The 230,000-nt window shown below is 44.4% G+C and overlaps 28 protein-coding genes and 1 long non-coding RNA gene across 30 annotated transcripts; 17 read left to right on the top strand and 12 right to left on the bottom strand.

Moving 5' to 3' along the window:
- The first annotated feature begins 16,468 nt into the window (after positions 1-16,468).
- spsb1 (splA/ryanodine receptor domain and SOCS box containing 1) lies at positions 16,469-20,066 on the top strand. The gene is made up of 2 exons (XM_080015012.1): positions 16,469-17,210; positions 18,488-20,066. The coding sequence occupies exons 1-2, from the start codon at positions 16,517-16,519 to the stop codon at positions 18,613-18,615; spliced, it is 822 nt and encodes a 273-aa protein (XP_079871138.1). The 5' UTR covers positions 16,469-16,516; the 3' UTR covers positions 18,616-20,066.
- A 3,941-nt stretch (positions 20,067-24,007) lies between these two features.
- On the top strand, positions 24,008-33,959 carry slc25a33 (solute carrier family 25 member 33). Its single transcript, XM_080014806.1, has 7 exons — positions 24,008-24,153; positions 26,503-26,676; positions 28,137-28,214; positions 31,322-31,422; positions 31,600-31,666; positions 32,381-32,661; positions 32,784-33,959. Exons 1-7 carry the CDS (start codon positions 24,113-24,115, stop codon positions 32,981-32,983), a joined length of 942 nt encoding a protein of 313 aa, XP_079870932.1. The 5' UTR covers positions 24,008-24,112; the 3' UTR covers positions 32,984-33,959.
- Positions 33,960-39,650: 5,691 nt separating this feature from the next.
- LOC307241731 (uncharacterized protein) lies at positions 39,651-58,276 on the top strand. The gene is made up of 8 exons (XM_080015945.1): positions 39,651-39,882; positions 41,024-41,062; positions 42,440-42,754; positions 50,460-50,768; positions 51,502-51,816; positions 55,086-55,235; positions 55,325-55,403; positions 57,827-58,276. Exons 1-7 carry the CDS (start codon positions 39,849-39,851, stop codon positions 55,366-55,368), a joined length of 1,206 nt encoding a protein of 401 aa, XP_079872071.1. The 5' UTR covers positions 39,651-39,848; the 3' UTR covers positions 55,369-55,403; positions 57,827-58,276.
- A 246-nt stretch (positions 58,277-58,522) lies between these two features.
- LOC307240872 (uncharacterized protein) lies at positions 58,523-61,322 on the bottom strand. 2 transcript variants are annotated; one of them, XM_080014765.1, is made up of 7 exons: positions 61,179-61,322; positions 60,472-60,573; positions 60,341-60,375; positions 60,217-60,248; positions 60,052-60,105; positions 59,880-59,933; positions 58,523-59,153 (listed from the first exon to the last, which is right to left on the bottom strand). In XM_080014765.1, exons 1-7 carry the CDS (start codon positions 61,258-61,260, stop codon positions 58,937-58,939), a joined length of 576 nt encoding a protein of 191 aa, XP_079870891.1. In that variant the 5' UTR covers positions 61,261-61,322; the 3' UTR covers positions 58,523-58,936. The 2 variants fall into 2 exon arrangements, with proteins under 2 accessions (XP_079870891.1, XP_079870892.1); XM_080014766.1 differs by lacking the exon at positions 59,880-59,933.
- Positions 61,323-68,234: 6,912 nt separating this feature from the next.
- Positions 68,235-69,240, bottom strand: LOC307241036. The gene is made up of 4 exons (XR_013844541.1): positions 69,118-69,240; positions 68,947-69,013; positions 68,432-68,480; positions 68,235-68,339 (listed from the first exon to the last, which is right to left on the bottom strand). It is a non-coding gene; the product is annotated as an uncharacterized lncRNA (long non-coding RNA).
- A 3,318-nt stretch (positions 69,241-72,558) lies between these two features.
- Positions 72,559-74,202, bottom strand: dnase1l1l (deoxyribonuclease I-like 1-like; the record flags this gene model as incomplete). Its single annotated transcript, XM_080014974.1, has 8 exons — positions 72,559-72,639; positions 72,729-72,825; positions 72,975-73,132; positions 73,245-73,357; positions 73,430-73,551; positions 73,659-73,745; positions 73,870-73,958; positions 74,059-74,202. 8 exons carry the CDS (start codon positions 74,200-74,202, stop codon positions 72,559-72,561), a joined length of 891 nt encoding a protein of 296 aa, XP_079871100.1.
- Positions 74,203-75,207: 1,005 nt separating this feature from the next.
- Positions 75,208-91,063, bottom strand: traf3ip3 (TRAF3 interacting protein 3; the record flags this gene model as incomplete). The annotated part of the gene is made up of 13 exons (XM_080014564.1): positions 75,208-75,549; positions 75,852-75,974; positions 76,456-76,595; positions 77,645-77,780; positions 80,848-80,985; positions 82,118-82,258; positions 82,357-82,428; positions 83,830-83,925; positions 84,826-84,855; positions 85,059-85,086; positions 85,988-86,111; positions 86,657-86,768; positions 90,722-91,063. The coding sequence occupies 13 exons, from the start codon at positions 91,061-91,063 to the stop codon at positions 75,361-75,363; spliced, it is 1,671 nt and encodes a 556-aa protein (XP_079870690.1). The 3' UTR covers positions 75,208-75,360.
- A 6,284-nt stretch (positions 91,064-97,347) lies between these two features.
- LOC307240716 (PR domain zinc finger protein 2-like) lies at positions 97,348-103,442 on the top strand (the record flags this gene model as incomplete). Its single annotated transcript, XM_080014563.1, has 3 exons — positions 97,348-97,426; positions 97,904-101,712; positions 101,938-103,442. 3 exons carry the CDS (start codon positions 97,348-97,350, stop codon positions 101,950-101,952), a joined length of 3,903 nt encoding a protein of 1,300 aa, XP_079870689.1. The 3' UTR covers positions 101,953-103,442.
- A 3,333-nt stretch (positions 103,443-106,775) lies between these two features.
- On the top strand, positions 106,776-107,153 carry LOC307240715 (histone H2B 1/2-like; the record flags this gene model as incomplete). Its single annotated transcript, XM_080014562.1, has 1 exon — positions 106,776-107,153. One exon carries the CDS (start codon positions 106,776-106,778, stop codon positions 107,151-107,153), a length of 378 nt encoding a protein of 125 aa, XP_079870688.1.
- Positions 107,154-111,287: 4,134 nt separating this feature from the next.
- On the top strand, positions 111,288-112,013 carry LOC307241019 (histone H3.2; the record flags this gene model as incomplete). The annotated part of the gene is made up of 1 exon (XM_080014976.1): positions 111,288-112,013. The coding sequence occupies one exon, from the start codon at positions 111,288-111,290 to the stop codon at positions 111,696-111,698; it is 411 nt and encodes a 136-aa protein (XP_079871102.1). The 3' UTR covers positions 111,699-112,013.
- Positions 112,014-113,454: 1,441 nt separating this feature from the next.
- LOC307241028 (histone H2B 1/2-like) lies at positions 113,455-114,372 on the top strand (the record flags this gene model as incomplete). Its single annotated transcript, XM_080014986.1, has 1 exon — positions 113,455-114,372. One exon carries the CDS (start codon positions 113,455-113,457, stop codon positions 113,830-113,832), a length of 378 nt encoding a protein of 125 aa, XP_079871112.1. The 3' UTR covers positions 113,833-114,372.
- A 35-nt stretch (positions 114,373-114,407) lies between these two features.
- Positions 114,408-115,296, top strand: LOC307241021 (histone H2A-like). Its single transcript, XM_080014978.1, has one exon. It carries the CDS (start codon positions 114,455-114,457, stop codon positions 114,839-114,841), a length of 387 nt encoding a protein of 128 aa, XP_079871104.1. The 5' UTR covers positions 114,408-114,454; the 3' UTR covers positions 114,842-115,296.
- A 533-nt stretch (positions 115,297-115,829) lies between these two features.
- On the top strand, positions 115,830-116,207 carry LOC307241030 (histone H2B 1/2-like; the record flags this gene model as incomplete). The annotated part of the gene is made up of 1 exon (XM_080014988.1): positions 115,830-116,207. The coding sequence occupies one exon, from the start codon at positions 115,830-115,832 to the stop codon at positions 116,205-116,207; it is 378 nt and encodes a 125-aa protein (XP_079871114.1).
- Positions 116,208-118,336: 2,129 nt separating this feature from the next.
- On the top strand, positions 118,337-118,648 carry LOC307241033 (histone H4; the record flags this gene model as incomplete). Its single annotated transcript, XM_080014991.1, has 1 exon — positions 118,337-118,648. The coding sequence occupies one exon, from the start codon at positions 118,337-118,339 to the stop codon at positions 118,646-118,648; it is 312 nt and encodes a 103-aa protein (XP_079871117.1).
- Positions 118,649-119,462: 814 nt separating this feature from the next.
- Positions 119,463-121,187, top strand: LOC307241026 (histone H2B 1/2-like). Its single transcript, XM_080014984.1, has one exon. It carries the CDS (start codon positions 119,465-119,467, stop codon positions 119,840-119,842), a length of 378 nt encoding a protein of 125 aa, XP_079871110.1. The 5' UTR covers positions 119,463-119,464; the 3' UTR covers positions 119,843-121,187.
- A 1,702-nt stretch (positions 121,188-122,889) lies between these two features.
- Positions 122,890-123,724, top strand: LOC307241022 (histone H2A-like; the record flags this gene model as incomplete). The annotated part of the gene is made up of 1 exon (XM_080014979.1): positions 122,890-123,724. One exon carries the CDS (start codon positions 122,890-122,892, stop codon positions 123,274-123,276), a length of 387 nt encoding a protein of 128 aa, XP_079871105.1. The 3' UTR covers positions 123,277-123,724.
- A 538-nt stretch (positions 123,725-124,262) lies between these two features.
- LOC307241032 (histone H2B 1/2-like) lies at positions 124,263-124,768 on the top strand (the record flags this gene model as incomplete). Its single annotated transcript, XM_080014990.1, has 1 exon — positions 124,263-124,768. One exon carries the CDS (start codon positions 124,263-124,265, stop codon positions 124,632-124,634), a length of 372 nt encoding a protein of 123 aa, XP_079871116.1. The 3' UTR covers positions 124,635-124,768.
- A 1,482-nt stretch (positions 124,769-126,250) lies between these two features.
- Positions 126,251-126,562, top strand: LOC307241035 (histone H4; the record flags this gene model as incomplete). Its single annotated transcript, XM_080014993.1, has 1 exon — positions 126,251-126,562. The coding sequence occupies one exon, from the start codon at positions 126,251-126,253 to the stop codon at positions 126,560-126,562; it is 312 nt and encodes a 103-aa protein (XP_079871119.1).
- An 859-nt stretch (positions 126,563-127,421) lies between these two features.
- LOC307241031 (histone H2B 1/2-like) lies at positions 127,422-127,896 on the top strand (the record flags this gene model as incomplete). The annotated part of the gene is made up of 1 exon (XM_080014989.1): positions 127,422-127,896. One exon carries the CDS (start codon positions 127,422-127,424, stop codon positions 127,797-127,799), a length of 378 nt encoding a protein of 125 aa, XP_079871115.1. The 3' UTR covers positions 127,800-127,896.
- Positions 127,897-132,897: 5,001 nt separating this feature from the next.
- LOC307240711 (uncharacterized protein) lies at positions 132,898-140,253 on the top strand (the record flags this gene model as incomplete). The annotated part of the gene is made up of 4 exons (XM_080014558.1): positions 132,898-133,177; positions 134,002-134,151; positions 140,094-140,150; positions 140,201-140,253. The coding sequence occupies 4 exons, from the start codon at positions 132,898-132,900 to the stop codon at positions 140,251-140,253; spliced, it is 540 nt and encodes a 179-aa protein (XP_079870684.1).
- Positions 140,254-141,621: 1,368 nt separating this feature from the next.
- Positions 141,622-141,999, bottom strand: LOC307241025 (histone H2B 1/2-like; the record flags this gene model as incomplete). The annotated part of the gene is made up of 1 exon (XM_080014983.1): positions 141,622-141,999. The coding sequence occupies one exon, from the start codon at positions 141,997-141,999 to the stop codon at positions 141,622-141,624; it is 378 nt and encodes a 125-aa protein (XP_079871109.1).
- A 990-nt stretch (positions 142,000-142,989) lies between these two features.
- LOC307241024 (histone H2A-like) lies at positions 142,990-143,376 on the bottom strand (the record flags this gene model as incomplete). Its single annotated transcript, XM_080014982.1, has 1 exon — positions 142,990-143,376. The coding sequence occupies one exon, from the start codon at positions 143,374-143,376 to the stop codon at positions 142,990-142,992; it is 387 nt and encodes a 128-aa protein (XP_079871108.1).
- Positions 143,377-145,666: 2,290 nt separating this feature from the next.
- On the bottom strand, positions 145,667-146,860 carry LOC307241027 (histone H2B 1/2-like; the record flags this gene model as incomplete). Its single annotated transcript, XM_080014985.1, has 1 exon — positions 145,667-146,860. One exon carries the CDS (start codon positions 146,858-146,860, stop codon positions 146,483-146,485), a length of 378 nt encoding a protein of 125 aa, XP_079871111.1. The 3' UTR covers positions 145,667-146,482.
- Positions 146,861-147,674: 814 nt separating this feature from the next.
- Positions 147,675-147,986, bottom strand: LOC307241034 (histone H4; the record flags this gene model as incomplete). Its single annotated transcript, XM_080014992.1, has 1 exon — positions 147,675-147,986. One exon carries the CDS (start codon positions 147,984-147,986, stop codon positions 147,675-147,677), a length of 312 nt encoding a protein of 103 aa, XP_079871118.1.
- Positions 147,987-149,446: 1,460 nt separating this feature from the next.
- LOC307241029 (histone H2B 1/2-like) lies at positions 149,447-149,917 on the bottom strand (the record flags this gene model as incomplete). Its single annotated transcript, XM_080014987.1, has 1 exon — positions 149,447-149,917. The coding sequence occupies one exon, from the start codon at positions 149,915-149,917 to the stop codon at positions 149,540-149,542; it is 378 nt and encodes a 125-aa protein (XP_079871113.1). The 3' UTR covers positions 149,447-149,539.
- A 263-nt stretch (positions 149,918-150,180) lies between these two features.
- LOC307240710 (histone H4-like) lies at positions 150,181-150,492 on the bottom strand (the record flags this gene model as incomplete). Its single annotated transcript, XM_080014557.1, has 1 exon — positions 150,181-150,492. The coding sequence occupies one exon, from the start codon at positions 150,490-150,492 to the stop codon at positions 150,181-150,183; it is 312 nt and encodes a 103-aa protein (XP_079870683.1).
- Positions 150,493-151,178: 686 nt separating this feature from the next.
- Positions 151,179-151,589, bottom strand: LOC307241020 (histone H3.2; the record flags this gene model as incomplete). The annotated part of the gene is made up of 1 exon (XM_080014977.1): positions 151,179-151,589. The coding sequence occupies one exon, from the start codon at positions 151,587-151,589 to the stop codon at positions 151,179-151,181; it is 411 nt and encodes a 136-aa protein (XP_079871103.1).
- Positions 151,590-177,160: 25,571 nt separating this feature from the next.
- krt18a.1 (keratin 18a, tandem duplicate 1) lies at positions 177,161-187,364 on the bottom strand (the record flags this gene model as incomplete). Its single annotated transcript, XM_080014556.1, has 15 exons — positions 186,805-187,364; positions 184,946-185,028; positions 184,544-184,700; positions 183,651-183,815; positions 183,430-183,555; positions 182,955-183,175; positions 182,661-182,774; positions 181,234-181,256; positions 180,605-181,035; positions 179,796-179,878; positions 179,433-179,589; positions 178,926-179,090; positions 178,657-178,782; positions 177,718-177,941; positions 177,161-177,293 (listed from the first exon to the last, which is right to left on the bottom strand). Exons 1-15 carry the CDS (start codon positions 187,267-187,269, stop codon positions 177,161-177,163), a joined length of 2,673 nt encoding a protein of 890 aa, XP_079870682.1. The 5' UTR covers positions 187,270-187,364.
- Positions 187,365-220,610: 33,246 nt separating this feature from the next.
- On the top strand, positions 220,611-227,273 carry krt8 (keratin 8). The gene is made up of 8 exons (XM_080014961.1): positions 220,611-221,167; positions 223,148-223,356; positions 224,505-224,565; positions 224,677-224,772; positions 225,287-225,451; positions 225,565-225,690; positions 225,803-226,067; positions 226,219-227,273. Exons 1-8 carry the CDS (start codon positions 220,727-220,729, stop codon positions 226,542-226,544), a joined length of 1,689 nt encoding a protein of 562 aa, XP_079871087.1. The 5' UTR covers positions 220,611-220,726; the 3' UTR covers positions 226,545-227,273.
- The last annotated feature ends 2,727 nt before the right edge of the window (positions 227,274-230,000 follow it).

Here is a 230,000-nt window from a genome sequence, read left to right as displayed (position 1 = left end):
CCCCCCAAAATCCCATCAGTGCAAAGGACTCCTCAGGACCCCACTGTCTCCATCCCCTCCTCTTTTCTTTCTTTCTTTCTTTTTTTTTTTTTGCTATTCATTTGCACAGAGCGGCCCTGGGATGTGACAATGTGCTGATCTCAGTGGGGACGTGTTTTCTCTTCGCAGTGATGCCATCTCTGCCCCGTCTCGCTCTCACACACACACACACACACACACACACGCATAGAGATCATGTCACAATATCTCCGAAATCCAAATTCCCCCTTTATCTAAAATCTCCCTGGGCAGCGTGTTACAGCTACAGATCCAGGTATTATATCCACAGGAGAACTCGGGCCGAGAACTAGAGTAAGAGATTCCATGCAAGATTCATATTAAGTGTGTCTTTTGAAGCTAAGGAGCAGCCCGGGGTCCCACCATTTCAAGATAAAAAAAACAAAAACCTGAGAACGTCATCATTAATTAAATAGCCAGTTGCAAAATTATTTTGCCATCACACACTTGAAGGGGGTACTTTACTCAACGCTCCACTATGAACGTCCTTGCTAATAAAGTCTTCCCGCCACTATTCTAGGTGTAAACACAGAAATTGATCTTAATCTGCAATGCACGCCACCTACCCCTCATTACCCACGATGCACCACTCCGCTCCTCTGGTGCTATTCTGCAGTGCGCTAAAGTATAGAAATAATTTGACCCGCCGCATTTATTTTTTTTGAACATTACACGACTCTGTGAGGGAGACCATCCATCATTTAGTCAGTCAATACGCTAATACGCTTCTTCCTGCAATGTCTTTGCTTGGCCGTACACGCTCCCATGTACACGCGCTTTCATGTGAGAATTCGTTAGAGCCCTCGAATAAGTGCACTCAGGTACCGGTGGCTCAATATCTGTATATTTGAGCCAACAGTGTCTTGGCGGTGTTTGGGGCAGTGCAGCGCTCCCTGCTCTCCCCTGCTGCAGAACCAGGGCTTTTCGGCTCTTTGGGGTTTTTATTTGTTTTTTGTCTTTTTTTAGATTCACGACTTTGCTCTCCCCGGTCCCGCCGCTAAACCCCGTGAACCTGAACCACGAGGGGTTCTAGCTTCTCGCGTAGCCTGCGTCCGCTAGGCCAAGGTGTACCCTTTACCCATGGGAAGAGCGCATTAGAGCTCCAGCATGTCACGCGGAGGCTCCGCCGCTGCTGCATCGTTGCCGCTGCTGCGTCGCTGCCGCTGCTGCGTCGCCGCTGCTGCGTCGCTGCTGCTGCTGCGTCGCTGCTGCTGCTGCGTCGCTGCCGCTGCTGCGTCGCTGCTGCTGCTGCGTCGTGCATTCTGGAGTCCAGCCTGCGTTGGATCATTTCGCCGAATCAGCAAAAAAAAAAAAACAACCTGTAATGGTTCTGTGTCTGTTAGAGTCGATGACCGCTCAAGGTCGACAAACAATATCAATTGTGTGTCGAGGAGCGTCAGCCATGTTTGGGATATTTACAGTATTTGACACATAGGGTTTTAGGAGAAAACTAACCACACACACACACACACACACGCGCTCTCTCTCTCTCTCTCTCTCTCTCTCTCTCTCTCTCTCTGTGGCTCTCTTTCTCGCTCATTGTGGCTCTGAATGCAGTAAGACCTTTGTATTAGTCCCAACAGCTTGACAGCCTCGGTCCTGGTATCCAGTACTCGGTGACACCGGGGGGGTGGAAAGATCCCTCCCTCACATGCCGCCTGATATTCTCAGTAATGGCATCCCTGGTTGATGAATAAGCCATGAATGGTGGCCCTTTACATGTCCTGTTAAATTACATCCCTATGCTTTACCTGAGCACGGTTACCGCATCGGCTCATCTCATCTCGTCTCATACGCTCCCTGGTTGGACCGGCCAAGGGCACGGTGCGGAAAAGGCTCATATAAACAAAATTAAATTGTGTACAAATACTTCGATGTCAATAATTTGACAATGTTTTGTGGAGGAGTATTAGTGCTTTCATAAGATATTTGCACAAAAGAAATATGTGAGAAACAGTCATTAGTAATAATGACCATTGATTAGGATCGTGAACAGCCTATGAAGTGTGCAAGTAAATAGAGCCTTAAAGAGCCTTAAACATTTAACTGTATCACGATAACCAAAATGCCAGACGATATCTCGTCCCATATCACAATATCGATACTAAAGCGATAAAAACGATGCACATACCGTATTACTGGAATTTGTGAAGTTGATGAATTTTTCAATTGCAATAATATAACCTTATGCAAACATCAATATAGAGATAGAGAAGAATATATTCTTATTTAAGACTGCAATTTAACAATTGTTTTTTGTTCTGCCTTTTCTTTTACAAACCCCAATAGTCATACTGAACGAATGCAGTGACAAAATGGGAACTAGTGCCGCTCTCCAGGAAATGGGAATTCTTCGGTGTGTGGACCCATTTCTGACGCATCCAGAGAATGAAGCCGATTCAGCGTGGTTATTTTAGCTCCATCGCTCCGGCTCCATTGATCCCATTGATCCAGAAAACCATGATAGACACATGGTTCCGGTTTGATTTACACATCTATCCCAGCACCTCCTCATTCAGGGATGATCGTGCAGAAAAAAAACAAAAAACAGAAATCTTAAGTGCCAGTTTAGAATCGACAAAAAGTTTTAGGTGTCGAAGAGAGGAAGATTTTTGGAGGATTTTAGACATTGGGAAAATCCTCGTGTTTCACATACGTACGTACTAATGATACTGTATGTACTCAGCAGCGGAAAAACAAAACTTCCCCGCGGCTTCTCTCTCCCTCTCTTTTTCTCTTCTTGCACGGAAACGGACGGAGTGACGAGACCAGCGATTAGCGAGGAAAGGTACGAGCGCTTTCTCACTGCACCACCTCTCCTTTGCTGACCTCATTTAGTGGAGCTGAGCAGATCTCTCCCAAGGCCAAACAGCGTGGAAACGAGAGAGGGAGAGAGGGGGGGAGAGAGAGGGACACGTCAAAGACAAAGGAGGTCAAAACAGCTTTTACAGCAGAAGAATTTATTTTAAAAAAAACCTGCTATAATCACATGACAGTGGTAAAAAAAAATTTAAAAAAAGACCAAAACACCCTGAACTTGAAACTTAAAAAAAAAAAGAATCAAAATACTTTTATTTGTATTTATAGCCTCCGGGACTGAGAAACACATACTGGTCCGCTAAAATGATAAGTCAAGCGTGAAATAAATATTAAACATCCAATGCTTTCGTTTTTGTGCTCAGTATTATCCAATCTAACTAATAAAGGAGGGAACCTCTGTATGTATGTACAGTATGTGTGTGTTTCCTTCGATTATCTCGACAACCGTGCATCTGATCTGCTTCTCACTTGGCGGGCGTATTGCTGGGGAGCCAAGGCCGTGCAGTGTCCATTTTGGTACAATTTGGACAGGCAACACGTTTAATCTTAATAAACTTTGAATAAACAAGCGGACAGCGAGCCGCTCAGCTCTGTGCAGCAGCGGTTGCGGGGCTTCGGGGCTTCGGGGCTTCGGGGCTTCGGGGCTTCGGGGCTCTGCGACTGTATCCATGCAGTGCAGCCACCGTGAGGGACTGGGGTGTGTTCCCGGGTTGTGGTTTTGGGGAGCGGTTGGAGTAACACTTTCAAATATTCGGCTTTGTGAACATGTGACGAAATCCAAGCAGTTCGCTGTTCACGCCGTATTGTGTGGACTAGCTTTTCCTGCAGTGTCTCTAGTTTGGACGCAATTTGGACGTTCTTAATCTTCATGTGGACATGCAGACGGCGGTTTTATGCAGATCTCCTTCTCCTCCTCCGTCCCCTCCCACTCCTCCTTCGTCTGCATTGTGCATTGCATTGTGTGTTGGGACTGCTGCAGATCCTCCACAACAAACCGTGCCTGTCGGGAGATCTGCGACGACTCCTGGCCTACATTCAGCACCATCATTTGTTAGCGTCAGCAGGGTAAGGCATGAACTCAGGGGGATTAGAGGTAGACTCCCGCTCCAAACCTTCTCCGGGAGAGCATCTCTTCATGCATCTATGCTTGTTTGTTTCAGCGGCGCTTTCCTAAGCGTTCCCCGACATAGGCGCCACCCTCACCAGAAACGCAGAAACTCTGCCGATGCCTCGCGCTCGATGAGGGAGTGGTGACCCGGAGGAAGGGCATGACGTTCAGAGGTCAAATTAAATGTCTGTGGAGCGGTCTTGCCGACGCAGATTAGTTCTAATCTTAAACTTAATCACAGTTTTAATCTGGACTGACTGAAATGGCCTTTCTCAGTCATGGTTTGAAATAGTCTCAGACTTGTCCTAGTCTTGTTTTTAAAAAAAAAATCTGATTCCCAGAAGGAAAATTAGACCTAATCTAGGCCTAAGTGAAGCTCAAATTCAATCTTTGGATTAGTTGACCTTGACAACCGAGGAACTGGATGATCTGGACTAAGACCAGCACCAAGACCAGACAGAAGGAGCCGACTAGTCCTTCATCACCTTAGTCGAGGACTTCCTAGTCTACAACTAATTAATCTTAAATTAAGCAACATCTCAGAAAGGCGTTTTTAAGATCTAGATTAATTTAATTACGATTATCTTAGTCCTGATTTAGATTAAACGCTGTCTGTGAAACTGCCCTTATATTACATACAGTACAAGCCCTATCACTCTGTGATGGGTCAGACTAATTTATTAAAATAATTTAAATAACTCTGTTTCTTTCTTTTTTTCCTCTTCTAAAAGGGTAATCCAAACTCATATTTTGGTCTAATTAAAGATATTCCTTCAGGCGAAGGATTGGATGTCACAGAATGTACAAATCATTATACATCCACCACAACCCATAGAGAGTTCTCCGGGAGTGAGTCACCACGATTTATTCGAGACCTTAATTTGGGGGCAACTCAATAAATTCCAGCGCAGTCAGATGAGAAGATATGCTGCATGTGTGAAGCGCTGGGCAAGGCATTTTTTTTTTTTTATAGTTTACACAAATCATTTACATTCACATTCAAATCTCCCCTCTTTCGTCTCCACCGACAAGGAGGCCATTTCTCGCTGCAGATGTCTTTGCTGCGGCACTTGGGGTACGGTGGAACCCGGGAGATCCTGGACCACGTTCGGGGCCTGCGCCTGCCTCCTGCTCGACCGCTTCGTGATGGACCGCCAGGGACAGCCCGTGTCCCGGATGCTGTCGCTGGAGCGGTGCCAGCTGAGGGTGGCCTACGCCTTGCCGCCACACAGGCAGGGCACAGGTAGGCCCACCGCGCCCAGGTGCCGATCCACGGGAAGGGCTCCGCGGGCCCGCCGGTCTACTGCCACGTTCACCAGGAATTCCATGGCCGCCCTGGGCTTCTCCCAGTGTCCAACCGGGGAGCAGGTCTCCGTGCTGCTCATGTGCGGAGACGCAGCCTGAGTGGAGACGAGGAATAAAGAATGTGAAGATGTTTGACTCTGCCTCCTTGCTGTATCGTTCATTTTACTCAATCGTGATCAGGGGATTCATTGAGAGCTTTTTTTTTTTTTGTTAAATATACTTTATTAACTCCTCTGTGGGAAATGAATTGTCTGCATTTGACCCATCCTAGTATCGGACATATCTATGAGCAGTGGGCTGCCATGTGGCGCCGCCGGGAGACCAACTCAAGATCTTAACCGATGCCTTGCTCAGGGGCATCGGCAGGAGTGTCTTCTGTGCCGGGGGAAACCGGAGAAAACCCACGTGAACATGCGGGGAAGATGTAGACCCTCTTGCTGTGATTTCAACAGAGCTGAGCCACTCTGCCGCATCCAACCGCTGTGATGGTGGAACGCCAACGCAGTAAAATTCAAAATAGCACCTTCTGTGTCTAAAAGCTGTGTGTGATATGTTTCTTTGTCAGCAAAACACCATCTTAAATTCAGGCTAATCGAGCAAAGGTTTTTTATGGGACTGCATGAAAGTCTTTTGAATGAGGAAATCCTTCGGAGATGCTACCTACCAGCCACTGTACACGCTCACCCTCTCATATACGTCCTGTCATTGGCCAAAAGAAATATCCACTGATACGCAGTTAACTCAAGTAGACTGGACCCCCGCCCGTCCCCGTCCCTGTCCCCGTCCCCGTCCCCGTCCTGTCCCCGTCCCCTCCCCATCCTATCCCCACCTGGAACCCTCCCTGGAGTTGTGCTGCTCCAGAGCTGATTGCCTCTCCATGTTTTAGCAGCAATGCACCATTCAACTCTGCAGGCAACTTGACAAATGAGCAGCGGTCTGTGAGGTGGGGGGTGTAGGGGGATGGGTGTGTATGTGTGTGTGTGGGGGGCGCGGGGGCGCGGGGGGGGGATGCTGGTACTGCACCACCCGTTCCATCCCATCCCATCCCCATCCTCCCCCCTCTGTCCCGCAGTGGTGCACTTCCCTTAAATGACACTTCCCCCTCCTCACTTTTACCATCTTTTGTACAAGGATAAGACCAGGCACACACACACACACACACACACACACACACACAAACACGCACACGCACACAAACACAGACACACACACACACACACACACACACACACACACGCAGCAGCACACATGTCAGCAGCTGTAGGTTACAGCAGCAGTGGTGCTGGAAACCTCTGCACCTCTGTGAAGAGTTGAGTTAGTGCACTAGAGAGAAAATTGAGTTGAACATTGAGTGCACCAAATTTGTGCATTCAATGTTCAATTTGATTTTAATAGACATTTAATGTCTATTACTGTGAAAAAAAACCAAGACATCTATATGCATCATAGCCTACTGAGAGTCAATCAAAAACAGGTTTTGAAGTTGTTTCTGGTACAGTGCCTTGAGAGCAGATGACAGCTCCACAATTAGTTAACAATAGACAGACAGACAGACAGACGGACAGACAGATGGACAGATACTTTATTCATCCCTGGAGGGAAATTGCATTGTCTCAACAGCTCAAATCAAAACATTAGAAAAATACTGTGATATTAAAGCAATACAATAAAAATATGAAAAATAAAATGGCAATTTATGGCAAATATATATAAAAATAAACCAAACAGTTAAGCGTACACAATAGAAATATGGCAATACACACGAAACATTCATGATAAAAAACAAATATAAACTGAGAATAACAGTAAAAAAAAAAGAAATATAAGGTTCTACACAATAACTTGTAATGAAATAAAGAGTGAAGCAGATGAACTTAAGATAGAAATAGTGACAATGAACCCCAACATTAGATATAATACGCCTGAAACAGTGAACAAAATGATGGCAATAAGCCTATAAACCAAACAAAGTGCCACTAAATATACACTTCTGTATTAACAAATTCACTTTTTTTTTCCGCCTTATTGAAGGGACCAGAGCTTTGGGTGGGCTGAGGTGGGTGGGGGTCTGACGCAGCACGCCATCATTCACCTTGACTGCGAGCTGTGTTCACTAGTCTGACTGCTCCGGTCCAGTCAGTCCACACACACACGCGGCTGCTGCTGCTTCATCCGCTGGAGCACTCTGGCAGCGGTGGGACGTGGAGTGGGACGTACTATCGATCCTGCTGAAATGATGGTTCTCTAAAAGGCAGGCAGTAAGCATGTCTGTACCTTCCCCCCCTCGCCCCCACCTCCATCCACCCCCCACCCCGCCCCTCCACAGCAGCAGAGAGGCCCACAGATATCACCAGGCTCAGCACATTGTACCATCCCTGCAAGGAGGCAGAATGGGATTTTTCGGTGAGACAAGCTGAGGGGAAGGTAATTCAAGCCGAGCTGTGCATTGCATCCCGCCCTCCGGGGGGGGGGGTGTAAGCTGAACCGTGTTACCTTCACCTGACGCCCGAGTAGAAGTGACAAATAAGGTCATTTGAAAATGTCCTGTTGCCAAAGAGGAAATGACAGGAGTGGAAAAATTAAGTGTTTGTATGACTAGTTTGAGAGAGAGCGGATCACTCTGAAGCAGTAGCAGAACTCATCAACTGGGTGTTTTAGACTGAGATGAGATGAGATGAGATGAGATGAGGCAATGTGAGATGCGATGAGATGAGTTGAGATGAAATGAGATAAGATGAGATGCAATGAGATTAGATGAGATGAGATGAGATTAGGTAAATTGAGATGAGGTGAGATGAAGTAAAATTACATGAGGTCCGATCAGATCATATCATATCCAATCCGATGAGATCAGATCATGTGATGTGAGATAAGATAGGATGAGATGAGAAGAGATGAGGTAATATGAGATGAGATGAGATGAGATGAGATGAGAGAAGGGGGGATGAGTTGAGATCAGATCAGATGAGATGAATTTAGATTTGTTTAGATGAGATCAGATCAGATCAGATCAGATCAGATCAGATCAGATCAGATCAGATGCGATCCGATTAGATCATGTGAGATCGGGTAAGATGAGATGAGATGAGATGAGATGGGATGGGATGGGGATGAGATCAGATCCGATCAGATCATGTGAGGTGAAATGAGATGAGATGAGATGAGATGAGATGGGATGGGATGGGATGACATGAGATGAGATGAGATGAGATGAGGTGAGATGAGATGAGGAAACATACGGTTAGTTAAGATAAGATGTAAAAACGTAAGATAACATTTTATTCATCCTTGGGAGGAAATAAGGTGTCAAAAAGGAGACAAAAATATAAAAAAAATATAAATAGAGCACTTGCACAGCTGGTGAGTTGCGTGTACATAAAATACCTAAAGTAAAGTAAAAGTGTGTTCGGTTACATGGTCAATAGTAGCAGTGCTTAGCAAAAATATGCAATGACAGTACTAAGATATGCATATGGTATAGTAAATATATGTTTATTGTAAATCATATATATCTATAATAAGGTGAGAGTCCTTTATTTATGTTTAAAGCCCAAAAGACTGGCCAATAAAACTTGACTGCATGTATGTTATGTTAAAGGTCTTGTTTTGTATATTTTTTGTATGTATTTTTAAATAAATGTGATATATACATATGTATATATATTTTTTTCTAATCGGGATTAGAATAACCTGATTCTCTGACTCAATGAGAAGTCGATCTACCTGCAGGACATGTTCGTCGGCTACATTAGGAGCGATAGAAGTGTAATGCCAAAAAATCAACGCTAGGTGGAGACGGTGAGCTATGATTCTCTTCGAAGAGCTTCAGTTCAGAGGTTTCATCCAAAAAAAGAACACCGCCGACATGGATCATCTCCGGGCATCCTTCTGAAGTCTCCAGTGTGCACAGGGAAAATAAAACATGTGGGCTTGTTATTATCCATTGACACCATTTCCATTCACACTTACAGCATCTCATTAGGTGAACTGTGTTGCAGCACACGGTTTCCAGGAGGCGGCATTATAGTTGTATTCCCCTCATTTTACATGTCCTGGGAATATGACCTTATGACCTCTCCAGCATCAACCTTCCGTGGTTTTATTGTTTAACGCGTCTAGGCGCCGCAGTAAGAGATGTCAACTTAGCACCACAGCACCGGTAATTTGAATTTACAGGTCACATGTTCTTGTGTTAGGTCGCAGGTACTTGCTGCTCAAACATCTATTGCACGGGCACATAGTACAGATATGCACGATGGTGTGTCATGCGTCAATGCGTCCTGTTTAGCGGTACGTTTTGGTTTACACTGCGAGCGCCGAGTCCCCTGCCCCCTGCAGGCCCTGTCCTGCCCCCCTCTGCCCCTAGTGTCCAGTCTACTGGAGGCCCTGCGCGAGCTGGCCCCCTCTGCCCCTAGTGTCCAGTCTACTGGAGGCCCTGCCCGAGCTGACCTCCTCTGCCCTTTTCACCAGAGACATCAACGACAAATAAAAAAAAATATCAAAAAAATCACCTCACTCATGGCTTGGATTTTAAGTTTAAGCTGCCATTTGGCTCAGTTATTGTATATAGATTTTTTTAGGGATTGGTAAATAGACCTTCACGAATATGAGATAATTTATTGACTGGTATCACTCTCGGGTCAAGGGTCAATCCGCATATCGACTTTTGATACGAGCCCTGCCCCGGCAAAAGACAAGTGTCATAATCCATACTGAATGTGACAGATTTACGCTTTTGCATTCCAACACAATTAATCGTTTTGACATCAAAGTAAATCAAGATTCCAAAAAACGTTGAATCGTTGCGCCGAAATCAATCATTTTTGACACAATTAAATGGTGAGAATTCCGTGTCCGTCAACCGACTCTCGTTCCAACTGAATCGGTGAATCAAGGGTGAGAAAAAAAAAAAATGAACGAATCATTTTTTTCCGATTCTCCAAAAAAAAAGAGCTGAACCCTCCACGGCGATGGTCTGATCAGTGGCGTATTATTATTGTTATTATAAATAATAACAATAATAATAATAATAATAGTAATAATAATAATAATAATAATAATAATAATAATAATAATGTATTATTATTATTATTATTAGTTATTGTATATATTGTATATATTATTATTATTATTATTATTATTATTACTTTTATTATTATTATTATAAATAATAATAATAATAATAATAATAATAGTAATAATAATAATAATAATAATAACAATAATAATAATAATAATAATACATTATTATTATAATTGTTATTGTTGTTATTATTATTATCATTAATAATAATTAATAATAAAAGTAATAATAATAATAATAATAACAATAATAATAATAATAATAATAATAATAATAAATTATTATTATTTTTATTCTTCTTATTATTATCATTAATAATAATTAATAATAAAAGTAATAATAATAATAATAATAATAATAATAATAAATTATTATTATTATTATTATTATTATTATTATTATTATTATTATCATCATTAATAATAATAATCAATAATAATTTAAAAAATACTACTACTACTACTACTACTACTACTACTAATAATAATAATAACAATAATAATAATAAGAATAATAATAATATTTTTAACAGCAATGTTTACATTCATCCATTTTTATTCTAGGTTATTCCCTCATATCTACCCCCATAATAATGAAATACATGACCTGACATCAAGTTATCAACTCCATCATCTACACGGACCCGCTCTCGGTTGAGGTCATCTACACCCATCTGTAACGTTTTTTCCAACTTCAACCTCACGTTTACATTGTTCTGTTTCGGTCGTTTTATTGTTGTTGTTTGGTTGTTTTTTTTGACTCCTCGTTGTTGTCTTTTTTAGGGGGGGGGGGGGGCGGGGGTTGTGTCAATAAAGCTTTTTGAATTGAATGGATCCGAACGGGGGGGGGGGCTTTTAATCTCGCGCAGCAGCTGGGCGCCATTCGACCACGTGACGCGGGAGACGTCGGAACGGGCTTCGTCACTTCGTCCGGATCCATGTCCGACCTGGCGACACCATCAAGTCAGCGCTGGGTGGAGGAGTCTGAAGCGTCACCACGTCCGACCACCACCACCACCACCACCACCAGCAGCAGCAGCAGCAGCAGGAGCGGCACCACCACCACCACCAGCACCGGGCTTCAATTGTTCGTTAACAAGGTGAGTCCGCCATGTCTGCCTTCACCTTCTCCCCGCGAACCGCGTCTCTTACTCCCGGTTCGCAATGTTCGCCTCGCCCTCCGTTTGGAAAACAAACAGACAAACAGACAAACAAACAGACAAACAGACAAACAGACAAACAGACAAACAAACAGACAAACAGTCGACGAACGGGGGCCTCGTCAGCGGCGCCGTCTCGCTCCGCCGCCGCCGCCGCCGCCGCCGCCGGCTCTCCCCCACCCCCCGACGCCGGCGTGCGCGTCACGGACTCGGGACCGTTCTCGTCGCTGCGTTGGCTGCTCGGCGGAGGCCATCACGCTGCGAGCTCCGTCCGCCTCCCGTGCAGCGGACGAGCGGCCTCGCTGACGCGCCGCGCCGGCGCCGGATCCCCGCGTTCGTGTCGGTGCGTGGGTCGTCAAGCGGAGCGCGGCGCCGTTGGCTCTGAAAGGCGTTGAGTTAGCGCGACGAGCTAGGTGGGTTCAGTGCGAGGGAGGCCTTGTGTTGAAGTTGTGTGGTTTGTTGTTTTGTTTTCCTTCTGCACGTGTATCATTAATTCACAAGTAATGGGGATAAATAACTGTGGTTATACAAGTGGCCGCAGCTTGTGTAATGTAAGTCAATGTAAATTAAAAGCTTTAGTTGTTGTTATTATTATTATTATTATTATTATTATTATTATTATTATTATTATCGGCATCTGTTTATTTGGCCGTGTCCCCTTTGGATTTGACTTGGTATTGTTTGGTGCTTGTACAGTCAGACAGACGGGTGAACAACATTCAATTATCTTGACAAGCAAAATATATAGATGATCAATGCACAAGATGAGGCGGGGACTAAGTGGTAGATTGCTTGTGGCTCTGTTTTTGATTATATTGGATATTCTTACATATTGGGTTTGTAGTCGAGATTTATGAACTCCTCGAAGTCACAAAAACCCCGCTGCAGGTTGATTTCGGGTGGGGCCCCAGTTTAAATTGGTCTTTTAAAAGCATGGAGAGAAGTGCAACCTTGGATCAGCAGATCTAAGCAGAGCCCCTGCCTGCATTTCAATGAGGTTCACACACACAGAACCCCAAATATTCCTTGCTGGGGACCCAGCCTTATCACATCTTTACAAGCGCCACTCGCCAACTTTTACACTATTCATCACATTATGTTTTGTCACCCATGGTCAATGGGATAGACCCTTAATTGTTATGTTAATTATGATTTACTGTGTGTGTGTGTGGTGGACCTCTGCCACACTGGGAAGGGTAATGGTACCCGCTTGGCACCGGCCGTGTGCAAATGAACATGTTGCACTCTCCTCTGATGGCTGGACAGGCATTGAAAAGGAGATTGTTTACATTCAGATTCTGGCCTCCCGCTCCTTTGCTTTTTCTTCCCTCCTGTTTTGCTATCACTGAAGAGACATGACCCATTTAAATGGTTGTTTAATTGCATTAGAAAAAGAGCCAAAATACTTCTCAATAAACTCTTGTCTACAATTCAATTAGAGCTAGTCCACCTAGCAGCCTAGATTTCTGTGCAACACAATAGCTTATGTCCTCGCTGTAAGGACGGGCACCTGCACTGAGGATTTGCCAAAATCCAAATCTATGTGGAATTTATGTAGGTCAGGCATCAGTTAGAACGACCCTTTCTTATAATTTATTAGTTAAATCCCTGACCGTATAAATGATGGATACTTAAATTCATCCCCGGGGGGAAATTGCATTGTCTCAACAGCTCACATCAAAACAGAAGGAATAAGTACAATAAAGCAATACGACGAAATATATTAAGAAAAACAAAAAGTCGATGTATGGAAAAATGGGAAAATTAACAGTTGGCTGTACACAATAAAATACTGCAATATACACTAATATGAACAACAAATCGAAAAACATAAAAATAAAACAAGAGATAAAAATGCAGAGGCCTAAAAATGTCATGTCCAAAAATAAAATATACACTTCTACACAACAACTTATGAAATAAACACTGAACCAGAAAGATGACGACGTTAAGGAAGAAATGGTGATGTACAATACACCTGACATTAAATATAATAAGCCTTAAATAGTAAACACAACTTCTGGTGGTTGTCCAAATGTTTTTGTCTTGTTTTTTTTCCCCTCTTCATGAGAAGTGGAGCAGACAGACGGTAACTCGGCTAATGGGGTTCACATTGACGTATTGCGCTGTTGCCTAACACACAATGTATGTGTGTCCCTGGATCTAGGCTACACCGTAATGCAACTGACGTGTCCGGTGACGGTACCGTTCTTTCATATGGAACGCAACAGCCGTCCAGTTTTCTGGCGCTGGGGACTTTCTACATCGTCAACTTTTCCCGCAGCCCTTTGGTTTCTGTTCTGAAAGTAAAACAAAACGAAGCTGAGGTCCTGCGCCGCCTCCCCAAACAAGACAACGGCAAGTTTATGTCCAGAAGCCAGACATTTTATTGCTGCTTTTCCTCTTGCCCTCTGACCAGACCATATAATAGGAAATGGCAGAGTTTTTTTCCCCCTCTTATTTCCTATTTATGGAAGTTGTGGGCTTTCTTTTCTCTTATTTATTTAAATTTTTGACTTATTTTTTCAGGGACTAGCTGCATAAAGATGTTGAAACGAATGCTTGGGGATCTGCTTCTGTGTTCTGCTCCCATGACTCTGGATTTCCAATTTGCTTGCTTTATGTGATGCCCCGGTTATTAGCAGAATTAGCATGCGGAGGTGTGTTCATTTGGGATGTAGATGAATTTCGTAGCCATGTTCATCACCCCGGGTCCTGCCTGTTCACAAACGATGAATTTGGCATCCGAAGATATTCAATTGGTGTGTTGCGTGTCTCAAATTGGTCAAATCGAGTTGCATCTCTTTGCGCTCAAATAGCGATTTGCTGGTAATATTATTTAAGTTTGGGAATTTTCTGCCTCGTCTCTGATAAACCGGTCTCAACTGCAATGTTATGCAATCGGTGATCCTCAGAAGACCTCGTTTAATACAGGAGTATCTGGGACAAAATAAATAAACTCAGAACAAGCTGGCTTGAGGCTTCCCTTTTAATAAAAACAATGGAATTCCTGGACTGATGCAGTGGGACAGTTTCACAAAACGAACTGTAAATATTGTAGAGAAGTATTCCATGCGATATATGGTGTTTCTAATCCTGACATGTCTTGGGATGTAAATATTTTAGCTGTAACACATCCTAGCTTTTAGTGATTTCATGGTTTGTGCTTCTTCAATTCATGCGTTTGCATCCAGTTTTTAAATGTGGCCTTGTGTGTTTATGGGAAGGCAAGTTAAAAATAACCGATTTATCTGGTTGGGGACGCCCTGATACCTTTCACTTAAAATGCCTTCTGCTAATAAGTACAAATCTTAAACTTTATCTGTTGGCACCATCTGATGTCGACATGTTTTATATGGCTCTAGGTTGAAGGTTGTGGAGCTATGCTATTAATCATGGTGTAATTCACCCTTACTGCATGGGAAGAAAAATAAAAGGCAGGGACAGAATGATACTGTAGAAAGCTGTGGTTGCCTAGCTAAATGCCTCCAATTTCAATAAGAGTTTAGTGGGTTATGGGTCGGATTTTTTTTCCACAAAACTGTATCTAAAGTTCTATATTCAATGCGCATAGGTCAATAAAGGCAATTTGTGCCGCGATGAGATAGTACTTTAGTGTTAAGAAGGTACTTTACTGTATTTAACAGGTACAATCATTCATGCAATGTTTTAAGGTCCGTTAGTGGTTCATGCCATGTGTAATGTTTCCACATTTCTATTGAAAATCGTTACTGTAAATTATTTTACTGAAATCCCAAAAAGCACTCATCGGTTTTATGGCCAGCAATTGCATGAATGTTCATCCACTACATTTTTGTTCGAGGGATACACTTTCTTGAGAGGAATTTTGCTTTATGACTTTGTTGCCCGGATTCAGACGAGAAGGTCAATACCATTTTCATCAGTGTCCAGAACAGAGATGGTGACGGAATGCATGCTAATTGTTAGCTCAATGCATGGCTGTGGAGGGCATCGACTGGCCTAGCTCCTGTGAATGCTGGGAAATCCACCTCTTACATCTTTATGACAAGTAAAATTGAAAAGAGAAATGTGCATTCCGTTTTTGAAGCATATCTATTGATTAGCCGTGAAGTGTCACTTCAGCTAAGTTGGGGGTTGCCAGGGATGAACTGCAACGCGGCTCTCCAAAACATTAACATCCACATAACTCGGTTGACTAAACACATTGGTGCTGTCGTTTTACCAGTTGAGTTTCGGAGATGGTGCATAGCTGCCTGTGAGGCCATTTTCATGGAAAGTAAATACTGAGTTTGAAACAGTTTGTTTAAGCCAGCGTTTTATAAGCAGTCATCAGTGGACAAAATGGTAAATTACCGGAGTTACATTTTTTTTTCTCCCGCGCTATATTAAAAAGGAACTTTTTGGTGCACATTCACATTAATTTTCATGTTTTATTGTTCGCTGAGCTGGGAGTAAGAGGGCCGGGCAGCCACTGAACCCAAGCCGGGAAAACATGTTTTCCAATTATTGTGACTGACAATTTGTTTGCTTCATCAACCTTTTAATTAACCAAGTGAAGTCCATTTGAGATTAACGTAGAGAGTTTCATATTTGTCACATACATACGGTCATCCATATATTCAGTGAGATGTCCCGTCACCCGGTGATAACGCACAGTAAGCTCTAAAAATACAAAAATGTGAGTAACCGATGCGCTCGCGCAGGCAGCTGCAGGGCATGTTAACCCTAACGTTAAAAAAAAGAGAAAAGCTTAATTTCCCAGTTCGACCAAAAAGCTTGTTAATGTGACGAGATGTCGTGATTAACCCGTTATTCTCCTGTCTGTCTTTTCCTGTCTGTGCAGGCGATCTGACTGGACGCCCGACAGACGGCACCTTTCCTGGCACAGTGGAGGAGGAGGAGGAGGGGGAGCGGAGGCTGACTTGCTCTCCCCCTTTTTTCTTTGGCTCGTGGAGGAGGAAGGGGGGGGGAGGCGGAGGTGGAGGTCATCACCGCTCGGAGCATGGGTCAGAAAGTCCCCGGTGGCATAAAAACCATTGACATGCGGGACCCGGCGTTCAGTCCCCTGAAGCTGGAGCTGCAGGCCCTCAACCACACCAAGCCGTCGCGGCTGGACTTGCTGCTGGACATGCCGCCGGCCGGCCTGGACGTCCAGGTGCAGCACTCGTGGAACAATGACGACCGCTCCCTCAACATCTTCGTCAAGGACGACAACAAGCTGGTGTTCCACCGCCACCCGGTGGCCCAGAGCACGGACGCCATCCGAGGCCGCGTGGGCTACACCCGGGGACTGCACGTGTGGGAGATCAGCTGGGCCATGCGCCAAAGGGGCACACACGCCGTGGTCGGGGTGGCCACGGGCGACGCCCCGCTACACTCGGTGGGCTACACGGCCCTGGTGGGAAACAACACGGAGTCCTGGGGCTGGGACCTGTGCAGGAGTAAACTCTACCACGACGAGAAGAACCATCCTGGGAAAGCCTACCCGGCCTTCTTGGAGCCCGATGACACCTTCATCATACCCGACTCCTTCCTGGTGGTGTTGGACATGGACGAAGGGACGCTGGGTTATGTGGTGGATGGACAGTATTTGGGCGTGGCCTTCAGGGGACTTAAGGGCCGGAAGGTGTACCCGGTGGTGAGCGCCGTGTGGGGACACTGTGAAATACGAATCCGGTACATCAATGGACTTGATCGTAAGTATTTATTTTAGAGCAAAGGTTGAACGTAACTACAGTTCACTCTGGCAGGGAGTTTAATACACCAGCTCATTAGGGATGCAGACATATAAACAAGACTCATTAAAGACAAATGGACCCAGTGACGGCATTTATTGGTGCAGTTGTCTGAAGAGACTGGTCAAGGGTTGGTGTTGTTCGGAGAGAGGCAAACGGGGTTACCTCAGAGCAGCAGCACTGTGGCCTTAGGACTGGAACCCAGTATGGCAGGCACGGGGCCAACTGTTATGTAAACCAGTTTGACACATCGGATACTGGTCATGGCATCACTTGACTCTTTGCCCGCTGGACCTGGCACTTAAATATCGAAAGGCTTCTCTTCGTCACAAAATTGTCATTGTGCGACGTTATTTACTGATGAAGAGGAGTTATCTTATTACTTAGTCCTGCATGTGACGTTAAGGCCTCTGGGCGCACAGTGTAGATGCAGGATTTACTGCTGGAAGCCCGGTCATGAGCAAAAAAGGAGAAATTCCTTGTGACTTCCCAGACAAGTGCAAAATGACGCAGTTTGGACTTTTCCCTGTGACTCCTTGGCTGAACGGTCATGTGCTTATTTTTTTTATTTTTTTTTAACAGAGATCTAAGTGTTTAATTGATCCTGTTGTGCTGAAACGTGTCTCCTTTTTTGTGTTTTATAGATGTCTCATTTAGATTTAGATCTCGATTAAAGTAGCCCGAGAGCTTTGGGATTAAGCATGGAAACTATTCCAATGTGACTCTCCCCCTCACTTTCGAGATACACATACTAAATAAAATGTCTGATTGAATCAAATGTCTGAGTGGGAGTTATCTGATAGGAATGCAATTATAACAAAGATGGAAGGATAGATACTTTATTCATCCCCCGGGGACGAATTGCATTTTGTCAGCAGCTGACATGAAAGCAGTAGCAAAATAATAGAAATTAATCAAAACTTATGAAAAAGAAAATGGCAATATATGGAAAAATTGGAAAATTTAATATAGAATAAATGTAACCTTTAATATTCACTCCATGATACGCAACAATTTTAACCTAGAAATAACAGAAAAGCAATAACAAATGGAAGACTATACAATTACTTATGAAATAAACAGTTTCATCAGAATAGGCTGGATAGAAATGGTGATGTACAATAAACCTGACATTAAATCTTGCCTTAAATGGTCAACATGCTATTGGCACTGGGCCCATAAACCAAAGATGTGACTACAAATGAAGCCCTAATAGAGTTTCTCTCCTGTCTTTCCAGCTGAGCCGCTGCCTCTGATGGACCTGTGCCGCTGCTCCGTCCGGGTGGCGCTGGGAAGGGAGCGTCTCAGTGAAATCCAAGGCTTACCGCTTCCGGCCTCACTCAAAAACTATCTGCTCTACCAATGAGCACCGGCTGACTGGATAATCACGCCGCGGGAGAGCGAGCGCACGCACGCACGCACACACGCACGCACGCACACTCTCGCTCCTTACTCTGGCATTGCTGTAGAATCCTACTTTGGGTTAAAGCTGTCCGACAACATTACTACGGCGACTGGACTCTGCCGTTTCAAGCTCAAACCTCAGTCAACGGCACTGCTCTTTCCCGTGCGACAAGGGCTCAGATGACAGGGGGGGGGGGGGGGCTGGATCGCTGTGGGGTTTTGGTTTCCCGCCCCTGTTTTTTTAATGATAACGCGGGTGTGTGATGTTTTGAGTTCCGGACTCACTGAATACTATGCAGACGCCCGAGCCACTTGGCTTCTACTGTAGTTGTGCGCCTACTCCAGTTGGCATGGTGATGTGGGATATGTTGATGGTACCTCTACTGTGACCTCCAGACCTCTGAATAATGATGATAATAATTAATTCCTACGCTAGGTTTTAAATTGATACTGCACAAAGTCAGCTGACATTAAATGGAGAAATGGAGCTATATCAAGAGTAAATGAGCTGCAATGCGCTTTGCGTGTCTGACCGCAGGGTGGCAGCATTCAGCATACCGGCCTCTTGCGTACATTTATTCTGAATCGACTTTATAAGATTTAATTCTAGTTGCTTTTAAAAATTCTGGGGTTTTAAAAAAACAAACAAACAAACGGGGGAAAAAAAAAAGCAAATGCTCTCAAAACACAGATGTTGACCACTTCACTGTGACTCTACAATACAGTGTGTTTGAGACCAAGGCTCTGATGTTGCAGATTTGGTGGAACCTCAGGCTCACCAGTGGTGCCCCCCCCCCTTCCCCATCTCTCTCGCTCTCTCTCTCGCTCTCTCTCTCTCCTCTTTGCACTCTCTTTATCAGGTTTCTCTGCAATATGGAAGTGCCTGTTTGTTTACCAATGGCGCATCAAATTGGAGCAACATGACCAGAGATTTTTATGTCGGGATGACGTCACTGTGATCTGTAGCATGCATCTGAGAAATGTACAATCACAACCTCCTCTGTGGATCTGTCTCTTGTATTTTGCCCTTCATTTTCTTGTCTTTGTTTTTTTTTTCCTTTTTTTTTTGTTTTGTTTTTTAAGTGGAAGGAAGGGCTTGGCGGCCCTAATCCATAGTGGATCAGCATGTTAGATGTAAAGCATTATACTGGGTCAGGAGAAGACAATCCATAACGTGCTGCACATGCAGACAGGGTCCCATCGCCAACATATTTTTGCACGCCATATCATAGACATGTTGAGTCTAGTGCTTTTTAAGATGTTGTCCTTTTAGTACTGTGCTGGATATGGACTGCCTCACTTTTTTTTTTTTTTTTTGTTTTGTTTTTTCCCCTTCTGGCTTAAATGCTCCATTTATTTGTATTTCTCGATTTAGATTTGTTTCAAGATACTAGTAAAGTTTATTTCAAATTAGCATTGTGTCCTGTGCAGTTTGTGTAAACTATTGTAAATCATGTATTTATTTATCTATGACTGTAGTACATTTACCAAAAAACCAAACAGTGAGTAGGGGGGGGGGGTTAAAATTTAATTTGAAAACTAAAGATGTTAATCTCCTATGATAGAAGTTGAATGCAATGCATGGAAGGCGAATTAAAACCCAAATTCAAAGGTTGAACTTGGGTGCAGCTTCAGTGGTTGTCATGATTAATGCACAAACGGTTTACAGTAACTCTACTGAGCCGCCAGAGGATGCTGTTCTCTTCAAGTAGAATGTTCACCCCGGTCTGGATTATGGCAATAAAATATCCAAATCAAACCAATGATTTCATAAACCAATGCATTCACGGGGAACATTGCAACCAACAACTCGTTTGATTTAAAAACCAAGATATGGATACAAAGATATTCCTAAACGATTATTTTGTAGAAGTTGGTTTGAGAGTAAATCGGAATATATTATTACTACCAGCCTTTGGGATTAAAATTCATGAGCTTTCCTGGGCGTGCGGTCACTTTATTTGACAGTCCCTTTTGCAAATAGGGCCTGATGTGATCAAGAACCAATAAATGACGACAGCTTAACTTAATTTACAAGGTACACAGGAAAGCCACCAGTGATTTAAATCTACATTGAGTGTAATTGAGTGCCAATGTAATGGGGAAACTTGTATCTATTGTAAACATTAACGTACAGTGGTCATACACACTTATGTATAGAATAGGGGATGGTAGCTCAGGCGGTAGAGCTGGTGGTCTAGTCATCTAAAGGTTGCTGGTTGGATCCCAGGCTCCTCCTGCTAGCATGCTGTAGTGTCCTTGAGCAAGACACTTAACCCCTAATTGCTCCTGATGGCTGCGTCCGTCGGTCTTTGAACAATTGTAAGTCGCTTTGGATAAAAGCGTCTGCTAAATGACTAAATGTAATAGCGTTATGTTGTATAGTATATGTGAAGCGGGGAAAAAACAAAATATGCCATGTCTTTTGAGTGAGCTGTTTTAGTTGAGACTGAAAGGACACTTGTTATTGTATCAATGTTGTGACAAGCAGGTAATGAAGGCGTTTGAATGCATGGGTTATCTGCAGGGCGGAATCCACGGATCTGATTGGCGGCCACCCGCCACACCTCCAGCTCCCATTGGCCGCAGCGGGATCTTTAGATCGCCTTTAGATCACCTTTAGATCGCCCTTGGATCACCTTTAGATCACCTTTAGATCGCCTTTAGATCGCCTTCCACGTAAAACGGTCCCGGTGTCGCGTTGACCCCGTCACCAGGGACCGTGTTGTTTTGTTACCCCCTGCTGCGGCGAGAGGACGTTGTTTACTGACCCCTTCATCACGTCCTGGTCGGGAAAGAGCTGCAGCTCAATTACAAACACCAATCCATGGACAAAACAAGAGGAAAAAATGATATTAATTCACGATGTTACAGTATATAACAGTGAACAATATTTGTCATTTAAATGATGTAATTATTGTTGAATTAAATTGTTTTGATTGTCCAGTCACACGCACATCCAAATTCAATAGAAATATTTACTGACCTCAAAATGAAAAAGAAGATAAAATAAATATATTAGAAACAATTACTGTGGTCACGGCAAAAAAATCTATACAAACATTTTCTCCAAATATTGCACATTACAGCTTAAAACCAAAACTAAGGTTTTAAGGTAAAGATTTAAAAAAGAGAAAAAAATGAGGAGCGGTACAGTGGCAGCAGGGTGACACTTGGTTTGTGGGGTAATGTCGTCCATATTAATATATTAAATGTTATATTACATTTATAAATAAATATAAAAAGCACAGTGTCACTTCAAAATAAATATATTTGCAAACATCTAACTAAATTGCAGGAAAAGGGAGGTCTCTTGACTGGAAATGTTAGAATTTCTGAATGTGGGCATTTTACTTAAAAATAAAAAAAGATTAGATGAATGAAATGAAACGTCCTTTCAACTTCTTGACTGTAATCGAAGAGCTCGTTGTCATAAAGTCACAGAAGTGTGACTTCAGGTGGATCTTCAGTCGCTTTTCTTTGCCGAGCTGGGCCTGAGCACTCCGCTGGACTTCCTCACAGCCCGGCCCCAGGTGGTTAGGGTGGTTAGGGTGGGCAGGCACACGTCCAGCTCCCTCAACCTGAACACAGGATCCCCCCCCAGGGCTGCGTCCTCAGCCCCCTACTGTACTCCCTGTACACACATGATTGCGTGGCCAGGTCCAGCTCCAACACCATCATCAAGTTTGCTGACGACACCGTCGCCGTGGGCCTGATCACCGACGACGATGAGAAGGCCTACCGCGAGGAGGTGGCTGACCTGTCACCCTGGTGCCAGGACAACAGCCTCCTCCCCAACGTCAGCAGAACTAAGGAGCTGATTGTGGACTTTGGGAGGGGATTACAACCCAGGACACACAGCGTGTTGGTGATTAATGGGGATTCTGTCAATGGGGAGAGAAGCTTCAAGTACCCGGGAGTCCACATCACAGAGGATTTAACATGGACTTTACAAACAGACACTCTGGTGAGAAAGGCGAGGCAGCGTCTTTACCACCTCAGGCGGGTCTCGGTGAGAACCCTCAAGTCCTTCTACTGTGGAGCGGGTGGAGAGCGTCCTGACAGGCAACACCACTGCCTGGTTTGAGAACTGTCCTGCTCAGGACTGACGGGGCCTGCAGAGGGTGGTGCGTTCAGCTGAAGGTACCACTGGAACTACCCTCCCCTCCCTGCAGGACTTATACACCAGGAGGTGTAGCAGCAGAGCCTGCAGGATCATGAAGGATCCTCACCACCCCAACAACGGACTGTTCCAGCTGCTGCGGTCGGGCAAACGCCTCCGCAGTCACACAGCAACACAGAGAGACTGAGACGGAGTTTCTTCCCTCAAGCCATAAGGACAGTCAATGCTGAACTCACCAGGGGTCCAAACAAAAAGCACTGAGTCACTCACACAGGCCCCACTGCCTTGCTGTACTGTATGTACCATACTGTACTGCATACTGTATCACCGTCTGGGCTCCTGCATACTGCGCTGTATGGATGTTCTTTGCTCTTGTAAGAGCACACGTTACCCCCCGGATGCTGCGCTCTTTATTATGAGCGTCGCCTGGCTCTGCCGGCTGCACAAGCACGGCAATCCAGCCTATTCTCATTTGTAGTTCCACGTTGGTGGAAGGAGCTGCCAAAAACCACCAGAGCAGGGGCCTCCCTATCTGTCTTTAAGAAGCACTTGAAGACCCAGCTCTTCAGAGAGCGCCTCCTCTCCTAACTTACAATTACTTAGCACTGCTTAGCAGTATTTATTGTCACACTAATGTTTCTGTTGCTATGTAGCTTGAATGTTATTCTCCCTTGTAAGTCGCTTTGGATAAAAGTGTCTGATAAATGACTAAATGTAAATGTAATGTAAATGTTGTGTTTGGTGTTACTGTATTGCTGTGTGGTACTGTTGTTTACTGTACTGCATATCTCCATACTCACTTTATTCACATGCACTTTACTGCACATATCTGTATATACAAATAGCCGATCCCATATACATAACTCTACGCCTTTCACTTTTATTCTGTATTACCTTTTTGAGTCTTGGTTTTTTATTTTATTTTATTCTTTTCACCAACTGTATCACATTTTAGGAATCAGTTAGTTTCAGTTCGTTGCTCGGTATGAATTAGGTGTTCGGTTTAGTAAGTATTGCGCACAATCTCCGGGCGCGTTGCACAGACATTTCACTGCGTATATGTACGAACGTATGTTCAAGTATGCGACGAGCAAACCCTCTCGACTCCTGTACAATCTGTTGCTGCGATCATGCGACGTGACGTCAGAGGCACGTCACGGACAACACCCCCGCTACGCTAGGTCCCGCCCCCCGCCTCCAGCGCAACCCGCCCCCTTGCCGTTCTCAGAAAGCCGGTGGAGGCGACCCGAACCGCGGCTCCGCTTCCCCCCCAAAATATACCGGTTACACGCGTTAAACAAAGGAGCCGCGGGAGGAGTATGGTGGCAGTTTGAACATGGCGCAGAAAGACACGCTGTTACATCTCTTCGCCGGGGGGTAAGTCGTGTGAATACCGCTATTCGTTGAAGCGGACGGACGGTCGGTCGGCCAGCGCTGTGTTCTGTTCCTCTGGGAGCTTGGGCACCGCGAACATCGAGTCCCTCCATTGTGATGCACCCAGTGACCTTGTGTATATTGTCGGGAATCCGCGCTGTAACCCGCAACTCGGTAGGGTCGAGGAAGTCGCTCGCCTATCAGCTAGCTATGCTACACTGCGAGCTAGCGCGACGTTTAGCAGCCGGCGCCGTCTACTTCCTGGCGCCGGTGCGTGACTCGTACCCGCACACAAAGACCACTTCTGTAATAACGAGGCGAATTCCACGTCATACGTGCCGCCGATTGTTACTGAAACAAAACGCGGGACCGAATCCCACGACTCGCGTCGCGTCGCTTTCTCAAGCGAACGGTGTCGATCGTGACATGTACGTCAAACACGTTGAACGCCGCCCGGTAGCTCGTCCTCTCCCGGTGGAAACCCACGCGACGTGAAGCGTGACCCCAGCGTCACACGCCGAGCGCCGTGCGAGCGGCCGGGAAACGGGAAACGGTCACCGGGGACAACCACCTTCCGCCGGGGTGACGAAATGTTGCTATAATCGCGCGTTTCTCGTGGGGATTTCATTGGCAATTCAAACAAAAGTGAACCCTCTCCCCCCGCCTCGTTCCCCGCCGACGCTCCCGACCGGAACAAACCGAAACAAGAGCCTGGGAGGTGGAAACCGTCCTTCTCCGCCGAGCGACTCGCCCGGTGGAGGGGGGAGGTGGAAAAAAAAAAAAAATGAAAAGACACGAAACTTTCGTCACTTCGCAGATGATCGGTTCGTACCGCGCGGCTGCGGCTCACGTTGCTTGCCCCCTCCTCCCTCGCCGGGTCATGCGTGTCAGTGATATTTGAACCGTACGCGCGGCGCCCCGTGGAAGCGACGCGCCGATGGGACCGACCTTAGAACCGCGTCCTTTGCTGTTACATCACCTTGTGCCGATGGGGGCCTGTCTGTGTTACCCCCTCTCCGAGCGGACGACGGTTGACTGGGTTTGGTTGTACCTGGTTATACTGAGAAGTTTGGGGAATCCAGTATCGTGAATACGTGGAGAGGGGGGGGGGGGCAACTTGGGGATCGTTTAGTTTTTTTTTTACTGTAATACTTTTGTTGTTATAGATTATACGTACTATTTTAAAGGTTAATATCATTCGTGTTTATTATGATTACATTTATATTCTGATATGCTATTATATACACGCACGCATTACATAGAATTTCACACGGGGAATGGTTGAGAGGTCAATAACCTTGACTAGTTTACACTTCACAAAAATGGTGGCATATGAGGTGCGGTCTGTGCCACAGGCAACCACTCTGTTTTCGGCTGAAGCTATAATAACATGAATATAATATGTTATCTATTATGCGGTCACCTGAGGTTTATTTATTATTATTTTTTTTTTGTGTGTGTGCACATTCGCAGGATTCTGAAGGTGGGTCTTGTCTTTCCCCAGGGGCGTCCCATCCTCACTTGTTCCCATAGCTTTCTCGGTTTTGGGATTTGGTGGGATTTATGGCCACAGCTGTTCTTGTGTTCCACATCAGTTCAGGAGCTGCCCATTTGATCACTCTCCAAACTGGGTTATACAATACACAAGTTCTCATCAAAAGTTTCCAACTAGGAAAACACAGATATCGTTCTTAGTACCTGCCGAAAAGCTCTTTGTTGGGGGGAAACTCTGCTTTGCATTAAGTTAGCCTATCTGGTACCGGTATTGGTTTCAGTCCATCCCTAGTTTCAACGACCGGAAGAGGTGGGTGTTGTGTTTTGTATAGCGCTTGGTACAGGTGAACCTAGGGCAATAGTTGTTTCTCCATCAGGTGTTTGACTCTGTCTCCCTAGACATGGGACAATGGAACGGCTTAACTTAAACTGGCTCTCACTTCTAAGTTTGTGAGTTATAAGATTGGTGACAACTCATTTAGGCTCTGCCATGAAGACAAGGGATCATAGAGCCAGTGGAAGTTCCAGAATGTGCCTAGCAATGACATTGCACTCTACCATCCTATAAAGGTTCGGTTTAGTGTGCAAGAGCTTAAAAGCCTTTTATGGACAACAACTATGCACTTGGGTTTGATGGAAAAAGGATTAACCCCTCATAATGTAGTGTAAGCAAGCATCCACATGCAAGGATCAAATTGGTCTTGGCAAGTTAGCCATTATTCAAACACTGGCCACCACATGTGGTTTTTGATTGTGTTAGGGTTAGGCTACTGATGTGTCAAAACCACATGGGAGTCCTTTTTTCCCCCTCCTCCAACCCACTGGGCCTAATTGTCTTCCTCTTCTTTGTCTTTTCAGATGTAGCGGTACCGTGGGAGCCATCGTGACCTGTCCCCTGGAGGTTTTGAAGACACGGTTGCAGTCCTCGGACCTCACAATTCGGCCCGTCTTCCAGGTTCAGCTGGGCACATTGAGCGGCACCGGGGTCATCCGGCCGGGCACAGTCACTCCGGGCCTGCTGCAGGTCCTACGGTAAGACCGCTGCTCTCATTGGTGTTGTTGTTTTTTTACTGTGAGTAGTTCCTAGTACCTGTCCTCTGAGGTGCTGACTATCAAATGTACTCCGAGGTCCCAGTACCCGCCCTCCGTTTTCCACTAGTAAACAAAGGAACCAAGTGTTCCATTTTCTCAGCTGGTGTACTATAATACTATCTGTCAGAACTGTTGTGTTGGGATCCTTCTAATCACTGGCTGCTGACTTGAGGTTTTATGGCAGGCGTGCTAATAAGCGCGTTGCTGTGCAAATGCAGTTGTGTTTGTGCATGCCAGATACGAAGAGAGAACTAACTAACTTATAAAAATGCCATGTTCCCGGGCAGTTGCCTAAACTCAAATGCGGTTATGTGATATATCCAGGGGTTTCTCTCAAGGGTGTCTCTTCTGTGGTCTGTCCTAGTAATGATTTCACAGGAATTAATCCTGTCTTACATAAAGTCAGGAGATTAAGTGTATCCCACTCTGAACTAGCACCCTGAGTCGGGATGTGTTACGTGTCTCACTACCAGGCCTCAAGAAGGAAATGTGAGTGGCTTGTGGCGCCAGTTGAATTGTCTTGTGTGTGTGTGTGAGACCGTTTAGGGGTAGAAAGGTCTTGGGACGTGGCCATGTCCCTGGGGGACCCGGGGAGGGTGCAGAGGTTTTAATGCCACAACGTCCTCCTGCTCAGTGTTGTGTTACTTCATTACTATCGGGAAACCAAGCCAGCACCTTTTGGCTATTTGGATTTTGATATTACTTTTGAATGTGCCAAAAAAAAAAGGCATGCCACTTATTTTAGATATAGAAAGAAGCAGTTCAACATGGTTGGTCCCATAAAGTCTGGACTTGTGATCTATGACCTTCCCGAATAAGGGTTTCCGTATTACTGTGGCCTTGAATTGGAAAGGGACTTTTACAGTGTCCCACCCATCATTCAAAAACAGTAAGATGTTTCGGCTCCAAAGTGGATCTGAGGGCATGGGTTTGCGATTCACTTACGGATTGAAAAGATGTGCAAAGTATCACCGATAGGGACAGATCCAAGGTGTGAGCAGAGTTGCGACAGCTGTTCACAAGAAGTCCCACAAATGTTGGGTTCCGACCCTTGTTGTTTGCCTGGAGAGTGAAGGGCAGTCAGGTTGTGACTCCAAACACAACGTGCTGATGTCACCAGTGTGTTGTGTGTTTGCCCAGAGGAGACGTTGTTCATAATGATGCAACCCCCGAGCAGAAGAGTGGCCTGGCTTGAAGCATGGAAACAGGAGACCTGTCGTGGCATTTCTTTTGTTTTATTTCTTTTAAATCCTTATTGTACTTCAACTTGAAGAAGATAAGATAACACTTTATTACCCCCCGGAGGGATTGAAGCATTGTGTAATCAATGTAAATACACGTTTCTTCGCCAGAAGTAGTTTTGTGTGTCAAACTGATCCCTTTTTATTTCCTAATTTCAGGTCAATTCTAGAAAAAGAGGGTCCACGATCGCTTTTCCGGGGCCTGGGGCCAAACCTTGTCGGCGTTGCTCCTTCAAGGTACAGTGACGGCACATTTAAAAGGGGAAATTTGCATGAAATAAAGTGTGTATTGTCTTTGTTTGTACACTCCTCACTCTATTTGTGGGACCTTGTGTTTTTGTTGCAGCTTTAGTACCAACACTATAAAATGCTTGAAATAAAAGTCAGCATTAATTCAGAAAAGCTGACAACACAGCATGTTGTTTTAAACACAGCTTGTAGATTTTCACGTATATTCACCTTTGGTTCTATTCCATGTAAAGTATTAACAAGCAGTCAATTTTTGGCAAAATGCCAACAGTGAGGGAGCAACACTGATGATCCCAAATCCACTCAGCACACATTTCAGTTTGAATTTAAATATTCTACAACGGTAATTGTAACACATTACACTGACACAGAGTCTGTTTGTGTTGTCCCTTCTGTTGTTGTGAACGCACACGGTGCTCTCATTCGCTACCTTCCACGGGCAAACTTGGTCGGGCATGCCCAAATTCCAAACACCTCCAGGGCCATCTCTGGTGCCCAGTGCTTATTCAGCCTATTCTGGCTGCGCAGCGGGCTTTTCCAGAAGCGAGGTGGGAGAGAGAGCAAGTGCTGGGTGACTGACTGCTCTGGACACTCTGACAACGCTCACATCAGCCCACATGTGATTCATTACATAAACACAATGCCGTTATTAAACCAGACTGCCTTCTTATTATACTTCTAACTTCCACGGCACTCTTTTGGCAATAAAATAATCACTACGAATAGTCCTCACTTTCTTGTTCTGCTGGAGCTGGTTTTCAGTCTGGAACTGGCGAATTAGTACAGCCTCCTAATTTTGACCTTGCTAATTTCCACTCTGCTATTACTTTTGAGTGTAATTTGAGGAAAAATAAACTCAGTGCGCACCGGCCGGGTGAGCTTTCACGGGACGCGAGTGCAGTGGTTCTTAAGCTTTTTCATCTCGGCACCAAAAGAGAGATTTAGTGTCTCCGGGGGCACAAACCTCATGGACGCAAAATTAGTTGCCATAATATCTAGATGAGGCTACGACCAACAAAGGCAAAACAGACTCGTACAAATAACTACATTTATTGAATGTCAAATGTCACAAAACTTTTAACCACACACACATTTAGGCACGCTCACAGACCAACTACAGGAGAAACAAACTAGCGTACATTAAAATATCTCTGGGTAATATCTGCTCTCCCCTGGGGAAAAACTCCCCGTCTTCCCTCGTGCTGTGGGTGTTTTGTGTGCAGCTGCCGTACTCATTTGTAAAGTTTAAAACTCATTGCTCAACACTTCTCCACACAAAACACACTGCAGGTGTGCCTCATTACCTCATACGGCTCTGTCAAAGCTGTCAAACATGTTGAATGGAGTCTTTGCCACCGGTGACCGTGGTGGTGGAAATGATGGCGCGCTATGCAGTGTGTCGCGAGGGGGAGGGTAAAGAAGAACAGCTGCACGTTTCCTTGGTTTCTCTGCATTCGGCAAACGTTCCGACTCCCCGGCAAATACATTTTGACAGAATTCAGAGACTGCGCCACGTCATAAAAAGAAAACCACAACTCTTTCTTTAAGGGACAAGGCACGGTTTTCTAACAACTGGGTGCATTTTGACCATTGCAGACCTGCCAACCTGTATGCGTTTTGTGTACCAAATATCAATCAATACAAAACAATACTGTACATTTATAGGGTATTTAAACTAATCCCTCGGATTGGACCAGATGCTACGACCTGGTTCTGTTACCCCTCCCTCTCCCCTCACTCAACATCCACTGAGCAGCACTGAGTGGTACTTGATTATCCACCGGGGTGTAACGCTGCGCTGCTGAGGTGAACTGGGAAGTGGGAGAGTTATAATAAAGCACAAAATGTGTGACCGTCATGTTAACATATAAAACATGAGCTGCGGTCGGTGACCGGAATCGGTCAGTTTTCACCGATCGATCAGTGTCAGATATATTTTCACATTCTTTGCCGATCAGATTTACACGGCTGTGCTGTTCTCATGTACTCGTAAAAATGTTCCGATACTCCAACCCGATACAGCGTAATGTAACGTCGTTGTGTAGTTGACGCTCAAAAAAGAGAGCGAAAGAAAGAAAATCAGTCGGCTGTTTGGAGGTACTTCAAGGTAAAAACAAAGAAGATTAGATATTTTTTTTTAATCTTTGGCCTGACAAGAAGAAGAAGAATATTTAATTGACAACATTCCATTTTTGTAATGATTGCAATTTATTTGCAAAGTACTCTGTGAATATAATATGAATGTATATTTGCACTTAAAGTAAAAGACTTTCATTTGAAGTTGAAACTGGACATTTCCATGTTAGTTATGTTGTGTCCCACTGACACTTGGTGACCGTCCCATCTTCTATTTTATTGGAACTCAGTGACACTTTCATGTTCTATGATTGTTCCATAATGAATAATAATAAACACACGGTGTCAAAATCAGTATACCCGCTATTGTGGTAAGTGCAAATTGCAGCGTGAGTCCGTATGTGCAGCTGTCCTGTCACGTGAGCGTGATCAGATCACGTGATGTTTGTCATCGTCATACAGCAGATCAGAAATTGGAATCTGCAAGTCAGACTTAAAAAACAAATGGCAAAAAAAAACAAAAAACAGAAATAGGAATTGGCCAAGAAAATTTCAGTCGGCGCTTCTCTAGTTGGTAAACATGTTCGGTAACTTTATGAGATGATGCATTTCAAGGGGTATAAGACATGCTAATTCATCCCAATGAGATGAATTAGTATACTGTATGTCGTTAGTGGTAGTATCTTGCATACGATGTGATGCCTCGTGACCAGACGCTACGTGTGAATAACTGATGGAGTCATTCAGCTGCAGTAACTCAAACACCACCGACACTCCCTGTTACACATTTGTGGTACTCAAAATATTTTCCCAAGTTTGGCAGGTCTGCCATTGTCATGAAGTAGTTAGTTATAGGTTTCACTATGCCATGTTACGACCCAGCCACCAACCCAGCTATTTGTTGAACAAACCCCTCACTTGTGTGTTGCGGTTTAAAACCCACTGTTCTAGGTCCTATGTTTATGTTGGCATCTTATTTTGGATTAAAATGCTAATTGTTTTTAATCTTTTAATTTCAGAGCTATTTACTTTGCTGCCTACAAAAAGTCCAAGGAGGCGTTCAACAGCGTGTTTGTACCCAACAGTGGCGCGGTGCACATGAGCTCGGCAGGTTTTGCAGGTAGGAAGTATGAAAACAAGCCCTTTGCAGACGCACGTCTCATGTTTCCTCGTTGTTGATTGTCAGTTAAATAACTCAAAGCTGGAAGTACTTTGACTCTGGGGCCGGGGTGCCGAAAGAAGCGGCGTCGTGAGCCTGTGGGACTGACTCTCCCGCTCTCCTCTCCCGTGTCCACAGCCTTTGTCACCAACTCCCTGATGAATCCCATCTGGATGGTCAAAACCAGGATGCAGCTGGAGAGAAAGTGAGCATTTGCCTAATTTCATTTGTTCTATCGAAATGTTGCCGCCGAGACAGACTCCAGTGTTGTGTTTGATGTCCGGGCAGAACCACTCAGTTATGTTCGGGGGGGGGGGGCTTGTAATATATCCTCTAACAGAGACACTGTCCTCATGACTCTGTCCTTGGGTTATGCAGCACGCAAGACTGAGCATGTGACCCGTGTCCATAAATACTCGCGCTGACGCACTGCGTGTGTTCCAGAGAGGAGCCTATATTTGCAATGCTCAGTACAGGGTAGTAAAATCGTGCGAGGTCACAGGAACCAGAACCAGCCTTATTGCAACACCGACAAAATGGCTCTTCTAATGAAAAGCATTTACAAGTCTTTGGCTAATCAAATTTTTAATATAATTGTCATACACAATGTTGTATTTGCCTCCGAGCCGTCTGTCTCTATTTGGCTGAAAGGTCGGCATAGTAGGCTACGCAATTGCTGCTTCTGTGTATGTGCTGCTTTCATTTTATTTTCCTATTTTGACGTGCGGCTTTCCATCCGCTGTAACACCTGAATTTTCCCCCCCAGGGATTAACAAAGTGTCATCTTATCGTAAAACCAGGAAAGCCAGTTACTGAATGAACAAAAACAAAAAAAAAAAACACAAAACACATCTCTGGTGCCTCCATTCTTCTGTGTCGCCTCACGCCTGGCGCGTAACGACCCGTCTGCACCTTCCAGGGCGCGGGGGGAGAAGAAGATGAACGCGCTGCAGTGCGCCCGCCACGTGTACGGGACGGAGGGGATCCGGGGCTTCTACCGCGGCCTCACGGCGTCCTATGCCGGCATCTCGGAGACCGTGATCTGCTTCCTGATCTACGAGACGCTGAAGAAGCGCCTCGCCGAGAACCGCTTCTCCTCCCCCAGCGGCGGCGCGGAGAAGGGAGCGCTGGACTTCCTGGGCCTGATGCTGGCGGCGGCTTTTTCGAAGGGCTGCGCGTCCTGCATAGCCTACCCGCACGGTACGCCGCGCCGCCCCCACCCGCACCGTGAAGATGTTTGGCACGTGGCAAAGTACAGCGTGCAGCATTTTGAGAAAACAGACCTCTAACATGTTTGCCGTTTTTGTCCCCCTCCCCCACAGAGGTCATCCGGACGAGGCTGCGAGAGGAAGGCAGCAAGTACAAGTATTTCTTCCAGACCGGGAGGTTGATAGCCGTGGAGGAAGGCTACACAGCTTTTTATAGAGGACTCATTCCACAGCTAATTAAGCAAATCCCCAACACTGCCATTGTGCTCTCCACCTACGAACTCATAGTCCACCTGCTGGGAGAGTCTAAGTGAGCTGGGCTGAGGAATCCAAAGCTGGAGCTCCTGCTGCAGGTTTGGAAAGAGACATTTTGGGAAAAAGAGCAGCACATTAACATTTTTATTTTACACGCTGCAATAAAGACTCGTTTATTATTATATTATTATTATTATTGTTATAAGAAGCTTATTATTATTATTATTATTATTTTTTATTATTATTATTTTTTTTTTTGACATTTGAAGCAGCTTGTGTTGCTATCCAAAGATGGGAAATATATTTTTATTTTATCGAAAGCATGTCGTTAGAAGTTTATCAATTGCGCTACCCATGAATACACGATACCCGAGAACCCTATCCTGCTATTCATGGAAAAGGTAATCAGCCTAAGAGAAGTGTTGTTAAGTTAACTAAATTATTTTGTGTATTTTTATTGTTACTATTGTCTTTGTTCTCTTATGCTTATCAATGGTGAATGTCAAAAGTTTTGGTCTGAATCGTGAGGGGAAGAGAACAGAGAGGTGTAGCACAGCTTCTTGGAAGCCAGCAGCCACAGAGACCGTTAGATTACATTTTTTTTTTTTCCCTTTTCAATAATTTCACGAACACAGGTTATGTGTTGATTTTGAAGTTTGAATTATATCAGAGTAATATATCATTTTCATTGAGCTATACAGGTGGATCTGTATATTTTGTTTGTTCAAAAAAATAAATCTCCTTTTAACAAAACAGTACAAACAAAAACAACTTGAATGTGTATTTGACCGGTGGTTCAATAAACTACGTCAAGAAATCACACAGTTGAAGTAAAAACTCGCACCCGCCTTATTGAGCAAGACAAACATTGACAAAGTGCAGATGGCTCAATACCTGGAACGGCGGATTATTCGTTAAAGGGAAATTAAACATTAGCTTTGTGGATGGACCAGTGGATCCATGATTTGAGAAGGAAATGGTCTTTGATGAATGTGTTTTCCTCTATTTTTAAATACAATATTTGAATATTTTCAATGTGTCTTCACCGTATTTATTTTCTCCCTCAATGATTTGCAACACTTGATCGAGACAATCAATCTGTGAGTTCAAAGGTCATGGCGTTAATATTACTCAAAACGGTTCACCGCTGAGGGCCAGGGAAATTTGAATAGAATTTCATATTAACAGAGAATAAATGACACTAAGTAAAAAGAAAATGTATTTCAATGTGAAAATGTCATGTACACCGGAGGTTAAGATGTTGGAGGGTTTTTGTTTTTTTTAAACAGCGTTCTACGATCAAATTAATCAGACTTTTTTTTTTTTTTTAATTATTATTTTGGTCCCAGTCACATCTGCAGAAAGACAAGTACTCCATTTGACCCTAATGACCTTATCACACGTGGGGGCGGGTGGTCTCATGTTTTGCTAAATCGGGACCTGAATGCGTGCTCCACATCAGGGTTTCCAACCTCTTCGTGGTGCGGCACACTTTTTACAATTATGTAATCCCACAGCACTAATCCACTGTCCTGCTAACCGCTGAACATGTCAAATATGTATAACTGATTATTATGGCCTACTAATAGTGATGCATGACTCAAATGATTTTCTCGTTTCTTGTTAAACCACCTGACTCTAATGAGCAGTCGCCAAATCGAACAACTCTTTCTACTGAGTGGCTCGCAAAGAACCGGATCTCGCCCGCAGACCCGTTCCGGCGAACGCAGGGCTGCTGATCTTGCGACACAAGCGCATATCCATTATTGTGGAATGCTCAAGGCGCGCCTCGTCGGAGCCCCGAAATGAGCAGTTTGTGCTGGAAATGGTGTCACCGGGTTGAGTCGGCTCTGCGCGGAGTCGTGGGTCAGAATCCCCTGGCGTCACTGTTGGAGACTGATCGATAGCTGTAGGTGGTGTCTACGTAGTTCTTTCACCTCAAGGTCGCACAAGGGGAGTTGGCCGGGGGGGGGGGCATATCATCAACTTAACTAACTTTCCAGCTTGACAGCTCCAGTACAACCAGTCTTTAAAATGTCCTTTTTGTGTAAAGACGCCCAGCGGCCCCTCAGCGTGGCATTGTTTTAATCTTTTGTGTTACCTCTCGCCTGCCTAGGCTGGGCCAGTTCACAAACGCGTATTAGTTTGGAATCTCTCGCTACATTTTGAATACTGGGGGGGGCGGACATATTCTGCAAAGAAAAGGAAACGCAGGCTCGCAGATGGGTCCGGTTGCCAGGGTCGGTGTTTTCATGAAAAAAACGAACAAACAAAAAAAAAATCCCCTCCAAATCTTCCCTTCCTGCAAGCTGACTAACAGCCTGTTTACAAGAGCAGGATTATCCCCCAAAAAAACAACAAACACCGTAGTATTGACACATCGGGAGCGCGTCTCTAGAGCGAAGACACTGACACCGATGTGTGAATGTGAGTGAGATCGAAGGAAACATCTAAATATCCGCCCATATCAAGGTAACTGGGTAAAATACGACAGAATAAAGTACTCATTTGAGGCAGCACAGATTTTCAACAGAGCATTTCAGCAGTGTGTGGTGTTGATTCAACACTCTTTGCTTTTTGCAACTCATAAAAATCCACCCGTCTTGTTTGCTTCTGCCATTGGCCACTCTTTAAAGGGCCTGACCCGTCAATCATTAACCACAAGGAAATATAAACTGCTGTGGCTCTTCATTGATCAGCTGACTGGAGCTGGATGATGCGAACCAAAAGGGTTAAAAGTATTTTTGTTTGGTTTCGTTGTCTTATGTGGCGTGAAAAAGAAAGGTCCTCCATTTGCAACAGGTAAAAAAAAAAGACAATATCCCTTCAATCGAAATCCAAACATCTGAATTAAGGTCTTTTAGTACAGACGACAAACTAAATCAGTGAACGCTGCACATGAATAAATAATAAATATTATACTTGTACAGCAATAATAATAATTGTTTTTATATGTAATATTTTTATCACAATCATAATAATAATCTTAATAATAAATAAAGCAGGCAGGCAGCAATACACAGTATTACAGAAATGCCTGTTAACAGAGTCAATGTTGTTGTAATAAGCTACAAAGCTGCTGTGAGTCCAAATCCAACTGTGCTGCGTGCGCGTGGATCTACAGCCGCACAACATGATCCCTGCTTAATAACTGCACGCGAATTCCCAGTAATTGTTAATACCCGTGCGTCATTATTTACCAGTGATCTGTGAATGGTTTTACCAATTGGCATGGCTCTATCAACAGGTATACGTATTTAAAGAAACTTTATCTGTATTAAATGTTGTCAAGAGATTTTACAGCCACTTCTGTCCGCGTTTTACCAGTTGTTCTTTCTGAATGTTTTGCAGTCCTTACCTTTTTTTTGTCCAGAGTTTTCAGATTTTTGTTCAGAGGGTTTTATTTTTTATTTTTTAAGGGAGTGACTGACCGCTAAAGCAACATGTTGTGCCCATCGTTTCTTTGCTGCCTTGGAATTGGAGCTCCTTTGAGGTATCTGGAAGGGAACCCAAAAAACACAAAAAGGATGAAAGTATTTCAAAACACATACACAATACCATAATTAATCATAATACCATGATTGATATTTCTGGAATGCCTATAAATTCTGACAGTGATGTTACCGGATTTTTATTCAGGAGAACTTACTCTGGTGCGTGTCAGTTGTCCTCAGAAGCGTCCGTATTTATTACGCTGCACTTTGTTTAATCCAATTGCCTCCTGGTAAAATAATCGGACCATGACGGTATATTGGTAAGGTTTGGGTTACTGACTCACGTGATCTGTGTACTACGTCAACTTGGGCATGCACGCAACGATTTCTTCGTCTTGGTGTACGTCTATGGGTGGCGCCATCTTGGTGGGGTAGTCAGTGTTGATCACAAACTCCATCCACAATACCGAACAGCCAATCTGGATGAAACTCAAACAATGCGATGTTGGAACTGCACCGAATACAAATTGTATTCAGGTTCTCTGTGGGTTCGTCGGATCCATGACATCCCATGAAATTCTGACGTCAGTCACGTCTGCACGTGCCGCCATCTTGGTGAGGACCAGGTTATTGACCCCTAGACCACTTGATCACTAGACTGCAATGCTGTCATGTGACCTGTGCAAGCCATCATTTGTGCATGCACGTGCGTTGTGGTGATGATAAAGAACACATATTTACAAAATTGTTCCACAATAATGGACCGATTTGGATCAAACTTCGACGACGGCATGTCGGAGCTGCCCCGAATACACATTTTATTCATCATGTCTGTGAGTGCGGCGGATCCATAAGATCCATAGACTACTGACGTCAGTTTTTCATCAACAATAGCAATAGCAATAGATAATAAATTATTAGGTTAATTAATTATTATGATTAATCAATTATTATTACCCCATATAATAATAATAATAAATATAGCTGCAGGCAGCAATACACAGGATCCAGTTAAGTCGTGTAAGGTATGTATTACAGTTTTCTGAGTTTCCGTGATGCCGGGATCAGACTACACAAATTCAGCCGGCATTTTGTCGTGAAAGACAAAATATTGTGTAGTCTGATCCCAGCATAAAACACACCATCATTTCGTATTGATAATTTTCAGGGTTCTATGGGGTTCTGTGCAACACAGCACGAGTCACAATTTTCCGAGTTTACTTGGACGCGGCATCGGCTCCTCCAGTCTGTCGTCGCGAACAAGCGTAAAGACAACACGAAGCAACCAGGTCGACGCAACGCACCTCTCCCAATGTGAAAGAGCACCCAGAGAACCAGACTTATAGAACGTGGGATGATGATGTCACAAAGCACCCCGCCCTCAAATTAATCCAGGTGTTAACAATAACAATAATAATAATAATAATCATCATTATTAGTATAAATAATAATTATAATAATAACTTTATATATTATGGGTTCTTTATCACAAACAATCCAAAAATAGTGCTGTTCTTGTACACATAATTACAGACACACAGGGTGAATCCCTTTATACATACACACACGCCGATCAGCCACAACATTAAAACCACCACTAATAACCACTAATACTGTGTAACTCCCCTTGTGGCTCCGAAACAGTTCTGACCCGTGGAGGCATGGACTCCACAAGACCTCTGAAGGTGTCCTGTGGTATCTGGCACCAAGACGTCAGCAGCAGATCCTTTAAGTCCTGTAAGTCGTGAGGTGTGGCCCCCATGGTTCAAGCTTGTTGTTGCAGCACATCCCACGGATGCTCCATCGGATCCGACCCTAACCCTGACATCCACATGATGTAGAAGGAAACGTGATTCATCAGACCAGGCCACCCTCTTCCATTGCTCCATGGTCCAGTTCTGACGCTCACGTGTCCGTTGTAGCTGCTTACAGTGGTGGTCAGGGATCAGCATGGACACTCTGACTGGTCTCCGGCCCCATACGCAGCAAGCTGTGATGCACTGTGTGTTCTGACACCTTTCTATCATAGCAGCATTAACTTTTTCAGCAATTAGTGCTACAGTAGCTCTTCTGTGGGATCGGACCAGACGGGCTGGACTTCACTCCCCACGTGCATCAATGAGCCTTGGGCGCCCATGACCCTGTCGCCGGTTCACCGGTTGTCCTTCCTTGGAGCACTTTTGGTACTAACCACTGCACACCGGGTACACCTCACAAGCCCTGCGGTTTTGGAGATGCTCTGACCCGGTCGTCCAGCCATCACAATTTGGTCCTGGTCAAAGTGGCTCAGATCCTTACGCTTGACCATTTCTCCTGCTACCAACACATCAACTTCAAGCACTGACTTGTTCACTTGCTGCCTCATATATCCCATCCCTTGACAGGTGCCTTGGAAACGAGGTGAGCAATGTTACTCACTTCACCTGTCAGTGGTGTTAATGTTGTGGCTGATCAAATTATCTCTAATAGACTTGCAGACTGGGGCTGGGGACAATATTCCTGATGGACGGTTCGTCGTAAAGAGGTAACTGGAGCAATAAGCCGTCGCAGCTTATGAGTGACCTCTGTCTGCCGCAAGGGGAACAGTCACACGCCACGCACAAACGTCACGACCGCGATGACGTCAACGCGGCAGCACCGACTGCACGTAATGCTGCATTCAAGTCGCGAGGGAATTACGGCCAGAGTAGAACTCGATTGGGCGCAACAACTTGGGGAGTTGTCACGCGTTTAACCTCGACCACCGATACGAACCCGAGATGGAGGTTTCTCAGAATGTTTTGTTTACGCTGTCAACTATTCACAGATTGGTGTCTGCCACAACTTTTCAACATTCTGCCAACATTTCAGCAAAGAACGGCAGTCGTGTGCGATGTACATTATCTTTAAATTAAATCAATAACTATTCAATTATGATGTAATATTAAATGGATAAACGTACCACCTGTAAACAGGTTTAAATGTATTTCGTATACATGAGTTTCCCTTGATTTTCAGTATATTATAGCCTACGATTACATGCTCTGCGATCCAAATCGAAGTCATTTTTTTTGTAACCTTGACGCTGTTTACACGTTTTAATGTATTTAGGGTGTTTTAAGTGATTTTTTCCCCCCGAGTTCACAAGTAGTATTTGAAATTGAAGCCAAGCCTGAGGGGGGAGGGCAGTAGCTCGTAATTCCCACCGCCCCCGTGGTGCCTGAACGCTGCAGGACAACGCTCAACTCAGTCGTCAGTTTACGCTTCCTCCAAACAGCACAACACGTGTGACGTGAACGACCCCCGATGAATCCCCGGCGACATGTCGGACTTGGCCCTTCGTCAATGGCGGCCGCCGCCAGCCGCTCGGGGGTAACGCGGCAGCGCTAGCGGGTCGGCACGGCCAACTGGATCCGGGAGAGCGGCGCGTTGATCGGCTCCGGGCGTCCCGGTCGATATCTGGATCCCCGCCCCCCCCCCCACCGCGCAGCTCTTGGCGGATGGACGAACCATGCCGAGGGTCCTCTGCGTGGCGGCTCTTCTCGGTAACGCTGGGAGCCCCGGTTCGCGCTCCGCCGGTCGGACGCACGTTGTGGTTCCCTCGGCGGCGGCGCCGCCACCACCACCGCCACGCGTGTTGTTGTCCTGCTGCTGTTGTCTGTTTTTGTTCCTCTCTAAGTTGTCGTCAGTGGGTTGTTACCGTCCGCAGTTCTGACGTGCGCCCCCGGGATGAATGAAGCGCCTGTCTGAAATGTATGCGACTCCAAAACAAACTAAATAAGCCGCTGAGAGGCGACGATAAGGGGCCTATTGTCCGACGCGCTTCTAAACAAACAAATGTTGATGCGCTGAATCCAACGAATGCGTTTAAGGGTGTTTATTAAATCAACGTAAGGAAACTTAAATAAACGGTGCCTTTTAACTCATAATACAGCGATCAAAACAAATAAACGAAATCAAACTAAAGCGGTCAACGAAAGTGTGGGTTCCCCAAACACCCCCTCTCACTCTGGTTATCAGCAGGAGATCAGTGGTTGCCTTTTAAAGTGATATGCCTGTCAATCATTCATCCCCCACCCGTGATAGTAAATTCATTCATTGACCAAATATAACCCAAAACATAATCATAATTCATAATAAATTCATATACAATAAACCTGATAATAATAAATCAATTAATAGCAAACCAATTCATGGCTCCAACACTAATTTAGACGAAATAACTGCATTTAGGATTTACAGTGTTCATTTAGAAGTTAATGCTCTGTGTGCTTTTGGGAAAAAAAAAAAAAAAAAAAAAAGATTCAATTCGTGTATGTCTGTCGGTCGTTCTGTCTGTTTGCGTGGTAGTTTAACTCAGAATAAAGTGTGTAATTATTCACGGTATCGTCATCAAACCTTTGTTTCCGGTAGAAACACGTTTTACTATTAGTTTGAGATGTCAGAAGCTCGTTGGCCAGACAGTGGTTCAGGGGTTCCAAAACCCTGGTCTGCGACCCTGCACTGGTCCGCACAACATTTGCGATCCATCTATTTCGTAATATATTTAATAACATACAATCAGCTCATATATATATATATATATATATATGTGTGTGTGTGTGTGTGTGTGTGTGTGTGTGTGTGTGTGTGTATGAGAAGAATTAGTTTGAACTATAATGTGTTTCCTTGTGTATCTCCCGACAGGAAGTCTTCTCGTTCTGCACGATGGAGTTGCAGCTTTTGGTAAGAAGGAGTCTCATGAACCGCCTTGAATAACGTTATGTTTACTTTTCTTTAAAAACAAAACAAAACCCTCAAACTCCGCTAGTGCTACTCGTTCCAAGTGCAGCTCCACATACAGTAGCTAAGTTCACATACAGTAGGTAAGATACAGCATACAACATCACATACAGTAGGCTCCGGCGGGTTATCTCCCAAATAGGAGCCTTTCTGTGTGGAGTTTGCATGTTCTCCCTGTGCTCACATGGGGTTTCCTCCACCTCACGTCAGTAAGGACCCCCACCAAAAACATGCACCCATCATCACTGACCAGCGATGGACACTTATCACCTGGTCCCCGGGCGCATCTACGTATGCTGCCCACTGCTCCTGGCTGTGCCCCCGGAGGAAGGACAAGCCAGGATGGGTCAAATGCAATCCATTTCACCGGCCACCATCAAAAAGCAAGTGCGTGTGTGTGTGTGCAAGCATGTGTTGTAGTGTGGTGTGTTGCGTGACGAATAAAGACTGTTTCTTCTTTTCTTAAATCTACTTAAGAGTAAGTCTCTCTTTGTCGTCCTCATGAAGCCACGCTAAAATGTCCCGGATACCCATATTCATAGAGAATGTGAAATAATTCAATATTCAATAAATTCGATAAGTATACAACTTCTGCTATACGGTCCACTTGGTTGTGTTTAACTATTATATTGTTTTAGTGGGTTTTTTTGTGTGATTTTCTTCTCAAAAAAATCCATTACCGTAAAATACATTGTTACGGTAATGTACTCCTACAAAACCATAAGAAAGTAGTGTCTCACATTTTTTAAAGAAATATTGATTTTAAACACCACTATAGAACGAGTAGTGAGGGAACGTAGCGATCGAGTTTCCATGTTTGCATGTCTGTTTTCCGCCATTTTAAGCTAAACTAAGCTGCATTCATTTTCTGATCAGTCATCTTTAATTGTCCGGACGAGTTATGGTAATTACTTTTTTGATAGGAAAAGCGCAGAAAAAAACCCGCTAAAATAATATGAAAGTTAAAAACAACCAAGTGGGCCATATAGCAGCCATTGTGTACTTTCTTATTTTAATGAATTACATCGCATTCTCTGTGAATATGTGTGTGGTGTGGGGATGGTGTGGTTTAAGCAGCCACACCTGTCTTGGGTCTAGACAATTGGGCCCAGGATCAGGGTGGCTGCACGCCTGTTGGGCGTTAGCGTAATCAATGAGCAAAACCCGCACACAGACAGACAGACAGACAGACAGGAGAGGAGCCCTTGTCATTGTTCCACCGAGCCCACTCGCTACAATAAAACTGGTTTGTTGTCGTCTGAACATTAACATGATATAATGTAATGTTAGCTTACCGGCTACTCCTGCCTCTGCCCTCAGACCGCCGTCACATCAGGCTGGTGGACGGGGACGGCGAGTGCTCCGGCAGAGTGGAGGTCCTGCGCCACAACCAGTGGGGAACAGTGTGTGACCACGGCTGGGACCTGCGGGAGGCCCAAGTGGTGTGCCTGGAGCTGGGCTGCGGCCTGGCAGAGTCCGCTCTCCGCGGGGCGGCGTTCGGCCCAGGCCGCGGGGAGATCTGGCCGTACCACGTCCAGTGCACGGGCCACGAGGCTGGCCTGATGCGCTGTGCCGCCCTCCTCCACAGTGACCCACCCTGCTCCCACCGCAACGACGCCGGGGTCAAGTGCTCGGGTGAGAAGGAGATGGAGCGGAGAGAGAGATGACGGCGGTGCGCCGCTGGGGTTTGAGCATGTGATTTGAGGCGCTAAGATGGACTGATTATGCTCCGGTCCTGATGTGGGGAACCGTTGTCTTAACATACCGTCAGTGAATATAGAATCAGTAAGCTCGAACTTTATGAATCCCCAGAGGAAAATTCAGGCTTTACAGCAGCAAACAACAGTGCCGATAAATACATCTTAAAAAGATAAGAAATAACAGATATGTACACATCTATCTACACAAAGTTAACATGAAGTAGCACTATACTAACAAGTAGCACTCTACTAACTAGTAGCATTATGCTAACTAGGAGCACGTCAAGAACTACTCGCACTAAGATAACAAGTAGCCTTATGCTAACTAGTAGCACTACACAAACTAGTAGCGTTACACTAGAGATTCAAGAGGTTTATTCGTCACATACATAAACATACTTTCATACATATATGCAGTGAAATGGCTTTGCAACACACCTAGAGATTATGCACTAGTTATTAAACCGAACATAATAGCTAACCTAATTCCTACCTAGCTGCCTAACTGATTCCTAAAACTTAATGCAGTTAGTGAATAGAATAATATAAATAAAATAATACTCAAAGATAATACAAAGTGGGGGTACAAAATAGAAGGGAATAGAACTATGTATATGGGATAGGCCATTTATATATACAGATATGTGCAGTAAAGTGCATGTGAATAAAGTGAGTATGGAGATATACAGTATACAACAGTACGACACAGCAATACAGTTACACCGAACAGAACATTAATACAGCGCAGTATGAAGTAACCCAGAACAGTGATGAAGTAACTTGCAGTACAGTATGCTACATACAGTACAGCAAGGCAGTGGGGCCTGTGTAAGTGACTCAGTGCTTTTTGTTTGGACCCCTGGTGAGTTCAACATTGACAGTCCTTATGGCTTGAGGGAAGAAACTGTCAGTCTTGCTGTTCCTCGCTGTGTGACTGTGGAGGCGTTTGCCCGACCGCAGCAGCTGGAACAGTCTGTTGTTGGGGTGGTGAGGATCCTTTTATGATCCTGCGGGGTCTGCTGCTACACCTCCTGGTGTATACGTCCTGCAGGGAGGGAGGGTAGTTCCAGTGGTACGTGGGACTGAACGCACCACCCTCTGCAGGGCCCGCCTGTCCTGAGCAGTACAGTTCCCAAACAAGGCAGTGGTGTTGCCTGTCAGGATGCTTTCCAGGGAGGCATTGAATATCCTAGTGAACACCGAGCCTAGCTGGTTAGCACAGGTCTTCAGTACTCGCCCAGATATGCCATCTGGGCCCGCAGCTTTCCTGGTGTTCACCCACATCAGAGCCCTGCTGACGTCATGCTCAGACACTGAGAGTGCGCGCTCATCCCCAGAGGTGTAACTCCAATTAGCTGGCGAGCTAGCGGTGTTGTTGCCAGACTCAAACCGCGCAAGAAAGGAGTTCAGTTCGTTGGCTAGGGAAGTGTCCGCATCTGTGGTTGGGGAGGAGCTGCTGTTGTAGTTCGTAATAGTCCGCAGCCCCTGCCACAAGCGTCTGGTGTCCCATTGCTCCACTCGGTCCCTATACATCCGTTTAGCGTCCTTCACCGCCCTCCGCAGATTGTACGATGCCGCTTTGTAACTGTCCGCATTTTAAGATACAAGACCATCGTTGTAAGCGGCCGTGCAAGCATTCAGAGCGCCACGGATGGATTTACCCACGGTTTCTGGTTTGGAAATATCCAAACTTTCACCGTGGGAACGATTATATCCACTAACATAGCTATGAAGCACGTAGCTACTTCCGTAAACTCGCTGACGTCACTGGAACTTGATTGCAACATGTCCCAGTCTACGTCAGTAAGAACGTCCTGAAGCGCGGCCTCTGATTGGTCAGCGTTACCACAGCTTTACGTCCCTCGTCATTACCGTTCCACACGCAATGCACGGCTTGTAAACAGGGATGAGAGCGAGGGCCGCGTTGTTCGATTTCCCCAAAGCAGGGAGCGAGACGGTCTTGTATCCGTTCTTGTACAGTGTGTAACAGTGGTCCAAAGTTCTGTCTCCCCTGGTAGCACACGTGACGTGTTGCTGGAAATAAGGCAGAACCTTTTTAAGTTTTGCCTTGTTACTAATTAGCAGCACTATGTTAACTGGTAGTAAGTAGGATTACACACAGGCCTTAGCACCTCTGCCCCTAGCACCAGGCTCCGCCCCCTAGTACCAGGCTCCCCTCCCTATCACAGTCTAAATGGTTGGAAGCTTGATGCCGGTGTGGCTTCTACCCAACTATTCTGCGTTGAACCTTTAATCACCCTTGTGTGGATGTCTTTGGAACGGATGGTCTTGTCTTGGAAATTCCAGCCGCTGAGGTGGTGGTCGATTTGTGGGGTGAGATCGTTCAGGTTAAACAGAAAATACAAAAACTGTCTCTTCGTCTAAGTTTATTGTATAGAAGATCACGATCAGCGGGAAGCACTTAACATGTCACAGAGTAACAGCAAAAAGCATCCCCTCCGAACCAGCCGGCTCAGGGGCCTATATCACGTAGGTCACATGGACCGTTACTTTGAGGGTGTAGTCATATGCATAGGTCTCAAAGGCAGTTGCAATTGTCTCAGCAGTTTCAACAAGTTCAACATCTCGGCCTAATAGCTTTAATTGTGACCTGCCCGACAACAGGCTGGCAGTACATAATGTTCCTGTTTGTCAGTAAAACAGATATGGGGTTACAAGCAGACATATGATTTTTTTCAGTTTTTCCCCACTACATTTCCCTCCTTTGATTAATCTTTTAATCATCACATACCATTGGAAAAGATAACGTTCACACAGCTGGCACTACTTCCGGCATGGGCCCGCTGCAACCGAGTCGTTGGCATAGGGCAGGCCCATTCAAGTGGTATGGCAGTGAATTGACCTTGGCGGACAATTTGATTCTCCAGGGTCCGACTGATGAGGTTACGTGACACAGGAATAATACAACAAAACATTAACCCGAAAAACTGAGATTGGCTATAAATATCATAGTGTAACTGGTCAACATCGCTCTGTAAATACCTCCAGCCACCCAGTCCATTCAAACTGCCCGTGTCCTGTATTGTCCTTCATCTCGATCACCAGGGCTTTCAGCTTGCTGAGGGCCTTAGTGAACTCCCCATCCGGGGACGTGTGGTTGTGGATGATGGTGCAACCGGAGTCTCCGAACATGTGGCAAACACCGCCCTTCTCAGCCAGGAGCATGTCCAGGGCCAAGTGGTTCTGCCAGGTCATCATTGTGGTGGTGTGCAGCTTCACCAGCGTTGTGAAGGCGTTGTGGCTGTGGTTGGCCATCCGTTGTGGTATCCGCAAGTGGTATTGGAAGCATGGCCAGCAGGGTGACGAGCGCCACTCGGGCGCACAGTCCCTTCCAGCCATCGGGCAGGATGCTTCACAGACAGCCGCCACAAGCGAAGAACAGGTCCACTATCTGACAGTCCTGCTGCTGCCAGGCTGCCCCCTAGGGGCGGATGAAGCTTTGTGGACAGGTGACATTATCCAGGGGGCTCTTAGCCCCCCTTTTTAACTTCCTAAACCATTAAAGTTTCCATTGAAGTTCCCCATGCCCTTTGTTCCCTCTGCTTTATAGCAACATTCATATCTGCCGTTAACCACTTGATGTCGAAGAACTGGGCGGAACGTCAATGGTGAAATTTCCACAGCTCTGTCTTGCCTGTGTGTAGTCGAATCGAGAGTTGGCCGCATAGGACAGGCATGCGGCTCCGCAGCCGGTTGCTAACGCGAGACTACAGGATGTGTAGTCCATTTTGGTGACTCTAGATAACTTCGGGCCGATCGATATCTCCCGCGGCGGTGACGACTCATTCGAATGTCTGCCCTATCGACTTTCGATGGTACTTCTTGTACCTACCGTGGTGACCACGGGTAATGGGGAATCAGGATTCGATTCCGGAGAGGGGGCCTGAAAAATGGCTACAACATCCAAGGAAGGCAGCAGGCACGCAAATTACACACTCATGAAACGTGGCGGTAGTGACGAAAAATAACTATTTAGGACTCTTTCGAGGCCCTGTATTTGCAAAGAGTACACTTTAAATCCTTTAACGAGTACCAATTGGACGGCAAGTGTGGTGCCTGCAGCCGCGTAATTCCAGCTCCAATAGCGAAATCTTAAAGTTGCTGTGATTAAAAAGCTTGGAGTAGATTTCGGGGGCCGGGCCAACGGTCTGCCGCAAGGCATTTCACCGCCTGTCCTGGCCCCTACCCTCTCTGCGCCCCCTTGATGCTCTTGACTGTCTGTCCCACGGGGTTTGACGGGTTTACCTTGAAAACCACCATAGTGGTTTCAGTCACCATGGTAGGCACAAGAAGAACCATTGAAGATTGATAGGGCAGACATTTGAATAACTCGTCACAGCCGTGGAGGGCTAGCGATCGGCGATTTATAAGGCTGGTTTGCTAAGGGCATTCAGGGATAGGTTTCTTCTGACTGTAGGCGATGAGTCACTGTTGGGTGTCCCCCCGCCTCCCTATCGGACTTCCCCCTTCTGCCTGAACCTTTCTTATTCTGCTGTCTAGTCAGGCACTGCGACCTATGGCTGGCTCTTTTCCCCGTCCTCTGGGGGTTCCAGGGCCCTCCGACAGTGGCTGGCTTGGATCCAGGTGGCTCTTTCTACGATCTTCACTGCTGATGCAAGCAGGATCTGGTATGGTCATCTCCACCTTGGAGCACTCCACCATTTCCTCTGGAAGTCCTTGACCACCATCCAATCTCCGGGTTAGAGGTTGTGGAGTGGTCCCTCTGCAGGAGATGGTAGGGCAGCTTTGACCTGTAGGTGGGTTTGTCTATGCACAGTGAGAAGGTTATGACAGTAAGTCATCATTACATCAACTATCCCATCTAGTTTTTGGGGACCAGTGGGTGCAGCCAGGCCTGTATTTATGGGCCGGCCATGCAGGATTTCATACAGTGATAATCCTGTGGAGGGGGAGGGTGGCTGCACATAGCGGTTAGCACTAATGGTAGACACGTCACCCAGTCCATGCCCATGTCCTCCATTGCCTTAGCTTGTTTTTTAATGTACAGTTAGCGCGTTCTACCGTTCCTCCACTCTGGGGGTGGAAGGCACAGTGTGTTTTGAGATTTACATGTAGGTAGGCTAATTGTTTGAGGGCCCCATTCACAAAATGTGGGCCATTATTTGAGGAGATTCTCAAGGGAATCCCCTACCTGGGAATGATCTCCGTAATCCGTGCTTTAGCTATTACTGCCACATCGGCCTTAGCCGTCGGGAATACTTCTAACCATTTTGAAAACACTTCAATCACTACTAGGCAATGTTGCTTACCTCAGCATGGGTTGAGGGTGACAAAGTCAATCATTAGGTGGTCGAAAGGTGCATCTGGGACTGGTGTCGTGGACCGCATGTGGAACTAATTGCCACAGAGGGCTGTAAGCCAAAAGGCTGGCGGATGCTGTGTGTGTGTGTAGTGGCTACCGAGTGCATACAGACAGGCAGAGCCTGCGCCACTGCATACATTCATTGAGAATAATAGGCCACTGGCCACACTGGCCTCGCCGTGCTGAGGGCCCTTTTAAGGTTCCTAAAACGTTGCGTAGTCAGTCCATTCTACTTCGTCCTGGTCCCTCGGGTCATGACCATGTCCTGAAGGGGCTGTGTCAGTCTTGTATAGTCAGTTATCTAGCTCCGGCAGTGGCTGGTGCACCTGAGAAATGACATTAACTGTTTCTTAGTGTGGAGGTGAGGTATTTTTAGAGTCGCCTCCACCCTCTTGGGGCCTATTTTCTTCCCGTTTTCTGACAGGACATTGACTAGATAGGTCAGTTCTGAACAGGCTACTTGTAACTTTGACTTGCTTACTTTGTGGCCATTTTTTGTAAGGTATTTTAGCCATTACACTGTTTCTGCCTCACAGGCTTGTTGGTTAGGGGAGCATATTAGTATATTGTCGACATTGGATTAGCGTGCTGCTACGCTTGAACGTGAAAACATTGAGGTTTTCGCCTAAACGCCGCACTGAATACTGCTTGGGACTCCGCGTACCCCTGGGGCATGTGGGTCCAGGTGGTACATTCACCTTGAAATGTGAACACAAACCACTGCTAAGACGTCTCTTCCGCCGGTATACTAAAGAACGCGTTTTCCAAGACCTGGGGCTAGGTGCGTCGCCGGGTGCTTGGGCCAATATGGTAGTGGGATTAGGGACCACAGGGGCGGCAATGAACAACCTGATTTACCCCCTTATGTCTTGTACAAATCGCCAATTGACCCCATCAGCCTTGCGGACTGGGAGTATGGGTGTATTAATGGGGTTTTGAAGCACCGGCCCCTGGGTGACCACGAGGGTCCTCCCGGGGTGTGGCCTCCCAATCCCCCAGTCCTTCCAGCCGATCTGCCCATCTCCAGAGATCTTCCCAATCCTGGGCAGGGTCTTTTGGTAACCACACTTGGGGCATGCTTCATGGTACATCGAAAAACTTGGAACTCTTCCTCATCCAATCCTAGTCTTGACGTAACCCATGTCTCATCCCAATAGAGATGTTTAGCCCTAGCCAGGGCTGTCTCTTTCCCTTGCTCAAACCATTGACAGTCCAGCTGCTTTGGCAGCTAAAAATGCTGTGACATGTAAATCTTCTGTGGGCATGACATTGCCTCCCGTACATACCCTATGGGCATGCCTGAATAACTCTGTTGTAACTGACCTTGAACCATCCATTTCTAAATCCCAGGAATAATACAACAAGGGGGACCCTAAGCCAAATTTTACCATCTGATAAGAGGGGTTCACGTCCCTCACCACATGTACCCCTGCCCCGTTGCATACAACCAAAATACCTAGTGCACACATTAAGTCTCGGCCACACAGATTTATAGGGAAAATCGCTGACTGTATGAATGAGTGTTTCACTCGCCAGCTGGGGCCCACTCCCTCCCCATCCTCCATGAGAACAGGGATGGTAAAAGGCTCCACCGTCTTGGTCCCTCCAGCCCTGGTGGTGCAAATGGTTTGCCTGTTCAGGGCCAGGACGGGTGTCAGTTCAGACAAGCCGTATGACAGAATGCTCTGCCCTGGGATCTACCAAAAACGTTATCGTTTGTTCCATTACCTAGAGTGTGATTACGGGCAGCTCGGCGGCTGCAGTTATCATAGGAAAAATACACACATGAGGGTCCTATCTTTTTCATTTTTATTTTGCATGGTCTGTATGGTGCTGGTAGTGTGGTTGGTGTTACCTTGATGGTCCGCTGAGTGGTCGTGCCCGTCATCCTGTCAACATTCGTCCTCGCTACAGTGCTCTCGTCCTCTGCCCTTCCCTTGAGGCTATTGCAGCTGGGCCATTTGAAATGTTCCAATCGGTCCCGTTTGACTGTTCGTCACTTCCAATTAGTTATTTCCTTCTCCTTCAGTTGTTCTTCGGTGTGTGACCTGTCAGTAAAACAGATATGGGTTACGAGCGGACATAGGGCTAGTTCAGTATTCTTTCACTATAGTCTCAGATATTTAAGATCAGCGGGTGACCAGAGGTAGGGTCAGATTGGTCAGGTTTGTTTTCACGCCTACTGTGCGCCTTGTCCCTTAAAGGTATCAGTTGGGCAAATCTTTACCAGTTTACAGCTCTAGATAGTTTTGTTTTGCAGAGTTCTGAATGAGTTCCGCCTTCCATGCGCCTGCAGGGACCCCCCCGATGCCCACACTTTACCTGCTCTCCCCTCACACTGTGTTCTTCGCCGGGGAGGCAGTACACTTCACTTGCACCGTGCTGTTGGGGCACCACCTAACTGACTTCCACCTGTACAAGCACGGCGTAGCGACGCCCCTGGTGACGCAGCGGGTGGAGCATAGCCAGACCCGCGTGGAGCTGACGCTGTCAGACCTGGAGACCTTCCACCAAGGAAGCTACAGCTGCTTGTACCGCATCAGGGGCAGCTCCCCTGCTCAACTGCTCACTTCTCCACCCAGCAACTCCGTCAACATCACTGTGGGTGAGTGCTGCTGCGCCGTGCTTTCCAGATCAATCTCTGGAGTTCACCCATTAACGTGTTTTTCAACTGCTGTTGCGCCGTTAGAGCTTGCCAGTTGGGCCCTGAAAATGTCACAAATTTCACTTAAAACAAATAAATAAATATTATTGGAAATTGTCAATTGTGTTGGAAGATCAAAATTGCAATTTTCTTTTTCTTTTTTGAGATTTGGTTCTTGACAAGTCACTGAGAAAAGAGTCCTTAGATTTTCTGACTTTGTGAATGATGAATGTGGGGTAATTCTTTTCAGTTTGTGAATTGAAGATTCACTCGCTTGTCATTTAAGATTTGTTTGCGACGAATGGATGAGCACGGTTGTACCGCATATTTCTGACATGTAGTAGAACATGTAGAAAAGGTTGGAAACATTGAAATTCATGTATATAAATAGTTCATAAACTTGACATATATGAACTATATAGATGTCAAGGCAATCAATGACAAGGAAAACACAGTGGGCTGGATGCTCCAGACTCCATTATATCATGTATTAGTATTTCAATTTTTGAAAATATTGAATTTTTCCAAATAATGTGATAAGACTTGGCAATTATTTGCCAAGTCAATCATATCATATCAAGTTTCAAGTCCTAATTCCATTCCAACTCATTGTTTCATGGTGTATTAATGTATGTGAGCTTTTGATGGCTTCAGAAATGAATAAGAAACAAAATATGTCGAATGTCGCCCCCAGTGGAGCTGTTGACGCCCCAGCACTGGTACAACACGTCGGTTGAGGCCCCTCCCGGCTCCGTCCTCTGGGGCCACAGCTTTAACATCACCTGCTCCACCCAGCAGCATTACCCTGGCGGGTCCTTCCAGCTGCGACTCAGCCGCTCCAATGGCACGGTGCGCCAGTCGCTGCCCGCCCTCACGCCCTCCGTCACCTTCACCTTCCCCAGCGCCCAGAGCTCTGACGAGGGATACTACTACTGCCTGTACCGTGTGCAGATGGGCGGACGCACCTTTGTCTCCCGGGAGAGCCAGCCGCTCCCCATCTCCATCAGAGGTGAAGGGCGGGGTGGCTGACGTGGGAGTTTGGGGAAGAGAGAATTTAAACTGGTTACCAGGCCCTATGTGCTGAGATCAATTTAAGGAATATAATGTACAAAACAAAATTCTGAATCAGAATGAGTTTATTCCACCAGGTGCATTGACATTGAAGAGGAATTTGTCGTGGATTTGGTACGTTTCTCTACAGAACAAAAAATAAAAAAGACAACATCTAAAAATGGTATAAACAGTAACCTTTATTTGTATAGCACCTGTCATACATGACATGTAAAAAAGCTGCATGCATTTAATATATAATATAATAATATAATTGAATAAAAATGTAAAAGACACCCAACTCACCATGAGATATACATTCTCAGATTAAATTCTCAAATATATATCTATAAAAAAAAAGTCTTTATCTGTACTTTCTGCTAAAGCAGCTTTTCTCAACATGGGGTCTGGGGTCCCCCAGTTGGTCCTTCAAGAGGTTCCAGGGGGTGCCCAGCAAAATGATTGATAGTTAAATGTCACCATTATTTAATGTACAATTTGTCCGCACCGTTGACTGTTTCGATCAAAGTTTCGCTGTGTAGTGTATAACATAGTTTTAGGTCTAAAGCACATGTATATTGTGCATGTTTTGATGATTATCACTTACGACCACTTTTGTTTGTTTGACATTTTATTGTTGGCCCCATACCTATGCCTGTTTTTAATTTTAACACTTGAGATAATAGGCATCTTGAAACAAATATGCACTGCCCAAAAACCTCCAAGCACTGTGCTTCATTTTTTTTCATCCAAATTTGTTTATTGGATTTTTAACCCACAAATATCAGTTACTTTTCAAGTTTCAATATTGTGTCAAGTAAAACTTACCTCTACATTGAGAAAAAACAGAACACAAATGTAAAATACAGTAGAAATACTTGAACAATGCAGTGGAACAAAACATAACTGACAAAAAGAAAACAAATATAAACACAAACCATACACGTTGGTCAAGATAAGAATCAAAGACAAATACAAAATCCACATGATAGGAGGGGGAAAAAAATAATAAAATAACATTTCAAACCTACAGATGGTACATTGAAGTGATTAGAATTATTAAATTAAAGCTGTTACTTCGGGATAGCGGCAAGCACCAACCTCTGTGTGCAAAAAAAGGTCCCCGTATTTTATTAAATTTGACAAGTGAACTATTTATAGTATAGTTGATATATATATATTTTTTTTCTCCACTTTGACAAAGTAAAAAATGTCCTCGATCCATGAGGAATGAGATCAGGGTGCAGGTGATTTCCACCTTAGTCAAATCAGATGTCTGGCTAATCAGGTAAAAAAAGCCTGCCTTATGTATTTTGGAGGCAGCAGAGTGGGAGGTGGAACCCCAAATAGTGCTGTGATTGTTGCTGGTTTAAAATGAGTCCCAGTAGAATCTGAAATTGTGTTTCTTGGGGTGGGTGGCAGGGGCTTGGCGATATGTCACACGTAGGGTCAACATCATTATAAGTCCGACAAAGCCTGACTTTAATGAAGTGTGTATGGTGAAGGATTTTGCATTGGGTCAGACCATGTCCAACACAAATAGATGAGTGATGGGTTCACTCATCTATTTGTGCTACTTGCGCAGAAGGACTTCCCACAATGTCCTCTGAAATGTCCTCCCTCAGATCCTCCTCCCAATGAGTTTTAATCTTATTTAAAGAGGCAGGACGCAATGAGTGGATCAGATCATAAAGACGTGTGATCATACCCTTTATGAGAGGGAATGGGGTTAAGAAAGTCAATAGGCGGGAGCTAAAATTACGAACAAAGCAGCAGATCTGGGAACTTCTCAGAGAGCTGCTGAAAGGATGCAAAGCTGTTGCCATTATATAGGTTGCCAAGTGTCTCAATGCCTGTGTTGGACCACAAGGAGAACATTCTATCAATCAGAGACAGGTGAAAAACCAGATTAGCCGATATTGGAGCTCATAGTGGCATTTTTAAGGTAAGGAGAGGAAGAAAAGTTAAGGGGGGGAATGAGCAAGGGCTCCTCCATATGCAGCCATGAAGGAGGCGCGGGTAACCTCACCAGACAGCTCCAAAGCTGAATCACAGCCCGATAACAGAACCTAAAATTGGGCAAAGCCAAACCTCTGAGACCTCGGCAACAGTTCCCTAAGAACTCAAGGTACTTTCTTATTCCAAATGAACTCAGTGACCAAATTATCTAATTTATAAAAGGACAATGGGAGAAAAATGTGTTTGCATTGAAAAAGGTAGGACAGTTTGGGAAGGGTGTTCATCTTAACAGAGTTAACCTGGGATTAAAAAAAAATCACATTTATTAAGACAGGTCCTCAAGCTTATCTCTAACCTCAATGCCAGGGTATATAAAACCATGTGGGATAATGTTGAATGGGGAGATCTTGCACAGAATAATTGCATACTGCAATATTTAAAGAAAACAGCTAATTTTTGTCGAAATTAGGTTTCAGTCAAGAGCAGCCGATAAGGAAAGATTATTAATTATATAAAAGCAAGTCATCCGCATAAAGGGAAACCTGCTCAAAACCATTTTTGGTTATTCCAGTCATACAGGGGTCTGACTGGAATGGTGAGTGGTGCAACAGCAAATGAGAGAGGACTCTTAAAGGACAGCCCTGCCAGATGGAGCGATACAAGGGAACGTGTTATTAGTTCTGACTAAAGCCATAGAGGGTGTGTAGATTTGTTTTACCCAGACAATGAACCTTTGGCCAAAACCAAACTTCTCCAATGTGTAAAAGAGAGACCTCTACTCTACACAATCAAAAGCCTCTTCTGCATCTCGCAAGAACAGAGCCTCTGGTGCAGACAAGGTGTTTTTAACTACAGACGATTGGCATAAAAAATATGAAAAAGAAATAAAACAGGAGAATAAAAACAATTATATAATAGGGTAAAATTGATCTAATATAAATACAAATAGCCAAAAAATACAAAACAGAAATAGTCAGATATATAAAAATATATCCACCGTTAGAGTAAGACGACGGTCTATCTTATGTGATGATAATAATAAAAAATAATTATTATTTTTGTGAAGCACATTTGCTCTGTTGGCAATAAAAAAAAAAAGTTCTTTGAATGCTCTGAGTAAATCTGTGGAAAGGAAAACAAGATGATAAACACTTAATATAACAGGAAAACATGGTGAACAAATAACAAACTGATGGATTGTAAATGAGCCCTTTGCAAACAGTCGTCCTAATGCGGGATGTAAGCGGATGCTGTGTGTGTTTTCCTCAGACCCCGACCCCATGCTGAGCCCCATGCTGATCAGCTGGCTGGTGTCGGGCCTCACGCTCCTCGCCACTCTGGTTGTCATCGTGGTCGTCGCCAGGCTGCTGTGCAAGAAGGAGAGGAAGCCGTCCGAGCTGGAGAGAGAGACCAGAACCTGTACGTCGGCTCGTCGTCGTCTTCTATCGAAATAATGTTTTTCATAGAAAGGACATCTTGTAATGGCGATCTCTCTCTGTCATCTCCAGGTGTGGACAACACTTACGTCGCTTTATCAATTAACAAGATCTGAAGGTGATTAGAGGACGAGGGCACGGAGAGTTAAAGGTAACGTGTGTGTGTGTGTGTGTGTATATGTGTGTATATGTGTGTGTATGTGTGTGTGTGTGTGTGTATATATATATATTATACTATACTAGGGGTGGCAAATTCAAAACTTGGAGCCATTAAAAACAACTAGTGCATGCCTGTTCAAAATTGAAGACTTTCTAGGACATTTTAATGGCAGAGTTGACCAAAATGTCGATGATTCAGTCCTGTGTTCCACAATGGAAGATGAACACACAGACGGACAGAGGTTCCGTCCTTTGTAGTAAAGATTCATTTTAAACACTTTGTAACTGCTGGCTCATCAGAATTTACGGCTGCGAATTCTGAAGCCTACTTCACACCGAATCCGTCATCGCGTTCAACGGTCTGGTCCGCCCATCCCCTAGTGGCCGTCGGATGAACAGAGAGTTTCCTATCATAAAATATGTCAGGGAAAATGGGAGAGCCTGTTTTTACCATTTTCCATCAAGGAGAGTTTAAAACTCACTTTATGTAGTATTTTCACAGTGTGAGCAAAAATAAAAACCACAATTCAATAATAGAATAATGTATTTATTGCTAGTGAATATGAAGTAAAATGAACGTCACTGTCATTATTTTATATACGAATATTTTGTATATGGATATATAAAATATATATCTTTATTTTTTACCTTAAACTCAATAACAATAAACATGACCAACGTCTTTTCCGGTCGAAGTGTGGGACCCAAACTGATCGCATGAGTTAAAAAAATGTGAAGGCATCCCGGAGAGGAAATTCTGCACCGCAGAGGGGGCAGAGTATCAGTTTTTCACTGTGAAATCTGACTCTTCGTAGGAATGGACTTGCGATTTGTTCTTGTCGTTTGTCCAATTCTGTGTGAATCGGGCTTTAGTGAGTTGCTCCCTTTTCCAAAAGCAGATGCCTCTAACTTTAAATAGTTTTCACGCGGACACAATCAAACAGTCAATTATTTACATATTTCTTGTATGATATGACTGTGATTTCATGTTCTGTGTTTTAATGTTGTGCCCTTTTGTGTGAACAAAATATCCCCCCTGGTGCAATGAAATATTTTATTAGACAAATATTTATATTCAGAAACTTTTCATTCAGAGATTTGTACTTAGAAATGATATAGTGGAGGTGAAACATGGACATTTTCTCCCTGGAAGTGGCAAAACCTGGCAAATCCTTGCCACTTCCAACACGTCGCCGATCACTTGACTATACCTTTCAAAACGCCTTATGGTGTGTAGGTCCCCCTCGTGCCGCCAAAACAGCTCTGACCTGCCTGACAATGCTTAGGTAGGTGGTACATGTCAAGGTATCATCCTTGAAAATCCAAGGTTTCCCAGCAGAACATTGCCCAGAGCATCACACTGACTCAGCCTGCTTGCCTTCTTCCCATAGTGCATCCGGTTGCCATCTCTTCCCCAGGTAAACGCACACACACCCAGCCCTTCACATGATGTAAAAGAAAACATAATTCATCAGACCAGGCAACCTTCTGCCATTGCTCCATGGTCCAGTTCTGATGCTCTCGTGTCCATTGAAGCCGCTTTCGGTGGTGGACAGGGGTCAGCATGGGCACTCTGACCGGTCTGTGGCTACACAACCCCGTATGCAGCAAGCTGTGATGCACTGTGTGTTCTGACACCTTTCTATCATAGCAGCATTAACTTTTTTTTTTTTGAATATATATTTTTATTTTGTGGCAGGTCCGCCTGCCACACGCCTCCCGCGTGGCGTTGTCAGGGCCCTCTGACACAGAGACAGAAGCAGAGGTGTTGCAAACACACCAGTTTATTGCAGAGAGTGGATACGGTGGAACAAGCAGGAAGCAGGTGGAACGTTGTACCACCATTGCACCATCGCTGGTGTGCGCTCCGCCGTGTTGCTCTGTTTGCCCAAAGTGGGAAAATGCTTAGAACCGGAGCTGGGGGTCCATGTGCCTTATCTTCGCCCTTTTTTTTGGAGCATCTGCTCCTCTTAAGTCTCGGGACTGTAGAGCAGGGAAGCGAGACCCGATCCAGTGGTTACTCGACAGCTCTGAGCGGAGAGGGGGAGAGCCTCCACCCCCTCCCTAACCCTGCTCCAGTTTCAGAACACGGTAAACTGCAATTACACCGTTTCAATGCTCGGATTGTTCCTGGCGGGTAAAAAAAATAATAATTGTCTGTCAAGGGCGATTGTCGTGAGTCGATTGGCGTTTTTTTTTTTTTTTTTGTAAATTTGCCCAAGCCTGTCCTCCACCACGCGACCCCCAGATAATATGCCAGGTACCACAGGACACCTTCAGAGGTCTTGTGGAGTCCATGCCTCCACGGGTCAGAGCTACTTTGGCGGAAAAAGGCCTTCACATTATTAGGTGTGTGTGTGTGTTTATAATGGTTGTTCAAACTTTTGATTATAGTGCCGCTTTTTTGTTTCATAGTTTGGAAACGGCGTTGTTGATGGGGAGAGCGCTGGGGACTCCACGTGACAGGAAGTGACTAGGGCAGAAGACCGTAGCGTCCTTCCCATGAAGCTCGCGGCTCGTTCTGCCATCGCCCTTTCCAAAACGGCACCGACGTCCAGCTCAAAGAGGAGGCTGAAGGGCTGACCGATCAGCTCCGGCACCAGCCAAGCACCCTACATAAGACTGTGACGCCAAGAGCCACCTTGGAGTAAGACCGACCAGTTAGATGTAGGAACCACTCAGGCCTGGTTTCTCAGCTCTGACCCCACGGTTCAGGCCTGAAACACTGCAGAGAGAAGCTCAAACTGTGAAACTGTTCCTCAGGTCTTCATGTTCTGGCTGATGTATTGTTTGAACCATTTTTTTTTTGGTATTTGGGAATTTGTCACTCCTTCTGTAGATAAAAACAATCCCTAAAAGGGTTAGGGGGGGGTTTTCTTTTTTTACCGAGACAAAATATATTCTGTCTCCTGGCAGTGTGGCCCTTACAAAAATTAAGAAAATGGAAACATTCAACGTTCTGCTCCGGGTGTTGGAGCAAAAGTGTTCAACTGAGAATAAATGACAAACTTCTAGATGTTTTCCATCAACTCCCTAAATAATTGATTTTGTTCCTGAATAACTGACTCGACACTTAGAAAAGATTTTCAGATTTGAATCCTGACAGAGCGATATGAAAAAAGTTTTATTTTCAATGTCAGTTTGTAATTTGAATAGAAAAGTGTTTCGTGTGACGTTTCCTTACTATACAACACATTAACCGTTTTGCCACAAGACCTGGCCGTCGTCCTCCAATAAGTCAAAATCTATTTAAAATAACCTTTGGTCTGCCAGCTGGTTACATCCTACACAACGTAGTTCTGAAAAAACACTTTTTTTTTTTTTTTTAATTGACATTTACAAATTTTGACTCGACCATATTTTAAAAACACAATTTGCATAACAATGGTGTTCGTCCTAGTAAGGGGATATTTATATCTCACAGTATAAAAACATTTATCTTTGTAGCAATGGCTAAAGTAAAATTATGCAAACGATACAGCCCTCATTAAAATACACAAAGTACATAAAAAATAAAAATAATAATCACTCAATTCCTCTAAAAGGGTCGGGGTTTGTCGACTCCATGTTGGAAAAAACCAAGTAGAGAAAAACGGCGACAGCCATGAAAACCAAGAACTGGATCCAAAGTGGGATCAGTGGTTTCTTCATCTCCTCTGGAGCTTCTTTCCGACCAGATTCCACAGGCGGCGGTTTGGAATAGATGTTTCTGTACGTCGACGGAGTATCATAAATACGGGGCCTAATAAAAAATATCCATTAGAACAGTGTTACGCAAACTGTTTTCCCTTTAAAATGAAATACCATACCACTATCCTGTACACCACTAAAAACATGTAGAACTGTACTTTTTTTTTTTAATTTTTTTATTACGGCCTACTAACAGCGATGCAAGACCTGCAAATGATTTGTTCGTATCGAATTCGCAACTCAAGAGCTGAACGCTGACTCATCATTCAGGAAGTCCTTCCACTCAAATGAACAAAGCAGCCGGAAACCGTACAACCTTTCCTCCTTTTCCACTACGTTACTCATCAAGAACCGAATCTCAAAGACGAGTAACCTTTCATCACTACCAACAGTTGTCACTTTCAGACTGAAACTTGTTCTGTTGGAGCAGCTTTTTGCCTGGACCTGATGAATTGGGCGCACTGATGCAGCCATGCAATTTTGATCTTGTAACACAAAAGCTCATTTATGTTCTTTTTTCCATTCTTTTGGTGAGAGTTTGAACATTTCTCAAATGTTCCAAGCAATTATAAAACCGGAACCAAAATCCACTTAATACCCCCTTTATTAACATCCGGTCAGTATTACTGTTTATTTGGTGTCAGGCCTTATAAGGAGTGAAGCGACAATCCAGCGTCCTTGGTCGTATTGGAATACAACAAAAATACAAGTCTATCAGATTGTTAAAAAAATCAAAAACAGTTAAGTCAAAGAGGGGAACTGACATGAATTAACTTACTCAACATCATAATCCCCTCTGGCGAATTTGGACGTCGACCTTGAGAAGGTGTTTCTGTTGGAATTTGATGTAAGAAAATAAATAAAAATAAATAAAATAAACTTCTTTTCCTTCCCATATTCATGTTCTATCGTAGTTAAAAATGAAATGTTTCAACGCACTGATTACTTACTCATCCTCAAAGTCTCTGTCGTTATTCTCTGGTCTAGTCTGCATGTAGGGTCTCCTTAAAAAAAAACCAAAACAAGTAAGTCCGGATCTAATTTTTACAAATGAAACTATCGAATAAAACAACAGTGAAATCAGAGTCATGAAAGGGTTTAACGGAAAAACTCACCCGTATCCAGAACCTTCGTCCCTGAGCTGCAGCTGAATTGTAAAAAAATAAAAAATAAATAAAAATGAGCACGAATATTCACAGCTATATACCCTGCAGACGGACCATGTTTGAGGATACTCACGGGGGTTCTGTAGGTGACATAGGTGACTTCCTCCTCTGAAATTAAAAGCGACAAAGTCCAACATTAAGTTGTGTTGGAGTTCATAGCGTCTCACCTCAAAGTGCATGAGGGATCGTCAGGGATTCACTCACCCTCCTCCCTGTAGAAGGTTTTGTCGGAGGATGATGGATTGGAGTTTTTCTCTTTGGCCATAGCTTCCCTCACCTTCTTTTCGTACAGCGCCCTGGTGCTACCTAACACAAGGTGAAGTATGCACATGATGGATGGATAAATGGATGGACACACACTCGGCACTTCATTAGGAGAACCCGTACACCCACGCGTTCACGCAGTCATCTAATCAGCCAATGGTGTGGGAGCACGACGATGCATAAAACCCACGCAGTTAACGTTCACATCAACCATCAGAACCGGGGGGGTGTTCTCGACCGTGGCGCGATTATTGGTGCCAGGCGGGGCGGGGACCACACCCAGCGAGCAGCAGTTCCACGGGGAGGAAATGCCCCGTCGACGGGAGAGAGGTCAACGGGGAGAGGCCAGACTCTTGTACAATTGCGGGTGAGCAGAGGGTGCACCGCACGGTGAACCCCGAGGCGGACGGGCTTACAGCGGCAGAAGACCCACGTCCAGAAGTTCCACTTCTGTCGGACAAGATCGTTGACGAAACGCCGAGGCTGCCACTTTAATTTCGTGTCGCTCTGCTCCCGTCCCTGGGCCTCGGCCCACGGTTCCACGCTTCGAGACAAACGGGACGGAGCCGTTTGGTGCGCGGGCTGCCGGCGTTATGTAACGACGGCTGGGGCAGCTCAGCGAAACGGACACACCGCCCGGCACTCACCCACCACGGGCCCGTGCCTTATCCCGTATGCGTCCAGCAGGTCGCTGATCTCCTGGGCGGACTTGCTGCTCAGCGCCGCCATGGTCCCCGCTGCTCCCGAAGCACCGGCCGCCCTCTTCGCGAAGGTAAATACGGCGAGCGTTGACTTCCGCTTCCCGTCAGACTGGCGCGCGACTCTTCGCTCAGTTCGCCCAAGAGCGCCGCCAGCAGGACGGGAGGAGGAGGTGCAGGTCGGGAGGAGCAGGTCGGGAGGAGCAGAGCGGGAGGAGGAGGAGGAGCAGGTCGGGAGGAGCAGGACGGGAGGAGGAGGAGCAGGTCGGGAGGAGCAGGGCGGGAGGAGGAGGAGGAGGAGGAGCAGAAGAAGGAGCAGGTCGGGAGGAGGAGGAGGAGGAGGAGCAGGTCGGGAGGAGCAGAGCGGGAGGAGGAGGAGGAGCAGGACGGGAGGAGGAGGAGGTGCAGCAGGAGGAGCAGGTCGGGAGGAGCAGGGCGGGAGGAGGAGGAGGAGCAGGTCGGGAGGAGCAGGACGGGAGGAGGAGGAGCAGGTCGGGAGGAGCAGGGCGGGAGGAGGAGGAGGAGGAGGAGCAGAAGAAGGAGCAGGTCGGGAGGAGGAGGAGGAGGAGGAGGAGGAGCAGGTCGGGAGGAGCAGAGCGGGAGGAGGAGGAGGAGCAGGTCGGGAGGATGAGGAGGTGCAGGAGGAGGAGCAGGTCGGGAGGAGCAGGGCGGGAGGAGGAGGAGGAGCAGGCCGGGAGGAGGAGGAGGAGGAGGAGCAGAAGAAGGAGCAGGACGGGAGGAGGAGGAGGAGGAGGAGTAGGAGTAGGAGCAGGGCGGGAGGAGCAGGCCGGGAGGGGGAGCAGGACGGGAGGAGCAGGCCGGGAGGAGGAGGGGGAGCAGGACGGGAGGAGTAGGAGTAGGTGCAGGAGGAGCAGGCCAGGCGGAGGAGGAGGAGCGGGAGGAGCAGGAGGAGCAGGACAGGGGAGGAGGAGGAGCAGGAGGAGCAGGACAGGAGGAGGAGGAGGAGGAGTAGGAGGAGGAGCAGGTCGGGAGGAGCAGAGCGGGAGGAGGAGGAGGAGCAGGTCGGGAGGAGCAGGACGGGAGGAGGAGGAGCAGGTCGGGAGGAGCAGGGCGGGAGGAGGAGGAGGAGGAGGAGGAGGAGCAGAAGAAGGAGCAGGTCGGGAGGAGGAGGAGGAGGAGGAGGAGCAGGAGGAGCAGGCCAGGCGGAGGAGGAGGAGCGGGAGGAGCAGGAGGAGCAGGACAGGGGAGGAGGAGGAGGGGGAGGAGGAGGAGCAGGAGGAGCAGGACAGGAGGAGGAGGAAGAGCGGGAGGAGCAGGAGGAGCAGGACAGGGGAGGAGGAGGAGGAGGAGCAGGAGGAGTAGGAGCAGGAGGAGGAGCAGGTCGGGAGGAGCAGAGCGGGAGGAGGAGGAGGAGCAGGTCGGGAGGAGCAGGACGGGAGGAGGAGGAGCAGGTCGGGAGGAGCAGGGCGGGAGGAGGAGGAGGAGCAGAAGAAGGAGCAGGTCGGGAGGAGGAGGAGGAGGAGGAGCAGGTCGGGAGGAGCAGAGCGGGAGGAGGAGGAGGAGCAGGACGGGAGGAGTAGGAGTAGGAGGAGGAGGAGCAGGCCGGGAGGAGGAGGAGGAGGAGGAGGAGCAGAAGAAGGAGCAGGACGGGAGGAGGAGGAGGAGTAGGAGTAGGAGCAGGGCGGGAGGAGCAGGCCGGGAGGGGGAGCAGGACGGGAGGAGCAGGCCGGGAGGAGGAGGGGGAGCAGGACGGGAGGAGTAGGAGTAGGTGCAGGAGGAGCAGGCCAGGCGGAGGAGGAGGAGCGGGAGGAGCAGGAGGAGCAGGACAGGGGAGGAGGAGGGGGAGGAGGAGGAGCAGGAGGAGCAGGACAGGAGGAGGAGGAGGAGGAGGAGCAGAAGAAGGAGCAGGTCGGGAGGAGGAGGAGGAGGAGGAGGAGGAGCAGGTCGGGAGGAGCAGAGCGGGAGGAGGAGGAGGAGCAGGACGGGAGGAGGAGGAGGTGCAGCAGGAGGAGCAGGTCGGGAGGAGCAGGGCGGGAGGAGGAGGAGGAGCAGGTCGGGAGGAGCAGGACGGGAGGAGGAGGAGCAGGTCGGGAGGAGCAGGGCGGGAGGAGGAGGAGGAGGAGGAGGAGCAGAAGAAGGAGCAGGTCGGGAGGAGGAGGAGGAGGAGGAGGAGGAGCAGGTCGGGAGGAGCAGAGCGGGAGGAGGAGGAGGAGCAGGTCGGGAGGATGAGGAGGTGCAGGAGGAGGAGCAGGTCGGGAGGAGCAGGGCGGGAGGAGGAGGAGGAGCAGGCCGGGAGGAGGAGGAGGAGCAGAAGAAGGAGCAGGACGGGAGGAGGAGGAGGAGGAGGAGTAGGAGTAGGAGCAGGGCGGGAGGAGCAGGCCGGGAGGGGGAGCAGGACGGGAGGAGGAGGAGGAGGAGGAGTAGGAGTAGGAGCAGGGCGGGAGGAGCAGGCCGGGAGGGGGAGCAGGACGGGAGGAGCAGGCCGGGAGGAGGAGGGGGAGCAGGACGGGAGGAGTAGGAGTAGGTGCAGGAGGAGCAGGCCAGGCGGAGGAGGAGGAGCGGGAGGAGCAGGAGGAGCAGGACAGGGGAGGAGGAGGAGGGGGAGGAGGAGGAGCAGGAGGAGCAGGACAGGAGGAGGAGGAGGAGGAGTAGGAGGAGGAGCAGGTCGGGAGGAGCAGAGCGGGAGGAGGAGGAGGAGCAGGTCGGGAGGAGCAGGACGGGAGGAGGAGGAGCAGGTCGGGAGGAGCAGGGCGGGAGGAGGAGGAGGAGGAGGAGGAGCAGAAGAAGGAGCAGGTCGGGAGGAGGAGGAGGAGGAGGAGGAGGAGGAGGAGGAGGAGGAGCAGGAGGAGCAGGCCAGGCGGAGGAGGAGGAGCGGGAGGAGCAGGAGGAGCAGGACAGGGGAGGAGGAGGAGGGGGAGGAGGAGGAGCAGGAGGAGCAGGACAGGAGGAGGAGGAAGAGCGGGAGGAGCAGGAGGAGCAGGACAGGGGAGGAGGAGGAGGAGGAGCAGGAGGAGTAGGAGCAGGAGGAGGAGCAGGTCGGGAGGAGCAGAGCGGGAGGAGGAGGAGGAGCAGGTCGGGAGGAGCAGGACGGGAGGAGGAGGAGCAGGTCGGGAGGAGCAGGGCGGGAGGAGGAGGAGGAGCAGAAGAAGGAGCAGGTCGGGAGGAGGAGGAGGAGGAGGAGCAGGTCGGGAGGAGCAGAGCGGGAGGAGGAGGAGGAGCAGGACGGGAGGAGTAGGAGTAGGAGGAGGAGGAGCAGGCCGGGAGGAGGAGGAGGAGGAGGAGGAGCAGAAGAAGGAGCAGGACGGGAGGAGGAGGAGGAGGAGTAGGAGTAGGAGCAGGGCGGGAGGAGCAGGCCGGGAGGGGGAGCAGGACGGGAGGAGCAGGCCGGGAGGAGGAGGGGGAGCAGGACGGGAGGAGTAGGAGTAGGTGCAGGAGGAGCAGGCCAGGCGGAGGAGGAGGAGCGGGAGGAGCAGGAGGAGCAGGACAGGGGAGGAGGAGGGGGAGGAGGAGGAGCAGGAGGAGCAGGACAGGAGGAGGAGGAGGAGGAGGAGGAGGAGGAGGAGGAGGAGGAGTAGGAGGAGGAGCAGGTCGGGAGGAGCAGAGCGGGAGGAGGAGGAGGAGCAGGTCGGGAGGAGCAGGACGGGAGGAGGAGGAGCAGGTCGGGAGGAGCAGGGCGGGAGGAGGAGGAGGAGGAGGAGCAGAAGAAGGAGCAGGTCGGGAGGAGGAGGAGGAGGAGGAGGAGGAGGAGCAGGAGGAGCAGGCCAGGCGGAGGAGGAGGAGCGGGAGGAGCAGGAGGAGCAGGACAGGGGAGGAGGAGGAGGGGGAGGAGGAGGAGCAGGAGGAGCAGGACAGGAGGAGGAGGAGGAGCGGGAGGAGCAGGAGGAGCAGGACAGGGGAGGAGGAGGAGGAGGAGGAGCAGGAGGAGTAGGAGCAGGAGGAGGAGCAGGTCGGGAGGAGCAGAGCGGGAGGAGGAGGAGGAGCAGGTCGGGAGGAGCAGGACGGGAGGAGGAGGAGCAGGTCGGGAGGAGCAGGGCGGGAGGAGGAGGAGGAGGAGGAGCAGAAGAAGGAGCAGGTCGGGAGGAGGAGGAGGAGGAGGAGGAGGAGGAGGAGGAGCAGCAGGTCGGGAGGAGCAGAGCGGGAGGAGGAGGAGGAGCAGGTCGGGAGGATGGGGAGGTGCAGGAGGAGGAGCAGGTCGGGAGGAGCAGGGCGGGAGGAGGAGGAGGAGCAGGCCGGGAGGAGGAGGAGGAGGAGGAGGAGCAGAAGAAGGAGCAGGACGGGAGGAGGAGGAGGAGGAGTAGGAGTAGGAGCAGGGCGGGAGGAGCAGGCCGGGAGGGGGAGCAGGACGGGAGGAGCAGGCCGGGAGGAGGAGGGGGAGCAGGACGGGAGGAGTAGGAGTAGGTGCAGGAGGGGGAGCAGGAGCAGGACGGGAGGAGGAGGAGAAGGAGCAGGAGGAGCAGGCCAGGCGGAGGAGGAGGAGCGGGAGGAGCAGGAGGAGCAGGACAGGGGAGGAGGAGGAGCAGGAGGAGGAGGAGCAGGAGGAGCAGGACAGGAGGAGGAGGAGGAGCGGGAGGAGCAGGAGGAGCAGGACAGGGGAGGAGGAGGAGGAGGAGGAGGAGCAGGAGCAGGAGGAGCAGGAGGAGTAGGAGCAAGAGGAGGAGCAGGACGGGAGGAGCAGGAGGAGGAGCAGGAGGAGGAGGAGGAGGAGGAGGAGGAGCAGGAGGAGGAGGAGGACGGGAGGAGGAGGAGGAGCAGGAGGATGGGAGGAGGAGGACGGGAGGAGGACGGGAGGAGGAGCAGGAGGAGGAGCAGAACGGGAGGAGGAGGAGGAGGAGGAGGAGGGGGAGGAGGAGCAGGGGACGGGAGGAGGAGCTGGAGGAGGAGGAGCAAACGCCTTCCCTCTGTCCACGGTTGGAAATCAGGAACTTTCCGCCTCGAACGGTATCACTTTCAGACATTTGCACATTGGTTGACCAAAGACAAAAACGACATTGGAATAGATACACTGATAAAAAGGATTAAAATTAAAAAAGAAAATGGCAATGAATGGAAAAATGGGGGAGATATGCAATAAACATTTAACTGTACACAATAGAAATATTGCGGTTTACAATGAACCTAATAATAAACAACAAATATACCCTAACAGGTAAACAATAAAAAAATGAAAATGACCTAAAAAAAATAAACAAAAATTATTTGGTAATGTACAAACATGATAAACATTTAAGTATTTCACTGCATACATGTATGACCGTACGTATACGTATGTGACAAATAATCTCTTGAACTTGAAGTATACAGTTAGCTTAAAAATCGACTTAGAAAAAATACAATTTATTTTTTTAAACAGTAAACAATTTTGGCAATAAACCTAAAAAATGAACGGTAAACAGACACCTCCGTATCAGCAAATACATATTCCGGTAGTTGTACCATGTTGTAATTTCTTACCCATTGACATCTATAATACAGTTTGGACTATAAATGCATTATATTATAATATATTATTATATAACATATTAAATTATACTATTATACTAAACTATTACCATATGATCAGATCATTATACTATGTTACATCATACTTTACTATACTTTATAATACTATAAATTATGATTTGGTAATTATCATACCACTCTGCATTATAAATTGTAAACTGTATTTACTTGACTATATACTTAACCATACTTCTATAATTATTGCTATCACTGGATTGACGCTCTCTGTAATGCTGTTGTGATACATTTTTATCTTTATACACAGATGTTTTTCCTCCATCTTCTCCATTTGCACTGTTTTTTTTTTTTTTTTGTCTGCTTGTGACACCTGGACTTCCTCCACAGGGATTAATAAAATCTTATCTCAGAAACGGAACCAAAACACTTACTTTCCACCACTGCATTTTGAAGACTTTCAACTTTTACTCTTGCGCTCTTTACTCTTGTTACTTGTTTCCTTTAAATGAGGATTTATATTCGTATGAAAAGCAGCCAAACAAAGCAGATGCAAATCCACTCAACCAATCAGTTTCCCTTGTCCCTCCCACTTTTCACTATGACATCACTATACCATTTATTTTGTACGTCGTACCTGCTAAAGTAATGTAGGTCTATTGTAGGTCGGAGTACCCCTTCCAACACTGCCCTTGTCATAGTTTTAAATAACTGAAACTTTTGCACAAGTCAAACTGGATATAACATTTTCAGACAATTGCAAATAGGTTAACCAAAGAAAGAGGCTTTTATTATGCACAAAACAAAATATTCCAGACTTCTTTCAGATCTTTCCTCGTCACTTTTTGCCATTCAGGGCTTATTAAGATAAGACAACAGATGAGACTTATTTAATCATCCTTTTTTTTTTTTTTGTTTTGTTTTTTTCCAACCATAATTTTTATAAAGCCGGATTCACACCAAATCCGACGGATGGCAACAACAAACCGGAAGGCCATTCAATACAATGGAGTGGGATTCCACAGTTAAAAAAAACTGTGACGCTGTGAAATTTCACGTTTTAGTCACCACAACTGAAAGTCACATTTGTAAATAAGTTGCGTATATAAATTTATGACCTTATCAACGTTAATGTTGGATGTTAGCATATTCATTATCAATAAATCTCTTTTTATATCAGTGAACCGTGTGTATTTTCTGTGGTAAATGCCACTGTTGATCTGGAAAAAACAAGCTCTCCCATTTTCCTCGGACATGTTTTGTGACGCCAAACCCAGGTTATCAGACGGCCACCGGGGGGGGGGTTCAGACTGTCGGACGCTTGTTCGGAATCGGTGTGAAGTCGGCTTTTATGTCCAAATGACTATCAGCCCTAAAAGAACGGCACTCGTCCAAGCCAGTCAGATTGGTCTGTGGCCCACCAGAGCATCAGCAGTCCAAGCAGTATGAGCCCGGCCGTCTCCAGCATCACCTTCAGAATGCCAAGACACTGCAAGGAGACAATGTGACCAGTGAAATGGTGGCAGTTAATAATTGTGTAAGAGAGGGATTTGATTAAAATCACAATTAATAGCAATGTCAGGTCCACACCTTGTATGTTGTGCTTTGGAGTGGTGTGCTGCATAGTCCTGGTGCCAGTTTGTGATGGGAATGCAGATCGGCGTTCGCTCTCTGTGTCTCGGACTCCATCGGCTCCTGAAAGATGTATCGTTAATGTTGAGCATAGCGTGGGTTTTTTGGACGGGCCAGCCTTTCCATTCCATAAATTAATGACTACCCATTCTTACTTTGTGCATGTCTTTGGGGTTGACATCTTCCTCACTTGAATATGCATCCCTGTAGAGAAAGTAGAGGAAAATTTTGTTTGAGGTCCATGACTTATCAGGATATAGATTAGAGCAGCTGGGTAGACAGATAGAGAGATAGATAGATAGGGAAATGTGTGTCACAGCACACAATGAGGAAAAAAATACAAATATATAATAATATATACACACACACACACACACACACACACACACACACACACACATATATATTTATAAATATAACAAAAAAAATGCCAATATATGAAAAAATGTGAAAATATGCAATAAAACCTGACTGTTAATTGTACACAATATTATGATGTACAAGGATATATATTAAGATATGAATACATATATATTTTAAAAAATATAGCAAATGAAAATGCAAATAAAAATTACCCGAAAATCTAACAGGAATATGTGGTCATATACACAAATTAATGAAATAAAGCAAACAGTGAACCAGAATGGAGAACACTAAAAATGATACTCACCCAACACTATCATAGGGAATGACCTGAGGTAATAAATCTTTGCAAAACTGCACCTTTATCTTCCTCCCTATGCAAAAATAATGATGACAACATCAAGTGAAACTTTCAACAGTAGTTCACACACAAGATAGGGTTTTTAAGCAACGATTTAAAAAAAGCACAATTGAGTACCTTCTTGACTTTTTCCACCTTTGCCGTCATTGTAAAACTCGTAGAAAGCCTTGATTCTCTCCTGCTCTTGCTCCCAATTTCTCTCCTCCTCATACTCGTCGTCGCCAAAATGGCCAAGCTCTGTAATTCCCCAGGCATCGCCTTCACCGTCTTCCGCACACTCTTGGTTAAAACAATAATTTGTCACGTGAAGAATGTCGCCCGTGTCCTGCACGGCTGGATCAGTTTGGTATTTCCAGACGTCTTTGGCTCTTTGTGAAGGCAACGCTCCGTCCTTTGTCTCCAGTCTTGAGTCTTCGGACCAAAGAGCTCCACCTGTGGACACATGGGTATCGCTGGAGATGCTTAAAGTCGGAGCCTCCAAAGAGTTGGAGATCTTCTCCACACCCAAGTCTTCGCGGTTGGTCCTTGCTGCAAACACCTCTCTGTCAGCGCAGTCACCTTGAGCTTCCGCTGGGGGTTGACCAAGTTGTGGATCTTCTCCTCTCTTCCTCGCTTGGATCTCGTCGTCGCTGGAACTGTAGATGTCGGTTTCAGACCGCCGTCGTAGCAGGCCAGAGTCGGCGTCCTCAAAATCACCGAGACCGTCTGGCAGAGAGGTTGTCTCTTTGGTGTGGGTTTGGTCTTTTCTGACCGCTTCTCCAGTGGCCGAAGTCTGACCCACCGGCTTCACCTCCATCCCTGCCTTCGCGGGGCTCGTTTGTTCCTCATCGTCCTCATCGCTCACAGCCCTTCCCAACGGCGTCATCTCCGTCCTTCCTGTTTTCCGATAGGACTCCCCTCCGGGATGCGGCAGCACCGCCGTGAAATCGCAGCCGCTTTCCTCGTTCAACGTCTCGTCTCCCGCGTACTCGCAGGAGGAGAGGTCCGACGGGTACTCGGCGATGCTCTCCCCGGCCCCTTGGTGATCGGCCCCCGAGAAGTCCTGAATTTTGTCCGCGCTCTCATCCATCATGTCACCCTCAGAAAGAAGCTGCTGCAGATTCTGCACGAGGGCGTCGCAAAAAGTGTGCGAACAGTAGTCCCCAGAGGGCTCGGCTTCACCTTCTTTGTCTCCCCCCGGGAAACGCACGGCAAGGTAATCTGGATCGGAATCATCCCGGCTGCCTTCTCCCGTCGCTCGCTCCTCTTCGTCAAGTCTGTCACCTTGTGCGCTCATCCCGGCGCCACGTTGAGGGAATTGCCCAAAATAGGACATGTCCTCGCCGCCTTGGCTCTCGCCCTCTCTCTCCTGGTTTCTCACTTCAGGGTTTGCCGGAGCCTCGGGGGTCAGGGGTCGTTCTGCAGCGTCCCCGTCCTCGTCCGCGCCGTCCCAGAGCTCGCCGCCGCGGCAAACGGTCGCGATGCGATCCCTCGCTTTCCTCCCCGCTTCCAGGTCTTCTCTCTCTCCCCCCGCCTCCGTCACTATCTTCTTTTCATTTTCCTCACATCGGGGAAAGCGGCCTCCTTCGTCCTGGCTAAAAGCCTTGTCCTTGTCTCCCTTTCCGTCCACGTTTGCAACGTTAGCTTCCGATGATCTGGACCAAAGACTGTTCTGCAGAATCTCGTCTTCCTCTTCTACTTCTCGTGGCTTTTCCTCGGGGTGACGTCCCTTCGCCATTTCGTCGAACTGCAAGTTCTCAAAGTCCAAAACTCCATCGCAGGAAGATGGAAGAGGTGTTTCTGAGAGAAAATAACTCGAGTGTTAGTTTATTGAACTCGAGCAAAACGGAGCATCAGAACAATGGAAACTTTGATAGGTTTTTAATGAATACATGCAACTCACCTGAAAAGGCGTCAGTGAGCAGATCAGCAACGCTATGTTCCATCGCTGTTTACTAAGTACAATGAGTAAAGTGACTTTAATTCAAGACTACCATGCACATGTCTGCTACTCATATTTCTGCAGTTGTGGTTAAAGAGGAAAAGAGTGCAAAGTCTCATCTGTTGCCACTTTAAGTGACTTCCTGTCAGAAATAAGATGCATAAAACGCATTTAAACTAATAATAGATGGCTGAAGAAAGGCAGGCAGGCAACATTCATTTTAAAGTTGCAGTTTAGTGGTCTAGAATATATATTTTTATAGATATGGTCTTAAAATGTGTAATTCAAAAGTTTTGTTTTTACCTCCAATGGTGTCACAAAAATGCAATCAGCTTTCGTGTGGTTTGGTTTCAAACAGCAGCAGCGAGGCACTGACTTCCTTTGTGATGAAACAACTGATCTTTATTGGACTCTTAGATCACAGTGAAGTTACCGTGATGCTAGTGTGATGTTACCATGGTGATTTCTGAATTCCATATCATAAACAACCATATTTACAGATATTAACAACAGTTTAAATGTGTGCGTGCGTGCGTGTGTTTGTGTGACACACCGATCAGCCACAACAGTAAAACCACTGACAGGTGAAGTGAAAAACATTGCTCATCTTGGTCCAATGGCACCTGTCGGGCTGCCTATTATATATATTATATATGAGGCAGCAAGTGAGGTTGATGTCAGTACTTGAGGTTGATGTGTTGGAAGCAGGAGAAATTGTCAAGCGTAAGGATCTGAGCCACTTTGACAAGGACTAAATTGTGATGGCTGGACGACCGGGTCAGAGCATCTCCAAAACGACAGGTCTTGTGGGGTGTTGCCGGTATGCAGTGGGTAGTACCTCCCAAAAGTGATCCAAGGAAGGACAACTGTGGTTCCTCCTGCTAGCATGCTGTAGTGTTCTTGAGCAAGACACTTAACCCCTAATTACTCCTTATGGCTGCGTCCGTCGGTGTTTGAATAATTGTAAGTCGCTTTGGATAAAAGCGTCTGCTAAATGTAATGTAATGTAATGTAACAACTGGTGAACTGGCGACAGGGTCATGGACGCCCAAGGCTCATTGATGCTCGTGGGGAGCATTAGAACTGGGCCATGGAACCATGGAAGAAATTGGCCTGATCTGATGAATCAAGTTTTCTTCATGTGGATGTCAGGGTTAGGCTCCGATCTGATGGAGCATCTGTGGGATGTGCTGCAACAACAAGCTCGATCCATGGGCGCCCCACCTCGCAACTTGCAGGACTTAAAGGATCTGCTGCTGACGTCTTGGTGCCAGATACCACACGACACCTTCAGAGGTTTTGTGGAGTCCATGCCTCCACGAGTCAGAGCTGATTTGGCGGCACGAGGTGGAGCTACACAATATAGTGGTTATTAGTGGTGGTTTTAATGTTGTGGCTGATCTGTGTTGATATATATTGTATATAGTGGGTGTGCCTACTTGTGTGCCTTAATACAGTATATAGTATACAGTATATATACTATATATAGTGTATATATAGCATTTACTGATACTGTATAAATATATGAATGTATTTATACGTATATATATATATATATACTGTATATATAATGGAAAAAGGTAATTCCAGTCAGAATCCAGTGTAGATAATTTGGTGTTGAGTTGTTGATGGCTTGTCTACAGTTCATGTCGCAGCAGGTAGCGATGGGTGGGTTTTAGGTCGACTTCTACTGGGAAGTGATCACTGACCTCCAGCGCCTTTAAGCCAATCAAAGAAATGCAGTCAGTGATTTTCATCAAAAGGGAATAAAATATCTTGGATGAAGATAAATATGCCAAATATTTACCTCTTCTTCACTGAGGTGGAACTCCTCCTTGAAGTTGAAGGGTTGTGCTGAACCTTCCACGATGCTGTAGAGGATCTCTCGCCCATGGACAACAATCCTGTTATGAAGTGAATTTAGTGAAAACGTACGTCCGTCATATTGAAGCAATGTTGAGGTCAAGTGAAAAGCAGTTGTAATTACTGTAGGGAACGTGAGATCATTTATGCGTGTTAAAAAAACAACAAAACACCATCTCCAGCCACTGACCTGTCGTAAGCACAGTGTGTTTTCTCGCGGACAGTGGTGTCCTGCTCATCTCCAATCAACCAGTGGAATTTGGGGTCGTTCCTCAAACGCACTGCTCTCCAGCCCTTGATGGTGACGTAGCTGCAGCCGGCGTTGAGGTCTCCCAGGATTACTACGTTCTAGACGACGGAAAGTAAGTGAGGTTTCTTTGCAAACGACATAGATTCTGGGGAACCTCCGTTTTCGATTTTATCCAAGGAAATGTGTGGCGTGAACTGGAGTCAAACCCACTTCAGTCTTCCATTTCTTGTAGATGCCCTTGAAGACGGTGTACAGTTTGTCAATCTCCTTCATGGCAGTTTTGGGGCTGGTGTGCTGGCCGATCAGGACAAAATCCTTCACCACTGTGCGACGGGACATGAGTTACACATCCGGTTTGACAGTGATTTCCGGAGTGCTTCCACGGCTTTACTCACAGGTGTAAGGGGAGTGAAATCGGACGATGAAAGGCTCCCTGGAGAAAACATCCGTTTCATTGGTGCCGTCCGCCTCGAGTCTGGGATACTGATAATGCTCTGTAACCGACAGCATGTTGTCTCTGGAGGTACGAGATGGGAACGGAGCAAATTTGGGATTTGGTTTAGGAGTGGTTTCATTTGAAACGAGGGACTTCCTTTCAGCCAGCCGCCACAGGGTGAGTGTTACCTGTATATGTAAACGTATTGCTCCTTGTAGGACTTCCTCCCCAGCCTCTCACTTTCCACGTAGGAATATGAGTTGGATTTATCGAACCTAAAAACACAGGACGATCAAGGAAGATTTTTTACCATATATATATATATATATATATATATATATATACACATCTTTCAGGTTATTTAATTACCCTTGAAACCGAGTGAATGGAAACGCGTACCTGTTGAGTTCCTTGACCAGCGTCGGGATGGCCCCGCCTTTGGAATCTCTGACCTCCTGAACCAGACACAGGTCGCACCGGGCGAGGATCTCAGGAAATTAAAAAAAAAAAGACATATACATTGCTGATTGACATTTGATGGATAGATAGATATTACGTTAGATCTGCTAAGTCGTGCACCCACGCTACCTTGATGAGAATTCCCATAACCTTCTTGTTGTTAGCCTTGGCCTCCCCAAAGCTCTGGACGTTGAAAGCGCATATCTTGAGGGAGAGAGCGATGTTCCACAGAAACGTCCCCCAAAAACACAGCAGGAGCATCGGAGGCCTCATCCTTGATGGCGTGATATCACAAGAAAATATATTAAAACAAAACAACTTTACAGGATAGTTAAGTTATAGTTATTGTTATTGTTATACCCATAGTCTTAATTATAGTTATCGTTACTGTTATAATTGTATAATTTATAGTTAGACACTTCAAGTTTGCTGTCCCATACCTTTGGTGTCTAGTTCCCAGGAAGATTGACTTGGAACCAGAAAAGATCCATCCCTTGAATGGACTGTGATCTATTTGGGGAACATGCAGGTAGCGTGGCGTGAAAGCCCACGGTCAGGAACATGCAGGTAGCGTGGTGTGGGTCAAGAACATGCAGGTAGCGTGGTGTGAAAGCCCACGGTCAGGAACATGCAGGTAGCGTGGTGTGGGTCAAGAACATGCAGGTAGCGTGGTGTGAAAGGCCGGGGTCAGGGCCGGGCGAGGCCGACCTGCTGTGTCAGTGTTCATCAATAATGGACCTTTATCTGGAACCGGGCACAATGAACAATTGCCTCAGTCCTGTTCAGAAGGTTCAGCCCGCAGGGTGCATTGTCTCCGGATTTAAGTGGGATCGAACAATAGGTGGCGCCATCTGACGAAAACTTTATTATGGAATTCAACATCTATCTATCTGTCTGTGTGTCTGTCTGTCTGTATGTCTCTCTGTCTCTCTGCCGTTAGACTAAACTGGAGATCTCTAAACTTCCCCTTTTGCTGAAAGGACACCCGTTTGTAGTCGTTAAAATGATCAGACAATCAACTTAACATTGCTTTGTAACGTCATGGTTTATCATGAACAGCGCCACCGCCGGGCCCAGCGCCGCCACGGCCTCACGCACCTTTTGTATTAGGTCTTTTTTCCTGTTGCCTTTATATTTTCACTCTCATGATACAAATGACAAAAACAAAATTCGGTCTTGTTTCCATGTTTTACTATAAACTGAGGCGACGTGGCAATACAAAGGACATGTACAGTACAATATTACAGATATATAAACACTACAATGTCACATGGGACCCATTTACTTGCTAGTTCAGAGTTCTTTTTTATAAATACACTCTTTAAAAATACTTTAGAAATACTGCTAATGTTGCTAGAAATAAATAATACTCCAAAAACACTTTATTTCCCCCACAACAAATTGAGGTTAGCCACTCCAGTGTTGGTCCTCTCATACTGGTTTGAAACACCCTGAGTTACGAGGGGAAGCCATTTCCACCAGATAGTTCTCCACTCGTGTCTCTAGGTCTGAGTAGAGGTCCTGGACCTGATGCCACGGCCACCACATGGCAAGGCCTACCACACCCAGGACCCCCAGCAGGAGGAGGCTGCACCAGGGCCTCCATGAGCCAAACAGTCTCTGCAGAGTAAAAAAAAAAAGAAGAAATCAAATTATTTTTCTGATGTTTACTGCAGTTGGACTATATATGATATACATGTACTGTATATTTCTATTTTATGTATTTTTTATATATATATTTGGTCATTTCTGTTCTGTATTTTTGGCTATTTGTGTATATTTGGCCATTTGTATTTTATTATTATTATTATTATTATTATTATTATTATTATTATTATTATTATTATTATTATAATTATTATTATTGTTATTATTATTATTATTATACAATTTATTTTATGTTGTAATTTTTACACATGCACCTTTTCCTGAGTTTCTTTGCTGCTGCTGCTGCTGCGGAGCTCCTCCCTGCACTGACTCAGTCTGACCTGGTTCCACTGACACTCCTGCTCCACGGCCTCCAGCTCTGTCTGCAGCTCTGCACACTACACACACACACACACACACACACACACACACACACACACACACACACACACACACACACACACACACACACACACACACACACACACACACACACACACACACACACACATTAGATTGATTAGATCGTTTGCAGTGTATCACTTCTAAGTCATGTATTTTCATGACGAAACCTTCATTCAGAGTGTGAACTATTTCAGTGAATTCTACTGGAAACTTAGTTTAGTTCTGCTGCTTTAAATGTAAATATTGTGACGCGTAACATTCCTCAGTTGGATCTAATGTGAGATTTCCAATGTACAGTATATAAACACATTATGTCTTATTGACAACGTATAAAATCTCATCATTATCGCTGATGTTTATTGTGGTAGAGAATATTCTTTCAGTCTCACCAGCGCTTATAGGAAGTCACTTTATTTTGCTTTGTTAAGAATGAAGCTGTTTGGAAATCTAGATACAGGATCAGTGGCGTCCCACCTCCATCTCCTTCAGCCGCAGTCTGTCCAGCGTGCGTCTAAGCTCCTCTGGCACCCCGGGGTCCGTGGGGGTCCCGTGATGGACACCGTTCTCTGGCGTCTCCTCAGCCATGATGCCCCAACTCCCAGTACTGGAATCTGCTTTAATAAGAAAATACACTTCCATCAACACTTTCAAACATCTGGCGCAGATGAATTAAGGATTAACTTGAAGTCAGAAATATGGGGAATGTACAATAAAAAAAATAGGCTAATATAATAATCTACTGATAGACAATAAGATATAAATAAGAAGAAGAAGAAGAAGAAGAAGAAGAAGAAGAAACCTAGAAGTAATGAAACAAATAAGTCTAGAAATCGACAAAAAGAAAGGACATTATACACGTACCTCGAATTAACTAAAAGATAGGAAACATTTTCAATATACTGTACAATAACCTAACCAAAATAAATATAATAATTATGATAATAATAAAAATAACAATAATGATATTAATAATAATCATAATAATAATCATAATAATAATGATAATAATAATAATAATAATATAAACCTAACAATACATCTGAAAAGAGAATTAACCGAAGAATGGACAATGAATTATTTGTGAAATATACAATAAGCCCAAGGATCACCGATAAACATTATCTAGAAACCAAAAAATGAACCACGCGATAAAATAAACCTAACAAAAACAGAAAAAAAAATTTGCAGTTAACAATAAACCTAACTAAACCTAACCTAGAATTGAAAAATAAAATAAACCTACCAATAAGATCTGGCAATATCCAATAAACCTAATGCTAACCAATGACAATAGAAATAAACATTACCTAACAAAATAACAATAAACACTACAAATAAACACAACCCCAAAAATAACAATAAACAGTAGAAATTAACATAACCTAAAAAATAACTAAAATAAGCAATAAACTAGAAGAAATGGAGATATTCACTAAACCTTAAATATAAACAATTAACAATACACCTCTGTACCAACAATAAACATTCTATCAGTATATGAATCATCACAGTGAGAACAGTTTCCATCCTTTCCATGTTCCATGTTTATTTCAAAAGCATTTTTGCTTCAGGAAGAGACGTTAATTCATGTTTGGTCATAAAAAAAAAAAAAAAGAACATTTCTCATCTCATTACATTTCTCGTGTTTTGGACACTCTCTGACCTCTGAGGCTCTGCAGCTCCTCTCTCAGATCTGCGCCTTCCTTCTCCAGCAGGGACGTGTTGTTCCACAGATCCTGGTTTTCTCGCTGCACCGACTCCACCAGCTCCCTAAGCTCGGCCTCTCGCACCCTAGAAAGCTATTTATAAATATACTGTTTAAGAGGTCATTGGGAGGATTGTGGTGCGTTTCTCTCCTGATAATTCCCATTAATAAAAGGCTAAACAGTCTGAAAAACCAATCAAATCAAATCAAAATAAAAGACCATGTTGGAGCTTGGTGCGGTCGAGCTGTCAAACTTCGAGCGGTGCAGTCCTGTGGTCATTGTGTTCAAAAAGGATGGTTCTCTCAGGATTTGCATAGACTTGAGGAAACTCACCTCCATCTCCGAGTTTGATGCCTACTCCGATGACACGGATCAACGACCTGGCGCTGCGAGGTACATAACCACCCTAGACTTGTGCAAAGGCTATTGGCACGTGCCGCTGGAGGTGTCATGCAGACTCAACACGGTGTTTCGTACACCATCAGGACTGTTCCAGTTGACATGAGGTCATGATGTGAACTGTCATGATGATGCCTTTTGGGCCGCATGGTGCACCTGGCATCCTTTCAGAGGCTGATGGACAGCGTCCTGCAGTGCAGATGGTTTGTGCCAGAGTTTGCATCCATCGTCGCTCTGCTCACCACTCGAATAAGGACCAAAAGAAACCCCGTCACCCGGGCTGAGGACTGTGAGACGGCCTTCAGACCATTGAAGTCGAGCCTATGTTGTTCCACAGTCCCCAAAAGCCCTGATTTCACGAGGAAATTCTTGGTGGAGGCGGATGCCTCCGCAGTCGGCCTTGGAACGGTACTGGCCTTAGGCGACCCTGGAGAGGAGCAACCGATCCTGTAACTGAGCCAGAAACTGCTTCCCATGAGAGACTAATTATTCGGTGGTAGATAAGGAAGGACTTGCAATCAAGTGGCCACAGTCTTCAGTATTACCCACTGGGAAGGGAGGACTCTCCTGGATGAACTCCATGATAGACCACAACAGTCGCACTCACACGCTGGTATCTCACCCTACAGCCCTGCAGTCTCACCATCAGGCAAAACAAATCTAAGCGCTGACCGCCTCTCCAGAATGTCGCACATCGCCAATCTCCGGGAGGAGTGGGATGGTGTGAAGGGGCGCTCCGTCGCTCAATGCCGATAGCACACCTATGGCCTTGCAGCACTTGTGGACAGACATGCTGTACACACATGACACATATTCTCCACTCCTCTCTGCTGTTCTGCCGAGTAATTAAACCCCTCATTGCAAACATTGCATTTTCCTCTCTGTTACAGTAATTGTCCAAGGGTGCACACTGCGCACTTTGACATTACACATATTCATTCATACATAACTTCATTCATACATTCATACACCAGTTTGCTCCTGTCACGGTTTCATTCATTGAAACTGCGGAAACCGTTTTCCGCGTTCTAAAAGGCACCGGGACAGGCCCACATGCGCAGCGTGTCGATGGTCAGCTGATGTGGAACATGTATTTTTATGTTTATTGTTTAGGTTTAATGGTGCTGGGTGTTTTATATCATTTATTGAAATGATTATTGTGAGTATCTCCTTCTTCTCCCTCCGTCTGCTCCCGTTAGGAGGTCACCACGGCGGATCATCTGCCTCCAACACCTTCTGTTCTGCGCATCTTTCCTCCCTGACACCGACCGCCTGCGCGTCCTCCCTCAACACTTCCATCAAGCTTCCCTTCGGCCTTCCTCTTTTCCTCCTGCCTGGCAGCTCCGTCCTCAGCGTCCTTCTCCCGATGTAACTCTCATCTCTCCTCCACACGTGTCCAGACCATCTCAAGCTGGCCTCTCTCGCTTTTCCACCAAACCGTCCAACCCGAGCTGTCCCTCTAGCGTACTCGTTCTTAATCCTGTCCATCCTTGTCTTATGAGTATACAGTATATTATGGTATTTCCTCTACCTGATTCAGCCATAATTGGAGGCTCTAGTGAAGAGAGACAGATATATTACAACCCGGAAGTAATGTTAATTGAGCCTGTGGGAGGGGCTTAGGGAGTATAAAAGGACCACCATGGAGGCAGGACCTCAGTGGTCCTGATCTTGGGTTACAGAGAAGGTAACGATGGTGTCCATTGCAACTGCTGTTTGGTTTCTCACCAACAGAGTTGGCGCTCTCATTTTTTTGTAAATATTTGCCACGTTGTTTGCACTTTGGGAGCCCTGCACAATAAATCACCATGTTTACTTTAGTGCTGATCAATGCGTCGTATTTTCATCGCCATCGCAATATTATCACGCACGATAAACACATCGCGAAAGACCGGCTGAAAGGCAATGAATAGGAAAAATCACGGGGCTCGGCAGTGCCCAAAATAGATGTGGGCCAGCTGTAAAATGTATTTGGAAACGCCGCGGTGAAAGGCGCTTGTCGCCCTTTTAGCCGCTGCAATTCTATCCAAAGCTCATTCACGACGTGTCGTAAAGTAGCAGCAGCATAGCACGACGTACTGTAAAGAGAAGTCGCGTGGTAGCAGGTAGCAGCAGTAACACTGTGTGAGCGAGATGTGTCCGCGGTGTGGATTTATTTTAAGACGGAATGCAAAAGCAGCACTTTTGCGACAACAATGTCTCGTTTGAATTCAAGTTCTGTCCAATCGGTTGGGTCCTCACGCGCTATTTGTTCAATAAAAGCATGTTCGAAATCATTTATTTCATGTCTTTCTTCAGTAGGCTTTTCAGCGTTTATATGTTGGCAGTGTACCTATTAAAGCAGCACTGTAATGTAATGCACACTTGCAATGTAATGCACAGATTTTCCTCATATGGTGCAGGCCTAGTTCCCTGCACGTCTACGACTATGCCTTGGTTTTTATATTGAGAGTGATGTCCAAAGAACAGAACGTACACAAATAGCCAAATATATAACAATATACTGAATATGAAAAATGTGATTCTATGCACAGGGTAAATTACTGGTATTGGTATAACGGGTATAAATTAAAAAATATTACTATGTCCTTACTAAGTTATTACAGTCATCATCAGTCAACATTAAAAACAAGTTACTTTTTTTTTTACACAATTACAACAACGACAGCAACAATAATAACAATAACTATATGAAACAATTATATTAAATTATAATAATAACGATAGAAAATGTGACTATATAGATTATATTCATATATACCTCTAGCTGGCCGTGCAGCTGCTGCACCTCTTCCCTGCTGACATCTTGACTCTCCTTCAGCTGCAGGGAGCTTTGCATCAGCCCCTCATACAGGCCCTGCCACCGCAGAGCTTCAGCCCTGGCTGTCTGTAGCGCCCCCTGGTGGAAGTCATGGGGAACAACCTCGTCAAGGAAGCTGAGGATCCTGCATGCTTATTCATCAGTGGATTCAACTATGGAGTTATCATCATTTAGAAAAGTTATATGACAATGCTATAATAATAATAGTATTATTATTATTATTATTATTATTATTGGGGGTCCAGCCCAAATTTTTCGGCCTGAAAGTATCTGGAACACAATCGCAGGAACAATCGCAGTAGGCACAGACATGGTTGAAGTCGCGTGAGAACCGGGACGTTTTGTCGTTCAAGTTGGATCAACATCGATGTACATTTGGAGCAGAAATGAGTAAAAAAAACTGTCGTAATTTTACTGGGAATAGAAAAACGTTGAAGCAATTTGATTAGTTTCAGGAGCGGCCTGCTTAGTGACATCATCATCCGAAGTAATATTATAGTTATATAATATATAACTATATATAGTTATATAAGTCAAAGCTTCATCTCTTGGAACTCATTCGTATCCAGCCACTCACTACGCAAAGACAGACAACTTGAGCCGATGCTGCGTTCAAAGGCAACTCAGAAAATTGTAACTCGTGCTGGGTTTTAGAAAACCCCTAAAACTATAATCGGTCACAGAAGAACCTTTTAAGAACCCTTGTGAGGAACCGACCCTTTTTTGTGTGCACACTGCATGATCCGGGAACAATCCTAATTGTTAAAACACTGTTCTTGACGGACGTTTAAACCAAACAAGAGGGACATTCAGTGACCTAAGTGCACAGTGATTGGTGCTGACGTAAGTACAGGGTGATTGGTGCCGTTGAACACATGAGCATGAGAAATACCCGTGAAAAATTATCGAAACTCTGAAAATTTTACCCAACATGACTAAACTGGACCCCATGTATTGCTGCCTGCAGCCATATTTATTATGACTATTATTATTATTATTATTATTACAATAATAATAAATTAAATTTATTATTATTATTATTATTATTATTATTAATAATAAGAATAATTAAAAAATATGATAATGATATAAATTATTAATAATAATAATAATAATAATAATATTTCAAATTATTATATTAAATAGATGACATAATATGAATGTATTATATAAACTGCATCATGTTGAATGAAAGTGAGGGGTTTCTAACCTGGAGGGCCCCGGCCTCAGTGAGGGCTGCAGTCTTCTCCTGCGTGGCCTTCTGCACGGCGGTCAGAGCTTTCTCCTCATACACCATCTTCTGCTTCTCCATCTGCAGCACCAGCTTCTTCATTCCATGTTTGGGGAACTTCTAGAGGAACCCCAGTCCACAGGTCAGGAGGATCATTGGACTCCAGATTCTTGACAAAAGAAGGCTTTTCGAACAGGGCCGTGCTGTCGTGCCTATACCTGGAGGTAGAGCTGCAGCTGAGCCTCCAGAGCATTGATCTTGTTCCTCAGCAGGTCCTCGTTGCAGCGAGCCTGTGTGGGTTGGAGAGGAAATGCTCAGAACCTGCAGAGACAAGTGGAGGCGGACGCGCCGCCACCATCTGTGGCAATGAGACCGTGGCCACCAAGCGATGTGCGACGAGAACTTCCAGCATCAGAGAGATCCAGAGAGAGATCTGACCCTGGACAAACAAAAAACGTTTTCATGCAAGAGGTAGCATGGAGATGCTCTTTGACTGCTGCTTTACTCTAGTACTGTATCACGATATCACCAGAATATCACTGATATTTTTACTGCGTGCCACTTATTTTAACTACTGTTACGACTGTATCCCACTTTAATAGCAATAAAATAGAAAGATCTGTACATAGGTCTTAATTTGTCTCTTTCTCGTCTGCACTTTCAGAATTAATAATTTACTGAGTGACTTGTCAGAAACCAAATCATATAAAAGAGTCAAACCTTTCATCACCGCTATTAGCCATCACCACCAGAGTGGAACTTATTATTGTGTTCTGGGTGGATACTGATACATTTGATGAATTAGTGCAATTTTGATCTTGCAACACAAAAGCTCATTTCCATTATTTATTTATTTTTTTAAGTGGAACTTCAGAAATTGTCTGCAGCACAAAAACACTGGCTTTGAACGCCTATACAGATCGGGTAAGAGTTATGTATAGAGTCAGACTCCCACACTCTTCCTTTACGAGAGCGACAGGCTGCTCTCTTCCTGTGCAGAGCAGAGGAAGCAGGAAGCTGAAAACCACAGACCACCACAAGCTCTTCGAGGCATAACAGCTACACTGTGAATCCTCGGCTACAAACAAACATCTGCAGCGCAATTTTGCTGTGAAACTAAATCAATGGACACACAGTTTAGTAGAATACAGCCACATGGCAGCAGAAATAAGATCCTGGGTTTTTTTTGTGTTTTTTCTTACAAAGGGAAACTGAATATTGCCGTTTGTTTCATGTTAATTGTAGATTTTTTTTAGGTATATATTATTGCTTGTGGTAACTCTTAGCTTTACACTTGTTGTTTACAGATTATCTGTAGTATAATAATGATAATAATAGGCAATTTTATATGCAGTATTTTTATTTGTTTGTGTGAACGCCTTGTGTCGGTTACGCACACTTTAGTATTTTTAGTACTGTATGTATGACCGTACGTATACGTATGTGACAAATATCCTCTTGAATCTTTATTGTTTACTATTTTTATTCATAGGTTTATTTACATTGTTTATTGTACATTCCATTTTTTATCTATCTATCTATCTATCTATCTATCTGTCTGTCTGTCTGTCTGTCTGTCTGTCTGTCTGTCTGTCGAAATGGACAGATGTACAGTATGAAATGAAAATAAATATAATAGAATATACTGTATATAGAAGTACAGAGAAGAAGAAACATGAATAAAGCCTCACGGTCCAAATTGTGTTGGAGGAGTTGAGGAGGCCAGAGGCGATGCTCTGCAGGGCGTCCATCTTCCTCTTCACTTCCTCCTCCCTCCACAGAGCCTCCTGACCGGAGAAGAAGAACACATAACAGATGACATCCAAATATCAAGGTCTGAATTGATGAAACCCAAATCTGAAATTTTTATAATATTCATTTATTTTCATCAAATGCATTTTGCTTGTTTGATTTGTTTTCATGGTTACTATATTTGATTTCCTTTTTTTGATGTGAAGCACTTTGAGTTGCATGTTGTATATAAAAGATGCTATACAAATAAAGGTTACTGTTATTATTATGATGATGATGATGATTAGGAAGCGGAAGATGATGATGATGATGATGTTGATAATTATTATTATTATGATGATTATAATAATAATCATCATAATAACAATAATAATAATAATCAACATCATATTAAAAACAGATCCAGGGATACAAAATTCCCTTGTCTCCCAGTCTTAATAATAATAATAATAATAATAATAATAATAATAATAATAACCTTTATTTGACCAGGTTAATTCGGAATCTCTTCTACAATAGAGACCTGCAGGCCAAGAAAGCAACAAAACAATGTTGCTTAATACACAAATTAAAAACATACTGGATTATTAAAGGTATAGGGCACTCCAATATAAATATAATTGTATTTAAGTGTAAAATTTTGTTTAATGTTAATAATAATTTTAAATGTCAAAATAAGTAATGCACAAATTTTCATCCTTGACATATCCTCAACATAATATAAATTATGACACATTGAATAAGGATAGGTCATAATGTACTTATCTATAATAAAAAGAATACATTTTATTTATACAGTATACTGTGTATATATTTTTTTCAGATCTCAGCCCACTTAAATCAAATAAAAACAGATCCGTTAAAAACAACCCCAGTTGAGGTCAACACTAATGTTAAAAACAATGACAACTCGAACAATGAAATGTTTGGTTTACCTGCAGGTACTGAGCGAGACGCTGAACTTCCTGTTGTTATCAGAGAAGAGACGACAGACATGGCACACTTATTATTATTTTTATTTATAATTTTTATTTATAATTTAAAAAAATATCATATATATATATACAGTATATATAAAATATTTATTTGTATTTTTGACAAGCCTCCTATATCCGCAACATAATAAAAATTATAAAGGGAAGAAAAATGATAATTGAGTGAAACTTACCGATTCCATGACAGTGACCGAGCCGGGTCTTGGGAGGAGAGAACAGGACATTTTAAATTATAATTATCATCAAAAAAGACTCAGATTCTCCTCCTTGGTATACCATTGAAAGCTCCTTATGTTTTCCTTTTTCAAAAGATGTCCTGAGATCTTAAAACCCAGTCTCATTAAATTTAAGATCTTGAACAGAATCTAATGGACACCAGCAAAACTACATAAGGTTAAACTCTGATGCACATGTTATGGGACTGCCCTAGCATAGAGGACTTCAGGGTGGGAATTAGTGCCCGTATTGAACAGATCCAGGGATTCAAAATCCCCTTGTCTCCCAATCTATTTTTTTTTTAGCAATCTAAGCCCTTCAGATGCAGAGTGGGTTCAAACAGCCCTCATGCCGGGTCGCAATCTAATCAATCAATTTTTGGTATGTCAGCTTGGTTGGGCAGCACCACTGGAGAATCTGTCTTTCAGACTTATGAACAAAGTAGACCTTTACCTGCTGAAGGGGTATAACAATATAACAACAACAACAACAACATAACAATCCCACACTAAGGGCCCTCCATCTTATTGTTGACCATTGTAAAAACATGTGTTTTTTTTCTTGAATTATTATTTAGTTATTCCTTTTTTTCATTCTTTGTTTCGTAATCAGATTTCTCTGATTCTGACTTATGTTTTTCTGTTTGCACTGCAACTATTTTTTCACGCCTCCCGTTCCCTCTTGAGACATGAGTCTTGACTGAGCACATTATCCTTTTACGGGAGCTTTTCTCAAGTACTGTGTATGTTCTGTTCTGTCTTCATATTGTATGGTGCATGTGGCTTCAAAAAAATAATAAAAAACTATAAATCTCGAAATGACTATACATAAGACTCGGCTTCTGATAATAGACATTTTTCAGATTTTTCATCTGAATCCATCTCACCCAGTTTGTGAGCTGGCGTCTCGCTGTGTCTTTTTCTGGACGATCCTCTCACTTTGAAATGAGGATTCTTCACTTTGGGGAATGGTTTCACTTTGTCTACAGGTGTTGATCTGCGTCTTTTGAACTTTGGGAGAAACATAAAACAATATCAATGTGAATCAAATCAAATCATAACCAGGAAGAATATATACGTATATGAGAAATTTGTCCTGAAAAATTACATTATAAATAATGTAATTTTATAATATTATACAAATAATAATAATAATAATAATAATACTGAAATAAAATAAAATAAACCTTGCACAAATATACACATAGAAATATCCATATATATATATATAAATGAAAAAATATGCAGAATATACTAATTTGCTTCTATGCGCTGGATAAATTATGACCATATATGGAATAAATGATAAACTATTACTATGAACTGACGCAGCTATTACTGATTCTACTGTGCTATAATAGTGTTTCAATTATTATTTTTTTATTATATTAATGATAAGATATATTCATATATAATAATATTCAATCATCAATATATAATAATATTCAATTATTATTACATTATTGTGATATTATTATATTGCACAGATATTGCACATTCAATTATTTCTCAATTCCAAAAAACACATCACAGTGACAACCCAGTGAGGCCATTACCACTAAGAGGCTTTCCTGTTATTATGGAGGTGGAAGATGTCCCCTCTCTCCTCCTGGAAAGACTTTCTTCTTTTCTTATAAACAGTGTTGTTGGTTGTGACCACGACGAAGCCTGATGGAAATCAATTAAACAGAAGATTAAAGATCAACATAACACAATACTGGTTCAATTACTTCCTCAAAATATTATCTCATGACTTAATCTCATGTCATAGCATCACACCAGCCTTCTCTAGGAATAAGTAACACTAGTAGAGTTAGAGATTAAAAATAATAAAAATAAACAGGAAAGTAAGTTAGAACAGTGTTTTTTTCGCCACTGTGCCACAACACCGTGAGCGCTTGCCAGGTGGGCTGTGGCATTGCAATACAATTATCTTTTGCGCTGCAAGATCAAAATTGCATGGCCGCACTAATTCAGCTCCAGCAGAACAAGTTTCATTCTGAGAGTGAGGACTTTTTAGTTATAGACAGACAGACAGACAGACAGACAGACAGACAGACAGACATACATACATACTGTACGTACATACATACATGCATACGTACATACATACATACATACATACTGTACATACATACATACATACATACATACATACATACATACTGTACATACATACATACATACATACATACATACATACATACATACATACATACATACATACATACATTTCACTGCTATTTGCTGATCTGCCAACAAGGTTGTGTTTCCAGACACACCCCCTATTCAGGTAAGTCCTCTCTTATGTGGGCGTGCTTTTAGCCAGGTGCAAGTCCTAATCACGTGAGCAGCTGTATTCTATCACCTATTTATGGTCCTGCCTTGAAGCGTTAGCTTCAAGCGTTGGCCCATTTGCAGTCGCTCTCGTGTGAAGACGTATGTCTACCTCTGCACGTCCACCGAACAAGGCAAACCTGCCTTCTTTTTCTCACTACATACAAAATGTGCTACTACCACATCTCTACAACTTCAAGGTCACCCAGAAAGCCTCGTTATACCATACGCCGATGCAATCTGGGTAACCACAGGTCTCTGCAGCAAACATCTACTGCAAAGACCTCCTTCTCTGTTGGCTTGTGGAATTGTCGATCTCTAGTTAACAAGGCAGACTTCATTTCTGGTCATGCCAACCACCTCTCCTTGGAGCTCCTTGCTTGAGACGTGGATTAAACCGGAAGATAGCGCAACCCCGGCTGCACTCTCCACAAACTACACATTCTCTCACACATCCAGACCATCTGGCCGTGGTGGTGGGACTGGCCTGCTAATTTCCAACACATGGAAATTTAATCCACTGCTGCCTTTAAACAACTTTGTCTCCTTTGAATATCACGCCGTCTTGGTGACTGCTCAGGTGAAAGCCTATGTGGTCGTCATCTACCATCCACCAGGACAACTAGGTGACTTCCTACATTAGCTTGACACCGTGCTGTCATCAATTCCTGAGCATGAGTGTACCATGCTTGTCCCCGGAGACATGAACATCCACTTGTACAGTGCGAGCTCGGCTTACTTCCTGACTTTGGTTCGCTCATTCGACCTAAGACAGGTCCCGACTCCACCGACTCACAAGGCTGGCAAAGAGCTCGATCTCATTCTTGCTCAGAGCTGCACCACGGACAACCTAAGGGTCACCCCTCTTCGTCTCTCAGACCACTTCTTCATCCACTTCAATGTCCAGCTACCAAAACAACCCCCTACCTCCCCACCCATGGTTACCATCCGCCGCAATCTCCGCAACTTGTCTCCCACCCACTTCTCCTCTGTGCTCTCCTCTTCTCTTCCGCCTCACGGCACTTTCTCCTCTCTGCAGGTTAATGATGCCACTGATTCTCTCTGCTCCACCTTGAGCTCATGTCTGTATAGCCTGTGTCCGCTATCCACCAGACCTGCTCGATCAACCCAGTCGCACCCTTGGCTGACTGACACCCTCCAGACAACGCGCACTGAACTCAGAGCAGCCGAGAGGAAATGGCACAAATCCAAAACAACTGAAGATCTCGCAAGCTACCAGACACTGCTGTCCTCCTTCTCTTCCAGCATCACTGCTGCAAAGAAGGCCTCCTTCAACAATAGGATCAACGGTGCCACAGACACACGTAAGTTATTCACCACCTTCAAGTCTCTGCTTTACCCTCCACCACCTCCCCCAGCTACTAACCTCACTGCTGACTGCCTTGCCTCCTTTTTTACTTACAAAGTGGCAGCCATCAGCAGCCAATTCACTAAACAACTTACTCACAACCTGTCTCCTCCGGCCCTAGGCTCATTGCTCCCTGGTTTTACCCCCCTCGCTGAAAGTGAGGTATTTAAACTACTAACATGTAGCCGTCCTACTACCTGTCCACTAGATCCAATCCCATCTAACCTCCTTCAAGCCATATCACCGACTGTCACCCCGGCAATCACACATATGATTAATTCTTCCCTAACTTCGGGCACTTTCCCCTCTGCTTTCAAAGCGGCTCGGGTCGCACCACTGCTCAAAAAACCCTCACTCGATCCCAATCAAGTAGAAAACTATCGGTCAGTCTCACTCCTCCCATTCCTTTCCAAAGTCATAGAGAGGGCGGTCTCCAGACAGGTTACAGAATACCTGTCAAGAAACAACCTTCTCGATACACTTCAATCTGGCTTCAAAAGTGGTCACTCCACCGAAACAGACCTGTTGTCTGTGACAGAGGCCTTAAAAACTGCTAGAGCTGCTGCCAAATCCTCGGATCTCATTCTGCTAGACTTATCAGCTGCTTTTGAAACTGTCAGTCACAGCATACTCCTGTCCATACTCTCAAGTATGGGCATATCTGGCAGTGCACTTTCCTGGTTTGAATCTTACCTCACCGGGCGCTTGTTCAGTGTGACATGGCAAGGCCAGCTGTCTGTGCCTCACAACCTCACCACAGGGGTGCCCCAAGGCTCGGTGCTAGGACCCCTCCTCTTTGCCATATTCACCACCTCACTGGGCCCGATCATCCGCTCACATGGCTTTTCATCTCACTGCTATGCGGATGATACTCAACTCTATCTGTCCTTCCTGCCTGACGACCCCACTGTCTCAACGCAGATCTCGGATTGTCTCGCTGACACATCCACATGGATGAAGGATTATCATCTTCAACTAAACCTGGCGAAAACGGAACTGCTGGTCTTCCCGGCCAAACAAGGTATTTATCACAACATTGATATTAAAATTGACTCTCTATCTCTTGTTCCTACCAAGGCTGCATTCATACATACATTCATACATACATACATACATTCATACATACATACATACATACATACATACATTCATACATTCATACATACATTCATACATACATTCATACATACATACAAACATTATGCAGTATACATACATTCATACATTCATACATTCATACAATCATACATACATACATTCATACATACATACATACATTCATACATACATTCATACATTCATACATACATTCATACATTCATACATACATTCATACATACATTCATTCATACATACATTCATACATACATTCATACATACATACATTCATACATTCATACATACAAACATTATAGCAGTATTTATTGTTACACTAATGTCTCTGTCGCAATGTAGCTTGAATGTTATTCTCCCTTGTAAGTCGCTTTGAATAAAAGCGTCTGATAAATGACTAAATGTAAATGTACATACATACATACATACATACATAGTGAATACATTCATACATACATACATACATACATACATACATACATACATACATTCATTCATACATTCATTCATTCATACATTCATTCATTCATACATACATACATACATACATTCATTCATTCATTCATTCATACATACATTCATACATTCATACATACATTCATACATACATACATACATACATTCATTCATACATACATTCATACATACATACATTCATTCATACATACATACATACATACATTCATACATACATACATTCATTCATACATACATTCATACATACATTCATACATTCATACATTCATACATACATACATACCAAATGAAAGGGAAAGAAGTTGATCAGGATCTATTTTTTTACCCATTCACTGCCACTTTTAAGGCGCATTGAGGTCGAACTCGTGCTCTCAGGTGTCGGGGCGTGACGCCGTTCACGGTGTTCCTCCGGCTCCGCAGTCGATATTTTGGGGTTCAATTCGGGGCTCTCGGGCCTCCTCCGCCTCCTCCTCTGGAACTCCAGGTGTCTCTTGTGCTGCAGTACCTCCTTCATCAGTTTGGTGACGTGCCCCCTCGTCGGGCTCCGGCAGCAGGTCACGTTGTTGCGTCCTCGCAGGTGCTGGTGTTTTTCGGCTCTTTCCTCCACTTTCTCGTCAAAGTGCTTGGCCACGGAGCGATGAACCGCACCGGCGTCAGCAGCATCCATCGCAGAGCTTCGAGCTACAATCCTATAGTGGGCTTTTTTTTTTTTGTTTGTTAAGGAAATGCATTTCATGAGTGTAACTTTCCACTGCCTCTATAGTTTTCTTATCTGACAACGGACAGATTTTTTTTGATCAAAGTAGGCAATCAAATGAAAAGTGAGGAGCTGCCTTTAACATGTTAACATGTAAATTATATGACAGTAGCTTGAACGCAGTAATTTTGCAAGTATCAGAAATATGAGATGAGTTTCAAGATTCTGGAGACACATCTGGAAGTGATGAACACATGTAAAGGGTGCAGCGAAAGGATTAAAGGTGGTTCCTTAACATTCTATGAGTAATGTTTTGTTGAGGACCGCCTTTCATACAGAGCCTTCTACATGTTTAAAAAAGGCTTCTCCGCATATCGAGCAATGATCAACTCTGCTATGTCATGTTTAAACACATTTAATTGTTAACCGGATTCAAGTAGGTAGATGATATGTGAGGAAAATTCAATTCATGTTTGGCCCAGAAATGCATTTTCTGTGTTTTCAATATTTATAATTAGTGAATTATTATTTATAACAGCAGCAGTAGTTCTTATGGTACTAGAACACTATCGCTCATATACTGTACTTAACTTGTGGTTAATCCTCGCATGTGAAACACACAGAAAAAGTTATGACGTCGACAATGACTGAACAGCGGTGTTCTCCTTTGTGTTGCAGAGGAAAGACATTTACAAGAAGACAAACGTGTGCAAAAACAAAATAATCAAATGAAATTCCGTAGTCATGAAGTGAATTAACTTACATTCTAGGACTTTTCATTCATCGGGGAAACACGCTGATGAATGGTTGGGAAACCATCCATTTGCTTTCTCTGCTGAAACGCTGCGCTGCTCAAACAAGTGTTCCTGTTTGTTCTCCAGGAAGTAGAGAAACTCAAACCGTCAGATGTTCCTCTATCTCACAAGCCACTCGCGTCAAAGCGATGGCGTGCGCGGGTGGGCCCCAAGATTACAGGCACGCTCAGCACAGAACCTCTGAGGGCAGGGACCACATGCATCAAAAATAACTGGATACCAATGGCAAACTGTCCATTTTCGCCGGGTGGAGAAAAATAAATGGTCTCTCAAATAAAATAAGAAAGAGAGTTTGCGACGTAGATCATAAGCGATGCATGTATTGCAGCACACAAAAATCTGAAGATCCAAATTAAAACGCAAAGTCTTCTTATAGATTTTTATTGTGCACATATCAGATCAAAGCATATATATATATATATATATATATATATATATATATATATACACAGCATATATACAGTATATATACATATATATCAATATACATATACACATACACACACACACTCAGTGAGCACTTTATTAGGAACACTATACTAATGCTGGGTAGAGCTTCCCTTTGCTCTCAAAACAGCCTCAACTCCTCTCGGCATGGATTCCACATCACGTTGGACTCATTCCTTTGAGATTCTGCTGCATGTTGACATGATTGCGTCGCGCAATTCCCGCAGATTTGTCAGCTGCACGTTCATGCTGCGACTCTCCCGTTCTATCACCTCCCAAAGGTGTTATGTTGGATTCAGATCGGGTGACTGGGAAGGCCACTGAAGAACATGGAACTCATTGTCACGTTCATGAAACCAGTTTGAGACGGTTTTTGCTTGGGGACATGGTGCATTATCATGCTGACTTACCCAATTTACACGGATAAGGTTTTTCCACTGGAGATTAAGTGAATCTGGCTCCCTCCTCAGGACAATCGAACACACTGCGGTAATGGGGGGTTTAAAAGGCTAAAACAAGGGTAATCCACGCACCAGGATCCCCAGAATGTCCTGTGGTAATACAAATAATCAGCAGAGTTTTGGTATAAGTAGATATTTCTGGAAAATGTTGCCACAATAATACACAATTTTTCATTTTAATCAGTGAACGGCCTGCATGCACATAATATTCAACCATGTTTATAATAATAATAATAATAATAATAATAATAATATATCCGTTATATTTAGTCTGTGTATTTGTTTTCATTTATTTTATTCATTTCAGGATATTACTGCCTTTATACATATATTTCGAATTCTACTACCAAAAGCTTTTGCTGGTGGAATTAGAAAAGTTTTTTTTACAAATGTATTTTGGTAAAAAAAAAGTTTAACATTGTTTCATAGAATTTGTGATTTGTCATATGTTTTGCTTCTAAAAAACAAAAGAGAGATAGATACAGATATTTTATTCATTCACTTTATCAATAGCCAACATCATTAAATAAATAAAAACTAATAGAAAAAAACGGCAATGTACTATAAACCTAAAATCAAACAACTTTTTATTTATTCGAATTTTATCAATTCTAATTGTATACCTTCTATATTTTTTCCTGAGAAGCGCCTCCTCCCGCAGTAAACGCGTTGGTGATTGGTCAGGGACTTACCTCCCGACCAATCAGAACGCAGGGTGAACCAGGTGTCCCCACAACAGGGAAGAGGAGTTTGTAAAAATCAACATACAACCGTAAACTGGAAACGGTCTGCACCTGCTGGACGACAGTTCCCCTGGAAATACAGAGTATGTACGAAAAGTAAAACCCCTTTTTTACCAAAGAATATGGTGGAATTAGCCTCCAACGTTTTGTATTATATGAGCTTAGTGTTACATGAGTGTTCAATCGGCTGCGGCGAGCCGTGCTATGCTAACGCGTAAAGGGCCGAAATCAGCTGATTTGTTCACTTTGAATGAAAGTGAAAGTGAAACTGCACGCCGCGGTTGGATTTAAACGCGTTTTTGTTTTTGTTTTTTTGCGTCGTGTTTATTGACAACGGCGGGTTTTTTTTTTTTTTAAACGATGCGTTGGGAAGCAGACAGGGTCGTCTCTGTGCGAGGCGCTTGTGTCCTGCAGAACTGGCTGTGGCGACGTGTGGTCTGACTCGCCAGCTATGGAGACAGGACTGGGAGCGTCACGGGGAGCTGACACTAGTCATCCTAAATGGCCTGTGTCCCAATAAAAGACGGTTTGACCCCCATCCGATGCCAACAGGAGCGGGATGTTTTCACAGTAATGTTTAGGCTGCATTAATTACAGGTGATCCCATCGTTTGAGACCAATATTCCAAGAGATAATGATTCTCCGATGGTCGTGATCCTTCGTGTATGTTTATAATCCAAAACGGAGTATAATCTATATTTATCTTTATTTAATGAAGTTCTCTTGTTTACGTTTCTATCATTCACTTTTTTTTTTCTATTAATGTAAAGCATGACGTGTATGGAAGGTGCTGCGCAAATAATGACGTATTCCACAAGACTGAGAAATCCAGTCGTCATGGAAACGCATGTAAACATAGGGGAACGATGCCTAATACGTTTGTTATGTCACAAAGCTGAGCTTTTGGAGCAGCTGTTTACCTCGAAGAAGGCACCTACAGTACATGCGCCCACCTATGTACTACACATATATTAATACTGATATTACTTCACACTCTCTTCTAGACGTCAATGGGTGAACTAGAGTTGCAAAATCTTTAAGTTTAAGCAAATTATTTTGAATTTCTTTTTGTTTTTTTATTTTTATCTCTTGAGTCACCCTCCACCATCCACTATTGACTGCAGTCTGAGTGAGCAGCGCCTTAACACAACATCACAGCTTTGTTTACGTGTGTTTTCATGAGTGCGTCTGCATATAAACTGCAACCCGTGCACTACACGTGCATAGCAATGAAAACGTACGTGAAATTAAATTGATGCATGTGTAATGTAATGATAGGACCGCTGCAGTGCTGTCACAAAGGGTAGATAAAAATGATCGCTTGAAGGCTTGACTTGAAGGCTTGGTTTTGCAATATCGAATGGGAGACAAATGGAGAGTGTTGTATCAAATGCGTCTTGCTTTGCGGCTTAAATTGATCCTCCGTGCACATGAAGACGTTTATCATTGAGGTGCCGTCATGCACCATCCCAATCCAGGGCTGCTCTGTAGACTGGCAGCAGACGGTTGTTGTATTCAAATCCTTGGGGGGAGAGTTGTATGTAACGTATGTGCATAAACCAGTGACTTTGCTGGGAAAAAGAACACATACTCAGCCAAGCTTCACTATGGTAACAATCGTTATGGTGCTGGATTAGCCTATATGCCATGTAGCTTTAGAAATATAGTAAATAAAGGGTATGGTGGCTCAGTGGTTAGCACAGGGTCTTTTCTGTGCAGAGTCTGAATGTTCTCCCCGTGTTCACTTCAATGTCCTCTCGACACTCCTGCCAATGCCCCTGGGCAAGGCAATGATTCAGATCTGGAGTTGGTCCCCGGGATAAGTCAGATACTAGGATGGGTAAAATGTAGAGAAGAAATTTCTCCCAGAGATTGATAAAGTATGGTCCATCATTTTAAATGGAATTAATCTGCCATGAAAGCTGCATAAACCTTGTGTTTTATTCAAATCCTCTTCATGCCAAAACTAGTTTGTTTCTTTTATCCAACTCGTTGTTAGTGGGTTGATGTCCCTTGGAGTGTATTTATTTATTTATGTGTCCTTTTTTTAAAACACAACGTTGTTTTTAAAGGTTAAAGAGATGGTCAAAATGTCAAGTTAAAATAGCTTCATAAATTTATTTTATTTTCATTTTCATAATTTATTAGCCAATTGGCCAAGCTAAGGACTTGTGCCATTACTGGCTTTTCAGCAAGTTGATTATTCTGCTATTCTTTTCCACAGAGCACTGCAGCCTGTTTTCATACAGTATGTTGAAAACATGTGGCATCCCCTGCATTAGCTGTTGAAATGGTGAGGAATTATGATCGTAATACAGACTTTTAATTTGGTGCTTGCATTTCAGGTTGTGCTTTCTCTATTTGATGGAAGTAAAATGCTATAATATTAAAGTGGACCTATTACGTTCCTTTCTACACACGGTAAATAATATAGGTCTCTGAGGTCCCCAAAACATGTTTTTGGCTGAAAATACCACATATGCATTCGAGTGATTGTGACATGCCTCTAAACCCGCCTTGTTCCAAAACGGGCTGTTTCAGTGTGTGTAGCTTTAATTTGGAATGAGCAGCCAAACCCCTAGTTCTGAGCCAATGGGGTTTTAGCACAGGTGCCGTGTTCTGTGAGCCAGTCGGGTTTGAGAAACTCAAGGCCCTATTGTTATTTACTCTGTGAACTTTCACTGATTTCACTGATTTCACTACACTAAAATCTGTTTCTGAAAAATTTGAGGTGAAAAATAAGCAATCCATTTGCTCACTCTTCACTCATATCAGATCGACGAGGCCTAATTTAAAAGTTTGTTCCTACTTCAGTTGCCATGCTCCAGGCTTGTGGGTGACACGGAGGGCGACGCCTTTGTAAACAGAGCGGTCAGAAGCCTGAGCGTTTTCTCTCAGCGCTTACTTTGTCATTAGTTTACCTCATTGTTTCCGACATTGTAACATTATATATGATAGAAAATAAGGAAACACATAAGAGGTCCCCTTAAACGTTAACTGGCTGTAGTGCTAACTACAGGATTGGTCATTGATCAAATTATTTGAGTGTTCCTTGGATGGATGACATGTTTTTATTCTACAACAATTACGAATGATAAAAATGTAACATTGTTAACCTGCTGGAAGTGTAAACACAATTGAATATTTTTGCTATTCGACAATTATATGGAAAGAATTGTCAAAATTCACAAATGTGTGTATAATAAAATAAATCCAAATGATTTATGAATGCATGAACACACATTTAAATGGTTTATTCACATGTGGATCAGTTTGCATTTTTGTATTTGCGGTTTTTGACTTCTGCTATAGTGAGAGTCCATTCCACTCCACTCCACTCCAGGATCCACTCCAACCCCCCTGAACCACCACTCTGACGTGATTTGTGTCACAAAACACAAATACTAACGCAAACGGATCCATACGTGAATGAGCCATTTGCATACGTGTGGTTGGGCATTTAAAAGTTGCTACAAAACCAGAAGTCAAGCTGCCATTAAAAAGCCAAGAAGAAAAGGTGTGTGTGTGTGTGTGTGTGTGTGTGTGTGTGTGTGTGTGTGTGTGTGTGTGTGTGTGTGTGTGTGTGTGTGTGTGTGTGTGTGTGTGTGTGTGTGTGTGTGTGTGTGTGTGTGAGAATTTTATTTTGTACAATTTCTGTAATCCCTGATACTTGACCGTTATGTTACCATTTGTTGATTTCTATATGACTGTCTTTATCCACGTAACAGGTGTGAAAGCAGTTCTGGCATCGCCTGCCACTCTGTCAAAGAACAGGACAACTCGCCCACATGATGGAGGATTCTCCTTACTTGTGTATCTCTGAGTTTGGAGGTGATGAAGATATAGATGAGGAAGAGGAGGGGGGGTGTGAGGAGGAGGAGGAGGAGGAGGAGGAGGAAGAAGAAGAAGAAGAAGAAGAAGAAGAAGAAGAAGTACAACAACAACAGACACCTGCCAGCGACCCAGAGGACGCTGGCACTGAACTGGATGTGTGCCAGTCATTTTCTACTGAACATCATGAGAACAAGGTTATTGATTTGGAGTGGGACTCATATCCCTGTCAGCACTGTGAGAGACACTTCAGCAGCAAACAAGACGTTGAACGGCACATTCAGATCCACGATTTTGCAAACAACCACACAGATTCGTATGAGCACAGCGACAGTAACACCACTTTGGCTGCGAACCTAGATCATTGGCAGCCTGAAAAGCATCAACAAAATGCCCCGCCCAGGCCGGTGGATTGTCTAAGTAATTCAAAACATGTTAATCTAGATGTGCATTTACTGCCGAGTAGCTCTGGCACTCCTGTTTTGGCTTGTGGCAAACAGACTTTGTTGCAAGATGATAATCAAGAATTGGAAGGAGGTCATGCTTGCAAGTACTGTGAAAAAGTATTTAGTGCACATACTAACAAGCGGCGACATGAGCGCAGGGTTCACGAGCGTCCTCTTGTAGTAAAACAGGCAGATGCTGCTCAGCTCCCTCAGGAGGCAAATGCTGACGAAATGTCCAGTGGAGAACCACAATTTACGGATTCTACAAATGCTGTAGCCGTTCAGGGCAGTGGCAGAACCCTGACAGAACAGTATATGCTAGATGTCTCTAGCGATATCTCAGAGAACCTGAGCTTTTACATTGATGGAAAGATACTGTCAACGAGCACAGTAAGCAGCTGTGAAGTAGTTGACCTCAATCCTGGGTCTTCTGCTTTGGTCGGACTGGATGCCCTGATGCTTGATCCGGCTCAAATCAGCCAGGTCCTCAATTCAGAATCCATAACGGGCAAAGATATGCATGGTTCCCCAGTGGCCAAGAGAAGAACAGCAACACCACCCCTTTTACCTCAAATTAAAACTGAACTTGAGTCTGAGGTCGTTGTCTCCTCATCTTCATCATCACTTTTAACTTCTATAATTGAAAACTTGCTTCCTCAGAATGCAGAATCAACAGTTGCCCATAAGGAAAGCACGGTGTTTCTGTCTCCGAAGCTCAAACAGCTCCTGGTGAAGCAAGATGGACTTGCGCCTACACTTGCCCTCATCACAGATGGTCAGAAGTTTTGTTCGCCACTCTCCCTTTCTGTCCTGCCTGCAGGCAACGGGAGGTTTAAAAGGAGGACCGGATCACCTCCCAACTCTCCACAAAAAAACTCAACAGCTAATGTGGAGAAAATGACACCAGATGAGGGAGAATGTGATTACATTGATGTAGCGCATTTAGAGACTCAGCCTGACTCGCCTGCACTAATACTTAACAAGAAGGATGATACAACCCCACCAGTAGAGGAACCAGTTACCAATCATATGTTGGAAGAGAGCTGGTCATCAATAAGTGGTGGTAATTCTTGTAACCAACAACCACTCGACCTCTCAAATGCTGTCAAAAGGAACGCAGACACAGTCCTTACAGAAGCTGTGCTTGACTTAAGTTTGCAAAAAAAGGTCCTTGATGACCCAGATTCAGCCTTACCAAGTTTTGCTCCACAACCCCTGTTGAGAAAAAAGAAACCGAACACCTGCATGTTGGAGAAGGTGTTGATGAATGAGTACGCCAATGAAGGGCAAAACTTAAGCCTAGGGAATTCTGATGCCCCGTTAGTCACAGATTTTGCCATAGTTACTGGTTCAGACATGGTGATTCCAACAGAACCTATTACCCAAGGACTTGTCTATGGACTCGCCCTACCTTCTAGTTCTCTCAGTCTAAGCTCCCCATTTACTCCGGTCTCCTTGCTGCCAGCCCCTCCTTGCACAATAGCACTTGCTTCCCCAGCGTCTCACTCAATTCTACCAGCCGCTCCCTCGTTAATTACAGTTTTAGCACCACCTACTTCTATTGCTAGTCCTTCAAGCCACGCGGTCCAGGTTTTAACCCCGAACATGGCTCCTGAACCATTGGTAATCTGCACAGGAAATCCGCTACAACCCCCAGACTGTGATTTAACTGCTGCATTTACCACCGCAAATGCTGCAAGTCTTATTAGTCTTTCCCAACCCCTCAACCCAGCCATTCAACTACCTGATCATGTCGTTCTCACTGATCCAATGGCTCTCAATGCACCTGTGGTCGAGTCTCCTGTTGGAGCAGAGGTGCCATTCACGCCCACTTTAACTTTAAATGATTCTCTTATCAACTCTTATAATATTACCAGCAACACGGTACTGATAGAATGCACAATATCCCTTGAAGGACCAGGGAATATTGTCCCAGCTGCAATTTCATTACAGGAAAGTGTTGCTGAGCCTCCTGGCCCTGCCCAGATGGTTATAAATCAAATTGAACAGCAGCAGATTGTATCATTACCTAACACTCAAACCATTGACCCAGCTATTCTGGTTTCGTCCATTGCTGAATCAGTGTCCACCACCTCTGCAGTTATATCGGATTGTTCCACTGGAAGTGACTCAAATCACAGTTCAGAACCTGTCGTTAGTGAAATGGAGCCAAGCCTAAAAGAGGAGGAAACTGCTGATGAATCAATTTCCCCAACTGAGGCCAAAACTCCGCCCTCTTCTGAGCCGGTGGAGCAAGTGGAAGAATCCTTAAATGACCCACCGAGCGGCACACAGGAACAGACCTTCACCAAGAACTTTGCTTGCAACGTGTGCGAAAAGCTTTTTCACTCGATGAAGGAGTTAGGCCATCACGTAGGTGACCACGCTGATGAATGGCCCTACAAATGTGAGTTCTGCGTGCTTCTCTTCGGCAAGCCGTCTGCTTTGCTCGAGCATCGTTCAGCCCTCCACGGAGTAGGCAAGACTTATGTTTGCGGTGCCTGCACAAAAGAATTTGTCTACCTTTGCAATCTGAAAGACCATCAGGAGGAGCTGCACCCTGGCCAACAATGTACTCATACAGAGGAGGAAAAGGGCAAACTTAGGCCTCAAAATTACAACTCACCAAAAGTTGATGCGTCAGCGCCCTCTGCCTCGGTAGAGTCTAATAAACCTATAAAAAAAGAAGAGGTTGTAGTGGATAGTGCTACTGAAGAGCTACTCACGACAGTTAAAATCATGACCTCAGATTGCAACAAACTCAAAGAACCTGACGTGCGTCTCGGCATCAACCAGCACTATCCCAGTTTCAAGCCGCCTCCGTTTCCATACCACAATAGGTCACCGGCTGGATCCGTGGCTTCCGCAACCAACTTTACCACCCACAACATCCCTCAGACCTTCAGCACTGCAATCCGTTGCACAAAGTGTGGGAAAAGCTTTGACAACATGCCAGAGCTGCACAAGCACATCCTAGCCTGTGCGAGTGCCAGTGACAAAAGACGGTACACACCCAAGAAGAATCCCATCCCCCTACGCCACTTTGCAAAAGCCCAAAATAGAGTGCTGTCCTCTACAAATGCTTCCAATGGCCTTAATGCTCCTCACAGAGCCAGCCAGGCGAACCGGTCCAGATCTAACCAAGAAACACCAGTGACAATGAAGCTTAGGGCGCTCAACAAAAAGAAAAAGAACTTGGTCCAGAGGGCTATGTCCCAGAGAAATAAGCAAACCTCTGTGTCAAACAAACCCACTACTGCTCACTCGGGGGAGGAACAGGAGTTATTCGTCTGCCCGCACTGTAGCAGGGAGTTTACCATGCGCCGCAGTCGGACTAAACATATGGCTGTTTGCCCCAAGAAACCTCAAGAGGTCAAGAAGAGAAAAGATGGCGGCGTCTCTGTCACCAAGGAAAACAATGGTCATCTCCTCAGAGCGGCCTCCCGCCTCGAGGAAAAACGGCAAACCGCAGCCCAGGACCAGAAAACAAGAGTCCACGCCTCTGGGCCTGCGAAGAGGCCAGCCATCTTACCCGTCCAAACGGTCCTTCCAAGCAAAAGAAGCAAAATCATCATAAAGGAAAGTGTCCAGCAAAAACAGGAGGCGCCAACGCTGAATGAGCTTCCCATCATTCGCACTTTCAACCCCTCGATGCGGCAGTACAGCAGAGTGCATCCTGGTGTCAAGGAAATCCCAATTACAATCACAGTTGTAAAGCCCCATCCCACTCAGCCACAGCTCAAGGTGAAGGAGGCTCCTACTAGCCAGAGCCAAGGTGGAGAAATGGGAACGGGTACCAATGGCCGACAGCAGAGCGCTACAGCCTCAACAAAAGACTCCCCCAGACCCATCCGGCAGCCCATAAGGGACCGGCAGGTATGAAAACTAACTTGATTTAGCCAAATTTAATTGTGTTGCTCAGCAACAAGAAATACAGGCACAGTGAGCTCCCAAACATCACAATGAAAGGGAATCACAAACAAAGGTGTTGGTGAATAAAAATGGATCCATAATGCAGAAAAACTGATGAAAATCTCGGGGGTTTCATGCAGATCAACACTGTTTCCCCATTAATGTGTTTTTCTCTATCTTCCCGTTCAGCATCCTGCTGTGTGACGCTCCCATCCGGCTTCAGTTGAGGGAGGTGGAGGACTCAAAGGAGTGGAAATGTGTCGTTTGCTGGAACCCAGTGTGGAGCCATGGATTGCACTGTATGACATGACTTGACTCTGCTCAAGTCATGTACCCGGCTCGAGCCGTATCCCAAATAAAGGATATGGCGCTGACCTCAAAGTGGCTTGTGTTGAGATTTGCTAACTTTTTGGGGCAACAGAGGGTTTTGTAGACTTTGTGCCCATTTGGGAAACTTTCTGATTGAACGATCTGATGTGCACTTTGATGAAACTGACCCGTTGGTCTGCAACGCATCACACTTGTCACAAAATGTCAACAAAATAATTTAGAGGAGGTCTCTAAGATTTAATGAAAATATTAAAAGGGGGCAATCATTTCTGGCATGCAAGTCGCACTTTTCCTCATTGTTTGTCTGTGGCCTTTTAGTTTTCAACCCCTACTGCATGTCACCAGCTTGTAGGGAAGCTACACATCGTTTTCGTTGCCCTGTAGACTTTTTAGGAGGTTACTTGGGGTTACTTTCAAGGAAATAAGGGTTTTAATGTGAAGACTTGATTGTTCCTTTTGGTTGTCAGTCCACGCATGGAATTACACCCTGAAGAAAAGTTGAAGGCGAAACCTGAAACAAAATGGTGAGGGGGTGAGATGTGGAAGATATGAGTCTCCCAGTGTAGTGGAGGCTTCAGGGTGGATGTTTTTGGGAAGTGTTCCTATCATTTATGTGAATATTTTTTTCTGAAATCACCAGTCTAATCTGTATATACAATATTATCTGGTTGGCAGTCGGTTATTTTTTATGGGAGATTATTCAGTCATGATGAGCTCTCGTGATGAGTGATTATTAAAAAAAAAAAATAAAATAAACAGTTTACTGCACTGCAATTATAAAAGATGGATGTTAAATACAGATTAAATGTGTTTTCTCAGTTTAACAATAGAAGAGCAACTGGAAGCATTAACAGGGTTCATTTGCTTTGTTATGCCAAATTCTGTTTTATTTACGGCAACCTTGTTTGCTTTTTATGTTTATTTTTCACATATTTTTTTCCAGCCAGATAATTCAGTTATTCCTTTAAAAAAAAACAAAAAAAAAATAGAATGTTGTTTATTTTCTTTATGTATGAAAATTTGAGTTGTCAAAAATGCTTTATTGTCCTTGAGATCTGTATTGAAATATATATGGAAACATCTTATTTCAACAAGTGAAAGTCACACACTGTATTTCAATTTATTTTTTCACCGCAAACAATTTGGATTGGATATCCATGGATTTGCTATACAGGGTATAATATTTAAAAAAAAATGTAATTACAGTTATAGAAAAGTGTGGAAGGATAGTAAATCCTATCTGTGTTTATTAAGAATAACATGAAAATTCTAAATGCTTATTGTTTTGTTTTCATCTATTTAATTTAGACAGGCTGGTCTGTTAGGTACACAGGATAGTTTGGGGAAGTTATTTTAACTGAAAAGTGCTTCAAGCATCTCAACATGTAAAATATTTATTAATTGAAAAATGTCAATTTCTTCATGTATGATTTGCACTAATTGTTTTTCCTGAACTGAAGTGTTCAAAATAAATGGAGAATGATAAGTTCAAATGCTACAGCTTGGTTTATGAAGCAATACACATTTTGGATTCATTCTAATTTCATTTGAATCACCTGCACCAATTTCACATGATAATCAATACTATTCTCGCGTGGCTCTATTGTCTGTTCAGAAGCATGTTCCACCAGTATCCAGTGCCAAGAATCTCCGTCCAAATTATTTCCGAAAGACCTTATTCTACATCAACACATTATTTTATCTGATGGAGCCCAAACGCCAAAAGCAGTAACTATTAACACTCCATAAATGTCTATGCATTTACATCCTTCTAGTTTTTAAGCAGAGCAACCAATGAACACATTTTACTGTCCAGGAATTTCCATAACAATGTTGAAACAACAAAAAAACTAAACATGTGAACATTGCTATGGTGATGGGACTTGGTGATCTTCTGGTTGTCAACTAATATGCATGGAGGGAGGAACCACATGGAGCGACATCCATCTTGCCATTAACCCTTCTCTCTTCTACCATGTCCCAAACCTTGGAGGCCACAGAGAACATCCACAGATCTGGCTTGTGTGGTCGTTTTGAGAATCCCTCTCTTGGTTTTGACAACAGTAATGCATCATGCAGAATGTCAGAGAGATACTTGGTGAGAAGTTCCTTCATGGGCTCCCTTTACCTTCCCTTTTATGGGCTCTGGCCAATTTGAATAATGCTATCTCTGTACTGTATACACTGATCAGCCACAACATTTAAACCACCTGCCTAATTTTGTGTAGGTCCCCTTTGTGCCACCAAAACAGCTCTGACCCACCTTACAGTGTTTATGTAGGTGGTTTGTGTCAAAGTAACATCCACATGAATGCCAGGACCCAAGGTTTCCCAGCAGGACATTGCCCAGAGCATCACACTGCCGCCGCTGGCTTTCCTTCTTCCCATAGTGCATCCTGGTGCCATCTCTTCCCCATGTAAATGACGCACACGCACCACCCCATCCACATGATTTAAAAGAAAACGTGATCCATCAGACCAGGCCACCTTCTTCCATGGTCCAGTTCTGATGCTCACATGCCCATTGTAGGCAGCCCCATACGCAGCGAGCTGTGATGCACTGTGTGTTCTGACACCTTTCTGTCATAGCGGCATTAACTTTTTCAGCAATTTGTGCTACAGTAGCTCCTCTGTGGACCTTTTGGTAGGTACTAGCTGCAGCATACAGGGAACACCTCACAAGGCCGGCTGTTTGACCTCTCTACCCGGGCAGAGGAGGAGACCTGATTGGTCATGCCACTCAAATCCCACTTAAAAATGAATAAATAATGGACATTATAATTGCAAGGCTGCTCTAATTCATCAGTTCAAGCCAGAATAGCAGCTCCAGCAGAAGAAGTCACTCTGAAAGTGAAAGCTACTCGTAGTGGCCAAAGGACTTTTTTCGGAATTCGTTTCTTGACGACCCCCTCACCAGGAAGAGTCGTCCGATTTTCCTACTGTTGGCTCGTTTGGTTCAGTTGGTGTAATGCACGGTGAGCGAGGGAGGACTTCCTATCTTATCTTTATCTTTATCTTCCAGAACAACGGGCGCAATTCAGAAGAGTCGGTTCGGCTCTGAGTTGTGGATATAATTCTCACAGGGATCATTTAATTGTTAAGATTTATTTAAGTGTAAATCAGTCACATTCAATATGAACTATGCCTCGACCTTGTTTTTCCTTGGATTTTTATTTTGTCCTCTAATTATTTTCAGTTTAAGTTCAGTTTTACTGGAGTGATTTTACTGAGTCATTTAACAGGTTTGTTCACTACGAACGAATTGTGTGCGAGTCTTGCGTCACTATCCATTACTAAGCCATAATAATAAAAAGCAGCTCTCCATGTCTCTTTAACAGGGCAGTGGTATAGCGCCGTGGGGTTATATTTCACTGTAAAAAGTGTGTTGTAGTTGAAACGAGGTTGGGAACACTGGTCTAGACGTGTTCATGAGAAAAGCAAATTGATTTCACCTCCTCGTCTAATCTGCTTTCACTCTAATCTGCAGAAGAACTGTCGATTGTTTCCCCCAGACCTGCCGCAGCCGTTTTAATGCCTCCGTGAGTCACTCATCTCAAACATGTTACAATTAGGAAATGGCTTATTACAGTGAGTTAAAGTATGCAATAGATAAATAAACGTATATATAAAGTAAAAACACTATTACAAAATTACCTAAAAATAAAGAACAATTTGGCAATGTACAATAAACCTAACACCAAATAACAAATTCAAACCTTAAAAACAGCAAAAAAAAAAACAACACGACCTAAAAATGAACTACAAAAAAATTTGCAATGTGAATAAACATTCAATATAAACCTAAATAATAACAATAAATCAACAAACAAACTGAACAGTACACCTCAAAATTTAACAAAAAAAGTTAACAAAAAACAAAAACTGAACAATTTTGACGATGTGCAGTAACCCCAACCTCTGTAGCAGCAGTGAAGCCCAGGGGCTACACAGCATTTTTTCCAGATCTTATGGACATCCAGGGGGTCGGGTGATGCACTGCAGGGGTGTGTACTAGAGATGAAAAGTTTGGCTCTTTATGGAGATTCGGCTCTTGACGCGTGACCGTAAAAAGATGAATTTCATCTTTCGCCTCTTTGTTTGTTTGATTCAGTTGTGAAGGAGTAGGTTGAGCCGCTCACCGGGGGGCAGGGCGGAGATTTGGCTCCCCATCTCTGAAACGCGCATCTTCGGTACCTCGCCCGTAGGAAGAGCCGGCCCTGGACAGCCCTGTCAGTTAGATTGTGTAACATATGAAAAACACACTTTTTATTTTATTTTATTTTATTTTTTTAATCGCACACTTTGCGATTTGTAAATTGAGTTCTATTACATTGCAATTTCGGTTTGAATTCGATTAATCGTTCAACCCTAGTATTACGTTGGTTGCGATCTGCAACCTCACAGCTAGATGCCTCTAAATTATACACATCGCACCTTTAATTGTACTCATATTTGCTTTTGTAATAAGTTTGTTATCGATGGCCGGTATGTGTCATGTGATTTACTTGAAGTGTAATGACCTTATTTTGTAATTACCATTATTTTGAAAAATCCTATACCCATTTAAGAAATTGTCGGTATCTGTATCATCAGAATTGTGACAAAAACTATTAGGTACCATATCAAATTAGAAAAGTTGCGCTTACACTCTGGAATCTCGAGTTACAATTCGTAACTATTGTTGCTGCACGACCACCATGCCCGAACACGGCGTCAAGTCAGCGCCCAAGGAGGGCTCCAAGAAAGCTGCGTCCAAGGCCGCCGCCAAGGGCGGAAGGAAGCGCCGAAAGACCAGGAAGGAGAGCTACGCCATCTACGTGTACAAAGTGCTGAAGCAGGTCCACCCCGACACCGGGATCTCCTCCAAGGCCATGGCAGTCATGAACTCGTTCGTCAACGACATCTTCGAGCGCATCGCCGGTGAGGCCTCTCGTCTGGCTCACTACAACAAGCGTTCCACCATCACCTCCATAGAGATCCAGACCTCCGTCCGCCTGCTGCTCCCCGGGGAGCTGGCCAAGCACGCCGTGTCCGAGGGCACCAAGGCCGTCACCAAGTACACCAGATCAGAGTAATCCAAGCTGTCAGCTTCTCAAACCAAAGGTCCTTTTTAAGACCACCCACATTGTAACAGAAGCGTTATTCCAGGGACACCCATTCCTGTAATTCAGAGACAACTACTATCCATCCATCCATCCATTTTCCTCCGCTTATCCGGGGCCGGGTCACGGTGGCAGCAGGCTGAGCGAGGAGCTCCAGGCCCCCTTCTCCCCAAGTCATATGTTGAACTATAGTACTATATACTATCATATTAACTCCTTTAATAATTATTTACATCATCTTTTAGCAGACACTTTTGAATGTTTTTTTCTAGCTCCTTGAACTAAGAGAATTGGAAATATATTTATGTCAATGAAAGTCTAAATAAATGTTTCAAGGTCATTGCCATTCACACTACAAAGCGTCAAGATGCAATTGTATATTTGAGCCACAAGATGGCATTAAATGAACTAATTGGCCGCACAGCCGCAATAAGATTAATCCAATTTTTTTGAATAATCTTATTGTGGCTGTGCGGCCACAATAAAAAGATTATCAAACATTTTACATCTGGCATAAAATACATTATATAAAAGCAAGTGTGCAATTCAAAACATACTGATTCACTGAAAAGCAAAAGTACATGTCGAGTTTATTGATATAGATCTAAATCACAGTACAATGTCCAAGTGCTTCACATTTACACTTCGCATAGGGACTTTGAAATACCACTCTCAATTATAAGCAGACACTGGGTATTATAATAGATACATTACTTTAACATATACTATACTCTGCATATGGAGTTTGTTTTCCTGCCTTCAGTGAGACTGAACTCATGTCTGTCTTTTTATTATTTTATGACTGAATCTTTCTATTAATTATCCTGTTTTAACCTCTCTTTTACAAAGTGCTGCTCCATATCTACAGGTTCCACACAGGAATCAGGATTTGATGCTCAAAACTTAATCAGATAAATCAAGTCATTTGGATAAGGATAAATATATTTTATTATCATTCCCGAACAAGTTATACATGATAGGGAAGGAAATAAAGTACCCAGTAATTATGTCCACAGATTCACTGGGCATGCCATGAAAATGATCTACATAATTACACAGGAATCAGGATTTGATGCTCAAATACTTAATGAGATAAATCAAGTCATTTGGATGAGGATATTTTTATTATCAGTCCAGAACAAGTTATACATGAAAGGGAAGGAAATAAAAGTACTCACGTCCCGGTGCAGGTAATAGCAATAATAAAACCAAGAAGGGAAAGCACATGGTTACATGAGGCTTTGTGTGGGTTTCAATCCCTTAAAGAACATAGAAACAATTGATCTATTAGGAGGAGTAAAGAAATTACATGTATTTTATTGCACCTTAAATACTAGTTATACATTGGTTCACACTCGTAATATAGATCAACATATACTAGTTGTATGTTCAAGCACCTTGCAGTATCTCTAGTAGTAATCTGTGTAAATGATCAAATCATATTGTAACAACTCCTCCTTTTACTTCCTGTTCATGCAATTTTTTTATTTGACCAACATATGGTCATATTGCTGTGGAACAGGTCTTCCAGGTTTGCAGCGCTCATGCTTGGATCAAACTGTCTTTGTAAAGTGTTTCGTCTGTTTCTATTTATGTTCTTGCTGTTACTTTGAAATCCTAATTCATTCATGTGTTTGTTTGTTTGTTGTTTTACTTCTTAAAAAAGGTATTTAAACAGACTCAAAGCCCCATTTAATTCATCCGGTGAAGTATGAGAAGATGGTTGACGGCACATCCTGCTTCATACGTGGGCCGTGTAAGTACTGAACTGAACTTTGCAGAAAAGAAAACGAAGTTAAAACAGAACAATTCAAATGAGAATGTTTCACCATTAAAAGAAGAACATCGACGGACACAGCAAGTTGAGTCTCACTGCAGGCAGGGAAACTACAAACTCAACATGGGCGTGAAACCAATAAAGTTAAATCATTATTAAAAAAAACATCATTTTATTTTGGTACAAACATGTCATGTATGAGATTGAGTGAAACAACAGAATAAATGTCATTTGTTTAGTCCGAGAAAGAGTTGTTCATCCAGTGTGTCCCTTTGTCTGGTGCGGTTTCAACATGTGTGTGTTTACCAGTGGCCTTAAAAGTCATTTTACACACAATCTACAACATATAAAAACAAGTTTTACTTTGACTGCTTTGTCAAACACCTTCAGTGTCTCTGCAAAGCCTTTTTAGTAACTCACCAGTGACTGTTCATCAAATAAAATACAATTGACGAAGGAAATGCACTTGGAGTAAATCCCGAGTCACGGAGAAACAGACATGATTTGAGAATCCGGGGGAAACGCTCACAGCCTCGACGCCAAAAAGACCTTCTGTTTAAAGGTAAACGTGTTGACTTGTTGTTTATTTCAATTAGGATAATTACTATTGTTCTTCTACGAGTATTTTATCAGGAAAACACGCAGAAGAAAACACAACGTGGTGCCGCGGAGAGATTCCGCAGGTAGAGTCTGTGCGGTTCTCATGGTGCGTTTAAGTCCAGCCCATTTCCTCGTTTCAAACAGTTCCGTTCAGTCACACTCGAGGAAATCGCGCCAGAGACCCGAGGAAAGAATGGCAGAGGCGGCCCCAGCAGCGGAAGCAGTCGCTTCTCCGGCGGCCAAGACGGCGAAGAAAATGACGAAGAAGGCACCGGCAGGGAAAAGGGCGGCTGCGGGGCCCAGCGCCCGAACGCTCATCGTGCAGATTTTGCTCGAGTCCGGTGAGCGCAAAGGGATGTCTACTCCTGCCATCAAGAAGGAGCTGACTGGCCGCGGATACGAGATGCAGGGAAGAAACTCTCGCGTCAATAATGTGATCAAGGCCATGGTGGTCAGCGGAATTCTGGATCAGAAGACGGGACACGGCGCTTCAGGCACTTTCACACTCAGCAAGACCCAGAGAAACAAGCCCGAGAAGAAGCCAGCCACCAAGGAAGCAGCCACTAAGAAAGCAGCCGCCAAGAAAGCAGCCACCAAGAAACCTGCCGCCAAGAAACCTGTCACCAAGAAAGCAGCCGCCAAGAAACCTGTCGCCAAGAAACCTGCCGCTAAGAAACCTGTCGCCAAGAAACCTGCCGCCAAGAAACCTGTCACCGAGAAACCTGCCGCTAAAAAGGTCGGTGCCAAGAAAGTCACCGTAAAGCAAGCTGCAGTCAAGAAAACTGCAAAGAAGTCCCAGAAGAAAGTCACCAAGGCAGCGGGCACGTCACCCAAGAAGCCTGCTGCGGCCCAGAAAGCAAACAAGTCTCCTAAGACCAAAGCAGCGAAGCTCAAGAAGGCAGGCAAGAAGTAACTCTGCTGCCTTCACCCCGACGCCCCCAAAAGGCTCTTTTAAGAGCCACACACAATGTCTCACAGAGCTGCTCCTCATCAAATGATTTGCCCCATTCTTTATGTTATCTTATCATAGTCTTATGGTGCTGTCCCATAAGCAATGACAATAACTCACTACTCTATAATAATTATTATACAAACAAGCAGTGGTTGTCAACACATACTGTGTTTATAAATGCATTTATTCATATTTTAACATCTAGACATGTATGCATACATATGCACATACGCACATACATACACACGTACATACATACATACATAAGCACATACAGGCATACATACAGACATACGTACATACACACATACATATATACATACGCACATACATACACACACGTACATACATACATACATACATGCATACATACATATTTGGATATATATTTTGCCCTGTTGTCTACATATATATTTTTGATTCACGTTACATGGTTATGAAGTAGTCATTATTTACATTTTTATACATATATTTATTATACATATATTTCCCCTTTTATAATTTCGCTTAACAGTACAAATTATCTTGAACGTTGACCCTAAGTTCATTCCTTTCTACAAACTTTTATGAACATGTCATAAACACGCAGCACGTTTCAACGCAACAGTCCACACTCGAACCGTTACGTCACGAACTCAGGCTCCTCGCGCTCAAGAGGCGTGGTCTGTTTTGAATTTCTGACGCTCCTGACTCGGACCAATCAGCGTTGAGCAGCTCTCCGCACTGTCTATATAAGCTCAGCCCTCCCGCTCCGCCTCACCACACCTCCTCGTCCAGCATGGCGAGAACCAAGCAGACCGCCCGTAAATCCACCGGAGGGAAAGCTCCCAGGAAGCAGCTGGCTACCAAAGCTGCCCGCAAGAGCGCCCCTGCCACCGGCGGAGTGAAGAAGCCTCACCGCTACAGGCCCGGCACCGTGGCTCTGAGAGAGATCCGTCGGTACCAGAAATCCACCGAGCTGCTGATCCGCAAGCTGCCCTTCCAGCGCCTGGTGAGAGAGATCGCCCAGGACTTCAAGACCGACCTGCGCTTCCAGAGCTCCGCTGTCATGGCTCTCCAGGAGGCCAGCGAGGCTTACCTGGTCGGTCTGTTCGAGGACACCAACCTGTGCGCAATCCACGCCAAGCGAGTCACCATCATGCCCAAGGACATCCAGCTGGCCCGCCGCATCCGCGGAGAGCGCGCCTGAAGCCACCGGTCAACAGTCCCCCAAAGGCTCTTTTAAGAGCCACCACACGCTCCGTTAAAGACATTATTGCTCGATGCTCTAGTCATATTAAGTTTTATCCTTCTTATATTCACCATTTAATTATATCCCTATTCAGGAAAATAAGTCGCTACTTGTAATATCATATTTCAATAACACCCACTAGTAGTCCTTAGTATGTGTGCCCAATCGCTCCTTACTGTCACTTAAGCCCTCATCAAAATCTACAGTAAACAAATCAATCATTTCATTTCACCAGGTGCATTGACGTTTTAGGAATTCACCAATGGTGATTATTGGTGCCAGATTCTGAGTATTCTATTGATCAATATTTCATTATTCAGATTCTGACTATACATTTATATAAAACCTAAGTACTATTCACTATTGCTTTGGAGTCATAACCTTGGTTAAACATTAAACACCAAAACCAAGTATTAGCTTGGATTCTGTTGGTAATTATTATGCCATTGTTTTATCTATATGTCTGTCCATCTGTCTATCTATCATTACTCATGTTGATTATAGTAACAGGGAGTATGGATGTTATATGGAAATATATATATTTAAAAAAATGTTTTTTCCCCAAAAGAAACATGACTTAAGAAGTTGTTAGAGCTTGTTTGGACTTGATCTGCAAGCTGAGGAAAGGGACTGGGCAAAGGAGGCGCCAAGCATCACCACAAGGTTCTCCGTGGTAACATCCAGGGAGGTGTTCAAGGTGTTCCTTGAGAACATGATTCGTGATGCCGTCACCTACACTGAGCACGCCAAGAGAAAGACCGTCACCGCCATGGATGTGGTCTATGCCCTGAAGAGGCAGGGCCGCACTCTGTACGGTTTCGGAGGTTAATCGCGCTAACAACCCAATTAAACAAAGGCCCTTTTCAGGGCCCACCAAACCTCCTCAAAGGAGCCTGACCCCTTGTGTAAATGACGTGTGACTTTCTTACCTCATGTTCATAAACCCTTTGTTGCAACTGCTTTGTGTGGTGTACATATAAATAGAAATTGCTCAATGTCAGTGTATATACTGACGAATGGCTTTTGATGTTAAATTCAACTCACAAATACATACATACATCTTGTATCACAACATATTTATTCCCAAGAGAAAAACACAGGCTCAACGGATTGTGTTTAATGTACATTATTTTATTTTATGTTTTATATTTTATCCATGAATGACACAGCTGGTACACCTACACCCACTATTAAAATGAACATGCAGAACATACACAGCAGCACATTTTGCAGGAAACTGTGAGATTGTAAGCGGCCCACGAGAAGAACAAATATGACTTCTGACAAACAGTTTTAAATATTGGTGACGGAATAATGGAACTATGGTGTTAATGAATCTTTGTGTTTGTGTAAAGTATACATCAGTTAGAATAGATTCCATCTTGTCTCTATTGTGTTGCAGAATAGGAATAGTATATAAAAGTATTATTATTAAGTACATTATGAACGTGTGGTGCATATACATTAGAATAAACTTAGCATTGGTATTGCAAATAACCAGGAAACGGTTAAATTCAAGCACATCTCTGTTCAACCGCCAATCTGCCTCTTCTGTTTGTCAGTTTGAAACCTAGTGGTGCGTGCTATGTGTCATGCAAGCACTGGCCAATGAAGTTCAGGGAGTCCCAGAGGCTGCTTTGCATGAGAGTGTTATATAGAGAGCAGCACCGCCCCTCAGCTTTTCATTGGTGTTGTTTGTTGCTGCACGATCATCATGCCTGAACAAGCCGCCAAGTCAGCTCCCAAGAAGGGCTCCAAGAAAGCTGTGTCCAAGGCCGCCGTCAAGGGCGGAAAGAAGCGCAGAAAGACCAGGAAGGAGAGCTACGCCATCTACGTGTACAAAGTGCTGAAGCAGGTCCACCCCGACACCGGGATCTCCTCCAAGGCCATGGTAGTCATGAACTCGTTCGTCAGTGACATCTTCGAGCGCATCGCAGGTGAGGCCTCTCGTCTGGCTCACTACAACAAGCGTTCCACCATCACCTCCAGGGAGATCCAGACCTCCGTCCGCCTGCTGCTCCCCGGGGAGCTGGCCAAGCACGCCGTGTCCGAGGGCACCAAGGCCGTCACCAAGTACACCAGCTCCAAGTAACCACAGCCTGTAGTGCTGAACCAACGGTCCTTTTCAGGACCACCCAACACGTCATAGAAGGACTGATCTCCAAATCATTCTACTATTATCAGTTCACGCTTATAATGCTGATACTGCTATTGATAATACTTCCATGCTGCTCCTTTTTTACAACCACACCAACACTGTTCTCTTGTGTTTAATTTCAATGTTCATGCTATGAGTTTGATCTGCTTTCTTATTACTTAATAATCCAATGTTTACTGTTTGCTTACTGTAGGCCTTTGTATATATTATAATTTAATGTACTTTCTCCAGTTACTCTGTTTTATCTTTCCCCACTGTACAACACTGAAGGAGTAGAGGTGGAGTGGAGGAGGAGCAGAGTAGAGGTGGAGTGGAGGAGGAGTAGAGTTAGACTGTTTACCATTAGGAGCGTAGCACCTATGGGGCGGAGCCTCCTCACATGGAACACCTTCACACACTGCTGCTGTGGTGTTTCACTGGTATACTTCCTTCTGATTGGACGACAGATTTCGGGTGCAAGGTGACCAATGAGATCTTTCCCGCAAGGCTTCAAATAAGCGCTGCAGAGCAGTGTGGTTACTTCCTAGTAGTTTGTATCAAGCCAAAAGGTGAAACCATGTCTGGAAGAGGCAAACAGGGTGGAAAAGCCAGGGCTAAGGCCAAGAGTCGTTCATCTCGTGCCGGTCTCCAGTTCCCAGTCGGTCGTGTCCACAGGCTGCTGCGCAAGGGCAACTATGCCCAGAGAGTCGGTGCTGGCGCTCCGGTCTACCTGGCAGCCGTGCTGGAGTATCTGACCGCTGAGATCTTGGAGTTGGCCGGAAACGCTGCCCGCGACAACAAGAAGACCCGGATCATCCCCCGTCACCTGCAGCTGGCCGTCCGCAACGACGAGGAGCTCAACAAACTGATGAGCGGAGTGACCATCGCTCAGGGCGGCGTGTTGCCCAACATCCAGGCTGTTCTACTGCCCAAGAAAACCGAGAAGACCACCAAAGCAAAATAGTTACACTTTGCTGGACGATCCAAAGGCTCTTTTAAGAGCCACCCACAACTTTGTAGAGAGTAGCTCTCATCCTCCATCCAATCTCATTCTTTTCATTATTACTGCTGTCGAATATAGTTACTGGTGTCATTGGACAACTTCACTATACTGTTTTATTTTGTGCGAGTCTGAATGTAAGATGGACATTTTCAATTCAAATATTTGTCTTTCCAAATGAAAAGGTGGCTTGTTTGTTTCACATATTATTCATGGCCTATTAAATCAAAACAAATGTATTCTTATCCAACAAGCTTTGTTTAGAGATACATTAATTTCATTACAATTATTCCAGAAAACACTCTTTATATTTATGTAGCAACCAACATGTTTAAACTACAGGGATAACAATGTCATTCATAGATGTTGTGATTTATTCATCTGCTTGGATACATATCAAAAACATGTGACGTTCACTGCTCTGCAAAGAAATGATGAATCTCTTTATTCATTTGTTAATGTCATTTTAATTCTGGTGGAGTAATAAAGATGTCACCTGTCACTTTTATGATTATGGCTGTTAAAATGCTTCACATTCTGATTGACGTTTGATACACTGTGTGTATGTGGTGTCAATACGACACATTCTCTTATATTCTGTGGTATTTAGAGTCCAACCTGAAGGAAGGGGGAACTGTTTAATGTTGTGTAATGCATTTTGTACTTCAGACGTACAGGACTGAAACCCGCGCAATTTTGAATTCTGGCGCGTGATGACGAAACAATATCTGCATGACTTGCAAAGGTTTAATTCAAGCACATCTGTGTTCAACCGCCAATCTGCCTCTTCTGTTTGTCAGTTTGAAACCTAGTGGTGCGTGCCATGTGTCATGCAAGCACTGGCCAATGAAGTTCAGGGAGTCCCAGAGGCTGCTTTGCATGAAAGTGTTATATAGAGAGCAGCACCGCCCCTCAGCTTTTCATTAGTGTTGTTTGTTGCTGCACGATCATCATGCCTGAACAAGCTGCCAAGCCAGCGCCCAAGAAGGGCTCCAAGAAAGCTGTGTCCAAGGCCGCCGCCAAGGGCGGAAAGAAGCGCAGAAAGACCAGGAAGGAGAGTTACGCCATCTACGTGTACAAAGTGCTGAAGCAGGTCCACCCCGACACCGGGATCTCCTCCAAGGCCATGGTAGTCATGAACTCGTTCGTCAACGACATCTTCGAGCGCATCGCAGGTGAGGCCTCTCGTCTGGCTCACTACAACAAGCGTTCCACCATCACCTCCAGGGAGATCCAGACCTCCGTCCGCCTGCTGCTCCCCGGGGAGCTGGCCAAGCACGCCGTGTCCGAGGGCACCAAGGCCGTCACCAAGTACACCAGCTCCAAGTAACCACAGCCTGTAGTGCTGAACCAACGGCCCTTTTCAGGACCACCCAACACGTCATAGAAGGACTGATCTCCACATCATTCTACTCTTATCAGTTCACGCTTATAATGCTGATACTGCTATTAATAATACTTCCATGCTGCTCCTTTTTTACAACCACACCAACACTGTTCTCTAGTATTTAATTTCAATGTTCATGCTATGAGTTTGATCTGCTTTCTTATTACTTAATAATACAATGTTTACTGTTTGATTGCTTACTTAGGCCTTTGTATACATTATAATTTAATGTACATTCTCCTGTTACTGTCTTATCTTTCGCCACTGAACAACACTTGAATTTCCACTTCAGGGGATAAATTAACTACTTATCTAATGTTATCTTACTATACAGACAGGACACCATATCACAACATGACCAGAGTCACAACAGACACATCTCATTTAAAATAATGTTCTGACTACCTGATCTGCTTTTACCTTCTTGTTTGTTTAAATGGTCATTGTTTAAGATTTGATCTGTTATACTAGATGTACATGGCTTTGTGTAAGCTATTGCATCATATTACATCAAGATGTTAAATAATTTGAAGGTAAGAAGTCAGAATTCCCAAATTCCCGAACACAACACCTTTAAACTACTAGAAATGAGTGAAGTAGGGGGATGGTAGCTCAGGAGGTAGAGCTGGTGGTCTAGTGATCCAAAGGTCGCTGGTTCGATCCCAGGCTCCTCCTGATAGCATGCTGTAGTGTCCTTGAGCAAGACACTTAACCCCTAATTGCTCCTGATGGCTGCGTCCGTCGGTGTTTGAATAATTGTAAGTCGCTTTGGATAAAAGCGTCTGATAAATGACTAAATGTAAATGTAATGTAATGAAGTATTAGTTCAAGTATTCAACTCCATCACACCAGAAAACTGCTTGAGAGTGATGGGTGAATGTACAAAGGATGTGAATGAATGAATTATGGGCTAGTTCCAGCAGCCAGTACAGACCACAGCAGAGGAAACACATGGAAATTTGTGTCGTAGCCACAACAATAAATCAATAAAAACAGTTGGACAGGATGAGATGTATGGCTCCATTCCTCTGCTTACCTCCTTTTAAAACCGTCAACATTGCCTTCATCTCCCATTCAGTTAAAAAAAAATGTAAGCATTTTTAAATATACATTATTAGTGGTACTGCCATTATTACGCACTACATGATGTTGCTATCTGTACTTTACTTTCATGTAACTACAACCTGCCTGTATTGGGCTCACGAGGTAAAATATTTCACACACTATATGTAGATTGTGTTAATATGTGTAATATATGCACACACACAATAAATATGTACAACTGTTGTTTTTATCTCTTGTGATCTGCACTTTTTTTTTTTTAAACTTGAATTTCACCACAGGAGTGAATGGAGTCAGTCTCACCCTTTTTTCCAAATTTATTTGGATGGTGAGATTTTCTTTGACTTTCGAGATACTTTCGGGCAGATACGTAAACTAAAACTAACCTGATAAAAGTACGCCACCCCGGAGAGGTGTGGGGTGCATGGATGGCTTAAAATTTCATTCTATAACAAAATTTGAACCGGATACTTGTTTTGCTTTTTCTCTATGAAATGGTCTATTCAATGCAACATTTGGAGAGAATATGGATACAGAGTCAGACCCTCAGCATGAATTTCATTCATAAATACAATTTAACTGGATATAATTATCAGTGTTTTCACGCCTGGCGGAAAATTTGAATGTACCCATCAGCCAGTGCGGTCAACATTTCTGTGGTAACAGCGAGCTCCATCAGTCAGAGATGTGGTGGTTCCACTTAGGATTGTGGGTAGTTCAGTACTTGACATTGCAAATAAAACATGTTTTTCTTACAACAAGGTTGATATCATACAGACTTGTAGTTTCTACAGGAGCAAAAAGAATTATATACATTGCGTTATATTTTCTCAAATATTTATAAACCTTTCAAACACAAACCCTAGCCAACTACAATTCTGCACCATGTTGTTATGCCTCTTGACTTGCACCAGGGACTAGTGTGCTCTCCTCTACGTCCGCAGGAAAGCTATAAATGAACAGGCTGACACAAGAAGTTGTTAGAGCTTGTTTCCACTTGATCCTCAAACATGAGCGGTCGTGGCAAAGGAGGAAAGGGACTGGGCAAAGGAGGCGCCAAGCGTCACCGCAAGGTTCTCCGTGACAACATCCAGGGAATCACCAAACCCGCTATCCGCCGTCTGGCTCGTCGCGGCGGTGTGAAGCGTATCTCCGGTCTGATCTACGAGGAGACCCGTGGTGTGCTCAAGGTGTTCCTGGAGAACGTGATCCGTGATGCCGTCACCTACACTGAGCACGCCAAGAGAAAGACCGTCACCGCCATGGATGTGGTCTATGCCCTGAAGAGGCAGGGCCGCACTCTGTACGGTTTCGGAGGTTAATCGCTCTAACAACCCAATTAAACAAAGGCCCTTTTCAGGGCCCCCCAAACCTCCTCTAAGGAGCCTGACCCCTTGTGTAAATGATGTGTGACTTTCTGACCTCATATTCATAAACCCTTTGTTGCAACTGCTTTGTGTGGTGTACATATAAATACAAATTGCTCAATGTCAGTGTATATACTGACAAATGGCTTTTGATGTTAAATTCAACTCACAAATACATACATACATCTTGTATCACAACATATTTATTCCCAAGAGGAAAACACAGGCTCAACGGATTGTGTTTAATGTACATTATTTTATTTTAAGTTTTATATTTTATCCATGAATGACACAGCTGGTACACCTACACCCACTATTAAAATGAACATGCAGAACATACACAGCAGCACGTGTTGCAGGAAACAGTGAGATTGTAAGCAGCCCACGAGAAGAACAAATATGACTTCTGACAAACAGTTTTAAATATTGGTGGAATAATGGAACTATGGTGTTAGTGAATCTTTGTGTTTGTGTAAAATATACATCAGTTAGAATAGATCCCATCTGGTCTCTGATGTGTTGCAGAAAAGGAATAGTATATTATATTATTAAGTACATTATGAAAGTGTGATGCATATACATGAGAATAAACGTAGCATTGGAATTGCAAATAACCGGGAAACGGTTAAATTGGTGTGTGCCATGTGTCATGCAAGCACTGGCCAATGAAATTCAGGGAGTCTCAGAGGCTGCTTTGCATGAGAGTGTTATATAGAGAGCAGCACCGCCCCTCAGCTTTCCATTCGTGTTGTTTGTTGCTGCACGATCATCATGCCTGAACAAGCCGCCAAGTCAGCTCCCAAGAAGGGCTCCAAGAAAGCTGTGACCAAGGCCGCCGCCAAAGGCGGAAAGAAGCGCAGAAAGACCAGGAAGGAGAGTTACGCCATCTACGTGTACAAAGTGCTGAAACAGGTCCACCCTGACACCGGGATCTCCTCCAAGGCCATGGTAGTCATGAACTCGTTCGTCAGCGACATCTTCGAGCGCATCGCAGGTGAGGCCTCTCGTCTGGCTCACTACAACAAGCGTTCCACCATCACCTCCAGGGAGATCCAGACCTCCGTCCGCCTGCTGCTCCCCGGGGAGCTGGCCAAGCACGCCGTGTCCGAGGGCACCAAGGCCGTCACCAAGTACACCAGCTCCAAGTAACCACAGCCTGTAGTGCTGAACCAACGGTCCTTTTCAGGACCACCCAACACGTCATAGAAGGACTGATCTCCACATCATTCTACTATTATCAGTGCACGTGTATAATGCTGATACTGCTATTGATAATACTTCCATGCTCCTAATTTTCACAACCACAGCAACATTTTACTTTTGCATTTGATTTAAATATTTATGCTATGGTTGAAGCTGTTTTTTAATCACTTAATAATACAATGTTGACTGTTTGTTTGCTTACTGTAGGTCTATGTGTATATTATGTATAATAATCTAATGTTCTTTCTTCTGTTACTCTATGTTTTATCTTACCCCACTGTACAACACTTGAATTTCCACTTCAGGGGATAAATGAAGTACTTATCTAATTTGATCTTACTATACAGACAGGACACCATATGCAGAGTCATAACATGCACATCTTACTTCACATTATACACCAGACACATCTTATTTAAAATAATGTTCTAACTACCTGATCTGCTTTTACCTTCTTGTTTGTATAAATGGTCATTGTTAAAGATTTGATCTGTTATACTAGATGTACATGGCTTTGAGTAAGTTATTGCATCATATTACATCAAGAAATGTTAAATAATTTGAAGGTAAGAAGTCAGAATTCCCCAATTCCCAATCACAACACCTATAAACTACTAGAATGAGTAAAGTATTAATTCAATTAAGTATTCAACTGCATCACATTAGAAAATTCTTGTTATTGAAATTTTGGTTTAGTTCCAGCAGCCAGTACAGACCACAGCAGAGGAAACACAAGGAAATTTTGTGTCGTAGCCACAACAATAAATCAACAGGATGAGATGTATGGCTCCATTCCTCTGCTTACCTCCTTTCCAAAACCTTTAGCATTGCCTTCATCTCCCATTCAGTTAAAGTTTTTTGAAAGTAGTTGAAATTATACATTATTAGCGGTACTACCATTATTACTGGTGCTATTACTATTATCTCAATTATTACTATGTATATATTGTATCATCAGGGATAGTTATTATTGTAAAGTACTGCACTGTATTTCCACTACTATGCCAGATTGCAGTGTATAGATATACTTACACAATATGGATATACACTTATGTAGGCACCAGCATATTTACTAGTACTATCACAGATTTCTTACTACATGATGTTGCTATCTGTCCTTTACTTTAGTGTAACTACCACCTGCCTGTATTGGGCTCACTAGTAAAATGATTTTACACACTATATGTAGACTGTGTTAATATGTGTAATATATGCACACACACAATTTATGTGTACAGCTATTGTTTTAACCTCTTGTGACCTGCACTGTTTTTGTTCACCTGAATTTCACCACAGGAGTGAATGGAGTCAGTCTCACCCTTTTTTCCAAATTTATTTGGATGGTGAGATTTTCTTTGACTTTCGAGATACTTTCGGGCAGATACGTAAACTAAAACTAACCTGATAAAAGTACGCCACCCCGGAGAGGTGTGGGGTGCATGGATGGCTTAAAATTTCATTCTATAACAAAATTTGAACCGGATACTTGTTTTGCTTTTTCTCTATGAAATGGTCTATTCAATGCAACATTTGGAGAGAATATGGATACAGAGTCAGACCCTCAGCATGAATTTCATTCATAAATACAATTTAACTGGATATAATTATCAGTGTTTTCGCGCCTGGCGGAAAATTTGAATGTACCCATCAGCCAGTGCGGTCAACATTTCTGTGGTAACAGCGAGCTCCATCAGTCAGAGATGTGGTGGTTCCACTTAGGATTGTGGGTAGTTCAGTACTTGACATTGCAAATAAAACATGTTTTTCTTACAACAAGGTTGATATCATACAGACTTGTAGTTTCTACAGGAGCAAAAAGAATTATATACATTGCGTTATATTTTCTCAAATATTTATAAACCTTTCAAACACAAACCCTAGCCAACTACAATTCTGCACCATGTTGTTATGCCTCTTGACGCACTGGTCTCATGGGTAAGGTAGTTATATCATTGTAAACCAATAAAATAAAAAAAGGTATGGGTGAAAAACAACATGCATGTGTTACAAGGAGTTATTTTGGTCGGGGAATACACCTGTTATTTTGGTCAGAATTTACATATGTAATTTTCAAATCCCTAAATTATATGTTAGGTGGTTGTAAGTGACGCCCCCTGTTGACCCCTCTAAAAGTACCTGTCCAGCTGTCCACAACAGATGACCTTCTTTCGGTTGCTCTTTTAATTTCTGAGATGTAGGGATCCAAAGGTGACCTCTGGGCAGGGTTCAAAGGTCAATATCTTGGTTTAGGGTCTGCTGAAATCTCCTAAACTTACATATGTTAACCTACACGACGAGACCTTTCAAAAAATGTGATTGGTTTGTTCGACAGCAAAGTGAAAGTAATCCAACGCTGCCGTTGCAGTGGGTTTTCTTTTGCTTTGAAACTTTGCAGAGGAGGATTAGAGGAGTGGAGTGGAGGAGGAGGAGATGAGGAGTTTAAGAAGAGGAGGAAGAGAAAAAGGAGTAGAGGTAGAGGAGGAGGAGAGGAGTCCAAGTAGAGGAGGACGAGAGGAGTGGAGTAGAGGTAGAGGAGGAGGAGGAGTTAGATTGTATTGTTAGATTGTATACCATTACGAGCTTCTACCTAAAGGAGTAGAGGTTGAGGAGGAGGAGAGGAGGAGTAGAGGAGAGGGAGGAGTAGAGGATGAGGAGGAGAAGAGGAGTGGAGTTGAGGAGGAGGAGTAGAGTGAAGTTAAGGAGGAGGAGGAGTAGAGGATGAGTAGAGGGGAAGTAGAGGAGGAGTAGAGGAGGAGGAGTAGAGGTAGACCGTTTACCATGAGGAGCTTAGCACCTATGGGGCGGAGCCTCCTCACATAGAACACCTTCACACACTGCTGCTGTGGTGTTTCACTGGTATACTTCCTTCTGATTGGACGACAGATTTCGGGTGCAAGGTGACCAATGAGATCTTTCCCGCAAGGCTTCAAATAAGCGCTGCAGAGCAGCGTGGTTACTTCCTAGTAGTTTGTATCAAGCCAAAAGCTGAAACCATGTCTGGAAGAGGCAAACAGGGTGGAAAAGCCAGGGCTAAGGCCAAGAGTCGTTCATCTCGTGCCGGTCTCCAGTTCCCAGTCGGTCGTGTCCACAGGCTGCTGCGCAAGGGCAACTATGCCCAGAGAGTCGGTGCTGGCGCTCCGGTCTACCTGGCGGCCGTGCTGGAGTATCTGACCGCTGAGATCTTGGAGTTGGCCGGAAACGCTGCCCGCGACAACAAGAAGACCCGGATCATCCCCCGTCACCTGCAGCTGGCCGTCCGCAACGACGAGGAGCTCAACAAACTGATGGGTGGAGTGACCATCGCTCAGGGCGGCGTGTTGCCCAACATCCAGGCTGTTCTACTGCCCAAGAAAACCGAGAAGACCACCAAAGCAAAATAGTTACACTTTGCTGGACGATCCAAAGGCTCTTTTAAGAGCCACCCACAACTTTGTAGAGAGTAGCTCTCATCCTCCATCCAATCTCATTCTTTTCATTATTACTGCTGTCGAATATAGTTACTGGTGTCATTGGACAACTTCACTTTACTGTTTTATTTTGTGCGAGTCTGAATGTAAGATGGACATTTTCAATTCAAATATTTGTCTTTCCAAATGAAAAGGTGGCTTGTTTGTTTCACAAATTATTAATGGTCTATTAAATCAAAACAAATGTATTCTTATCCAATAAGTTTTGTTTAAAGATACATTAATTTCATTACAATTATTCCAGAAAACACTCTTGATATTTAAGTAGCAACCAACATGTTTAAACTACAGGGATAACAATGTCATTCATAGATGTTGTGATTTATTCATCTGCTTGGATACATATCAAAAACATGTGACATTCACTGCTCTGCTAAAAAATGATGAATCTCTTTATTCATTTGTTAATGTAATTTAAATTCTGGTGGAGTAATAAAGATGTCACCTGTCACTTTTATGATTATGGCTGTTAAAATGCTTCACATTCTGAGTGAAGTTTGATACACTGTGTGTATGTGGTGTCATAACGACACATTTTATATTTTGTGGTATTTAGAGTCCAACCTGAAGGAAGGGAGAACTGTTTAATGTTGTGTAATGCATTTTGTACTTCAGACGTACAGGACTGAAACCCGCCTAATTTTGAATTCTGGCGCGCGATGACGAAACAATATCTGCATGACTTGCAAACGGTTAAATTCAAGCACATCTGTGTTCAACCGCCAATCTGCCTCTTCTGTTTGTCAGTTTGAAACCTAGTGGTGCGTGCCATGTGTCATGCAAGCACTGGCCAATGAAATTCAGGGAGTCCCAGAGGCTGCTTTGCATGAGAGTGTTATATAGAGAGCAGCACCGCCCCTCAGCTTTTCATTCGTGTTGTTTGTTGCTGCATGATCATCATGCCTGAACAAGCCGCCAAGTCAGCGCCCAAGAAGGGCTCCAAGAAAGCTGTGTCCAAGGCCAAGGGCGGAAAGAAGCGCAGAAAGACCAGGAAGGAGAGCTACGCCATCTACGTGTACAAAGTGCTGAAGCAGGTCCACCCCGACACCGGGATCTCCTCCAAGGCCATGGTAGTCATGAACTCGTTCGTCAACGACATCTTCGAGCGCATCGCCGGTGAGGCCTCTCGTCTGGCTCACTACAACAAGCGTTCCACCATCACCTCCAGGGAGATCCAGACCTCCGTCCGCCTGCTGCTCCCCGGGGAGCTGGCCAAGCACGCCGTGTCCGAGGGCACCAAGGCCGTCACCAAGTACACCAGCTCCAAGTAACCACAGCCTGTAGTGCTGAACCAACGGTCCTTTTCAGGACCACCCAACACGTCATAGAAGGACTGATCTCCACATCATTCTACTATTATCAGTGCACGCGTATAATGCTGATACTGCTATTAATAATACTTCCATGCTGCTCCTTTTTGACAACCACACCAACATTTTTCTTTTACATTTGATTGAAATACTTATGCAATGATTTTGAGCTGCTTTTTTATTACTTAACAATACAATGTTTACTGTTTGATTGCTTAGTATAGGCCTATGTGTATATTATGTATATATTAAAATTTAATGTACATTCTCCTGTTACTCTGTTTTATCTTTCCCCACTGTACAACACTTGAATTTCCACTTCAGGGGATAAATGAAGTACTTATCTAATTTGATCTTACTATACAGACAGGGCACCATATGCAGAGTCATAACATGCACATCTTATTTCACATTATACACCAGACACATCTCATTTAAAATAATGTTCTGACTACCTGATCTGCTTTTACCTTCTTGTTTGTATAAATGGTCATTGTTTAAGATTTGATCTGTTATATTAGATGTTCATGGCTTTGAGTATTGCATTATATTCTATCAAGAAATGTTAAATAATTTGAAGGTAAGAAGTCAGAATTCCCCAATTCCCGAACACAACACCTAAACTACCAGAAATCAGTAAAGTATTAATTCAAGTCTTTCACTGCGTCACACCAGAAAACTGCTTGAGAGTGTGATGGGCGAATGTACAAAGGATGTGAATGAATGAATTATGGTTTAGTTCCAGCAGCCAGTACAGACCACAGCAGAGGAAACACATGGAAATTTGTGTCGTAGCCACAACAATAAATCAGTAAAAACAGTTGGACAGGATGAGATGTATGGCTCCATTCCTCTGCTTACCTCCTTTCCAAAACCTTCAACATTGCCTTCATCTCCCATTCAGTTAAAGTTTTTTTAAGCAGTTTTAATTATACATTATTAGCAGTACTGCAATTATTACTTACTATATGATGTTGCCATCTGTACTTTAGTTTAACTACCACCTGCCTGTTTTGGGCTCTTAAGTTAAAATATTTCACACACTATATGTAGATTGTGTTAATATGTGTAATATATGCACACACACACACACTACATGTGTACAACTGTTGTTTTAATCTCTTGTGACCTGCACTTTTTTTTTTTAACTTGAATTTCACCACAGGAGTTAACAGAGTCAGTCCCACACTGTTTGAGATTTATATGAACGGGCAGATATTCTTTGAGTTTCGAGGGGGTAGGGGAGGGGGGCACAGATACATAAACTTACCTGATGAAAGTACGCCACCGCGGGGAGTTGTGGGTGGCATTGATAGGTTAGAATTTCATTCTCACTCTCACAAAATAAAAGCGGGATGCTGGTTTCCCTTTGTTTAATGTTGTGTAATGCTTTTTGTTCTTCAGACGTACAGGACTGAAGCCCGCGCAAATTTGAATTGTGGCGCGTGATGACGAAACAATACCTGCATGACTAGCACCACGGACTAGTGTGCTCTCCTCTACGTCCGCAGGAAAGCTGTCAATGAACAGGCTGACACAAGAAGTTGTTAGAGCTTGTTTCCACTTGATCTGCAAACATGAGCGGTCGTGGCAAAGGAGGAAAGGGACTGGGCAAAGGAGGCGCCAAGCGTCACCGCAAGGTTCTCCGTGACAACATCCAGGGAATCACCAAACCCGCTATTCGCCGTCTGGCTCGTCGCGGCGGTGTGAAGCGTATCTCCGGTCTGATCTACGAGGAGACCCGTGGTGTGCTCAAGGTGTTCCTGGAGAACGTGATCCGTGATGCTGTTACCTACACTGAGCACGCCAAGAGAAAGACCGTCACTGCCATGGATGTGGTCTATGCCCTGAAGAGGCAGGGCCGCACTCTGTACGGTTTCGGAGGTTAATCGCTCTAACAACCCAATTAAACAAAGGCCCTTTTCAGGGCCCCCCAAACCTCCTCAAAGGAGCCTGACCCCTTGTGTAAATGACGTGTGACTTTCTTACCTCATGTTCATAAACCCTTTGTTGCAACTGCTTTGTGTGGTGTACATATAAATACAAATTGCTCAATGTCAGTGTATATACTGACAAATGGCTTTTGATGTTAAGTTCAACTCACAAATACATACATACATCTTGTATCACAACATATTTATTCCCAAGAGGAAAACACAGGCTCAACAGATTGAGTTTAATGTACATCATTTTATGTTTTATATTTTATCCATGAATGACACAGCTGGTACACCTACACCCACTATTAAAATGAACATGCAGAACATACACAGCAGCACGTGTTGCAGGAAACAGTGAGATTGTAAGCAGCCCACGAGAAGAACAAATATGACTTCTGACAAACAGTTATAAATATTGGTGACGGAATAACGGAACTATGGTGTTAATGAATCTTTGTGTTTGTGTAAAGTATACATCAGTTAGAATAGATCCCATCTGGTCTCTGATGTGTTGCAGAAAAGGAATAGTATATTATAGTATTATTATTAAGTACATTATGAAAGTGTGATGCATATACATTAGAATAAACTGGGAACCGGGAAACGGTTAAATTCAAGTACATCTGTGTTCATCCGCCAATCTGCCTCTATTTGTCAGTTTGAAACCTAGTGGTGTGTGCTATGTGTCATGCAAGCACTGGCCAATGAAATTCAGAGAGTCCCAGAGGCTGCTTTGCATGAGTGTTATATAGAGAGCAGCACCGCCCCTCAGCTTTTCATTCGTGTTGTTTGTTGCGGCACGATCATCATGCCTGAACAAGCCGCCAAGTCTGCGCCCAAGAAGGGCTCCAAGAAAGCTGTGTCCAAGGCCGCCGTCAAGGGCGGAAGGAAGCGCAGAAAGACCAGGAAGGAGAGCTACGCCATCTACGTGTACAAAGTGCTGAAGCAGGTCCACCCCGACACCGGGATCTCCTCCAAGGCCATGGTAGTCATGAACTCGTTCGTCAATGACATCTTCGAGCGCATCGCAGGTGAGGCCTCTCGTCTGGCTCACTACAACAAGCGTTCCACCATCACCTCCAGGGAGATCCAGACCTCCGTCCGCCTGCTGCTCCCGGGGGAGCTGGCCAAGCACGCCGTGTCCGAGGGCACCAAGGCCGTCACCAAGTACACCAGCTCCAAGTAACCACAGCCTGTAGTGCTGAACCAACGGTCCTTTTCAGGACCACCCAACACGTCATAGAAGGACTGATCTCCACATCATTCTACTCTTATAATGCTGACACTGCTATCAATAATACTTCCATGCTCCTACTTTTCACAACCACAGCAACATTTTTCTTTTGCATTTGATTTAATCGCCATGCTATGAGTTTGAGCTGCTTTCTTTTTTAAACTTAATACAATGTTTCCCGTTTGATTGCTTACTGCAGACCCATGTGTATATTATAATGACTGTATGTCCTGTTACTCTGTATGTTTTGTGTTTCCCCACTGAACAACACTTGAATTTCCTGTTTTGGGGGTTCTGCCTACCTGTTCTGCTTTTTCCTTCTTGTTTGTATAAATGGTCATTGTTTAAGATTTGATCTTTTTTGATAGATGAACATGGCTTTGAATAAGGTATTGCATCATATTACATCAAGAAATGTTAAATATTATCAAGGTAAGTAGTCAGAATTCCTAAATTCCCTAACACAACACTTATAAACTACCAGAAATGAGTAAAGTATTAATTCAATGAAGTATTCAACTGCATCACACCAGGAAACTGCTTGAGAGTGTGATGAGTGAATGTACAAAGGATGTGAATGAATGAATTATGGTTTAGTTCCAGCAGCCAGTACAGACCACAGCAGAGGAAACACATGGAAATTTGTGTCGTAGCCACAACAAGTCAATAAAACAGTTGGACAGGATGCGATCTGTGGCTCCATTCCTCTGCTTCCCTCTGGGTACAAAACCTTCAACATTGCCTTCATCGCCCATTCAGTTAAACTTTTTTTAAGCAGTTTTAATTATACATTAATTTTTATTACAATTAGAACTATACCTGAGCAGCCTGATGTAGGATATCAGCTCCTGTACAGCGAGCTGCAGCAAGAAGTGGTTGAACCCTGCCTGGCCTACACTACAAGATCATCTCAGAATTAATGGATGTTGAAAATGTGAGAGACCCCACACATTACATATGAGACATTTAACAGTTTTGTTCCAATAGTGTGTGGAGAGCAACAATGTGCCCAAACAGCACACCACACACACTAACATATTCCATTCACCAACAACCAGAGTCCTAATATCATGAAGCCATACAAGTTCTTCACATGGAGGTGTGGCTACGTGAGGTTAGTCCCCACTCTCAAAACCAGAACCCTCATGTGACCAAACGTGACTTCAGAATAAAACATAGTGGACGACGGGCTAGAACTAGCAATGTAATTTTTTTTGCACATTTCTTTTACAGAAAATCTTAAAGGGAAAAATTAAAACAATGAATAAAGTCATGGAGATGGCGTAAACATTGACTGTACATGTTGCAGCTCCAGTTTAATACTTTGCAGCGTTCGTATTTTCTGCCATGGCTGCTGTTGTGGTTAGGACTTCTGTTTCGTTCAGCTTGGCCTCAAATTGGCTATCGGTCTTTCCCATGTGACAATCCACAGCAGCCGCAGAAACAAGAATAGCAGCAGAAAGAACATCAGCAGCAACAACAGAAACAGCAGCGGCAAACAGAAACAATATAAACAGCAGCAGAAAATGTCTCGGCAATCACAAGAACAGTCAACACGGACCAAGCTAAAGTCCACATTCCAAAATACCAAAAACAGTTCAAGTGAGGGTCAAAGCCAGGAAATAGCAAGGATATCACTGCGAACAATCCAAATTCCGTACTCCAAATCAGGTATAGTTGGAAGACGATTCAACAAAGTAACACACACAAAGACGTCACTGGAACTGGAAGTGGTAGTCCTCACCGGAAACAGAAATTTCAACAATGTGCACCATCTCATCTCAATCCAGTCACGGTGCTTAATTAGCATCCCTAAATGAAGGGTCAAGTTTTTATTCAGATCTCGGGAGGGAGATCCTTTTGACCCTCTCTGAAAACACATCCTTCTTATGATCCGCTCACTGTAAACACACAGTGCGCTGGTATGGTAGTGATACATGTGAGGCGGCCCAATCAGCGCTCACACACAAGTGAACAGCAAGGATTTTAACCTGCTTTTAAAAGTGTTCAGTGTGGGGGCCTCTCTCAGGTCCCTTGCCAGGGTGTTGCATTTACTTGGGGCAGAGATACATAAGGCAGCCTCTCCTGCTTTAGAGTCGGTACGATGGATAGTTAAAAGACCACTGCCTGTGGACCTGAGAGTTCTTGCTTCTTCTTTCATATACTGAGGTGCAAGGCCATTTATAGCTTTATATACAAGTAGCAGAATTTAAAATCAGTTATTGTATTGACAGGCAGCCAATGTAGAGATCTAAGAACAGGTGTGATGTTGTGGCAGATTTACCACACCAGTGGCATTTTCAGGGACCTCCGGCACAGACAACGCGGGGTTGTAAACACCAGTTTATTGTAGAGCTGAGGCTAGGTGGAATTAGCCAGGAGCAGATGGGACATGTCATGACACAGGGCTCCTCCTTGACTGAGTGTGTGGACAGGGAATTTAAACCTGATGCTCATTAGCCCAACCAACTAGCATCAGGTGTGGCTGCTCAAGCCATCCCATCCACCACATGCCCGCAACAATAAACTGTGGCCAGGAGGAAATCCTGGCCGAAGCCTACTCGCCCCCCTCCAAGCGGAGAACAAAAATGAAAATAAATGCTTTAAAACGGACTCTGAAACAGGGTTCCCGTACCTCATACAAAAATAAATGTCCAAAAAACCCCAAAAAACAGTTCCCCTCCCAGAAGACCTGGGTTCCCTGGAGCAGCACAATCGACTGGCCTCCTTCCATCATGGTGCCGACAGACTGCCACCTCCTCCCTTCTGGAGCGTAGGGCCTCGGGCTGCTGGTGACGGCGTGGCCGGACTTGGCTGCTGCGGGGGCTGCTTGGAGGGGTGGCCTGGCTGCTGGATTGTCCTGGTGATGCCTGCTGGGCGTGGAGAAGCTATTTTCTAGCGATTACCTGTGGTGCTGCTCTGCTGGACCCCCCCCCCGGTGCTGGTGCTGCCATTCGGAAGACGGTTGGTGCTGGGGCCGCCCGTTTGACCGGTGGTGGCTCCAGGGCATCTTTGGACAGCCCTTCTGTGTCTCTTCCCTGTGCTGGAGCCCCACATTGGGCGCTACCGCACGCCACCCAGTGGCATGTTCAGGGACCTCCGGCACAGAGACCCAGACGATGGGGGGGTTGATCACACCAGTTTATTGTAGAGATGCGGCTAGGTGGAATTAGCCAGGAGCAGATGGAACATGTCATGACACAGGGCTCCTCCTGACTGAGTGTGGACGGGGGTTTTAAACCTGATGCTTGTTAGCCCAACCAACGAGCATCAGGTGTGGTTACCTAAGCCACCCCATCCACCACGGATATGTTCAAACTTTTTTGTCCCAGTGAGAACACATGCAGCCGCATTTCGGATTTACTGAAGTCGCTGCACAGATGATTTTGAGAGGCCGGTGAATAGGCCATTTCAGTAGTCCAATCTACTCTTCATGAATGCATGGATTAATTCTGTCTGAGTCTGCTATTGACAGGAAGCCTCTTAATTTTGAAATGTTTTTTAGATGGTAGAAGGCAGATTTTGTGATGTGATTGATATGGCTCTGAAAATTTAGATTGCCATCTATGATTACACCCAGATTTTTGGCTTCATTCTTAGTCACCGTAGACAGAGAACTGAGATGAGCTGCAAGTTTCTGTCTTTGAACCTTTGCACCAAAGATGAGTATTTCTGTTTTATCTTTGTTCAGTTGTAAAAAGTTCTGTGACATCCATGCATTCATATCATTAACACCCTGAGTGAGGTAGTGTATTAGGAGTAGGTCATCAGGAGATAGGGATATGTACAGTTGTGAATCATCTGCATAATTATGGTAATTTATTTTGTGTTTCTTTATAATATGTGCAAGCGGGAGAATATAGAGGTTAAACAATAATGAGCCTAGAATCGAACCTTGGGGCACTCCACATATAATATCCACTTTGTTCAACACAAAATTTCCAATGGACACAAAGAACTGCCTGTCCTATTGGTAGGTCACATTGTTCTATGGAGCCACTTTGGACTTCTGCTTCCTGCAGATCTGCATGGGGTGTGCAAAGAGAAAACCTCTCACTGTCATTTATTTTGTTTAAGAAAGAAACCGTCATTGGAGTACTTGCAGTATATCCTTAATTTTTTTAAATTATTTCTTTATAATTTTGTATCTGTATCATATTTATTTTTATCAGACCACCTATGCAAATTAGTTAGTTATCTTTCAACATTCCGTTCCCCTATTTCTGTGGCTTGTCCTGATGTGTGAAATGTGTCGCCCGAGAGGATTTAACAAAGAAAATAATGTGTTATTGTCTTTCACTCCAGGCCTTCTCCAAAAAAATAAATGAGTTAGAGCGTGTCGTTGTCCATCGGCCCCTGAACGGCTAACCATCGTTGCAGGTGCAAGACCTGGAGGAGGAGCAGACAAAAAGAAAGCATCATTAAAGTCTAAGGAAGAGGCAGAGTAGCCTTAATAAGACACTACACCTAACACATCCAAGATCCCAACAGGACAGTGTAGGTTTTCTCGGAGGAAGAAAGAAGAAGAAGAAGAAGAAACAGTCTTCATTTGTCACACAACACACCACACTGCAACACATGCTTGCACACACACACACGCACATGCTTTTGGATGGTGGCCGGTGAAATGGTTCCTCTGCATTTGACCCATCCTGGCTTGTCCTTCCTCCGGGGCCACAGCCAGGAGCAGTGGGCAGCGTACGTGGACGCGCCCGGGGGAAAAAAAGGAATGGGTAGAACATGCTGTGATTAGGTGTTAAAATGATGTCATTATAAAATGTAACATTATTTATCCACCAGGGATTGATTTCATATGAACTTATTTTATCGTCCATTCACATTCATTACGTTGAACGTTCTCCACGAGGGGGGGGGGGGGGGGGCGCTGCCGTCCTACAAAGAACGGGACGCACGAGACAAGCGGCACTCGTTGACCCGGAAGAAGATCGCGGCGCTCACGTCCCCGCTGGTGACGCCGTCGGGTGCGGACAGGAGCCTTCAACCTTCCCAAGCCGGGGGCGACGAGGCTTTGAGCGGAAGCCACGGGACGATGGCCGAACGGCTCCGTCTGTTCAGAGTTTCGATGCAAGCGCGAGTTTCTGCGGCGGTCGGGGAGGTTTTATTCCTGTGCGAAGAGGTGAAGGCGGGCAAAGAAGTGAGCGTTCTAGTGAGCGAGAAGCTGACAGCAGCAGGCGAGGACATTCTCAGGGAGCTCGAAGGCTACGTGGCGGATTGTGAGAGCAGACGGAGGCGCTCGGAGCAGGAGATCTGCAGGCTGCACCAAGTGCTGGCTTTAATACTCAGACCCGGGGTCAAGCTTCACAGAGTGGGTCTGTACGACGCACTAATGTCTTGTCCATTCATCATCTGTCCACCATCTGTCTGTCCACCCGGTCGCTGCAATCGCTGTGGGCCATGTGTCCACAGAGAGGTTACCATGGACACACCACAGCCCACTGTTCTCTCGGAGTCCGCTCATCAGTGCGCTGAGCCAGACGCAAACGTTAGACCGCCATCTTGGCGCGGAGTTCACGACGCGCACTGGCACACTCGGGTCAAATTCTAGAGATATTTATAAATGGTTATATCGGTACAGTTCGACACAAAATAATTGCTGGACATTATGCAGCACGAAACGGTACACTTTTTTAACCTTTTCCCACAACAGTGGCGTTCAGTCCCCACAACCAGACCCCGCGCCAAGATGGCGGCGCTATTAACTTGTCACGGCACTAAGTTTCAGCAGCGAACAGCTTTCTGGGTTTCTATTTAAAGGCGAAAAAGCACGTTTTGTTTATTTGCACGGGCTGTTCTGGCCATGGCGTATGCAGATAGAAATAGGAACCTTTCACCGCTTTATAAGCTTATTTTCAAACTCTTCTCTATTCTTTCATTCAAAATTGGTGGAGCCCCTCGTCCGCAGGTGCCGCATACGTCACATGAAACTGGCATCCCAGGGAATAGTATGAGAAGCAGCTTCACACTGTAAACCTTTTCTAATATGTAATAAACACGAGGTTGTTAAAAATAACTTTGTTTGTGGACGGATTAATTGTTACAGAGGAAATCGGAGACAAAAAAAAACGGTGCGTGCCGTTCCTGCAGGTAGTCACTTGAGTACATGGTTTCACACATCTCTCTATGTGTATTTCAGTGTTGCCTCCAGAGCTCCAGCAGCTCTCAGTCTGTAAAGAGGAGCTTCCCCCCGAGCAGCAGGAACGGAGCCCCAGTCTGGGCCAGGAGGAGCCAGGGCCCCCGCACATTAAAAAGGAAGAAGAGGAAGTCTGTGTCCATCAGGAGGCTGGTATCACCAAGTTCCCCTTCTCTCCTTTCCCTTTGAAAACTAAACATGATGAAGAGTGCGCCAAGTGGCCAAATCAAAGCCAAACTGAGGAGAAGAGAAATGCAGAACCTCTAGCCAGAACCTTAACTGAACAGGTGAAAACAGAAGCTGATGGAGAGGACTGGGGAGTGTCAGAAGCAGCCAGTAGGTCAGATCCAGCTGCTGTTTTAGATCCAGCTGGTGCTGAGCAGTTTTTCTCTTCACAATGTTCTGAAACGGAGACTGAAGACAGTGATGAAGATCGGAAGGAGACCGGAGAACCTCAGTCAGGTAAGTATTTTTTATTTTTTTCTGCTACCAAGCTGTCCTGTCCTAGTTGACTGGTTCACTGTCAGCAGGTAATAACTGCCTCTATAGTTGTTTCTCCATTTAATAAAAATAAAGAAAAAGCACTATAGATGTTCACGATACTAATTAAACACAATTGACATTTGTAGTTTAGTCAGATCATTGAGTGTTCCTTAAAGCCTTGTGTTATAGAAAGGGGTTTACCTCTGCTTTCTACTACAAAGGTTTTCTCCCAGTAGGTGGGTTCATACAGATTTTTCATTCAGTTAGTCTGAAATGTAACAGGAGCAGATTTGACTTTTATTGAATTAGATTTGCGTTTTTAAAATAGAGAGAATTTGAAAAAAAGTCATGGATTTTAGAGGAATATTGCAACGTGCACAGGAACTACAGGTCCATCATGCATTTCTAAAACAGACTATTTTAGGCTGCATGGCAGGGGGAAGGAACTGTGGATGAATGGTGAGAGCAGTAATTATATGTCAAACCTTTGGGATTCAGGCGTAAGCCACGGAGCATGTCTGCTTAAACTATTCTCGCGGTCGACTCCCATAAATAATTAAAATATACACTGATCAGCCACAACATTAAAACCGCCACTAATAGCCACAAATATTGTGTAGCTCCCCCTCGTGCCACCAAAACAGTTCTGATCTGTTGCGGCATGGACTCCACAAGACCTCTGAAGGTGTCCTGTGGTATCTGGCACCAAGACGTTAGCAGCAGATTCTTTAAGTCCTGTAATTTGCGAGGCCATCCCATAGATGCTTGATCAGATTGAACCCTAACCCCAGCCATCCACATGATGTAAAAGAAAATGTGATTCATCAGACCAGTCCACCTCCTTCCATTGCTCCGTGGTCCTGTTCTAACGCTCACGTGCCTATTGTGGACAGCGGTCAGCATGGGCACTCTGGCCGGTCTGCGGCTATGCAGCCCCATACGCATCGAGCTGCGAGGCTAGGCTTCACTCCTCACGCTCATCAATGAACCCATGGGCGCCCATGAACCTGTACACGGTTAACCGGTTGTCCTTCCTTGGACCACTTTTGGTAGGTGCTCACCACTGCATACCAGGAACACACCACCAGACCTGTTGTTTTGGAGATGCTCTGATCCGGTCGTCTAGCCATCACAATTTGGTCCCTTGTCAAAGTGGCTCAGATCCTTGTGCTTGTCTATAACCAGAAAGAGAGATTTTAGATCAAACTGAACAAACAATGGATACTACGCAGGCGATACACGGCCTCATCTCCCATTTAAGAAAGATTTAAGAAACAATTTTTCTGAATCCAGAGCGGTAACGTAGAAAAGATTTTATGAAATGAAGATGGAACTAAAAGACCTAACAAGGCAGTTGAACGTTTGGACGAGGGAGTTGACCGAGTGGAACGTGTCTTCGCCAAATTTTTGTGGAAATTCAGACGTAGATATTTTGAGGTGCTAAACTCACGTCTGAGCCTGCGTCTCGGATTACAATAATACAAATGGTTATTTATTGTGATCAAATTTAGATTAAGATTGTTTTACAGCATACAACAAAGCAGCGTGCGGGAAGTCTGAACATTAGGAGAAAGGTGTCTTATGTAGACTGGGCTCCTCTTTTGGAAAAGTACTGTTTGTGTGAAATGTATGCCTTGTTTGCCTAAAGGTTACACACATTTACCCTCGAGGAAAACTGAGAAATTGAAGGAGCTGGACAAGGTACAATATGTACGAAATAAAACCTCAGACTTTGTAATATTGCGGAACATTGAGGGAGAAAGAAGGTGATCTGGTAAAATCTGAAAATGAATCGATTTAAAATTAATGAGATAAATGGATGAAATAACCCTATAAAATAAAGTGGACAGCACAGGAGTTTGAGAAAGATAAAGTAGATATTCCTTTTCTGCAGGAAACACACCTTGCTAAAAATAACGACCAGTTAGAAATTATTATTCTCCACATATGTCTTCTACGCATCACATACTGCACTGCTGCAGGAAAAAGAGTGGCTATTTTAATAAACAAAAAGATATCTTTCGATCCACACAAAACTGAAATAGACAAAGATAGTTGATACGTCTCAGTCATAAGAGAAATAGATAATACCCAAGATGCATTTATTGTGACTTGTTGTGGACTATCCTTCTTAGCGGAAGGGAATAGGAATTCTTGAAAAAAGTATTTCAAATCAATATATCTAATATCCCTTATTTATACGATGTCATGCAAGTAGTAGAATATAAAATGCATTTCTACCTTAGTCCAAATATTTACCTTTATTTGTTATAACTAAGATAATCCAATGATTAATCCCTTCGTCAATGAGCATAAATACTATTACAGATACTATTTATATTACTGATAGTGGGATCTACTTGCTCCTACTTTACTTTGGAGAAAATCACAGTGGAACCTTGGTGGCAAGGTCTGTAATTTCCTGATCACTTTAAAGAGATTATGTCATAAAATAAAAAGGACATACCTTTTGTTTCTGAAGCTGAATATGGTGCAGTCACTTCGCTGCTTTACTACTTGACACGTTTTTACTCACTACGTCCTAAATTCTTAACGTCCTCTCTGATTTCTTTCTCTCCCTCTCTTCCTCCAGCAGGGAAATCCCAGTTAGTTCCTACTAAGGGATTTTGCTGTCCCGAGTGTCTGTCCTCCTTCACATCTCCAATCTCCGATAACCACATGAAGAGTGGAAACGGGGAGCCTTGCGTCCACCAGCCAGAAAGTGGAGAAATCAGAGTAGAGCGTCTCCTCCCCTCGGCAGAATCTCCTCTAATAGGAAACTCTGGAACCACCCGGAAACGGCGAGACTCGCAACAAAGTCAAACTTGTCACTGTTGTGGTAAGTCTTTCATTTCCCACAAGCTATACGACTGTGAACAGTGTGGGAAGGATTGTACTGCACCAAGCTACCTGAAGATACATCAGTGTAGCCATACAGGGGAGAAATCTTTCCCCTGTGAACAGTGTGGGAAGTGCTTTAATGACAGTGGTTATCTCAAGAAACATCAGCGCATTCACACAGGAGAGAAACCATATTGTTGTGAAGAGTGTGGGAAGAGTTTTAATACAAATTATGCTCTCAAGAGACATCAGCGTCTTCACACCGGAGAGAAACCATATCACTGTGAAGAGTGTGGGAAAAGCTTCATTCAGTCGGATCATCTCAAAGTACATCTGCGTAGTCACACGGGAGAGAAACCGTACGGCTGTGAACAGTGTGGGCGGAGCTTTATGACGAACGGCGATCTAAAAATACATCTGCGCATTCATACAGGAGAGAAACCATATCACTGTGAACAGTGTGGGAAGAGATTCAGTTGCCTCAATTATCTCAAGAGACATCAGCATATTCACACTGGGAAGAGACCATATCGCTGTGAGCCGTGTGGGAAGACCTTTCAATCTAAAAGCCGTCTCAAACAACACCAGGGTGTTCACGAATCGGAGGCTGCGCCACTGTCTCTGGAATGAGTTTTAGTTCCATCTCGAAGTTATGACTATCAGCGCCGGGGGTGTCGTGGCAAAATCTGTGGGTCTCTGTATGTCCATTAAGTGGGTCACAGGTATCCTGTTGTTTACAGTGGGGCAAAAAAGTATTTAGTCAGCCACCAATTGTGCAAATTCTCCCACTTAAAAAGATGAGAGAGGCCTGTAATATTCATCATAGCTACACTTCGACTATGAGAGACAGAATAGGGGGAAATAATCCAGGAAATCACATTGTAGGACTTTTAATGAATTAATTGGTAAATTCCCCAGTAAAATAAGTGTTCGGTCACCTACAAACAAGCAAGATTTCTGGCTTTCACAGACCTGTAACTTTTTCTTTAAGAGGCTCCTCTGTCCTCCACTCATTACCTGTATTAATGGCACCTGTTTGAACTCCTTATCAGTATAAAAGACACGTGTCCACAACCTCAAACAGTCACACTCCAAACTCCACTATGGCCAAGACCAAAGAGCTGTCAAAGGACACCAGAAACAAAATTGTAGACCTGCACCAGGCTGGGAAGACTGAATCTGCAATAGGTAAGCAGCTTGTTGTGAAGAAATCAACTGTGGGAGCAATTATTAGAAAATGGAAGACATACAAGACCACTGATAATCTCCCTTGATCTGGGGCTCCACGCAAGATCTCACCCCGTGGGGTCAAAATGATCACAAGAACGGTGAGCAAACATCCCAGAACCACACGGGGGGACCTAGTGAATGACCTGCAGAGAGCTGGGACCAAAGTAACAAAGGCTACCATCAGTAACACACTACGCCGCCAGGGACTCAAATCCTGCAGTGCCAGACGTGTCCCCCTGCTTAAGCCAGTACATGTCCAGGCCCGTCTGAAGTTTGCTAGAGAGCATTTGGATGATCCAGAAGAGGATTGGGAGAATGTCATATGGTCAGATGAAACCAAAATAGAACTTTTTGGTAAAAACTCAACTTGTCGTGTTTGGAGGAGAAAGAAAGCTGAGTTGCATCCAAAGAACACCATATCTACATCATGCTTTGGGGCTGTTTTTCTGCAAAGGAACCAGGACGATTGATCCGTGTAAAGGAAAGAATAAATGGGGCCATGTACCGTGAGATTTTGAGTGAAAACCTCCTTCCATCAGCAAGGGCATTGAAGATGAAACGTGGCTGGGTCTTTCAGCATGACAATGATCCCAAACACACCGCCTGGGCAACGAAGGAGTGGCTTCGTAAGAAGCATTTCAAGGTCCTGGAGTGGCCTAGCCAGTCTCCAGATCTCAACCCCATAGAAAATCTTTGGAGGGAGTTGAAAGTCTGTGTTGCCCAGCGACAGCCCCAAAACATCACTGCTCTAGAGGAGATCTGCATGGAGGAATGGGCCAGAATACCAGCAACAGTGTGTGAAAACCTTGTGAAGACTTACAGAAAACGTTTGACCTCTATCATTGCAAACAAAGGGTAAATAACAAAGTATTGAGATGAACTTTTGTTATTGACCAAATACTTATTTTCCACCATAATTTGCAAATAAATTCTTTAAAAATCAGACAATGTGATTTTCTGGATTTTTTTTTTCTCATTTTGTCTCTCATAGTTGAGGTTTACCTATGATGAAAATAACAGGCCTCTCTCATCTTTTGAAGTGGGAGAACTTGCACAATTGGTGGCTGACTAAATACTTTTTTGCCCCACTGTATGTGAACAGGGAATGGGGAGTACTTGCTTGGAATGTGTGCTGTTAAGATAGTGTTCGAATAACATGTTATTGTAGAAAGGGGAAAGTAGGATTTTGCCTATACAGGGGCTCCTCCCTTTTGCCGTTGGGAATTTGGATTTGAAATATTTTAATGAGACAGTGAGCCCTTTTTGAATTCTGCTGTGACGTTTTTTAAAAATGTCTACTGCACAGCCTGTAGTGTTAAAATTTGAATTCGAGCAGTGAGAAAATGAAATGCATTAGAATTTCTAACATTCCTTGAAAAAAAAAAATTGCGATCTACAGAGTTTCCATGTGCCTGAACTGCTGGTTCTGCTGGTTAATAGAGGTGACGTGTATTTAAGAGTTAACTCCAAAGTCCAGATATGCAAAATGTTGGTTCATTGGAAAAAAACGCCCAGTGTCACCCGACCCTCCACACTTGCAGGCACATGCTGCAACGTCACCACACAGGAATGGAGCCCAGCCTCGCTGTCAGGAGCGGGTGAGCTGCATCCCCTTCCGGTTGCCCGTGCTGGCTCTCCCCACCTGCAGATGGTGCCAAAACCACCCCCCACTACCGCACTTATACCATGATAAATATTTGAGAAAATATAATGTAATGTATATAATAATTCATTTTTGCTCCTGTAGAAGCCACAAATCTGTATGATACACACCTTGTTTTAAGAAAAACATGTTTTATTCACAATGTCTTGGAGAAGTACTACACTACACACAATCTTCAGTGTAACGTCGACGTCTCTGATGGATGGAACTTGCTGTTACCATGGAATTGTTGACCGCACTGGCAGATGGGGACATTCAAATTTTCAGCCAGGCGCGAAAACGCTCATAATTATATCCAGATGGTTGTGGAAGTACAGTGCAGTACTTTACAGTAATAACAATATCACTGATGATGCAGTCAGGATATAGTAATAATTGTAAATATAGTAATAGCACCAGTAATAATGGCAGTACCGCGAATAATGTATAATTAAAACTGCTTAAAAAAAACTATAACTGAATGGGAGATGAAGGCATTGTTGAAGATTTTGGAAAGGAGGTAAGCAGAGGAATGGAGCCATACATCTCATCCTCTCCAACTGTTTTTATTGATTTATTGTTGTGGCTACGACACAAATTTCCATGTGTTTCCTCTGCTGTGGTCTGTACTGGCTGCTGGAACTAAACAATAATTAATTAATTCACATCCTTTGTGCGTTCACCTATCACACTCAAGCAGTTTTCTGGTCTGATGCAGTTCAATACTTACATTGAGTTAATACTTTAATTATTCTGGTGGTTTATTTGTTTTGTATTTAGGCATTTGGTAATTCTGACTTTCTACTTTAATATTATTTAACATTTCTTAATGTAATATGATGTAATAACTTACTCAAAGCCATGTACATCTAGCAAAACAGAAAAATCTTAAACAATGACCATTTATACAAACAAGAAGGTAAAAGCAGATCAGGTAGTCAGAACATTATTTTAAATAAGATGTGTCTGGTGTATAATGTGAAATAAGATGTGCATGTTATGACTCTGCATATGGTGCCCTGTCTGTATAGTAAGATCAAACTAGATAAGTACTTCATTTATCCCCTGAAGTGGAAATTCAAGTGTTGTTCATTGTGGAAAGATAAAACATAGAGTAAAAGATGAATGTACATTAAATTATAATATATATAAAATATACACATAGGCTTACAGTAAGCAATCAATCAGTAAACATTATGTTAAGTAATAAAAAAGCAGCTCAAACTCATAGCATGAACATTGAAATTAAATACAAGAGAACAGTGTTGGTGTGGTTGTAAAAGAGGAGCAGCATGGAAGTATTATTAATAGCAGTATCAGCATTATAAGCGTAAACTGATAATAGTAGAATGATGTGGAGATCAGTCCTTCTATGACGTGTTGGGTGGTCCTGAAAAGGACCGTTGGTTCAGCACTACAGGCTGTGGTTACTTGGAGCTGGTGTACTTGGTGACGGCCTTGGTGCCCTCGGACACGGCGTGCTTGGCCAGCTCCCCGGGGAGCAGCAGGCGGACGGAGGTCTGGATCTCCCTGGAGGTGATGGTGGAGCGCTTGTTGTAGTGAGCCAGACGAGAGGCCTCACCTGCGATGCGCTCGAAGATGTCGCTGACGAACGAGTTCATGACTACCATGGCCTTGGAGGAGATCCCGGTGTCGGGGTGGACCTGCTTCAGCACTTTGTACACGTAGATGGCGTAACTCTCCTTCCTGGTCTTTCTGCGCTTCTTTCCGCCCTTGGCGGCGGCCTTGGACACAGCTTTCTTGGAGCCCTTCTTGGGAGCTGGCTTGGCAGCTTGTTCAGGCATGATGATCGTGCAGCAACAAACAACACGAATGAAAAGCTGAGGGGCGGTGCTGCTCTCTATATAACACTTTCATGCAAAGCAGCATCTGAGACTCTGTGAATTTCATTGGCCAGTGCTTGCATGACACATGGCACGCACCACTAGGTTTCAAACTGACAAACAGAAGAGGCAGATTGGCGGTTGAACACAGATGTGCTTGAATTTAACCGTTTGCAAGTCATGCAGATATTGTTTTGTCATCACGCGCCAGAATTCAAAATTGCGCGGGTTTCAGTCCTGTACGTCTGAAGTACAAAATGCTTTACACAACATTAAACAGTTCTCCCTTCCTTCAGGTTGGACTCTAAATACCACAGAATATAAGAGAATGTGTCGTAATGACACCACATACACACAGTGTATCAAACTTCAATCAGAATGTGAAGCATTTTAACAGCCATAATCATAAAAGTGACAGGTGACATCTTTATTACTCCACCAGAATTAAAATTACATTACCAAATGAATAAAGAGATTCATCATTTCTTTGCAGAGCAGTGAATGTCAAAAGGTTTTTGATATGTATCCAAGCAGATGAATAAATCACAAAATCTATGAATGACATTGTTATCCCTGTAGTTTAAACATGTTGGTTGCTACATAAATATCAAGAGTGTTTTCTGGAATAATTGTAATGAAATTAATGTATCTTTAAACAAAACTTATTGGATAAGAATACATTTGTTTTGATTTAATAGGCCATGAATAATATGTGAAACAAACAAGCCACCTTTTTATTTGGAAAGACAAATATTTGAATTGAAAATGTCCATCTTACATTCAGACTCGCACAAAATAAAACAGTATAGTGAAGTTGTCCAATGACACCAGTAACTATATTCGACAGCAGTAATAATGAAAAGAATGAGATTGGATGGAGGATGAGAGCTACTCTCTACAAAGTTGTGGGTGGCTCTTAAAAGAGCCTTTGGATCGTCCAGCAAAGTGTAACTATTTTGCTTTGGTGGCCTTCTCGGTTTTCTTGGGCAGTAGAACAGCCTGGATGTTGGGCAACACGCCGCCCTGAGCGATGGTCACTCCGCTCATCAGTTTGTTGAGCTCCTCGTCGTTGCGGACGGCCAGCTGCAGGTGACGGGGGATGATCCGGGTCTTCTTGTTGTCGCGGGCAGCGTTTCCGGCCAACTCCAAGATCTCAGCGGTCAGATACTCCAGCACGGCCGCCAGGTAGACCGGAGCGCCAGCACCGACTCTCTGGGCATAGTTGCCCTTGCGCAGCAGCCTGTGGACACGACCGACTGGGAACTGGAGACCGGCACGAGATGAACGACTCTTGGCCTTAGCCCTGGCTTTTCCACCCTGTTTGCCTCTTCCAGACATGGTTTCAGCTTTTGGCTTGATACAAACTACTAGGAAGTAACCACACTGCTCTGCAGCGCTTATTTGAAGCCTTGCGGGAAAGATCTCATTGGTCACCTTGCACCCGAAATCTTTCGTCCAATCAGAAGGAAGTATACCAGTGAAACACCACAGCAGCAGTGTGTGAAGGTGTTCTATGTGAGGAGGCTCCGCCCCATAGGTGCTAAGCTCCTAATGGTAAACAGTCTACCTCTACTCCTCCTCCACTCCACCTCTACCTCTACTTCCACTCTACTCTTCCTCTACTCCACCTCTACCTCTACTTACCTTTTACTCCCCCTATACTCCTCCTCCTCTACTCCACTCTACTCCTCCTCCTCTACTCCACTCCTCTTCTCCTCCTCCTCCACTACTCCTCCCTCTCCTCTACTCCTCCTCTCCTCCTTCTCCTCCTCCTCCTCCTCTCCTCTTCAATCTCTACTCCTTTTGGTAGAAGCTCGTAATGGTATACAATCTAACAATACAATCTAACTCCTCCTCTACTACTCCTCCTCTACCTCTACTCCACTCCTCTTGACTCCTCTCCTCCTCCTCTACCTCTACTCCTCTTCCTCTTCCTCCTTTTCTTCAGCTGCTCCTCTCCTCCTCCTCTACTCCTCCTCCTCCACTCCACTCCTCTAATCCTCCTCTGCAAAGTTTCAAAGCAAAAGAAAACCCACTGCAATGGCAGGGTTGGATTTTTTTCACTTTGCCATAGAACAAACCAATCACATTTTTTGAAAGGTCTCGTCGTGTAGGTTAACATATGTAAGTTTAGGAGATTTCAGCAGACCCCAAACCAAGATATTGACCTTTGAACCCTGCCCAGAGGTCACCTTTGGATCCCTACATCTCAGTAATTAAAAGAGCAACCGAAATAAGGTCAACTGTTGTGGACAGCTGGACAGGTACTTTTAGAGGGGTCAACAGGGGGCGTCACTTACAACCACCTAACATATAATTCAGGGATTTGAAAATTACATATGTAAATTCTGACCAAAATAACAGGTGTATTCCCCGACCAAAATAACTCCTTGTAACACATGCATGTTGTTTTTCACCAATACCTTATTTTCTTTTATAGGTTCACAATGATATAACTACCTTACCCATGAGACCAGTGCATCAAGGTGCATAACAACATGGTTCAGAATTGTAGTTGGCTAGGGTTTGTGTTTGAAAGGTTTTTTAATATTTGAGAAAATATAACGCAATGAATATTATAATTTGTTTTTGCTTCTGTAGAAGCTACAAGTCTGTATGATATCAACCTTGTTGTTAGAAAAACATGTTTTATTTGCAATGTCAAGTACTGAACTACCCACAATCCTAAGTGGAACCACGACATCTCTGACTGATGGAGCTCGCTGTTACCACGGAAATGTTGACCGCACTGGCTGTTGGGCACATTCAAATTTTCAGCCAGGCGCGAAAACCCTGATAATTATATCCAGTTAAATTGTATTTATGAATGAAATTCATGCTGCGGATCTGACTCTGTATCCATATTCTCTCCCAATGTTGCATTGAATAGACCATTTCATAGAGAAAAAGCAAAACAAGTATCCGGTTCTAATTTTGTGATAGAATGAAATTTTAAGACATCCATGCACCCCACACCTCTCCGCGGTGACGTACTTTCATCAGGTTAGTTTTAGTTTACTTATCTGCCCGAAAGTATCTCGAAAGTCAAAGAAAAAGTGTGAGACTGACTCCATTCACTCCTGTGGTGAAATTCAGGTGAACAAAAACAGTGCAGGTCACAAGAGGTTAAAACAATAGCTGTACACATAAATTGTGTGTGTGCATATATTACACATATTAACACAGTCTACACATAGTGTATAAAATCATTTTACAAGTGAGCCCAATACAGGCAGGTGGTAGTTACACTAAAGTAAAGGACAGATAGCAACATCATGTAGTAAGAAATCTGTGATAGTACTAGTAAATATGCTGGTGCCTACATAAGTGTATATCCATATTGTGTAAGTATATCTATACACTGCAATCTGACATAGTAGTGGAAATACAGTGCAGTACTTTACAGTGATAACAATATCCCTGATGATACAATATACACATAGTAATAAGTGAGATAATAGTAATAGCACCAATAATAATGGTAGTACCGCTAATAATGTATAATTTCAACTACTTTCAAAAAACTTTAACTGAATGGGAGATGAAGGCAATGCTGAAGGTTTTAAAAGGAGGTAAGCAGAGGAATGGAGCCATACATCTCATCCTGTCCAATTGTTTTTATTGATTTATTGTTGTGGCTACGACACAAATTTCCATGTGTTTCCTCTGCTGTGGTCTGTACTGGCTGCTGGAACTAAACCATAATTTTAATAATCATAATTTTCTAATGTGATGCAGTTGAATACTTAATTGAATTAATACTTTACTCATTCTAGTAGTTTATAGGTGTTGTGATTGGGAATTGGGGAATTCTGACTTCTTACTTTCAAATTATTTAACCTCTTGATGTAATATGATGCAATAACTTACTCAAAGCCATGTACATCTAGTATAACAGATCAAATCTTAAACAATGACCATTTATACAAACAAGATGGTAAAAGCAGATCAGGTAGTCAGAACATTATTTTAAATGAGATGTGTCTGGTGTATAATGTGAAGTAAGATGTGCATGTTATGACTCTGCATATGGTGTCCTGTCTGTATTGTAAGATAACGTTAGATAAGTACTTCATTTATCCCCTGAAGTGGAAATTCAAGTGTTGTACAGTGGGGTAAGATAAAACATAGAGTAACAGGAGAAAGTACATTAAATTATTATAAATAATATACACATAGGCCTACAGTAAGCAAACAAACAGTCAACATTGTATCATTAAGTAATAAAAAAGCAGCTCAAACTCATAGCATAAATATTTAAATGAAATGCAAAAGAAAAATGTTGGTGTGGTTGTAAAAAAGGAGCAGCATGGAAGTATTATCAATAGCAGTATCAGCATTATAAGCGTGAACTGATAATAGTAGAATGATGTGGAGATCAGTCCTTCTATGACGTGTTGGGTGGTCCTGAAAAGGACCGTTGGTTCAGCACTACAGGCTGTGGTTACTTGGAGCTGGTGTACTTGGTGACGGCCTTGGTGCCCTCGGACACGGCGTGCTTGGCCAGCTCCCCCGGGAGCAGCAGGCGGACGGAGGTCTGGATCTCCCTGGAGGTGATGGTGGAGCGCTTGTTGTAGTGAGCCAGACGAGAGGCCTCACCTGCGATGCGCTCGAAGATGTCGTTGACGAACGAGTTCATGACTACCATGGCCTTGGAGGAGATCCCGGTGTCGGGGTGGACCTGTTTCAGCACTTTGTACACGTAGATGGCGTAGCTCTCCTTCCTGGTCTTTCTGCGCTTCTTTCCGCCCTTGGCGGCGGCCTTGGTCACAGCTTTCTTGGAGCCCTTCTTGGGAGCTGACTTGGCGGCTTGTTCAGGCATGATGATCGTGCAGCAACAAACAACACGAATGGAAAGCTGAGGGGCGGTGCTGCTCTCTATATAACACTCTCATGCAAAGCAGCCTCTGGGACTCCCTGAATTTCATTGGCCAGTGCTTGCATGACACATGGCACACACCAATTTAACTGTTTCCCGGTTATTTGCAATTCCAATGCTACGTTTATTTTAATGTATATGTATCACACTTTCATAATGTACTTAATAATATAATATACTATTCATTTTCTGCAACACATCAGAGACCAGATGGGATCTATTCTAACTGATGTATATTTCACTCAAACAGAGATTCACTAACACCATAGTTCCATTATTCCACCAATATTTAAAACTGTTTGTCAGAAGTCATATTTGTTCTTCTCGTGGGCTGCTTACAATCTCACTGTTTCCTGCAACATGTGCTGCTGTGTATGTTCTGCATGTTCATTTTAATAGTGGGTGTAGGTGTACTAGCTGTGTTATTCATGGATAAAATATAAAACTTAAAATAAAATAATGTACATTAAACACAATCCGTTGAGCCTGTGTTTTCCTCTTGGGAATAAATATGTTGTGATACAAGATGTATGTATGTATTTGTGAGTTGAATTTAACATCAAAAGCCATTTTTCAGTATATACACTGACATTGAGCAATTTGTATTTATATGTACAGCACACAAAGCAGTTGCAACAAAGGGTTTATGAATATGAGGTCAGAAAGTCACACATCATTTACACAAGGGGTCAGGCTCCTTAGAGGAGGTTTGGGGGGCCCTGAAAAGGGCCTTTGTTTAATTGGGTTGTTAGAGCGATTAACCTCCGAAACCGTACAGAGTGCGGCCCTGCCTCTTCAGGGCATAGACCACATCCATGGCGGTGACGGTCTTTCTCTTGGCGTGCTCAGTGTAGGTGACGGCATCACGGATCACGTTCTCCAGGAACACCTTGAGCACACCACGGGTCTCCTCGTAGATCAGACCGGAGATACGCTTCACACCGCCGCGACGAGCCAGACGGCGGATAGCGGGTTTGGTGATTCCCTGGATGTTGTCACGGAGAACCTTGCGGTGACGCTTGGCGCCTCCTTTGCCCAGTCCCTTTCCTCCTTTGCCACGACCGCTCATGTTTGCAGATCAAGTGGAAACAAGCTCTAACAACTTCTTGTGTCAGCCTGTTCATTTATAGCTTTCCTGCGGACGTAGAGGAGAGCACACTAGTCTGTGGTGCTAGTCATGCAGATATTGTTTCGTCATCACGTGCCACAATTCAAATTTGCGTGGGCTTCAGTCCTGTACGTCCGAAGTACAAAAAGCATTACACAACATTAAACAAAGCGAAACCAGGATCCCGCTTTTATTTTGTGAGAGTCAGAATGAAATTCTAACCTATCCATGCCACCCACAACTCCCCGCGGTGGCGTACTTTCATCAGGTAAGTTTGAGTTTACGTATCTGTGCCCCCTCTCCTACCCCCACGAAACTCAAAGAAAATCTGCTCATTCATATAAATTAACTGACTCCATTCACTCCTGTGGTGAAATTCAAGTTAAAAAAAAAAAAGTGCAGATCACAAGAGATTAAAACAACAGTTGTACATATTTATTGTGTGTGTGCATATATTACACATATTAACACAATCTACATATAGTGTGTGAAATATTTTACCTCGTGAGCCCAATACAGGCAGGTTGTAGTTACACGAAAGTAAAGTACAGATAGCAACATCATGTAGTGCGTAATAATGGCAGTACCACTAATAATGTATAATTTAAACTGCTTACATTTTTTTTAACTGAATGGGAGATGAAGGCAATGTTGAAGGTTTTAAAAGGAGGTAAGCAGAGGAATGGAGCCACACATCTCATCATGTCCAACTGTTTTCATTGATTTATTGTTGTGGCTACGACACAAATTTCCATGTGTTTCCTCTGCTGTGGTCTGTACTGGCTGCTGGAACTAAACCATAATTCATTCATTCACATCCTTTGTACGTTCACACATCACACTCTCAAGCAGTTTTCTGATGGGATGCAGTTGAATACTTAATTGAATTAATACTTTATTCATTTCTGGTACATTTCTTGATGTAATATGATGCAATAACTTACTCAAAGCCATGTACATCTAGTATAACAGATCAAATCTTAAACAATGACCATTTATACAAAGAAGAAGGTAAAAGCAGATCAGGTAGTCAGAACATTATTTTAAATGAGATGTGTCTGGCGTATAATGTGAAATAAGATGTGCATGCTATGACCCTGCATATGGTGCCCTGTCTGTATTGTAAGATAACGTTAGATAAGGACTTCATTTATCCCTTAAAGTTGAAATTCAAGTGTTGTACAGTGGGGTAAGATAAAACAGAGTAACAGGAGAAAGTACATTAAATTATTATAAATAATATACACAGGCCTACTGTATGCAAACAAACAGTCAACATTGTATTATTAAGTAATAAAAAAGCAGCTCAAACTCCTAGCATAAATATTTAAATGAAATGCAAAAGAAAAATGTTGGTGTGGTTGTAAAAAAGGAGCAGCATGGAAGTATTATCAATAGCAGTATCAGCATTATAAGCGTGAACTGATAATAGTAGAATGATGTGGAGATCAGTCCTTCTATGACGTGTTGGGTGGTCCTGAAAAGGACCGTTGGTTCAGCACTACAGGCTGTGGTTACTTGGAGCTGGTGTACTTGGTGACGGCCTTGGTGCCCTCGGACACGGCGTGCTTGGCCAGCTCCCCCGGGAGCAGCAGGCGGACGGAGGTCTGGATCTCCCTGGAGGTGATGGTGGAACGCTTGTTGTAGTGAGCCAGACGAGAGGCCTCACCTGCGATGCGCTCGAAGATGTCGTTGACGAACGAGTTCATGACTACCATGGCCTTGGAGGAGATCCCGGTGTCGGGGTGGACCTGCTTCAGCACTTTGTACACGTAGATGGCGTAGCTCTCCTTCCTGGTCTTTCTGCGCTTCTTTCCGCCCTTGACGGCGGCCTTGGACACAGCTTTCTTGGAGCCCTTCTTGGGAGCTGACTTGGCGGCTTGTTCAGGCATGATGATCGTGCAGCAACAAACAACACGAATGAAAAGCTGAGGGGCGGTGCTGCTCTCCATAAAACACTCTCATGCAAAGCAGCCTCTAGGACTCCCTGAACTTCATTGGCCAGTGCTTGCATGACACATAGCACGCACCACTAGGTTTCAAACTGACAAATTGAAGAGGCAGATTGGCGGTTGAACAGAGATGTGCTTGAATTAAACTGTTTCCCGGTTATTTGCGATCCCAATGCTAAGTTTTAATTGGGTTGTTAGAGCGATTAACCTCTGAAACCGTACAGAGTGCGGCCCTGCCTCTTCAGGGCATAGACCACATCCATGGCTGTGACGGTCTTTCTCTTGGCGTGCTCAGTGTAGGTGACGGCATCACGGATCACGTTCTCCAGGAACACCTTGAGCACACCAGGGGTCTCCTGGGGGATCAGACCAGAGATACGCTTCACACCGCCACGATGAGCCAGACGGCGGATAGCGGGTTTGGTGATTCCCTGGATGTTATCACGGAGAACATTGCGGTGACGCTTGGCGCCTCCTTTGCCCAGTCCCTTTCCTCCTTTGCCACGACCGCTCATGTTTGAGGATCAGGTGGAAACAAGCTCTAACAACTTATTGTCATGTTTTTTTGAAAAGAAAAAAAAAAAAAAAAAAAAAAAAAAAAAAATAATAATAATAATAATAATTCCATATAACATCCATACTCCCTGTTACTATAATCAACATGAGAAATAATAGACAGATGGACAGACATATAGATAAAACAATGGCATAATAATTACCAACAGAATCCAAGCTAACACTTGGTTTTGGTGTTTAATGTTTAACCAAGGTTATGACTCCAAAGCAATAGTGAATACTACTTAGGTTTTATATAAATGTATAGTCAGAATCTGAATAATGAAATATTGATCAATAGAATACTCAGAATCTGGCACCAATAATCACCATTGGTGAATTCCTAAAACGTCAATGCACCTGGTGAAATGAAATGATTGATTTGTTTACTGTAGATTTTGATGAGGGCTTAAGTGACAGTAAGGAGGGAATGGGCACACATACTAAGGACTACTAGTGGGTGTTATTGAAATATGATATTACAAGTAGTAGTATTACAATATTATTTTCCTGAATAGGGATATAATTAAATGGTGAATATAAGAAGGATAAAACTTAATATGACTAGAGCATCGAGCAATAATGTCTTTAACGGAGCGTGTGGTGGCTCTTAAAAGAGCCTTTGGGGGACTGTTGACCGGTGGCTTTAGGCGCGCTCTCCGCGGATGCGGCGGGCCAGCTGGATGTCCTTGGGCATGATGGTGACTCGCTTGGCGTGGATTGCGCACAGGTTGGTGTCCTCGAACAGACCGACCAGGTAAGCCTCGCTGGCCTCCTGGAGAGCCATGACAGCGGAGCTCTGGAAGCGCAGGTCGGTCTTGAAGTCCTGGGCGATCTCTCTCACCAGGCGCTGGAAGGGCAGCTTGCGGATCAGCAGCTCGGTGGATTTCTGGTACCGACGGATCTCTCTCAGAGCCACGGTGCCGGGCCTGTAGCGGTGAGGCTTCTTCACTCCGCCGGTGGCAGGGGCGCTCTTGCGGGCAGCTTTGGTAGCCAGCTGCTTCCTGGGAGCTTTCCCTCCGGTGGATTTACGGGCGGTCTGCTTGGTTCTCGCCATGCTGGACGAGGAGGTGTGGTGGGGCGGAGCGGGAGGGCTGAGCTTATATAGACAGTGCGGAGAGCTGCTCAACGCTGATTGGTCCGAGTCAGGAGCGTCAGAAATTCAAAACAGACCACGCCTCTTGAGCGCGAGGAGCCTGAGTTCGTGACGTAACGGTTCGAGTGTGGACTGTTGCGTTGAAACGTGCTGCGTGTTTATGACATGTTCATAAAAGTTTGTAGAAAGGAATGAACTTAGGGTCAACGTTCAAGATAATTTGTACTGTTAAGCGAAATTATAAAAGGGGAAATATAGGTATAATAAATATATGTATAAAAATGTAAATAATAACTACTTCATAACCATGTAACGTGAATCAAAAATATATATGTAGACAACAGGGCAAAATATATATACATGTATGCATGTATGTATGTACGTGTGTATGTATGTATGTATGTATGTATGTATGTATGTATGTATGTACGTACGTGTATGTATGTATGTATGTATGTATGTATGTATGTATGTATGTATGTATGTATGTATGTGCGTATGTACGTACGTATGTGCATATCTATGCATACATGTCTAGATGTTAAAATATGAATAAATGCATTTATAAAAACAGTATGTGTTGACATACACTGCTTGTTTGTATAATAATTATTATAGAGTAGTGAGTTGTCATTGCCTATGGGACAGCACCATAAGACTATGATAAGATAACATAAAGAATGGGGCAAAGCATTTGATGAGGAGCAGCTCTGTGAGACATTGTGTGTGGCTCTTAAAAGAGCCTTTTGGGGTCGTCGGGGTGAAGGCAGCAGAGTTACTTCTTGCCTGCCTTCTTGAGCTTCGCTGCTTTGGTCTTAGGAGACTTGTTTGCTTTCTGGGCCGCAGCAGGCTTCTTGGGTGACGTGCCCGCTGCCTTGGTGACTTTCTTCTGGGACTTCTTTGCAGTTTTCTTGACTGCAGCTTGCTTTACGGTGACTTTCTTGGCACCGACCTTTTTAGCGGCAGGTTTCTCGGTGACAGGTTTCTTGGCGGCAGGTTTCTTGGCGACAGGTTTCTTGGCGGCAGGTTTCTTGGCGACAGGTTTCTTGGCGGCTGCTTTCTTGGTGACAGGTTTCTTGGCGCCAGGTTTCTTGGTGGCTGCTTTCTTGGCGGCTGCTTTCTTAGTGGCTGCTTCCTTGGTGGCTGGCTTCTTCTCGGGCTTGTTTCTCTGGGTCTTGCTGAGTGTGAAAGTGCCTGAAGCGCCGTGTCCCGTCTTCTGATCCAGAATTCCGCTGACCACCATGGCCTTGATCACATTATTGACGCGAGAGTTTCTTCCCTGCATCTCGTATCCGCGGCCAGTCAGCTCCTTCTTGATGGCAGGAGTAGACATCCCTTTGCGCTCACCGGACTCGAGCAAAATCTGCACGATGAGCGTTCGGGCGCTGGGCCCCGCAGCCGCCCTTTTCCCTGCCGGTGCCTTCTTCGTCATTTTCTTCGCCGTCTTGGCCGCCGGAGAAGCGACTGCTTCCGCTGCTGGAGCCGCCTCTGCCATTCTTTCCTCGGGTCTCTGGCGCGATTTCCTCGAGTGTGACTGAACGGAACTGTTTGAAACGAGGAAATGGGCTGGACTTAAACGCACCATGAGAACCGCACAGACTCTACCTGCGGAATCTCTCCGCGGCACCACGTTGTGTTTTCTTCTGCGTGTTTTCCTCATAAAATACTCGTAGAAGAACAATAGTAATTATCCTAATTGAAATAAACAACAAGTCAACACGTTTACCTTTAAACAGAAGGTCTTGTTGGCGTCGAGGCTGTGAGCGTTTCCCCCGGATTCTCAAATCATGTCTGTTTCTCCGTGACTCGAGATTTACTCCAAGTGCATTTCCTTCGTCAATTGTATTTTATTTGATGAACAGTCACTGGTGAGTTACTAAAAAGGCTTTGCAGAGACACTGAAGGTGTTTGACAAAGCATTCAAAGTAAAACTTGTTTTTATATGTTGTAGATTGTGTGTAAAATGACTTTTAAGGCCACTGGTAAACACACACATGTTGAAACCGCACCAGACAAAGGGACACACTGGATGAACAACTCTTTCTCGGACTAAACAAATGACATTTATTCTGTTGTTTCACTCAATCTCATACATGACATGTTTGTACCAAAATAAAATGATTTTTTTTTTAATAATGATTTAACTTTATTGGTTTCACGCCCATGTTGAGTTTGTAGTTTCCCTGCCTGCAGTGAGACTCAACTTGCTGTGTCCGTCGATGTTCTTCTTTTAATGGTGAATCATTCTCATTTGAATTGTTCTGTTTTAACTTCGTTTTCTTTTCTGCAAAGTTCAGTTCAGTACTTACACGGCCCACGTATGAAGCAGGATGTGCCGTCAACCATCTTCTCATACTTCACCGGATGAATTAAATGGGGCTTTGAGTCTGTTTAAATACCTTTTTAAGAAGTAAAACAACAAACAAACAAACACATGAATGAATTAGGATTTCAAAGTAACAGCAAGAACATAAATAGAAACAGACGAAACACTTTACAAAGACAGTTTGATCCAAGCATGAGCGCTGCAAACCTGGAAGACCTGTTCCACAGCAATATGACCATATGTTGGTCAAATAAAAAAATTGCATGAACAGGAAGTAAAAGGAGGAGTTGTTACAATATGATTTGATCTTTTACACAGATTACTACTAGAGATACTGCAAGGTGCTTGAACATACAACTAGTATATGTTGATCTATATTACGAGTGTGAACCAATGTATAACTAGTATTTAAGGTGCAATCAAAGACGTGGACTGTGTGAGGTTCACAAAATTAAAAAAAATACATGTCATTTCTTTACTCCTCCTAATAGATCAATTGTTTCTATGTTCTTTAAGGAATTGAAACCCACACAAAGCCTCATGTAACCATGTGCTTTCCCTTCTTGGTTTTATTATTGCTATTACCTGCACCGGGACGTGAGTACTTTTATTTCCTTCCCTTTCATGTATAACTTGTTCTGGACTGATAATAAAAATATCCTCATCCAAATGACTTGATTTATCTCATTAAGTATTTGAGCATCAAAACCGGATTCCTGTGTAGTTATCTAGATCATTTTCATGGCATGCCCAGTGAATCTGTGGACATAATTACTGGGTACTTTATTTCCTTCCCTTTCATGTATTATTTGTTCGGGAATGATAATAAAATATCTTTATCCTTATCCAAATGACTTGATTTATCTGATTAAGTTTTGAGCATCAAATCCTGATTCCTGTGTAGCACCTGTAGATACGAAGCAGCACTTTGTAAAAGAAAGGTAAAATAAAATAATAAAAGGACAGACATAAGAAGTTCAGTCTCACTGAAGGCAGGAAAACAAACTCCATATGCAGAATATAGTATACGTTAAAGTAATGTATATATTATAATACCCAGTGTCTGCTTAAAGTTCAGAGTGGTATTTCCAAACTGGTTTTGGAAAAAGCTCTTACCTAGGTGCAAGTGTTTATTTATAATCGTTTATTTTATTTGAATAACTTCTATAACCTTGCGTACTACAACAGGGGTCTCAAACTCGCGGCCCGCAGGCCAATTGAGGCCCGCGGGACGATATTTTGCGGTCCCCTACTTGACAACAAAGTTTAGTGTTCGTGCGGCCCGCGCGTTTTTCTCACACGCACCTTATTGCCGAGTCGTTGACCTGGGCGTTTTATATATTTTTTTATCACTTATGGCCTACCATAGCTCAGGCTCGTGACAGCTTCCGGTGGTGTTTGTTGACAAGTTAGCCAACGCGTTAATCACTTGGTTGAAACGTGGTTCCGGAGTGACACTAAGTGGAAGGAAAATATAACCTGACACCCAGTGCAAGGTGCAGAGGACTCAGGAAGTGAGCGGACTCAACAAGAGTAATCAGTGACCTAATAAAGACAGCATCGCGTGTCTTTATTAGGAAAGGGAAAAGAAGTTGTACTTTTTTTTTTTTTTGGAATACTTGAAACCCTTTCTTTGTGGAATACTTGATGCGGCCCGGCCTCACCCAGACTCTACCTCCAGCGGCCCCCAGGTCAGTTGAGTTCGAGACCCCTGTACTACAACCTGTTGGTCGCAGTACATCTTCCAACCGCTAGACGCGGTCGTGAGCATCCCTGTCAGCGAGCAGCGCGAACGATGCGAGCGGCGAGGAAAAGCCGCCCGGCTGAGACCTTGAATGCGGAAGTGGCGTCTACACGCAAGCGGCGTATCACCCCGTCGCAGCGGCTCGGCGCACACACCGTTAATGGTCCACTAAGGTAGTTTTTGAGGCAGAGTGTGCCTTGCTTTTATGACCGTTTTGGGGCGCTGAATTTATAATATATATATATATAAAAAAGGATTTAGTGAGACGGTGAAGGTGTCTGTCAAACAAATAAAGTGGGGGAAAAAAAGTAAAAGCGAAGCTTCTCAAACGCACGTTAGAAAGCGGACAGGTCGGATGACTGGACGTAACTGAGCTCTCTTCCTCGGACCAAAGAATTGACAATTATTGTGTTATTTTAGTGCATCTCATACACTACACGTTGTACCGACGGGTTATGGGATCGATTTCACTCAACTTTATTCATTGTTATTTAACGTTAAGTTGAGTTTATTGTTTCCCGACCCGCAGTGATACTGAACTTCCTCTGTATTTTATGTGTTCTAATAGTGAATCGTTCTAATGTTAATTAATAGAGTGCTGCCAGGGTAGCCAGTGTTATGTTATCATTCCTACCCAAGTTCAAGTTCAAGTTCAAGAAATTATTTGTCACATACATACACATACGGTCGTACATATATGCAGTGAAATGTCATGACACCCGGTGATTACGCACAATAAGCTCTATAAGCTCCAAAAATACAAAAAATTCTCAAAGTGTAAACTGGAGCGCGGATTCCCATAGAGGTCCATTAAAAATTTGTATTTAGTGAAAATATTTAATTTCCAAGCTGGTATGCATCAACCGCATTAAATGGATGACGTGTGCTCCTCACGTGGATTACTGACTTATATTAACGCATGAATACATTTTAAACCCCCTCAACAAATGAAACCTCACTTATGTAAATAAAATAATATCGTTCCAGCAGGCAAACAAATATCACACCCAGGAATAGGCTTTTTATTTGTATATAATATAATATTTTTTAATTATCTTGTAGACCCCACACACTGGCTCGATTGAAGGCCTCTGGGGAGCAGTGTTCAGTTGGTTGCGATTGGCAATCTCACCGCGAGATGCCACTAAATTCTACACACTGCACCTTTAAAGATGATGCAATATGAATTAAAGCTGCAAGCGATCTCAAAGGCTATTTGTGCACGCAAACGTCCCCAACAGTGACTGCCTATTCCGAAATCAATCGATTCTAATGATGTAGGTATTGTGTTTGGGGAAAGGGAGCCTTTAACACACTCTTTGAGTATTAGGGGCTGCAACGACAGCTTCAGCCAGTAGATGTCAATGTGGAACCAGCAGTTTTGTTGCAAAACAAATGTTTTTAATTTCTCAAACTTGCAATCGCTAGTACGTAGTAATATTATTAGTATCAAAATGAATGCTACTCAGTAATGTAATGTAAATATGTTTCATTATATAGGGAAGTATGGTACTTGTATTTTACATATTGACTTGGATCGGCTGTGACATAGTGTACAATTTAAGAATAGACCTCAGATGTGTAAGATTTACTCTTTCGAGAGAGCAGAATCGTTCCTTCAAGCGTACTGTTGCTTTTACTTTCACAAATAGTCGCAGCGATCTAATGGCTCCAATTGCTCTAAAATGAAGCATTGTCACCTTCACGCAACAAGATGGCAGCACAGGCATTGGAGAGGGGGTTTCTTTTGTTGTGCACTTGGGAAATACCCAAAGGGAAATATCCTTCTGCCATCTTTAATATCTTTATGTAAGCCTTGGTCTTCTCATTATCAACCAAAAGTACAAGTAATCTATCAAATTATGTTGTCTATTATTGTCCAAGCATTTTTTGGTGGACTACCCCCACCCCCTTTTTCCAACACCTTATAAATGTAGGTCCTCATTACTTGTTAGGTGTTGTGTTCAATTTCAATCCGGTCTTATGAGTTATTCTTGGCATTATTAAATTACGTCCAAAGCTCTTCAGTGTTTTTCCAACAGCGCCACGTGCAGGGCAATTGTCTGTCTGTCTGCTTGTGAATTCAGTCAAAATGTGAGAGCAGAGGCCGAGGGGGTGAACAGCACCACTGCAGTGAAGGGAGATTTCCCTATTTCCTTCAACTCCCTCACGCATTTTCCCTGCTGGTCATCACCGCTGTGGCCCGGCGTTTCCTAGCAACTCCCAAACAGTTCAATCATTGTTTTGACAACATCCACTCCCACGGACATTCCAGCGGCAACTGAATTTATACCAGTTGCAGACTTTTTACATTTTTACTTTTATTTTGGTTGGCCGTTGGAACTTGGTCTCAGTGATATAATTACTTTGTGTATTTTAGTTTCCCTCTGGCAGGCTAAAACTGTATTTCCGGTGCTCGGAAGTCAAATGAAAGTGGGAGATAGCTGGTCTGATATTTTGAGTGTGAAAGTGTGTTTTATACCGTGTAAGTACATTGTTTTTCCCAACTCTATGCAATAAAGTAGTTCCCGCTTGTTGGTTGGGGCCGTCATGGTGACACGGTGTCAAAATGTCAGATGTCAGACTTCCTATTGAAGTCAAGAGAGGAAATGCACTTTTATTTTTTTACCTTCCAAGTGGGGGAGAAAGAAAAATGGGTTTCTCGTATTACATTTAGTTTGGAAACAAAATTTTCCACCGTGGACTGGACTGTTAAGGAAGACCATAGAAGAATCAAGCAATTCTTACATTTAACCTGTTTGTGTTACCGTATCGTTTTTATGCATAGAGATTAGTACACGTATGCATATGTGTGCATGCTTAGCTGTTTATGTGTGTGTGGCCTAATGTTTATGTGGTTCCTTGTCATCTGCAAGAAGGTACAACGTGGGCCGTCCAAACCCCAAATACACATGGAGCCGGTTCACGAGCGGAGATGCCGTAAACGTAAATCAACTTTTAATGAGTAGTCTCTCTCGCTCTCTCTCGCTCTGTGTGAAACATTCCCCAGTCTCTGGGGATTTCATGCCTGTTATGTAGCCACCCCGGTCTATAAATACCGTCGTCTTTTCAAAGACAAATTTAAATGAAATACGGTAAATAAAGCCGTTTGAAATGAAAAGCTTTTTTTTGTCAACAACCCCCAATTGCACTCAAGAATCTTCTCTCAACAAAAGCTGATAGGTTGTGTTTCCGTTTCGGTACTGATTGAAAGTAGGTATCAACAGGTTATGGCTAGACGGCTCGGCATACGGAAATAAATCCATCCCAAACAAAGAACCGCTCACACACGCCTCAGGTAATGATAAAGACATCAGTTAAGGACGGTGATAAAACATTGTGATAGCGCTTCGTGACACTCTTCTGATGTGGTATATATCACCTTTTTTTGTTTTGTTCATGTCATAAACTTAAACTGACATAGCATTAGATATGACAACAGTGTATGATATTACCCCCCCCCCCCCCTTTTTTCTGTTCTTGAGTGACTCATTAAAAGGAGTTGTTTGACTTTCAGACGCTTCATTTTATTCAGTTGGTTTAACGTGCGGTGAGCGGGGGAGGAATTGCAGTGAGCGATTAACGAGGGTTACTTGATTTCAGTTTGTGAATCGAGGATTAACTCACTCGCCCACTCTCTCTTTCGTAAGACTGGCTCCCGAGTCAGTTACAATAGTTGTTTGCGACGAACCAATCTTTTGCAAGCCTTGCATCGCTATTAGTAGGCCATAAAATGAGCGCAGTTATTGTATAAATATTGGTGACATTTTTAGCGATTAACAGCATAGTGGTGTTGCCCGTGGGATTATTTCATTGTAAATTGTGTGACACGGCAGTAAAAAGCTTGGGAAACACTGTTTGAGGGGTTTGCGTGATTGCACATCCTATTTGCATTCAAAATTTACAGTGCACAGTGTACTCAAAACTTAAAACAATATGTCATGTTAAAGGTTTGCAGCAGACACCAAAAACTAACATCTCTCCCACTGAGTCCGATTCGCTGTGTGGTTCCTGGCAGAACAGTTTATTAGATTCTTCAGCACGGAGGAGGTTGGCCCGATGTGAACCAAAACTCTCTCAGATTTACTAAAACATATTACCCGCTGCAGGCAGGACGAGGCCAAGCTCTGAGCCAGGCTGGGAGTCAGGACTGAGTAATGAAAGATCAGTATTGTCTGAATTTGTGGATGAATCGCACTTATTGGACTGGAGGTTTAGAGGCAGACACTACGGCCATTGTCCAGCTTGATGGGGAGGATTCTAACTGTAAGCGTTGCTTATTAGCATCTGTGGAGTGATCGATCGTCAAATTATAGTTGGTTTTTTGTCGTATGTTCACTTGTGCCAATGCATACGTGCGTCATTGGTCCAGCCTGCAGATTCCTCCGCGCATGGGAGTTGTTTGCTGTTGCATCGCTGTGCGAATCCCCCCGCGAAAAGGGGAACGCTGTCGTTGTTACACAACACAGGACAAGAGAGTTATGTTCTCCCACGCTCACCCAGTGGATTTACAGTCTGAGAGAAAAATGGCCAATAGCAAAGCGCCTAAAGCAAAGCGTTTCCTAGGAAAGTAAATCACCTGATTAGCTGACGGTAGATCAAACACTGTTTCATACATACATACATAAATACATATGCACCGATCAACCACAACATTAAAACCACTGACATGTGACGTGAATTACATTGCTCATCTCGTTCCATCGGCACCTGTTAAGGGGTGGGATACATGAGGCAGCGAGTGAACAGTCAGTGCTTGAAGTTGATGTGTTGAAGCAGGAAAAATGGTCAAGCGTAAGGATCTGAGCCACTTTGACACGGGCCAAATTGTGATGGCTGGACGACTGGGTCAGAGCATCTCCAAAACGACAGGTCTTGTGGGATGTTCCTTGTATGCAGTGGTTAGTACCTACCAAAAGTGATCCAAGGAAGGACAACCGGTGAACCGATGACAGGTTCATGGGCGCCCACGGGTTCATTCTTGCAGCCTGTCTGGTTCGATTCCACAGAAGAGCTTCTGTAGTCTTCAGCTTCAGCATTAACTTCTGAAAAAGTTAATGCTGCTATGATAGAAAGGTGTCAGAACACACATGGCATTGGAGCTTGCTGCACATGGGGCTACATAGCTACGATCAGGTCAGAGTGTCCATGCTGACCCCTGTCCACCGTCGAAAGCGTCAACAATGGGCACGTGAGCATCAGAACTGGACCATGGAGCAATGGAAGAAGGTGGCCGGGTCTGATGAATAATGTTATCTAATACATCATGTGGAGGGCTGGGTGCGTGTGCGTCATTTACCTAGGAAATAGATGGCACCAGGATGCACTATGGGAAAAAGGCAGGCTGGCGGAGGCAGCGTGATGCTCTTGGAAACTTACTTTGACAGGTACCACCTACCTAAACTTTGTTGCAGACCAAGTACACCCCTTCATGGAAACGGTATTCCCTGATGACAGTGGCTTCTTTCAGCAGCATAATGCGCCCTGCCACACTGCAAAAAATGTTCAGGAATGGTTTGAGGAACATGAAGAGTTTAAGTTCATTCTAAAATGGATATGAAATGAATCAAACACGGATATTTCTGTCTATTTTTGCGCCAATGTCCAGCGCTTCACCGCGTGTTGCATCATGCTGGTAAAGGGGCAAATATTAGCGGCCGACCTGCGTGTCCTTTTCCCATCGGAGCCGATCGGAACTAGAGCCGATGAAAACCTATGACTGTGATCATTTCATATCCGATTTAGAATCCAAAATCAAAATCAGAAGTTAATGACTTTTTCCCGGCATGGGGGACCATGAAACATTTTGAGTGTGGGCACCCCACGCTCCCCGCTGGGCTTCGAGCCACTCCAGCACCCCCCCAAGCCAGTCTCGGAACGTGAAGAACATCTCCTTCCCCCGCCGCCGACGGACCAATGTGCGGTGTGCGGCCACGGATACCCCATGCTGCTCTTACTGTGGTGTTGAGTCGTTCACGAACGATCCGATTCTCCTGAACGGTTCTTTTGTAGGAACGAAGGCAACAGTGTCCCACCGGGCGATGAGACATTTTTTTTACGTCACTATTTATTTCCCAATCACACTGGGACCATGACACGCGGCCTTTCCTGGCATGTTTGTGACATCAAAGGTGACACCCAGGGCAGGGTGCTCGGGGCTTTCCTGTGGCCGTGGAGTGTCTGTGACTGTGGGACTCAGGGGTGGCTTTGGGGGCTTTTCTGCTGCTTGGAGGCGCTGCATTATAATACCGACCTTATACACCAGAACTAATTGGGACAAGTCCTGTACACTCACCGATGGACACTTCACAAGGACACACACACACACACACACATACACACACACACATACACACACACACACACACACACACACACATACACATACACACACACACACACACACACAGAAACACATACAGGTGGTCTCATCACAGGCACACACACACCACCAGCATCTGCTTTGATCACACCCCAACACCCTCCTGGTTGCATCCCTCTCCTTTTCCTCCTCATTTGCTGCCATAACTGTGACAGGAAGAGGCCACGTGCCCAACTGCTGTTCCACCTTTCCAGGACCTAATTAACTCCGTTTTTTTCTTCCGATGTTTGTTTTTCAATGTACATGTTGCTGTTTGTTTCTATGTTTATACAGCTGGGGGGGAAAAACTGCATTTCTCCTGGCAATGGGAATGGCGGCGATCGCTTATTTTTAGCAGGTTTACCCACGTTTAAAAATAACTAGGCTATACCCGCTAATTCTGGTATAAAAACGGTGTTGCACGGTCATTTGTCCTGGGGCCGAAATCCGAGTGTAAGCTTTCGCACAAATGATAATTGCCAGATGTTAGCGGTGTTACCGGGTTTTTGTGCAGTGGGAAAGTGGTATTACAGGACTTAAAGGATCTGCTGCTAACGTTTTGGTGCCAGATACCACAGGACACCTTCAGAGGTCTTGTGGAGTGTGTGTGTGTGTGTGTGTGTGTGTGTGTGTGTGTGTGTGTGTGTGTGTGTGTGTGTGTGTGTGTGTGTGTGTGTGTGTGTGTGTGTGTGTGTGTATACATTATGTGTATATATATATATAGTAATATTTGTATATATATACAGTATATATCTATATGTGTGTGTGTGTACACGTGCGTGCGTGCGTGTGATATTCTTTTGAAAATACAAATTAAACTTATATATTCCTTATTTTGATGCAGGAGAGCTAACATTATAAAAAAAACATGTTATGTTCAATATATACTGTGTATATATACTGTATTTACAGTATATATTTGCACATACTGTACAGTGTATACTGTTTATGCTCAGCTGATATGTTTTAGGCTGATTCTGTGCAGGCCTGAGTCTGAGTCATGCAAACAGTTCATGTGAGAGACTTGGGGTGGCAGTACAGCATCAAAATGAACGGCTGTTGTGGTGATACTCTCCATTATCTGACTGCAGTTTCATCCACTCCCCCCCAATCCCTCCCTCCTTCCTGCTCTCCGCCTCCCATGTCTCCTCTTTCGGGCCAGCTAAACCGGGCCTCGTGAGGCTTCCCAGTGATTGCGGCTCACGGAAATGTCATCCGGCTTCATCGTCAGGACGAAAGACGTGAAGCCGAGAAACGCCCCACTCCCCAACCCAACCCCCACTCTCCCACCTTCGTGCCGGATACCGATTGTTCCTGTTGGACTCCCTTCCCTTGAGAGAAAACCGTGTAAACCGTATGTCCTCTTGCTTGGGGGGGGGGGGTTGAGTTGAGAAAACAGTGATTATAGGATCTACCTTTTTTATAAACCATTACAAGAGTTGAGACAACTGCCAAATGTGCGGATTTTCAACCTAGTCTCGTGTTGCTGCATATCTCCTGTGTTAACCATTGCCCAGGGAGGAGGTGTAGAGGAGTGATATCATGTAGGCCCTGCTGACAGGAGGGGGAATTTATTTTATTTTATTTATTTTTTTACTTTACTCCGATCAAATTTCAAACATTCCCCATCACTATTATGTCATGGATTTGATCTAACCCGTTAATGGAACGTTTATTTGTGTTTTGGGTGCCACAGCCACCAGTGGTTTGTAATCTAAATCTTATCTTAAAAAGTCCTTATCTGTCTGTGACAAGTCCAGGCATCTATCAAGGATCCCTGTTCCTTTGTCTGCAGACTGCAGACAGCACAATCACTTTAAGGCTGTAGTCTCCATTGTCCTCCTCTAAATCTCTGGATTACTAAGAGATTACGCAGATTGTCAAATTAAGCCCCACGGTGATGTCACTCTGACCATAATAATATTTTTTCAACACACCTTAAATGACACAGCTTTTTGCAGCCAATTTGGGGATTGAAACAATCTGTAATTAGGAGTAGCTGTGTTTAAATGTTCAGCTAATCCTGTGTATTAATGCGGGTCGAGCGATGGTTCTCAGATAATTTTCTTCCCAGGTCATTAGGTAGGAGCTAGGCTTGGGCGAGTCCTTTTATTTTTCAAATGTAATGACCTGTAACGCGCAATTCAAAGTGTGTGCGAATACGAACTGGTTCTCTGCATCGCCGCTTTAACTGTGCCCAGTGCATTTCTCCCCGTCTGGAGCAGAGACGCTGACCGGGAGGGGCTTTCTCCAGGATAATTACACAGTCTGATCCTTTTATTTTGCCATCCTTTTAAAAGGTCAAATCAAGTGGTTGTTTTAACCGAACCGCCGTGCTACGGCTGGGGAGACCCGGTGCTCCGTCCCGGGTCGCGCTTGCAAAAACGGCAAATTACTTATTTTACGTCCTTCGGCTTGCCGGTTGCGTCCGGTTTGAAAACCGAAATAATTCTATATAGGATTGCAGAGGGAGAGGAAGAAAGCTGCGCAAAGCGCATCCTGCCCAGCCAATCCCCATCTCCATATCAACAATCACCGGTTGTTGGGCCGACAGTGACCGGTAGGGACATTTTAACATATCACCCAACCCTGGCAGGAGCTGGCCAAGCACACATAGGTGGGCATTTCTATTGTATTTATTCCTAGGGTACTGTCTGCTTTTATTGCTGTATTTCCCAGTTGGAAATACAATGCATTCAGTACATTCTTAATGTAGCTTAACAAGGTAAAACATTTTTTTCCATTGATAAAGATTGTGCTTGGTGCTTGGGGATAGGCAGACTCAACAAAGTGTCGCCGTTTGTCTTGACGGACTTTTCTGTCCACACAGCGGCTCATGATTGTGTCGGCATCCAAACTATATCGCAGATCTTTTCCTTTTCCTGCACTCTCTTGCCAGAGTTGGAATGCCATGATGATGCGAGACTCTTCTCTTCTAACCCTAACCCTAACCCTAACCCCCTCTTATAAGGAAGAGCTCTTTGGAGCTATGCTTTCATTTCTGACAGGGAAGGGAGGGGAGCGGTAAGTCTATCCTGAGGTGAGCCAACTCCCCAGAGACACACCACATTAGGTGAAGTCAGACCAAAACAAATGTCTCTCAAATGAGCTCACCCCAGGAGCCTCCCCTCCTCGGCTCCTACCCGGATCCCACACCACTGGCCCCCACTCAAAGAGCATGAGAAGAGGTCTCTTTAAAGGCCTGCTTACGTAACAACATGGAAACCGGGCCAAGAGCATAGTTTAGAAGTTGTCACCCTTTAACTGGCAATGGATAAACTGTCTGGTATTCACCTCCCTCCCTCTCTATTCTTCCCCTTCACTTATTTGATTTGTTGTTGTGGGTCAATATGCAGAGTATGATTACATCAGCAGAGAAAGAAACAATGAAAAACATGACTCAACTTGTTAGCTCTCACCTGTGATCGGAGGCCACGGATAGAGAAAATCCATTTGTTTCTCACGCACCTGTACTGCGTCAAGGGGGATATGTTAATAATTACTTGACTATTGTATAAAAAAACTCCAACAAGATATCATAATGCACTAAGTCTGCCACACCTCACACACACAACCACATTCAGGCGGGTGGGATTCCTCGCAACTGTGTGACCTTCACCCGCATTTTGCAGGAGCCCTCCTCCTCCCGCTTCAGTGAGAGATATGAGCAGTAGCTTCAGCAGTGGCAGTGCCTTTTTTGGTCATATCAGAGGAATGGCTTGCCAAATAAGTCGGCCGCTGGGGAGGAACACGGTGGACTCATCAGTAAGATGTAATGCTGCTGCTTGACCTGCTACTGGCAGCATTCCCCGTTCCTTAGAGAAGGGCTGGCGAATTTCCTATTTTTTTCATACTTTTTGGTTTATTTATTATTATCATTATTATTATTATTTATTATTATTATTATTATTATTATTAGGGGTCCAACCCCTGCTGAATCCCTTTTGTCATTGCTCGTCATTTTTCTTATCTGTGCTTTTCGGGCGAAAACTATCTGAAGCACGACACTGACAGTACGCAGAGACACGGTGTTGAGGTCTCGTTAGAACCGGGACGTTCCAGACATGTTGTCGTTTGAGTTTGATCAATATCGATCTCTATTTGGAGCAGAATTTTGTGAAAAACTGTGGGAATTTCAGGAGTTAACCACAACAGATAAGAAAACATAATCGGGGACAGTGCACCTTTGAGGCACGGTTGAGTTCCCGTTACAACAGGGACATCACAGACATCTCTGGTCCAAGTTTCATCTATATCGATCCACATTCGGACCCGGAATTAGTGAGAAACCGATGAAATTTGACCGGAAGGAGCCCAATGTTTGTGCATCGCCAATATGGCAAGATTCTAAAACGTCTGGTTGGGTGATGGAGTGAGATGAGTTTGTGGAGTAAGATGCTTTGTGAGATCATCATCCAATTACTTATGTATACATGTATGTTCAGTATGCAGGTTGCGGCTATGAACCCACATTCGTGCCGTGCAAGCTGTGTGGGGTAGACTCTATAGAGCTTGCGAACTGTGTGTGTGTGTGTGTGTGTGTGTGTGTGTGTGTGTGTGTGTGTGTGTGTGTGTGTGTGTGTGTGTGTGTGTGTGTGTGTGTGTGTGTGTGTGTGTGTGTGTGTGTGTGTGTGTGTGTGTGTGTGTGTGTGTGTGTATCGCCTTACCTGTTTGGCGTCGCTGGGGCTTTTTGTTTGATATTTTATCTCGTTTGTCCTTTTTGCGCATCCTGCCCCTCCTTATTTTGCGTGTTCGAGCCAACACACAAACTGTAGGAGTCGAAAACAGTCCAAAAAACATTCCGCGTTCGTGACCTCACACATGGAGTTCGCTTACAGCTCCAGAGCAACACGTCCGTGTCGTGTCCCTTTTTTTCTTTGTCCGAAAAGTTTCAAAAGTTTATAAAATGTCTCTGAGGGACATGCAGTGTTTAATGAGTTTTAATGGAACAGTGTCGTTGGGAACATCCACACGGAGTGATTTCCTTCCACAGAGACACCGTGAGGCGGGACTCTGTGGACTACAGGTAGTAGACAGCCGCCTTCTAATTTTTAGGATAAAGTCATACAAGTGTATCCTTGTGCGTTCATAGGAAACTCTGAAAATGTAACTTGTTTTAGACATAATGCTTATGTAAAGAGGAGCGACAACACAAACTGATGCTAAGTTCCTTGGTGTAGATAATGGACACCTTGTATTACTGCCTGCATCTATATTTGTTGTTTTAATTACAATTACTATTATTAATATTATTATGTATGTATTTATTTATTTATTTATTAAAAAAAACAAAAAAAAAAAAACATTTACATTGTATTTATGTATTTATTTGCTTATTAATTTATATTGGAATTGTATTTATTTATTATTAGAATTAAAAAAACAAGAGTTTCATTATGTTAGATGCTGTGTCATGACTGCTGTGAATGTCTGCCATCCATGGCATTTCAGATATTACGTACTAGCTTTTCCCAGACAATGCGAGACACATAATGGAGAGACACAGAAACAGCTCACGTCAGGCTCATGTAGAAATACAGCAGCAAGTTGCTGAAGGGAAAAAGTAAGATTGCGTCCCTTTCCTGTCAATTAGTCAAGTTGGTAGAAATAGCTCCCCCAGGACTGAGTGCTGAGCTGGAGAGGATGCTGCGGAGAATGGGGGGTGAAGGGCGGACGTGCACTGAAAGATTTTTCGATAACACTTGGCTGCACGCTAGCCGAGTTAAGCTTTGTGTAGTGATTTCGGAAGGTTTTAGAAAATGTGTGTGTGTGTGTGCGTGTGAACGTGTGCGTGCGTGTGCGTGTGTGTGTGTTTGTGAACGTGTGTGCATGTGTGTGTTAAGGGTCAAGCGGATGCAATGCATGACTGCTGTGCAGGGGGCCGTAACGCCGGGAGATGAATAAAGAAGTAGGGAACAGAGAGGTGCGAGTGTGATGACAGACATGGGACAGAGCGCTGTTAACACTTTGGCCCGGCCGCCGACCCACACACACACACACACACACACAAAGATCCACATGAATACCAAGTGGGATGGATCTCAATGACACTCCATCACATTGCGTTTGTATCTGTTTTGGTAGTGGCCCGTACCAAAGATATCTGACCCAATATCACTGCCTCCCCGGTCGACTTTCCTTCACACTTGGGCAACGAGGGCATGAACACACATTTACAACCACACGCAGCCATAGAAAACAGCCTGTACGGTTCAAACGGCACAAACATCCCGCTGCTTCCCCACCTGGCGTCCGGCTGTGAGCCGTGCGATCCCCCCTCTCTCTCCCTCATCTGAAAAACCAAACAAGTCCACGGTTCATCATTTGTCACCGTGTTTACCATTTACCACCGTTTGACATTTCCTTTTCGCCGGACGGCGCCATGGCAACAAGGCGGTAAACAGCAACATTTAGAAGACTACCAGGAACCCCCAAATGACTCTTGCCTCTGGTACTGTCGAGGGTTGGCCAATGAGGTGAATCCCAAGCCCATTTCCTCCCTCTGCGTTCTCACACTGAGGACATATATCAGGTTTGCGCTCACAGGGGGCCTCCAGTTAGAGAAAGAAAAAACACATACAGGGAAATAAAGGCGCTCGGTTTATATCCACAACGTGTCCCTCTGAAAGAGATTCCTCACGGGGACTTTAATAGTCACAGGGCAACAGACAAGAGGTGGCTCCGCCGTTCTGCTGGGCCGCGAGCCACCACCAAACGAAGGAAATATAATATCTGAGTGTCTGTCCTCTCACTTAGCAGCTCATTATACCATTTTAGGCTCGGTAAGGCAGTGCCTCTCAACCTTAATTCTCCCACGGCACACTTTTTTACAATTAACCACTAAAAATGTCAGATCATGTTTAACTGTGCTTATTATTATGGCCTACTAATAGTGATGCACGGCACGCGAGCGATTCGTTCCGAGCGAACAAATCTTTGAAATAGCCGGAACGGTCCAAGAGTCAAACCTTTCATCACCACGAACGGACGCTTTCAGAGTGAAACCTGTTCTGCTGGAGCTGGTGTTCTCTCTGGAACGGATGCATTAAATGAATTAGGGCAGCCTTGCAATTATGATCTTACAACACAATAGAAACCTTTCCATCAGCCAATGTTGTGGAACTTGGATCCCCGCGCACATCTCTTCACTTTAACAAACGCCAGCTGGGGCGTTAAATGAGACTCAAGCTTCAAAACAACCCTTGTAAAAATCCCCAAGATGAATGGCGGGTGGGTTTCGGTGCCAACTTTTTAAAGACGATCCTCAGCACCCGGGATCCTCAGCACCCGGGATCCTCAGCACCCGGGAACCCCTGCGTGGTGTCCGGTGTCATTCATCCTCCCTCTCGAGCGAGAATGAATTCCACACGGAGAAAACAGGAAGCAACCTTTTGTCAAGATTGTGCTACACGGGGCCTTTTGTAAGTTAAGAGTTCCGTCCCCGCCGCAGGAAAAATAGGACCCTCTGCAGGTGTGTGTGTGTGTGTGTGTGTGTGTGTGTGTGTGTGTGTGTGTGTGTGTGTGTGTGTGTGTGTGTGTGTGTGTGTGTGTGTGTGTGTGTGTGTGTGTGTGTGTGTGTGTGTGTGTGTGCCTGCATCTGCTTTACTATCAGGGGGTCATTCCAGCCCCTTGTTGTTGTTGTTTTTTTTTTCTCCTCTTTTAAGAAATAGAATAGACTCTCCCTTCCTGACTCGAAATTCCTCATGTCAAACGGTTTCCTCCGCGCAGTCTCTTTAATCATGGCTCCCTCCCAAATGAGCTCCTCCTGCAGGGAGATCAGAGCACAGCCCAGTGGGCATCTCCCCGCAGCTGTTTTCCCAATGTTTCTGCTTCCCCAGAAGAGATAAAATCGATGGCGGTAATTTCCATTTCATCTTGCTCCAACGGAAGGTTTTTCTAATCATGATTTTACAGAATAGGTCTACACTGATCTGGAGAGCTGCCGATTTGACCCGAATTGGCTCGGCTTCATAGAAATGCCCCATTTGACCCTCTGTTGTGCTCCGACAATGGATGGAAGTCTCACTATTGTACAATTTCCCGTTTGTTACGCTCCTTTTTTATTTACGCTCCTGTCCGTGCCATGGATATTTGCCTCTACTTTTAAAGCACTGTAGATCTGTGTGGATTTGCAGTCATTTTTACACTATTTATAATTTCAATAAATATCCTCGTCAATCACATTTTCACTGTTGCTCCGCTAACCTCTACAGGTAGCATGGCTATTTTGGTTTTGGGGATTATTAATTATAAAAAAATATATAATAATAATAATAATAATAATGATGATAATAATAAATAATAAATTAATTGTCATTCTTTTCATTTAAGAGGATTAAGAAAAGGCAGCGGGGATACCAGAATACAGTAGCTCTATCTGGTGTCATCTGCCAGACTGATGAAAGGTTTGACCCTTTTTGGAGATTCGGCTATTTAGGAGTAACTCAGTAAAAAGATCTGTTCAATAAATCCAACTCTTCGGTCATTTGATTCAGTTGGCGTGAGTTCAGGGGTCATTGCCTCTAGTTGAGGCCCATGCTCAGGACTCTCGGGACTTTGGGTTTCGGGATTCGAGTGTCGATTCAGCCAGTGCGACCGGCTGCAGTTACCGAGACCCGAACAAACGGCTCTTTTGCCGGAGTGGCTCACGACTCATTTGAAAGGTTAGTTCGCAATTATCTAATCATTCGCAAGCCTTGCAACACTAATCTGTCCACGACGAACGATGTGAAACAAGGCGGACCCACTATCTTTTAGGAACGGCGCCGTCACCAAAACACACCCTCCCCGTTCCCTCAGGGCAAGGCAGCGTTTGGTTCGTCTGAGAACCTGAACCGTTTGCCTTTTTCTCTGGAATTTAGCTACAGGTACTGATTAAAATAATTCCAAGGTTAGTTCCCGCCTACCCGCTCCCCTTCCCCACCACACTAACACAGAGGTATACTGTGCACCAAACACCGCCACAATGCAATTATGGATGACGCATAAGCACTAATCAGGAACATAAGATACTTTTCCAGCACGAGAGGGATTTCAGGCTGAATTCCCTCTGCGCCGGAGCGCCTGCACGGTATTTTTAGCAGAGGTAAAATTTGAAAAAAAGAGGGTAGGGGGCGGGTAAATCATCTCCACTATATCGTTCTGAGTTTGCGACTTGGCCGGTCACTGAGTTCTTGTCGGTCGAATTTTCCACGGAGAGCAGACAGAGTGACTCACACATGTGCACAAGTTCAGCCAGCGCAGCTCCTCGGTGGCGGGGAGCGAGCGGCGCGTCGCATTTCCAGGCCTCGGAACAGCCCCCGCGACAGAGACGGTAAAGGAAGAAAGAAAATGGTGGATTTGGCGGTGGCACTGTGGCCGGGTCGGCCACCGCTTTCGGCCACCCTTCTCTGCCCTCCCTTTTCTCTCTCTCTCTCTCTCTCTCTCTCTCTCTCTCTCTCTCTTTGGCCTTGCACCTTTGCTCACTCCTGTCTTCCATCATGTCCTCCCATCTGCTGCTCGGCTGTTCTCTCACCCTCCTCCCCCCTTCGGCAGCGCCTCCCCTCTCCTTTCTCCTCCTGGAAGAGGAGGAGGTGGAGGCCCATAGCTCGCTGGCAGCATTAAATGACTTTGTGTTGAGTGACTCAGGCCCGGCACACCCAGCAGATGTGCGTGGAGCGGGCGGGAAAAGTGCCGAAGGGACGCAGGGACGGAGATGAAAAATTGGCAAAAAGACACTAGAGCGACGGTTAAAAGCGTAAAGAGAATGGTTGTTCATGACTCAAACTCACAGGGACGAGGGTATGAATGAGCCTGCGATGGTTTTTTTTTCTTACAGGCGAGTTCTTGATTTGCTCGTGTTTGGCAGCTCACTGTCGGGCTGATGATATTCTCGGATCGGCTCTTTCCTGAAGAAAACCAAACCCGCCCGTGTGTAGTTATTATGTCAAATAAAAAGGGAGGCACGTCAGTAAACTTCAGAGCTGTGGCTGATGCAATCCGCCTGCAACAGTCTATATATTTTGAGGTCACTTCGGGCAGGGCCATTTTTGCCTATTTGCATTATAAGCGACTGCATGTGCCCCCTAACCACCAGGGGGGCCCCTTGAGATTGTGGTTTTTTTTTTATGTTCTAGTTGAAGTTCACGTTCAATTGTCTGTGTTGTATTAAATATACATTTAAATCCTCCAAAATGAAACTTACCTTAACTAACCTACAGTACTAGTTAAGTTATCTATTGTTTTTATATTGCATTAGAATAACCGTGTCATTTATACTAAAAGGATCTGTCTAATAATCTTTTACTAATATTTGTGCAATTTCATTTTAATTTTTTTTTCCTTGTACATAGTTATTTATTGTTTTCATATTGTGCTTTATTTGTTAATCAAAATCTTTACTGATAATAAAGCATGCCTCATCGTTTGTTTTCATCCAGGGTTTGGGGGGGGGCCCCACTGTAAGATGTCGCTTCGGAGTGACTCCCGACTCATTAAAAAGATGTGTTCACTACAGACGAGTCGTTTGCAAGTGTCACATCGCTTATTTGAATTGTTTGCAAGCATATATCCTGCCCAACATCCTGCCTCTGTGTTCCAGAGCCCTGTCCCGAACAGTGCGGATCCTACTGGTGCCGGTTATGGCTTTGTTTCCCTCTCTAATTCATGTATTCCTGTTAGGATGACTGAAAGGCACTGTGCCAGGCCTTATCCTACTCACAGTCCACACAGAAACAATCTCATCACAGTTAAAACCACCTTTTCAACCACTGCTGTTGAAACAGCTTATTTCTTGTTTACTCAATATAAGATCCATTGCGGACAAGTTCTTTATCTGCCAGGATTGTATCATCCATCCAACAATATTGACTTCTTTCATCACAGACTCCTGGATTGATCCGGATGAATGTGCCCCTCTCATTGAGTCATTCCCCGCAGATGATTCACTTTTCCACCAGCCAGGAATGACAGGGCGAGGGGGCGGCCATTGCAGTAATGATTTTAGCTGCTCTCCAGTCTCACTTGGCTGCTTCTCTGCCTTTGAGAGCCTCATTTTAAAGAGTAAGCTGCCCATTTTATGTGTTTTGATCTACCGACCCACTAAACTTATTTCTGGTTTTATTCAGGAATTTTCAGACCTTTTATCAATCATTATGTTACAACATGACAGAGTTCTTACTCTTGGTGATTTTGAATATCCATGTTTGCTGCCCTTCACCCTCTTCGTTTACCTTTTAATTTGACCCGATATGTGATGCAGCCCAGCCATGACACTGGGGGCACACACTTCACCTTGTGCTCTACTGTGGTTTCTGTGCGGATGATCTGTCGCTCCGATCACAACGCAGCGCTTATCCAGGTTCCACTTCTCTCTCCTGACCCCGACCCACCCCCACCACATACACACCGATTCGCTCCCGCTCCCTACATTCACTCTCTGCTCCTCGCTTCTGTGGAGCTTTTACTGCCTCGGACACACTTTTTAACACCGGTGAACAACATGGCCTCACCGCAGAGGAGCTTGTCAGTGTTTTTAAAAGCTCTTGCACAAATATTGTAGATCCCACAGCTGCGGTCAGAACTCTGCAACCTTCTTCTCTGCCGTGGCTGAATGACGAATTAAGGATCTCAACGAGACAATGCATGAATGGAGAGAGGAAATGGAAGAAGGATAAACTCGGTGTCTCCCTTGCTTATGTTAGCAAGGTGAGCTTATGTTCACCTATCGGTGTACCATCACGGAAGCAAGGAACACCTGTCTTTCGGATCTGATCGCTAAACAGCGTCATAATCCCAGAATCCTTTTAAAAACTGTAAATTCTGTGATCGGGCCCCCTCCTGGCCAGCCAGTTAATTCCTCCCCAGAAAGTTGTGAAGAATTTCTCAATTACTTCTCTCACAAAATAGTGGAGATTCGGCAGCATTCTAACACTGACGTCAGAGACCTGGTAGTTGATTCGTGCCCACCTCCTCCTTCAGTGAAATCTCTCCGTCAACCCTGGAACCCACCGTTGCACTTTCAAAATCATCCACCTGCCCTTCAGACTGCATTCCCACTTGGTTTTCAAAAGCTGTATCTCCGACGGTTGGTCCAGACATTTTAGCCATTATTAAATACTCTCTGTCTACTGGTGTTTTCCCCTCCTATTTTAAACATGCCACTGTTTACGCCCCTTTAAGAAGCCCTCTCTAGATGCCACTATTTTAAGTAATTTCAGACCCACCTCCAAGCTGCCATTTTTATCAAAGGTTTTAGAAAAAAGATTGTCAGGCCAGAACTCTATTTTAATTCTCCTCGACCTCGGCCTTCCACACAGTGGACCATAATGTCTAAATCAGCCGTCTGAAGACTATGTTGGAATCAGTGATGTGGCTCTGAACTGGTTCATCTCCTGTCTGTTGAACAGGTCCTTCACTGTCATTCTTAGGGATGCCTCCTCCTCTTGTGCTCCTCTCTTTTGTGGGGTCCCCCAGGGGTCTATTTTGGCTCCCCTCTTATTCACTATATACATGCTACCCCTGGGGAAAATGATGCGAAGAGATAACATTATGTTATTCTCCCTTGTAAGTCGCTTTGGATAAAAGCGTCTGCTAAATGACTAAATGTAAATGTAAACATTAAGTATGTCCCACTGAAGCCTGGTACCACAGGTGTCTCTTCCATTATGTCCTTCCTTGCAGAAATCAAAGATTGGATGTCCACACATTTCTTGCAGTTGACTCCAAATTAGAAATAATTATAATTTCCTCCTCTGGCCCCAGCACTGGCAGCATATAACCTCCCCTCTAGTTTGGGTACCTTTTCTAACAATGTTCGAACCTAGGTGTTATTTTTGACTCTGAATTGTCTCCAGATACTCCAAGTCACCAAGGTGGTGCAGTCCAGCTTTACCCAACTGAGTCAGCTAACCAAGATCAGTTCATTCCATTCCCCTGTAGACTTAGAAAAGGTCATCCATGCTTTTATCACTTCCAGACTTGACAGTTGCAATGCACTTTTTTTGTGTATCAGCAGGTGAAACATCCAAAGTCTGCAGTTGATACAAAACGCTGCTGCCAGGCTTTTAACACTCACTACGAGAAGCCACCGCTTTACACCAATCCTTGCTGCCCTTTACTGGTTACCTGTGAGTTTTAGAATTGATTTTGAGATTCAGCTGCTCGTTTTTAAAGCCTCGAATGGTCAGGCTGCTGCCTATATCTGTGATTTGTGAACTCCCAGTGAGCCTGATCACTGCCTGAGATCCTCCAACAGGAAATGGTTCCAAAATCACTTAAGGTGACCGGACCTTTGCTGTTCAGGCCCCTCAGCTGTGGAACTCCCTGCCTGGAAATCTCAGGCAGGCACACTTAGTATCCTCTTTTAAACCTCTTTTTAAGACTCACTTTTATTGTATGGCTTTTGGTATTTTTCGTACTATTTATATTACTTTATCTAGTTTTGTATCTTATTTCTTTGGATTTTAATTCCTTTTAATATTGTTTTTATTGTATGTATTCATTGTATTCTTGTTGAAAGGTGCTATATAAATAAAGTTTATATATATATATATATATATATATATATATACACACATACACACAGTGATTTTTTTAAACCTCCCCAACAAACTTTAAGATTTCCTTCCAAACACAAGGCACAGTAATTGCCCCCTTCATCAGAAGTGCATTGTGGGATCTTAAGTATTTGGCTTTTGTGATTAATTCCCAGAAAAAACAGCTTTTTTGAGTCAGTTATGTGAATAGCGTGACTAAGCACTGCTGTTTTTTTCTGTCTCCATGGGGCTCAGCTTCGGTGGAATGGCAGGTATGCAGAGGGCAGATATGGTAGCACTGTTCCTTTTTGGTTTGATCTTTTTTTTTTCTTCCACTGGAATGCCCTCTATTCCCGGTTTTGTCTGCCCAGCGTCTTTCAAGCGCTCTAATGCGAGGCGTCTGGATGCCGCTGGAATGGCCGAGACGCAGGACAAAAATCAGTGTGTGTACGTGGGTGTTGGGGCGAGGAGGGGGGGGGGGGCGTTAACGTTTAGGCTTTATGGCTTTCCCAACTCCCCCACAGATACTGACATTTGGGGGGGGATAAAGGAACTGCTTCTCTCAGCGCGGGATGCACTGTCACACATTTTACACAACAGCTGTGGGGCATGGAACAAGGCCACAGTAACTGACATGAATTGGGAAACTTTTTGTAGCATTGAGAAACCATTCACGATTGCAGTCTGGCAAAAAATAATAATGATTCATGGTACTGTCTTTGGTGTTTTGCAATGCAGTATACGTACTGTGGCACTGCAGGGATAAAGAGGGTGAGGGTTATAACTGATAATTATTCTCATCTGTATTAAAACCACAGCCCTAAAAGGCACCTGCCATTTGTCAATTATTCTCACTCCATACATCAATGCAACGATGTCAATCCACAGACGCACAGCCGCTCCACACCGAGTTTTGCTTTAAATCACCCGAGAGGTCAGAAGAGGTCCGTCAGTATCAACCAAACAGGAACCAGACAGAATAAGGGAAAGAAAAACAAACCGGACGGAACTAGTCTGTACCAGGCACGCATTTGGGAGGGGGGGAAAGCTTGGGAATAAGGGGCCCTGTCTCAAAAATGACGGGAAGCAAAGTCTAAATACTGAGGGGTCAGAATGTACATTTTTGAGAGGCTGATGGAGAAACATAATTGTCTTCCTGGACACATAGCAGAGAAGTATGTGTGGGAGGAACGGCGCATGGCACGCGGCCAGAGAGAACCGACGTCAGCCGAGCTGGTTTACATAAGGGCTCTGTGTTGCAAGTTGACTTTTTGCTCAAATGGCTTTAATTCATACCTGAACTTTCCTTTTTTTATTCTTACTGCCTTACTGGAGAGAGGCTCTACTGGCCAAACTGGAACATATGATTATTTCTTCGCAGTATTCATATAATTCAATCCGCATATTTTAATGGGTATTAAAATTAAACAAGGAATATCTGATGTACGTGGTATAGTTTCTGACTTTCTAACTCAGTGAAACACACTACACTAGAACAATGTTTTCACCCTTCCTGTTGTTTTTATTTTGTTACAGGGTTGCTTCACATTAACTCATTGTTATTCTTTCATGCTTTCAGCCATTCTTTCAGGCAATGACTACTTTTTCACTGTCTTTGACGTCCTTGCTTTCCGAAACCACTTTTCCGTCCACCAAGGTCTGAGTGACAGTCACCACTTTGGTCTGAACGGTCTGCCGGGAGTCAACTGCGTCCTCCAGTCTGAAATGTGAAAATTAAGTCTTTTAGATGTGGGTTTTGTCTGTAGTGGGTTGCATAGTTGTCTAATGAACGGTGCAAAAAGGGACTGGTCCACCTAAATGGAGACTAAAACCATCAAGTCTTAGAAACGTCCCTTTGGACAGGTAATACTTCCACTTTGATCCTAACCACGTTTCATGTTTGCATGAAGCCAATTTGAATCTCATTTGTTAAAATAATTGACTGTCATTTGCATAAAAGAAACACACACACACACACACACACACACACACACACACACACACACACACACAAAACAATAAGAATTGCTCATTTCAAAATATAGGCATCCAAAGCAAGCTTTTACCAAAACTACTGACTCTAAGCTATGAACTGCAAGTACTGTACAGCTTTGGTATTCCACTCCGGCCTTCTATTTCCTCACCTAAACTCAGGCCCACCGTCCAGCAGCCTCCTGTACTCTGCGATCTCCGCCTCCAGCTTCATCTTGATGTTGAGCAGGATCTCGTACTCCCGGGTTTGCTGCTGAATGTCCGTGCGGATCAGAGTCAGTTCGCCCTGCACCCGCAGGATGATGTTGTTGTACTTCTCTACCTCCATGTTGTAGCGCATCTCCAGGTCGTGCAGGGTCGCCTCCAAAGATGATTTCTGTCGGGGCGGACGCAGCAGAATTGATTAATCGAACAGCCCCATTGGCTTATGAGGTGTCAGATGATATGGGAATCTGATCGAACTGCTCAACAGCAAGTTGTCCTACTCGGCACCTCTTTTTTTGAGTAGCTGTACTGTAATTCATCTGTATAAATATAAAGTATTAGTACTTAATTGTCATGGAGAAAGGAAAAGGTAAAGATTATAGTGGTAATCAGTAAAGTTATTTTGCGTAAAAAAATCCAATAACTTATGAAAAAAAGTTTTGCTGGCATTTTATTGGAAACAGCCATTCAATGTATTGGCATTATGCATGTGCGCTTTCGCCAGCATTGGCGACGAGGTCCGGCTAGAATGCAAAGATTGAGTGACGTGCAAGTGAATGGTGGCTCGTTGTGGTAAGCAAACTGTCGATATGGATGTCAACATTCACAAAAAAGATACACCCACCAGTTCATCGAGTGATCCAGAAAGAAAGAACCTACCTATCTATCAGAAGAAGGCAAACTTTCGAGAAAACAAAGTGACCGTCGAAGATTATGCCAACCCCGGGTGAAAAACCTGACTTTTAGTGTAATCCACCCAGCATAGAAAATCAAATGAATTGCCAGTTTAAAGTCCTATCAGCCTGAATGCAATACACCTTTAGATACAGAAATTTTACGACATCTATGATGACAAAATGGAAAGGACAAAACATTATTTCCTTTACCAGACTTAGCTGAGATTGCAGCTCGATGTCCATGGTCTGATACCTCTTCCTGGTTTCGCTCACCACAGCGGTGGCCTCCTTCAGGGATGTTGACTGCTCCGTCACCTGGAACTGCACCTCGGTGATCTGGAAACCAGGACAACAACAACAACACACACACAAAGACACGGTTACGAAATTGATCCGAACCCCAGGTAACTGCTTTCCGAGATATCCCATCAGGATCAGCTTTGACTGTCGGCGACGATTCTCTGAAAAGTTTTCCGTACCTGGGATTCGTGCCAGGCCTTGAGCTCCTGCTGGTTCTTCAGCGCTATCCTCTCGTACTTGGCCCTCATCTCCTCCATGATCTTGGTCAGATCCTGCCCTTTGGGGGCATCCACGTCCACCTGGACTCCAACTTCGGAAATCTGGGCACGCATCTCGGTCATATCCTGCGAAAGGTGAAACGATTCAGCAAGGTTTTTTGTTTCTTAGTTTTTGTTTTTTTCGACCAGTGTTGGCATTGAGTTATGCAGTCCACAAAGAACTTCGGGGTTCAACAAGATTGTCGGGTATTTTGTTCTGAAAACAAAAGCATTTACTTGGGAAACAAAATATTGGCTAAAAGAAAAGTAATTCCCACTCCTCCTTACTTCTGCACTCCGCCAACTCCGAGATGTATGTTTTTAGGGAAAGGAAGTTAGCATTTTGAGACCATCGCTCTCTTTACACACAACGATTTGATGAGCTCTGGCTAATCGTCCCTGTGATATTTTCCGAACCGTCCTCCTCACCGCCTTGTGGTTCTTCCTCAGAATGATCAGTTCTTCTTTCAGAGACTCAATGTCGTTCTCCAGGTGCAGGCGGATGACGTTGGTGTCGTCCAAGAGCTTCCGCAGTCTCGCCACGTCCATCTCGACAGTCTGGCGCATGGACATCTCATACTCCAACCTATGAAAGAAACCAACAAAAAATGAATTGACTCTTGTTTGGGGTTTTGGACCCTTTCATGTATGGGTTTTCTTCTTCCTATTTGTACAACAAAACAATGGCCAATTTGAACACGAGCAAACTTGCTTGGATACTGTGGTGTTATTAGTTTGAAGTTTGTCCCCTTTTTTTTTTTTTTTTACTTGAACACAAAGACAAAGACTCACTTGAGTTTGAAGTCGTCTGCAGCGAGATGTGCATTGTCAACTCCGATGGTGAGCTCAGCGTTGTCCTTGATCATCTTTATGATCTAAGAGAAATGGAAAAGTGAGGGAGAATGCATTATTGCTATTTATTATTTTCATTTGAATGGCTAGCCATACTTAAAGCACAGTTTGATGTATGGCGCTGAAAAGTGTGAAAGTCATGTGATCAACACCCAAAGCAGATTATCGATCAACAGATTATTGCCCTCACAAGACAAGAGAAATATGGTTCAAAGTCCAAATAATAAATATTGTGAAATCCTCCATTTGCTCTTTGGAGTGCAAGAACTGTTCTGATACAGAACTTTCAGAACTTTCAATGCAGCCTTCAGTTACATTAAGGTATCAAATGTAACCAAAATATAAATGAGCATAAGTAAGATATTATTATATGAAAAAAAAAAAAAATCATTGAGAATAGTTATTTAATATATGTCCAGATTAGGGTTCCCATAACATACATTTCTTTCTGGTTTTCTTTTTCAGCTAAGGGCCAATCAATCAAAGTTACAAATGTAGAGAGAGAGAGAGAGAGAGAGAGATCCGGCTCGGATTCGAACCGGAGCCAACCGCGGGCGAGGGCCAAGGCGCGACTCTCACTCTTTTTCAAGTTCTCAAGCCTTTTCTTTTTGAGCACAATCAGTGCAGATACAGCAAATTTCTTAACATGATTTGAATAATGGTACAGTGAGGACTGATTAATTAATGGAATGACTGATGGATTGACTGACTGATGAATGACTGATGGATTGGTTGATTTGTCAACTGACCTTGCTCCTCAGCTCCATGATGACTACATTGTACTTGTTGTAGTTCCTCCCCTCACTGGGGCCCCTCTTCTCAATGAACCCCCTGATCTTGATCTCCAGCTTGCTATTGGCCTTCTCCAGACTCCTCACCGTCTCCAGGTAGTTGGCCAGGCGGTCATTCAGGTGCTGCATGGTTGCCTTCTCGTTTCCGACAGTGAAGGACCCGGAAGTGGAGCCCATGGACTGCTTAAAATGGTTTTCATAGCTACCACCAAAGCCGCTGCCAACCCGTGCGCCATAGGACGTGCTGGAAATCCTGGTGCCGTAGCCCCCAGCTCCGCCGCTAACGCTGTAGGCAGAGCCTCTCTCCAAACGCAGGGATGTGGGGGCCGAGCTCAGCGTCGAGGGACTCAGAAGCTGAGAGCTCTGCCGCTTGATGAGGGGCTCCATGGCTAAACAAAACGGGTGGGGTTCAATGGACAAGTGCAAACACCACTGGCCCACTTCCTCTGTCACAGAGGGAATTGAGGGTGGAGAGTGGATGGTGTAGGAGGGTCCACGTATTTATATGCAGTGCCTGAACAATATTATTCCTCCCTTCCAATGAACATCATCATCCTTATCTTTGGCCTCTGCGCCTAGTGTGTCACTCTGCCTCCACACCCATATCAACCTCGGTGAAGGGCAAGAATACACGGATGTGGCACCGTTATCACACGGTCGAAAAGGAAAAGTTAAATGATTTACATTTTACAACGCTATACTCATTTTTGACACTGACCTTTAAGAAATGCTTTGGTCCATTTCTTAAAGGTCACCTACTTATTATCACTTATAATAACAATCTCTTAACCAGCTTTTCCTGGTTAAGTAAACTCAAAGCCTTTCCCAGCCTATTCTCCCAGACTATATGGGGCGTAGGACAAAAACACACCCCCGGATGGGACACTAGTTTTATGGACTCCATTCAACTCCTAAACTACATTTGTTGTCTCTTGAGGTGGGAGGAAACCCAACATGCCAACTACACTCATCTAGAGAATCCAAGTGAACCCAAGTTTCTGGAGCTGCCCACTGTGCCACCTTGACATCCTATTACCACCTTTTTATCGCGTTTGTCACAGCCACTGGTAGAAAAAGTCTGGACATTCTTCTTTGTTACCGGTTCACTGCAGCTTGGTGGAACCGTCCTCCAGATAATACCTACCTTCCAATGTTGAAAATGATTATATAAGGGATATAAAGGATAAGAGGCTCTCTGAGCAAAATGATAATAGGGCAAGAAACTCAACTGAACTTAAAATGAGATGCTGAATATCTCAGTCAGTAAACATGTGGTTGGGCGTTGAATTTTTTTTATTTTGCACTGCTCCTGAATAGTTTTGCATTCACTCTAACATCTGTCAGTCGCGCTTTTCTTAACGTCTTCCTAGCCAATGGGTGGATTTATACATTTCTATGCTATATCTTGATTTGTAGTTAAGGTCATTCCTCTATCCATAGTTTCCCTTTTCATGTCATACAACTTTATTTAAGTCGAAGCAACTAATCTTCTGTTGCACACATAAGACTCCAGTCAAAGTAACAATTTACTGAAAGGGGCTTTATTGAAATGTCTGAAAATTCCAGCACATTGCACAGACTTAACTGGACAGAAAGAAGACCAAAGGATGATAGCGACATATAAAAATAGGGTTTTTATATAACAAATGAGCGTAATTTTTACTTCAGAACACTATAGAATAGACATTTGGCCAATCACGTTTTTTTTTTTTTTGTAAACATCCCCATTCAACGATGGCCGACATCGACACACAAACACTCAAGCAAAAGAAACTTATTATGAAATAAATAAAGGATGACCTTGATTTCCCTGTGAACCAGTCTGTATCAGCCAATTGAATATTAGTACTGTATCAACGGGAAGTGGTTTGAAGAAAAAAAACTGGAATTTGCATCTTATGGTCTCAGTTAGTGTTGTCAGTAAGCAGTAACAATCAACTGTTAATTCGATTTTTTTTTTCCCCCAATAATATATCATTTAGCCAATTTGATGTTCGTGTTGCATTGTCTTCACAGGTTCTTGGTCTCTGTGCTGGATGACACCACTTTGCCGTCTACAAGGGTCTGCGTGACCGTCATCACTTTGGTCTTCTTGGTCATTTTCTGATCCTCCAAGGCGTCCTGAAGTCTAGAGGGAAACAATCCACAACATCCGCTTGTCAAGTCCAGATAAGCAATGCCAATGTCAAAAAAGTTTCGGCTGTCATTGCTTTTTCTAGCCATCTACGTGAAATGAGGTGCGGTTTTCTCTCAGCCACCTGATAGATATTTTGTTACCTATCATGACACGTCATGAATGTAGACTCACGCAAAGTCTTCTCCATCCAGCAGCCTCCTGTACGTTGCGATTTCGGCCTCCAGCTTCATCTTGATGTTGAGCAGGGCCTCATACTCCTGCGTCTGTTGCTGGATGTTGTTGCGCAGCTGCGTCAGCTCGGCCTCCAGGCCCAGGATGATGGTGTTGAGAGCGTCGACCTCCATGTTGTAACGCATCTCTGTGTCCCTCAGCGAGCCTTCCAGAGACCCTTTCTGTTTTAGGGGAGAAGGAGGGAGGGACGGAAGGAAGGCAGCGAGACATAGATAGAAAGAAAGGTGGAAAGACAGAAAGAAATAATGAGAAAGAGAAAAGGTATTGATTTAGTCACAAATCAACCTGGCTCACCCAGGAGGGCGTAATTGTTGTTCTGAAAGCCATGTGTGTTGAAGTGAGAGCGCTGAGGAAAGCAAACTGCGGTAAAAAGTGTGCGAAAGCTAATGAGGGGTGTGCTGAATGAGCTTCTCACCAGGCTCTTCTGGGACTCCAGTTCGATCTCCAAGGTCTGGAGCTGTCTGCGCAGGTCGTTCGCCTCTGTCTGAGCCCCCTTCAGGGCCTCTGTGTTGTGGGATACCTGACTCTGCACCTCTGTGATCTGGAGCAAAGAAAGGCATGCGCCCGTATGATTAATAGTATATTCCTTTTGAGAAATGGCTTTAATCGCACCACAGCTACTCACTGAACATGTACCTGCGATTCGTGCCATGTTTTGAGCTCCTCCTGGTTCTTAAGCGCCATCTTCTCGTACTTGGCCCTGATCTCTGACATGATCTGGGCCAGGTCCTGGCCTTTGGGAGCATCAACATCCACCTGGACTCCTGACTGGGAGATCTGGTTGCGGAGCTCCATCACGTCCTAAAGACACCAGAAAGTCAAACTCAAAATATATTGCACATTCTACCATTAGTCCACTGTGAAAGAAGGGTGTTGACGCCATCCAGCCATAGTCTTATGTTATGGTCTATGGCAGGCCCATTTTTGACCTACAGCCGACTTCTTGAACTTAAAACAAGATACTAAATATCTCAGTGAGTAAAAAATGGTTGGGTGTCAAATGGTTGTGTTTTTAATTTAGAAATTTGATGATAGTAATTAGAATATTGTGGTGCTCTTTCATTGTCAAATGCAGAGACAGTGTTTTATAGTGAGGCGCACCACAGAATCCACACATTTCAAATTTTCTGCAAACCCCTTCATTCCCCACATGAAGCCGTTTTGCTCTCTTTCCAGTTCAGCAACGACCCCTCCGAGGGTCTGGATGGGTCAGCTGCACTGCCGGCGCAGTCTGTCACTTCCCAAGAAAACACATGGTGCTACTTGATGATTGAGGATGATCCCATTTAGCGAATATTTGTCCAGGGCTTGGGGCATAGAGCTGGGATGGGTAAATGGCACTCTATCACCTGATTGCCATTTACACATCCCAGCGCTCAAGCCAACCACTGAGGCAGGAATATTACATTCAAACTCACAACCTTCCCACCGTCTGAGCATGTTTTTATCTAGGGGGGAATAATGTGTCAGATGAGGAATACTGTATATAGGGGGGAAGACTGGGAATCTTGGTTGTGGATCACACTCACGTTGTCGTGGTTCTTCTTGAGGTGGATGAGCTCCTCCTTCAGGGCTTCGATCTCGCTCTCCAAGTTCATGCGGCCCATATTGGTGTCGTCGATGAGCTTTCTCAGTCCCACGATGTCAGCCTCCACCGACTGGCGGATGGACAGCTCAGACTCGAACCTAAACGCAGGGCATTCAGCGTTAGCCACAACATTACATCAGTCTATAGTCATTGCTTGGCTTTGTTTTAAGTATGTACTGTATGTCTACAAAGGTGTGACGGTTATGATTTGTTTTCTCATTGGCCAATTTTGTCGCTCTATTTCATTGCATCATTTCACAACCCTACTATACTCTGGTCATTCATCAGTCGAAAGGAGCGTGCCGCCTGTTTCCCAGTACAAGCCTCGGGGCCTTGCCCTTACTTGACTCTGAAGTCATCCGCTGCCAGGCGGGCATTGTCGATCTGCAGCACCAGACGCGCGTTGTCGGTAGTGGCATCAAACACCTGCGAGAGGATTAAGCCAGATTTAGTAAGAAGAAACAAGGAACAATTCCTGTTAGGAAACAAAAGTTTTGCAAAGTCTAAATAGTTTGAGCCAACATCGGGCAAACATTTACACAGAGAGTTTGCTATTCCTATATTTATATTATTTAAACATTTACAAATTAGCTTTTTCTTGTCTGGTGACAAAGGCAGCCAAAGGCGGAATATTCTTTCCAAACAAGGTTGCTTGGTTTTAATTGTATCCGATGTAAATTGTTTCCTTCCATCTTTGGAATAAGATACACTCAGAACTGCACATGGATAAGTCGGTATTGTGTTCTTTGTTCAGCCTTTACAGTGCGTCAAATAATAAAATGGTATGGGGACAGGAGGCTTGGAAGCGTTGCAGTTGACAAAGTCCACGAGCCAATCATTAACCGCCAAGCGGCCACTTTCCCTCAGCCATAGAGGAACAGGATTGTACCTGTCAGCAAGACGGGAGGCAGGTTATTTGCATGAGGTTGAGTGGTTGATGGCGCGGTGGCCATGGCTGCGTGTGAGTCTCTTTGTTGGTTTTTGTGCGCGCCGGTTGGGGCTGGGTTTCATGTTGATTAGGATCTTTGTTTTCTCAAGGGGCGGGGGGATCACCCACCGACCATCATGACAAGGGAAAAAGCAAACACCCATTTGACCCTGGGCACTATTGACTGTGAAGTTAGCTTACTCCCAAGGATTATTACTGCAGCTGATTAAATCTCTCCAAATAGAGGTTCGGCTTTTAACTTTTTTTCCGACTGTGCCTCTATTCATCCTCCCCCACATTTCGTTATTTGGGTATTTTCAAGGGAGATGTTATCCAACCTTGATTCGGGTATGTTCCATTCCTACCAGAAATACATTTGAATGAGTACCGGTGCGTTCTTTTTCCATTAATAGTTTAACACCAAACCACAATACCATGACTTTCCTTTTGGAAACAGATTCACATTTGTTATTATTAATATATCAAATGTGGTTTTAAACCAAGCAGCAGGGAAGCAGGTTGTTAGAAACAATACAGGTTTGAGGCAGAAACAATAGTCTAGCTTCTGTGTCAATACAAGAGGGAAATAAAAAGATTAAATCACACGTGTCCCCACTTGATTAACTCATTCGTCTTGTACTATGCCTGATGAGGTTTATCTAAATAGCCGTTATCAGCAACATGAGAAGAAAATCAAATGATTGGATCAGTCACCTCTAAATGGAGTCACTGAGCTACCAAGCAAAAATTGAAACCAAAAAACGGCTCCAGTGGTTCACCTCACTTCTTGACCTGTGTTTGTCTTTGGAGTCTAATGTCACTGAACTGTTTGTGGAGTCCTCCATTTTGTATATCTCTGTCTGCCGGGCTGTCTCTCTCAACCTCAAACTTCCTTCATTCTGGCCCAGTCCCAGGCCCCCCTGCCGAGTAGCTATTGGTCCTATGGGAACTCAAAACTCAAAGTAAATCACATATATCAAGTAATATGCTGCTTTGCTCCTGTGTCAGTCATTGTCAGCCATGGCTCCATCTTCAACATATTTCCAGCATCTATGCACCTTTTTCATCACATACTTTCTTCTCGTTCCCAGACTCCCTTTTTTTCTGGGTTTCATCTTCCAACTCAGCCATTCAGAATACTGCTTCAGACCCCCACCTCCCCTACCAGGAAACCCCACACACACCTTTGCTAAACAGCTATGAAATCAACCCTTGTGCGCAGACCCCATCCCTCCCTCCCCCTCCCCCCTTCTGCTCCCCCAGCCCTGGCTCACCTTCTTCCTGAGGTCATCCAGGATGGCCTGGTACTTGCTGTAGTCGCGGAAGTCGGGCCCGCTCTTCTCCATGGCCTCGCGGATCTTGATCTCTAGCTTGCTGTTGGCCTGCTCCAGGTTCCTCACCGTCTCCAGGTAGTTGGCCAGGCGGTCATTCAGGTTCTGCATGGCAAACTTCTCATTGCCCATGATGTTGGCTGTTGACTCCCCACTGGTGCTCACCTTGGTGCTGCTGGAGAAGCCCCCACCCCCACCCCCGCCCCCCATCGCGGCTCCGAAGCCGCTGCGGACCCCGCTGTAGGAGGCTGAGGAGATGCGGGTCCCCCGGCCACCGGCCCCGCCGTAAATGCTGGTTGACCCGTAGACAGGGGTGCCGGAGGTGCGGGTGATGGACACGTGACCGGATGGAGCCCTGCTACTGTTGGAGGAGCGCACAGAGTACGAGGTGCTTTTTCTGAAATCCATTGGTGCTGGAGGGTGCGAGACTAGGAGAGAGTAAGAGTGAGCGAGAGAGGGAGTGAGACAGGCACAGGCTGACTAAGCAGAACCAGGAGAGCACAGACACAAGGCAGGAGTCAAGGGGAAGCAGTTGGAAGTATTTAAACTGACTGGGCCCCTGGGCCCGCCCCCGAGACCCCTCCCCTACCCACAGTGTCACCTCCCTCTTTTCCACAGGGCTAAACCGCAGGACTGCTCACAGCATGCCTTTGTCCGTCACCAAGGTTCTGAGTTGGCAAATTTCAAAATTTAGACAGATGGGATTTAGTTTGTGGAATTAAGGAGCTTTTGACATCTGTTTTATTTTCACAGATTGTATTCTAAGTTAACAGGACACTACAAAAGACAAGTCCAAAAGTAGACATTAAATTCATGGTGGCAGGCAGTGCATATAAAGGGAATTAGATTGGATTTTTCATATGTCGGGTAGATATCTTCACAATATGTCCACCTTTCCTTATTGCCCACTCAGAATTGCTATTAACAATCTCACACTCCCTACCCCGGAAACAGGTAGGGGTCGAGTGCCTCATCACCTTCAAGACGTATGATAGAGAGCACTTTGGCATATTTAAAATGATGCCTCACATGATTTTATGATAGACTTCAGTCACTCCGCACAAAGTTTGACAAAGTTTGATAAATGGACCAGGAAGAGAAAACACCACCCACATTGTTTCATTTTGTTTCAGGGTGCAGTGAATGATGGCCACAAGCCACAACTATTCCAATGAGTAGGCTCCGTTATTTGGGAGGTGGTAGAAAAAAGATAGAGAGATTGCAACCTACTTGGTGCCAAGTCAATACCTACGTGCTTCTCAGCTGTTAGTCAGAATTTGACGGGATGAATGGCTTATTAAACCCTTTCCTGGAATAGCACCTGCACTCCAGAATGGGGGGTATTAAATACCTTACTGAACAAGTCAATTATCACGCCAGATGCAACTAGCAAAGGCTTGGACATTGCCAGATGTTTTGAACATTGTAGAAGTGGCCGGTCATGTGTCCCTTCACCCCCCCCACCCGTTCCTCCAGGATACGGCCCCCAGACGAGACAAACAAAGGGACGAAAACAATCAGCCCGGCTCCTCTGTAGATATTTGGGAACAAAAAAAAAAAAACCCTGTCCGCTTTAGTAAAAATAACCAAAAAGGCCCCCTGCGGTCAGTTCCTCACAGAGGAGCATCGGTGTGCTGGCTTTGATGGCTTTCCCCTTCCATTTTCTCCATCTTTTCCTGTGTTAACATTGTTTTATTATTGTTTTTTTTATTTTATTATCGTCTTGGTCTCAATAAAATTTCAAGAAATGAAGAGTGTGGAGGGTTCAAGTTCAAGTTCAAGAGATTATTTGTCACATACATACATATACATACGGTCATACACTGTATATGCAGTAAAATGTTATGACACCCGGTGTTTCCTGCCTGTGTAGATGTCCAACCCCCCACCTCACCCCCACCCGCCTCCACGCTCCATGTAAATGTCATCCGGCTGTGGTTTTAAGATACAAGACGCTCAGGTGATGTGTACACAGACACCTCTTGAGCATATTGAATAGTTTCCCCCCTGTTTGGATAGTCGTAATTCACCCGGCCCCCTGGCGAACAAGCTCTTCCTGTGCAGCGTTGCCGTTTTGCCATTGGTCTGGAGAATATGTCGTGTGTTGCGCTGTCTCATCCTCACCAAACTTTCTTGTTTATTTTCCAGGAAGCCAGGATATTATAGTTAGACTTCCTGATTAAAGAATAACAACTACCCGACGCGCCCCCTCCATTCCAATAAAAGCGGTTTGGGACGGAATTGCTCTATAGGTGATGCGTATCCACTGATCAAATGATTTAAAAACAAGAGCAATAGAACCAATTTGAAAGAGAGAAACTATGTGGGAGAGACAAATATTAAGAATGCGAAAACTATTAACCTATCCTGACCTATCTTTTTTTTTTTTCTCTCCAAATGGAGAAAGGGCCACCCATGCTGTACAGGATCTCTTTCATAGTGGGCCTGTGTGAACAATCCCCTAGCAGGGGGGGGGTCGCTGGCTGCTGTTTTCTGACAAATCCTGATGGTTGCCGCGCCCAAACAGAAAACAGACATGTATGTAATAACAGCGGTGATGGGCGGCTTGTGGGCGGCTTTGTCTGCCAGATATGAAAGGATATGGGTGACAGGTTTTCTGTGACAGGTTGTTTGCGTAAGTAAGTATTAAATCGAAGGGTCTAGACTGTGTGCTCTTGCCCTGTCGGGAAAAAAGGACATTTCAGCATCGACATGAGTCAAACATTTCAATATATCTGACAGTGCTACTATCGGCTTCACACCCACATGCTGTTATTTTCAGGAGCATCACCGTGAAGGAATTTGCCGTCAATGATTCACATCCCTGCCAAGCCTTGGCAAGACAGTGCAAGCGCTAACTTAATTCCAGGCCTGGCGCACCATCAAGGCGTTTTCTCTAAAATCACACTAATGCCACCCACTCTGGACATTAGACCCCCAAAAGCCACATGTTTGGCACCGCTACCACCTGTACTCCCCACATTGGACTCAGCGGTTACCATAGTGCTACACTGTGCTTACATTTTGGATAAATATGTACAGTGCATATGATATTTAAATGATTGTTTAATCTTACACTCATCCCTTTCCTGACCTGCCTGTTTTGTTTTACCATGGGAAAAGCCGCCCCTTGCGGCCGCCTGCGCGAGCACCTCTTGTCGATTACGCACATTTCTGTATTTTTAGCATTTTTAGAGCTTATAGAGCTCAATGTGCGTAATCACCGGGTGTCATGACATTTCACTGCATATATGTATAACCGTATGAATATGTATGTGACTTTTCAACTTGAAATTGACAAGTGCTGTTTAAACCTTTCTCCATTATAGTAATCTGTCAAAAGATTAGACGGGGAACTGCAGAAACCATGTACATAATTCCGAATTTGAAAAACCTCATTCCACCTGCTTTCGCCAAAGTATTTGAATTGAATGACAAATTGGCAAAGAATGAAATGAAAAAGGGGAGTACGAACAGAAGACGTAATTTCAACAATGGATACCTGTTAGTCGGAAAAATGGCATTTCCTAGAACACAGACCTCATAAAACTCACTGCAGGTGTTCATGACTACTAGTCTAAGAACCACCTGCCCGACAATGACATCAGACCTGATCTGTGTTTACTCATACCCATCCGCTCACTTTGTTTCATGAGCACAATACTAACCATCAACCTGTTGACAGGTGCTCCATCCCACCTGTTTTGAGTCATCTTTGTTCCCGGGTAGTGCAGCAGCAGCAGTGGAAGAGGTTGGTGCACTGCTGGTTAATTATTTGTCTGTCTGTTATCATTATTTGTCTGGGAAAGGGAAAGGTACCTCATATGACATCACCGTCTATGTGCACCATTGGTTGAGGTTATTAGTTCAGTCTTTTGTAAACATAGATTTTTTTTTTGCACTGTTCCTTTAAAGGACATTTCCAGCTAAGCAAACGTTTCACTTTTTGCACTCTGTTACCGTCTGATAAAGAGCTTTTTAGCCGTCAGTAACCGGGCTGCCCTTTAGGGAAAAAAACCGAACTGTAGAGGTCTTGTTCGCAGCGAGGTCCATCCCTAGGCTGCCCTGACCCCTGGGGTTCGCGGAACACCCACTGACGGTACTAAATCAGAATGGCGAGACAGTGGAGGGTGGTGACAGTGCGATAGCACTGTCCCGGAATTAGAGAAACAGCCACTGAAAGATGATATTCAAGAGGCCCGGCTGAAAGCCCCTGACTTCATGGACAGATTCCGTCCGAACCCGTGGCAATTTATCACTTCATTCAGCGGAAGAACAACCCGGTATGGAGAGCTTTTCGTAGAACTCCCGTAAACATTAAGCCCCTTCACTCACTCGCTTACTTCCTTCCATTCAACACCCCTGTACGATCGCCTTGCATCGCAGGCCAAGCAGCAGACAGTCGGCTGACAAACAGACATGCGGTGGACACGTTCTCGTAACACTTTAATGACGCGATGAACGGAGACAGTGGTGATTCACTGTGGGTTTGCAGGTGGCAGCTGACTTACAGGTGTGCGGAACATTCTTCCCAGGTGCAGTGGCGGACGGGTACGGCTCTCCTGGTCTGAGACGGCTCTAGTTCTGAGAAATGAAGATTGTGTGTGTGTGTGTGTGTGTGTGAGTGTGTGTGTGGGGGTGGTGGGGGGTGGGTGGGGGTGGGTATGTTGTACAATGGCAGAAGGCGTATTTGCACAAGGTGTTTTTCACCAGTATTTAGTCTACAGAAACATGACATCATCACCATCATCATGCACCAGTTGTCACACCATCTGAAAGAATCACTACTTGAAGGGGACGGTGCAGGGATGGGTAAGATAATGCGGTGAGCTGTTAGGGTGGAGTGGGACAGACCTGTGCAAAGATTAGGTGGAGGACCCCAGGGCAGGTCGTCGCACGTTTGAGCGGTGGAAATTTACCTGAGTTCTGAAAAAAAAGTCAGGAACTCATCCATTCCCACGCACAGTAGGTGCATGTACGTATGTATGTTCATTTTACGACAATATCACACCAAACCAAATTTTCACAAAATTTACAAAATTGTGTCATACATCTGTCTTTTTTTCATCATAATTTTGTCATGTCAAATGTATTTATTTTCATCCAGAAATGTGATATGTTGAGGTCAGAGGTCACTGGCCTAGGAGTGGTTGGGGTGGGGTCAGTCTGCTGGGTGGCATGATGGAAAAATGTGATGTAATGAAGGGGTGCTGCAGTAAAAGGTTTATGCAGTAAGGTGGGGAATTTAACAGGGTCTTGGGGGCCAACACGCCTGACATCTGAAAGTTCAAATGCAAGTTGTGATAGTGGCTTGAGAAGATCAAATTAAACAAATTCGATTTGTATACAGTGTTTGCATAAAGTTTTTATGCCTCACTGTGAATCGCGGAATTTGTAAGAAAGGACAGTTCTGGAGTTTTACGGTAATGTGTGTTTTTCTTGAGAGAGGGAGTGAGGTCAATGTCTTGTAAAGGGGTCGAGGGTGGTGGAGCATAAGGCTGTGGGGAAGGGATTCAGAGGGTGTGTATAGGTTTGCAGAAAATCCCACACCATACGTTTGGGCAGAGGCTCATTCCGTTTTGATGAGCCGTAGATAGGCGCTCGGGGAAGGGGTGAGGTCAGCCGCTATGGATCAACAAGGACTTACAAAACCAGGCTGGGCGCGCTTGTGATGCATTGCAGTTGCATTTCAAAGCATGTGAGAAAGTTTCCCAAATTGTGACTTATGACCTCGCAGGGAATCACGAGTTACTAAAGGCGACTCCCACGCCTATATGACGGCATGTAGAAGATGCAGTAAAATTTCAATATGTAGCCCACAGACGCTCTTCCTCTCTCTCTCTCTCTCTCTCTCTCTCTCTCTCTCTCTCTCTCTCTTTCTCTGTCATGTCTGTTTGTGCACACTCAGATACACAAACAGGAGCGACAGGAATGGCTGCATGCAACTAACTCTTGATACGATCTCTTATAAACAGACTTCATTTTCCCTTCCCGCTCGTCTATTACTTTCACATGCTAAAAAATCCTTTAGTTTTTCCTCCTTTCCCCCGGCCACATTCCCACTCAGTAATTACTCCCAGGATCCCTTCCTCTGACGCAGATCGCTCCCAAGGAAGGAAAGTTCCAAAATAGGGGCCCTTTGGTTTCCGTGACAACGTGAAGTTTCTACGTTTGCTGGATTTCTTTTTGTTTTTGTGTAAAAGCAACACCCCCTGCCCGGACTGTTAATTTATGTTCCCTCTTAGCGCACATGGTGGGCTTTCAGACACTTTCTTGGCAGCGTCTGGTGGAGTTGACACACCACATTTCACAAGCCTGTGCGAGCAACAGTGCCCTTCTTGCATCTGTGCTCAGCCATCGTGCTGCCAAAAGACTTCCCCCAGACAATGGGTCCATTGGAGTGGACAGCACTCCAAGACAGTCTCCTTCTCAGCCGTGGAATTGAAAAGAAGTGGCCGAAGAAGAATGGACACCATTTTCCACGAAGGCGAGCTAAAAAACCGGTCAACGCTGAAAACAGCCTGTCATTGATTGAGACGTGTTGGGGTGGAGGAAACGAAACAAAGCCCCGAGTCTTCTCCTTCACACCCTCCTCCCTGGAGATTCCTTTTTGTCACAGTGTTCATCATGGTATCGACAATAAAAGGACCTTGAAGGTCTCACACTGCTTTGAAGTGTTGTATCTCAAGCATGGTTTGTTTCCCCCAGGTTTGAAAATGGCAGCCATTAGCTACAAAGTTGTTCTCAGCTAGTGTGAAGAAAAAACCCAAAGCGTTTGATTCTTATCAGTTCATAACCAGGAACTTCCTTTGTGATGGGACATTGTCAGTGCTTGCGTTTGTCACACGGCCAAAAACGGAATGGCACGTATGAGTATTCCCCTAGTTCCCCAGTTTCCACAGCGTCTCGGGTTATGTGGCCATATCTGTTCAGTCTGCTAACGATTTTTTCCAACTCGCCAACGTCTTATTTTAGTTCGGGGAGTGACTCATAGCTCCTGTGTAATTACCTCCTGTCTGACCAGCAAGCGACTGCCAGATGTGTATAAGGGGACGTGCAGAGAGAGCGGGGTGGGGGAAGGCGGGGGTTTCTGGGAAATCCCATTAGGAGGGGTATCCCCGATCCCCTCCTCTTCCTCCCACACCCTCCTCGGCCCCCATATCCTTAACAATTGTGTGCACGTCTGGGAATGATTACACTGTCCACCCCTTTCCACGTTTTTTTCTCTCTCCATTCATCCCTCTGCTCATCCACCGCTTTCCACTTCTTCCCTATTTTCCATTGATTTATCCAGGCTCCACCACTGTAGCAGCGGTGCGGTTCCAATTCGTTCCCAACGGCAGGAAAAAAAGCCTGCTTTCCCATTCTCTGTGCACTCTGCGCCTCTTCACCAGCGCCACATGGGCTACACATGTGGTCATTACAACCAACAAGACTAAAGTAAAGATGGAAATATGAAAGAGAAAAACAAGACGGGGGACGAAGTGAGGCAGTTTTTTCGCTAAATGTTCACTGGGAGCACCGGGTTACTACGAAATGATGTTTGCGACCTGGCCACACTGTGCAAACAGACTCTCCGTCGGTGCTGCTTTTCTAGCGTAGGTTCTAGAGGAATTTTTCAGTCTGGCAACCACATGTTGACATCTGGGGAGGTCTGGCAGTAGGTCATTCACTGGAGTCAACCTTTGGAGTCGACCTCTCCTACTCTTTAGGGCTCTGCTATAAGCAGAGAAAATAGGTGTTTAACTCGGGCATTGTCTCGGCATCTGAAATGCGGTAAAATGATTTAGTGAAAAACGTAGCGTAGAAGATATTTTTTGTCCTTAGTTGATATTTGTGATTCATCACCCTCAGACATCTCAGCAACAAGCCGTTTAGGGACCCCTGAACCTAGTTTTAGAACGGAATTACCTCAGCCTTGGCCCAGGCGATGATTAATGAGAAAATCCATTACGCTCTCTCCTGTCCTGGTTGTGTGCTCATGAAGCTCCTTCGCGAGCCTTTCGCTGTTTTCAGCAGCATCATTACCCCCTGAGGGACGTCACTTGGTCTAAGTCTATGACCATATATTTTGGTTTACCTTGTTTTGCTTTCAAACTCAGGGAACTGGGTAAACGCCATTGTTGTCAAAACAACATTGTGAGGGCTGAGCTCCATTTCCATCGGTTTCCCATGGGGGTGGGAATGAACAAGGTGGAGTAGAGTCAGGAAAGCATCGCCCCTTGGACAACTCCGTAATTTTGTTGGTGAGAACTAAGCAAACTAAAAAGGTAGACTCTGTTTGATCTGTGAAAGCACCAAATATTAAAAACATTTCTTGATGACAGCTATGTAAGACGTGCATCAAAAGTCATTATGAAGCGTTGTTTTTCTACTTCGCTCCAGTGGATGTGATGGATGACTGTCATGGGGCTTTGAATATATACTTTGACTCCTTGGCCCAAGAATTAAATAGATGACAGAGACCTGAGCAGTCCTGAAAGCACTGCAGTATACGATGGCTTCAAGCATCTGAATCAGTTCCCTTATTTGGCTTCACCCTTTCAGCGCCTTTATCATCCTCCACTGTTCACAATACATCACTGGTGTCCTTAATAAACAGTAGTTACATCACCGTGTTCCGCTCTGAAGTCGCATTTGCCAAATCTTCTATAAAAGGTGTTGAGAGTCTCAACAAGCGGCCTGTGGTATTTGTCTGACTGTGCGCCAGGATTCTTCGGCCTTGATGGAATACCCTGATAGAGTATGAGGCTCCTCTACAAGTCCCGCTCATTGGTCCCCCCTGAAACAAGCTTTGACTGTTTCGTCATGCATCCTCTTGGCTCGTTTCATTTGCCTCTGTAGTATCTCGCCATTGAAAAACCCTTCAGATGATTCAAAGTCCTTTTGTTAGCCAAGGCTTTTTGATTTGGTGGCACAGTGATTTCCTCCTAGAAATGGATATTAAGCGGTCGCTCAGCGTGTTTACTCTGCACTTGAATAAGCCGATCACAATCGGTTAAGGCAACATTCAGAATATTGCAACTGCGATGTAAACACCTTACTTGCATTATCTTAATCAAGTTAAATTCAAAATTGGGCGTGAGCACGACCCGATTAACAGACCTGGATTTCCCCTCAATCATTTGATCTATTGAGGCATGTAAACAACTTAACCTAGATATGATCAGCATATTCAAACTGTGCATGCGCCACAAAACCCAGTGATTTGCGCCACATTCTTTGAGATTTAAATGAGTTGTTCCGGCAGATAAAGAACCATGGCAACCGCTGGTAAACGCGTACACTTTTGCTCAGAAAGTGAGATTGTTTTCATGTTGGGTTTGATGAGGGAGCTAAATATAGTGAAATATCTTGATGGGCACAAGAACCAAATAGGGACATATTCAAGAAAGTGTCTGAGAGGATTGTAGACGGAGGTCCACCAGAAGGGGGAGATAGTACTTCCTGTCAATAACCCCATCCCACTCGCCATGTAAACTCTGTTTTTTCCGTAATCGCATTATTCTTAACTCATGTAAACTCCTGAATGACATTATGACCTTAACATGACTATTGAGCTTAATTGGGGTAGCGAGTGCATCTAAACGCACTCACTGTCGCTGTGAGGAAACGTCAAGGGCAGCATTCTGGGACAGAACCTCCCAATTAGTCAGAAATGTCCCGAATGCAACCTTGTTGCTGCAACCCCAAAGTTCCTGAGTCCCTGATGTAGTATTATCTTTCACTCCCGCTTCCTATTCAGTTACATCAGCTCCTGCTAAATCTCTGTCTCCTCTCACTTCCTTCCTTTTCTTTCTTGACTTCTTTGTGAAACGTTGGATCAGCTGTGGGGGTCAAAGAATCGCTGCGATAACTTGGTTGCAGCGCCAGCAGACATCCCGCCATGTATCTACGCCATGCTGTGGGCGCGTTTCTACGGAGACAATAGTAAACATGAGATTACTTGATGTTGTTACAACAGCGATGCTGTAATGATGCTCACCTAACGTAGAAGAATCCACAAAAAGAAAAAAAGAAAATACTTTGTCTCCTTTCTTGTTTTTACAAAATACACGACATGCCACTTTACGTGGCATGTCGTGTATTTTGTCTTCTTATTGAATTGCTTGTCTTATCATTCCAATGGGTTGTGGGTCAATCCGCCACTCCCTTTAAATGTATGCACTAAATTATCATTTGTGTTACTATGGGAATAATCAGCATAAGAAGCCGTTTACGCCCAAATGTTCCAGTCACGATTTCACTATGTACATGTATATGATAGACAGATGGATACTGCAGATAGATAGATAGATAGATATATATATATATAAATAAATATATATATATAAATATATATATATATATAAATATATATATATAAATATATATAAATATATATATATATATATATATAAATATATATATATATATATATATAAATATATATATAAATATATATATATAAATAAATAAATAAATATATATATATATATATATATATATATATATATATATATATATATAGTGTGGCCACACCTATGTGTAGGTTGTGCATTTACGCAAATGGCTGTATTGCAGTTGCATGGGTGTGTCCTCATCTGGGTGTGTACATTTCTGCAATACACACGTAGAGGGGTGTGTCTGTGTCTGTGTGTGTGTGTGTGTGTGTGTGTGTGTGCGTGTGCGCGAGCGCACATGTGTTTGTGTGTCTGTCTGTGTGTGTGTTCGTTTTCCAGACAGCATATTTTTCTACAGGGTGTGGGGACCTTCACTCATCTTCCTCGAACTTTGACCCTGGGAGTGGCAGCCGACAGCCAAGAGAAGTGTCGCTGTACATAAAAAAATGCAGAATCCACCATCCACCCTCTCGCCTTCCACTCCCTGTATCCTCTAGACTCTTTTTTTCCAGAATGTCATATCTTGTCCTCCGATCTACTTCCCTTGTTTCTTTACAGCGAGCCCTATGTCTCGTCGCCACGTCTTCCTCTCTAATACTTCTGCCAGTACCTCCATTTCTCACCCTTCTATTCCCACGCCGGCCCTTCCTGAGCTCAGGGGGTCATTTAGGGACATCGGTGTCTCACGACCCCGGCACCCCGCCCCATGTCCTCTGTTTCTCTTTTCTTTTCCTCGATTCCAGTGGTGTTGTTTAATTTATTTAGTCTCTCCCTCCATGTCTATCTCTTTGTTCCTCCCTCTTTTCAGACCTCCCGGTCGCGTCCTGCTCTGCTCTGCTCCACTCTGCTCTGCGGGCCCGACTAACCCCGACTGGAATGTGCCGTGTGTACACAAAAACATCAAGAAGGGAGATAAGGGCTGATCTGCCGCCAAGGACAGACAGTTGACCGGCAGCGCAAAGCTGTTCCGAGGGGTGGGAGGAAGATAGACAATGGTTGAGTTTATGTTCGGGGGAATTCCTCCACGCTGTGAGTTCAGGAAATTATAAATTTCTGTACTTACGGGCTTAGATTTGTATTAGTTATCAGAATTTCAATCAGAAGCGGTTTGTTGGGCCAAGTACATTTTCATACACAAGGAATTTGTCTTGGTAGTAGTTGATGCATTGTAGTACAGGGAGGTGAGTAGCATGAAAACAGTAATGCTTAACAGTCTTAAAAAATGAAAACAAATGATAAAACATCCAATGTACTCTCTACAGATTGTCCAAAATATGCACAGGATAAAGATACATTACAAAAAAGGCTGTGAGATGGTGGCAGGATGCAAGTATTGCTGGGTATAAATATAAATTTAGTGGTTCTGTACAAATAATTCTGAATGGTTCTGTACATGAATAACTGTGACACAGTTGGGTTGATACAGTGACAAATTGACTTGTGTGTCGCTTTGGACAAAAGCATCTGCTAGATGACATCATTCAATGAATACTAATAATTATATGTATATTATATGTATACAGCAATATCGACATGGCTAATAACAGATCGATTGGTTTAAAGTATAACATGTTCAAAATATTGTAGTGTAAAACTGTAAAATAGTACATCTACAAACCAAGATTTTCAGTGAATAATGACGACTTAAATAAATCACACAAACATTGAATCTTGAATCAATAAAGATTCAAGATTCAAGATAATCCTTTGTTGAACAAGGAGAGTCCCCTTGAGATACAGAATCTATTTTTCATAAAAGACCAAGTGAGGCAAGATAACAAAATATAAATGGTGGTTTCATACAAAGGGCACCACCTACTCAGGAAGAAAGCACAGAAATGTTCTTCCCATGTTCCCTTTCTCAAAATATATATTTATATAACAGAAAACGGATTTTAAGTGCTTCATGTACATATTAATGTTAAATATATTTGTTCACCTCAAATTTGTAAGTGGAATTGCATCATCCATGCATTAATATCATATTTATCATTATGAAGCAAATGTGACCCAACTTTTACAACTATCAACAACTATACTTTTAAAGTTGAAGGAATTTAAAAAATAAAAAAGTTCTGATGCATTTACAGGGAACTTTTGTAACTTAATTGCTGTTGGGCCGGTCATCGCCGGTCCATTCAAATGTCTCGTTCTTTCTGGATGAACCGGCGTTGGGCGTAATGTGTCACTGAATGTGTCATGTATGATTGACCTGGATACTGTTTGTTTGCAGAGTCCTCTTCCCATCGCTGTTGACCGACGCTCAGTGTATAACACAGGGTTGGAACTGTGGGTGGGGCGGAGGAGGGCAGCTGTGACGGCGAATTGGACGCGGGAAATTAGTCACGGATTCCTGTTGGTAATGGCGGGTGGGTCTACCCTTATCACCATGGAAACAGGACATACCGCTTGACTCACTGACCAGAAAGGGAGCCGAGCAGACCTTCAACTTCCTCAAATGCGGGGGAAAGAAAGAAAGTGTGTCCCCCCCACCCGCCCGCCCGCCGCTGAGAGCGTCCAGTGTTTTGGCCGTGTCGCACATTAAAATCCACATCCTGATGTTCGTGTGCATCGGACGCAACAACCTGCAGAGGCGCGGTGGGTCGGGGGTGATGCATACCGGGTGTCGTATTGCATGCAAATCACTTGCAGCTGGGTCAACACAAATGCTGCTGCCGGACTGAGCTGCTGGGGAAACGGACACGGACGCCAGCGAGAAAAAATACCTTGAACTCCAACCTGGTTCCATTTGATGGATCCCATAGCGTGTGTCGTGTCTATGATTATCGGTTAATACCTTATTCCTTCCCTTTGGCTTCTGACCTAAGAGGGCAGAAGGGGGCAGTGTGGTGCAGGTGTTGAGGCCCACAGGTACGAGCAGCAGGTGGAGGCGAGGTTTCCACCTTCCCGCACTGCGCCTGATCTGGGTCACGTCCAGCATCGCGCGCTTGTCGCAGGCCCTCCCGTGCATCATTTCAACGGCCGATCCTCACCCACACCCTCCCGCGTTTGTCTTCTACTTTGCGTGTGACTTTGCGTGATTTGAGACGGGCGAGAAATGGTGGGATCCAAGCGGAGGGAGGGGAAAGCCCTTCCGTTGCGTCTTGACGCGTTTGTTTTTCCCCGAATGGTTGCCCTTATCAGAGGATGCAAAAGGCGTTGTGACTGGTTTCCAAAACACCGTTTTGGAGAAAAAATAAATGCTCTGCCCCCCCCCGGTGAAAAAATAAAAATAAATAAAAAAGGGCCCCGCTGTTATCTCAACAAAGCAGACTGAGGGAAGAGGAAATAACAGGAGCAGGGCTGGCAGCCCTCCCCGGCCAGAGGCTGAGCCGCCGGGAGCAGTTCATGATTTTTTATTTTTTTTTAAATGTTCTTACAACTCTCTCACCCCCCACTCTCTGAGCTTCTTTCTCTTTGTCCGGCTCTGAAAGGAAGGGATGAGAAATAAAAACCAAGTCACATCAAAGGAATGTTTCCTCCCCGCCTGCCTCCTCACCAAATATAAATAAAGATATTAATTCTGTGCACCTGTATTATTGCATCCATCTCATACTGTATGTTATGATACAATATCTCCGCTCCCACTTTCTGTTATTCCATTTCCTCCTCGTAACGCCCGCTACGTCCTGCCTATGTTCCGCCCCAGCCCCACCTCCCCTGGGGGCTGTAGTTTACAGACTCTCCAGTTCAACCAGCCCACCTGAGTGCTGCTCTGCCCAGACTGGTGGGGTGGGGCTGGGGTTTGTCCTTCAGGAACCCTGTACACACTCTCAACTTTGTGTGTGTGTGTGTGTGTGTGTGTGTGTGTGTGTGAATATATATATATATATATATTTTTTAGTCCTTAATTCCTGAAAAATTATTCGTATATACAATATGCCAAATAATATTAATAAATAGATAGAGACTTCATTCATCCCTGGAGGGAAATGACAGTGTCACAGCAGCATACATGAAAAGAGGCAATAAATCAATGGACCAATAAATATATTAATATTAATTAATAATTTATTAATAACATATTGTTAATATACAGTTTTGTCAACTACAGATGTGAAACATGGCCCCAGCTCGGGGCCTGTGGTCCGTGTCTGGTGCCCGTGGCCCGGGTTCTGAGCTTGCGGTGTGCTTCTCATGGGGGTGAGTTGTACTGTATGTGTGAGCCTCAGGGGTGCAGCGTCACTTTGTGCTCTTTAGACTGGTTTGTGCACCGCAGGGTCATACGTGGGTGTTGCTCTGTGGGCTCCCAGCTTCTCCATGATTTGGGGCGTGTTTTGTGGCTGTGGTGCATTGTGCTCAGGGCCTTCTTGAGGTCGTGGGGTGTCTAAACGGCTGCAGGACTCGTGGGTGGCTGTGAGGCCTTTGGCTTGCTTGGAGGAGCTACGATATACTGTAGTTCTGACCCCATACACTAGAACTAGTGTATGTTGACTCACACAGGCACACACACACTACCGGCATCTGCCTGGAACGTGCCCCCTAACACCCTCCTGATTACATCCTTCTCCCTTTCTCCCCTTTACTGCCATAGCTATTATAGGAAGCGACCACGCGTCGTCATTTCTGTTCCAATTTTTGTTGACTTATGAAATCATGTTTTAAATCACATGTTCTTGTCTGATGTTTCTATGTTTAAGTTTGGTCAAGGGAATATTGTTGTTTGTCTCGAGGTTTATCTATCTCACTCAAGGTGATTCTCCTTCTCCCTCTTGGAGAGGTATCGATGATTAGTTGTTTTTAGATCAAAACATGGTAAGATCATTCTCCAAACAGGGGGATTGGTGGGGGTTCTGTGAAACAAAAAGCTCTGCTCTTGTTATCCCACAGGTCGTCCACAGGACAGAGATATTACAGCAGTTCTTGATGATTAATGAAGAGTGGCATTGCAGGTTGGTAATTTAAACTTAACTTGCAGATAAACTCTGTCTTGAATGCAATGGAGTACAACTACTCTGTGTTGTCTGCCAAGCATGCTGACAGCACAGATAATAATAATAATAATAATAATAAAATAATAATAATTATAATGATAATAATAATAAACAATAAGGCACTATACACTAAACTTTATGATAAACAAATATTTAAAAAGATACGGAAAATAAATTACATGAGCCAAAAAATTTCCAAGAAAGATTTGGTCAAATCCAATAACTAATGAAATAAACCTTACAGTGAACCAAAAAATTTGGTAATGGCCACTACACCTTATGATATACATGAAATATAAGCTGTAACAATTATTTTGTTGTTTGTTGGGTAGGAGAAAAACAGTCTTTGCTGGGTGTTTCAAGAAACAATCCCGGTCTCTTATATGTGGGCACATGCTGCTACATCACCACGCGGCCGTCGAATGGAAGCCCAGCCTCGCTGTCGGGGGAGAGGGAGAGAGAGGTGACACCACAGCAGCTTTTCAATACTCTATTAATCGCCTCAATCTCCTGCAGCTGCATCCCCTTCCGGTTGCCAGTGCTGGCTCTCCCCGCCTGCAGATGGCGCCGAAACCACTCCCCACTACAACGTAAGGTACTTGTACTTGTATTTATAAGTACAAGTAACCTTTGTACTTTCTAAGGTTATTTGCGGTCGCTTTGATATGTGCATTGATAAACTGTTGAAATTAATTTGTTTGAAATCGAGTTTTGGTGCAATTGATTCATTCCAATTTGCAGCTGGATGTGAGCCTGTAAACACACACACACACACACATATGTATGACCGTAGGTATATGTATGTTACAAATAATGTCTTGAACTTGAACACACACACACACACACACACACACACAGGTGGGGACCCGTATCTATTACTGACATCATTAAAGTCAACAAAAAGCTGCAGAAGTCGTCAGACAATCCCTTTTAACAGATCTTTCCAAACAACACGTGGACAAGCGAACATGCGCACAACCAAACACACACACACACACACACACGTTTGTGTGGAAAAGCCGTCGACCCTTTCAACCAGAACGATGATATGGTGATTGTCGTTGATTGGCGTCCAGAGGTTATAATGCAAACGGTACAATCCAAATCATTTTAAATGCAAATTGAAGCAAAAATACATCTGCAATATCTCATGGTCTCCATAATGGAAGTATTGTCAGTTTTGTTGTTTTTGGCGTCACCTGCAAAAAGCAGCAATTGCAGTTGTTTTTTTGGATATGACTTCCCAGTGATCCAAACAGTGTCGCCTGTGTGACATCAGTCAGTTGGTAGTTAGCGCCTGGTCCACGCCTCCATCACAATTCAAGGTTGTGGTCGTGTGATTTGAATGCATGGCGTGAAAGTCGCTACAGACAGCTGGTTCCTAATACCCCGACTCCTGCAAATGAAAGGGCTTTCATCAGTGGGCTATAGGCTCAATCACCTTTGTGTGATCTCATTCAGCGATAGCGACTTAACACACATTTACTGAAATGAGAGTCTTTGAGATTGGGACTTTGAGTTTATTATCATATGTTTGTGGTGTGACTTGCATGATAGCAAGCTCACACAATTAATGTCAGTCGCTTTGAACAAAGGCGTCTTAATGACGTCATGTAACGTCCCCTAATCAGTTTCCCTGACAATTCTTATCTATCCCCTAAATAATGTCTTCATGCAAAATCAGCCATTTCTACTGTGTACTGTAGGGCTATCTAAGCTTGCTACACAAGAAAATCCAGCTTCATCAGCCGTCAAATAAATCAACAATGACTACGTCTTGACACACACATGCCTCGAACACAGAGCCTGTGTCAGTTTCACTATGTGTAAAATCACTCAAAGAGTCACGTACGCGCACTAATCGAAACTTCAACCCCCCCTCCCCCAGACCGGCTGTCAAACCTCTCTGCCAAAAAACAATGAAATATCCAATGACATCATTCATCTTGAGAAATTATTCGCTTTTGGCTCGTCCCTTCTTGCATGTGCGGCCGTTAGCGTGTTTCCCTTTAACCCCTGCGACCTCTTAATCACTGTGAGTGGCTGGCTGGGACTTTGTTTGGATAAAGAGCTGATACATGGAGCGTTGATCTTCTTGTCGTAAAGTTGTCTCCCTTCCTGGAAGTTTGCTGGACTTCATCTACACCCAATTCTTAAAATTCTTCCGCGTGCTCGCGGGTGTGCACGTCCATAATCCATCGGCCCATTTGTTCTCTTTATCCGCCTTGTTCTGGTCGGGGTCGCGGGTCGCTAGGCGTGTACCGTGCACATGCATGGACGTATATACTCATATAGCTTGATGCATTGAAAGGCCCGGACGTGTGGTTCACACCTAACTCCAAAGACAATGCCTGCGATAACAAATAAGTTATGTAACGCTTGATTCCTGCGCCACGGGAATTTCCTCACCCCCACCCCCTCCCCCAAAGCACCTGCATATACACACCCAGATGCAACAAAAGCAGCCCCCGAGGGGAGCCTCTAAAGCCCCGAGCTGTGGCGTGAGTCTGACATAATTCACTCCAAATGTCTGACCGGGGTTATCACACTGGGCGTGGAGAACGTCCTGCGGTAACGTAATTGGAGTAACAGTTAGAGCCCAAGAGAAGTGTGAAGAGCGTAAATCAACATTTGAAGAGGAATACAAGGGGATACAATAAAATCAAGGAACAGGCCACGGCATTCTTTTGCAAAAATATTTTATGTGAATCTTACAATTGCATTTACCGTTTTTGTGTAGTGTAAAGCCCACATCGGGTCTTTTATCTCCAGTGGACAAATCATTCAATACTGAACTATAATCAGATGATGTATATATGTTTTGGTCATTTCACTGTTCGCCTTCTTGGCTCCAAAAAGGAAAAAAAAGGTTGACCTTGAAGAGCAAGGGTCGCATGACATGACGGCTCAGGTAGAATAACTCCCTTTCAGAAAAGGTGGATTGTGGGTTGTGGACAGAGCGCAAGTGAGGAATTGGACACCTCGCATTCTTCCCTGAAACCCATAAATCCACGCTACCTTCTCTACTGCCACACTGAGTCTCTTGTCTCTGTCTGTTTTTAACTGCACTTTCCTCTGCGCTCCACTCCCACCGCTTATCCCATAATCCCGCCCGCTATGCCCTGACTGCAGCTGTATCGGAGAAAAGGAGTTGGGAGGCTCGGATTTTTTTATCTTTTTGGTTTCGTCTCACAGCGCTTTTTTCTCTGCTTGCGGGTTTTCGGAGCCCCACATCCGCCTCTATTGCCGCTTGATTGATTTCTTACGCCGAAAGATGGCAAGACCCTCAACCGCATCCTTCACTGTGCCCCGAATCCAACGGCAGGCAAACAGAATTGACTATCATAAGCGTGTTCTGTCCTACTGTATAAGATTGCATTTTCCAAAGGCATTTTTCCTCCCATGCAGCCACCATTCTTCTATCATTTGACCCTTCCACTGACTTACACCCTAATTCCTCAACATGGCAAAGCCTCCTCTGTTCCCCTCTTATCTCCCCCTCCTCCCTCAACGCCTCCGTCTCCCCGCAGCTCCTCCCTTCCACCCGTAATGACCTTAGCTCTCCCTGTCCAACTCTCTTTTGCCACATTCCAATCCTCTGCCATCATACCTGCTGCTTTTTCAAACCGGCCTCGGGCTCCCAAAGCCCGTCTCTCTCTCTCTCTCTCTCTCTCTCTCTCTCTCTCTGCAGTAAAAGAAGCCCCTGGACAAAGACACCATGGTGTTAATTTACAGACCCACTGCGACCCTGCTGCCACACTGTGCTGGGCAAATGGAGCGTTTTAACAAGAGATAGAAACAAAAGGGTCCATGCACGGTGAACGTTTTCACGGTGGAAAATGTTTGTCCAGCGGTGTGTTCATGCGCGTACGTGCATTTGTGTGTTTTTTCGTTTGTCTGCTGCGTTGTAAAACCGCCTTGGCTTCCCCGCATTTTGGTTCGCTTTTGTGAGGCAGCGTTGGCCGGCGCCAACGCCCGCATTTTCTGGTGCAGGGGCCAGGCTCAGAAAACCCAGTGCACACATAACGGCTCTTTATGAGTCACTTGCGGTCGGGACAGGAAGCGCCGGTCCAGATTCGAGGCTTAGATTTCGGAGATGTTTGAATTATTATTATTATACTGTATATGTGTTTGTTGGGTTCTCTTTTTCTCACTCTCTGCCAACCACCAACGGCGGCCAAGACGGGAGTGAGTCACGGCAGCTTTATCTCCCCTTTGGTGAGGTCCTACTGTTTGGCCTCTCCATTGTGTTTCTCTTTAATTGTTCTCCTCACAGCCTACCGGTCTGTTTTTTTGTTTTTTTTTGCTATTGCTTACTTTGGAAGACGCGGAGCGGGGGATTTGCCAAAGCACACTTTGGGTTAGGTTTGTCCGGACAAAGGCTAAGGTTTATTACCTGGGAAAGTGTTGGAAAAGAATGGAAGCTTTTTGTTGTTGCTGTTTGATGCAGCGTGCTTGGAGGTAACAGTCGAGATGCTCTGATTGCATAGATAAATAATGGTATCCAGAGTAGTTCACAACATGACATCTGATATCGCTTGTGTGCAGTGGCCGAAGTTTGCAGCTTATCCAATGTGGGAAGATTACTGACTCACTACCAAAGCATCTGAATGCAAGAAGTAGTTCCTCTCTGTTTTGGCCCCCTACCTGATTGTACCTTTAAAAAAAAAAGAAAGCTACCTGATGCCTATCCCCGATTTGATAAACACGGCAATATTAAATGCTAATTAAAACTTGGATTCGCCCCAAAAAGAGGTAAAAACCACAGGTCTGGGGAGTCAAAACATTTATATATCTTTCTTACCTGTTAATGTAAACATTATAATATATTTCCCATGTCAATTCCTGGAAGAATCTGGAATATGATTTCAGACACCCATAAAGTGCAGTACCACTGCAGCAGCTCGGAAGGCGCGACCCACATCTCAAAACAGAGCTAGATTTTTTTTCTTCAAACAAAGCAAATAAAAACAGTGTGTTTTTATTGTGTTTTTTTTTTTTTTTCTTATTGAATAAAACTAAAAAAAAGCCTTGTGCACCCCCCTCCGCTGGGCAAAAACGTTGCCCCCCCGTTGTCATTGTATAATTTGCACTCTGAGGACAACCTAGTTTCATTTTGACTTGACAGAGATCTCAGAGGGACAGAAATATTGACACCAGCCCACTAACACTGGTTGGTCTGCAATACTGTATAGGTGTTTTCAGTGTATTTTCAGTGGACATATTCATTTTAAACAAATTTATCACAACTAATAATTGTTTGAGCCAAACATTTCTGACATTTATTATGTCATATACTGCTTCATAACTGAACGAAGATAAAAAAAATAAAAATATAATTCCTACAAAATACCCTTTTTTGTGTGTTGGCCATTTTCTTTGTTCTCCTTTTGGCTGTGATTATGAAACTGCTACTGCTGTGTTTTTACACCTCTCAAACCCAGATTTTCCTGGATGGATCTACTTTTATCTTAGTATAGATGGGGTGATATCAGATACTCCTGCTCAGGTATGCGTGTGCTTGAGCTCAGGGAGTTCACCAAAACATCAGTACAACCTTTTAATGACCGGGACTCTATTGATGCTGACCCGGGGTCACGTGTCCGAAAAGGGATTCTCTCTCTGTCTCACTTATCTGCAGCGTCTCCAGGCAATTGTTTTCCTGTGTTATGAGCAACAGTATAAATCAGCGCTCTGCTATCTGCTTTATCTCAGCGGGGAGAATGGCTAGAAAATGCCTTCATGGTTGTCCTCCCACCTCACCTGATTAGAGTAGAATCTATGTCATGTACCATGGCCCTCTCCTCTGTTCTAACCAAGCTGGATGAAAACTCCTTGTTTTTTCTTCTTAGCTGCTTAGAGGTAACAGAGAACATACATATAAAGCCGTCACAGTGCTTATCAATAGAGTGGTAACTACTTCTACTGGTTGTCATAAGGCATTTTTTCCACAATTAACATTTATATGCATTTTATTACACATCTCTGTGGAATACACCGTACTGATTGGTCAATCAGCCGTGAGTTATTTCTGAATAATGACCACTTCTCCCTGCCTGTATGTACACCCCTCGTCTCACCCCACCTAGGTTCTCATGATAAAACTAGCAACTGTCGACGTGTTGTGGGATAAAGCGCAGCAGTCATCATCTCAGAATAACCCAAACAGGGTGATCAGGAACCTACAATATGAGACCTTTCCAGGTCTTTCCTGATTTTGAATGCTCTTGAAATCCACACTTGGAACCACACTGCAATGGCAGGGTATGATTTAAAAAAAAAAAAATGTTGTTGTCGCAGAACAAAACCAAACACATTTTGTAGAAAGGTCTCATCTTGAAGGTATGTGTAGGTGAAGGTATATCTAATATATGTAAGTTTGAGAGATTTCAGTGGACAATAAACTGAGATATTGACCTTTGAAGCACTATACCTCAGTTATTAAAGCTACCAAAAGAAGTTCAGCTGCTTTGGATCGCTCTGGACATGTACTTTTAGAGGGGTGGTGGTGTCAATAGGGGGCACCACTTAAAATGGCCTATAATTCCATAAAATTCAGGGCTTTACATTACATAAGATGTAAATTCTGACAACGCAGGTATATTCCCGGACCAAATTAAACCCTAGCAACACATGCATGTTGTTTTTCACACATGCATGTTGTTTAGTTTTTAGCTTTTTAATAATACAACTACTTTACCCATGAGGCAATTGCATCTAGATGCATAACAAAATGCCATGGAATTGTAGTTTGTATAGTTTTTAGAGTTAAGATTTAGCGTTAAGGTTTCGAACGGTTTTAAATAACCGCATAAATACTACAGAATGTATATAATAATTTGGTTTTGCTCCTGTAGAAGCCACAAGTCCATATGATATCACCCTTGCTGAACTAAATCATTTTTTATTTGCTTGTTTTACATTACATTACACTACCCACAATCCTAAGTATAACCTTGACGTCTCATTGATGGAGCTCGCTGTTACCATGGAAATGTTTACCACACTGGCTGATGGGTACATTGGGTACACAGCCGTGCAAACACTGCTATTTTTTACAGTTAAATTGAATCTATAAATGAAATTCATACTGGGTGTATGACCCTATATCCCTATTCTTGCCAAACCTTGAATTTAATAGACCATTTAATAGAGAAAAAGCAAAACCAGCATCAGTACCTTTAAATTTGATTCTGACGACCACAAAATATAACCCATGCATTTTAATTTTCAACCCATTCATGCCCCAACCCCGCATCCCCGCGGTGGCGTACTTTCGTCAGGTTAGTTTTAGTTTTAATGTACGTATCTGCACCACCCCCCCCTTCCCCATGCCAACCCCCTTATAAAGTCGATAATAATTTCCCCATTCAAATTAATTGTTTTTTGTGCTCATTATGTGTAGCACGAAAATAGTTGGATAATTGAGCTCTGGAACACGATTCAATAGATTAATTTCCGTGACTATCAGCACGAAACAGCGTGAGACCAGGTTAAAACAGCAAGTTGTCACTGGTTGTTTACTGTGCGCCCAGAAAAATATCCTAATTATTGCTTTATGGTTCACAAAGAATGAAAGATTAGATAAAGAAAATACACACATTTGTGTATTTGTCAAAGAGAGTAAAATTGTTACGTAAGTTCGCTCCCACCCACATGGACCAGACGTTATCATCATAGAAAAACATTATACGAATGTGACGATGTCCTCAGTCAGCGCCCTCACATTAGAGTGGCCGATTGGTAAACAGCGCAATCAGCCATTGTATATCTTACACTTTTGTGGGGTGTAGAAAACGACATAGACACACCCAGCTACACAAACACAGACCCAGGGGAGCAAGCCGGCGCAGGATTGTTCACCGGCGGTACGTATGCCTGGATTGCACAGGAAAAATGCATGCGCTGTACGTATATTCACCTGCACAAACTAGGAGGGAATGAGGAGGGAATATATGAAAGAGAAGAGGAGAACAGAGAGAAAGAGGGGAAGAGAAGAAGGAGAAGAGGAGAGGAGATGAAAGGAGGAGGGCACACCGTGGACCTCTGAACTGCACCTGCTCAACGCTCAGAGAGACGTGCCCGGTTTAAAATGAAGTCATGATCATTGTTGTGGTAATACGGGGGGCGGAGGACAGCATTACTGTGCAAACTCTGTGCACTATGTGCACACTACTGTGCAGACTAATTTCACACTGGAAAACCCGGATCTGAGTGTCATTTCCTTGTTTTGCACAACCAATGTCAAACTAAGTCGTGCCCTTCCGCCATAAACTCAAGATTAGCATGCAGAACAAATTGTTAACTCACCCAAACACAAATTACCAAGAGCCGGCATCCTGAAAGAAGAGCTTGGAGCTGGACGTACTCACAGTGCTAACGAACGGTAAATATTTTCCTATTTTACTCAGTGATTGAATTAGTAAATAAATAGATGGGTCAGTAAATAGATAAATTGGTTGCAATTTGAGGTTGTTTACTCACCGTGTAAACAGCTTGAGGTGCAACACTACAGAATCCTCCCCAGCGCACCTTTAAACTTATGTAATGCCATGGTTTTTGTGCTTTTTTTTTTGTTGTTGACAGTGTTGGCGAGGTCTCGGGGACGGCCTTTCACTCATGAGAGACCAGTGTGACTCACACAGTCATGACCATGAAGTCGCTCATTTCAGTTTTAATCCAATTTTCGAACTCGGCGCCACGGACCGGAAACACAAACCAGAAGTGATTTTTCAAGGGAGCGAGGCTTAAGTAGACCGTGAGGTTGATCGTTTGTTTGACGTTTGAAGTCTATTCTTGAGAGGCTCTTGGGGCGTAGCAACCCGAACGCAGACAGCAGCCTTGAGCAGGAATGTCATAGATTGTGCGTGTGGAGATAATCTCGCATCTCCAGTACATTCCGCTCGTATCCACTGCCCACCAAAGTTAAGTGCAAGACGCTCCCGTTTTTACTATGCAGTCATGTGCAAAGCCAGTAACTAAGATATGCTGTATAGTTATTGCAGGGATCAAACCTTGCCGTGTTTTATGGATTTCCCGGACGGGTTTGTGAACGCGAGGCCCCTGTGTGACTCATAACGCTACGCACAAAAGGTTCTTAACCATTGACCAGACCTCTGCATTCAGACGGATGGCATTTGCAAAGCTCAAGACAATTCATACAAGCGTGCATGTGGACGCTAGTGATGAAAAGATTGTCTCTTATCGGAGATCCGGCTCTTCACGAGCACCTCCCGTTAAAAGGTTAGTTCAATCTCTTCCTTCGTTTCATTCAGTCGGTGTAAGCTGGAGTGAGAGGAGCTGGTTCGGCTCCCAGTTGTGAACGCAGTTCTCACGGGAATCATTTGATTCTGTCAAAATGATCGATTTCGCCGGAATGCAAAGCGTGAATCGGTCGCATTCGAAATGAACTATGCCAAATGCCTTTGTCACTTTTTCGCTTGAAATGAATCCCCAGTAATTATTTTACCGGGTCTTGCGTCGCCGGCGAGCGACGTAAAGTAAAATAGACGCAAAACCACTCGCAAAACTTCAACTGCCACTTAGTGCCCCTCGCGCCGGGCCCCCAGAGGCCCCCCCAAAACCCTAACATGTTGTGTGATTTTGCTCCCGCTGAAGGACGAGCTAAATTTGGAGCTTTGGGGGGTTTGCGCCGTCGACTTCCAGCAAGCGTCAATTATGCACGCCGTGGTCTCAAATCCTCTTCTAAGCGCTCCCACCGAGACCCAAAAATACTCTCCTTTCCAGGCTCCCTTCCAATGTTTCTCCGATGTTACTTTTCTTTTCCACTCGTTGCCCCCCCCCCCCCCCCCTCCCCGGCAGGACTCCTGTACGCGAGGCGCTGACAGTCGAAAACACACTGTCGGTATTGTTTCCCGCGCTCCTCCGGGGTAGTCGCGTTTCATTTAATCATACCGAGGGTTGAGCTTTTTAAACCGGGGCATAATAAGACATCTGGGGGTTGAGGATATAGGTTTTACAGCGCCCTGCATGAGCGGCAGCCGGAACCACAGGAGCCGTGAACGATGGAAGGGGATGAAGTGGAGCAGCAGATAAGAGGAGTGGGGAGGAGGGAGGAAGAGCCAAAGTACTGTTTTGGTTCCAGTTAAAACAGTCCAACCGTCATTTGACTGGTTGTGGTGCCATCGCAGTGTTGGCTGTAGATTATAGGATATCATTTTTCGGGGGGGGGGTATTACTTAATTGCTTACTAATTTCAGTCCAATATGATGACAATGGCGGAAATGGTGGTTTTCGTTTTGTTTTTCTAACTCAGACGGCGTGTCCAGGCAATAGACGGGACAATTGCTTTCTGTCTGGTTGACAGGCATTAACCCGAGGGGAAGTTTTCGGCGGGCTTTTGTGTGCCGCAGCGCAAACTACGCAACGGTCATTGGTCTCCCCTTCGCTATTTAACATTTAACGGGCTCATGTACAGTATCCTGGAGCCAAATCTCTCTCTCTTTTTTGGTTTTATTTGGAATAATCGAAACCAGGTGCACCAAGACAAAAGAGCTTTGAGCAAAACCAGTAGTCTTGGAAGTTAAAAAAAACAAACCCCCCAAAAAACGTACAGTTTTCTGTTACAAGAGGAGGGGGATCTTTATATAAAATCAAGTTTGGGGGAAACAAAAAAAAAAAACAACAACCCCCAACGCACTACACCCAAGCCAACTTGCGCAGACTTCCCTTTCCTCGTGGCGCGTCCCTGCCAACGATTATTTGTGTAAGCATTGTTCTGGGAGGCTGCGGGGGGAGTGGGGTCGGGGCGATCAGGTCGAGCAAATCTGTTCCGACCAAAGTGCCCAGGAGAATTCACTTCTATTTTTTTATTATTATTATTTTTCTTTTTAGGCGTACTCTACGAACATCGGCACATTATGAAACGTGTATTTTCGGCGGAGCGCTGCCATCTGCGAAGGAGTTTACTCTGCGCAGACGGTCACAAATTCCTGATGACGCATCCACTCTGCGGTGGTGGAAGACACGTGTGCGTACAGAATTGTATGGTTTCAGCGTATATACCCCGTGTCCATGGCAACACGGCCTAAACTCTCCCTCTCTTTTTCTATTTTTTCTTTCTTTTTCCGTGGTGAGTGTATACGTATCCTGCAAAGTCATCAGCGTTCGGCGGTGAAACTCGTTGCCACAGTGACTGTGGGCGTGTCGCAAAGCAGAGGGGCTGGAGCCGGCAAAGAGGGATCATAGGAGGACGCACACAGAGAGGGAGTGTGTGTGTTTGTGTGTGTGTGCTGTGTGTATGTGGTGTGTACTTGTGTATGTGTGTATTTGTGTGTGTGTGTGTGTGTTTGTGTGTGCATGTGTCTATGCGTGTGCGTGTGCGTGTGCGTGCGTGTGTGTGTGTGTGTGTGTGTGTGCATGTTCATAGAAGGATAACAGAAAGGCAAATGCTGCATGTAATTTAACATCAGTGCAGTGAAAATGTGCAGCGTCGGCTCCCTGCGTGCACACAAACACATTTCACAAACACGGTCTCACAGAGTTATACAAAGCACAGAACTTCTCGTCTCTCCTCCTCCAACCGAGGAGGAGGGACGAGAAAAAAAAAAAAAAAAAAAGGAGGGGGGAGAAGATGCCAAATTACAAAGCGGTATCCAACTTTCTGTGGGCACCGTGGAAGACTGAGCAGCGCCACTCCGCTGAGTAGAACCAGGTTTTTTCCATGGAATATATTTATTTTCCCCCCTCGTCGTCTTCGTTTTCCTCTCTTTTCTGCCTCCCACTTCTTTCCCTTTCCCGCTAAAGCCTTGATGGTGAGAATGCCTCCGACTTGTTTAATTAACAATACTTTAGCAAACAGGTGGCATTTGTGCGTGTTCGCGTTTTGTGTAAATCTCTTCTCTAGGTCTCTAACATGGACAGAATTGCAAATGATCTCAAGCAGGACTGAGACAAAACATGACATCTACCCTTTCACAACGACTAGACAGGCACTAGCTCTTTTGAGGGGCACTGGGGTAGTTCCTAGTCATGAGCCACATCACAGTAGGAATTAGCGATGAAAGGCTTTCTCTTTTTTTGGAGTCGGTTCTTGACGCGTCACACAGTTAAATAAGAGTCGCTCGGTTTTCCAACACTTTGGTTCATTTGATCCGGTTGGTGCAGGCACAGCTACATTTCATTCCTTTGCATTGCTGTGCATTGAGTGCCCATACGTATTGATTATAATGTGATATGCCGTGTATCCCGGTCCGAGGGATACCATCTCGGTCCAGAGTCCAGTTTTGCAAACCTGATCTAGTTTGGGGCCAGTAAAACAGACTCTGAGATCTCGCTGTCAAGTTCAACATTTTAGAAAGGATAGTATGCAGGTTAATTATACTGCGCCACAAACCCGGTTACACCGGCTAACATCCAGCATTTGTCATTCGTGGGAAAGGTAACACCCGGGTTTCAGTCCCGGGTCAAACGACCCTGCAATGGTCACAGGTTTTTATCGGCTGCAGCACCGATTGACTAAGTTAAACACGACACCCAGGTAGACAAGTTAATTTTGGCCCCTTTACTCTCGCGATGCCACGCGAGTTGAAGTTTGGGAAGTTGGCGCGGGTGTTGCCACGCGGTCGTCCGGCTTCCCTGGGGGCTGGGGGGTCTTCTGTGGCTGCAGGGCGGGGTCCCTGTGGTGGAGTGGTGTCTATACGGCTGTGGGACTCAAGGGGGGGAGGGCTTCGGGGCCTTTTCCGCTGCTTGGAGGCGCCACCATATAATACCCACCTCATACACCAGAACTAATTGCGACAAGTCCCGTACACTCACAGGTGGACACATCACACGCGCACACACACACACATCACATGCACACGCACATGCAGGTGGTCTCATCACAGGCACACACACGCCACCAGCATCTGCTTTGATCACACCCCAACACCCTCCTGGTTGCATCCCTCTCCTTTTCTTCCTCATTTGCTGCCATAACTATGACAGGAAGAGGCCACGTGCCCAACTGCTGTTCCACTTTTCCTGAACCTGATTAACTCTGTTTTGTCGAAACATGTCATCAAGATTCAAGATTCAAGATTCAAGAGGTTTATTCGTCACATACATATACATACTTTCATACATATATGCAGTGAAATGTAATGCAACGCACCCGGTGATTACACACAATATGGCCGAGGAAATTTTCTTTCTACTAGACCAACTAACTGATTCCTAAAACGTAATACAGTAAGTCGAATACTTATAGATTAAAATAAAAAGATATAGAATAAAATAAAATGAAATAAAATTTAATTAAAACGGAATAGATAAAGGGAATAGGCTTACGTATATGGGATAGACATGTGTCTGTGTTTCATCTGATGTTCCTATGTTTATGTGTGTTCCATGTACATGTTGTTGTTTGTTCCTATGTTTATGTGTGTTCCATGTACATGTTGTTGTTTGTTCCTATGTTCATGTGTGTTCCATGTACATGTTGTTGTTTGTTCCTATGTTCATGTGTGTTCCATGTACATGCTGTTGTTTGGTTGTATGTTTAATTGTCTCACCCGTGGTGATTCTCCCCCTCTTGTAGAAGTGATTACTTGTTTAAAGACCAAAACATGATTAATAGTTCTCCAAAGAGGGTTTTTTTTTGTGGTGGTTCTGTGTAACAAAGAAGCTGTGCTCTGGTCATCCCACAGGTCGTCCACAGGACAGAGTTGTTGCAGCAGCAGTTGTTGATGATTAAAGGATGAATAATGAAGTTGCATTGCAGGTTGAGAAGTTGAACTCCAGTTGCGGACTAACTCTGTCCCAACTCTGCGTCCGCGCTCCCCGCCGCTGAAGGACCCGTGTGCGCACCGGTGCTCCAGCGGTCCAGTATAAACGCACGAACGATCCCGTGCTTTTGAAGGGCTCTTTTGTAGGACGGGAACCGAGTCTCGCTGGTTGATGAGAGTTTTTTTTTTGTTGTTTTTTTTACCAAGTTTTACAGTTTAATGTCGTTGTTTGTTTGAGTTGCTGTCGTCTCTACTGTTTTGTTCCCAACCACACTGGAACCGTTGACACGCCCCTTTTTTCCAACGTGTTCGTGACGTCGAACATCACACACCGGGAATAAAAAACGGCATTTCTACTGGCAATGGGGAAGGCGTCAATCGCTGTAAACACTGTAAACAGTAGGGGCGGCTGCCATAAAGCATTTAAAAAGCAGATTCACTGCTTAGGTTACATTTGTTTCTCAACAAGCTAGTCGTTGTAAAAGCCCTCTAAGCCACATGCTTCTACCAAACAGGGTCCAAGGAATTCCTGTGCGATACCTCGTGTGGGCTGCGCATAAGATAAGATGAGAAAACACTTAGTGAATCCCCCGGGGGCGTTGATGGATACCCTTCTTTTTAGTGAAGTGAGAACCTGGCAACCAGAAAAAAAGGGCAGTAGAACTGGTCTGCCCAAGCTCAGAGCCCGGGCGGAGGGCCCTGTTCCACCAGTAGAAGGTATAGAAGCACTGTTTCATATGCAAACACAAAGGGCATAAATTGCAACATGGTGGTGACCTGAGTGATAGAGTTAGCCACACATTGTAGTCTCATTGACACTTCACAGTCGAAGCGGAGATTACGGGCGGGACATCGGGGTCCGGACCCCCCCCTTCCTAGGAACAGAGTTGTCCCCCTCAATATATCATTGTAAACATGACTTTATGATTTTAAATAATTTAATAATATGCATTGAAATCAATTGTGCTAATTATAGATGCCAAACAATGGGTTCTTAAGCTCCGAAAGATTTGCGTCCACCCCTCATGTGCCTGACAGTGGCTTGGTCCACTGCCTCCCCAAAACCCCACACACACCCTGGGTTGGCGTGTCTGCGGAGCAGTCTCTGGACGTGGTGGCCGACCTCCAGCGAGGAGCTACTTTTCAAAGGCTCACTTTAAACAAAGCACGTGTCAGACGTGTTCCTTTACTTCTACCACCCAGTAGAATAAAACACATTTACAGCTGGGACCAGACTGCGTTTTGTTCGCTCTGCTACCTCCCGGTTGAATCTTGTGAACCCCCCCCCCCCCCCCCCACTTCTCAAATCAAAGTTACGCCCTGGGTCGACAGAATCAAATAAAACCAATGAATCACGCTCAGGCTGTATTCTGTGGGGGGATTTTCACATCTTCACACACACACACACACACAGACATCCACACTATCTTGTTACACATACTGTAAACTCTTGCCCCGACACGCCTCCCATTAACCCTGCGCAGGGTCTAGGTGTGACAATGATAACACTTTGACGACATTTATGGAGTGTCACACACGGCCTAGAGGTCCCTCTGTGCCACACCCGGTGATTCCTCTGAAAAACCCCGCTCCGCCCGGCGAAACCAGCAGTATTAGTAGGCCAAACATCAAGTTGACCGGTCGACAAGCCTCCGTCGTTGAGTGCACACACACCCTCCCTTTCCCTCCCCCTCCCTCTCTCTCCCTCTCCCCCTCTCCCTGTCTCTGTTCCAAGGCAGCAGATAAAGTATCGGCCTCTACAGATAGAAGAATCACCAGACATGTGACAGGCGCTGATGAAATCCTCTCTGTATCGGTTGATGGGTGGGGACGGATCCAGGAAGGGCACTAGAGTGAATGTCCTGAAATTCCTGCTGGTCCGCTGGTTAAAAAACGTATTTAATTGCGCCGGATAACTACTCGCATGCATCCCCATGCATTGACCTTGTCCGATACTTGTCACTAAACTGCTGACACAGAAACAGGATATCAAGAGGGAGAGAGATAAACAGAGAGTTGACAGCACAGACTGACAGGAATACATGATGTTATGGAGGCAGGAAATCGCTGTGTTCAACAGCTGACTACTGTTAAAATAACAAACTTTGAGCAAAGGGAACTAATTTCTGTCTTGATTAACGTACCTCTCCTCTATGCTGTTGATAATCGATAATGCCAATGTTTGGGTCAATCGGGTAATGTTTCTGTGAGGAATTCCTGTTCTATTTTATCCATCGGGCACTGCTGATATCGAGGTGTCTGTTGCGTTGTTTATCCGCAGGTATATAAGAGCAGTGTGGCACAAGAGTAAGCAATTGCGCAACATACTAAGGTGTATTTATTTACTTTTTTAATCTATTATTATTATTATTATTATTATTGTTATTATTATTATTATTATTGTTCATTTTATTTTTTTATTAATTATAATTGTATTTTTGGCTTGGTTGGTTTGCAGGCCTGGAAGCAGGGGAGAATGGACTCAGCTGCTTGGTTTAGGATCATTTCACTTGCCCACACTAATGAGAGTCACAGGTTTAAACGCCCACATGCTCGATAATAACCTGAAATCAATTACACTTAAAAAAAAAAATGAAAATGGCTGTTTTTATGTTTGTGTTTATGGGTTTTTCCCCCATTGCACAGTTTGTTTTGTGCTGAGATGACTTGCAGCAATCTAGAGTAAAGATTGCATTCCCAAACAAACTATTTCCGATTTCACTTCTTTCGGGTCCTCTTCTTCTGATAATCAACTTCCCCCTTCTTATGAAACTGGTGTATTTATTTGTGGTAAAATGCATAAATTTTTGTTCTGCATCGCAAACATTCATCACAGCAGAATCATATGGTAGATGAATCAGAAGTGAGTCAATTCTGCCACTTTGTCACATGAATGTATGCAGGTTTTTTTTTTTTATGTCGGCTGAAATGTTTCCTCTGCACGGCAGTTCCAGTGCACAGGGCACAAGGGGAAGAAAAGAGACTTTATTTTTGTTGGTCTCCATGACAACCACAAGGCCAAGGAGTCCAAGGGAGGGTGGATAAATGTGGGTGTGGGACATGGGTGTAGGTGGGGGGGTGGGGTGGGGGGGGGGGGCATACAGTTGGATTGCTAGCGCCAAGCATTATGAGTCAGCCTGCATTGGAATTTGAGGAGAGAATGAGTGAAGGGGGAGGACAGCAAAGAGGGCAGGGGATTTTGGAAGGAGTTTGCTGGAGGGAGAGTGGAGCCCCTGTGGCACTGCTTGGCAACCTGCTGGGAAATGAGGGAACGTTACACCGTTGGCTGGACGGGCCTGAGTCGGAATTAGGCAATTAGGCATCGGCAAAATCAAATATTTTCACATGGATATTATGATATTTTGATAATGATATTTTAGGGATGATGATATGGGTGCATGTAATGTGGACATTATGACCAAGCCAGTAGAGGCATTGATTAGAACAACTAGAACAGTCTACGAAGTTCCAAAAAGGTAAAATGTTAATTTACTGTGAAGCAACCCTTAAGACATCATTTAATAAGTCGCAAAATTATGATAAAATCTCAGGATTACTGGTAAGGTGACATAACTCGTCTGGCAGTGTTTTGTTTTTGCAATGTTTGCCGACGCGAAGAGGGTAATGACCTTCCACATAGGTGCCGCATGCAACCCGCTGAGTCTACATGTCTGTCACCCTTTTGGCGAAGTTGGGGAGAACCCAAGGTTCCCATTAATAAAAAAAAACTAAAAAAAAAACGACATCACCAGGAGTTACTGAGTAACTATTTGTCGACTGGAGTTCGTCTCCCCGCATACAGTGCCACTTGGGCCAAACCTGTCCCGGGATGGTTTTGCATATGTAAAGCAGCTGAGATAAACTGAGATGACCGAGCTGAATGATGGCTCGGAATGTTTCCACATTACCCGGGATTGGAGAGTGATCTGAGGGGTCTCTGAAAAGAAATTGTGTTTTACAATCTCTGATGGACTATTACCAAAGGCCTTAAAATCCAAATGTCTGTGCCCAAAAATAGTGTGGGGCGGTCTATCTCACAGTGAAGGGGAAAGTATTCTGCAAAGCTCAGTTAGGTTTACAATAGCTGAGGAAAAAACAAACATATTCTCACATTCTTCAGAGGCTGTCTTAGTGCTGACACACGCACTCACGCACGCACACACACACACACACACACACACACACGCACACACACACACACACACACACACACACACAGACACACACAGACACACACACACACACACACACACACACACACACACACACACAGTCAGTATTTCAGCTACTGTTAGTTGTGTTCCTGTCACTCAGTCGGTGTTAAATTAACACAGAAAATGGGTGGGCGGTTAACTAAAGCAAATACTCTGTTTCCCGCTAGCTTCACCTTGGCAATCAAATGAAAGATGAGAGAAGAGGAAAGAAAGAAAGAAAGAAAGAAAGAAAGACAGAAAGAAAGAAAGGGGGGGTGTTGGGAAGAAAGCCACAACCCCCTCTCACCGGGCAACCGGCAAAGTTTTCTCTAAAAAGCCAGGTATTCATTTGGAATGGCTGGACAATGTGTCATAGAGACCAGAAGTGTTGTGTTACAGCGCCGCCCCGTCCCCACCCTTCACCCAGAGCTCCAACCAATCGCGACGCGCCACAGTCCCCTCCCACGGCAGCAGGCGGTTTAAAGCACTTCACTAAACTTCTGCTCTGCCTATCCTCTCTGGTCTCTTCCCCCACCCAGCCTGCCTGTCTGCCTCTAACCTACCTTCCCAACTGGTCGGTCTGATCTGCCCACTCTCCACTACAACCTGAGCCACTTCAAGATTGCACAATGTCAGTGAAGAGGGTCACCAGCTACCAGGTCAAGTCCTCTGGATCGATCCCCAGGTCCTACAGCAGCATGTCCTACTCTGGACCCAGCTCCACCCGTCAGAGCCAGAGCATCCGCAGCACCTATGGAACAAGCAGCAGGGGCATGGGGGGAAGCTTTGGGGGAGGCATTGGAGGCGGCAGCTACATCTCCAGCAGCAGCGCCTACGGAAGTGGCATCGGCCTGGGCTCCAGCATGGGTGGTGGGGGCATGGGCATGGGCATGGGCATGGGCATGGGCATGGGCGCAGGGGCCGTGGCGCCCATCACTGCTGTGACCGTGAACAAGAGCCTCCTGGCCCCGCTGAACCTGGAGATCGACCCCACCATCCAGGCTGTGCGCACCCAGGAGAAGGAGCAGATCAAGAGCCTCAACAACCGCTTCGCTTCATTCATTGACAAGGTCAGTCCTGGTGGGGTGGAAACAGAGTGGAGGTTGGTCACAGCCGTTCAAAGTCGTGAAAAGTGACAATGTATGGGTTAAGGCTGAGGGAGGGGCTTGTGTAGATAATCTGTGTTTTTGCAATGCAGCTGCAATTTGGTTGCGTAATAGTTATGATAGAGCTGACTGACGACAACCATATGTTTGCCACATGGAATGTAATCTTGATACGATCGTTTCTGCTGCGCAGAGAAAGTTGATTTAATGCTGCCAGGATTGGGGGAAAAAAAAAAGGGGTGTCAATATTTGAGCTAGGCTCAAGTGTAATATTTGGGAAGTTCTTTTGTGCGGCCGAAATACAGGGGGAGAGACAAAAAAAAACAAAAACAGGCCAAGTTCCAGAGGGGGAGGGAAGGCAAAGAAAGAGCAAGAGATAAAGGGTGTGTCAGTGTAAAACTTTGAGCCAGTGATTATGAGTTACCTTGGGAATGGCCCTGCCCCCTTAGCTGGGGTGTGGCCCTTTATACTGCATCCACACACACACTTGTGTATACACTACAGCACAAACCTCACATAATCACGATTGAAAACTTTTCTTGCCACTCTCCAGTGACACTTTTACGATACACTTTTACGATTGCCTCGTATGAACTGTTAAACTGAGACCTCAAAGCCACAATGGTTGCGGCGCGTCGCCTCAGAGGCGAGTTAATATTTAAAAAGGCCACTCGGTCTCATGTTCTGCCTCACGCCAGTGGATTGGTTACATAACCTCCCCCCCTTCTGTCGGCGGAGGCCTAACAAATGACAAAAAGCATTATTTCCAGAGCGCTTCATCACTTCTGTCCAACAACTCTCTGCCTTTAATGCTTTTTGTCATGTGTTTCTTCCATTCCTGAGGACCTGGTTATCAAGGCCAGGTTCAGAAGACCTGCGTACAGAGGTTTCCCTTTATCTAAGGAACGTGAACTGACCTGAGATATAGATTTTTGTTCAAACTCTGGCCCATTGACAGCGGCGCCGTTTATTTAAGGGCATTGTTCCCCACAAATACACCAAGAAAGAAAGCAAGAAACGCAGCGCTGTGGTGCAGTTGACGGGTGGAGGTAATGGGGTCAGCGGGGTACACTGACTCAAGTTGGGGACATCTGTTTTCCTTCACAACCAATTATTACCCTCCACAAATATGTCACCTTCACCCCGCCCCTGCCTCACCTTACCCCCACCCTCCCTACCCTTCCCATACCCTCCCACAGTTGCTGCCCCTAACTCCTACGCCCAACCCCCCCAACCTCCACACCATCAACACTGCCCTTGAGCTTTTTCCTCCGCCTCTCCCCTGCTCCATTGTCTTTAGTCATTGAAAGAAACCTTGATGCAAACTTAAATATTTACCATCCCTTACGTCTGCATGCAAATGGCCGCTTGTTTGGTTATTGAACACCCCCCCCCCCGCCCACACACACACACACACACTGTGGTTGCTATTGCACAGCTCAAGCCTCGCCTTGGGAAAACAGGAAAACATGTGGGAGAGGGGTTAACTGCCCCTATTCCTATGTCACCAGCTTTTTCCAACCTCACCTTCCTCCTTCCTCTCATACAACTTACACCCCCCCCCCCCCCGCCCCCTCCCGGTCTGGCTCCTGCCCGGATGAGCCTACGTCAGGGCATTTCTTTTGGAAAAACACGCCTGGAAAACTTGGGCCCAAACATGGGCTGGAACAATAAAGACTGAGCATCACAAACTTTCATTTGATCAATGGCAGGGATTTCATCCGGGAGCTTATGTGTAGAGTGAGGCACTTTTTAAGCAGCGTTGTATCAGGGTTCACAGGGATAACACCATAATAACTGATTAGTCAACGGCGAACATGGAAACATCTGCTCTGCCCATTTACGATCCGCATTCCACCCATTTTGTCCATTCCATATTGGTGCCGCTTATCAGATAATGACCTCTCTCTCTCTCTCTCTCTCTCTCTCTCTTGCCATGGCCAGGTGCGCTTCCTGGAGCAGCAGAACAAGATGCTGGAGACCAAGTGGAGCCTCCTGCAGGACCAGACCACCACCCGCTCCAACATCGACAGCATGTTCGAGGCCTACATCTCCAACCTGCGCAGGCAGCTCGACGGGCTGGGCAACGACAAGATGAAGCTGGAGGCTGACCTGCACAACATGCAGGGCCTGGTGGAGGACTTTAAGAATAAGTGAGTGTGGACCAACAGGGTGACAGCTTAACACCCTTGAGGTTGTCTTCTTGTGTATTTTGAAAATAATTGTTGGTGGATGAGCACCACGACCACCACCACCACCACCACCACCACCACAGGTTTCGTGAGCTAACCCATCTTAGGTTAGGGTGAGTTCAGATAGGATGGCTTGCACTTGTTGGGTGTGATATGGATGTATAAGCAGAGGCATGTGAAACGTGAGGGATATGCTGAGGAATGGTTTACATAGCAAGGGGAATGTTTTGGGATCAGATCATAGTTTTAAAATCAATTGAGATTGGAAGGCGGGATGGAGTTTGGGAGCCAGGTATTTTACGGGGCCGAGGGACATGAAAAAGAAATAAACATGAAGTTGTGGTTTGTGTTCTGGGTTCGTAACCATTTAAGGAAATCTCAGATAATGTTTTATCGTGATTCTGCTTGCTTGGACTGTTTTCAAACCACTTAAAGCGCCGTTCGAATCATACAGTATCCCAAACGTTCTCAAGTGAGTGAATCTTTAGTTAGTTGGAGCGAGAAGCTCATCCATACGCTGAGATAATTTATGGGGGCTACTCCCTGCATCTGGCTGTGGCTTTACCTCATTATCATCTCTGGGGAGTGACAGCAGCAAACAGGCATGTCCTGAATGAAAACACATTACGCTCTGTATGACCAGAGGTGAACATGGCTCACATGACTGTGTTAGATATCTGACACAAGCGTATGCTTCGCACAAGCACAGCAACTCGCACGCACGCACGCACACGCACACGCACACGCACACACACACACACACACACACACACACACACACACACACACACACACACACACACACACACACACACACACACACACACACACACACAGGTTGCACAATGGTGCGCCACCTTGCAGCTAGTTCAACAGAACGGACAGCATGCACAGATGGAGCATATTACAGTGAGTGAAGCCAGTGGAACCCTGACGGAGAATTATCATAAACACCTTCACCGCTTAAATTAACAAACGCCCAAAAAGGAGGAGATTGATGACTAACGCCTCCTGGTGTTAAGATCGCAAATGAACCGCAAGCTACTCGTGGTGTCTGTTGTGAACATTTATAACTATAACTAACCACCATCCGTCTTCTTCCCTCTCAGGTACGAGGATGAAATCAACAAGCGCACAGAGTGTGAGAATGACTTTGTGCTCATCAAGAAGGTCAGTTTTGTTTAAAAATGCCATTGTCTTGCCATTTCCTTTTTCATTTAGCCCTTTGGTGATGGCTTGACGCCTCCGTGCTCCAATGATTTACCTTTCTGCGTGTTGCAGGATGTTGACGAGGCCTACATGAACAAGGTTGAGCTGGAGGCCAAGCTGGAGAGCCTCACGGACGAAATTAACTTCCTCAGGCAGATCTATGAAGAGGTACCTCATTAATCTGGATTCATTTGTATATATTCTACTTCCCCCGTTTTGGTCATGGGGCCTTTGTGTTTTTTTCTCAAGCAAGCACTGGGGTTCACAGTATTAACACCATTCCCACCCATCGCTAAATACTCTTGGAATGCAACCCTCGGAAGTTGCATCGCAAACAATTGAGAAATTGCTGAATGGAAGCTTTTGCATTTATTATAAGAACCAGATGAGTCCTTGGTCACCTTCATCGACTTTTTTTTTTTTTTTAATCTAGGGAACGATACTTTTCAGTCTGGCATGCTGATTATGTCGGCAATGCTTGGGAATGTCTCGTTCCCTCGCTGTGTTTCGGGCTTTCTCAACATCTGTCTCGCATTTTGACTTGACCGTCTTTGCTTGCGAGTTAAGTGACCTGATGGTTTCGCTCGCCGAGGTTGGGACGAATGAAGTGACCCTGACGGGGCTTCCTGACAATCCGTCCCTGTTTGGTGTCTGATCCCCGTCTTGCCTCCCTCATCCCCAGGAACTGCGTGAGCTCCAGGGACAGATCAAGGACACCTCAGTCATCGTGGAGATGGACAACAGCCGCAACTTGGACATGGACTCCATTGTGGCTGAAGTACGTGCTCAGTACGAGGACATCGCCAACCGCAGCCGCCAGGAGGCCGAGATGTGGTATAAGACGAAGGTGAGGAGGATAACGCGATGGTGTCGCCATTCCGTAAAATTCACGGTGAATGGGAAGCAGTTTCATGGAATTTGTGGAACATTCCAATCAGTGAAGCACGTGTTTTTTTTTAGTATGAGGAGATGCAGACGACTGCCACCAGATACGGAGACGACCTCAGGTCCACCAAGACAGAGATCGCAGACATCAACCGCATGATCCAGAGGCTGACATCAGAGATCGATGCTGTCAAGGGACAGGTAAGGGAAAAGAAATGTATATATATTTATTTGGCAATCGTTTCCTGAAGCACGCGCACAGTTATCCCAGCAGTAGCCTCGAACTCAGCTCTCCCCGTCCGTCTTCCGTCAGCGCGCCAACCTGGAGGCCCAGATTGCAGAGGCCGAGGAGCGCGGCGAGATGGCCGTGAGGGACGCCAAGGGCCGCATCAAGGACCTGGAGGATGCCCTCCAGAGGGCCAAACAGGACATGGCCCGCCAGATCAGAGAATACCAGGACCTGATGAATGTCAAGCTGGCCCTGGACATCGAGATCGCCACCTACAGGAAACTCCTGGAGGGAGAGGAGGACAGGCTGGTCAACGGCATCAAGTCCATCAACATCTCTCAGCAGAGCAGTAAGTAGAGTAGAGTAGTAGAGTAGTAGAGTTCTCCGCTCCCGTCGATGCGTCGATCGGCTTCTGCGCGCTTGACCTATTGTACCAGTGGAATTCATAGGTTGCTGTAGATTGATTTTAATTAACCGTGGCTGCTCCTTCACCCCAACAGCAAGCTACAGCGGCCCCATGGAGAACGTGAAGAGCAGCTACTCCAGCGGCTACTCCAGCGGGTTCAGCGGCGGCTACGGCAGCAGCGCCTATGGCGGCGGCGGCGCCTATGGCAGCGGCAGCGGCTATGGCGGCGGCTACGGCGTCGGCAGCGGCTACGGCGGCAGCAGTTACGGCGGCGGCAGCAGCTTCAGCTCCAGCAGCGGGGGCGGGTACGGCGGCGGCAGCAGCTACACCACCCAAAACAAGAAGAGCGTCGTCATCAAGATGATCGAGACCAAGGACGGCAAAGTGGTGTCAGAGTCCTCCGAGGTGGTCGAGGACTGAGCCGCTCTAGAGGTCTAGCCGTCTTTAGTTCCCGTTTTGGTCTTTGCCTGTCCTGTAGTGGTTTTTTTAGACTCACAGTTCACGACCCCGCCCCCCCCTCCCTCCCTCACCCCAACGCTCATTTTTTTTCCTTTTTCTAAAGCCTGAAGCAAATGCTTGCCAGCCTCTGTTCAGAACAGAACTTAAAAATTGTCTTCTCGTGAAGTAAATATCAACCCTTATCAAACCAACCAAAGATTTGAAAGGGACCAAAGATTCTATCATGTCGATTGTGTTTTATATGTTCATAAATATGAATGTTTTTCTTGTCTGTACTAAAGCAAATGTTTGAAGTTGTCTCGTGAGTGGCTAATAAAATAACAGGAGAACTGCATCTATGAGAATGAGGAAAAAAACGAAACAAGAGAAATTCAAAAAGCATAGAAGATCCCTCCAAAACCTCTGCGACTCTACACCGGTCCGCGGACCTTCAAAGTTAGGGTTGTTCAAAATGGACAAAGTGGTATGGTCAAAAAGGAATGTGAATGTGCTGGAACCGTGCCGTAGCGTTTTTGGTCACCTAATGTCTTAAGAAAAGCCTGCTGCAGGAGTGCTGTAGTGCATGACCTCCCCAAGTGTGTGTCCTGTCACTGTAACTGTTCTGCCCCTTGAGAGGCTGCACCACACTATGCCGCTGTCCAGAGGTGCTGTTTTTGCTACCAAACAAAAATAAAAAATGTGTTTACTGAAGATTCTCTTTTTGTCTTTGCATTTCCTTTCGTCATCCATTACACCAACTAATCAAGAATGAAGTCGTTACTAAATTAACAAAGGAATTCATGAGTGAATGAATATGTTCAAATTTTTTTGCCTGGATTCAGAAAGCTGAAAAATGTGATTCATTCATTTATTGTTCCTTAATTTGGACAGCTGAACTGACTTGAACTTTCCCCATTTGCTATTACAGTATGACTTACTGGTCCCAGGGCGCCTCAAAGTGGCCGGAAGCAGAACTGTATGGAGGTACTGGGGAAGATGGGGATGCAGGCAACACGGTCTAGATACAGTACATACAGCAGTCTTTCCCCTATGGTTGTACAGGCCTGGCGGCCCGCCAGGCCAGCAGGAACCTCTGCCAGGCCACAAAAAAAACTTGTTTCACAGGAATATTTATTTTTATTTGCGGTGATGACAATAACGATCTCAATACCGCTGTGAAGTCACGTGACCACGGTGTCCCTTATTTGAGTTACTTAAAATTACTGCGTTCACTGCTCCTGTTGGCAGCGTCAACCGTGAACGTGATTTCCCCACCATCCACTCACACAACTCATGATGGCTTTTGATTGCATCCATCCTTAAATTTAAGAATTTACTAAATAAAGACAAATCTTGACTTATGAGAGGTGAAACCATAGCTCAGGAGCAGACTGCAAGGAGACAATTTGGGGCCTGCATGAAGCCTTCAATAAATGGGCCTCCTGTGGCAAAATGTCCATATTCTGATGCCATGGTGAATTTCTTTCTCCAAGCCAAGGAAGATATAGTGCAGCAGTGAATCATGCACTCTGTGTTCATGATGTGCCAATGTTTTGCAAAGGTCATTGCTGCACAGCTTATTTTTATGCAATAAATGCAGCTTCTTAAGTCATCCTCTCCTTGTGATCACTTTGTTTTAAGTCTTGAATATACAGAGCGAGAAAAAATTTGAATGCAAATATAAATTGCAGCGCCATCTGATTGAAGCCAATATGCCATCCCACACGCCTTAACGTCTGTTCAGGGCTTTTTCGGTGCGTACCAACAAGGTAAAAAAAAATTCTAGAGGAAACACTGTACAGTATATGCAAACAAATATTATTAATATGATATAATAATGTTCCCAATTATACATTAAAGAACTAGTAAGCATGCAATGAAATATGGATGGATAAACAAACATCGTAATCCTCATTCAAAGCTGTATTGTTGTATTATGTACTGCAAGCATATGTACTATTATGGTAAAAATAAGTAAGTAATAAAATATATACATGCATTTATGTATACAGTTATATACGTACATATATTCATATATTACATATATACTTATATGTATATAAGTACACTATATATACTAAACTATACATTACTATATTGGTACCATGTCTTTTTAAGTGGTTTTAAACATTTTAGAACACCAGCAATTGTCTTAAAATGTGAAATTGGAATAAAAATGTAAATCAAGTTACTCATTATTGACAGTTAGTTGAATATAATATAAATTTAATTCAATGAAATAAAATAATATGTTATGGCCTAAAACCTATTGTATACCGCCCAGCAATGATGATGTGATGGCCTGCGCCTCCTCCATCCTCTCCTCCCACACACACATAAATAATGGTTCTTGACAGGTTCTTTAAATGGGATGTTCCTTTGTGATATTTAAAGGTTCTCAGTTCTCATTTGAATGAATGGATGGATGTTGGGTGATGGCATATAATGATGCTAACAAAAAACAAACAGACAAGTTCAGATTCAGGTTTGGACGAGTTCCAGCGAGGGAGGGAAAATAAAGAAATGAAACGTCACCGCGTCCCAGTATTATCCCACAGGTGTCATTATAGCACCGTGGTGCAGAGGGTGCACTTGGGCTTCATTCTGACTTGTTTTTCCCCGATGTATGTGAGGTCAAAATTATGCACAACTTTAAAGTTACAACACTAACAATTGAATTTCACATTTCACAAGACAGAAAGGCTTCCGGAGCCTTGCAAATATAGCTGTTGTTGAATTGTAGATTAACGTTATATACTACTATTTACATATATAAGCCAATATTGCGCCAATCACAGTAAGAAACAATATACAGATATTTAAGATTCCTTCCGCTATGATATCATCCATTTCCATGTAGTTATATATATACACAACCGTCCACTGTATGTTTAAGGATTAGGTATCAAATTATGCATGTTTTTTGAAACACACAACAATGTCAATGAGGGAGTAATAGCATTGCCAGTATTTAATCATTTTTATTTGTGACACTGATGTATTTAATTTATTATTATTATTAACCTTATTTTTACCCTGTGGTATAATTTGACATTATATTACTACTCTATGTGATTGCAGTACATTATTTTCCATTTTCTGTCAAAAAATGCCTTTCTGTTTTTGCGACTGACCCAACTGTTGAGCGACCAAGTTTTGGGTCATTTCACGCAACAGTTTGGTTAATGGTAGATTGGTACATATGGTTATAAGGAGAGAGGTGAATAATGTCAGTACATTCATAGGATATCAAATATTTAAAATATGCTTAAATGTATTCATTGTGGTTGTGGTCTTGACAGAAGCATATTTAAAGTATTAATATTGTATTTCAGTGTTCAGGTCAGAACATGGCTCATGACTCACCTTCCCTCGTGTGGTGTTTTCCCCTAAAAACTAAATTAGAAATTGGTATTTCTGTTTTTCTTTTTTCCAAAG

The sequence above is a fragment of the Zeus faber genome (genome assembly GCF_960531495.2).
Source record: "Zeus faber genome assembly, chromosome: 15".
NCBI lineage: Eukaryota > Metazoa > Chordata > Actinopteri > Zeiformes > Zeidae > Zeus > Zeus faber.
The sequence above is the reverse complement of the archived record's forward strand: the minus strand, read 5'-3'. Positions and strand labels throughout refer to the sequence as shown.

Coding starts and splice junctions, on each gene's coding strand:
- spsb1 (XM_080015012.1), top strand. CDS start 16,517: ATGGGTCAGAAAGTCCCCGGTGGCATAAAAACCATTGACATGCGGGAC. Junction 17,211..18,487: donor GTACATCAATGGACTTGATC/GTAAGTATTTAT, acceptor CTGTCTTTCCAG/CTGAGCCGCTGCCTCTGATG.
- slc25a33 (XM_080014806.1), top strand. CDS start 24,113: ATGGCGCAGAAAGACACGCTGTTACATCTCTTCGCCGGGGG. Junction 28,215..31,321: donor GTCGGCGTTGCTCCTTCAAG/GTACAGTGACGG, acceptor TTTTAATTTCAG/AGCTATTTACTTTGCTGCCT. Junction 32,662..32,783: donor CTGCATAGCCTACCCGCACG/GTACGCCGCGCC, acceptor CCTCCCCCACAG/AGGTCATCCGGACGAGGCTG.
- LOC307241731 (XM_080015945.1), top strand. CDS start 39,849: ATGCCGAGGGTCCTCTGCGTGGCGGCTCTTCTCG. Junction 39,883..41,023: donor CTGCGTGGCGGCTCTTCTCG/GTAACGCTGGGA, acceptor ATCTCCCGACAG/GAAGTCTTCTCGTTCTGCAC. Junction 42,755..50,459: donor CGCCGGGGTCAAGTGCTCGG/GTGAGAAGGAGA, acceptor ATGCGCCTGCAG/GGACCCCCCCGATGCCCACA.
- LOC307240872 (XM_080014765.1), bottom strand. CDS start 61,260: ATGGCGGCGCTGAGCAGCAAGTCCGCCCAGGAGATCAGCGACCTGCTG. Junction 60,376..60,471: donor AACCTTCTACAGGGAGGAGG/GTGAGTGAATCC, acceptor TTTTAATTTCAG/AGGAGGAAGTCACCTATGTC. Junction 60,249..60,340: donor ATGTCACCTACAGAACCCCC/GTGAGTATCCTC, acceptor TTTACAATTCAG/CTGCAGCTCAGGGACGAAGG.
- LOC307241021 (XM_080014978.1), top strand. CDS start 114,455: ATGTCTGGAAGAGGCAAACAGGGTGGAAAAGCCAGGGCTAAGGCCAAG.
- LOC307241026 (XM_080014984.1), top strand. CDS start 119,465: ATGCCTGAACAAGCCGCCAAGTCAGCTCCCAAGAAGGGCTCCAAGAAA.
- krt8 (XM_080014961.1), top strand. CDS start 220,727: ATGTCAGTGAAGAGGGTCACCAGCTACCAGGTCAAGTCCTCTGGATCG. Junction 221,168..223,147: donor TCGCTTCATTCATTGACAAG/GTCAGTCCTGGT, acceptor TGCCATGGCCAG/GTGCGCTTCCTGGAGCAGCA. Junction 224,566..224,676: donor ACTTTGTGCTCATCAAGAAG/GTCAGTTTTGTT, acceptor TGCGTGTTGCAG/GATGTTGACGAGGCCTACAT.